Genomic DNA, 271,589 nt, shown 5'->3' with positions numbered 1-271,589 from the left:
TCACATTATTTCGCTGTAATTTATCCCATCATGCAGATACTGAAATGACCTCATCGGAAAATCTCTGTATCATGAACTGTTCCTCCGTACAACTCTCATGCCAACACTTCCACTCTAACATAGAGGCAGACTTGGAGTGAATAATGCAGTGAATGACAACGTCTTCTGTTTTATTCTTTGTGTTTCCGTCACAGCAAAATCGAGTGTGCACTTTCAAAGATACAACGGATAGATCTCGTATCCCCACCGATCGGGCGACCTCTATCATTTCTTTTTCTTCAGTCTCCTACGCATGGAGTGTGCTTGGCTTGAATGCATTTTGTCAGTGCGAACACTGACCTTAAATTGATGATTTAATGAAACGAAACACGAAGCACATAAAAGTGCGGTTAAATGTAAGGTTAAATGTTTTCAAATATTTACCCCTTTTCATTCTTTACGCCGCCAACTAAGCCTTGGTTGTAGAGAAAACAGCCAGATTAAGTCAAGAATATCCCAACAACAGGAGAAGGAAAGAAAGAGAGCGATCCACATAATCAACTGGGCGCAAGCGCAGCGTTAGTTTTTCGGAACCGTATTTGTTTGAAGACTAAAATTCTACACCTTTATCTGTCCTGTGCTTGCGAGCATTTCCGGCCAAAAACACGTCTGCTTATTGCCGCCTGTGCCGCAAAATGTTTTAACTGCAGTGGAACAACTGACTGCGGGAAATTCCTTATTTTTTACAATTCGCGGGAGTCGTAAATAAACGATCGGTGTGCTGTGCCGATTTCCCTGATTGATGACATGATTTTAGGCGAGTAGGCAGGCTACAGTAAGCAATCCGGTTCCTTTGGCTGATTTCAAGCGCACCATGTCTCAGATACCACTAGCGATTGCCCCGGTCGGTCGATTTCCTGTCGCAGCCGATATTCGCATACTTGGTCCGCGCCTTTCCCGCTATCCTCTCTAGAAAGCCTGTACTAACCATCACGCATAATATAGATATGCATAATGTGTTCGTGGTTGTCGGTAGATTTAAATCACATCTACCGCCATTGCACCTTTCTATCTCTCTGTGTGTGTGTGTGTGTGTGTGTGTGTGTGTGTGTGTGTGTGTGTGTGTGTGTGTGTGTGTGTGTGTGTGTGTGTGTGTGTGTGTGTGTGTGTGTGTGTGTGTGTGTGTGTGTGTGTGTGTGTGTGTGTGTGTGTGTGTGTGTGTGTGTGTGTGTGTGTGTGTGTGTGTGTGTGTGTGTGTGTGTGTGTGTGTGTGTGTGTGTGTGTGTGTGTGTGTGTGTGTGTGTGTGTGTGTGTGTGTGTGTGTGTGTGTGTGTGTGTGTGTGTGTGTGTGTGTGTGTGTGTGTGTGTGTGTGTGTGTGTGTGTGTGTGTGTGTGTGTGTGTGTGTGTGTGTGTGTGTGTGTGTGTGTGTGTGTGTGTGTGTGTGTGTGTGTGTGTGTGTGTGTGTGTGTGTGTGTGTGTGTGTGTGTGTGTGTGTGTGTGTGTGTGTGTGTGTGTGTGTGTGTGTGTGTGTGTGTGTGTGTGTGTGTGTGTGTGTGTGTGTGTGTGTGTGTGTGTGTGTGTGTGTGTGTGTGTGTGTGTGTGTGTGTGTGTGTGTGTGTGTGTGTGTGTGTGTGTGTGTGTGTGTGTGTGTGCGCGCGCGTGTGTGTGTGTGTGTGCGCGCGCGTGTGTGTGTGTGCGCGTGTGTGCGTGTGTGTGTGCGTGTGTGTGCGCGTGTGTGTGCGTGCGTGTGCGTGTGCGTGCGTGTGTGCGTGCGTGTGTGTGTGTGTGTGTGTGTGTGTGTGTGTGTGTGTGTGTGTGTGTGTGTGTGTGTGTGTGTGTGTGTGTGTGTGTGTGTGTGTGTGTGTGTGTGTGTGTGTGTGTGTGTGTGTGTGCGTGCGCGTGTGTGTGTGCGCGCGTGTGCGTGTGCGTGTATGTGTGTGTGTGTGTGTGTGCGTGCGTTCGTGCGTGTGTGTGTTTAAGAGAGAGAGAGAGAGAAGCTTAACTCGCCCACGAAAGACAGACAGGAGAAAAAAGAGGTAGATTAGACAGAGAAAGTGGTGCGACCAATGCAAACGATAGGCTGACCTCCCTATTTATAAAGCGCTATTTTGGTCACGATTAATATCTTGAAAGTCTTAGTTCACCCGCCTTGAACGTCCTTTCAGGCACCAAAACTCTCTGTTGTAGTAGAGTGTGTCTTGCCTTTAAAGGCAGCAAAGTCTCCACTGAAATATGAAATGCCATGTTTAGTGCCTTCTTGGTTGATAAGATTAATTAAACACTAAAATGTAGAAATTTGCAACAAATAATTTATTGCGCTCGTGAATCAGTTTGAAATGTAAAGTACGGCCACTATTAGAATTTTTGGTGGGCGTTTTGATAAGACTGTATTAAATTATTAAAACCAAGAGCTGTCTGCGAAAGAAAACATTCAATCAGAACTATTTTTCTTTAAAATATGACAAGTGTAAAGGCGTTCTAATTGCTTATATAGTAGCGGCTGCCCTGCGTGGGAAAGGAGCTAGCAGAGCACCAAAAAGAAAATAAATAAATTTTTACAAATGTACTATACGCCTAGGCAAGACAGAAAAGTAGTTTTAAAGACAAACATTCAAAGAGACCTTAATTCAAAGACGAAACATTTACAAGGCGTTTCTTCCTGAAAACGTGAAAATATATAATGCGGTGCATAGCAGCGCAACTACAGAAAAATATAGGTACAAGAAACAACCACACTAGCAAAATAGTATTGTTCTGTACGCATCCTGTGCAATACAAAGAATATCATGTAAACACATTTACGCCAGAAATGAAACAAATTAATGGGATCTCTGTCTTTTTCTGGAAATATAGCGTAACATCTATTAGTGTGAATTAAAGCGATCGTTAGCTTACCACCACCAACCAAAAATTTTGTCCGACTGTTGTTGTTTGTAATTGCTCCGGTTGGCTAAGCTGCTTCTTGAAGTCGCAATCACGTAACCTCGCGCGGGTAATTCAAACTCAGTCCGGCATAGCGGCTCCAATGCGCGAGTCTCCAGACGGGTATAGCGGACTCGCAGGGTTTATTTCTACCGACACGTAAACGGTCCTTCAACAAAACTCTTTCATCGAAAAACGTCGGCTTTGTCGAGAGGAATATAAATAGTAAACCCGCTGCCAGAATACCGCAAAACATCCTGCGCTGCATTCACGTGTGTGGACCCGAGGGCCTCGGCCGCGTGCTCCAATCAATGCGCACGTCGCTGAAGGCCATAACGGGCTTGTTCGTAAGAAGCGGCCGTAACAAACGTTGCGCGACTGGACTGACCTCGAACCTCGCGTTCTGCGTTCAGCGCAGGAGCCAGACAAGTCACGCCTGACGTCACGCAAAGTGCGCCGCTCCTGCCTTTCGACCCTTTCCGCACCTTTGCGCGGGAAAAGCGTCCGCATCTTTATAGCAAGCGCACCGCGCGAGACGACCAAGGAAACCCGAATGCGGTCAAGAACAACGGCCATTGTCAAATCAACCACCGCCTCGGGCGAGCATAAAATCGGCAGCGATATTCCCCTGAAAGCACCGCCGCCCATCCGACGAGCCGCCTTGCGCTCAGGCAGACGCACTGCACGCGCTCTTGCGTAACGCAGCGGCGGGACGCTATCGCTGTCGCTTGACGCTAAGTTAGGGTTTATCACCTCCGTACAGCTTAAAAAACAATCGGCTCAACGATCTGGGCATTTCCATGACAGTGTCAAAAACGATTATTTTTTCAAAAGTCTCTCCACTTTTTCGCTTCGCTACCTTCGTGGATGCATAAGTTATATGGTTTTGTTAAATTTAGTTTTATGTTGCTGTTTGTGGCTATTAACACTTTTTTACAAGTTCGCACTTATTTTAATTTTGACAACGTAATAAATTACATATGTCATTTATTGGCAATCTCTCACCCATTCTTTATTAATTTATTCATGTTATGAATGTGAATAAAATAAAAACCTGGAACCTGGCCGTATACGAACAACCTAAAGTGTTGGCAGTGATGAAAAGATCATGGGAATGAGGACCGAGCTCGAGCTGAGTATTGCCAAACCATATCCCATAGGAGCACTCGAACAGACGACGCTCTATGCGAGTTCTGTGGCTCTCTGAAAGCGACCTAAAAGTAGCATACACTGACTGAAGGCAAGAAATAATTAAGGTAAGGGTAATTGCATAGTGTAACCGTTGTCATACCGTCACCTCGTAGCTCTGTTCACAACTGGTTTTTCGGATACCAAGAACCAAAAGCATCACATACTGCAGCCTAGATGGGAACACAGTCCAGGAAAGTTAGAAATTTATTGTAATGTTGTAAATTGTAAAAGAAAATTCAGAATAAAATCCACACAGGGGATTCGAACTGATGTTTTGAGTGCAGAGACAAGTAGTATTAATATAATGCGCCACAGAAGCTTTTTTTAAACATGGTGTTTATTACGCTGAAACAATGTGTGTTGTGTTGTGTTGTGTTGTGTTGTGTTGTGTTTAATGGCGCATAAGCAGCTCAGGCTATCATGCGCCAAGCACAAGGTTGTAAATGGCGTACACTATTTATTCTACAGTTTCCGTAAAACATTTGCTTCCTTTAAAAAGCTAAAAACACATGTTAGATCGACAAGTCCGCTTTCACCTAAAATCAAAGCTGGATGGAAAGGAATGTGTTCATCATAAAATTGAGTAAAATACTTTTTCCTTAGCATTTCAAATCTTGTGCATGAAAGTAAAACGTGGTTTATGGTCAGTTGCTGTCCGCATTCTTCACACAGTGGTTTGTTTTCTTTTCTCAACAAAAAATTGTGCGTCATATGCGTGTGGCCAATGCGGAGACGGCATAAAATCACTTCTATAAAACGTTCTTGATTGCGACATGATTTCCATTCCCCTAAAGTGGGCTTCACCAACTGCAGTTTATTATTTACCTCCTTACTCCATGATGACTGCCATTCGTCCTTTAGTTTGTTGTGCACCAGCATCATACAGTCTCTGTATGGCATGTCTATGTTCTTTATTCGTTTTCCATGGGCCTGGGCAGCGCAAAAATCTGCTCTCTCATTGCCTCCAATGCCGACATGACTCGGGACCCAACAAAACGTTATTTTATGTCCTCGAGCAGAGGCTGTTGATACGTTGTGTATGATTTCCCCGAGTAGTGGTACAACTGCATTTTTGTGGTGAAGGGCTGTGAGAACACTTAAGGAGTCTGTGTATATAATACTGTTTGTAATGTTCTCATTTACTATTTTGCTTACAGCCACTGCCAGAGCATAACATTCAGCTGTAAAAATACTTGCACACTGAGGTAATCTCACAGTTTTTTCCCATTTTCCATGCACTATTGCACTTCCTACGTGTTTTGTTGTCTTGGATCCGTCCGTGTAAAATTGTGTGCAATTGTCATACTTTCCTTTAAGAGCTAGAAATTCGTGCAGGATGTGTTCAGGTGGTGTTTTATGTTTAGAAAACTGAGTTAGTGTGAAATCGCACACAACAGGAAGGCTGTACCATGGTGGCAGTGAATTTTGTCTTGATGCAATATTGGGGAGGGCGTTTAGTATTCCTAATTCTTTGCATTTATCCTCAAATCGAAGTAACAAGGGTTTGATTGACTGAGGCCTATTTTTGGACAATATTCTGGAGGCACATTTAGTGACAATGGGGTAGCATATATGTTTTGGTAGGGAGCGTATTTTCAGGATATATGAAAATGTGAGCATGGTCCTTCTAAGTTCTAGGGATGGTTCGTTGGTGTCTACATAAAGGCTTGCGATAGGTGATGTCCTATAAGCACCAGTAGAAAGACGCAAGCCTGAATTATGTACAGGGTCCAAGCGCTTCAAATATGAAGGTCTTGCTGATCCGTATACAATGCAGCCATAGTCTAGGCAAGAGCGAATGACTGTGCGGTAGATGTGCAAAAGGCACGTCCGGTCAGACCCCCAGTGTTTGCGTGAGAGGACTTTGAGTATATTCAGAGATTTGGAAGCTTTCTTTTTCAGGACGTTTATGTGAGGAAGAAAAGAGAGCTTCTTATCAAATGTTAAACCTAGAAATTTGTGTTCGTGTTTTACTGGTAGTGTGATTTCATTTAGGTAGATGGTGGGGTCAGTGTGCAGTCCTCGTCTGAGAGAAAAGAGAACAGCCACAGACTTTTGCGTGGAAAACTTGAAACCATTTTTATCTGCCCATGATGCCAGCTTATTTACAGTTAGCTGAATCTGCCTCTCACATGTAGTTACGTTTGATGATGTGCACGCAATTTGCAAATCGTCTACGTAAACTGAATACATAATGGATTTCGGTATTACTTTAGCTATAGAGTTCATTTTTACTATGAAAAGTGTGGTACTTAAAATGCACCCTTGGGGCACTCCAGTTTCTTGTGTGAAGTTTTTAGAAAGTACGGAACCAAGACGTACTTGGAAGGATCGATTATGTAGAAAGTCAGCTAGACATTTTAGCATCCTGCCGCGAATTCCAAGCTCTCCCAAATCTCGCAGGATCCCAAACCTCCATGTGGTGTCGTAGGCTTTTTCAAGGTCAAAAAAGACGGCAAGGCAGTGTTGCTTATGTAGAAACGCTTCTCGAACTGTATTTTCGAGGCGGACAAGGTGGTCAGTAGTGGAACATGTTTTCCTGAAGCCACACTGGTGAGTGTCAAGCAGTTTTTGGGATTCGAGGACAAACATCAATCTTATATTTAGGATACTTTCAAAGCACTTTGCAAGACAGCTCGTCAGGGCTATTGGCCTGTAACTACCTGGAGAATTTGGAGACTTTCCAGGCTTCAAAAGTGGCACTACAATGGCCTTCTTCCAGGACTCAGGAATTTTCCCCGATATCCAGATTTTGTTAAACAGTTTTAACAATGCTTCTACAGAGGTTTCTGATAAATGGGCTAACATTTCGTAGTGCACATCATCAGGTCCTGGTGCAGTGTGTTTGCCAGCTGACAGTACTCTATGTATTTCTTCTAGTGTATTTAAAGCATTAAAAGGTTCATTTATGCTACCAGTCATTGGGAGTTTTTGTTTTTCAACTGTTGATTTATACTTTAAAAAAGATTGTGTATAGTGCGTAGAGCTTGAAACTGCAGCAAAATATTCTCCCAATATGTCTGCTTGTTCCTCTATACTGGTTTGTGCACCAGAGGTTGTGAAAAATGGAACTGTGAAGGGGGAGTACTTTCCATCTAGTTTATGTACTTTTTCCCACATGTCCTTGGATGTAACTGAGCTGTTGATAGAAGATACATACCTCTGCCATGATTGCTTTTCAGCTGTGCGGCGGATATACCGAGCTTTAGATTTTGCCTTCTTGAAATTTATCAGGTTTTCATGTGTTGGGTAGCGGCGTAAAATTCCCCATGCTTTATTTTGTTCTTTTTTTGCCTTTCTACATTCTTGCGTATACCATGCTTTACGATTTTGTCTCACCACACCAGAAGTCCGTGGAATGGCTAGGTAAGCGGCGGCAATAATACGTGCTGTGAAAGTTTCATTTAATTTATCCACATCAGAACTCTCCGAAAAGATTTCTTCTAGGGCAGCTTCCTCGCGGAAGAGCGCCCAGTCGGCCAAATTTAGCTTCCAGCGCCGTGGTTTTGTTAGGGTGATTGATGGTGATGATGCTAGGCTGATAATGACTGGAAGATGATCGCTTCCATAGGGGTTGTCAAGGACGTCCCATTTAAAATCGGTAAAAACACTTGGTGAACAAAAAGACAAATCTAGGCAGCTGAATTTGCCAGTGCTTGGAGAGCAGTATGTGTGTTTCCCCGTATTTAACAAACAGACATTGTTGCACAGAATAAAATTTTCTAAAACCTGACCTCTGACGTCGGTTTGTCTGCTTCCCCAAAAATAGGAGTGAGCATTAAAATCCCCAACTAAAAGATATGGCTCTGGTAGTTGTATTAAAAGAGTTTCTAAGTCATGAAGTGTAACGGTTTGATGAGGATCAATGTAAATGGAGCATATTGTTATGGCTTTAAAATGGAGCACTGTGACTGCAACTGCTTCGTATGTGGTTTTAAGGTCGATTTTTCGGGTTGGAAAACCACCTTGGACCACAATAGCAGTGCCACCTGAGAGTCTGCTTGGGTTCTGTCGATCGCAACGAAAGACTTGATGCTTTTTAAGGATGTTTTTATTCTGTGGTCCAAGGTTTGTCTCCTGGAGACACAATGCGACTGGGGAAAAAGAACCTAATATATCTGTTATGTCAGTGTAATTGTTTAAAAGTCCACGACAGTTCCAGTGAACTAAAAATGCCATAGTAAAATATTAGTTGAGGATGGTTTAAAAACCTAGGCAGTTGGGTCCTTTGGACCTGTTATTGGGACTTTGTCCCTTCGTTTTCGCTCGAGAGAGCTTTGCCGCCGCTGACGCGGCGGCGATGAGGGAGATGTGTCCATCACATCCTCAGATGTGTTGGACGTTCGTGCAGAAGGCACGGGTGCACTTGTTTTAGGCCTTGCCCCTTGGGACAAGGCCTTCGGGCCCGCTGACCTGGGGGTCAGCGCAGCCTGTTTTGGGGGTAGTGGAGCAGCACCAGCTGCTTCCACCAGGGGCGCGGATGGCACCACCCCAGACTCATTTTTCGTGGTCTGGGTAGGTGCTGAAGACTCCTGTGGTGCCGCGCCCTGCTGCGCCACAGAGGAATAGGAAGGGTGTTGGATTGAATATCGTTTGCGTGCTTCGGTGAACGTGATGTTTTCTGTTACCTTTAGAGTGATTATGTCCTTTTCAGTCTTCCACACCGGACAGCTACGCGAATAAGCAGGATGGTTGCCCTGACAGTTTGCACAGAGATGGGGTTGAGCTTGGCAGTCATCGGTTTGGTGCTCATGTGCAGCACACTTTGCACAAGTGAGTCGGCCTCGGCAGCTCTGAGCACCGTGACCGTACTTCTGGCAGTTAAAGCAACGTCGTGGGTTCGGAATGTATGGTCTCAGGTTGAGTTTTGTGTACCCCACCTCCACAGACTCGGGGAGTACGCTCAGTGCAAAGGTAAGGACAAAGTGTTTAGTCTCGATTTCTTTGTTGTCACTTCTTATTTTTATTCGGTATACATTTGTCACGTGTTGCTCTTTCAGCCCTTCCAGCAATTCCTCCTCTGTCATGTACTTTAAATCTTGGTCAGAAAGAACACCGCGAACAGTATTCAAAGAACGATGTGGGCTAATCACAACAGGAATGTCACCAAAAGCGCTGACTCCTGAGAGTTTCTCATACTGATGATGATATAAAAGTTCTAACAGCAGGTCTCCATTTGCAAGCTTCTTGATTTTGTAACCCTTGCCTATAGCTTCAGTCAGTGTCTTTGCAACAATGAACGGTGAGGCTTGTCTTGCTGTCTTTTCTGAGTGCTCACTATGAACTACATGAAAGTGTGGGAAGGTGCTCTTTGTTTTCAAAAAGAACTGGGCAGTTTGGTCGGTGCGCCCTCGTTTCGAAGGAGGGCGATCAGTTGAAGAAAAAGAGGAAGCCATAAAAAAAGTATATTGTTCGGCTGCGGTGCCAGCCACCCACCATGGAGCCCAACGAGGGGACGGGACAGGAATTGGCAATCAAGTCCTGCCCACGCCAGCTGTACACCGTAACTATAACCCAATATGGCGTAACTCAGGGTGGTTAGCCACACAAGGTTAACCCTCGCCGCCTGGAAGTAGGAAGAAACGAAGAAAGGTAAGAGAAGACAGGAAAGTTGTAAGAGAGGGGATAGGAAAGTGAAAGATGGAGGGGAGGACAGGAAAAGGCGACTGCCGATTTCCCCCGGGTGGGTCAGCCCGGAGGTGCCGTCTGTGGGAAGCGTGGGCCAAAGTGGTGTGTTGCCTCCGCCGAGGGGCCTTAAAGGTCCAAAACACTCGGCATCGGCTCAACCACCAGGATCCCCTTTTCCCCAGACACGGCGATGCCACGCACGGCTAAGCGTGGGTGCTCGGGGTCCGTGGTGTCGCACAGTACACGCAAACATCTGCTTTAACAGATGCCCCCTGCGGGGGCTGAAACAATGTTCTATGTACATGGACTATGTACAAATGATTTAGAAAAGAGCATCAAATCAACACGATACGCAATAGGATATACCAAGTCAACAAAACTGTAAACAAAAAGACATGTATAGCACATCACTAAGAGTGAGTGCCACTCCGGTTCAATGCCAGCCTCTGCATACAATTCCCTTAAATGAACAATCATCCTACATAAGTGGTCTTTTGTAGAAACAACAGATTCACAATTTCTGTCCATCATACGCGCTTAACAGGGGCTGTGTAACCCAACTAGAAAGAACATGTCTAAAGGCTTATCAACAAACGGCAATGCAGTGAGATATCTTGAAATGCGGTGTCAAATCGTCCTTTTTTCAATTTCCTTTACAAAATATCCCAGAATAATGTTGCATCTTTACACAATGTTGTATCTTTACAATTGATGAAATGCATGTCTAAACAGACAGATGAGAACATGTCTAAAGACTTATCAACAAATGGAAATGCAGTGAGATATCGTAGAGAATGAATGCGGTGTCAAATCAAGTCGTCAAAATCATCGATGAGAATCGATGAATTATCCACAGAAGCGACAGAAACATATGGCTTTAAATGCGCTCTTATTTCTTTTAACAATATTTTCGCTATCTGTCGCCAGGTGACACGGCTGAGATGAACCTATAGTTGTGAGAATGGAATCACGTGCAAAAGCGTCATCTGCTCAACTACGGAATATGGTTCAGCAATACGCGACCGCGACCGAGCTACTGTCAAGATAATGCGCGATGCACCCTGCGTAATGTGCTGGCCTCTTGCGCTCGCATTTATGTCGGACTCGGTTTTTCGTTACAGAAACCGCCAAGGACCGCTGCTTGCTTCCACCGTGGACGTTTGCCTAGGCGGGTGGTATAGTGTACACGAAGCGTTTCATCACTCAATTCATATAGTATGCCACTGTCCCGAGCAAGTTCTTGCCTCTAAATTCTGCATGTTGTCGCCTGTACAAATCAGCTCCTGCGCGAGCCAGCGAAAGACGGCGACAGATCTTTGAACTGAGCTCACAAGACGTTACAGAGCGTGAAGTTTTCCGCTGCACGGGCCCTGGACGAATTATTCGTGCAGGATCCCATAAAGAAGCCATGCGCAACGCTGTGCGACTGTAGCGACTTGCGATAGGCTGACTGACTTTAGCGGGAAATGTTCCCTCTACTCATGTCCTTTTTCCATGAAGAGAGATGCTCGCTCGCAATAGTTCCGTGAATATATTAAACCCTTGTAGACGCGAATATATTGCCGCCATTAGGCTTAGTTATTTCTTTCCAAGAGCGCATGTAGTGCGCACCACCGAGCTGCAAGAATACTATATATCTGAAGAAAAACAAAAACAGTGCAAACACAGACATCACTCTAGCATTCTAACACTAGACAAGAAGAGCGACAAAGAGCATTAGCTAACAACTGACCATTTTCTTCTTTCTCAGTCAGAAGAGGAACAGTAATAAACACATGCACAAAAAACAATAAAAATAAGAGTCGCTCTTCACGTCTAGTGCGTCTGCGTCTGCGCCGTTTTTGTTTGTGTGTTTGTTTGTTTGTTTGTTTGTGTGTGTGTTTGTTTGTGTTTGTTTGCTTGTTTGCTTGTTTGTTTGCTTGTTTGTTTGTTTGTTTGTTTGTTTGCTTGCTTGTTTTAGATATTTCACCAACTAGCCTGACAACAATGCAATATGAATTAAAACCAAGCTAAACAAACCTTCCATTAAAGTTCGCCAGGTGTGTGAAGAAACGAAGCAGCAGCAGAAGAAACGAACGCCGCACATGAGGTCAAATTCTCGGCACCGATGACCTTGGCTCAACGAGGGCAGTAAATATTTTGCTTTAATAACGTGACAGCACGATCGAGTCAACAGAGCAACCAACTCTGCGCCGCATGTGTGCGGGTAAGGTAAACAGAAATAAAGCTTTTTGCGTTTGTGCTCCCTTCTGTGGATCCCTCTTGGCTTTCACCGTATACATTTAACCTAAACGCATCAATTTTCCAAGGAGAAATGAGCGCCGGAAAACGTGCGTCGATTTCTCTCGGGAATAAACACCGGAAACTACACGGCCTACTTCTAGACCACGATGGGGAAGCACTTCCGGCCGAGTACTACGGGCGCAACGAAAGCTCTTCGCACGCGTAGAGTCACGGGGCAGCTCAACCCGAATACGCACTCACACAAGACAGCAGCTGTGGTGCAGCAAGACAGCCCCGAAGTTCAGCGCCACTGCTTCAATGGCATGTGCGGATGCGCCCGGATTATCCACCGCGTTGCGTCAAATCGGTTCAACTCGGTCGGCTGAAGTGCAAGACTTGAGAGCGAGCATTCGTCACGCATTGCGGAAGATGCTCTCGGCCGCCGGCGATGCCGGAATGTGGTCGTGCGCGGTGAGCTGTAGTGAGCTGGAGCCTGCAGCGACCCCCGCCTGCTTTTTGTCGCCGGCCGCAATTAATGCAGGCCGCTCCGAGCGATTGCAGCCGGCTGAGTTCACTAGGCGGACGCATTAACACGTGATGGCGCGGAGCGCATTTAGCCTGGTGAGATCTCATCAGAACCGAGAGGAAAAAAGGAGTCAGGAGAAGAGGGATTTGAATGAGGGTAGCAAATCTCCATGCTGAAAAGGCATCATTCGTGGAAGTCATAAGAGCTTTCTTATCGTTTTCCCATACCGGGGCTTTTTCATGCTTCCATTGCACCGGTTGAGTGCACTCGTGAATTCCCATGTGAAAATCGCGAACGCTGGCTTGAAGATGCAGTAAACAAAGGCTGTGTACTTTAGTATATCGATGCATTCACAATGAGCTGCACTTATAAAAACAATTTGATGGCGCGGCGCGTTGCATGAACGGGGTGACCGAGAATTTGTCTCGTTTTCCTCCATGATGGATTAAACGAGCATCCGCGTCGTGCCTCCAGACTCTCAACTACAGTAAAGAACAAGCAGTTACCAGCGCATATAAACGATGATCGCAAAAGAAAGTGAATGAAGAGCAGATAACTTTTGCTCGTCCACAGAGAAGGATCCCTGCAGTTGAATTTTCAAGAGTTCAGAAACTCTAACTGCTGTCAGTGGTGCACCATCGACGAGCGTTAGCTCTACTGCGCTCATTTGAGAGTTTCGTGTTATATTCCCACTTCTAGTACCTAATGAGTCCCCCCAGACGGCGCCACAATACGCGTGCGCCGCATGTTATTCACCTCGCGCTGCGCGGCAAATATCGTCTTCATCTAGCGCAAACATCGACGTCTTCACCGTCGCGCCCATGCACGAGAGCACTACGTTATCACCGCAGCCGATCACGCCTCGTGTAAACCTGCAACACACTCTTGCGCTTATCAGTAACCATCGTCGTCTTCATCAAGTTCCATATGCGCCGCTCCTTCATATAACCTAGGTAAATACGCCACACACATATGTCATTGGCTAGACGGAAACCGTAGCCGTGTCTTACAGGCTGCCGGCACCATCGAACAACAAGAAGCCAGTCTCGGCCGCAGACAAGAAGCTTACCAAACGCGGAAGTGAGCCAAAATCTAAGCGACAACAACGCTTACGGCTACGACCGATTGTTTACTTTCGGTTCAAGGATAACTGAACCTCTAGAATTGTTCTCTCTATTTCTGCTATGCTCAAGCCAGGAAGCTACTTGACGTCAGGGTATTCACGTTCTCAAGCATCCCCGCAAGCGCAACGGTGCGCTGTCTTTATGGTTTTGCACCCTTGTCAGTGGAGCGGATACATTCCCCAGCTGTTTGTGTGTTTGCTTTTTCAGGGTCACTTTCTCTTCTGCAAGGCAGATAGTTCAGGGTGAAGCACTGCCGACGATGCTGCCTGATAGGGGAAAAGGATGCTCGCTCGCGTCGATAACTCTTTGGAGCCGAGAACGCTTGTCGGCATCGCCGTGGATGCCTTTCTCGCTTCGTGCCGCCTATCATACCGGGGCCCTGGAGCGCTCACGCCACTACAAAGCGCACGGGACCCGCGCACGCTCGCTGAACACACATGCCGCTTGCCGAAGGTGAGACAGAGCTGCGGAAATGTTTTCGTCTGGGCTGGTCGGTTGAAATTTTCCTAAATATGGAATCAATTGTGTCAAAGCAAACTACGTCAATACCCTATATCATTTCTTTTATTGAAATACAAAGCGGACGCCCGACTTCCGGGTAGCCAGACTTCCGGTGGGTACGCTCGCGCACGTCTCGGTAAGCGGGAATGCGACCTCCAGACCAACGTTGCTTCAGACTGCTAATGGAGATCAGAGAACAGGGGAGATAAGAGATCAGCGGAGATCGGGCGACATTCGTGTTGCCGGCATGGCAAGTCGCTGTGGCTACTAAACTTATTGTCACGGACATGTAAGCAGCGACACTGGACTCAACAGCGCAGCTGCCCCATGCGACTTCACACATCGCCGGGGACCGCTCGCTTGTTACTTCGCGGCTCTCATCGCAATAGTGGGCAGTGCACTTATAGCAATAACATTCAAAGCGACTATCGCGATAAATAAAAGTGCGTCACGAGTGACCGACTGCCCTTCTGAGAATGTGGCATCTGTAGCCTTACGACCCGCATGTTGTCGCCATAAAAGCACTCCCTTTCATTGACAAAATGTTGCAGGCTGTCGGGTTTGCCTCTTGACCCTTGGATGCTGTTTGTGCGCTGCATCCTTGGCACTCCAGATTTCAACAGAACGATGTTAACTCTCTCTTCACACCTTGAACTTCGTAAATACCGAGGACACCTTCACAGCTTCGCTACATAGGTCGAAAAGCAAGCACGATGGTTTGGGAGCACCTGGAAAGGAGGATGCCTGCAACACAATAATCTGAAGCGCATAGAAAAGTGAAGCGTGAATGTAAATGAAGAACGCGGAGGGACGTCAGAAACAATACGATTCCTTCCTTCCTTCCTTCCTTCCTTCCTTCCTTCCTTCCTTCCTTCCTTCCTTCCCTTCCCTTCCTTCCCTTCCTTCCTTCCTTCCTTCCTTCCTTCCTTCCCTTCCTTCCCTTCCTTCCCTTCCTTCCCTTCCTTCCTTCCTTCCTTCCTTCCTTCCTTCCTTCCTTCCTTCCCTTCCTTCCTTCCTTCCTTCCCTTCCTTCCCTTCCTTCCCTTCCTTCCTTCCTTCCTTCCTTCCTTCCTTCCTTCCTTCCTTCCTTCCTTCCTTCCTTCCTTCCTTCCTTCCTTCCTTCCTTCCTTCCTTCCTTCCTTCCTTCCTTCCTTCCTTCCTTCCTTCCCTTCCCTTCCTTCCTTCCTTCCTTCCTTCCTTCCTTCCTTCCTTCCTTCCTTCCTTCCTTCCTTCCTTCCTTCCTTCCTTCCTTCCTTCCTTCCTTCCTTCCTTCCTTATCACTCACTCACTCGCTCACTTTTGCTCACTTGCTTGTTCTTCTCTTGCTTTCTTTTAATTCCTTTTTCCTTCCTTCTCTTCTTTACCTTTTTCCTTTCTTCATTGGCGCTGCCACAGCCGCGAGTTGCGGTATTCTAGTGCACGTTGTGCTTCGCCTGAAGCGGTCATGCATCTCTTACTCGGCACATACGATTGTATACGATGCAGCGAGGAAATTATAGAACACACAAGAATAATTAAGCATCGTTGATTCAGAGGCGAAAAAGGGTCGCTCCGCGCGTGTGCAGTCTGTCCAAGCTGTGCAAATACGGCAGTGGTGTGAGGTACCTTTAGGCTGACATTGTGCCAAACTCGAACCTTCTTCTTCCTGCCGGACATGTAACACGTCGCAAAGTAAAGACAAGGACAGCCTGACTGCCCCGTACATCCACAAACAATTAGTGCATTGCAGCAGTGTCGCAGCCGACTTCACCTGCAACTGTATTACGTTCTGCAGCCGTCCATTACAAAACGTACCAGTTGCGCAACATTTTCGGGCGCTTTGAGGCACACGTGATAGAGTTAGGTAATAGAAGTTCATGTTTCGGCTACACTGCAACGCCTCAGTTTTAGTTAGTTTTAGTTTAAAGTTGCAAATGGGGCATGTTGCTACTTGTATGTTGATACATGCAGCGCATGTGTCTGTCCTTCACGTGTCCCGTCTTGCCTTGCGCTGTCTTATTCCCCTCCTCGACAAGTACCAACCATCCCGTATTCGCACGATTCTGAAATGTCTTGTCGTCTCGTCTATCTCCCTGCTCCTTTTTGCACTGCCATTTGTTCAAGCCACTATTATTATGCTGACGACGTTGCTAAAAAGAACGCATACGGGTTGCCTGCGTCATACTTCGGCGGGTCTTTCGAATGTCTGCGAGCTAAACAAGGCTCAATAAGCAACTCATGTCCATGATAAAGCCTCGCTGCCAACACGCGACGCCTATGAATCAATGTTCACTTTTTTTCTCTCAGTAGGCCTTTTTTATGTCTCTAATTTGAATGTATCTGACTGCCTGGCGCGGAGGCGCTAAATAGAAACAGCTCGCGGGCCGAGATGAAACAGCGTCCAGCGCCAGGAAATCGGACTATGCACTCCAGCCATTGATAAACGAGCGAGGTCACGAATACGACGGACTTCTGGTTGGAGGAGACAAAACACCCCCAAGGACCTCAACCTAGAGAGAGCTTGATCGCTCAAGATAAAGCGTCATCTACCGCAAGCCTGAACATAACAGTTATAGGCCCGCTGGAAACGTCCAACACTGGCACGTACGACCTTATACAGACCACAAAGGCGGCTGAAAGGTCAGCAGTACCATCAACGATAGTTGGGACTGCCAGGGAACTCAGCACTCTCCGGAGGTGTAATCGCAGTACGGCAGATACGTAGGTATAGAGGAAGGCATCAATCACTGTCACCAAGGAAGGCACAAGGGTTTATTTTTGCGTTTATCAACGTAAAATAATAAATAAATCTCGTTGTATGGCCTGTCAGGCAGGTCACATAACTTTGAAAGCTTTTGCGAGCAGAAGATACAGTGGCCACCTGGCTCATCGCGAGATCCTTTATTAAGTGATCCTTTATCAATGTAGGGAATTGTACCGTATACCCTCTTCTCTATTTCTAAAAAGAACGGCCTGCCTCGAGCTCTGACAATGAACGCTGGTTTTTCTTAAGACTTCAAAGGAAAAATATAACATCACAAAAAGAAATTTGATGAAATCGTCGACAGGATTTAATGCATTACACCAAGAAGAGAGATAAGGCCATAGAAAGTATTTAGTACTTCTGAGACTTGGAAAGCGTTTGGGGAAGATAAAAGCAACAACCTGGAAGTTTCAATGGCTCCGTAGCAGAGGCATCGGCAAATTCGTCGCTCGTATAGGCATTCAAGCTTTAGTCGCTTCCCGTATTTTATTGTGCTGTTTCCTTCTTTCCGCTTCTTAATTTCTATGGTTTCATTAATATATTTCGGTTTCTGCATCTTGAGGTCCCTGCAATGAATGTCAAGGTGCCCGCTGATCACTATCTCCACTGGTGATGCAGGCTATCGCGGACATAGTGGCCCATTTGTACAATACAGGCCAAGACACAAATTAATTAAATGTTATGGAATTAATATCGAACTGCGTCGGTGGGAATTTATAGGCGCATTTTGTGGTTCCTGGTGCACGCGCATTCTTCCTGCAAGGCAGGCTAAACTTCCATGAAATGAGTGTGCAAGAGTACCGATAGATTTTTGTTTTCAAGATGTGAAAAGAATTCCGAATGCAATGCATTGTAGTGGACCTCCTTTTTCCTTTTTCTTTTTTATAAGAACCTCCTTGCGGCTCACTGCCCAAGACGGAAGCAATGCATCTTTCCCGTCCTTTTTTTGCTTGGGAAAGTTTGTTTTGGAGCAGGAAAATCCCGTCCCGGGCGAGTTCAAATTTGTGCTATTGCAGACTGCAATATAGTTTTCATGCGTGGCCACAGAATTCCGCCAACATAAACAACGAAGGAAGAACACAACGCTTGGGCTGGGCAGCTTCACAGCGTCCGTGCGGCGCGAATGGGCGAGTGTTTCCAGCATGGACTTCCCTTTCCGCCGGTTGTAGCGAGCGCTGCCGTTTTTCGGCGCTGAGACGCATCGTCACTCGGGAGAAGGTGCGTAAATCTCAGTTGCAAGCCAAGCCGAAAACGAGTGAAATAGAACAAGCTGCACCACTTTGTTCTTCATAAACTCTGCCTGGTGACTATTAGGTGTTAGTCCCCATGGAAGCAATAGTTGCTCTGGGAAGGACTAAATGTTAGTCTCCTCAAAACTAACCACTGGCAACGCTATTACACTTTTCTGGCTTAGGCGGTAGAGTGGCACTACATTTACACAAAGAAATAATACGCATCTAGTTTTATTATTATTATTATTATTATTATTATTATTATTATTATTATTATTATTATTATTATTATTATTATTATTATTATTATTATTATTATTATTATTATTATTATTATTATTATTATTATTATTATTATTATTATTATTATTATTATTCAAGTATCTCGCAGGTTCCAAACATGGAACAATGTGTGAGAGCAGGGATACAATATATTGTAGTAAAGAATGGTACATAGCCTAAGATAGACTAAAGCGAACATTGATACAGAATTTGAACTGCAGGCAATTAGAAAAAAAAAAAACTTTGCTCAGAATAGAGGTCCCTTATTTTGTACCACTATGCATGTAAAATGTTCAGCAGCCCAAACTCAAGTGATGTGCAGTCTCGGTGCAACTACAAAGAGATGGGAAGCCCTTCCACGTCGGTGCATACGCTCGGCGAACATTGCGCAATCGGCGTCCGTATTTAGGAGAGCCCGAGGCACACCACGCCCGCGAACAGGAAAAAGGAAGTATCTGCAGCAGCAGCGGCGCTCTTGTCTCCGTGCTACTTAAGAAGGTCGCGGCGAATCGGCAGGCAAGAACCACAGAAACGTAGCGAAACTCCAAGTTTTGTTGGAGACCATGTCGTATACTTCAACTTGAATCTATATCAAGCTCCTAGACTTCTCAGTAGAAATTTCTGGGAGTTTTGGGATGACGACGCCATCGCCTATACGTTGCCACTGGCGCATTCGCATGAAGCAACGCGACTGGATCGGCCGGCTCGAACATAAGCGACGCGATTTCAGTGTTGATCTGTTACCGCCGCCTATCGCTCGGTACCCTCGGACTGTCATTGAAGTATAATTATGATAATACACCGTCTATTTTACAGATTAAGCAGCATGAAGTGCAATAAAAACTGGTGAAAATTGTTCTTATGCGGTAAGGAGACTTGCAAGAAGTGACTCCTGCCGCTCCCATCGATAATAATTAACAATATCTATAGTAACGACAGTCTTTCTCGTCTTTTATTCTCAGCCAGCCTTTGCTGAACTATCTCGATGCTCTCATATCCATGGATTAGAAGAAACTAGCGCCTGCAGGTTCTTAGCTAGAAACTGTGCTAGGAATACAGCCTTCGCTCGCAGAAAAATTAGAATGGAAGTTACATAACCGCAAAGCATTTGCAATTGGTTGTCTCAGGAGCTGTGTCCGGGCGATGAGCGTTGTATTCTATTAACACAAAGCTTGAGTGACGCGATGAGCGGTAACTCTTAGGCGGCCCACGGCTCGTCGCGAGATGTAGTCGTGGCCTCGCTAGGCTTGTCGCCTTAATTATCGTCACATGCGATTAACGCTTGATTGCTATTATTATTATTATTATTATTATTATTATTATTATTATTATTATTATTATTATTATTATTATTATTATTATTATTATTATTATTATTATTATTATTATTATTATTATTATTATTATTATTCAAGTATCTCGCAGGTTCCAAACATGGAACAATGTGTGAGAGCAGGGATACAATATATTGTAGTAAAGAATGGTACATAGCCTAAGATAGACTAAAGCGAACATTGATACAGAATTTGAACTGCAGGCAATTAGAAAAAAAAAAAACTTTGCTCAGAATAGAGGTTCCTTATTTTGTACCACTATGCATGTAAAATGTTCAGCAGCCCAAACTCAAGTGATGTGCAGTCTCGGTGCAACTACAAAGAGATGGGAAGCCCTGTTATTAGGAGCGAGTCTGAAAAAATTTTCGAAAATATTTTTTGAAAGGAAATAGCATGCAGTAACTGCATCGAGACTTCTTTGCGGACGCCTCGACCATTTCACAGAAAAGGGATGAAGGGGAGAAAGAAAAGAGAGAAAGAGGTGCCGTAGTGCGGCCGCCGAAGTCGAGATTCAATCTCGCGTCCTCGTGTTTCTTGGCCAAGTGCTTGATCATTGAACAGATTGTTTTGGAGCTTGGCTGTTAAGAGTGAATTCCAGAGCCGATTGATAGTCAGCTCTGGTCAGATCCTGGCTTGAGGGGCATCTGATGGTGGCACGTCATACGACCACCTCATGACCACGTGACATTGCGTGCCGATGACAGTACTGCCAGGTGGCGTCAAAAGGTAACGGTGTCAGCGTGGGCGTTCAGCCTTCCGGATATGGCGCTAGTCTAGTTACCACAAGTATGCAGCCGACTGCAAAGCACGCTCTCTGCTCACTCATCCCGCTGCTGCTGAGCTCCTGATAATTTGAACTACGAGCAGCCTGAGGAGCCCTGCAGCATGAAACCGATTCCATAATCATAGTCATTTTTTTTTAATGTCAAGTACTTTCTTCGGTTGCTCCTACCCATTTTCACTGCACGTGTGGTGTGCTGTAGCCGCGCAAAATATGCGACCATGTTTTGCTTCACGTCTTTGCTGGATGCGTAATGCCACCTCACGGTGTTCTAAGGTGACACTCAAATTCATCTGAAATGAAGCCAGTGAATATTACATTGAACACTTCTTAAAATGCTACTATGTGTTGTCAAAGTCATTATGCCCGCATTAGTACCAGATCGAAGGCAGCATAAGGATGACCATTGTACAATGTTTCAGTGCAGCGATCACGACGGTATCAAGGGAGTCGCAGTGTCGACAGTTCTATTATCCCACACGCAATAATTGTCAGAATAATTGCACAGTAAAGAATTGTTCCCGCATTGTGACTGTATAGCGCAGTTAACAAAACACTTCTTGTTTCTCGAATGGTACGTTGCAAGACAATGGTGGCTCGGCAGGTGTTCTTCCTGGTTACGACAGCTGCCACGCATGGGGGAGCAAGGTCTTCGGTTACAAAGCACAGCTGGCCACCTTGAACTACATAGACGGCGTGGTATGTAGAAGTGAACTACGGCTGCTTAGCCACGCTGCTCCTGTCTGCAAACAAACCGCGTCTGAATCAACGTCTGCGCTTCGAGCCCGCGCAAGAGAAACACGGCTGGGGAAACGGCTGGGGAAACGTCTATGGCTTCGTGATGTCGACAATGGACTGCAGTTTCGAGCTGGTTCGATGGCAGTCTGAAACGTTATGAGCCCAGTTATTATTGCAGCCGGTAGTGATCGCGCTGCATTCTAAATTGCGCGAAGCATTTTTCATGGTTTCATTATAGAGCGAACTGAAATGCGAACAGGGGAAAATCTATTCGCAGAAGAGGTTTGGCTCACCAACGGCCCTTTTTGTGCAGAGCAAATAATTCCGACTCATTGGGAATCTTTAAATGGCACAGACACCACACAGACACCGCGTGGCTGTTTTGACGTCTGCACACTATATCGACGTCCTTGGCTATCTTGACGTCTAACTGATTTTTTCAGTTCTGAATGATTAACTAATTACTCCACATCAACGCAACTTAGCACACAGACACATTTTTTTCCTGATACATCAATTCTTTTACTCACTAATCCATTTCTCGACAATGACGATGTGTCACCCACTGTGGACGTTTTGCCTCAAAGCTCCGTTGGAGACCCGTGTTCTGAGCAGAGTCCTGCTCATCTAGCTATGCGTTCGTTCTGACGGCGGCGTCAGAACACTGGCGCGTGCGCAGTGCCGATGCTGTGATTACGGCATATGATAGCAGCGCTGAATTATTGGCGCACCGCGATGTTGGGCCCTCCTCCTATACTGCACGTGTCCTCTCACAGTGCGCCTAAGGTGTCCACGGAGAAATGAGATTGTTTTGGTCCTTTTACCATTGCGCCTAGAAACCAGAACGCAAAGTGGTAAATACTCGTTCCGGCAGCGCCTAGCGTTTGCATGTCGTTCCTGTACGACGGTTTACAGAGTGGAGAGCTTGTCTTATTAAACCTCGTTCGGTGCCGTATGTTGGCTCGAAATCACCTCTTCGAGTTGCTAACAGTGGAAGCTGAAAGTATTCCATGCTTAAAACACGCTGTCTGTGGCGCCCTTTGACCAAGCACTGCACACTTAGAGAGCGTTATGGGTGCTTAACGCGCGTCATTCAGCGTCGCAAACGGAGCGCGCGACCCAGAGTGGAAACAGAGCCCCTTCTCCGTGTTCGCTCCACTTTCTTATCCGCGGCCGCTACTCCGATGATAGGGAGGTCAACAGAGCGCGCGCCTTCTCGAGCGCCTTGGCGCTGGCTGCGAGTCTCGGCCACCTGTAACAGTAATGCAAACTGCGCACCTCCGACGCACGTCCTGGCTTCCACGCTACACGCGCACATCTGCCTCCCTCCTTCCATGCCTCGAGTCTTCGGGTCCCGTCGTCAAGGTAAATAAACAGTGTCTGTGCCCGCCCTGCAAACGCGCTTATTCGGCTCGGAGGGCGAAATTTGCTTTCTTCGACACACGGGAGTTTTCAGCAGGCAAATATGTGTATTGTGGTCAGCACAAGGAGCACTGCAAAGCTTTCTCCATTCGATGCCAACGTCCTCCGATATTTACAATTTCAGTTAAACCTACTCCGAATAGTAATGTTACATTATAAGGCAACGAGCTCCATTGCTCAGTGCACGAGGAATTTGCTTCTCGCCTCCGCCGCGACCAAGGTTAAATGAATAGTTCCCTAATTTTCAGCACTTTGTTGCAGAACTTCTCGCAGCGTAAGAAGGGGCTCCATTTCACGCACCTATACTGTCTGACCGAGCAGAAACACGCGATTACATAAGCGCCATATTTATTTATTTGCGTGCTGCCCACAAAAAGCTTTTTGCTGTCTCAGCCACATCGTGGCTTTAGTCAGTGCGTGTTACTGGACACATGCCGTGTCCTGGATCGGCTGATATCAGAGATGGTCAGAATTGAGCTTGTGTAGTCAGGAGCAGAGTTCATGCTCTTAAATACGCGTACTTAAGGAGTCATTGTGGCTTAGGAACCAGCGTGCAACGTGAGATCTTGGTAGCGTGACCATTTGTGCCTTCCCTGACTGATAGACAGGAGACTACTTTGCGAGGGGCTGGTGCGCCTTCTTCACTTTTTTAGTCTCGCTACGAACCTTTCCGGTGTTCACTTTTCCTTGATAACGAAAGAGGTTTCTCTTCGTTTCAACATACCGGTGTTTCTGTAATGATGTCGCTATCAAGGGTTCTCAAAGGGATAGTAGCACCCACGCAAAAGTGCCCAGTTTACAACTATGTGCTAGAGGCCTGGGATCCAGATGATGCGAAAACTGCCTTAGAGTTGCTGGTGGGCGTCCAGCTACTTTCCCCACTTGGTCACTCGATATCCGGCCTTTCCGCCGAGAAGGCGTGTCATAAATGCTCAGTGGTGGCTCCGAGCTTGAGACCCCGTAGCTCAATCACTGCAAAATCTCCTCACTAGTGTCGCGAAATATCAGTACGCCTGAATGCAGCCGTCTAGGATGAAGCCCACGCGTCATGACATCTCTGATGCGGAGAGCACTCCAGGGAAGCCATTGCGCCACAATGATCTGCTGTGCCGTTCGTCTACACGGGCGAAAGGGCAGCGCCTCTTCCTCTGCGCTCGCCGACAGAATGAGACTCGCTCCCTGTAACGAGAGGCCGCTGCATCATCATCATCATGATCATCGTCCGTGCAACGCGCAACAATGAGACTTCTAATCTAATCTTATTTGGCACAGCCACCCGTTATTCCGGCACCTTGAAACTCTCCCCTGCGCGAGCTCTCCTCGCAAAACATGCATGCCACTTAAGAGACGACTCCGCAACAGCGGGGAATGGGGGAGGGGAAAGGAAGAGGTGGTGAGGGAGGGGCGCAGTCTGGCGCAGTGCATCGAGGAACAAGAAGGGCGAGCAGAAGAGGGCGATAGCGAAAGGTTACGCGTGCCGGCGACGAGGAGGTGACTGACACATCGCTCTCGCTTTCCGCGACGGCGGCTGTGGTTCTCCCTCTCTCTCTCTCCCTCGCTCTTGTCGGAAGCAGAACCTCTCCCTCGCAGTCCGGTTCGGCCGGAGAGAGGAAGAAGAGAAAAAAAACGAGCTTCACTGAATCCGCAGTCGCCGCCTTCGTCGGTGTTTCAAAGCCGCACCACCGTGTCACCTGTCCGCGCGCTGTGTCTCGCAGTGCGAGATTCTCCGCTCCCCTACACGGCAGCAGCAGCAGCAGCAGCAGAATCAGAGCAGTCGCCAAAAGTGCGACAAGAAAGGAGTTGGTAGACGTAAGCGAGCCTCGCTGGCCGATCCGGCTCGACGGCAACTGCAGAGAAGAGCAACGGCGACCGGAGAAGTCTGCGGGGGGGTTTCTCTTACGCAGTGGAGCGACGCCTCTGGGAATCCCTCGGCTCGGCTATAAGCTCCTGTGCAGTTTGTGTGTTCCACGAGTCAGTCGCAACAAGACACAAGTAGCAGAGCCCCTTCCCAGGTCAGTCGGACGACGGTGTGCATTTTCTTCGCACTTTGTCGATACGTGGTAGCGTGTTCAATGCAGACTTCCCAGCGCACTCTTCAGAGTGGAAGGAGCGCAGATTTGTCATGCGTTTGGAGCACTTTCATGTTCAACATGCGGAATATTTTAGTTTTTCGCCGTGCTGTTCGGCAGTTATTTTCCTGATTTGGTTGTATTATACACCTCTCTACACATAGCAGCGCTGTTTTGCGTGTGTTCTATTTCTTGTTGAATGAAGATTTAACTCAAACTAAAGAAGAAAAAAAAAAGTTTATTTCGTTTGCCTGGCATCGTTGCGTGTGACTAGAAGGTGAGCATTGAAGGCGCACACAGAGGTGAAGGCAGGGTTGCGGTGAAGAATGAGGACATGGAGAGCACGTGGAGACGTCACGCATTGTTTGGGGCGTCTGCAATAATGCGAGCTCTTCACGAAGTCCCGACAAACATCACTTTTATTAGGTGTCAGGCGAAGGAAAGAACTGAGACACAGTATGTGTACATCACATAAAGAATACGTATTGGAAACTGCTGTCAGGATCCTTATTTCGCTGAGAGCAGTAGACAGGCCGCATGCGCTCTCCGCGGGGTTCGGCTCTCCATGGTTCACCGCAAGTGTAAGAAAGTGCCTGTTTTGGCTAGCAAGCACGGGTAATCGGCGATCGATCCCATGAGGGCAATATGTCATGAAACTGCAAATAACCGTTACATGTGTATTGTGCGCTGCCGAGGCTACATCTAATAGTCAGTGTTTTGCGATAGCGTGACTTGATTCGCGATTTTTTATTGTTGATATATGACGGATAAAAATTCTGGCATGGAAAGAGGCGCCTCATAACACAAATAATTTCTGCGCATCGAAAGTAATAAACGCTGTCACACGTCGCAAAAAAGTTGAGGCGCTATGTATATAGACGATATCAGTGTTGAGCGCGCGCACATCTGCGACGACTCTGACATCCTGTTTTGTCGCGAGTGTATTCACTGTAACAATATTAGTAATGCTCATATGGACGTGACATATCCGTCTCGAGAAAGAACAAATCTATCTGCGAGTTCACTCAAGAATTTTCGCAAATCCAATGCTAAATACTAGCTTGCTGCGTGAGGTTATGAGTGATTCTCACGCCAGCAGGGAAGTAGCTGGAAACATCAGCTGGCTTTTAGGCAAAGCGCATTAATGCGTCCTTCGTTTACGGTGACTGTCCTGCACGTGTTACACAGTTGTGACGAAACAGCGAGCGACATTTCCGCTAGGCAGCAATGAAAGAGTGGCTCCCCGAGATTCAGATTATCTCGCGAACCGCCGATCTCACTTGACAGCCAACGAGCGCCTCAGTAACGACCACTCCTCATCTTGCGTAACCGTCGACTGTGGCTTCGCCTCTCATCAACCGTGAAAGGCGTCAAAGCGCTTCTCTAATATTTTCGAAACTATGTGCCTGAGCGGCCAGCTGGAAGCGCACTGGATTTTTATTTGCATCCCTTTAATTTTGATAGCACGGAATTTGTGCTCTGGTTTCCCACCATTTATATCCTCTTACCATAAGCAGAAGAGCCAAACAAACAATATTTCTTGTTTCCTTCCTGCTGGCTTCTCGTTTCACAGTGTGTTCTTTCATTCTCTATTGTTTACCATATTTCCTTCGGACTCAGAGCACGCAACATTGCGATGAATATACTGATGGTCATATATCCATTAATATAATTCGTTGTGCTTAAAGAACTCATCAACGTTGAAGAGTGGAGAGTGCCGATCTTTCTGATCACTATTTTTTAATTATAAATAAATGGTTGTGCACGGAAGAAAAACAGGCAGAAATGTTCTTCGTGCAACCTCCAACTACATTGCAGTTAGTTGAGGAAATCGATGAGTATTGCGGTGTTCCTCTATTATCTAGCAATACGAAACGAAAGGCACATTCAGCTGTGAAGAAACGCGCAAACAAAATGAAAGGGGGGGGGGGGGGGGGGGGCATGCGCTCACAGTGACAAAAAAAAAGCAATAAATCGTAAAGCACCTCAAATGGCTCATAGTTAACGAGGCATAACATCTCAAAACGACTCAGGCTATGAAGGGCACCGAAGAAAGCACTTGCTGCTGGGCTAGTTGGTTTTGGTTTCATAATTAAAATAGTCACTTACCTTTGTGTTTGTCTGTTTTTTGCGCCTTAAACTATTTTAATTATGACACTGAAGTAGCTGTTTTTAGTTCGGTGTTTCCGCTTTCGGAACCACGTCTTGTCTCTGCCGCTCCTAAGGCCGTTCACTCAGCATCTCACGAAGGCGCTTGGCAATTATTTTCTAACGTGGCTCGTATCATCAGGTACGTGCACCTGGTCCTAACAGTACATAAAGTAAGCAAAGTATACACAGTTATATGACAGTTGTTGCAAAATTGCTTTGCTGTCACATGTGCGAGAGGAAAGAGCAGTGTCAATTGCGTAGGCCGACTTCCCACCCGACGATAATTCACGTACGAGTTACAGAAAGTGGACAGGTGGCCGTCATTATCCAACGCACGCGCAATGCCTTATCGCACTGCATACATATCATTACTGAAAGACGCGTTTAGTCGGCCTTTTCTAGCCTTTTAATTAACTTTTTTTTTTCTGGCTGTAACGCGTACTACGGTACGTCTCGACAGCACCTTTCGTGGTGATTTTCTTTTCTTGCGCCCTCCAAGCTTGGCCGTCAAGGCGCGCGGGCGACCGGTAGTGCGAGACGCTGGCTGATCGAATCATGCGGTGCATGACGAATAGGTACGGTACAGTGGAGGCAACACGTCTCAGTTCTTTTCCGTGGCAAGTATCATATAAGGGCTCTATGCACAGAGGCCTAACGAAACTAAAGAGTCAGGAAATGTGAAACTTGCAGTAAGTTTACCTGTTGGGCTGCATGGGCATGAAGTAAAAGGTCAACTGCTTCAAAATATTGTCAAGAGCAGGCCGAGAGTTCGACGATATCACCCCAACTTTTGCATGACAGTTGACTTTCTACCACATTGGACTTTGAGTCGCCGTTATGTATTCTAACACTATACCTGGCAGTAAACATGCAGTATGAAGAGAGGACAGCGACCAAAACCAGCGAGTTGCACTTTAAAAACAAGGCTTAATTCGTTTAATCTTTACCAGCGGGCTTTCGCGGTTCTTGTCGAATCTAAGCTACGCTCTTTTGAGTATTATTGGCCTTGATTTATGAAAATTCAGCTAAAATGCTTGCAGGTTCATGTAGGGGGTTCATAGGTCGTTGCTTCGCTGCATATCAGTCGCAGAGCAGGCTTCCCCGTGTGAATAGCGGCGTCCCGCACGAGGTCGTTTCCTGACTATTATCAGCGATAATAACGTTAACGATCGTCCTCCGCTCGTCTTTTCCCCGAGCAGCGCTTTTGCATGTGCGCCTCTCAGATTGGCCAAGCTAGGAAAAGAAATAAAGAACCGGAAGAGCTATTCGTCGTACCCCATGTGTCCCGCTCGCTTTCCATAACTTTTTCATAACTGTGGCGTAATTCCGCTTATCACAGCACTCCGTGTAGTGTTATACGATGCGATTTCTTGGTGCATGTATAGCATACATGTGATAGTCATGCAGGCTTGAGTAGCAAGTGCATGCTAAATGCAATGAGAAATGGTTTGACACTGCCCGGAATGCTTTACTACAAAAACCTGTATCACAATTTTGATACAGATGTCGGGAAAACTGCCGTCACATTCCATGTCCTCCAGGGCTGTGTATATACAAACAAATGACATGTATTTCACTATTGAAGGGGTGGTTCCTGCGATCGCGGATGACTTTGCGTCGCCAGATTACATCGTAGCGTTTGCGTTATCGTACGGCTGCTTTATTACGAATGATTAGCGCCATCTGCAACTACACAAGCACCGCTGGATTTTCTTGTAATGTTACCAATAATACTTTCGCAATTATGAGGTTCAATAAATTCTTCCGCACACCTAAACCTTTGCTGCTGACAGTACCGTTACTAGTATTGCTAGTTACGCGTGCAATAATTTTTAGCACAGCAACAGAAATATTCGTGTGTCACGGATAGAAATTGCTGCATCTCACCTTACACCTTTCAGGGTGTTGACGAATGCTCGGTGAAAGCAGCGCACGTGAAAAAAAAAAAAAAAGCGTTAAAGCAGCGCCGTCAGTTGGCAGAATCGCCTCATTTTTTTAGGGGTCCACACATTTCATTTATACTAGTGCAACGTTGGGGCCAAATGTCATTCCAAAGCGGGGTGCTAACGGCAGTACGACGATCACCTCGTTCACGAGCTAGTTTCAAGGTCAGAGTGCGCATAGGCAAGCAGAAGCGTGAAGAAGGAGAAAGCTGGCCTTTCTCGGGTTGTACCGAAAACCGTGCAAATAAAAATCCCGCGTACCTATTATGTTGTTATTGTTATTTCTACTTATAAGGCAACGTGTTTAGCCAAACAGTGCAAACACGAGTTAACGATTCCAGGCTGGCAAACATTGTCCACTCAGTGCTCCTGGTCTCCGTGGGAGATTACATTCCTTAAACTAGATATCCCGCCTTTATGCCGTCAAGCAGAGGGATAACGACGCGCCCACACATACCGGTGGCCCGCTCACTGATAAAAAAAAAAACGCTGGCGTGGCCTCGGGCCGCTCCTTCACCGCGTGCCGCCTGACTGCGCGCGGTGCTCCCACATTGTTGTCGGGGGAGCTTGGTTGCGTAACCTATGCATTGCTGATTTTCTGCAGTCATGTACCCCTTAACCGCTCTATCTGGAGTGCTCGCTCTTTGCGGGGACGCTAAACGCTGTGTACGGGCGAGCCGATTTATCGCTCGTGCAAGTGGTGGCTGCGACCAAGCGATGTACGATTCTTGGTGAAGCGCCCTTTTACTATGCCAAGCCAATGCTAGCCAAAGACAGCGCTAAGAGTCACTGCGCTCGCTCTGTGCAGTGTACGGAGCGTTTGCTTCTGCGCGCAAAAAAAGAAAATAGAATGCTAAAGCTGCCCTATCCATGGTTTACAGATGATACCTCCTCGAACACTGCGGTTGCCACCAGCCGTCATAGCTATAGATAGGCTTGAGGGCAGTGCATGACCTTGGGTTCCCTCTTCACCTACGCGTTTCAAAATCAGAGTTGTAGGAAACCTCGACCTTAGTATACGATGGTGTCTTTGATGGCAACGAGGCCAGCCCATATTTGGTTAATCCGGAGATAAGGGACCACAATTCAGGGAAGGATTGTTTAGATGCAATGAAGAGATTCCTAAGACGAAGAAACTTGAGGCAGATGAAGAAGCGACAGTCGCATAATTTTCCCTCTGGTGACGGGCTTGAATGGCCTCTCATGTGCGGCATGGACTGCCCTGCCACGAATCGCATGCGCTGTCTTTCAGCGCGCTAGAGCTCCGAGCAGAGACGTGTAGACATCACGGAGCTAATCGCCCGCCGTGAAATTTCGTCGACCTACACTCTGCCACTGCTTTTCCGTGACTGTGGTAACCCACACGTCACCTGCTCAGTCAGATTTTTGGTCACGAGTGGGACAGTGCATCGCAGAGTGCAAGTGAAGAGCTCCACGTTGTTCGAAAGTAATTCGCAGTCCTCCATTACACAACGTCTCTGATAGCTCAAATGCAGCTTCGGGACATCATTCGAACCAATCTGTCAATCAGGCGTCTTCGTCCTTTGTCCGACATTGAGAGAAGACAAAAGGAGATAGTTCGAATTTTTTAAGGTCGCTGCTGCCGCTTCAATCTTGGCTCACTTCCGCGCTTGAAGGAGCGACACAGAAATTTCATGAACGCAACGATATTTGCTGCGCAGCGCGAGAGTGTATTGCAGTTTTACACGAGGCGTGATCGGCTAGTGCTTTGGTGCCCGGTTCCGGAAAGCTGGTCTGTTCGTTCTGGCGAAGGTTCGTAACCCAGACGTAGCAATGTTTTTTCGGCGTAGCTTTAGCGATGCGCAGCTGATACTGGCGCATGCGCAATACCTAGCATTCGCAGATCAATGACCTTGCAGAATGAAGACAACGATGTTTGCTGCACAGCGTGAGAGTTCGAGGTCAAATACTCGGAGCCAGATGACCTTGAGGTTTGCCATGGGAGCAGCAGAGATTGAGTTCTAAAATAACAAAAAAAAAAGAACGTGGGACTTATAGTTTCATACGGTTTAACATCCCAAACCGACTCAGACTATGATGCCAAGGCGCAGTAGTGAAGGGCTCCGGAGATTTCGATCGCCTGGAGCTCATTAACGATCACTTGCATCGCATTGCACAATCGCCTCGTTTTTTCGCCTTCCTCGAAAAGCGGCAGCTGCGGCCTGACGCGCGTCCTTGGGATCAGCAGTTGAGATTAGGTATGTTTATCTTTTTCGGGAGAGAGAAGGTGATGGATCCCATTACATACAGAAAGGCGCGTTTATCGCAGAGCGTATACGGAAGTGCGCTGGCGAGCGCACGATAAAACGGATAACACTTATCTAAACGGAACAATTGCTGCTCAGGTTTACCTGGATTGGTTTTTAGCGTAAAATACCAGCGTAAAATACCTAAGACCCGACAATCAATGAAGCAAGTCATAACACGGGCTATTTACAAAGTTTTTGCAGATGAATGTATGTTTTTTTAAATATTCTTGAAGCGAGCTAAGCGAAATAGTTAAGATAACAGCTGAGTGAAAGCACCATTGCTGTGGGCGCAAAACTTATACGGCCTCCGCTCAGTGCCGTTGCCAACTGAACAACGTTTGTCTCGGCTGCTCTTCCTTTTAATATTGACTTATGCGCACTCAAACGTGACGCCTATACTATTCCGTGCGTAAACAGCAGCCACACCTCGATGGGGCAGGTAAACCGCGTATTCAGTACACCAACAGTGGCGAGTTATTTTTTCTCTCGCTTACTTCCAATCAAATTAGCAAGTTTATGAACTGCACTTTCCTTCATTTGGCGCAGTGGTTAGGGCGCTCGACTACTGTGCCCAAGGATGCGGGATTGAATCCCGGCCGGCTGCTTACATGATTGGAACGCCTGCTGGTCACCTACCTCAAAATTTTGGAAACAGTTTTCGTTTTTGCGATTCGAAGAATGGGATGCGTGAATATCAACTAAAGATAACTTCCAATTCAACGAGCTCACAGGGTTTCAATGTGTCACACTTGCCGGTGAAGCATATGAAATCTTTTTGGCTGTAATTTGAAATAGAGCCCAAATCGCTGAGTTAAAGCCACGCATGCTTTCAGGCTCCTCCGAAAGGTTTAACGCCGAGTTGGGTCACATTCGACGTCATCAACGCTACCTGTACATTTCTAACCTATGCGCACTTGCTTTGCAGCAAGGACACCAACGCAGCTGAATTAAGGCAAAGCCGCGGAGCGTTATCTGGCGGTATGTGTCATCACGCGGCTGAGTGTGGGGTGACGGCGGCGACATTTTGAAATTTCACTTCCATGACTTCTTCATTGAACTTCTCCGCTCTTCTCTGACGCTATGAGAAAAAGCCTGAGTTTTATTGTCGATTACGTCATGACTTTGAATGCTAACAAAAAAAAAAAGGAAAACTCTTTGCATGCTTTCCCTTTGTAGCTTTGGATCATGCATGAACGTTATGGAATTCTGAAAAAGGGATTCAGCTGCCCTTTAAGGAATACTGTCGTCCAGTCTCCAGCCGTGCTCCGCAGGACGCTTGCTTTCAGTGTTTACCTCTCTCTCTCTCTCTCTCTCTCTCTCTCTCTCTCTCTCTCTCTCTCTCTCTCTCTCTCTCTCTCTCTACCTATCTATCTATCTATCTATCTATCTATCTATCTATCTATCTATCTATCTATCTATCTATCTATCTATCTATCTATCTATCTATCTATCTATCTATCTATCTATCTATCTATCTATCTATCTATCTATCTATCTATCTATCTATCTATCTATCTATCTATCTATCTATCTATCTATCTATCTATCTATCTATCTATCTATCTATCTATCTATCTATCTATCTATCTATCTATCTATCTATCTATCTATCTATCTATCTATCTATCTATCTATCTATCTATCTATCTATCTATCTATCTATCTATCTATCTATCTATCTATCTATCTATCTATCTATCTATCTATCTATCTATCTATCTATCTATCTATCTATCTATCTATCTATCTATCTATCTATCTATCTATCTATCTATCTATCTATCTATCTATCTATCTATCTATCTATCTATCTATCTATCTATCTATCTATCTATCTATCTATCTATCTATCTATCTATCTATCTATCTATCTATCTATCTATCTATCTATCTATCTATCTATCTATCTGTCTGTCTGTCTGTCTGTCTGTCTGTCTGTCTGTCTGTCTGTCTGTCTGTCTGTCTGTCTGTCTGTCTGTCTGTCTGTCTGTCTATCTATCTCTATCTATTTCTCTCTCTCTCTCTCTCTCTCTCTCTCTCTCTCTCTCTCTCTGGTATGACAGGGGCATACGTGCAGTAAGTGTATGCGAACGAACACCGGTACTCGCCGAGCAAGTATAGTGTATATTTTTGCTCCATGCGCTGCCTGAGCTCAGCGTTACTTTAATAGCAACGACAGGTAAACAACGACAGTGCCCTATGAAAATGTTACCCGGGCAAACCCAGAACCACCCGGATACATAAGGTGAGGTGTACATGTGCATGGGCGCTCTGGAGATAACGCCATCTGTGCACTTGCAAGAGAATTCTCTTCCTCGGCCCATGCAAGCGCTGCTGTTGTGTCTCTACCTTGCTCCATAAGGATGCCGAAAAATCTATTTTGTTATAGACCTGCTTGCTGTTATACATCTTGTTATTAATTCCTATCATCTTTCTTTGTTAATGTAGTTCATTCGTTCAATAATGCCTTTCTTTTCTTCCACGTCCCCAGCTTTTATTTCAACGGGTAAAACGTGCTTGAGGTCGTCATCGCCAATAAATGTCCGTGTATCAAAGCGTGGTGGCACCCCGTGCGGAGTGCCACCCAGCGAGAGTACGATCACATGATGTGCAGTACACACAGCCTCTGTTGTTGTGGCTGTAGGAAGAAAGAAAAGAAAATGCACGGGCCTGCTACTGGCTCTGTAACTGAACCACCTCCGATGCCTCGTGCAAACAGAAGAGAAAATAGAGAAGAAAGAAAAGGAAGAGGGAAAGAAAGACGCGCGCCGTAACAACAGCCGTCGTCCATCACCGAAGCGGTGGCGGGTGCAATGACGGCCTACAACAGATAAAAATTCGTTGGCAGGCTAGTCGCCGCCGCAAGCGGCGGTGACCTACCTGCCCCAGCCCCATCAGAGGAGACGCACACACAGCCCGTGTGCCGCTTGTCGGTACTTTTCACAAAGAAACGCAGTAAAAGGAGTCCGCATGACAATAAAGAGAAACGCATTTGTGCAAAATGCAAGTTACAAAAAAATTTGAAAGAAAAAGACGAAAATAAGAGAATACGTGACAATGATGAATAGCAACAGCTACATACGTGACGGATGCACCTCTCGATAATACGCATACATATGCTACAGGCCCGTGCATTTACAATGGCAGCCATCTCAACTTCGGCTTTCCGATCAGAGTTCGCTGACCCGATTACTACCACGATATCCCCAAGCGGCTGCTTTATAGAGCATACGGTGAACGCCTAATAAAAAAAAAAGCAAATGAAAACAGCCGAATAGTTTATTCAACCGAAGTGATATTCCTCGGCGAGCGATGGTAATCGGCCGGCACTTTTACCGACGATGTCGTTCGCGGATACATCTTAACTCTCGAATGCCTACGACCTTGAGGAACGCTGTTTCCTTATCTTTGCGGTTATATTTGCTCAGTCGTGCATGAGGAACGGGCTTAAGTGCCGTTCAAGGCTTATTGTCTCTTCGAGCGAGACGCTAATCCGAGGACGGTTTTCACTGTTTGCCCGCTACACGTGGCGTAAAAACTACTCTGTCGTCAAAACGCCCGCCTCGTACGTAGAAATAGCGAATCTCGCCTCGGCTGCAATGGTTAGCAATAATGAGTCGGTCGCGCAGCACATCGGCGTCAGGAGTCGCTCGCGTCCTCGTTTGATAGCGAGGCCCCAGTAAGGTCGCTTCTTTAGAAGCCGACTCGACAGCACGAGGGGCCCACAGAAAAAAGGCGTCACTGGAGATATGCATGGAATCTTACCAGTGCACCCGAAGACAGAGTAAGACAAGGTCAAATTAAACAAAGAGCCCCTCGAAGGAAACTTTCTGAAATAGGTCGGACGCATTCCAGTGATAGGACTGATATCTCTGGTCTCAGTCCATATGAGATGATCGAGACATGCTTCTCGGCAAAGTCATAGGTGTCGCCACCTTCACCCCGAATAGCAATGGCGGCGCCAACTGACACCTTTATAACAGTGTCGGCGATTAAACGACATGCATGTTCAAGCTATAATGAGGCCTTTTTTTTTTCTTTTTTTTTTCTTTTTTTTACTATATCGGCATTCGTATGCGTCCTGATTTTTCCGTGCTAGGTGGTTCGCAACGTGCCTTTATACTCTCCAACCTTTACAATATGCAAGAGGAGGCATACTAACGATTCGCTGTTCCACGCAAGTGACTGAGCCAACTCTGTAACGTTATGAAGGACCGGACAGAAGAAACGCAGATGACAAGCTAAGAACAGTTTATTCATTTTCATCTCGTTCACTGGTTTTTACCGTACTAAGTGCGCTCAGGTTGTCAGGTCTCCATTTTGATTAAACCAAAAAGAGTGCTTAGACCAAATTCGGCTAAAACTGCTTACAATTGCCAACACAGTCGAACTGTGTTGAGATGCTTTTACCTGTGACACCAAGAGGCTTGTCGCCGCTGACCATAGTGAAGAGAAATAGGCCATGATATAGTGGCTTGTATATTCAGGGATTTCTCACGGCGTTTAAAAAAGACAAAAGCCACCAGACGCAAGGCCGGATGAGACGACCGAGACCAAAGAGCGTCTTTAAAGGTCGGTGCACAGGCACAAATTCCTCATATTGGGTCCCTCCTGGATTTCGTTCACCAAGTTTATTTTGTGCAAATGTGTTTTGAAGAAAACCACTCGATGAGCAGAATAACTGACGTGTAGCATGCTTTTCTAACGATCACTCCACAAAAATATTGACACACAGCAGACGCCGCTGAGGCGCCCTTGGTTGTCAATCGCTCTGTCCCCATAACCACTCGTACCAAACGCATAATCGTATTGTCGTGCTTGTTCTATACTTGTTATTATGTGGCGGCGCTCATCCTGCCTTCTCGCGCTGGGTGTTCGTCTTTCATTGAACTGCCACATTTACCCGTGCAAATCATTCCAGGTCCTTAACGTTCCCCTCGCGCATGCCTTAACCAGCTGTCGGCAACTGTCATTCAAAGCAAGTGCATAAAAATAATAAAATCACCTTGTTCTTTGAACTGATAACTTCATCAGCAAGGTTCTAAAGCCTCTTCAGCGAGGGACAAGGTAACGACGTTTGCAACCTCATTCCCTACCGGAACGTCGTGGATGTACTAAGGGTAAGGGGCTGAGCGACGTGTGACCAGGAAGAGCGCTCTACTCACTCCAGTATCAGAGTTTGAGAGGGAGAGGATGGCGGGGGGGGGGGGGGGGGGGGGGGGGGGGGGGGGGGGGGGTGCAATAAGATATAGTATTTGTAATATCCTTAGAAGGATAGCACAGCTTTAACATAACCCTCCCATTTTTGATAACTTATTTTCCTGTGCTAGGGCATGTGTTAGGAGCAGATATTCCCTTGTCACGATAAAGTGCTGCGTGGAAGCGATTCTTTCACCTACATCCGGGAAGCACTGCGCTGCGTCAGTTAGTATCCCATGCATTCGAATCGAAGCAAACATATCCGAGCGGCTTCTTTTTTTGTTTCCCCCGCCTTGACGGCGCCATCACTATGAATGCAGTGATTAAACGCCTATCTGCGTGCTGTAGAAGGCTTGTTTGAGACCCATTTTATTCTTCAGAAGTCCCATCACTCCTTCACAAGCCCGTTTAACAGCTTTTTCGTGCTCTATTTCACTCTCCATTTCTCTGACGTGAGTTCGAGAAGAGCATTTCCTCCGACGCGCAGCGGAGATTTGCTGTACACCGTCTTGAGGCTTCACCTGAGAGCACCAGTGAACAAGGTGAAGTAAGCCCCCATATGAGCAGGGTGAAGTAGGTCCACGATGAACAGAGGAGGCAACGGACGACGCAGAAACGAGGCTCTCAGTGTCGAATGCGACAAAGCATTCACAAACCTGTTTCATGTTTCACGCGACAACTTTTCCCGATACTAAACAAAAGAAAATTGACTTTGAGAAAGAAAAAGGGCACAATATCCGTTTCACTTCTAGTTGGATCGCTTAATAGTCCGTGAGAAAAGAAAGGTAGAAGGGAGGGAGAAAGAGAGAGAACGAGGTGCCGCAATGGAGCGCACCGGATAAATTTCGATCACTGGTCTGACATCACACAGCACAAGGGCGCATTCTCAGTCTTTTCTACCCCCTTCGAAACGGCCCACCGCGGTTCTCCGTCTCGGTAGCCGTCAACTTCACGGTGAGGGAAGGGATAAAGGGGCACGAGGAACGAGGTAGAGATGATGCGTGTTAATTCAGCAACTTTTTCTTGCATTCTTAGCGTAGGAACGCACACAATTACGCTGGCACAATATGCAGACGTACCCAACACCCATTACAAATATAGGCACATACTACAATGCTGGCACTAAGCACACGCGTCCCTAAATGTTCTTATCCACTGTACCGAAGCCTGAATTTCGTAGGCAATCGTTGTCAGCAGGAGCTGTCGGCAGAGACTGTCACGCTTTCGAAGGGCCTCACGGCGCTCGACTACTGTTCCCAATGATGTGGGATCGAATCCCAGCCTCGGCGGCAGCTTTTCGCTGGACGCGAAAAGCAAGGCGCCCGTGTGCTGTGCGATGTCAGCGCACGTGAAAGAACCCCAGGGGGTCGAGATTTCCGGAGTCCTCCACTACGGCGTCTCTCATATCCTGAGTCGCTTAAGGACGTTAAACCCCGCGAGCTACAAACCAAGCCACCACCGCTATCGAGGGAGATAGTTCAAAATAAATAAAACAACCTTGTCTCTACCGGGAATCGAACCTCCATCCTTTGGATCCCCAGCCGAGCGCTTTACCAACTGTGAGACGTTCATCATAATTCCCCTTGTCTACCGTGAGGATAGCGGGATTCCGCGAGTGACAGATACTGCGCCTTTAATTTCCTGTAAAAGAATTATAGAACGCCGATGAATTTTGATGCGTTCAATGGAATGCTGGTTGTGTTCGACAAGGAGAGCATCATGTACCGTCACGACTGGTCATTAAATCATCGGGCGATTAATGCATAGACGAAGCTGACCCCACCAGCGCCTTTCATTTGGCACTTTCTCAGACGCCGCACCACACAGCAAACAGAAGTAGACTCAGATGTCTAGGAGCCGTTAGTACAGCAGGCATCAGCGGCATTTCAAATTGATTTACAGGATAGACAAGGCGCAGTATCTGTCACAATTTTCCGCGAACGCATGTACCACGCCGTAAAGGAAGGGAGGTAGGTGGGAGAGAGAGATTGGTTTGTGGTTGGTTTGTGGGGTTTAGCGTCCCAAAGCGCCTCAGGCTATGAGAGAGGCCGTAGTGGAGGACTCCGGAAATTTCGACCACCTGGGGTTCTTTAACGTGCACTGACATCGCACAGCACACGGGTACCTTGCTTTTTGCCTACATCGAAAAGCGGCCGCTGAAGCCGTCCTTGGGAACAGTAGTCAAGCGCCGTCACCACCATTCTTACACCGTGGTCACCACTGCGCCACCCCGGCGGGGGCGGTGGGAGAGAAAGAATAGAGGGAGATAGAGGTGCCGTAATGGAGGGATATGATCCACGACGCTATAATGGCTTTCGCCTCATCGCACTTTAGTGGCCCGAATTGCCCTCTAGAATTTTTTCTTCCTCCCAGTACTGCGAAGAGAGGTGAGTTCAACCCACTTGTGTTCGGGGCTTCGAAAGAACACCTCCACGCTGGAGACGTGTCTTCATTCCGCCGAAGTGCTCTATCTTTGCCGAGCAATATCCGCATCGTGATGTAACGCCAAGCGCCCTTCGGTCGGCGCAAGCCCAGAAGCAAGCGACGACTGCGTCCCTGAAGCGCTCCTGCACTGCCGCGTCGTCCGGCCTCGGATCCCCCCTCATCCACCCCTCCCCTCGACTCGCGCGATTCTTCGCTGAATGAGCGACTCCGGCTGATAAGCATGCAGAAAATGTCTTTTTTCGGCTTCCGTAACACGCGAAGGACGCCGGCCTTTCTCTCATCCTCCGCCTCGACTCTTCCACTGCCCGGCCATTAGCTATGTAAATAAAGAACAACGAATAGGGCCTGCAGCTAGGCTTCCTCTGTCGCTTGCATGCATGCTTTATTGCACGTCGCCTTGCCACTTACTACCAGCGCACTCTGCGACGCTGCACTCGAGCTATTATCACGCTCAATGCGGCAAAACGCAGAGAAAGTGAGGAAAGGAAGATAAAAATAATACGATGGTTTCCTTCGTGCATGGAACTTTCTGCGCGTGTTTGATGCAAATTAATCGCATTTTTGTGTCGCAATCTGCAGGCGAATTTAGCTGTAAATTCATAATTCGTCCGCCTGTGTTTGACGATAAAAACGGAAAGTATCTCCTGCCACTGTCCTAGAAGGTCGCGCAGTATAAAGAAACTTCAGAGGTAGTTTGGCTACAACGGATTGCTTACTTTGTTAGATTGGCCACAGCGGATCGCTTAGTGTGTCACCTTTCAAGTATGATTGGGCTGGGACAGGTAGGTCCCCGCCGCTTGCGGCGGGGGCTAGCCTGCCACAGAATTTTTATCTGTTGTTGGCCTTCATTGCACCCGCCACCGTTTCGGTGCTGGACGACGGCTGTTGTTGCGGTGCGCGTCTTTCTCTCTCCTTTTTTCTTGTCTATTTTCTCTTCTGTCGGCACGAGGCAGCAGAGGTGGCTCAGCTACAGAGCCAATAGCAGGCCCGTGCATTTTCTTTTCCTTCTTCCTACAGCCACAACAACAACAACCTTTCAAGTAACACAATGCGAGTAACGTTGACGCCACTTTCTTCTTTGCAGTATAAGGTGAAAAAGAAGGTGACTGCCTTAGACTATCCGCGTATCAGTAGGCGATCGAGCAGATTTGCCCTTAAACGAGTACCCCGGCTGCATCTACATGTGGAAGCGCGTAACCTCTGTCTTACTGCCTGCAGCCTCATGTCTAAAAGCTGCTTCTCGTTAGCCTCGTTAAGCAAGTTAAAATAGGTCTTTATCGCGAGCAGAATTCGTTTCAGTGGGTACACTGTGATGCTAGAGCCTCGAATATGTGCAACCGGGACAAAAGCCGGGTATATTTCACGCGGGAGTGGAAAAGAGCATTTCAACTTTCTTCAACTTTCCCTTTTCCACGAAAGGGAAAGAGGGATGAAAGGAGAGATGATTTCGAAACCATTAACGTGGCATGTCATGTGACATCGTTTGTTTTATCAATAAGCCAATAAATTTCGCTTCACCAGCGCGCTCATTTGGTTCTGCAGAGAACACTCATCTATGGCGCAGCACAGTTTCTTTCCGAGAGCACGAGACAAAACCTCCTTGGTACGCTCTGCAAAAGTCGAATCCCCTAAAAGTATGCGTTATAGTAAGAACTCGTACTATTACCCCTTCTTTCTAATATTAGCCTGGCGATCCAAACAAAGAAAAATAGGTGGTCTGCCGTACCTAGAAGCCGCTGTGCTTGCCGCGGAGGCTTCTTCGTCCTCACTATAGTTTAGCTACATCATTCAATCGCATTTAGTCTGTACGTATGTGTGTCTGAGCGCAACGAGCGAAATAGCTTTTTTCTCTTCTAACATCTGCCCAAAAGCACTTCGAAAGTTAGACCTTGGCGGTTGTCGCTCTTTCACCTATATTTCTCCAGTGCGTCTGCAGTTGTTTATTCTTCCAGAGGCGCGGAAGGCACTTAGAGCTGTGACCTCGGCAGAAAAGGGTACGAATTGACTAAGCACAAGCTGCTTGGGTTTTTATTTGGCTTTATTTGCAAAAGTGTACCTTTTTAGAAGCATCACTCGCGATCACATATTGCCCCAATGAATTACCTGCGTGACTGCTGGCTATCAGTATGATTGCATGTGTAACTCTTTTTTCATCCTAGCTTTCTCCTATTTCTAGTCTGAGCTATTGTATGCTTCAAATATTGGCTACGCAGTTTGAGGTAAACGTCATAGTAACTTTATCGGTGGAGGTATCTGTACTGAAAATTGCATGTTTATATAATTTAAGTATGAACGGCTTTTAGCTCCCGCTGAAACCGTGAGCCATCATTCGGGCACAGATTGTCCTTAATCCGGGCACCGAAGCGTGAACATCCGGGCACCGAACGAGATTGCCGTCCGTTACGGTGCCACATACTCGCGCCTAGGACGCTGCCCGGCGCCGCGGCGGTCGAGGCGGTAGCAGCTCGAAGAACGTTCGGGCATTTGGAATCGAGTCTGTAATTTCGGTCCTTCGTCAGCTGATGGCGTTTCACTCTTTAGCAGACAGTTCTATAGACGCTCGAGAAGCATTCGAAAGCGCTGCATCTCTGGCCAGCGTCTTTCCATGGCTGTGTGCGCATCTTCACCATTCTGTATTTCACTGCCGCCATCGTCATAGCTGCTTAAGCCGAGCAACAGTGCCTGAGAAAATGAGAGGTAGGAAGCGTTTTGCGGAAAGCGATCGCTTTGCTGGTTATACGCCCTGGCTGAAGACTGCTCCTCGCCGCCGACAACGCCATGATTATGCGGTCGCTCACGGAGGTGGCAAGGCCACCACAGACCGCTACTAGTAGCCTACCAAAGGCCGCACAACCGCAGGCGATCGCTTCGGCGTGGCAAGAAAAATCTGCGAGAACGAATGAGCGCGCTGTCTGGCAGAATGAAAACCTGTGGTGTGGTGTGCTGTACTCTAGACCCGATTATTCCAAGGCCGTGGATAGTACCATTACCAATGTGCTATGCCCGTACATATGTCATGCTTACATCTAGTGTCAATCACGGGAGAGAGAGGGGAAGAATATAATTTTTTACTTATCATTTATCTCTGTTTCTATCGTTGGCTTAAGAGTAAGAGGTCTCTACGCAATGTGGTAAAACTCATATCAATCTTTACCGCAGCACTCTGTTCTGCCCTCCAGAGGGCAGCCGCCGACATTGCGCCTGTAACCTTGCGCTTTTCATCACCGATCCAAGGCATTCTTCCTGCTAATCCTGTCCTTAAAGAAAAAAGAGGCTGTGGTTGCGTCTTTGAATTTGTAAATGTTTGCACACTACGTGGGAGTGTTGTCAGAAAAGGGGACCAGAAGAGACGCTCTCTGCTTCAAAGATCTCGTGTGAAACGAAGCTGGAAATTCTTCCTCGGCTTCCACCCTCCAGACAGCAACAGCCGCTGGAGCATGGCATTTCGTCTCGCGTAGCCATAAGCAACACCAGTCGCGGAATGCCAGGCCTTCATATTACGCAAAATGGCGAGATAGGCCAAAACGAGAAATGGGAGACACGCCTGAGCATGCTTATCTATTTCACAGCTTTTCACACTCCGGAGAATATTCTTTGAAGTGGGCTCACGTTCAATCTCCCTCCTCTCCGCAGCGGCCATGACGACCGGGCTCCGGGACAAGAAGGGACCCGAGGCGGCACCATGCCAGCCGCAAGCCCGGGCTGCTGCTGCCCCTGCCGCCACCGCAGCTTCGAATCCCTACCAGGACACGTTTCGCAGCTGGGTAGTGGGCGTGGCCTGCGCGTGGAACTTCTTTTGGCTCACGCTCGTCAACCGGTCGAGCGGCATCCTGTTTGTCGCCATCTTGGACGTGTTTAGTATCAGCCGCCAGGAGGCCGCCTGGTCGTTCAGCCTAATGGATACGCTGGCAAGCTTCACAAGTGAGAAGGAGACGATAGTTTCGTGCCGCTTCACACATCATTACGCCAGTGGAATGCACACTTTCTCTGTGCGAAGTCTGAGTGACCCAACTAAGTGGTGGCGCTTGGAGCACGAAACATGGTCTTTTGAACGCGCGTTCAGGTCGGCGCTTAGACTACTAGCCGCAACTCAGATTTGCGTTTGCCGGGTATTCGGTTATTATCAGTTAAATAGTTATTTATTTATTTATTTATTTATTTATTTATTTATTTATTTATTTATTTATTTATTTATTTATTTATTTATTTATTTAAAAATTACAAACATATCCTTTGGCAATGACTACTGTCGCAAGCTCTTCCGCGGCCGAAAACATCGATAAATGTTAATATATTATTTTTCCGTGAGCATACAGGCAAGATGTATAGTTCGTATTTTTGCTGATACCTTCACGGAACAAACGCCCAGCCATGGTGGTGCAGTTCCCAAGCATGCGGTAGCGAATCCCGGCAGGCGGCCGGTTTTAAATGGAGGCGAAAAGCAAGGAGCCCGTGTATTGTTCGATGTCTTTGTACCATAAAGAACCCCAAGTGGTCTAAAATTTCGGAGCCCTCCCCTAAGAAGTATCTCATAGCCCGAGTCGCTGTGGTAGGTTAAACCCTATAAACCAAACCTAAACCAAACGAGGAACGAATGACAAAGTACAGCTTCGAGAGAGCACTTACGCCTATTTTTTTCGTTCTACTATTCTGGACTATGTATGGGACCTTATTGGTCAGTTTTAAACATATTGCAGAAAATAATTAACCAAACTACTGCCCTGAAACGTAGCTGTTAATTGACCCAGAAAAGTAACACAACAATTACAGAGAAGTAACTATAACTAGTGCGTTATTTACCTTCCTACTTTTATTGTCATAACACAAGTTTACTCAGGACATAATGAACTAGTGCGGCTTGCTGGATATTTTGTTACACGTTCTGAATGTTTTTAGATTGTTTTTCGAAGCCGCCATCACCCCACGTTTCCCTCATGCTGACATCTGCAGCTACGTTGAATAACACTCTCCCAGTGAACCCGCTAGAGATAAAAGCAGTATTTTTTGTACATATGAGCAGCTTGCGTACCAGCTAAGGTATAATTGCAGATTGTGTCGATATAGTGTCCATGTCCTCTGTAAGGCACCATGCTTCGTCATTGCTGGCGGTACGATAAGGTGGCTCAGATATAGGCCAAGAAAAACTTCAAAAACCATTTGTAGGTGATTTCTTGTGAGAATTAAATGTTGCGTGTTGTGCGGGACGGTTGAATTCGTCGGCCAACTGCTGGCAGTGCTCTTGGCTCCGTACTTCACTAGCCACCCGGTTAGGTTTAGAAAAAATAGAGCAATGTCAGCTGAAGTTCGTCGAAGAAGTGGATGACCCTGTAGCGTATACATATTTCCTCAAGTAACGAAAATACTGCGTACATCAAATGTGTAGTCTGAGGAACGTTCCGGCGTTATCAGGAAGTACGAGAAGTCCCTACATATCGGACGCGTGATATCGGTTCTGGGACTGCAGTAGGAGACTGCGGTGACCAAGTCATGGCACAATCATGATTGCGAGCGTCGAGACTCCACAGCCGATCCGTTGTAGCACTGTCATGAAGGAGACATCTCCGCTACCAACAGTGTATTTAGCCAAGTTGATTTGTTTCAGGCAGTACTGTTGGTTACAGCTTCATTTTGGAAAAAGGAAATTGTTATGAATAATCATTAAAAAAAAAGGTAAATGAATTACCCGTAATGTTACTGTTTGAGAAAGGTAATCAGTTCTTAAAAAATTAGAGAAAACATGTAATTTTCTACAAGTAATCAATTACATGTAACGCGATACATGCGACGTTGCTACTTACGTAAGACGTCTTTACTCATCCACTTATTCAGGATAAAAGCGTAGAGGGGCGTACCATCCATCTGGTGGCGTCGGATGAATGGTTGAAGGGTTATGTATGTCCTTGAGGCGTGGTACTTTCGCGTGCCAAACCTCCTTTTGCTATCTGAAGCCCTCGCCGTGACGCATTAGGCATAATGACAAAAATGAGTGCAAATCGCCGATGATGGGGAGGCGCTCCTCGTTTTATAAGCTGAAAACACAGCCCTAACAACGTCAAGAGGAATCTAGGTGCATGGTTAAAAACGTTGCTCTTGCACCTTTGTATATTCTTAGTTCTAAGCGAGCATATGCAATCGACGCGGAAGTACAGCCTGGTACAACTTAAAAAGAAATACCGAGCTGGCCACTACCAGGGGCGCATCTATAGGACGCGCTAGAGTGCCTCAGTGAGCCCGCCCCCTAGTTGCTCCGAGGCACCCTAGAATCAACACCGGTTAACTTCATGTTGCGCACCTTCTTCCTCAGCAGAGGAAGTGTCACGATTAAAGTGCTCCCTTCGTTTTTTCCATTCTTTTTCTTTCGCAGTCATCGTGTGCAGCGTGGTCTATAAGGTGGTGGACACTCGGGAGCTGTCCATTATCGGCTCGTTCATCGTGTCCGGGGCGTGCATGCTCTGCTTCCTGGCCTTTCGGGTCCAGGTAATTACAGTCGTTCTGGGAACGATCATAGGTTTGTCACACTCTTTTCTTCGTTTCCAACCCCCCACCACGCTTCGCTTGCGTCGCTACTCCTCTTGCTTAACCCCTTCGCCCGCCCCTTCCCTCTTTCGACCGCAGAGCTTCTAAAGTGTTGCTGCAAGTAGAGCCATGAAAACCTCCACCAGCTTCACACAGGGTATTTATCCGAAATGCATATTATTTGTCTCTAAATGACTATGACTAAACATGCCTGGATAGGACAGTCACAACTCGATACATGTAATTCGAAGAGAGCCAGAACATTTTACCTCTCTTAAATACATGTGGCGTTGACGGGACCAATTCATCATTATAATTAAGCGAGCTGAAGCCCGCTGTATTTAAATAACACGTCCCCGCTCCAACTATTTTTACGAATGAATGGAGCAGTACGCTGAGGCGCTCGAGACGCATAACGCTTCAGAGGTGCCAGATGGACTGCAGTGTTTTTAATGGATGAGCATTAATAGGCTCGTGCCGCAGAAAAATATCGTAAAAAGCATGCACGGAAACTTTGTTTCCGTACTCCCAAAAATGCCCTTCCTGGACCCACGAAAGATCTCGCCCTAACCTGACCAAAATATTGTGGACTTCCAAATTAAGGTGGTGCACGCCCAAAATTTGCCCCCGCTGTACTCTCAAAATTTTGCCTCGTCCGTATTTAACCAAAATTAGTGTCTGGCCTAATTTAAGTATGGCCCACAAAGTGGTGACCTCCAAACCTGCGTGGGCCACCCTCATAATTGGGAATGCTTACGCATTCGTACGTGGGAGGTTATTTGTACCTTTGGATTTTTTTTTTATTTTTTTCATTTCGTAAAAAAAGGGATAAATGGACTCATAGCCTCAGTCGTGTAAACTGACTACCCATGGCCAGTTCAGTAACAAAGGACAACTGTTTAAAAGCTGTGCATTCCTCTTTCCGGTCACGCGCGAGGCAGTCTCCTTAAAGCTGTGTTGCTTCCTTCCTCCGTAACAAAATCAACACAACCTGCTCTACTTTTTTCCTCATTTCTAGACGGAAAAGTCTGTATTTCACACAGGGAACCCATTGTTTTGACATGAATGCAAACTTTCGTAAACGAGCTGCTCCTGTCTGTTTTTAATGTACCGAAAAAAAAAGAAAAAAAAAAGACTAGAGGGGCCGAACGCTGCTGAACCGAATCAAGCAATAGCTCTTTTTGGTATATGATATTTCATTGATTTCTTTCACGTCTTGTGATCACTGTAGTAAGCTGCCGCGGTTTCTATGTTGATCAGTAAAATTGTAAATTAGTCTAGAATAAAGGAAAGACGCAGCACCTGTCATACCTCTGTGTAGACATCTGAACCCTGCCGCAAAAGGAGGAAGGAGGGATTAAAAGAAGAAAGAGAGAAAGAGCTGCCATAGTGGAGGGCTGTGGAAAATAGGGGGGGGGGGGGGGGGGGGGGGGTTCGCCGCTGTCCGGCCCACGAAATCTGGCGTCCGCTCGTGACACTCCTATTTGAGTCGGCATATCGCCTCCTTTTGCAATTGGACTGAAGAGAGAGTCTGAGGATTCGGAGCGCAGAGGTGAGAGGAATGGGTTTTTGCCATTAAGGGAGACAGTGATGGGAGAAGGCGATAGGGGCTACGTCCCGAAGCAGAATAAGCAATAGCTCAGATTTAGTCGAGGAGCACCTCAATCCACTTTCCCGGGCGTGGGTCTTCACGGCAACCACAACTACCTGAGAGTGGCCACCATGTCGCCAAGATTACCGGTAGTCTTTCGACGTAGAATGCATGCGACATAGATGGGATAGTGCCAGTGGGAAGAGAGTGATGTTGAAAAGAAGCGGGGACAAGACAGAACCTTGAGGGGTACTCTTGTTGCCAAGAGAAAAAGAAGGGGAAGCAAGTGGCTGTAGGAGATTTCGGCTGTGCGATGAGCGAGGAAAGCGGTGATGTATGCATGGACACGAGATCCGACATGGAGGGATGAGAGAACATGCAGAATGGCGGTATGGTGTACATTGTCAAATGCTTTTGTGAGGTCTAGCGCAAGGATAGCTCGAGTGCGCTTGTAATGGGAGGGGTGTAGGACATCCTCGGAACATGACATCCTGGGTTGAAATCTGGGGCCGGAAGCCGAGCATGGAGTCCGGATACAGGTCATGATAATCCAGGTAGGTTTGGAGGCGGGCCAGGACGACGTGCTAAAACAGCTTGTCGAGACAGGAGGTGAGAGATATGGGCAATAGATTTGCCGGGTTTATGGATGAATGAGACACGTGTATATGTCCAGGAGGAGGAAGGAGTGCCAGCTTGCCAATATGTATTGAGGAAGGTCAGTAAGGGCTTCGAGGGAGGGTGTATCTAGGTTGCGGAGTGCCTTGTCAGTAATGCGGGTCCGCTTCCGGGTCCGATGTAGTGCGGAGCGTCAGTATCGGCGCACGTACCTCACCCAGGAGGATGTCCGCATAAGGATCATTTAGGGATACGGATTAAACAGGAAGAGGTGTAGGGGGGGTCAGTGTAGTGGTAGCAGTCCCGAAGGGCCTCTAGGAATTCAGTATCGGTGAGCGGGGACGAGTGAAGGAGATGGGAGATATATTTGCGCTGGGAAACTTTGGTGTGTGTAGGGTCTAGCAGCGCCCTGAAAAGAGACCACGTGTCGCAAAGGCCCAGGTTGCCGGCCATCCGGTCGCAGGCCTGGCTCCACTGTTGCCGAAGAAGAGAGGAGCAGTGCTCCTCCATATCCAACGCCAGCTGAGTCAAACGCAGACGCAGGCGGCGATTTTGTTCCTGGGCCTGCCAACGGCGATGGGCAGCATGATAGGCTTCCCAAAGATGCAGCAGACGGCTGCCTACAGTAGTGGTGTGTGGTGCTGCAGGTAGTGTGGATGTGGCAGTGCGGACGTCCACCAGCAGGGTCTCAGTCCAGGCAGGGAAATCGGTGATAGGAGCAGAGGAGGAAGTAGAGAGACGAGTGAAACGGAAGCGGTCCCAGTCAACAACCTGAGTCAGACAAGTAGAGGTGCGGGCAAGGGAGGCGAGTGAGAAAGTGGTACAGAGGATGTAGTGATCGCTATCGAGGGAGACCTCTGTATTAGTCCAGATTGAATTGGAAACATTTTTGGCGAGGGAAAGGTCGGGGTTGGTATCTCGTTGGACACTTGATCCTATCCTGGTGGGGTGAGCGAAGTCATTAAGAACTGAAAGACACTTGTCTAGATAAAAGTCAAGAATGTGTTGGGTGTTATGGTGGGCAATTAAGTATCCTAGAACGGCAAGGGCCAGCGCATAAGAACGCTTACGAAAGACGAAAAGGAGAGGGGCTGAAGGGGCTTTTAGAGGGTTGTACACATTGAGAACAAATAAGCTTGCCTCAGTGCGACGAAATGGAAGGATTCCGAGAGGTAGATGGGCACAGTCCTCAACGTCAAGCTGAGGCAGCGTTGCAGCAAGGTTGCGGTGCACTAGAGTGGCAACGTTTGGATGGGTCTCAGAAAGTTCGAACGCGAGGGCTGATGATGTGATATCAGTGTAGGTTAAAGATCCCCAGTTGGTCGAAATTATTCTGGAGCCCTCAATTATGGCAGCTCTTCCTCTCTTTCTGCCTTCACTACTTTCCCCCTTCCACTTATGGCGCGGTTCAGGTGTCGACCAGAAAATATGAGTACCACCCAGGCTCCCTAATTACACTCTCCACTCCTCTCCACGGCAGTTGGAACGCGGCGTAGTGTATGTACTTAGCAAGAGCCCATAATCTAGCCCCCCCCCCCCCCCCCCCCTCAACCCGACCTTGCTTTCCCTCACCATGCTTGCCTACCTGCTGCTCTCGCGGCCTATGTGAAGCGACTAGGCGCGGTCATTCCGCAAATCATGTGCCAGCTTTCCTCTGTAGAACCGCCATACTGGAAGGGCCAAATCCCGCACATGTTTTATATAAATAAAGATTATAAGTTAGTGCGCAGCAAATTGATTTCTGCATCTGCGCTCACCAGCTTAACGATCTGAAATTCACTTTTGTTGCGGGGCGCACCTTGAAAACACACAGTTCAAGTTCAGGCAAAACAAAAGTTTGATTCTTGCATCGTTTCATGAAATGCAGCTGGGTTCGAAAACAGTGGCTGTTAATCGGTAACCAACTCACGCCGGGCGCAATAAAGTCAGCAAAGCGGTCTTGGTGAATTGGCCGTTTCGGCATAACAAATAAAGGACTCAGCGTAAAAAAGCGTATTAGTGCCGCATTAATTGTTTGCCTTCGTAGTCACGTTTATTGAGAAACCTAGCACAACTGAACCACGTATATTTTAACTCTCCAAACGTTTTTAGCCTTTATAACGCCGGCTTTTTCGAGCGACCTAAGTTCAGTTTCCTGGGACCCATTTATTTTTAAGGCAGCTGCGGGGAATTGTAAGGTGTTGTTATGCACATGCTGTTATAGCTTTTAAAGTTTTCCCCTAGCTCACATCAAGTAACTAAATCTGCCATTAAAAACCTGCTGCGTTTTTTTGTTGTTTTTTTAGTAATCGTGAGGCAACCGTGGAACATTGTAGGCTACTTTTATGAACGTATTGCAACAAACGTAAAAATGGTATAAGCCCCCGATGCATATGAAAATTTTGCTTCGGTAGTTTTTTCTGCGCTCGCAACGAATAATGAAGTCTGTCACAGGAAAGCAATGGGATGCGATAATTAGCAAATAATAAATAGCGACCTGCGGATACATTGATATGTATGGGGCGGGTATACAATATGCGAAAACAAAATTCATATTTAAGATTAATCTTACCTACTAAAGTCGTACACAGCATTTTATTCTCATTACGTGACTAACGATTGAAGCCTTACACACGATGAAAGTCTCCAAAATAAATCATGCCATAATACAAACGAATAAACAATTTACGTTAAACATGTTTACGCTACTACGAAGAAACACTAAGACAGCGACAAGTCAGAGCTTGAACTAGCCTGCATTCAACAACTTATAAAAAAAAAAAAGACTATTACAGTTCAGTGACTCTGTCGTGCGGAACGAACTGCCTCTGGCTTGCGCAATTTGTTTTTAACATTAGGTGCAAAGCAAGCTCCCTGTTTTGCTGCTGCTCTGAATAGATTTATGTACAATAACTAACGAAAACTTATTGTGTTATTTAAGCATAGCTTGTTGCTTTCCTTTCGCTTTGGCATGTACCGACATGTATTTACGCAATTTTCCAATCTACTAATGTGTGCATGCATCTATTTCTTCTTTTTTTTTTTTTCGTCGTATGATTCTCTTTTTGCGCTTCGCAATGTACGCTCGGCCAATTCTTTAGTACCGCGCGACCGTAGACTGCCAGGCGCATCGGTTTCAAAAAAAAAAAAAAAGAGAAGCCGAACGACGTAAAACAGAAACATAGAGAGAGAACGAGAGGGCGGAATCGTTCTGCTTGAGCGTCGTCTTTAGAAGCAACTTCTCTAATCAAGTTTCATGTCCCAGTTCTATATGCGCTTGTTCTATATCTGATGTGCGCTTGTCGCTTTAATGGATGCAGACTTGTAACGTTCCAAGTACAATTGTCTCCGGTTCACTTCTGCGGGTACTGTTTCGAGGAGGTCTGTTTTAAAATTAATTATTGTGCCTATATTTAACGTCCTCAGCAATTATTTGTTCCGGAAGTAAATATTGCAAATAGTTGTTGGGAAGGCTAAGTTGCTTATTGCGAATGTGTTTTCTTTACGGATATTATTCGCTGTACGGGTATTATACGCACTACATGCAGCGGATAATGACAAGCAGTGGCAGCTTTTTGGACTGCCGATGCATACCAGCCGATTGTGGCAGGGGCTATTTAACACTAATCAGGGCAGCCTAGCAGACGAGGCTCACTGGATCAGCGGGAATTGTGGGCACGCACTTGCCCTTACTTGTCTTGTTATCATTATACGTCTTCCAGTGCAGCAGCGCCGGACAGTCGATGGTCGCGCACTGCTGTTAAAGAATTGGCCTGGTGTACTTGCTGTAAAAAAGCGTTTACATTGTTGAGTACTTAGTTGAGAATATTTTTCAGTTATTTTATTGAGCATGCTGGATGGTGAACTCAATTTGTTAAGGGAGCCGCAAATAGCTGCTGACTGTATGCCCAACACACGCTTTCCTAGTTCGTGTCTTATTTGAGTAAACAAACAGACAAGACGATATTTGCGGCTTAATATACAAGTGTGGGTGGACAACAGTTGAAACAACTAGCTGGTGATTTAATTTGTGATTGTTTAAGTTAGCGTTCTAACTATTACAGCGAAACAAGTAACCAACGACGAGGACACAGAAAAGGAGATTAACAATACGAGAGCTAAACTTTCAGCAAATTTGATCGCCCGCTTTTAGCATTGCGAGTTTGTTCCTTTACTCGCTCATTCAGCTATATTCCAATCTGGTCGGTGTCCTCGTGACAATGGGATTGCATCCGTGACGCCTGCGCGGATGAGAATATCGAGCGAGCCCCACCCCACAGCCCAGAAATAACGGTATATCCCTGGTGTGGAGGCTTTTGAAAAGAGAAAGTGAAGCTGCCGCGACAAGGTGCATGAACGAGCGCGCGTCTCTCCACAGGCATTGGGCAAGGCATGATGTACTTCTGCAACACCATCGTGATCAACCAGTACTTCAAGCGGCACCGGGCGTCGGGCAACGGCATCTACTTCGCGGGCGGCACGCTCAGCTCCTTCTTCTTCCCGCCCATGCTTTTCAGCGTGATCAACACATTCGGACTGCGCACCACGCTGCTCTTCCTGGGCGCCATCTCGCTGAACGCCATTCCGGGCTCGATGCTGCTCGAGTCACCCTTCAACCGCATGCGCCGCCGCCGCCAGCAGAAGCTGCGCCTGGTCGCCGTCGACAACGAGTGCACGCCCGAGAAGATCAAGTTGCCCGTCGAGGGCAACAGCAACGTGGAGGAGAAGCTCGAGCGGTGGTTCCGCAGTCAACTGGCCGTGTTCGCCTTCCTGCGACGGCCAATCTTCTACGTGATCGTGCTCACCGGCATCACGTTCTCCTTCTCTTTCGTCGTGTTTCCCGTGACCATCGTGGACTTCGCCATCAGCCGCGGTGTGGCCCGGAACCGGGCAGCGCTGCTCCTGACCAGCTTCTCGACGGGTGACCTGGTGGGCCGCCTCTTCAGCGGCGTGCTCACTGACCGAAAGCTGCTGCGCAAGGACCACATGATGGTGCTCACGTACGCCGTCTGGAGTGCCGCCTTCTTCGCACTGCCCGTGTGCCGCCTCTACGAGCTGACCTTCGCCGTCACCGTGGCGCTTGGCATGGCTGTGGGCAGCGGCGGTATCTTCAACACGGTCCTGCTGGCCGACTACCTGGGCGTGAGGGACATGCCCACCACTTTCGCCGCGTACCGCATGAGCCTCGGACTGGTCTCGCTCGTCCGGCCCTTCTGCATCGGTGGGTATATTGAAAAGCCTATATTAGGGGGAAGGAACTGAAAGCCTTGTGGCTTTCTAGGAGGCGTACAGTGCACAACAGCAGAAGCTCTGCTTCACGAACTGAACGCTGGAAACCTTAATGCGCCCATTCAGCGCGCGCAACACGGTAAAACAAAAAGTTGCTAGGTTGCAGGGTGGCGGACTCATGCCTGAGTGTTATTAAGTATGGGAGGGGGGAGGGGGGAGAGGGGCTATTGACGACAACAGATAGAAATGACTCCTGAAGTATTATCACAGATAACTTAATCGAAAAACCCAAACAGCATCGTGGTGTCCTCAGTTTTACAGGAGAGTGTAATCTGCCCTTTTTTTTTTTTGATGTGTCAGCGTGGTTTTTGCTTATAGCCACACTTCGTCCTCTGGCTCATCACCATCATCAGCCGGGCCATACCCACTGCAGGGCGAAGGCCTCTCCCATATTCATCCAATTATCCCGGTCCTGTGCTAGCTGCACCCACTTGACTCCTGCGAACTTCTTAACCTCATCCGCTCGCCTAACTTTCTGCCGCGCCTGCCACGCTTTCCTTCCCTTGAAATCCAACTTGTTATCCTAAGCGACCATCGGTTATCTTCTCTTCGCATTGCATGCCCTGCCCATGCCCGTTTCTTTTTTATTTCCCCTATAATGGCATTATCTCGAGTTGTTTCTCTGACCCACTGTGCACGCTTTCTACCTCTTAACTTTACACCTACCATTTTTCATTCCGTACGCCTCTAGGTTCCAGCCCCATAGGTGAGTATACCGTTAAGATGCTGCAGTTATATACTTTCATCTTGAGTTATACCGTAAGCTGCTAGTCATAATCTGCGAGTACTTGCCAAATGCGCTCCATCCCAAGGGTATACGACACGATAGCGGTAATGGCTCCCGTTTGTCAGATCTCCTTATGGATCCTTGTTCGCGTACATGGACTCGCCCAGTTAGCATCCCTCAATTTTTTTCATCTAATGCCTCACAATACTCCTTATCGCACAGTCAGTATGTAAAAGGCCACCTTACACGCCGCTTAACCAAGCCGTATACGAACACAGTGTTTGCGTGACGTAGGGGTAACGTATTGGACTCAAAATGCAAGCGTCCTACGAAAGTAATTAAAAACTACACGCTATGAAACGTGTCATCGGTACGATCTGGTATTCTGAAGCAGGTAATGAAGTTTCGCCTTTAAGGACAATCATCAACTTACCTTGTATTCATTAATTCAGTGTCGCGTGACCATGTTGCAAATAACGTGGTTCCGCTCTGTGAGCCCGTTGACAACTGAATTTGTCCTATACCTTACAGTCGTATCTGCAGCTGTACTGACAGACTCTTGCTCAGCATTGGCTGCATGCCAGAGCGACGGTCCGCGCAGCGCTGAACCGCAGTAGGGGATGAGCATGGTTTGAAGGGAATACGCAGATTGCACATCACTAAGTCATATTTCCGGGATTTACTTTTGCCATACTTTGCCTTCATTCTCCTTCTGCTGCTTACTTACTTTTAAACCCTCGCTTGTTTTGAACCTGCATCAGTAAGTTTTAAAACCACTCACTCCATGTTCATGTGCTCTCTGCTCTTTTCAAGCTCACCGCGCTCATGCAATATTCAAATGTCGACCATCGAACACAGAGAGCTCGATCTACAATTGCAGATTAATCCGTGTAAATTAGTACGTGCGCTAAACGAATTTTGCGCGAATTCCCCTTAAGAAACCTTCTTTGCCTTATTTCGCTGTACCAAACATTGCACTGGCTTTTCTAAAAAAAAAAAAAAAAAAAAAAAAACCATTTTTTTGAAGGCTGCTTGAGGCATAGAATGCAGTGCGTAATTCAATGACGACCTGGCTTGACCCCCCAGAAGGCGTCAAAACATGATTACGGAATTCTATACAGGCGTAAAAACGCGTTTACGGAAATGCACATTTACTTTAAACGAAGCCAGTTCGTCGTTTCTCGCCATACATTTTAAGCTGCTGACTTGAGGCAATTATATCCGGCTATTGAGAAATGCAGCTTTCACCATCCAAGTGGTTGAGAAAAGACGAAAGTGAACGTGCGGAGTCCGTTCGGCAAAAACTTCGAAACGACTTACGCAAGGTTTCGATCCTTTCAGAACAGGCGGTAATGCGTATGAACACGTTGATCTGTCCTAAAAGGTTCTATATGCATTTTCGTAACAATATTCGCAACAATATTTCGTAACGTAACATAACTGTGGTGCGGCTCACGATGCGATCGGTATAGGCACAGAGCTCCACAGGGCGACAATTTCAGAATTGTGGTTATCCAGCCCGATCAAGCAGAAGTTGCTGGCAGCTATAGTCCACTCGCCTTCGATAAATCACCGCGAATTCCATACCACAACCTAGAAATCAAAGTACATGACTAATTTTGAAAGAGGCCACGAGTATCGGACGACCATCGTTGTTTATATGCCGCAGTGTTGATAGACACGTGACATACTATTTTTTTTTTCTTTTGCCACTTCAAAACATCATTTTACACACAAAAAATGATAGGCGACAAACACAAAACATAGGTTAAAAAAAGGTACCTCGTGCTACGTGATTCATTAAAATTCGCGCATGTGTAACAGTCCTTCCATTCTTTCGTTTTCGCTTTTTTTTATGCAGACTATTCACAACTCCAGAAAATGTCACGTGCCCTCAATTGGTGAGACACGTGACTTTCTCCGGAGTTGCGAGTAGTGTGCATAAAAAAAAAACAGATTGAAGGAAAATGTCCATGATTGGAAAATGCGTTCTGCAAGTTTGTTCTATTAATTTTGCCCACGATATAAGAACCAAACAGCTCAGGTCTTTTCGTACTGCGAGTGTCAGTACACTTAACAGGTGTTGAGTTATGACACTCTGAACATGCGATTCGCCACTGCAGATCATTCCTCGTAGTGACCTCCGTGATAACCCCCGGAACAGGGTCGGCGCAGTTGTGCGCGATGTGAAATAGCGTCTTCGATTTTTACTCATCGTAATGCCACCACGTGAAGGTAAGAAAACAACGGAGAGTCGAAAGAGTTCTGCTCCGTTCCGTTTTACGTGCCTTCCCTCTGGGACCTGCACAGATTATTCTGTTGTTTTCCCAAGTAATCAGACACTGCATGCGCTCCGCAGTACGTTGTGGTAAAAAAAAAAAAAAAAAAGAAAGAAAAAGCGCTCGAAAAAAGTGGCTGAGACCACGGTCGGTCATTTGTTCGAACCATCTCACTCGGGACCACTTCTTCCTTCACGGTAATCGTCAAAGTATGCTACAGTAATCACTAACTCATTGTCGCATGATCGTGTTGTGGTCACGCGGTTTCACTTTATAAGCGCGCAGTCATTGATGAATGAATTTGTCCTAGAGATTGCAGTAGTATTTCCAGTTGTTGTAATTGACAGTTGCCCTCGACAAGTAAGTCATCCGGCTAGCATTTCAGTGTGTTCGAGTCGCTGTGCAGTCTCTCGCTTAGCATGATTGCAAAACAATGGTCCTCGCATGTGTGTGTGTGTGTGTGTGTGTGTGTGTGTGTGTGTGTGTGTGTGTGTGTGTGTGTGTGTGTGTGTGTGTGTGTGTGTGTGTGTGTGTGTGTGTGTGTGTGTGCGTGCGTGCGTGCGTGCGTGCGTGCGTGCGTGCGTGCGTGCGTGCGTGCGTGCGTGCGTGCGTGCGTGCGTGCGTGCGTGCGTGTGTGTGTGTGTGTGTGTGTGTGTGTGTGTGTGTGTGTGTGTGTGTGTGTGTGTGTGTGTGTGTGTGTGTGTGTGTGTGTGTGTGTGTGTGTGTGTGTGTGTGTGTGTGTGTGTGTGTGTGTGTGTGTGTGTGTGTGTGTGTGTGTGTGTGTGTGTGTGTGTGTGTGTGTGTGTGTGTGTGTGTGTGTGTGTGTGTGTGTGTGTGTGTGTGTGTGTTTGATGCGCTGGTTAGAAAGGAAGACGCAGAATGTGTATCACTAGGTCATACTTCCAAGATTTATCTTTTCCTTGTTTTTTCGACCTTCATACCCCCTTCACCATTTGTCGCTACTTCCTTTCATCAACTGTTAGGAACCTCCGAAAGCAAGTTGCAGAACTACCCACTCCGTGTTCCTATGCTGTTTTCTCTTTTCAAGCTCACCGCGGTCACGCATTATGTAACTGTCAGTCATCTAACACAGACTGCTAATCAATCTGCGATTGCAGCTTAGACCGTTTAAATCAGTACGAGAGCAAAACCAATTTTGAGCAAGTTCTATTCGACAAACTGTCGCTTACCTTATTTTGCTGTACCACGCACTGGATTTTCTAAAAAAAAAAATTCTTTATGAAGACTACTTAGGACACAGAATGCCGTGCATAAGGAAAACCACAAGTAACTGTTCGCTCCTCCACCCAAGTGGAAAAACTAGCCAGCATCAAATAACACCGCAACTAGACTGCCACAATAATAATAATAATAATAATAATAATAATAATAATAATAATAATAATAATAATAATAATAATAATAATAATAATAATAATAATAATAATAATAATGGTGGGATGTCCACATTTACTTCCCTACCCCCTTGATTAATCCTTACTCGACCTTGGGCGGGCAACTCACCCCTTCTCTTGCCCTTATGCACTATACTCGGACCAGTCTTCGTAGCCTGTCAGCATCGCATGCAGGTGGCTACACCAGACCCACCTTTTACGAGAAAAACCCACCTCACCCGAAGTCAAGAAGTCTTTTTGAACAAGCTCATTGCCCATGCGGCTTACACGCCACGTATTATGGCCCGCTGGCATCACTATACAGAGAAAATGATTACGTGCCCCCACTGTACGACTCCAACTCGCGGCGGCATATCTCATCTACTCTGGGATTGCCCTGCTTTCTCTACTGGACGCGCCGAAATCAAACCCTACTGCCTAAACTACCGTTCCCTTCTAGAAACTGATGCCAACACACAGATGATATTTGCCAAGTATGGCTCGCTTAGTGGCCTGATTAGAGCAATGTGATTTGAGTGACGACCTAAACAATGAAGATTCTGTCTACTCCCCTTTATCCCCATCCATGGCCATGAGCCTTCCCATTCAATAAAGGACATTCAATCAATCAATAATAACTGGTTCGCAGGAAAGAAAAGGTGCAGTATCTACCACACACGTTCTGAGAATGCTATGTTAAATTGGTTCACAGGAAGGGAAAGGCGCAGTAACTGTCACACTTGCTCTGTGGACACCCGAACCACGCCGTAAGGGAAGGGAGGAAGGTGGGAATGAAAGTGGAAAGAGAGAAAGAGGAGCCGTAGCCCAGAGGCATTTTAGAGCGCAGCTCATTGGCGCCCTTTCCTGCGTTTTGCGCGTCGCCGTTGGCCTCGTAGCCTGGTGACGTCATTGACAATGACGTCATGACCGGATGTGACGTCATCGTGATGTCATATCCGGTCATGTCTAATCACCGGAGGTGATAATGACGTTACATCCGGTCATGGCTGGTGATGACGTCACCAGGAGATTCAAGCATGACCCAGGCTTCTCTTCTGCGATCCAGCACCGCACCGTCCATCTGGCGGAAGAGGCTGCAACAAGCCAAGGGCTACCTGCCAGCCTCTAATCCGCGGGCGCACGACTCCCCGTTTCCGGTGGAATTAAAAATTGTACAACCAACCAACCACGCATGACCCCGCCGGGCGTTCGATCCAGGCGTCCGTGCGGCGCTTTTCATTTGGCGCCTCCTCGAACGCCGCACCACAGAGCATTTAGAAATAGACGCAGTACAACAGGCATCAGCGGCGTTTAAAATTGGTTGACATCAAAGAAAAGGCGAAATATCTGTCACAATTCTGCGCGGACACCTTAACCGAGCTGTAAGAAAAGGAGAAAGGTGGCAGTGAAAAAGAGAGAAAGAGGTGCCGTAGTGAAACCTGTGAGCCTTTCCTGTGAACCAATTATTATTATTTAGCGGAGCTGTGCGATGTCAGCGCACGTTAAAAGATCCCCATGTGGTCAAAATTACACCGCAGCCCTCCACTACAGCTCCATTTTCTCCCTTTCAACTTTTATTCCCACCACCCTCCCTTCTCTTGCGGCGCGGTTCAGGTATCCACGGAACAAATGTGACAGATACTGCGTCGTTCCTTTCCTGTGAACCAATTATATTATAGTAAGATTATTAAAAACCGCAGATTGAAAAGCGGGTGTTAAAGGGATATCACTGTAACAGACGGCTTTCGCTCTATCACTAGGTTCAAGCCTAGCTTAAACCTCCACTTTTTTTTTTTTCAGTTAATAAAGTTTCTCAATCAAAAAGAACCGGCACTCTTAAAATTATAGTGTTACCGTCAAGCAGCCAGAGCAGCCAAAGTAGGTTCCCCTAGAAAGTAGGTTTATTTAGCGAACATACTACATGGCCAAGACAACCGGGAGCTCGAGAGAGGAAGACGAAGAGAGCCCGGGTGACTAGAATGGGGAGCCAGCTAAAACGTCCGGTAATGCAATCCGGCCGCATGACGGAACCACAAGACTGATTAGGAATGCGGCAATAGGAAAGGCACAGTCACACATTTAATGCAAAAATGCATTCAGCGGCTACAATTTCAGCTCCCATTGTCCGGCGGGACTCCTCCGTCCACCAAGGCAGGACATTACGACTTGGAACATAAATTCTCTTGTTATTGTTATTTCAAAATAATGTCAGGTGGGGAAGTAGAAACTGTGAATAGTATTTTTGATTATTTCTACCTCCAATAACGATATCAAGGTTGTTAACCTGCGAAAACTTCTAGCCCGGCACCAAGGCTTGCCGCTGCTAGAGTCACTTGACTCTACCGATGATGGTGATGATATGAGGCTTTCCCTTTTGCATCGGGTGGGCGTAAAAATGCACCTTAGCCGTTGTTCGAAAGAAAACTGCTGAACCAGTGGCGCCGTCTGGCGCAGCCAACGTGCACCGCATTTTTGTTCGAATTGCGTTAATGACACCAAATGGCGCTTGTCCAAAAGGTAGTAGAATCACTCCAGGGTAGTAGGGGAGTAGGATGCCTCGATACCAGCGACGGCGCGCTACATCGAGGCACCCTAAGGTAGCTGTATACTCCGCTAATCAGGTTCTTGTGCTTGAACCTTTTTTTTTTCTTTTTCCATACACCACTCGTCAAATCCCACCGACATCATGAGCTACAGTTATTATTAGCCCAGTTCAAGCCACTACCAGAAGTGCATCTTGAGTAGACCGATCTCACCGGCCGATCTGCGCATGCGCCGATTTCCGGAAGTTGCACCACCGCCATATTTGTTGTAGTCTGCTATCGGCTGGTCAGCGCGCGCACGTGCGACTGCACTATTGCATTTTGTGCTCCACACATTTCTGATATTTCATTGCCGAGAAAAATTCGTTATTATTCCAAATTCACAGTGACTCTTACATGCAAAGTAAGCGTTCTAAGGGCCTTAATTTTTTTTTTTTTTTACCAGTAGCCACGTTCAGTTGTGAAGAGCTTGTCGGAAATAATCAAGGGTTGCGTACAAAAAGTCTTATCGTGGTAATTTGTGGTTCTGGTGATTGGCGGTTGATTGTTTTGTAATAGGTGATGGCGAGGTAAATCATTGTAATTTAATTAAATAAAAGAAAAATGAATGAATTGGATAAAGAGGGGTTCAAAGGTGTCAAAATGCTCAGAATGAAAAGCCGATGCATGATGATGCTAATGCAAAACTTAGATTATGTAATTGATCAATTAATTAAATGAAATGAGATTGGAATTAGAAGAAATGAGAAATTGGAAAAAGGGGTTCCAAGGGTATTAAAATGCCCACAAAGAAAAGCCAATGCTTGATGATCTAATAAAGAAAATTTAAAGTGTGTAATTGATCAAATAAGTGAAATAACAATAAAGAAAAAGGAAAAATGGAGTTCAAAGGTGGTTAATTGCATTGAACGAAAAGTCAATGCTTGATATACTGGTCAAGAAAATTTAGTGTGTGAAACTGACCAATTATTTATTCGAAATAAAGAAAAAACTGAAAAATTATGCAGGGGTCAAATACACACAATGAAAGATAAATGCTTGATGATGATAATGAAAAAAGTGTACAAGTGATCAACTAAAAATTTCAATGATTGTATAATGAAGAGCATTTAACAATGTCACTGATGTCACATGTGATAACCGAGGTAGGGCTGAAGCTGCGCTGAAGGCAAATGGACTGCCTAACTAGGAGGTCCACCCATCACGGCTCTAAAGTAGCCTTTTGGAACTTAATCAGTTTTATCCATCCATCCATCCATTTCGCCTACTCGAAACACAGCCGCCGGCGATCAAGTTCGAACCTGGGTACTTGAGCTCAGTGGTCGAATGCCTTAAAACTGAGCCACCGCGGCAAGTCTGAAATCAAAAATAAGAACATTGATTAGGTGCAATTTTGTAGTTTACCTTCTAATCACTGATTCTGACACATTTGAACCACCTTTTCAAATAACACAAGATTATTTGATCCATTACACACTCTCAATTTTCATATTTAGCACCATCTAGCATTGAGTTTTCATCCCGGTCATTCTAACACCTTGAACCCCCTTTTTTTGGATATTTACTTTTCTAATTATTTCAGTTAATTAACCAATTACACTTTAAATTCTTAATTAGTATCACACTTTGTCTATTCATTTTGACACCTTTCAACCCCCTTTTTCTAATTCATTTTTGAAATATCTCAGTTACTTAATTGATCAAAATTTTCTTCCTTACAATCATTAAGTATTGGCTTTTTTGTCTCAGAATTTTAGCATCTTTAAACCCCTTTTTCGATTGTTGTTTGATCAATTACAAACTAAACTGTTAATTTGCATGATCAAGCATTGGCTTTTCATCGTGACAATTTTGACACCTTTGAGGCCCTATTTTGCTAATTTCTGATTTTTTTAAATTTAGTTCCACATTCTGAATTTTGATAAACAGCACCATCTAGCACTGGATTTTCATTCAGATAATAGGACACACAAGTTTTCATTATATTATTTCAACCATTAAGTGGCAAATTACACTAAATTGTCCAGATTAGCATAATAAAATTGGCTTTCCATTCTGAGCATTTTGAGACTATGAACCACTTTTTCCAAATTTTTTATTTCCTTATTTAATCAATTAATTGTATTGATTCCATTAGCTCATTGTCGCCTATAAATCACTAATCAATTATCAATCAGTAGAAGGACAAATTACCATGATATGGTTTTTTTATGCAGTCCTCTTTATTTCCGACAACTATTCCTTCTACTACTACAACAACGCCGACAGCTTTTCGGCCGAATGAGCTGTGAGCTATTGCCTAAATACATAAAACCAGAGTAATATATGTGCCATATGCTCTTATAGCGTCCATGAATGCGACAGGTGAATTTTCCCAATGCACTCCGGCATACACACGAGCTCAAAATCATTCGGAAAATGGAGCGCAGGCTCTCCCGGCGGCTGAAGCGGCCGGTTGGCTACATGTACCAGCATGCACCGCGACAGCGGTGGCGTTGTGAAACAAGCCGGTGGGATCGGTCTATTGATTACATCTTTGCGTAACACGGCGATGTAACCAGCATGAAATGTGCGTTACCTCAGTTATCACATGCCACATATGTTGCTAAGACGCTATGAGCTGTAATTATTAACCCAGTTCAAGCAACTACCAGAAGTGCATCTTGTATTGATTACATCTTCGTGCGACACGTCGATGTAACCGGCATGAACTATATGTTACTTCAGTTATCACATGCCCGCTGTCCTGCACGACAGCGCATGAGCACACGCATGGTTAAAGATAAGTTTCCACACAATCTGTATTGTGTTGATGCCAATAGAACATGGGTCAGCACGCATGAATTCCTGCAGTGGAATGATCAAGGCATAGCATGAATCAGACCACCAATTTTTTTCCATGGACACCTGAACTGCACTGTAAGGGAATGCAAGAACATGGGAGTCAAAGCGGAAAAAGGTGCCGTAACGTGTGTGTGGGGCAAGGGGGGAAGGGTGGCTCCAGAGTAATTTCGACCACGCGGGGATTTTTAACAAAGGAACAATTACGCATTGTCATCCACCCTAGCGCAGCCATACTGCTACAAAGAAAGAAACTTTGTAGTTAAAGAAAAATTCGTCCTGATCCGGGGGTCGAACCCGGCACCACTGCCTTTCCAGGGCAGTCAGTTACCGACTGAGTTAACCAGGACGGCTAGCAGATCGGATGGTAGGGCGAGAGCGAACTGATCTATAACTCGAAGTGGGAATGGTGTTGGTTGGCGCACTGAAATTGTACAGTGCACGGACGACTCATCCCTAGCCCGTCTAGAGAGCAATGGGAGGTCATTTTGTGCAGCGATGACCCACAAGACCAGCGAAGACTGGTGAACAGGGCTGAAGCTGCGCTGAAGGCAAATGGACTGCCTAACTAGGAGGTCCACCCATCACGGCTCTAAAGTAGCCTTTTGGAACTTAATAACGGGTTTTATCCATCCATCCATCCATTTCGCCTTTTCGAAACACAGCCGCCGGAGATCAAATTCGAACCCGGGTACTTGAGTTCGGTGGTCGAATGCCTTAACCACCGAGCCACCGTGGCAGGGCTGAAATCAAAAATAAGAACATTGATTAAGTGTAATTTTTTGTTAACCTTCTAATCATGTCCACCATGCTGAACAACTCACCTGCCCAAACTGCGTAAAACTAGGTACCTCATAACGTGTGTAAAATACATATCAATAGGGTAAACACATGGTATAGACATTTAATTCTATCAACATTTAGCGAAAATTCAGCACACTGCTGCGCTAGACATTTGAGGCAATACCTCTTTTAGTTTTATCATGTGCACATTATGCTCATTCTGCATCTTCTTCAGCGATGTCGCATATTTGGGACGGTAAACCACATGCAAACTATATCATGCTTATTTGATTAGATCAGGGTGGCTTTTGTAGTGTTTGGTGTGGTTGCTATATGTTCTGATTCAACAACCTTCAATACGAAAATCCAGACAAACTTGGAAATAACACGGGTTGCTGCTAAGATCCTAACATCATCTTCTAGGACCCATGGCGAAAAAGGTACTTTCTGAAGCTTGCGAAAGCGAAAATATATAGTGTGTCATAGATGGTATCGGATTCGAACCCGACCGCGTTTAGCTGAAAGCACATGAAAAGGCATCCATGGGCTGTGCTGTCAGCGCACCTTAGGCAGTCGAAATTATTCCAGGACCCTCTACTATGGCACCCCTTTTCTTTCATGCCCACCTTCTTCCTTTCCCTTATGGCGTGGCTCACAGCTCATCGTGAAGTGTGACAATTTCTGACAAAAAATTACTGACAATTTACTGACAAAAATTCCTTTCTGCAAGTGTCAAACCTTATGAGAAGGGACTTTTGCATCCTAGAATTGTAAAGTGGGAGTTGTAATGTAATACTATAGTCGGATACAACTGAAGAAAAAGGCGGCAAAGGCCGCTCAAAGGAAGCCCCTCAACCAATGACATTGACAGATTTAGAGTACAGCAATGAGCTGCAAAGAGTGCAATGTACTGCTTAAGGAGGGTGGAAGTACTGTGCACATGAGCAAGCAGTGAAAGTGCCGTTTGTTCTCTTCTGCGCAGGTTACTTCCGGGACCGGATAGGCACCTATGATGGCCTCTACTTTCTTCTGGGGGCCTACAGTTTTCTCATCTGCCTCATCTGGATTGTCATTTCTGTTGCGCAATACAGCAGGACCACCAAAAAGTACACCCTCAAGTGAAGCAACCCAAACCGTGCACACATCACCCCAAAGCGCACACCATCGTCTGCCATAGTCATCTCTCTGCATTTCTGTCAACCATTCTGTGCATACTGCTCATTCATACATAATAATAAGTAAAAAACAATGTGCTGTGCACAGGAAGACCTCAGCTGCTTGTGCTCCTCATTTCTGCTGTCTTTGTTATCGATTATATGTGCAACAACCCCTCGTCTCTACTGAGTGGACCTGTGTGGGCAAGTTCTCAAAAGGTTACAAAAACAAATTACAGAACTCACCTATTCACAAATAAGGAGAAATTCAACAACAGGCCCTGTGAAACACTAATGTAAGGAAGGCGATGCTTCATAGGGTACAGCATAGGCACACACTGCTCTGGATTTTGAAGTTACATCTATGCTTTTATTCTTTATTGCAAATGCTTAACTTCATTTGATATAACTCAATGAAGGCAACTATGTGAGAGTAACAGCAGCACAGGTAATTGCAGCTACAGTTGGTAACTGAAGCCTTTGGTATTCATATCTGCACTGGTCTCCATACCTGACTGCACTGTTTTCTTCCAGTCCAGAGGCCAGCCATGTGGCACTTAAACCACAATTCGAGTAGATATGAAGACCAAATGCTTCAGTAACCTGAGAATATGGCTGTACTGACTTGTTATTTCTTTAGCCTAGACTTTCCCACTAAGCCAAAAGACAGCATGTGAAGTGGAACTGAAATCGAAGCATTTCGTTTCCTTCTGATCCCCAACACAAAAGTGGCATGAACACATCCACGAAACATATACTTTTTTTTTTCACACAGCAACACAAAAAAGCTGCTGCCCTCCATGCTGGATGCACTTCAAAAATTTGTTGCGAGCTCCAAAGCATAAAAAAAAAAATCAGAATGCAACTCAAAAACATATACAGAGAATACAAAAGGATTCACAGATTCCTTTGGATGCTGCAAATTTTGTGGACTGAAAAACAAAGGACTGCTTCCACTATCCAGGATACAAATGGAATGTGCACTAGTCACAACAAATATTAAGTCTCCAGCTGTAAAGTGCTGTGACATACACCTACAACTAAGAAACTTAAATCTGCAGAGTCTATATGCTAAGCACATATAATTTAGTGCCTTAAGTAAAATCATAAAATCAATACTAATAAAGCTGCTGTTAAGGGACACTCACCTAAGCAGAAATTCCAATGAAGACGTAGTTTCATGGCATCACCAACTCAGCATCCATAAAACTTCATAAATTTGGTACCCGCTTAAGAAATAGTGGCATATTGTAAATGTCTTGCTAAGTGCATACCTATTTCATACAGAAGACTGAACAGCTCTTTCATAAAGCAGTCGTGCATTTCAAGAAAGCTTTACTGGTGCTTTGGACGTGTAAACCATGGTGAACCTGATACAGTGCAGCACGCAAGAAGCTCATTTGAAGAGAACCTCACCCAACTGTCAGCATATACTCACCACAGCAAGTACCACTTCTCAAGTAGTCACAGTTGGAGCTGCATGGACATTCCAATTGCCATAGGTATCGGTAACCACACGACTCGGCATAGCACAGCAGTTATGCAGGTTAGGCTGGCTGCAGCAAGAGTTTCCTCAAAGCGCTGTAGACACCACTTCCGTTTTGCTGACTCACCAGCATTACTACATAGCTGTGATATGGCCCCTTCATGCTGTGTTGTCACATCATTGGCGTTGTGACGAACTGTACACTTACGTAGTGACATCACTTCACTCTACAAGGTGTCTCCTGTCAGAGCCAAACTCTGGTGACGAAACTTGTGAATGGTCCTTCTTCAATGTCTTTCAGTAGGAAGGTGCTGAAGAAATCGTCCCCTTTTGCTTGTTCAGGGACATAGGAAGTGCAGTTAAAATTCTCCGTGTTGGATAACAATACTTCTGTGTACATCGCTGGCGAAATGCTATCCATTGCACAAAACATTGATGAGGAAGCTGGAGACAGATTGGGGTGTACAGTTCGAAAAACTGTGTGTGCTAGACATGCTTCATACGATCCATCCAAATATAGCACCAGATGAGACTTAGTTTAAATGTAGTAGACATGAATAACAGGCTTGCTGTTGGTTTCACGGGACTAGAACCTCCCACACGTGCCTACCTTCATGGAATACCATCCTTTACCAGGTGAGTGGTAATATTTAGACTGCTTTCTGTTAGGACATACTCACACCTTGCACATATTTTTCTGCAGTCCCATGAGGTGAGCCTTAACAAGTTTCACTTTGACACTGGAGTAAGATGTAATACCACATAATGAAAGGTAAAATAAAATGAGTGAAGGTGTTCAGTAAAAAGGAAAAAACTCTTTTGTAGGTTGCCTATGTTGCCCACACAACTACTGTCCCACCCTTTTAAACAACAGTTAAAAACCATAATAGTACAACTAGAAATATTTATTACTGCGATGCATAGATTTTTACAGCATGCATAAAGCCAAAAATGCACCAGTTTGTCAAAGCCAACAGTGGCTCATAATAAAAAACAACGAATTGTAAACTGCTGTAGGCAGCATACTACGCTATGAGCTATGCATAACCTCTCACGCTGAACATAAAAAAAGTTACTTTTCAGATGACTGAAAAATAATTACAGGCAACAGGAAGCCTAACCTTTACAGGTACAAGCTGGTAAAACCAACAATATAAATCGTAGCTATGCTGTTCTTAAGACAAAAAAGAACACAATGCAGACACTGCCAAACAAACATGCGCAAAATGCATTGTCCATACATGTTGTCAGCACGAGTGCTTCTAAATGGAAAGCACAAAAGTTTCAGACACTGCACCATATGCACTGGTCTCTACTTCTTCTTTCGCTCACTCGAACATTTTGGACAGAACCATTTTCCCTTCGGCTTGCTTGTGAGGCCAACACAGGTGAAATGGAACCACTCAATAGGACACTGGGAAGAGAATAAAGAGATTACTGACATCAGTTGTCTGTGTATGCATGAACCTGTGAACTAGGCACAGCTCTCAGCTAGTCAGTGCCAAAAAATATTTTTCTTTTTTACGTTATGTGTAATCAGTAAATGAAATATTAATATTTATGCATGTGAAATAGCACCTAAACAGCTAGACTTTGGTATATGTTATAGCAGGATGATGAAAATACTCCACGTAAAAAATCATTGCATGGAAGAGCCCCGATAATCTCATGTTTTCTCTGTAGTCCCAAAAGAGCTGAATTCGTTGAAGTTGTTAATTCAACCATCTAGCCAGGACACATTTGGCATAAGCAGCATTAAAAGCAATAGGTGGAAAATAAAAACCAGACAATGTTTCAGGACTTACATCAGGGTTGTCACAACCAATCATCTCGCCATAAGACACCTGATGGCAGAGGCAGTAGGTGGGCTCGTTAGGGTCCACAGGCATGTCGAGCACATCAGATGGATGCGAGATGCTGATTGACTGTAACAAGGGGACCTCTGCTGACCTGCACAGATCACACAAAGCAGTTTATTCTGTTTGCTCATGCTGTAAGAGGGATCTCACCCAACCACCACAGGACTATGCCCCAAAAACTCATAGGTCAAGACAACAGTGCACACAGCCCGAGACAGGGCTGGACATGACCACTCTTCCCTACTCTGGTTATTGAGCCACTCATAGAATCATAATAAGCCCTAAGGCCAAGAACAAACATTACATGATATTAAATATCTACTGCACTTACACATAATTTCTTATACAACATTGTGCACTGACACCTTAAACAAATTCAGTACAGTGGCAGTTTCGGCCTGTAAAAGCACTGTTTACCCATCACTTTAAATAAAAGTGATAGATAACTACTGTAAAGTTCAAGAAATTCCTTTTCACACATGATGTGGTGTCTGACGGATGCCCTATGCATATAATATGCGCAGAAACAGCATCAGCGGCACCAGGAGCTGACAGCTTTTTGTTTATACCTGTATATGCCCAAACTTCAGCAATTAAAGGAAATAAATATATATTACCTTAAGTAAAATGTTTAATCCATTTTGCAATTGAGAATAATGGTTTTATTAATGCAAACATTTTTCTAAACATTCACTTTTCAGCTGTTCTTCACGCGTCAGACATCAACTCTACTGTCACATTTCTGACCTTGTGCGATAGTTTTATTCTGATAATGCGCAAATCTTGCTTCCCGTTCTTGCATAATCACAACATGGTCGATGGGGCTGAATCTGCTGGCTGCTCCTAGACAAGAGTGGCGGCTCTTGTTGAATGTATCCAATGTAGAAAAACAATGCGCACAATACAGCATTGCACAGAAAATGTTTTGGGCATCTGGGGGCCTATGCTAGCAGCTGCAGGTTTTTGTGTTATTACAAGGTAAACTTTCCGAGTTACTATATAAAAAAAAGTGTTCACTGTAGATTCTAATGTCATGCGAAAACCATGTTGTGCAGGTTTTGTTTTTCTGTCGCCTAGCTTTCTGCAGTTGGCTGAAATGATACATACATTCTTTATCAATTATATCTCTGCTTTTATTATTGACTGGCTGCACGACTGCAGCGCCACATCGCAGGACTTCTCGTTTCCTCGGAGTAGATGCTAGCATAAGAGGTGATTTCGCTCTGTTGTAGTCAAGGTCAGGTCGAAGGCCATGATCCATGAAAAGGGTCAGGGTCATGTCATGAGTGATCCTGGCCATGGCTATCATGTTTAGGCACAACGTCATGACTATGCAGATCTAATCGTTATAGCATTGCTATGCGTAGGCATGGTTCGACAAGCAAGACAAGATTTTGCCTGCGGTAGTAGCCGGCATTAATATTAATGTTTTTGCATTACAAATAGGCTCATATTTAGGACACTAGACATATGCCAGTTAATTACTATAAGAACACGAGAGCTTGGTGTAAAACATTTCTCGAGCAATCTAGGAAAAGGCGCCACCTAGCCACAAAGGATGACGCTGTTTGCCAGCTCTTTAAAAATAAAAGCATTTTCTTGTTACAGTCAAACCCACATATATCGAACTAAAGTGCACAATCTTCTAAGTGAGGCAGTTGGTGAGGTGATCGCACACAGATGCACGTAGCTGTGAGTAAACACAAGAAAGAGAGCGGTCGAGCCACTTTTACTAGGGGGTAGCCGTGTGGCTGCCTGAGGGAGCAAGAGAAGCGCCTCACAAGCCCGGTTGGGCTAAACCACTTTGTAGAGAGGGGGGGAGGCGCTGGCCCACTTCTGGGGCGGTTTTGTGCTTCTTGAAGTTCGATATATCACGCACGGCTGCTATTTTTGTTCGATTTATACATACTTTTTACTATATATTCTCATTATAACATTATAGTGTTCATAAATTGTTCAATATACGGGGTAATTCGATGTAAATGGGTTCGATATAGTTGGGTTTGACTGTAAAACTTTGTGCCATAGGAGTACAACTAACTAGCATTCTCCAATTTCCTTTTTTACTCATTTTTCTTTGACAATACTATGATTATAAACAACAAGTGTAGACGATAGGCAGAGCTAGAAAGGTTGCCACAAGCTATAAAGCAAAACCAAAAATCCAATCGGTGCTTGCTGGATAAGAAAGTGGCTAACAGGAAACAAATGCTGTGGAAAAAAAATGTTCCAGTTGTTTTCCTGTCTTTTTACACAATCACTGTGGTGAAGAAAGGGCTGATGAATGGCCCCATGTGCAAACCTAAGCCTCCAAGTTTCTAAGCTCCACGCAGCTGCATAGACTAAACTAGCATGGTAAAAATCAGTTTTAGGCAATGTGGCGTTGAACAGAGCAAGAGTACTGCTTACTGGTCTTGCCGCTTCAGTTAAAGACACAATGAGCACACTGCATCACTCAGTGCTGGCACGTAAAAGCCACAGAGCAAAACAAAGCACTACAACGCTCAGGTGCAAGCAGTCACAATACACTGCAATAGGGCTTACATCGGCTGTAAAATCTTTCAGCAGTGACCCCGTGCAAACACATACTCATCACTGTTCACGAAATCAAAACATTACGAGTATAGGTTTTTGCGTTCTGCCATATTAGATGTGAAAAACTGATACTGGAAGTGGCTATCGTAAAATTCAATCATGCTGAGAGTTGCAAATAAGCTGCACACTACATTACTAGACCATCTGGCCGTGCTAGAGAGGGTTAATTCAAGAAGTTCTTAAATAGATCCTCTGATGATACTCTTGGTACTTAGCATATGACAGGTGGTCGCATGTCGGTGTTGTCTTGGTGGCTTAAATATGCTGGCTTAACTAGAAAGACACACTGTCAACCAAGCAAAGAGCAAGTTGAACCGTACAGACAACTTCTAGCAGTACAAATACAACCTGAAACTGACTACACGAAGCTTTTGCACTAGTGCCACAAATTACAACCAAAAGTAGTTGCAAACCACCTTATGGCTAGTGAAAAGAAGCAGAAAGAAAAAGAAGGGAAGACAACCTAGAAACTCTGCTATCAATATTTTCAAAACAAATAAATGATTCATAAAATTGTCTTCGGTGTTCTTCAAACAATGTTGCTTTTTTCCTTCATTGTTAAGGTGTACAAAAGGTTAGGGATCAATGCAAGTTTAGTTTCTGTAAGCTGCAGAGCCATCAACAATTAAAGGAGGGAAAAAAAATGAAGTCCATTTGTGAACACGGAAATTAGCACTTACTGGGAAACTTGACCCTTGTTTTTCTTCCGTGATGGCTTAGGAACTTCATCATCTGAGGACATCGAGCGCCCACGCTTGTTCTTTTTCTTCTCTACTTTTTCTTGTGTCTTTCTTCCACGCTCTGAAACATGGTGGTATAAGAAGATTTGCGCACAGAAGGACAACAGCATCCAATTTTTATTCTCAGCAGAATTCTATAGATTTGTCTAGACAGAATGCTGACTTTTGTTTAACAGAGAGAAAGATGCAGTATTGCTGAGCAAATTGCAATTGAAAATGCACCTGCCACTTGTTCCATACTTTAGCGAAATTTATAAGGTTCTGTTTTTAGCAACACCTTTGTCATTAAAATAGGGCAACCTATTGCCATGGGGCCAACTCCAATTCACCCTCGATGTCCTTTGAGCATACTTTACACCAGCTACTCCTTGCACATTCCCCTTCTAACATAAACAAAAAGCTTTAAAATTATTAAACCTACACTCAACATCAATTTCAGCTGCTAGAAAAATATATAAGACAAAGAAACTGTAGAAAGAAAGTAACATAAAAAAAACACCAAACTTCTACACCTTTGTCAAGAAAATCAACGGCCTGCACAAGTAAGCAGTACAGGCATTGCTACGGGAGGACAAAGGTCATTCAACTAAAGAAAAAAACACGGGGACAAACTTACTTTTAGTGCCACTTTCTGAATCGCTTCCTTGGACATTCAGAACCTTGTCCTTAAGTTCAGCCTCAAAACGTGCCAGGTCAGCATCAAGGCGCCTTATGTGTTTATCAACCTGCAAGAGATATCAAGCATAATTATACACATAAACAGTAACTTGAAAAACTATGTCCTGAAACCAAAATGCCAGACAATTAGGCAGAAGGATGAGACAATACTAGAAAAAAATTTCACAAATGTAAACCAGATGAGGAGCAGGGAAGAAAAGAAGCTTTGTTCAGAAACTCAGCCGTATTTAAGGACGCATACAATAAGCACCGCGTGCAGGAGACGTGCAAAGTTGTTGGCATCATGGGCACGACACTGTGCTGCCACATCGTCTCTTCTTTAGAAAAGAAAGAAAAACAAACAAAGTAATACAATGAACGTCGTCTGCAAAAAATGGTGGCTTTTTTAGCATTGCTGTGGCTCTGACGTAAGCGCTCACTTTTTCGACGAGTGCTTCATGACATTCATCTTGAAATTTCACATGGGTGCAGGGGCATATGCAATGGCTTCTGTGGTCCTCAGATGCTCTCTCATGAGGTGTAAGTGCAGCCCATTATTTGTAGCCTCCACGTCTGACCACAATGGCTTTGAAGGGCCAATCACTATGGCCAGGGTCGCATTCCGCTGCATGTGTCGTACACGGATAACTGGGTTTCGCTGTTAAGATCTGGCAGATTGCATTTTGTAGTCACTGTTGAATGGAGCCAAAGGGGACTCTACTTGGCTCCTGGTGACAGTTGAGGACAGGAAGTCATGTTCTGGTGTGATGCTCTATTAACGTTTGAGCTGGGGATTGGAGACGTTCACCTTTCGCAGTCACCCTCTATTTCAACAAGGCGCTGTAAAATTCAAAGGTGGAAAACAGGCATTTGTTGAGCAGCTTTTTCGCCTTCCTGAACAGCATGTTCTGAGAAGCCATCACCCTGTTCACAGTATGGGCAAGATGTGCTGTAGTTGATCTTGAACTGCCTTGTGAAAGATTGGAGCTTGTACTGTTGAAGGGCGAGACATTGTCACTGCACAACTTGGCTGTGATGCCACGCATCGGGAAGTTTTCCTTTCCGCACTTGCATTGATTACAGTAGCAACAGTTGTCAGGATATGTTTTTGAAAATAAAAAATATAATATATATATAGTAAACATCTACCAGTTGAAGGCATTCATTGCCTTTAGAGTGAGAAAGGCTGGCATCGAAAACTTGCCATGGAGCTTGGCAACTCACAGCTGGGCATGGGTAGTTTACATTTATATTTTCGTACTAACTGCAAATGATGCAAGAGTTTGCTACAACTACAATGTCAGTGTTAATGTTTGGCCAGTGCATTACTTCTCTGGCTTACGGCTTCAATTTATCTGTACTGGGACATGCAGAGTGAAGAAGGCAAGGAATTTCTGTATACTTCGGTGGAGGACTAACAAGCTTGTTGCTTCTGAGAAGCAGCCTCTCCCCTGTGTGCAGCGCATTGTAGTAGCTACAGTATCGCTTCAAAAGGGCAATTCGAGCAATTTTTTTCATGTTCACATATCAAAAAGAAATCGCAGATTCATGTTCCTCATGGCGTTTCGATATCCTGAGTGAAATTTCTTACCTGGACATGGCATAGATTTTTTGCGATCGAATTTTCAAGATTAGCACCCTTTCATGTGGTGGGCTCGGTAGCTGTGCGACAGCGCAGTCTACTAATCCTCTGCTTTTCACAATGCAGGTATTTACCCTCGCACTTCACCTGCTTCTCGCCGCTGTGCCGTCTGCAGCCTGCACGTCCGTCTCTCCCGTGACCCTGATGCGCCATGAAGATGAAATTTTTTGTCAACCTGCGCGATCACCATTGTTGCACCTGCCTTCACCGCCGCCAGAGTACGTCATCGAGGATCTTCATTGGCCAGTCCCATCACCAGGAACATCAACACATCTGATCTTTATAAAGAGCATGCTGTCATCACCGCCGCTCTGTGGGCTCGGTAGCTGTGCGACAGCGCAGTCTACTAATCCTCTGCTTTTCACAATGCAGGTTAGTAATAAGTTATCCCTATTTGCTAAAAAAAACAGTAACTACTTCTTAATGCAGCTGCCGAGCCCTCAGTGCTGCTGTGATATTGTTGCCGAATGTTTGCGTGTTATCCGTCTTCTCTTGCTATTATCAGGGGATGTTGAAACTAACCCCGGCCCCGACCATACCGACAGCGTACTTTCCGAGCTCCAGAAACTAACTGCCGGCCAAGCTACAGTAATCTGCGATCTACAGGACATTAAAATACAACTGAAGACTACTGAAACAACCTTAAGTGACTTAAACAAACGCATGGACGCTCTGGAATCGCACTACGCTTCACTTTCCACTCTCCATTCCGAAATAGACGCCCTGAAAACTCTGAACTCTGAACTTACCTGCAAGATTGACAGGCTGGAAGCACGTATGGACGATGCCGAAAATCGCTCTCGTCGCAACAACCTCATATTTTACAACATACCCGACACTAACCCCGCTGAAACATATGCAGACTCGGAAGAAACAGTCATCCGCCATTGCTCCACCCAACTAGATTTTGCCATCGAACCTAATCTAATCGAGCGTGCTCACCGCCTTGGACGCCACTCCACTGATCGTAAAAGGCCGATTATCGTGAAATTCACCTCATCCAAAACCAAAGAAAACATCCTTTCCTTAGGCACCAAACTAAAAGGCACTGACTACAGTATTGGCGAAGATTTTTCCCTTCCTGTACGTAACGCTCGCAAACATCTTGTAGCCTTTGCCAGATCGGTAACCGACAAGTTCTCCTTGCGCTTCAAAACTTTACACATTGGTCCCAAACGATACACGTTCGATGAATCCTCACAAACCGTAAAAGAGGTAAAATAGCAACCACCTCATCACCAATCGACAGGCTGTTCTAAACATGCACAACAAGCACTTTCATTGTCAGCGATCTTTACTAACATCCGAAGTTTGATTTCAAAGCGCGACATTATTTCCAATATCGTCACATCATCCTCCAGCAACCTACTAATCTTGACAGAAACGTGGCTGAGTAGTGTCGTTTCTGATAGTGAAGTCCTTGCCGACTTGCCCAAATTCCGTGTTTTCCGTAAAGATCGTCCAGATAGAAGGGGAGGGGGGGTACTTATTGCAACTGCACAGGAGCTATCATGCACGGCCATTCACCTTTCATCGGATATTGAAATATTATGGGTCTTGTGTCATGCCTCACCAAAGTCAGTTGTGATAGGCGTTTGCTACAGGCCTCCTAGCAGCCCAGACTTTCCTCAAAAACTTAATCACGCCTTAAATGAAATTAAAACCAAGCACCCTAACACATGCACTATCCTATTCGGAGATTTTAATTTTCCCAGTATCGACTGGCATAATCTAACCGCTACAGGTAACAGGGATGCTAATGATTTTCTTGACGTTTGTCTTAATTTTAATCTCGTTCAACTAATATCCAAACCAACCCGTGTAACGGATGACTGCGCTAACATTCTCGACCTAATATTAACGGATAGCCCTGAATACGTTCATTCTATCACCTATCTACCAGGTATCAGCGATCACCAAGTCATACATGCCGGCTTCACGATTAAACCATCTTCACGCGCAACATGTAAGCGAACAATCCGACTTTACGATAAAGGGAACTATATTGCTATAAATAATGAACTTCGTGCATTTTTACCAGGCTTCCAATTTAACTTTCATCAAAGATCCGTCCACGAAAACTGGTTCATGTTTAAGAAGAAAATTGAAGATTTGGTCGACAGGTTTATTCCCAACATAAATATACGAACTAACCCTCAAAACCCTTGGTTCACAAACACACTCAAACGTCTTGAAAATAAAAAGAAGCGTCTTTTCCGTTCGGCCAAGTCACGCCCTAGTCAAAACGCTTGGAACAAATATTACGCAGCTGAAAAAACGTATTTATTAAACATTCGAGAAGCTAAACGCACGTTTTTCCATACCGATCTGCCCAAAATGTTGACTACTAACCCCCGAAGGTTCTGGCAAGTCATTAACCCCCAGCACACACGCACTATTTCCCTCACCGACGCATCAGGTGCTACCATCTGTGAAACTGAATGCGCCAATATGTTCAACACAGCCTTTTCATCCATATCTACCAATGAAACAGATCCGATATTTCCTTCAAACCTGGTTATTATCCAGGATACCATGCCCTCTCTTACATTTTCTTCAACAGGAATTTTGTCACTAATAGAAAACATTAAACTTTCATCCTCGGCTGGAATTGACAATATCAGTGCCAAAATACTGATTAACACCAAAGATATATGTTCATCCCTGTTGTGCTTGTTATTCACTCAGTCACTCCTCACAGGTCAACTGCCCAAAGAATGGAAACATGGGAAGGTTGTTCCAGTCTACAAATCAGGTAACAAGAACTCACCGCTAAATTACCGTCCCATCTCGCTAACTAGTATCCCTTGCAAAATCATGGAACATGTCATCTATACCCACATCATGGCATTTCTTGATTCCAACGATTTTTTCCATCCTGCTCAGCACGGTTTTCGCCGAGGTTACTCCTGCGAGACCCAACTTTCCACATTCATTCATGACCTGCATGCTAATCTTGATTCTAACCTACAAACTGATGTGATATTTTTAGATTTCGCTAAAGCTTTTGATAAAGTACCTCATAAACGCCTACTGATAAAACTTTCCCGATTAAATTTACACCCCGATATATTGAAGTGGATTGAAGAGTTCTTAACTAATCGTTCTCAGTTTGTCTCCGTTAACAATGTGAACTCTAACTCACTCTTAGTAACGTCAGGCGTCCCCCAGGGGTCTGTGCTTGGCCCGCTACTCTTTCTAATATACATTAATGATCTGCCCTCAAACGTAACATCTAACATACGTATGTTTGCTGACGACTGTGTACTGTATCGTGCTATTCTCACCACCGCTGACCAATCTTCTCTTCAAAACGATCTTAATGCTGTTCAAGACTGGTGTAACGAGTGGCTAATGGAACTTAACCCACGTAAGTGTAATCTTTTGTCTATTAACCGTCACCGTAACCCTCTTGTTTTCCCTTACGTAATCTCTGAAGTTCCCGTACAGCTAGTTCCATCATATAAGTATTTAGGCATAACAATTTGTAGCGATCTTTCTTGGAGTATGCATGTTACTAACATAATATCATCAGCTAACAGGACGTTAGGTTTCTTAAAGCGCCATCTTCATCATGCTCCCGAACACGTAAAGTTATTAGCCTACAAATCATTCGTCAGGTCCAAACTAGAATTTGCATCGCCCATTTGGAATCCTCATCAAGCTTACCTCATTAGTGCCCTCGAATCTGTTCAAAATCGCGCCGCTCGTTTTATTCATTCATCGTATTCTTATGAAATCAGCGTTTCCTCCTTAAAAACAGCATCCGGATTATCCCCCTTATCGCTCCGTCGTCGCATTGCCAGCCTATCTTTATTTCACAAACTTTTCCACAGTCCTATGCGCAGCGCACCTTATATTCTTCCCCCCACACGCATATCTCATCGCACCAGCCATCAGCTACAAGTTGCCCGTCCACGTTCACGTACCGTCACGTTTTCAAATTCCTTTTTTCCTCGAACAGCTGCAGACTGGAACGGCCTTCCGGACAACATTGCTCTCATCACTTGCACACCACAGTTCATCGATAGTGTCAAAACTTTCCTGTTATTGTGATTATGTATTTTTGCTCTTGCCACCCCTTATGTAATACCCCTTTTTTAGGGGCCTTTAAGGTAATAAAATGAAATGAAATGAAATGAAATGAAATGAAACGAAACCCCGTAAACAAGCGATTTCTACAGGCCACTCTGTGTTGACGACATGAGTTGGTTGGTCGGGCGCACGTGAAACATGGAGTTTGCAAGCAGTCTGAGGCATTTGAGAGAGCTCACACTGGTTTAGTTTCCTGCTTTAGCATAATGTGATGTATATGCCAGAGTGGTGGGTCATGGAAACTTTTGCTGTAATGCGGGGTATATTAATTTTTCAATGGAAACAAAGGGCATGACCTACCATAAATTTCACAGCTAAAAAAAACCTTCACAGGTACCTAAAACATGTACATAAAAAACAGGTACACCCCTGCGCAAAAGTGGCGAGACCATACCACCCGCAGGAGTTATTATTTTTCGGTATAAAAAGATGCACCTGACAAATATGCTTGGGCAAGATGGCAAGCATATTAGTTAGGCTACCCTGTGCACAAATATGCTTGGGCAAGATGGCAAGCATGTTAGTTAGGCTACCCTGTGCATAACTTAGAAATCCCCGGTACACCTTCAGAAAAAGCTGATAAGCAGTTTTGTCAAAATGCATGGTCTCTCCACTTTTGCGCAAGAGTGTACATAAAAGCAGTCCACAGCACAAAAGCTAACGCCAAGAAGTCCGCAAGTGCTCGGAACACTCCACACCAGAGCTTTATGAAAACTGCGTGTAACTAGAGAAGCTTTTGGTCTCCCTACGACTTCATTCACCAGGTGCTTGAATGCAAATTTTATACCAACGTTGATTGAATACAAATGTCCACTGAAGTAGCCAGCTGAAGAGGAAACAGGCTATGGCAAACTCAAAAAAAAAAAGTTTGAATACATTGTCATTTCAGTGAGTAGTAGCTATATGGCACAAATTAACCATTGGAATTGATATAATAGCAATTCTGTTAGAAGCCACGAGCTCTATCGATGCATGCTAACATCAGAGGCTAGAAAATGCAGCTTGTCGCATAACCATTTCATGGAGGCTGCTATGTACAAATTATGATTTCTTCAAGCAAAATTTATTACCATTCCTGCATTTTTTTCTTTGTTTGCCTGACACCACAATGCAACTTAATATTGATGGTAGTTTTACAAAAAAGCTATACTTGGGAAGAGTTTTCCTCTGGCCATGCAGCCAAGGCCAGAAGGCAAGGACAAGAGCCAGGACTGGAGCTGTAACAAAGCTAGCTCATTACCAATGAAAATTGCTTTCATGTAGTTCTGTACATGCAACATCATTTTTCAGTAACTCCCAAAAACGTTTGGTTGTTATAGATAATTTGGAATGAACAGTGACATGAAGTTTGTTATTCTAAGGAAGAGTGCTTGGAAGTCCTTGGGGTGCTTTGATGCTGGCACTTGCATGATGTCTTGCATTCTGTCTGGATCTAAGGAAAGCCCTTTTGAGGTGAGGAGGTGGCTCATGTACCACACTCAGGATTTTATTAAAGTGCATTGTCTGCAGCACTCAAGCAAGGCAGCAAGATCTCTTTTGTGTTTGTCCCTTGAGTTTCCCCAGACCAATATCAGCAAATAAATGCAGGGAAAATGACGGGAACCCACAGCCCCAGATACCAAGAAAAGCATAGAGAATTTTTCTCTGGTGCTTGTCAGCGTGAAAGTATAACAAAAAAATCAAACGCCACCAGTGGGATCCGGACCCACAGTGTATAAATTTCATGTCCGGTGCTCTAACAGCTAAACTAAAGTGATGTCTGTTCACTCTTCTACTTTCTTAGGTATTAATGTTGCATGTAACCTATCCTTGGGAGTGATCACCAGCGCCAGCCTCATCCACAATGGCGGACTTGACATATCCTGTGTTATTGCAAGTGTCATGTGGAACGTGATCCAACAGGGAAGGTGGGAGCTGTGTGGTAACCCTCTTACGCTTCCCATGACAGACAGGGAGGACTGGTTGGACTAACCAGCAAACAAATGTAGGGAAAGTGAGGGGCTTATTATGCTAACAGCTGCTGATGCGAAGGATAGGATAGGGTTTTTTATTATTGTGTTGAACCGTGTGACATAATAATGCAGTTATCGAGGGAATTGAATACAAAGTAGAAAAACTAAACAACAGCAGTGAAATATGAATTCATGGCATCCAAAGTTTGTGTCCTACGCTCTATATGTTATCTATCATAACAGCTACGCCAGCCAAACCTCCAACCAACTGATGAACGCCACGTTTAAAACCACTGGTGATATGATATACCAAATGGCTTTGCAGAAACTTTCACAATCCAAAGGGAGTCCTTATGGTTCAAACACAAAAACCTTTTTCCTCAAGGGTATTCTGCCAAAACTTTGATGCGGCCTCAAAGAAGCAAACATGTTTAGCTGTAGCAGTACATCTTCCAAAGTAGGCATAAAGTAATGGTATCTCAGGATCACGGCTTAAACCTTCCTTTCAATTTTTAAGCATTCCAACCAAATACCTGGACAAAGAACCCAGCTCTGCCCCTTTTTAATGACGCTATTGAGTTCTACCTCGTCTAAATTCTCTTTACGATGACGCCCTTAATTTGTCATAGGCTCTGGACATGCCTTTGAACTCCTCAAGTCCCAAAAGTATTCTGCATTGACTACATTTATGTGCTATATCAGGCCTAACCAATCAGTGGAATCTCTGCTCAATACGACTAATAAATCTTGAAAAAAAAAAAAAAAAAAAAAATCTGCAGCTTCTGTACTTAGCATCTTGTTAGAGAAAAGGTTTACCTTTCCCATCACCCTTTATGTGTGGCCGAAAGAAATGAATGCAATGTAAGTGAGCGACTATGCGCTGACACTTAAATTACCCTTAAGAAATTGTTTTTGGCATGACACAACAAAATGTCTATTTTACACTTGATCATGATACCGGTGACATTTACCATTACTGACCAGCACTCGTCGCTAGTGATTGCATTAACTTCCAGAATTCAAAAAATATATATATTCTTCGTCACTGGCTATTTCTATGCGTCATATGTGCTGTCCTTCTGGCCTGCTTTAGTGCTTGACCTGTGACACATACTGACAAAATGATTTCAGCCCCTGCAGTGCTTGCAATGTCTCCCCAATGCAACGCATCTTCTAGTTTTGTACTGTTATAAGCCTCATCTTGAGCATGTGGCAGCCTTCCCTTTAACCATGTTAGTGCTCCTTTTTGATGCAAAAAAGGTGACAATTGTTGCTTGGATCTAAGCAAACTGCTTTTCCTTCATTCCTTAGAATGACTTTCTGTTATCTTTGCAAAAGATGGATTCTCCGAAATAGGTTTCTGATGCAGTTCTTTGTCTCTTATACGAGGGATTATTAAGCTGCATATAAACTTGTTACGCAGCAAGTCGCTGCATAGATTGCCATTCCCTAGTTCCTGAAAATCAAACTGAAACTCGAAAACATGAGATTTGTAGCCAGTTGGTGGCACTACTTTAAATTCTGGATCAAGGTCTTCAATTTCCTCTTGCAAACCTCATTTTGGAAACTGAATTGGAGAAAGCACACCTTGCCTCTTTGATGATAGCCATTAAAAAAAGTAGCAACCTGAACCTCTCGAATTGCCGGTTCAACTTCATAGCTGTTGCAAAATGTTTGGACTCATACTACCAGATGTTCCAGCTATGGAAAACATTGCCAGTAGCAACGAGAGGCTTTAGCAGAGGTAGCAGTGTCGAACTCATCATCACAGCTGTGTTCTGAAGATCGGCTACCTCAAAATGGTGGCCTCAGGGACACTCACCAAACATTACTGTGAAGGCTAAACTTACATGTTACAACTCACTGCATGGCAGGAAAGAACTGCCTATTCCGCTCGTGGCAACATGTAAACAGATGAGCACCAAGGATGAAAAGATGCTTTCTTCTGCAAAGTAGCCGTATCTGAGGATGCACGCAATAAGTGGCATGGATAGGAGATATGTGCAGCTGATGACTTTGAAAGCATAAAATTGTGCTCTGTCACACTAGGTGCATGACAAGATCAGTTTAAAACAGCTGAAAGAGGTCTCTTCTAAGAAGTAGACGTGACCTAATTGCAATAATTATCAATAATGGTGTAATGCGTAAAAGCAAAATTGAAAAACATTGAAAATATTCGTAATGCTCATTTCCCATTCTGGGACTTAGGCTCTTCATTTTAAGTTTTTTCCGAGGGCACTCCAGATGCATCCTATTAAAACTGTGTGTTGGCAAAAGCTTTCAAGTTAAAAAGAAAAAAGGCAAGGCTATGTCATTGCTCCGCCAGAAAAAAAAAACACTTCAGCCATCGAGAAAAACCCCCACAAATCATCATTAATGGACACTGTGTGATAAAATGCAAAACGTTAATCATGATGATAAGACATCAAGACAAGCTTGAATTATGGCCAAGCAAATGTAATATCAGCATCAAATGAAACGCAAACAGATTAAGTGTGAAGTAACTGCATCACAGCTGTTGAAGGAGGAATACAGGCGAGCTCCATTACTACTTCTACACGGCAGTTTTCCCACCATAAAAGAAAAATTAAAGTCTCATATTCCGTCTTCCTTAACTTAAATATGACTTTGCTGTTCTGGTTTCTGTTTTTGCTTTAGTTTTATTTGACGCTAACAACACAGCTAAATTTTAGGTCAAGGCTTTTTTTCCGAACAGAAAAGCTGCTTAGGAACGTCTTTATGGTCTATAGCTAAAAAAAAGGCTCCGTAAATTACCAGCCTGACTGTAACACAAAGGATCAAAGTTATTTTAAAACCTTTTTATCAAGACTGATCATTAGATAATCAATAAGCAATGGAACTGTACAGCTCACCATCTCGTATGTTTGCATGGCCAACTGAACCTTGTCATCGCCGTACTCTTTTGCCTTTTCAAACATTTTTCGGATGTTTTCAAGATGGTCAGCTCGTTCTGCTGCTGTGTAGGTCTTGGCATGGTTCATGTATGTCTGTGACAATTTTTCAATGTTCCTTGAAAGTCCCTGCACCCTCGTGTCAAGATCACGCATCAAGTTGAAGTTCCTCTGAAGCTCAGATGGCAGTGTCTCCAAACCTAAAGACAGAGCAATGATATGAAAGCATTACACTCAATACACATGCAAGAATATAGTGACTAAACTTCGCACATTTTGCTCATGGAGAGAGGAGAAAGAACCTAACAAAACCTAACAAAGTGATTTTGAAGACTTTTGCATGGGCATACAGTACACTTCGGAGAAATGAGCGGTTAGGATCCTAAACTATTATACCACTGCTGCTTGTAAAGCACAAAAACTGAACTACTGCAGCAATTATCACCTTCATTTATATGCGTTTTAGTTTTTGCAAACAGTTTGTACTTGCCAGGTTTCACCTCGCTATGCTGCAAAACACAAAGCATAAATGCAACGCTATACAAGTATGTGAAAAACAACAGGCGGATAGATGCTTTTGCAATGTAACAATCTCACAACTTCGCTGCACGTACTGTTCCTTAAATGCAAGAAAAATCATTCAACAGATGTGGTTTTACTGGTTTCGTAAATTTTGCCATTTGGGCCAAAATACGCAAAGATCACTTCGCAGACTCACAAATCAGTCAGTTTGCACTGCTTCTACTGACCGATTTGTTTGTCAGTCACGGTAAACCTAGCGGTTGGGCTTATTAGTAATTAATAAACAGGTGCCAGGAACTGATCGCTGGGCAACTTGGCCCCTGATCCGAAAGTAACGCAGTAATTCACCGTCCCTTGAATTATGCCCCTGATGCGGAATGAAACGCAATAATCTAAAACGAAACGTGTTAAGACAGGTAAACCAATGCACACTTGTCACATTTCGCCAGTATTTTCTTCTTCTTTTTTTTTTTTTTTTTTTTTTTTTTTTTTTTTTTCAAGAAAAATTGGTGTGGTAAAGACGATTGCCAGTTTCTTATGCGGTTGTTCTAGTGCACTACACCAAATATAGTGTACATAGATTTTAAAGATACTTCTCAGCTGCTAGCACTAAGCTGAGATAAACTGTTTGTTCCCAGATCAATAGATCGCTAGAATATTACGCATAAGCGCTTATCGATGCATAGCAATACACTCAAACAAGGAATGAATCAAACAAGAGTTGCCGCCAAAACGATCATTGCCTGCTACATACAGTGTCGCGTACCTAACCACAAGACGGCATGCAATATTTGGTACAATGCAATGTAACTTCACATTCACAATGTAGAGAATATAATATGTACATAACATGGTAAAATAAAGACATACTGTCAAGGTAGTGTTCCAAATACACAGCAGTCGCCATGTTTTCATTACTACCATTACATTGGCATTGGATTGGATTGAATTGGTCGTGAGGCTTCTGTTTGGAGGGCGCTGCCATCTACCTTGTCTACTTTGGTGCTTTACTACAGTCGCAGCATGTACAGTCGTTAGCAAAAGTGGTATACAACACTCATTCGGTGGCAGAGCTCGATAAAACAGCGTGCCAACTTTATCTATCAACAGCTCGAGGCAATAGTGGCGGTGCCCCATTTTGTCCATGATGATGATGATGCTGATGCGGCCATTCCCCTTTGTATCGGGGGGTCACAAAGTTCTGGATCAGGCCAGGAGAAACGGGTAGAAAAAAATGAAGAGTGAGAGAAAATTCTATGCTAAATGTTCAGTCAAATAGTCCGAAGAAGTGCTGATGTCGCTGTCCCTTATGCTGTCGCTACACGGCATTTCGATCCAGTTTTCCCGAACTCTGTCACTGGCTGAGTGTTGTATACCACTTTTGCTCACGACTGTACCTACATCTAAGGTACAAAATACGTACAAAAACATCAAGACAGATTGGATTCGGAAATACACGTCCTAAACACTAAATACAACTGAAATTCAAAACACGACACCAAGTCAGAGGCCGAGTGGCGCAAGGCGATCTTTAAAGAAATTAGAGACGCCGAAACAACGGTATGGCGCACGGAAGCAGGAAAAAAACAAAGCCTGGCATTATACTGCCGACATAAACTCGAACCATCCCCAGCACCATATTACTGAGGTGACAGAGGCAGCGCCCTTTCAGGCCCGCACGGCCACGGGCGTTCTGCTCACAAATCAACGCCGTCACGAGCTGTTCGGCGTGGACCCGAAATGTCGACTGTGCGGTGCACCGGAAGAGACCCTCCAACACATCCTATCTTCCTGCGGGCCCACAGTCATGCATCCTGGCCGAATGCTTAGCGCTGACAGGCGATACCGAAGAGGCGCACGCCGAGGCCACGAAGGCACGGCTTCAGCTTTGGGAACGGCAGCAGCCACGCCGAAATACCAACAGGGAATCCTGAAACGGGTCCCGCCCTGCCAGAGCAGCTCTGAACCACGTGGGAACAGCACCACAACAGCGGCTACAGCGCAGTGCTAAGGTTTTGTTCCACCACGGACAAAGCAGGGGACAATGACCCTGCAATCACGCCGGCAGCAGCCACAACGGATGGGCCTTTAAAACTTGGAGGTGAAGAGAAAGTGGAAGAGGTGGAGTACGTGATCACTCACGTGGGTGACGTCACGTCGCTCCATCGCGCAATAACTGATTGATTAAAACTTACGGGAATATTCAGAAGAGTAGCGCTAAAAGGACACGGTCTCAAGGAACGTAGTCTACTCAAAATGACGCAGGCATCATCAGTCGCATATGTTATGCCACACCTTTTCTCAATCTTAAAAAGACAGAACGTGAAAAAATCGACGCCATAATTCGAAAATGCGTCAAACGCGCACTAGGCCTCCCTGTCTCCACATCAACAGAGAAGCTGGAGAAAATAGGGATTCATAAAAATTACCGACGATTACGTTACTTCCTAATGCGAAATTTGAGCGCAGCAAATAAGCTGTTTCACCTTTTCGATAGATTGAGGCAAAGAAATCGAGCAACACATGTATGCGCTATCACAGAATTTTTTTTTTTTTTTTCACACGTATTCCTTTAACAAAGACTCCACTAACAGTTCTTGACAGTCATGAAGGAAGCTTTGTGGTCGGAGAAATAGACTGATATATGTTCGACTTGGTACACCAATGCTTGATTCTCAAAGACGAGATCTATACAAGTGCCTCGCGAGGTTGTCACAGCCGTGGGACGCGTTACGAGCGAGAGGAACGGGATACGAAGAGGCGTCCGTGTGCTGTGCGATGTCAGCGCACGTTAAAGATCCCCAGGTGGTCGAAATTACTCCGGAGCCCTCCACTACGACTCCTCTTTCTCTCTTTCCACTTTCACTCTCGCCTTCCTCCCTTCCCTTACGGCTTGGTTGCGGTGTCCACAGAAAACAAGTGAGACAGTTACCGCGCCTTTCCCTTCCTATAAAAAATAAATCAGTATTTCTACGCGGTAATGCCCCGCCGGGGTGGTACAGTGGTAAGACGCCCGACTACTGTCCGGAATACCCGGGCTCGAACCCGACCTCGGCGGCTGCGTTTCGATGGAGGCGAAACGAAGAGGCGTCCGTGTGCTGTGCGATGTCAGCGCACGTTAAAGATCCCCAAGTGGTCGAAATTACTTCGTAGCCCTCCACTACGGCTCCTCTTTCTCTCTTTACACTTTAACTCCCACCTTCCTCCCTTCCCTTACGGCGCGGTTCAGGTGTCCACAAACTCGTGTGACAGATACTGCGCCTTTCCCTTCCTGTGAACCAATTATTATTATTATCTACGCGGTCACGTTGACTTGACTCGCTAGCGGCGGCAGCGGCATCAGACAGTCGCTGCTAGCGCTTCCTCCGGCGACCCCTCCCCCCCCCCCCTCAAACCCCCTACCTTTTCTTGTGTTCTCCGGCTGCTCCGCGCTTCCTGCGAGGCTTCGGTTACCAAGCGCCGGCTAGAACTGGGGGGATGAAAGTGGGGAGGCGCTGGTTACGAGGCCGACGCCGACGCGAAACCCAGGAACGAGCGCCAAAGAGCTGCGCTCTAATACATGGCAAGAGCTCACTGAAGCTGTCAGAATCTCTCAACTGGAAAGACTAAATCGGACGGAGACAGGCAGAGCCATCCTAGACTGGGTCGGACTCCAATCAGACAGAGGCCCACAGACGAAAACATCTATCCCACCCAACCTAAGGGAACACATACTGGTACCACCTTTACCTCGAAACATGCACCCAGACTACAACAAAGAACGCCATAGTAGAAAAGGACAACGTCCTGCAGTTACCTAAAGTCGTGCGAGAAGCAATCAAAGTGTCCCCCTTCCCAAGAAACGTACACCCGATCCACAATCAAGGAAGAAGGCTCGCCCGCGCCAAAGCCCTCGCTGCGGACGCGGCACAGTTCCCCGACCAGACAGCTTTTGTGGATGCAGCGTACATACCGGGAAAGCATGCCTACTCGGTAGCAGTAGTCGACGGACACGGGCGTACGCGCAACTCACTCACACTTCACACCAAGAAGCCAGAAGTAGCTGAACAAGCAGAGATAGCACTAGCTCTAAAAGACTCGGACTTCACAACTGTATACAGCGACTCTAGAGCAGCCACTCGAGCTTTCGCCAAGGGCGGGATAGACAAGACGACGCTACGGATCTTAGGCGGAAGTAACATCACCGATCACTCCATCGTATGGTTCCCGGCACACATGGGCAGCTTAGGGGGCGGCCTGCGGAATCTCAATGAGATCGCACACGAGGCGGCGCGAGGACTAATCGACCGCGTCCCTCCGGTTTCCCCTGCTACTCCACATATCGAGTACAGAGATCAATTATTCACGTACAACGAGCTCACTAAGCACTTTTATCTAGGCAGACGAGCATTTCCCCTCCCGGATAAGAAATTAACCCGCAGCCAATCAGTCACGTTACGCTTGCTCCAAACGAACTCATACCCCAACCCCTGGCGCATGAAGCACATCGACCCAGACTACGACGGACAACATGTGTGTGAACGGTGCAGTGACCGTGTAGGCTTAAACCATATGCTGTGTGGTTGTGCATCGAGCGACGCCTACGCCAAGAACAAGGAACGTTGGGACAAAGTTTTAAAAAGTGCTTCACTACATGATCAGTTTCGGGCTGTCCAGGAGGCCCGCGCGGCGGCGGAAAGCTTTGGGCTCTCTGTTCCGACGTGGGAGTTGCCCTCTACACCTGGCGCCTAGCCGAGTGTCCTCCAGGACCCCTACTGTGGGAAATAAAGTTTTGCCAAACCAAACCAAACAGTCAAAGCCATCGCTAAAAGGATGAAACGCAAAGCAGTCGATGAAGTTGCTTATGTAGACGCATCATGCGGACGACACGGAGCAGCTGTCTCGGCAGTAGTAAATGGAGAAGGTGCACCTAAAATTGCGGCCTCAACACACACCCGTGACATTAGTACAGCTGAAGAGGTCGCAATAGCGCTCGCATGCACTGGTACACAGGCCAAAGCTATAATCAGCGACAGCAAAACGGCTATCTGGACTTTTGCAAAAGGACGGATCTCAGAGGAGGCCAAAAAGATTCTTCTCACAAATCCCATTACTAGAACCATATCCATCATATGGATACCAGCACACGAGTCTGTTCCTGGCAACGAAGCTGCGCACCTGCTGGCCCGAGATCTCTACCACCGGGCAGCGGTAGAACAGCCCGAATGCAAGGGAATTAAAGATTGCGCTATCACATACAATGAGATCACAGAATCTTACAAATTAGATCGAAAAGTATACCCTCCCCCAGATCGGTCTCTCACCAACAATGAAGCACGCATCTGGAGGCGATTACAAGCCGATAACTACGTCTGCCCTGTCTGGGTTTTCTTAACACAGACCGGGGAGGAAGAAGATTCTAAATGTAAAAATTGCGGACAAAAAGGCACGCTAGATCATATAATATGGCAATGCGCCGATTCCCCAGGCGCCGGCATTAACATTGATAGTAGAGAAGCCTGGGAGGTTTGGCTGCGGAGCGGAGATCCCACCGTTCAGCGGCACGCGACCCGCCTGGCGGCTGAGGCCGTGAAGAGTGCTTGTAACCTCACCTGACCTCAGCCTGCGGGGCCCTCCTGACCCGCTCCCCGGCCTGCGTGCCGGGGGCGGGAGATGAGGGGCTCCTTTTCGGTTGAATTAAAATTTTCATTCATTCATTGATTAAAACTTTTTAGGAGGCCACCGATTTAAGAGACCCGCTACTCCCCGCCCCTGGCACGCAGGCCTGAGGAATGGGGGCTGGAGCTTCCACGATTAAGGACTGCCGAATACACATTGGTTTGAGAAGTTTCCGGCTTGTAATCGCCGCCAGGCTACGACCTTTTTATTATTTAAGCTAGAATCCTGTGGTTGCATCAGACGTTTTCCTAATCTATAATTCTAGACGATTTTTTATAGGTTTGCAAACATTCATCCATCTCCTGGCAGTCGGCTGGCTTCACGTTGGCCCGTAAGTAGAGATCTCGATCTCAATCAAGGGCCGCCTATTGCACTTTAAATTATTTTGCTCTTCTTAGTAGAGATCTCGAGCTCAATCAAGGGCCGCCTATTGCACTTTAAATTATTTTGCTCTTGTGCTCTTTTCTCTCCTTGTGGTATTCTGGGTGCACGTTGCGGGGGAGAGAGACTATGATGTTCTCGCGAATTTGGGTCCTGTGCCACAATCTGTTTTTCAGCTCACCCATTCTAAGATGGTTTGGCCCGTGCTTGTCCTACTTAATCTCTCATGGTGGGTGATTCTCCCCGATTCCGCATGTTCCGTGCAGCTGTTATGCGCCACCATTTCTAGCCGGCGGCCCAGCGGCGGTGGTGGAAAGCATTTATTCCAAAAGGAGAGGTTGCTTGGGTAGCCACCCCTAGTGGTCCGCTCCCCTTACAATACTAGGTGGAGTCCCTTATTCCGGGACTCCATTGGTCTAGGCTGCCACACGAGCTCGCTGGACTAGCGCTTGTGCCGCTAAATCCAGGCAGCCGAGCAGGGCCGCCTCCCAGTCCTCTAGGGTAGGGGAAGAGGTTATGGGTAAAAAAGGATTTAGCTGGCATGCCCAGACCATGTGAAAGGCGTCAGCCACCTCTCCACATAAAGGGCAGAGGCCAGAAAAGGAAGGGTCGAAATGTTTGAGTACTGCTGGGCACAGTAGAGTATTAATATAGTGCCTAGAATATACTGTATATTCTAGGCACTATAGTATTAATCAAAAGTCTAAGAAGTATTATTTCGCCCGCTTTCCTTACCCCCTTGAGAGGAGCCGGGTACTGACGGTGCGAGTCCCGGAAATAGGCAGAGGTTTCTGGAAAAGTTAAGAGAGGATGGGTGTCCTGGTCCAGATCGGTAGGGTTTACGCCGAGGGCCCGGGTAGTGAGTGCGCGGGCGGCCGAGTTGGCGGCCTCATTCCCTGGTAGGCCCTGGTGGCCTGGAGTGCAAGTGAGAAATCGGGTCTGGGGATCCTGATCCCAAGCTGCTCTCCGAAGTATTCTTTGTGCTGTAGGCGTCATCCAGCCCAGCTCATAATTCCGACAGGCCCCTCGTGAGTTGGATAGGATGAATTTAGATTGAGGATGGGAGGCAGCTAGGGCGATTGCTACCTCCTCCGCGTGGGTTGCGCTAGGGTCCCTAAATGTGAGGCCGTCCACTTGTCTTTCCTCGTGAACGACTGCAGCTGTATATCATCCTCGCTTAGAATGGTGCGGGACCGCAGCATCCACATAGAAAACATTGTGCTTGGAGCCATAATGGCGGTGCAGGGCATTCGCCCGCGCCTGACGCCGTCCGTGGTGGTCTTCTCTGTCCATTGGTAAAAAGGGGTCGAACACGGAGGGCGCCTCTCCATAGCTCTGGCACCCGTACCCTTTCCTCAATGTGATGGTTGTGTTGTATCAGTAACCGGTCCAAACGGCGACGACCGAACAAGATCTGGGCAAGACGCGTGTACTGATTAGTGAGGTGCGCCTCGCGTAGTTCCCGATAGGTGTTCACCACCCCCAATGCAAGGAGCCTCGCATTGGAGGTAGAAATCGGGAGGTTGAGCGCACTATTGATCATCTTGTGGCGATTAACCTACAGGATGTCTTCATCATGCTTGCGCAAGTGCAGATACGGAGTCGAATAAAGAATTCGACTAGTCACAAAAGTATGGGCGAGTCGGATCGCATCCCTGCTTCTGAGGCCCCCACGCTTGTTGGAGACGCGGCGGACCATGCGGCCCACTTGGTCGCCAACCTTGCTAAGCTTGACTATAGTGTTGTGTCAGCGGGGCGATTTTGGTGAATAAAGAGTCCGAGGACTCTAATCTCTGTGGCTTCGCGTATGGGTCCACTAGCCAGAGAGAAGTATTGGTGCCTTGCATCTCGGCGAGGGGCGAAGATGCACGAATTCCGATTTTTGAGGAAAGCATTGGAGATCACAGTACGTAGCATAGCGATCCACTATGCTCGCCGCTGTTTGCAGGCGGTCTTCCAGTTCATCAATGTTGCCCTTTGTAGCCCAAATGGTGATGTCGTCGGCATACAGCGCATGCTGTATACCTTGAACCTCACCCAGTTGGGCAGGGAGATGAAGCATTTCCAAATTAAAGAGTCGTGCATGGGGACAGCACTGCGTCTTGTGGCGTGCCCCGCGTACCCATAGTATAAGGACCGGGCTCCTTGTCCTGAATGCGGATAAAGGCTTCACGGTCCATTAAGAACTGTTTCATGTAATTAAACTTGTGTCCGTATTCCTCCTGAATATCTGTTACTTGATTTAGTGAGCTTTTTTGTTATAGTTCCGTCGTTATATCCGTCCTCTTGAAAAAGAAGTCCGATGATTCTAATTTGCTGGACTTTTAGTATGGCTTTGCCGTCGACCTTAATTTCGAAGTTAAAGTGGCGCTTGCATCTATATTGCTTTTGGGTTATACATGAAAAGTTTGGATTTTTTCGGGAGCACGCGAGACCCCTTTCGGCAGCGTAGGACACGGTGGCTGCCGCCGCCTGTATGTGTTCCTCTATGCTGCCGCCGCTGCCATTGTTCCTCCAGAGATTAACCTCGTCTGTGTACATACTGAATTTTAGATCTTTTATGACCCTGTAGAGCGGCGGGAAGGCCTCTCATCACCACGTTAAAGAGGAAGCGGGAGAGAACCGAGCCTTGCGACGTGCCTTTACTTCCCAGATGGATGTGGGGGATTATAAGTTTCAACGTCCTGTGTGCCAGGAAATCTATTATGTAATTATATGTCCTCTCACCGACTCTTAATTCTTGCAATCCCGTGAGAAGTACCTCGCGTTTTAGGCAAATTAGGGAATCTTCAAACATACAAGAAAATATTAAAAACATCGCGCGATAAAAATAACCGTGACGTCAATCAATGAATATAAGAACGAGGAGCAACTGCGCCTCGACTAGAGTTAGCCATGCGCGGACACCAGTAGCGATGAACGTCGTACCGATTCCAGTTAAGTCGGGCTACAAATAGTTCTACCAGTTGTAACAATGCTGTGAAGCTTTCGCTGAATACCATGTTTCATTATGCGAAACCACTGCTATTTTTTATTTTATTTTTGAAAATGAGATGTGATAAGTTTTAAAAAATCGAGGACACTTTGGCGACTAAAGTGGTGAAAGGCGAAAGCCTGAATGCTGCATTCTGCTACACAATTGCGTATGTAGCGATGAATTCTGCTACGAGTAAAACGAGCGACTACTCTCACATTCTGCAAGTGCATTTATTCAGTGAATTCTGCTTGGCAGTGACGAGATCGCGCTCCTTGTATCTTCGCAGTTGTTCTACGTTTACTGTTGTGTGGTTGATTTTACCGGGTGCGCGGCATTAGTTATTATTTACGCAACTGACACTGTTTAGTAATTATCAGTTAAGTAATAATTAATCAGCTAATTACGCACCTGTAATTACTTATTAATTGTTGACTAATTAGTCAATCATTAGGAATTAGTCATTGTTAGTAATTGCCATTGATTGTCATATGACCATATAAGGCACGCATTTGCGCCTACTGTGGTGGTGCTGTGATTAGTCGAGATCTCCATGACGTCATCCCGTCTCGACCAATCAGAGCCGCCGCAAAAGCTTGACACTTGCTGACGACAACGATGAGGCAATAAAGGCTTTCGCCTTAAAAGAGATTTAACGGCTTTGTCCGATTGCATTGCTTTTACCGCGCTTTTTTTAACTACCTGATGAGGCCATAATATTCGTCTTTCTCTTCCCCTATTCTTTTTCTTCTCTCCTATGTCCGCACGAAGCCGCGGAGGTGGCTAAGATACAGAGTCAGTAGCAGGCCCGTGCATTTTCTTTGCCTTCTTCCTACAGTCAGAACAACAACTTGCTCGTATAGGAGAGTTCAAGCAGAAAACAGATGTAGACAACAGTCAGAGTTACCATCACCAGTTTTAAAATGCAGTTCACAAAATTTTACATACACATCGTCATCCGCAAAAGTAAAAAAAAAACACATTTCAGCAGCCCCGCTGCGGTGGTGCAATATTTAATACCGCTGCCACACGGGCATTTCGAAGGCCCTTGAAGCGATTGCTTATCGATTCAAAGGCCTTCGAATGCTGCCACACGGACGTTTCAACAGAACAGCTCCGAACTCTACCCAGATCTCGAAGGCCTTCGAACATCACGCAAGATTGCTAGCGTTGACCCGAGAACCACGCGCACAGCGCATTTACGACACAAAAACATGAACAAGCGTTATTATTTCACATCTTTAATTTACGTGGTAAAATATTAGTAGGCGTAATAATTTAAACATAGCATCGTTCTATAAATAAATAAATAAATAAAAAAAAGTTCTTCTTTAAGCGCATTATTGTTGTACTCTACCTGTGCTATGGTGGCCACCGCACCTGTGTCGCCAAGAAAAGTAAACACAATGAAAAGCATAGCCACGTGAACGTATCAAAACAAAACTAAAAGAAGGTAACAGTTACACTTTATATTGCATTCATAGAAAGGCTTTAGTTCTTTATGCAAAACCGAAAGCAACTATAGTGGCGCTACAGAAGTTTCGAGCCAAACACCAGAACTATTTTGTCTTCGAGTTTTGCCGTGTAGCAGCGGCACGCCTTCGAGTTTAATCGCGGCTGAAGACCTCGAAGGCTATCGGCTCAATCGCCTTTAAAAATGACCGTGTGACAGGGGTATAAGATACCCGATTACTGTGCCAGAGTACTAGAGTTGTATTCCGACCACCGGCGGCGACCGAAAATGACGCTCCTCCTTTCTCCCTTAAAGGGACACTGCGGCAGTTTTTAAATATGTTAATACTCTATATTTTTGAAGTAGGTTATTTGTTGATCATGTCTGTGAACTGATTTTTTCGATTATGCATAATACACCTGCGCAACCGCCGAGTGAAAACGCGCAATTCAAATCTCCCGCGACTGCTACCGAGGAGGAAAGCAGAGAGGGGAACCTCACTCCTCCGGCCGCTGTAACGTCACTTTGAGGATCCGAAGGTATTCAGTCACCCGAGGGAGCTTTCGGCATGCTCTGTTACTCGTCTTGCGTGATTTGTGGACGTACAAAACATGTCAACTGGGTGAATTGTGCGCCCGAAACAGTACTGCTCTACATGTGTTCGGATGCATTAGCAGCTGTGGCCGCGGAGGTGTCTTTCATAGTTTCTGGCAATGTCAAACGCTTGCGGCGCAATATAACGCTGCTGAGAAGAGAGTTACAAGTTGACTAAAGGAAACATTTATAGTCGAAGAATTTTCGTGACTGTTGCGATTTCTATAGGGCTTTGTCAAAAAGACATGGCTGAACCATGGAGCGGTTTCTTCCGCATTTCCCCACCCAATAGTCATGCCAGTCATTCCCAGAGCGGCGTTTATTGCAGGGAGAGAAGGCTGGGACGGGCATGCAGACAGCATCAACACGTGGTCGTAATTGCGTCTTTTCATTTTTTGCGCAGTGGCTTCTTTGCTAGAACACCGGACAACTCATCAGCTACAAAACTATAGTGGACGCCACTGAGTACCCGGGTTCGATCCAGACTGTCGGCGGCTGCGTTTCAATGGAGGCGAAGCAAGTGGCGTCCGTGTGCTGTCAATGCACGTTTAAAATCCCCAGGTGGCCAAAATTACTCCGGAGCCCTCCACTACACCACTTTTCTTCCGTAGCGGTTCAGGTGTCCACAGAAGCGCGACAGATACTAGTCTTTCCTATCCTGTGAACAATTATATATACGTACAATTGAAGGGCAAATTTAGTGTCACACGATCGTAGTGAAGCTTCAGATTGCACTGTAAATTGGTTTACAAGAAACGAAAGGAGCGGCATTTGGCAAGGTCATTTGAAAGTGAAAACATACTACGCTGACTTCTCGAAAAAGTGGCGTAGTGACGCTAATTTCAAAAAGCCGCGCCCAGCAAGCCCCATGACGTCACGAGATTTGAGCGGCGCACATTTTAAAAATCTAAGTTATCAGCTTCACGCAAATCCGCAGCCCAAATGTGAACAAGAGATCGCCCTACGTCTGGCGGAGGAGGCTTACTCCAAGACCTTCTTGCGGCCACGACGCAGGAAAACCGGCAAGGAGACCCCCCCCTCTCCCTAGTCGCTCAGTGGTTTGCCTTCTCGCACATACATAATTTGGAACCGTGTGAAGAACCCGCAGTCTGTCCGATCAATCAGCACCATTTGCGTGCTTTGTGCGACCAAGACTAGGCCATGTGGCAGTGCCGCGCTGCATCGTCTTATGTCAACATGGCAGATTGCCCAGCATGTATCGCTTAACGAAACAACCATCCACAATATATGGTCCCATCTCAGTAAACAAGTTATACTTACTAGGCCTGCAAACAGACAAGCTTCAAGAGCAGACTAACATGTCTCACTGCTTCCTTGTGAAGTGCTTTGCCCTAAGCCTATGACACCAAAGACATCTAACAAAATGGAAGCATCCACCCTGGAGCATGGGGAAACAATTTGCGCAGATGAAATTGTGTAATACAAATTTATTAAGCCAAGAGACTCGTTGAGTCACTCGACACCACAACTCGTCTGTTTAGTCAACACATCTCAGAGGATAAGGGGAGGAGAAATCTAGAAAACCATGGTTTCCAACCAAGAAAAACCCAAATTTAAGTGTTCCAATCCCTGAGAGCACCCAGTAAGAGGACTGGAAAGGGGAAGAGTAGTACAGGGTTATAAAAATTTAATTCCAAATTAAAACATTCAACCTTAATGTAACAATGTTGAAACCTTCACACACTAGAGCTTGTTGCGCTGATGATACCTCGACAATGCAAGGGGGAGTGGGGGGGGGGGGGCTAAAAAAAAGGGAGGTGGGGAAGGGAACAAAGAGGGGGAGGTAAGAACAGTCATACACGATCAGTCTCAATTTGTTGTCCTAGGGCCCACAACACTCAAGTGAGAGTGCGAGCACAATGAAACCCAACCCTCGTTAACCCAAGAATGCACCCACCCATCCCAAGCCACCAGGAGAAAAAGAATTTACAAATAGCTAGAAGAAAAATTTAATGCTAGCAGGCACTCTCACATTTCCTCACTCACAGACAAGATGAGGTTGTCAAATGCAACACTGTAAAACACCTTGTCTTTCAGAAAAATACAAGTCTAAAAAAAAAAAAGCATAAAAAAGAAAAATGACATGCTCAGCATAAACAAGCACAATAATGTGATCAGATTCCTGGCCGCAACGCCTTCCTTCGCATGTTACAGCGTTTAAGCGGAGGGGCGGGAATTTCATTCTTGCACAGGTTGATGCACCACTTTCTTCCGCACCGTTTGTGTGAACAGTATACATAATCTGTCCATGACATCAGTTTTTTCCCCCATGTTTTATATGTGGCAGCGGCTACACTTCATTGCTCGGGCATATCTCCTCTCCGGCCGATGTCTTCATTAGTTGGCATTCTTGCACGCGATGATGCATTCCATGCCCACAGCACTCATCACGGTCACCTGTAAAGGACAGACAATGCAGACTTCTTAAGAAGCAAGCACGAGTTTTCAGTGTGCCCTCACGAGCAGCATTGCAACTGAGTGGTTACTGCTATGTGCCCCTAGGCACGAGAGTACTTCTCATCGATCTTAACACAATGCCAACACTGCCAAGACAGTGTTAACAATGGGGTCCAGTCCACCCACTGGGCTCTGATGTGTGAACTTTGAAGCAATGCCTCTAAATCCATACATTAGAATCTCGTGAGGCTACCAAAACATTTTGGATCACCTTATCACCAAGCAAACAAAACAAACAGAAGCATGAAAATAGGTGAGCAATGTAGCTACTGAATAGGAGAAATTGAAGCAACCACTGGTTGCACCAGATGTGGACAGTTTCCAAGCATGGCAACAATGTCCTTGCAAACTCATGCAGTCTTCCCCTCAGTGATCTTAGTCCAGAAGAGCATGCGGCGCTTTCGAGGGATGAGGCAGGTGTACAAGTAAGCAGGCTGTCAAGAATGGCAGTGTCGATGTGCATCCACATGGTATTGTGAAGAGGCACAGTGCCCGCTGCAGGTGAAGCTACCGGCGCTGCAGCTGACCCTGCCAAGCCATAACTGAGTAGATTGCTACGTATTCATATCTTAAAGTATCAAAGGATCAACTGTGCAGTGTGGAAAAAAAAAAAACAACAAAAAAAAACGCAGAACCTGTTTAGAGCAATTTTGCCAATTTCCTTCACAGTTGCAAGAATGGCTGTGGTGGTGATAAGGCATTTGTTATCGCTACCTAGGAGTGTCTTGTTTGCAGTAAAGAATGTTTTTTGGAATTGCAATCAAGTATTCCATAGATACTAGCTACCTTCAGTTCCACTTATATACAGTCAAATCTGGATATAACGAATCCCACGGGACCGCATGAAATCATTCGTTATTTTGAAATATCGTTGTAATGAAAAATTTGCGATTGAAGCCAGTGGTCAAACCTAGGTATGAAATTGATGCACCTTGGCAGTAGGCACACGTGTGGACAAGCAAAACCTAAAATGAAAATGTCGCACTAACTTCAAAGCCGATTTATTTAAAAATATATCGGTCATTTTCTTCTCCCGCGTGCAGCAAACACGATCACACTACATTATGCCACAACTGCACATACACTTCCAACTTTGTGCAACACCTCATCGGGTGCATGACTGTACCGAGCGATGAAAGTATGGGCTTTGTCCAGTGCAAAAAAAAATCAGAAATCGATATAACCTCATCTTTAGTGGTCCCTGAAGCTTGAAAATATTGTCTCGGTCTTTCAAAATGATCGCAGCGGTCGATGGGGCAATGCTCTAGCGCTCTGCAGAGGCAGATTCACTTTTTCCTGCGCCGATTTCTGTAAGTGAAAGTTGCGTTCCTATCTTCGACATTTTGCTGGTTGCAATCACCGCCAGGTTTCGCATAAACTTGGCAATAACATAATCCGAGAAAAAAAAAAGTAACGTCCCGCACGCGAGAATGGCACAAACAGCCGAACGGCACTCAACACAGGAAAAAAGGCAGGCGGCTAGGCCTGCTCGCTACTGCATAATAAATCACAGCTTTGTGGGGGCGCTAGGAGCTGGCACCAGATGCTGATAGGTACAGCTCACGAGCCATGGCGCTTTTTTTTTTTGTTCATGAGAGAGTTGCGAACTGCGGCGCTGTTAATTTTAGACGAATTTGTTATACAGTCCTGCCTCGTTAATATGGACACTTTGGTTTCCAACCAAACTGTCCGTAAAGAGAGTCATCCATAATAACGAGTCATGAATAAAAAAAAAAAAAGGATTTTATTGAGAAAAGAGAATTGTAGTTAATGACTGCTTTTGTACATAACGGTGTGCACTGGACTCAAAATTTCACAGAACACGGGAAATTTTGAGTGCATTATCCCTGTCGTCGTTGTCTTCGAAAAATTGTAGTGCAGTCTGAAGCGACTCGCTTACCATGACACCCGTGATGTTGGGCTTTGTGTTGGTCAACTTTCGAGCACGAACTCCTCACTGGCCGATGAATCAGCGTCCAATTCTCTACTCACCGCCACTTCCTAAATGGCCTCTTCACTGAGCTAAGTAGCTGTTTGAGATTCTCCTGAGGCGAGGAAACAGCTGAGCTGTCAATACTAGTCCCTCGAAGCTTGGATTGACTGAGATGGCTTTTGCTGCTCTTATTCAGATTTCTTCGCGCCTACGTTCAGCTCTGTTCTTTTGCGTTTAACTCCCGCCATGCCAAAAGCCAGACTCAAGTTGAGGGCTACAGGCTCCTGATGCTGTGCACTTTTTTGCCTAGTTAACCGTTCTGCCTTTCCGTTCTGATTCCTTTTTTTTTTTTTGCAAGCTGCTATGCAGAGGGCTATCGAACATCCCATCTTCTTGGTGCCGTTTTTATGTGTTCCCATAAAACAAACACTGCAAGCTGAAGTACAGTTTAGAACGACGGCTAGCCGACTACGAAGAGCTCAGACCTTGTCAAGGCCGCATCGTTGACCCAAAGCGAAGCAGACATACGGACCGCCTAGCGTGCAAAGTTTGGCAGTTCAGCAGCGCAACAGGGACGAAAGAAAACCAGGAGCATGAGAGGGAAGCACTTCCAGGACGGGACGTTCGGTCCGGGTTGGGTGTTCGTACGTCGCCTTTCTTTTGTCGCTCTACTTTGTGAGTGTCTTAACTCTCACCGAAAAGCGTTAACGGCTTCATTGAACACACATTGCGCTTTGGGAAAGAAAACTTCAGTTTCCACCGCCACTGTAGGCACTTGTCTTTCTTCCTGTCATTTCTTTCTTACGCTTTTACCGGCCTCTCTGTTCACGTTCAGCAGAATTTATTGCAACCACATGTTGCTGTTTTCTCGACTGCGGCGGCACTTCCGCTGCACCCAGAAATCTCCTGGTTCCCCCCTTTCGGGGTCTTTCATACGCTGACCCTCGGTTTGCTATATAAGTTCCTCTCCGCTCACGCAACGAGTCTGGAAGCAGTAAGAATCGGGCGTGGAATAAAAACCAGAAGATGCCAGCCACAAGCGTTCCGTCGAGACATGAGTTAGTCTGTGCAAGACTTGTTAGATGTGCAGGGAAAGTCAACCACGCTGCACGATTACAACACTGCGGGTTCAAATTACAACGCGAATTGCACGCCGCCGCCGCATATGTAGGGCAGAGCCGGTGCGAAGTGCGTTCTGCCACGAAAGTCCACGACCCAATGCAAGTTTCACTTCGGCATTAGCGTGGAATGCGATGCTGGTACAGAGTTCATGATTTCATCGCACACACGAAGCATGGAACCTGCGGCAAGATCGCGAGGACGTCAGTGGTCAACAGCTGGTGTGTCAGAACGGACATCAGCTGTAGCTCAGCTCTCCGATCGCTTTCGCACATATTTTATTCAGTGCCCAACTCGCGCGTGTACTGGTTCTATTATGGCAGCTCAGCCATATTGCTGCCTCACCTTGCGGCATGGGCCACGCGCTTAACACACACATACACACAAAAAAAACATGGAAAACACATACTTGCTGCGCACCAGTTTAAAATGAAAATGCACTGCAGAATATATCGGGCCATTTTCCCTGAATTGGCAAAATTTAAGGACATTTCCCTGTGCATAAAATTTCCCTGACAATTCTCGGTTGCTAGACACCCTGCTTGAGACTCAGGGCAGCTGACTGGTGGCATGGCAGCACATCCACACCTAAGATAAGGTGCCACCTGTTAGCAACCATGACTAGTAATTAGATTCTTGAGCACACTGTGATCCAGCTTGTCGCATTTTCACCACTAACCGTACACAGTACCCAGATGTGAATGTCAGTGGATCACACTGAAGACCAAGGGGGAAAAAATACCCAGGCCAAAACTTACGATGACGTTTGTGTCCTCCTTCTGGAATTCGTCACGGATCCTTTGGCCCAGCTCCCCCTCAGGAAGCTTGAGGTCATCACGTGTGTCACCTTTGTCGTTCATTAGTGTGGCATAGCCATCATCACTGATGTCAATCAGCTGCAGAGATACAACAGCACACCATGACATACAGTTAGTGCAATCAGAAAGATGACCAATTCCAACCACGGACACTCACAGCATTGAGCCAAACAAGAGTAAAAAGCTACTGGAACAATCACATCAGGCATTTGAGTGTAACCTCATGCGTGGTATACAGTACCACATGCTCAAACAAGAATGATGACAGGGGCTGTGAAGTTGTGAAGGTTTCCCATGTACTGGCATTTGCAGATTTGCACCCACCCCTATTCACCACAGGGCTTGTTCACTTACCCCACACATCCAGGGAAAGTGCCGGGTACAGAGAACACAACACCAAACTGGATGCAAGCATTTAATTACAACAACAAGGCATCCAAATGGACTCAAACAGGGCACTAAAGGCTTGCCACAATAACCCTTTACTGGCAGTAGATGTTGGAAAGTCGTGTTGCACAATTATGAGCCTAATTCAGTTCGCTTCAGCTTCAAATTGCCACTGCCACCATGAAACGAGATGTGGCATCCATGAGTGCAAAATGTTCGCCTGTTTTCAATCTCACGAAGCACAGCTGCAAATATCACTTCTTGGGAATTGATAGTCCCATGACTTCACGAACAAGAATTAAAATTTCCCACAGTGTGCAGCACATGAGTGGCTTAGGTAGCCCTAAACATGGCATAGCTGCAACAGCATATATGAAATACATACAGCTACAGCTTTGATCAGCTGCTTAGCGGACAGTGCTGATGGTTAATGTGGCCATAGATGGTGATTACGATGAGCCAGCTGCAGGTCACGCGGCACCGGTTCCGCAAATGCCATTACTGCAGAGGTAATTTATGAGGATGACATTTCAAAATCGAGTATTATCTTAAAAAAAAAGTCTCATCTTGCTCTGCTTCTTGCTGAAAGTTCTGCAGGCTGTAGATGGGGCGGAACGCTTCTTCCGCGTTACCTTCAGCGACAAAAAAGCGCTCCACGAGAGCAAGGCCTGCGGCTGCATTGGCAGCCTTTGGTTGCGGCTCGTCTTCGCCGTCGTCTCTTTCCTGGGGCCGGATAATCTCTATAATCTAGCTATCAGTCAGTGCACCGCACATTTCGACAGCCTTGTCTACGGCGACGCAACCTTAATCAACGTCCCCGAGAGTCACCAAAATCAGTGCAGTCAAGCTCACTTGTTGACTTCCTTCGGTGAAATTGCAGAGGTATGCTCCAAAGAAGCTGCCACGAAAACCACAAGCCATGTGTGGCTTCGGTGACGCCCCAGAAGCATGCAGCGCGGAGGTAGCGGAGGCTTCGTCTGATGACTCCGTCGTGCTCGACCGTGGCTACGCGGCTTTGTCGGAGGGTGTCGCCTTTGAAGCCTACGTTGACAACGGTGTGGAGACGTCTGGGCCCTTGAGTGATGAGGATATAATCGCGGATGCATGTGCTCCACAGGGCTCACGGGTGGCGAACACGGCTGAAAGCGATGAAAAGTCCGACGATCCGGTGCCACACCCTAGTACATGTGAAGTAGCGTCGGCGCTCGATCTCGCTGCACGATACTTCTCCGCCGATGAGAATTCGGATCCTGCGCTGGAACTCTTGGGCAAGCTGCAGTCGATGCTTGTGGAGTCGCGGCACAAGAAAGGCAAGCAAACGCACATTACAGATTATTTTTCCGTGTAAATAAACATGTTTTGAAGCTCGCTACTGACACGAATGCATTCCGGTTCTTGTTTGCGGCACATGACTGACCGATTAGTCCCGTTCATTCGCCATTGCAGCTCGATTGCAAAAATTATCGGAATCGCCCTTCGTAAACGTGCAGTAGCGCCTAGCCCTCTTTACTCATGGTAATGAGTCAACATGTGGGCTCGGCCAGCACGGTGGCGCTCATTCCAGTGCCCGACTGTTAATCCGAACAATTTTCTCGGCCCCTTCGAGTTTGAATTAACGAGCTTTTACTGCATTGGTGGTGCGATGATTATTCGAGGATAATATTTTTTCGATTTTTGACGCCTAATGTTGGAGGTGCGAGCATTATGCGAGTAAATACGGTAGTCCAAGCCTTCTGCTTTCGATGGGCACATTACCTGTCAGTTTCGTATTCTCACGGGCAAATAAAACAAAGCATGATTCCCTAGTTATCCGAATGCTCCCACTGGACACGAACACGGTAAAGCCATTGGCTGGCGCCGTGCGGTGGAGCCAGCGACGCGCAGTTGTGTATCCGGCTGCATTTCATCTTGTTTCTGGACCCGCCGGCACTTCTTTGATAATCGAAAGTATGACGCAATGGACGACTAGAAAAAAACGCAACTTTTGTCTCCGCAAGAAACAGACTGTGCGCCCATACAGGGGAAAGCGCAAACTGAAGCGAAGGTGCGCAATGAACGCGGCAGACGCTGCAAGCCCCCGTACGCCAGCGGAACACGCCTTCAAGCGCCGAGAGTGCTATGCAATCAAGCCAGTCTGATTTTATCAGCGACGCTTTAGACTTCGCGAGCACGTCGGAGAAGAAGCTGGCGATGTCCCAAAATGAAGCAGGTGATAGTGAAAGCGAAGCAAGCATCGTTATTTGCAAAGTTGACGTGCTGACCAGACCCGTGAGCGGTGCCATGTGCACGACATGCGGGAAGTGGAACTCGCTGTTGTAGATGTCGTCAACAAGCACAAGGACCCCGCTTCTCTCCTGGAGCTCAGGTGTGCGAACAGAGCATGCCCGGCAGCAGTTTGATTCTGCTGCTTATTCATCACTTTGCACTGCTACTGCCGCACGTAAAGGCTGCGACCCGGAGCAGTGCATACTGTGCGTTCGATTGGCGTTGGCCACATCAGCTGTCAAGGTTGTGTGGCATTCTTTGTCTACCAAAGCCCCTTCACTACAAGACATTCTTCAACATAGCCAAGAAAGTGCACATCGTGGCCACCAAAGCAGTCTCCTACAACTTTGCTGAAGCGAGGCAAGTAACTCTTACAGAGGACCCAATTCGCAAAACCGTGAGGGTGAAATGTATGCAGCAGAAGAGTTTTAGTCTTGTGATCTAATGGTCAACATTTTGAACTATAGTACTAAACGAATTTTTCTCAAATTGGTGTTTTTGCCCATTTTTACAGTTTGTGCACACAATTTTTCCCTTTTGAAATTTTGCACAGATGTTCCTTGGGCTGCACAGAGCGGACAAATCTTGTTCTTACAACTAGTCTTATCATATTTTTCCAAGGGTTTCATAACAAAAACTAACACACAATAAAAAATAACATAAAAAAATGCACATAAAATCATTTCAGTCAGATTTGCCCACTCTGTGGTCTATAATGAACTACCGAGGCGGTTCTAAAATGCTCAGCCATTTCATAACAGCTCACTTTATACCAGCTGTGCAAATTTCAGCTTCAAAACCAGGTCGTGGTGATCTTTAAAGCACGTCCTTAACATTGCTGCAAGTGTTCGGGCTTTCGTAGCAACGATATCTCCGCTGAGAGGAAGTGCGTTGCTCAGGGCCTCCCTAATCCAAGCCAGCAGAGCCTTCTCCAACTCTGGGTAAGCGCCTGTGCGCATTCGCTTCCGAGAAGTCTTAAACTTGTAATTCTCAAATGCATCCATTATTGTGCGCTTGTTCTTGATAAAGTTTGAGAACGTGTTAGGCTTGATCCTGTACTTTCGTGCAATGTCTTGTTTGGCGGCACCTCCCTTCTCAACTTCCTTTAAAACTTCCACTTTCGTCGCCAGGTCGAGCATGTGACAAGAGCCACGGTTTGCCATGGCTATCAAAGGCAATTGTGTGTTAGTTTTTGTTAGGAAACGGCACGACTACGGTCCAATTCCGAAATGCAGAATCACCCGCAGAACAAAAGGCTTGATCAACACACGCACACACTGTAGGCCGCACACGCTGCAAACCTAATCTCGCACAATCTTGCCACTGCCAGTATACAGCGCTGCGCGTACCTATGGCACCTGCGTGGCCTTCGCGGCGCAGCAGAAAGTGTGGCGCTGTGAACAGCTGCGATGGCGATGACACCAACACGGAGCACGGCTGCTGTTGTAGCACACACATGCTGTTGTAGCACACCCAAGTGTGCACAAACACGCTTTGTTTATACAATTGCATGGAACCAAATGAGCTACTAAAATTTGAAAAGAGGAGCTCAAAATCTTAAATGCTGCAAGTTTCATTGATTTGTGGCCAAAATTAAAGAAAATGTTTTTCAGAGTAGTATCTCCTGTTAAATTTACACACTATACACAGGAGCCAGAACTTTGAGAGGAAACAGACTAAGGTTGCTGTGTGGGGCGATCTGCATTTTTTTTGGGTGGGGAAATAAAGCAGTGCCAAGGAAAAGATGCCCACTAAAGTTCAATGTGGCATACTGTCCACTTGCTTGAGCATACTAAATTTAGGCAAACCACAGCCTTTATTACTGATATGAGGATAGCTCAACAAATTACAGCACACCAAGAAGATCACACTGACCTGGAAGTCTGAGCGATTGACATTGGGAACGTCAATGTTGTGGGTTGAGGGGCACAAATCCTCATGCTTTTTTGCAGTGAAGATGTCCAGCCCAACTAGATGAACCTGCAAAACAACAGCACATGTAACTTTACTACTTTGCATGTTCAACCATGGCCACCTTAAGAATATATTCGGTTTACTATATAAACTGAAACATAGGTAGAGATGTATTCTTGAAAAAAATAAAAAAAACTTGCTAAAGATAACCCTCATCACCATACTTGCGCATCTTTATGGCATGAGTGGTGCTACAAAAACGAAAGGCTTTATAAAAGGCCTTATCTTGTTATTTTGATAACTGGCTTATGACCCTCAATCTGTAAGTAGTACGGAAAAAAGGTGAGAATCGGTTACATAAAGTCCGCCAAGTCTGTCTAAAGGGTTGCACTTTTGACCGCAATGCTGAACTGAAAGAGGCCGTGGGGTATGAGAAGGAAGCAGCTGTGGAGAGCATCAAGTTCAGAGCCATAAAGTGGTTCGATACCCACCACGTTACACTCTTGCTGGAGTGGGATAACCAAAACAAGTTTTGGAGCAGCTATAAAGCAGAAATTTAATCATTTTGTAGCAGCAATATCAGCATGGTAGGAGGAACTTCGGAGCATAAAGTCAAATCTTCATTAAAATTATAAAGCATTCCCTGTCCTCTTCACAATGCAACACAGCAGAAGCGGTGCCTGCTTACAATCAACCCCGTTGCATTTTGAGGATACTTCACTGCACAGACCGAACAGCGTGCCAAGAGTGCAGTTTTAGCATACTGGAAGAAAATGAAAGCGAGGAGAATGTGCAGATAATATAACTCGTGACACCATCCCCAAATAAAGACTAGTAAGGCAGCAAAGTTCGAAATGGCATGACTGACTGATGCGTGCGCCTGGCCACCCTCGCAGGATGGAGTGAAGTTGCCACTGTGCCAGTGAGCTTGTGGGGATTCACAATCCCCTTCCTCCATTATAACGCCCGCGCGTAATTAACACGCGTGATTACGCGCGCTGGCAGAGAGGTTGGCGGAGAGGGCACGCTGGCCACCCCCCGCCGCCTCCCGGGACTGCGGCGACGCTGCCGCGGGCTTCCCTCTTTCCTGCCGGCGTAACCGGGAGACCTCCTCTCCCGTTCCGTGTCGAGGAGCGCGACTGTAGCAACTCGCTGGGGTTCTTCGGCGCACGCGCGCGGTTCATGATTTCCGCCGAGGAGACCACCGCCGTCACCGAGAATCGCCCGCTGACCGTAGGCACTTACCGCAACGGGATGCGAGCGAGAAGCTGTGTCAGGTGAAAAGACTCCTCCTCTCACCTCCTTGGCGCGCTTCCCCATTAGGTGGTTTTTATTTCACCCCCGTACGCGGCGTTCGCTCGCTACACGGTGGTTGTTCTTGACTGCTATTCCTTTGCCGTGTACTCGAGCAGTGCAATAAACTGTTCGAGTACGCAACTCGGTGTCTGTCCCCTCTGGCTCGAACCCACCGCAGTAGCGACTTCTCGCACCACGGGTTGGGGGTCACAGCTCTGTCTGCTAGGGCTGCACGTCGGGGCTAGAAGGCGACTGTAGCGTCTAGTCCCCTCGTGGCGCATTCTCTACTCTTACGAGAATTAACCCCCATAAGCTGTACTTTAGAAAAGTCAGCTTTCTGTTGCTCTTGCCAGCACTAACGTAATGAAAACTAAATCATCCTTATGAGTGACTTTTTGAACTATCTGGCAAGCCTGTGTTGTGAACAGAGACCAGTACATCGAAAAAATGAGACTGTATGGCACCGATCCATTTGCAGATGATGTGCGCGACTGCACGGTAAGCATAGAATTGGTTGGTTTGTGGGGTTTAACGTCCCAAAGCGACTCAGGCTATGAGAGGTAAGCATAGAATTGTGGACATGCATAAATATGCGCAGCGTTCATGAGTTCCTTGTGCAACGAACGAGCTTCGTCACAAGAAACCAACTGAAAGCAGATAGATCCCTACAAGGACAACTACATTAAAAGAAGCTGGATCGTGGCTGAAGCAGACGAACCCATCCGTTACGCAATTATGTAGAAGACTCTTCCCAGCTAAATCACTGAATCCTTGGATTACTGTATTTTTATACTAAAGCTGTTAGGGTTACTTGCCTCATTCAACAACAAGTCCTATGTTAGCAGTCTTTGGTGGCAACGAAAAAAAATTACAAGGGGTCAACGCTGCTGAACCAAAAATTGGGCGATAGCATTAGCTGCAGGTGACCGAGCATTCTTTTTCTTCTTCCTCAGCCCACATATAAAGAAAGCCCCGCTTTAACCAACCCATACGAACATGCCTTAGTAGCCTATAGGGGTAACGTGAATGCCAGGGTCCTAGCAGGCTGATCCTGACATAACCGTCCCATGTGAAACGAGAAACCCAAGTTGGCAGCTCCTGCCAGCCTGTGTGTCACGTGGGTAAGACGTAACTGCGGCCGGGTCACGCGAAGGCTTGAAAGTGCGAGTAGTATTGCTTTCACAATAAAAGAAAGAGCCCACTGCCACCATTGGCATCACCTAGTTTCATAGCGCGATAGATTTTTTTTTTGCAATGCGCAAACATAACACTTCAAACGCAGTGTATTTTTGGCCAAATTATGTTTTGCTTGTCATTATTCACAAATAACGTGATAAAGCTCTTCAAATACTCCACAAAGAGACTGTCCACCTACATTCCTTCACCAAATCTGCATGGCCTTGATCCCGCAAACAAGAAAGAGATTGCACCACTGGGACGGTGGCCTGGTTTGCTTGTGTCAACACAGAAAATGCAAACATTCGATTTTTTCTGATCAAATAAGGTATGTTCCCTCAAAAAATTCGGTATAAAAAGTACTGACCACCAAATGCCATTTTTTTTTGTGTGCGAGATTTGAGCAGCAAGGATTCAGCTGTTTAGCTGAGAGAAGTATTTTATGGCACGTATGCGCACTATTTATGGATCGGTTAAAACCACTGGTAACTATATTGCCCACACAGGTCAATCACCCTGAGTCGAGCCCTTCTTTGAAGGCTTGGACTGCTGCAAAACACGACTGGGAGGTACTGGTGGCACACTACATGTTTATGTTGCCGCACTGCTCTTTTACCAGGAATACAAGTGTAAAAAAAAATGGCGCACAGATCGTGGCAGCAGCTGGCTGCCAGGGCACATCTGGAAGATCCCAATGCGGCCCTTTGTGCTGCCAGCTCTCCAGCTTCCATTGCTGAATTGCTAAAAACATGCAGTCAGTCTAAAACAATTTTTAAAGCTTTAGTAAAACCTAGAGTAACTGCATAACTCTCCAAGTAAAAGCATAACAGCAAATAAATCCCAAAGGACTGCATGCAAAATGATAGAAAATTACATATATGGGAGTTTTTATGCCAGATGACTGCTAGTTCACTCAGATCCATAATTTGTCCTCAATGGTTTTTCAGAAGACCATCGTGAATTGGAAATGATCATCACTGTGAACAACGCAGCAGGTGAGACAGCCACTTAATTATCTCACAACAGATTAATAACCTACCGTACACTCTAACAAGCATAGCATGGCTTACTGGAATGGCGAAGTGCTGTATCCCCCTTCAAGCATAAGCTGGCAGTGAGGCACCACTGCTCGAGAGGGCAAAATCGAGTTTAATTCAGATATAAAGCACCAATATAAATGGCTCAGCCAGTTCTTGCAGTGAGCATATGACATACATTTCGAGAAAATCTAGGCACCAGTACGGCTGTACACCAGCCAAATAAATGGCAGGTACAGAAATGTAAACACGACGTGCACCTACCTACTGCTATTACATATGCAAACAGTAACAGCATGGTTAAAATGAGAATTACAGCAAAGGAGATTCATCATACTGCGAGGGTAAATACCTTGGCATGTCCGTGCTTGCCAGTCTTTGAGGTGGTCATCTCCACAATGCGGCAGGGCCTACCCTTGAGCATGACAAAGCCATTTTTGCGCAGGGAAGAGCACTGCACGGGGTACGTCTGGGATGCACCAGACCCCGCCGCCTGGTACTGCTCTGTGTCTTCCATGATGCACCCTCAGTACCACTGGAGAGATAGTGCACACATTTAGCAGTGATTCTGACAACTTCCTTTCAGTACTGCCAACTACAGAGCACAACACCAAGCAAGCACATGTAGTGATTGCCAGCAGATTACTGCAAGGCTAACTCCACCAATGGCCAACAACTTATGTTGGAGACTTCTCTGGCTCTCAAAACTGAATGCTGTTGCGGAGCTCCACAGGAAATAGGTCAACCGAAACAGACCAGTGGCGAAGAAGAGATGTGACCACACATGAAAACAATCCCAGTTGGGCAACTGGACTCGAGCCCTGACATCAAAATCATGAAAGCACGCTTTTTACCGCATGGTGCCATGTTCGAAAATGTCAAGCAGATGCCTGCCAAAACGGGGAAACCCCTGCGATGACGCGCTTACGACGGCACACAAAATTAGATTTTAAACTTCGGCAGCGTCCTGTACTGTCACCACGTGTCACAATCGACCGGTTAACGAAAGGTCCAAAAAAGCCGTGAAAAACGGCCAAAACAGTCAACAGTGTTAACGACGCAACGGGCGGCTGACCCGACTAACGATGTAGTTAATTCCAGCAGTGTGCAAGTATCCAGCTACGTAAAACTGGGTCTGCCACGGACCAGTTTGGCGTAAGACAACAAGCTAACACCCTGGGCCTGGACTATTAGCGCTGAAATAACACAATGAACCGAAGATCGAAACGTCTAGCTCTTCACTGCGGGGATCGCCCGATGAAAGGTTCACGACCAATCACTAGTCTAATTTCAAAACACCAGACCGCAAAGCGATGGAGACAATTTGCCTAAACACGCACTAAATAGAACGCGGGCATAGACGATGAGCCCCCGCCCCCGAAGCATGCACTGCCCACTACTGCGGAACCATTCATACTCGCCTCGAAAACAATACGCGACGACCCTTTCACGCCGATAAGGCTGACAGAGGGGCCGTGCTGGGTCGCCGCCCGGGGCACGTCACATTCCAGATTCCACAAAGAATAGCGCTAAACGCTGGGCGGCAGCAGTAGCAGCAGCAACGACGAGGAAGACGAAATGCATCCTTAAGAAACGCACGTGCTGCTGAGACACCGACTTATGACCCGCAGGCGCTGTTTGGGGACGCACCCCTGTCGCCGAAACCGCTACTAACAGCGGACACGCACTCGGCGCTTGGTGCAACACGGAAGACGAAGACCCTGCCTAGCTCGGCACCGCCGACTTAACTGAAGCACCTTCCACGAGTCCGCGAGCATCACAGCTCCGCGACACGATGCAGAGCATGCTGAACGCCCGTAACACCGGCACCAGATGCTGCCAGCTCAAGCACGATACAGCTCGAAGGCCGTCCGCGAAAGCTAAGTGCCACTCGCGCCACGCGCAACCGCTGCTACCAATGACATGAATGAACGCAACTGCACACGACCAAATCGGGGCTCGCTTAGAACAAATCGCAAACGAAACCGACGTGCAAATCTGTAGCCCTATTAGGCCTAAGCTTAGTCCTCCACACGTCGGTCCGTCTGTGCAGCGTTGACAAAAGACGGCGCCAGTCTCACACAGACCAGCCGGCGAAACGAACGGTCATCCTCCTCACTGCAATGTGGCGGGAATCGAAATATGAACGCCAGGCAAAAGTCGCTCCGACAACTGTTCGCACCGGTCGCGAGCGGACATAAAAGGAGAATTCTGCCATTCACCGCTAACAAGAATGAATACAGATCTCCAAAACAGGCGCAAAGATTTTTGTCACGGCGCGCGACACCATCTAGGCCTAATCTCGCACAGCACGTATATTCAACAAAACGCGCCCAAAGTACGAATAACGAGCATGTGAGGAACAAACCAAATCAATGCGTCAAGGCACGGCAACCCACGAGAGGACTGCTCTAAAATAATACGATCGAGATCAGCTGCAAAACCAAGTCCCATTGAAAACTTACATGTGACTCCTCCGACTGCTATTGGAAAAGGAAAAGGGATAGCTACGATTTCGCTCCACGTTTTCGGAAGAACCGCTTAGGTAAAAGGTGAAACGAAACGGCGCAATCACTACTTCTGCAAAATAAAAACAAAAGCTTTTATAATGTATTGAAGTATGTATCTTATTTGAGTATTACTCTTACATTTATAGTTATTTTAAAACTATTTATAGACTTAAAAAGTCAACTTTTGATTTTTTAATTTTTATTTGGCAGGATACGGGAATGCGGCTACTGAAGGAACGATTATCAACCGCGTTTACTTTTTTTACGTTACTGTTTTGATCCTACGTCATGGTTCTTTGGGCCAATCATGCAAAAGCTTACCGGCGTTCTATGTGCAGCGTGCGCGGATAGAACTGGGGAGGGAGAACAAAGTAAAGGACGGAGTTGTTCCATCGGCGCTGGCGGAAGGAGGCCGGTACAGGGTGAATAACATCGTAGGACGGGAACGTTTAAAATCATGGCGGAGACCGAGATCGGTTCGGAGGAACCAGTTTCAAGAAAGAAAAAGGAAGTGCTAGGTAATGTACACATCAGATCCTCATGCACTTTTTGCTGAAAGAGCTCACGCACCGGGAATGCACGATTGGCGGCAGCGCACGCTAGATTGACACTCGCCGCTGCGGCGTGGGTGCATAGGTTTGTTTAATGATTGTCAGTACCAAAAAGGGCTTTTGCCGCTCGCATGCACTAAGCCGCAGGTCCGGTGCTGCGGCAACGACCGCGCGCATACGAACTAGCAATGCTTAAGCCTAGCTGCGGTGTGTGTTTTTAGGCCTAGCTAATGCACGCTATGGTCTGAAAATTATAAATAACTTGCTTGTTCCTTACGTGCTGGTGGTAGTCCATTGGGTGCTTGCACGGCTCGTATTGCTTCTGCGCGGGGCTTTGTTTGGGTAAATATTCGTCTACGAAATCGCTAAGGCAGCTGCAGAAATAAGCACAACTCATACGACCCGTCTTGCAACTGCAGCGTGTTTGTGGCTTTTCTTGTGCGCATTGACGCTGCAGCCATGGGTCGAGGCACGCTTCGTTCTCAAGTACGCTAAAGTGGCATGTTTCGTTTTTGCATTCATGACTTGCAGACCATTGCTGTCAGTCTACCATACAGTCTAGTGATGTTAATACCATCTCCCGTGCAGTTTTTGTACGTTTCAGTCGTGGTATGGAAGGCGTGGCGCTTCCCTGCCGACCTATCACATGGCTGTAGCATTAGCTGCGGGAGTTGCGAATGATGAGCCTGTTTCATTGCATAAGCAAAACGAAGAAGAAAAAAAAAAGTTTCTCAGCGCGGATGAAGCGTCAGTGAAACTCACGATGGCGGTACCGATAGGGCAGCACTGATGCAAAATTGTCTCCTTGTGATTGCACTTTTCAGCTGAAAGAGTTCTTGGGACTGTGAAGTGGTTCAATGTGAAGAATGGATACGGATTTATAAACAGGTAAATCAGGAAATCAGCTTTATAATGTGCGCTTGGAGACCAACCGGTGTTTGTCTTTTTCAGAAATGACACTAAAGAAGACATCTTTGTTCATCAGGTATGTACTATAGGTTGCGGAAATTCGTACTTTTGTGTTCAGTCACGCCTGCAACATAACCGGAATAATGTGAGCAGTTTACAAAGTAGCGTCTGCCAAGCTGCGGCAAAAAAGTTATGCCTATTGGCGAGAACATCAGTTGAGGATGTTTGTCATGAGCCAAGTGTATATTATGGTCGATGCAAGTAGGTTGCAGGTGATGCCATGGTTGAACTGCTCCACAGTGTACTGTACTGAAGATATAACAGCCTTGGTCTCATGTGCCTCTTTTGTTTACAGACTGCTATAACAAAAAACAACCCCCTTAAAGTTGTTAGAAGCGTCGGTGAAGGGGAAACTGTCGAGTTCGATGTTGTCGTCGGTGAAAAGGTAAGCCCCCCGTGTTTATGTAACCTTTGCTTATGAACTGTTTTGTTTGTTGCTCAGTGGAATTGTATTCAGTGGCACTTCGTATCTTTAAGTTGCCTTAAAAATGCCTAAACAACCTATATAAATCCGGAAGCGATGGCTATTAACAGCAGGTAATAAGGTGCACGCTTTGGTTTAAAATCCAGAAAAATACAAATTCTTTTAAAACTAGCGTTGGTACCCCGTGTTTAAAAATTTTGGCTTTTTCTGCATGTCAATTGTTGGGTGTTTACTGGTTAAGATTCGCTAGGAGTAATGATGATAGCTTCATCTTTCTAATAGCCACACTGAGCCAACTTAAAAAAAGGTACATTTAAAACTGTCTGCTTGAGGAGCGTGGTCAAACAAAACCAGTCTGAGCATTGTTGCTTTCTTAGCATATCGGCGCCATGAGGAAAATGGACTGCTCAGCTTGTGAATTACGCTGCTAGTTGTCTGTGAACTTGTCCCCTGTCCTTGGGCTCATTTAAGTGTAGGGCTTTTCCACAATAACGGCAGCATCAAGGTTAATACAGTAGAAAGTTGAGCTAGTTGGTCAGACAACATGATGTACCACGCAGCAGAGTAGGAGACACTTGGGAGAGGCACACAATACACACACACATCATTGTTCTTGCAGTACAATGAGTACATTGTGAGGCTTGAGTACATTGTGTACAATGCGCAGAATTTTGGATGTTCACTCTCCCATGTCACTACGGGTGATACAAATGCCCAAACCGCGGCCGCAGCGTTGAGCACACTCACTTCCCGCATGCTGCTACTCCGCGATGGCTAGCCATGCTTTACGCATTGCGAGCAGTTGCCGCAATGCGTGGCCCTTGTGTCGCTGATGTCGCGATCGCCTTTTGCACTTTAAAGGCCGCGACAGCTTGCGGTGGCGCACTAATTGCGGGCATCTTTGCGATCGCCAGTCGCGCTGAGCACCGCAAGCAGCTGATGGGCTGCATACGCGGTGCGCCCGCTTGTTGTTGACTCTGCGATTGCTGCTCGCGCTGTATGCATAGAGCAGTTCGCAGCACCACGCAGCCAGCATGTCTCAGATGCCACAATCTAGCAGCGAAAAGTCTTCACAAATGCACGACCCGCACATCTGTGACGTTGCAATAGTGCCGCGCTGTATGCGCCTCAAGTAGCAAGCTGTGGCCATGCAACTGTAAATAATACTGCTGTCACACGAGCATTTCGAAGGCCTTCAAACGCTGACACACAGGCGTTTTCAATGGGCATTGAGTCGATAGTCTGTCGAGTCACCAGAACAGTTCGCAGCGCTATCAAGATCTCGAAGGTCTTCGAACGTTGTGCAAAGTTGCTAGCTTTGATCCGAGGAGCGCCATGCGCAGTACCGTGCACAGTGCATTTACAATACGAAAACATGAACAAGTGTTATTATTTAATATCTTCAAGTTATGCGGTAAAATATTAGTGTGCTTAATACTTAAATATAGCATCAATCTTTTTTAAAGGTGCATTATTTTTGTACTCTCTACCACGGTAACCTGTGCCGCCGAGAAAAGCAAACACAATGAAAAGCGCAGCCATATGAACGTCATGTTAAAAAACAAAACAAAATTGTTCATTAATAAAAACTAAAAACCTGAAGTTACTAAAAATGGTAACGGTTATATTATTTTGCATTTATATAATAAAAAGATTTTAGTTCTTCAAGCAAAACCAAAAGCAACGATGGTGGCACCACAAAAGTTTGGCGCCAAACACAATAACTATTTCAACAGCCTTCGAGTTTTGCCGTGTAGCAGTGGCACAGCTTCAAGTACGATCACGATTGAAAATCTCGAAGGCTATCAACTCAATTGACTTTGAAAATGACTGTGTGACAGGGGTGTAAGTCTCCTCGGCCACAAAGCAGATCTGCGCGAACGCCTTTGCCAGGGTTCTGCAGGTTGAATTTTGTCCATTTTGATGGCACAAATTTTAGGATGATGGGAATTTTTTTGCGGCCCTGTGAGATTCGTATCATTGAAATTCTAGTGTACATAGACATCTGTGCAGCTAATCTGGACCTAGTAGTGCAGTTTGAATGATCAAGGTTCGAATTAACAAGCTTTCACTGCGTACATAGTTTGTGCAATGTTTTATTTTTTCTTGGGGTACTCCGCCATGTTGGCTCATTGGTTAGGGTGCTCGACTGCTACATAAGTGTATATAGGTGATTCTTATGCAGGTGGTTCCAGATGTCTATACCTCCTACTGTTGTTGCAGAAAGTGTTGAAATGCAAAATATTATAAGAAAAGTGCTGGCATGGGAACCTTGTCGCAAAGGAGGTTTTGCTGCTATGTCACAGTGACTTGAACTGATACAGTTTGGTTTGACATATTTGAGTGAAACATTGCACCAGTAGAGTGGCGAGAGAACCGACTAGCAGCACTGGGACTTGTCTGTTCTCATTCTTTTTATGCTTTTTTTGTTCCTAGGTATGCCATATCAGATTTTTCATCATATGCTAAGCCTGGTGTGTGCATGCTCCTTGTGTTGGGTTGCAGGGCAACGAGGCGGCCAATGTGACCGGCCCAGAAGGGGTTCCCGTCAAGGGCAGTCCCTATGCGGCCGACCGCAGGAGGGGACGCTTCAGGGGTCGCTGGATGGCTCAGCGCAGGAGGCCGCCCCCAAGGCAGTCCGCTGGGGTTAGTGCAACTTCAGCTGTTCTCTATTAAAAGGGGGGGGGGGGGGGGGGAGGGAGGCATTTTGCTGCCATCCAACTGGTCTGAAAAAACTGCAGACAAGCTTTGTACACCATGTGTTCTGTAACTGACCTGCATCACCAACTTAGGAAAGTTCCCAATTTGTGGGAATAATAAGCTCTGTTATCTAATTTATACTTGCCAGACCTTGTGGTGAATTTTGCACTGCACTAGATCTTCTAATAAATTGCCTCTGCTTGTGTGATAGTGGCTTTTGCTAAACTGGCACTGCACAATGTGCAGCTATGTTGTATGGCCAGCATCATTGGCTGCGCGGCCGACCAGAGTAGCTGGGACTGGTTGCATTACGGCTCCATAATTTCATTTTGTGTCTGCAGTTGGATCTGCTTGTGTGTACGTTTATGATAGCTAGGCCACTTGTGTGTGGTGCGCAGTGTAAAAACTCTCATGGCTGTTGGCATGGGTTGGCCTTAGTATAGTGCATATTCTGGTGTGTGTCACGACGTTGTAAAAAAACACTCCATTCATGTTTCCTTGTGCATTGGGGTACACCCAATGCGCATACACCTTGTTCTGGATTTTGCACAGCATCATGTGCCTTCCTTTTCTGTTATGACTGTCGAGCACACCAGACGAGTTAGCATCGGTGAGGCGCTGTGGCTGTGGTTCTAGGCAGAGTACGGCACTCGGGGCGATGCGTGCATGGTTGTAACACTTCTTGCGTGGCCAAAATTATGCATGCATGAAACAGTTATATTGGCTGACTTCTCTTTTCAAATTACTGGCCATCAAGTTGGGGGTGCCGTCCTTGTTTGAGTATATGATATAGTCAAATCTCGATATAACAAAGCCTGCGGGACCGCAAAAAAAAAAAAAAAAAAAAAAAAAATCATTATTTTGAGATATCGTAATGAAAAATCTGCTATTATAAGCCAGTGGTCAAACCTAGGCATGGAAGTAACATACCTTGGCAGTAGGCACCTGTATAGACTAGCAAAACCTCGAATAAGAATGCTGCACTAACTCCAAAAGCTGATGTATGTAAGGGGAGATGCGGGCCGAAAAGCGCGGGTTTTTTTTTTTTTTTTTCCCGAAAATGACTGATTTTTTGTTTTACTTGTTTTGTCAAGTTTAGTGTCTCTACTTTCATGAAAATAAAAATCAAAGCTGAATTTAAACGGTAAATGGGCTGAAATTGCGTTTAAGGGGGGACGCGGGTCTTAAAATCGCGAAAAATGGTCAAAAATGGCATGACTCAAAAATTGCTGTTTTGAAGTCTTCAGTGTCCCGACTATGCCTCTACAAAATATTATAGCTCAATTCCTACTCAGAGTATTAATAAAACGGCAATCTAGAAACGCCGGTGAGCCGAAATCGAACGCAAAACGCGAAAATTTGCACTATTTTCAAGCCGCCGTAGCTCCACGCGGCGCGAACCAATAGGCGCCATTCTTGGTCTCGTTTGAAAGCTCGTTTCCCGCTCTCTTCCTTGGCATCTCTCAACATGCTGTAGAGTTTCGCACAGTGGAGCTTTCGGCATCCGTCCGCAAGGGGTGAATCGTCGTGAGACAGCCGCTGATTGGGTAAAGCGAGCGCTCTCCGAGGCACAGCCCTCTGATTGGCCATGACGCGTGCCTCGCCTCCCGCGACCGCATTGCCGACTCTTCGTCGTCTGCTTTCGCCCGCTGGCACGTGCTGTTTTGCGCTCCTCTTTGTTTCCTAGCATTTCTCGTTCTGCCTTTTTTTCTCATCATTCCTGTAAATATTTTGACTATTAACTCGCTCCTCTTAGCTTTCGAAGTTTTTGTTTTCGTATTTGCATGCCTGGAGTCTGTTCCGCGTGTGTCGATGGCGCGAGACGCGCGCTTGAAAGCAAGCACGCGAAAAGCAGTCGGCAAAAAGAGATGCGCGTGGAATAAGAAGAGTGCCACATCGAGAACTACAGCTTCGGTGTTGCCGCAAGCTGCAGGGCCGTCGGCGGATGCGGCTGGATTGAACTCGTCAACCACAGTTTTGCCGATGGACACGGCTGGACCGACACCGTCGATGTCAGCTTCGTTGGTGGACGCCGCGGCTGGACCGTGCTAATCGGCATCAACTTCGGTGTTACCGCCAGTGGATGCGCCTGGACTTAGCCCGTCGAAAATATAGACTTTTGATGCTCTGCGAGTCGCTTCGAATTCCGTGTCGTCGGAAGCGGCCCAGCCGGCTGAGCTAAGCCTAACGACGACTTCGGCGTTTCCGCACGCCGCTTCAGCGCCGACGGACGTGGCTAAACCGAGCTCGCGTGCTCAACATTTGGACACAGTGTTTTTCACGGAGGCGGAGTGCGCGGGACACGAAAAATGCGCAGATAACGCCAAGACGTCATTGGCGAAGAAGTCCGCGACTTCTCGCAAGTTCGAGCTGATGAACGTCAGCACAGTAAGTGTAGACGACGATCGCGGCACTGAGTACGTAATTGTTGATATGAGCATACTGAAGAAGCTGTTTGCATCCACAAGCTGCAGCAAGTGTGGGATGGCCAGTGTTCAATTCGTGAAATGCAGCGGAAGAGAGTATGGCTTAGCTGTGAAGTTAGTGCTCGCATGTTCGAATTGCGATTTCGCCGGGCGGCACTTTTCGTCGCCACGAATGCCCGGGAAATCTAGCATCGCACCTTTTGAAGTAAATCTGCGAGCGATGAAAGGCATACAAAGTATAGGGAAGGGAGTGACTGCTCTAGCGGATTTTTGTACAACAATGAGCCTCTCCCACCGAGGACTTCACCACAAAACTTTCAGGGGGCACATGAACACCATGGTGAAAGCTTGCCAGGCAGTTGCTACTGCTACAGAAGCAGCAAGTGTCAAAGTGGTGAAGGACTTATACAAAGACTTCCTGAACCCAACAGGGAATGTAGACGTGATCTTTGATGGCACATGGAAAACGCGTGGCCACAATTCAAATATTGCAGTTGGCTGCATTATAGAACTGTACACAGGCCTTGTACTGGACCATGTTGTGCTTTCAAGGTACTGTCGTGGGTGCCAAGGGGCACCTGATCCCAGTGACGATGGTTATGGTGACTGGGCTGTGAACCACAAGTGTATGAAGAACATTGACTGCAATGCCGGACGGATGGAGACTGAAGCAGCTATGATTTTATTCAATAGGTCCTTGGAAAAAAATGGGTTGCGGTACACAACCATACTTTCGGATGGTGATAGCCGCACATTTCATGCATTGACACAGGAAGGTGTGTATGGATATATATCCATCGAGAAGGACTGCCTCAACCATGTCCACAAGCGGATGGGGATGGCTCTTCGCAACTTGGTTGAGAAAAAGAAGGCACAAGGGCAATCTCTTGGTGGAATGGGCAACCTTACCCAAGAAAAGATAAAAAAGGTCACCAGTTACTATGGATATGCCTTGCGGAGCCATAGCCATGACGTCGCAGGCATGAAAGAGACAGTGCAAGCCACGCTGTTGCACCTGACCTCAACAGATGAAGCCCCAGATCACAGTTGCTGTCCTCAAGGAGTTGATTCATGGTGTGCCTTCAATCATGCTTTGGCAAACCAGGTGGAGCCGCCACCACACAAAAACCCTCTGCCAGGCCATGTTCGCACTGCGCTTGAGCCAGTTTTTGCCAGGCTGGGCGACGAGGCCCTCTTGGAGCACTGCAAATATGGTATGACACAGAATGCCATCGAGTGCCTGCACTCTGTCATCTGGAGCCAATGCTCTAAAAACGCGCATGACTCTTTGCTGGCTGTTCAAAGGGCTGTTGCAGAAGCAATTTCTCACTTCAATCAAGGGATGGCAGCAACCAGCAGAGCTGTTGCAGTGCAGCTTGGTTATAGTCCTGGCAGGTGCCTCATTCGTAGGAGCCTTGAAAAAGATAAGCAGAGGCTGTGCAGGTTTGATAAGTGTCACACCGATAGTGAAAAGGTGAAGAAGATGGCCAAGAGGCACAGGCCTGACAAAACCCAAGACTACTGCCCAGGACTTATGTGAATGATTTAAGGTTCAGAGACTAGCAAGTGACTTTCTGAGCATCTTCTTTGTCAAGTACCAACGCCATACATAGACTTTTAGAGCCATTACATGAACAGATTTATGTAAATTTAGTGTCATTGTGTTCAGCAATAACTGGGCTGCATGCTAAAGCATTAAATTTTTCCATGTGATTGGTAAACAAAAGTGGCATAGTGAGTAAAACTTTGAATGCAGTTTTCTCAGCTTTGTTTATTTTGTAAAAAGCCTTGCCTTACGGAACTTTTCATAATGTTTGCATGCACGGATTTTATTGAACTTGGTATAATTTTTTTCAGTAAAATCTCGGTTACATCCTAAAGCTTTCCGTTTTTGATAAAGTCTGATAGACTAGCAATTAGATCAGATGTAAACTAATTACTCCCACATTGTTTTTTTTTTTCCACAACTTTGTTATTCATTCATGACCTATGTAATGACTTCATGAAAATTTCCTTAGCTTTAGGATGTGCAGTAGGCCCTTGGAAGTGACAGCATATTTTTTTTTTAATTAAGAAAATACCGTAATGGCCCGTAAGAAAAGACACTATGTGCGGTACATTATCTTGCCATATCTTTTTGTCTAGATGAGATATTTCAAATCTAAATACATATTTGGAATCAGCATTCAAAGATATATCACCATTAGGATTTTCAGCAAGATAGGTTAAGAAATAAAAATAAAGTTCTCAAGACCCTCATCCCCCCTTAAAGAGCACACAGTGGCTGTTAAATGACCGAAACTACGCTATTTTAAAGCGTCCCGCAGCCGGCATGGCGCAGTTCCTCGCCGCTGCTGATCGTGTGAGGAAATCAGCCAAGTCACATTCTCCCAATCACCACAGTTGCGTGGCGTTCATAGCTATAAGTCAAATATTAAAGAAAAAGTGTCTTCGAATAGCATCTCCTCTTAAAAAATTTTCTTTTGCGGCGTGCAGAACACACGACCACACACTACATTACATTACAGGGTGTCTAGCAACCGGGAATTGTCAGGGAAATTTTATGCATCGGGAAAAATCAAGGAAACCATCAAAATTTTTACCAAGTCAAGGAAAATGGCACGTTATATTCTGCAGTGCATTTCCATTTCAAGCTGGCGCACATCACGTATCTTATTCATGCAGACTTTTTTTTTGTGGGTTTGTTGTGTGTGTTTTTTGGCTTGGGGCGCAATATGCTACATTGACGCCAGCGCATGGTTGAGCTGTGACAATAGAAGAACCAATACGCATGTGAGTTGGGTACTCAGTGAAATATGTGGAAGCGCTGCGTGAGAATAGTACGTGACAAGAAGCAGGAATAATCGCACCAGCAGCGGCCAGCGCGAAAGCGGTCGGTGAGCTGAACTACAGCTCAGGTTCGTTGTGACACTCCAGCGTTTGACCGCTCACGTCTGCGATCTCGTTGCAGTTCCGCGCTTCTTGTGCGCGATAAAATTTTTTAACACTTATGTCCACAATCACAAACTTTGTACCAGCATCTCATTCCGCCGAGGTGAAACCCGCGTTGAATCACTTGCGCCATATAGTAGTACACGGTAGTTTGCGGCGGCAGCGTCAACTCAGTGTATCGTGATCAGGGATGCAATTGTAATTTGAACCCACGATGTCATCATCGAGCAGCGTGGCACATCTAACAAGTCTGGCACCGGCTGTAACTCTGGTCCCGACGACACGCTTGTGGCCGGCGTCGTCTGGTCTTTGTTCCACGCCCGTTTTTTATGGCTTCCAAAGAGTCGTTGCTTGCACGGTTACAATCTACTGTTTTCCAGCATTTCGATCGCAAGAAAAAACTGTACAAAGCTGTGCATCGAGTAACACTAACGCAAACGAAGATGCGCATGAAGCGGAGGCCACAGCGAGAAAAAAAAATGACACGCCGATCACGCCAGCCAGTGGGACACGTGGAACGGACACGTGGAAGGCTAATCAGAGACCACAAACGGTCTTCGGAAAACCGGCGCGCACAGCCAGTCTGCTTGAGGGAAGCCATTTCGAGATAGGGCAAATTGCGCTAAGGGCTGCAACGCCCAACGTTTGCTGCGCCCGCGGTGCGCTTTCCCTCGAGACCGGCAGAGACCGTGCGTGCCTCGACCGCAACGAGGCATCCTATGTACAATGTTCTACACCCGAAGTTTGACCAATCAATACCGCCGTTTTTTCTTTCTTTCTTTCTTTTTTTTTTTTATACATGGGGCCTATAGTCCGTTTACAAAGAGTAGTTCCACTCTCCCCAACAGATGGTGACACTAGTACGGCCGTCATTGCTGGCCTTTCGGAACGCATCGGCGCGCACTGCGGACTGCTGCTGTGCATCTTGTGTAAGAATGCCGGCTGACTTTTAAACACCGCTGCTTGGATGCAGGTGTCATCTGTATTGTTGAAGTATTCTGCAAGGAAGTAGAGCTAATGAACCTGTTGTTTATTGGCGTAAGAACAGACGATGCTTTCTACATAAGGTGCACATCATGGCCTAGCTAGGCCGCCGTTTTTCTCGGAGGTGTATCACGAGTTCATGTTCCGTTCTGGAAAAATAAAGCGCTTGTGCATTGTGAAGAAAGGCTATACCTCACGCACCAGCTCATTTTAGTACCGGTAGTAGCCATGGGAATGTGAGAACGACCCTGACGTTTTCTGAGGAGTTGTATATTGCGCCATTGATGCTGCGTGTTTTTCGCATGGCGTTAAGGAGTACCTTGACGTGGCTATTAATGTATATGCACTTATAAGAATTGATTGTGCAGAGATGGAAAGTCAGTGTGGGCATGTCAGTGAATTTGCTTACTTTAATTAGGTACTGTTCCCAAGATATATGCGGTATCGAATCCCGGCCTCTGCGGCTGCTTTTCGATGGAGCCGAAAACCCAGGCGCCCGTGTGCTGTGTGATATCAGTACAGTCGACGTCACCCTTGTGTAGAGCGCTCGATCGGCGCACTTTCCATGCATAAAAATTGATACCTCGTCGCAGTTTCTACTTTTTAGAAGCAATGCTTGTATAGACCTGTGAAGAAGATGAGCATGAGTACTTTGTTCGCAAATCTGGGCAGATTTTTAATTTGTTTTTATTGCGGGATGAGCACTGGCCGAGCGCTCTACACAAGGGTGACGTCGACTGTACACGTAAAAGAACCTCAGGGGGTGGGAATTTCCGCATCCTCCACTCATAGCTTCAGTCGCTTTGGGATGTTAAACCCCACAAACCAAACCAAACTTTAATTAGACAAGCACTGCTGCAATTGTAATAACTGCTGTTTTTATAAAACTAATGCATGGACAAATGATAAAATTTACCATAATAAGTGTTTTTATATCCCCACTTGCTTGGGCTGCCTATACAGTGGGTTCTGAATTCCGATGCAGTTTCCAGTCACTTTTGCCCGAGCGCAAGTGATTGCCGCTGAGCGCCTGATGCGGCCATTAAGCAGCGTAATAGTCTTTTGAAGCCAGGACGTTTACAGGAGGTAAAATTATACCTTATCAATTGTTGGGGATTACATGCGCGTCCATATTGAGCAGTAAATATTGTGCACAGTGTTAAATGGTGAACATTAATAATGCGTCTCAGCTAGCACAGTCTGAACATCGCCCTCTGCGCAAGAGAATAAGAAAAAAGTTTGAGGGGACAATCAGTTTGTAATCTATTCAGTTTTACAGAAAATGTTTTCCACTGAGAGCACAAGAGAGGGAATTAGTATATAAAAAAAATTTTTAAAGGATGAGTCTACGGCTGACGGTTTGTCGAAACGTTCTAGCCAGTGCAGGTAGTTAGGAGGATGCAATAAATGAAATACGTGGTTAAATTAAACATTTCGTAGCGCCTACACACACTGTGAACACTCGCAGGAAGTTTTTCGGCTTTCTACTAGCTCATTGTCCCCAGCGATAGCGGGTACGCCGCACCGTGCAGCCTAGTACTAGCGCTCCGAAAGCCGTCAAACCAGAAGGCCCGAAGGCCAGCGATGGCGGAAGGGTCACATGATCAAATATGGCAGCACCCATGCGCTCGCGCTTTAAAGGGTCTACAGGAAATTTCGCAACTGCTAGTATCAAAGAGCTCTGCTGAGGCTGGCATCAGTGTGCTTTTAATTTCCAGTAAACTTGCGGCATTCTTAGCGGCCATTAACACTAATAACAGCCTTTCACTATTGGTAACTGCAGAATATTATTAATAAATAGCTTTTTGTTGGGAATTATTCATCTATGCTCATTATCACCAGCAGCTACTTTTTTGAGCCTCTTTGCTCGTCAGGGAAAACCTGGAAAAGTCAGGGATATTGAAAATAGTAGTTTGCTATACATCTTGCATTACAACAGCACTTACACCTTCCACTTTGCGCAACACCTCATGGGGTGCATGATTGCACTGAGCGATAAAGGTGCGGACTTCTTCCATGTAGAAAAAAAACATTAGAGTTCGATATGACCTCATCTTCGGTACTTCTGAAGTTGAAAATCTTGTCTCGGTCTTTCAAAATGGTCGCGGCAGTCGTTGGGGTAATGTTAGCCGTTTGCAGAGGCAGATTCGAGTGGTAGCTACGTTTCTATCTTGGCAGTTGGCTGGCTGCAGTCGTCAGATCTCGCGCAAACTTCGCAATAAGATAATCCGTGACAAAAAAAAAGAGCTGTACTCGTGAAAGGCACAAACGGCCGATCGGCGAACGACATGCAACACAGGAAGAAAAGAGGCAGGTGGCTAGGCCTGCTGGCTACTGCATAGTAAACCAGAGCTTTGTGGTGGCACTAGGAGCTTGCACAAGATATGCCGATGATAGCTACAGCCCACGGACCATACACACAGAAACGGCGATATCTGTTTCACGTGAGAGTTGCGAGCTGCGGCACTGTTAATTTTAGCTGAATTCGTAATGCTGATGTTTCTAAATGATAGAAGAAAAAAGTACGTATATTATTCTGAAATATACGCTATCTTGAAATTCATAATTCTGAAATAGTTTTACATTGAAAACATAGCACATCTGCTAGGGATTCTTAAAAAAATTAGTTTATGTGGTGTTCATAGTAACGAGATTTCACATTAGGTGGTGCTGTCCGCATCCTACCTTTTTGTTTCTGTGGGTGGTGCCAGAATATTTAAATATCTTATCTCCTGAATGTACTGCCAGTTGCATTGCACACAACATAAATATTATGCAGGCTGAATTTGTTCTTGGTTGTACTACAATGAGTACATACAATTTTGTGCACAAAAGCAACGTTTTATTCAAAATACGAAGTTATGAAAAGCATCATTGAAAGTTGAGAAATTTCTTTAGTAGTACTTTCGAAGCAGCACTGTCTACGTGAAAATTGGACAAACCATAGTCCTGATATAGAGCTCTGCTGTAGTAGTTCTACTTTCCTCGGTCCTTATTTTCGAGTAGTATCCTCAGGGCTAGGTAATGACAGTGAGACTGTGCTTTGAGCTGTCTGTGCATAAAATTCCACATAAGTGTGCGTTGTGTCTAGCTCCAACAGCAAATTGCACAACCACTCCGAAGTTCACGGCACACCAGTCTTCTGGTGGTGCCAGGGACTCGCTCCATTGATGGAGTCGCTTGTTGTAATTGTGCACCGTGACTAATATTTTAGTGAAATGATATATGCGCAAAATGTGTCATTGTTGGAAGCGATACTACCGCCACGACTCACGGTGTTAGCTGCACTGGACTTGATGTCTTTCCACTATTCCTTACTTCATTTTGATTACGCTTTCAATGGAGCTAGAATGTTCAGCCAACATTTAAGCTGCTTCGCTTCCTACGTAGTTAGGCCTCGCTGCGCTTGTATGTGAAACAGGAAGGATCAAGGTTGCTCAGGCAGTCAAAAACGCAACTAAAGGCTCTAATAAAAATCAGTTTTATGGCCTGCATCTTTCCTTACTCCTCGCAAACACAGCAGCAGAAAATAGTGATTAAACGATAGGCGGGAAGGGTGTGCCAATTGTGCTTCTTGCATGCTTTTGGTGTGCATGATGATCTGTGGTCTGAGAAACTGCATTTCATTGATGTGAATGGGAAGTGAGCACCAGGTGCCATTTTAGGATGATTTCCAGGACCAGGAGGACAGCGAGGGGGCGGAGCTTGCGGGTGAGGACGATGGTGGCGCCACTCGGCAGCCCCGGAGGGGACCCCCGCCACGGAGGCCTTTCTACCGACGCTACTTCCGCAGGCCACGGGGCATCCCACGCAACTCTGGTGGAGACCGAGGCAGTCTTCAGGGGGAGGCAAGTGGGCGGCATTTGTCGCCTGGCGTAGCCTGCGCACTCTTTCTGCTGTTGCATGCTGGCTCCTTTCTCTCTCTCATGACCGCTCGCGTGCGTGCACAACTGTCCGCATTCCTTGGGCACTTGCTCACACACCTAAGCACAGTGGTAAAGGGTACTCACACCATTTCCGCCACTCTACTCTCGCCAGTTCTTTTTATGCATTTGGGAGTTTTCACAAGTGCTTGGCCAACTGGTTGACATTTCAAAGAGCTAACCTCTTGGGAGTTTTTAATGCTTTACAATTTGCACGTCATCAATACACTGTGTAGTGTTGAGGTAGCATTGTGTATATTTGCTTTCGTTGTTATCTCGCGAGAGGAAAAGAAAAAGAAGGCAGTATCCTCTTGAGTGACTGTGTTCTGCTTGCTAGCCTTGTGGACCTGCTTTTATAATTGCAGCTTTCAGATTTGGCTAGTATTTTTATTAGCGCACTTTACAAAAAGAACCTGGTTGGTTTCCTTGCACATGCAGCTGCATTTCTGTGGCTTGACAGTAGGTTACAAAAACATGGGTTTAGTTGCTTGTAGTTGAAAGGGTGAGAGTTTGTGATGGGTACTTAATGCGCTTTATGTAGGTCGCTTGCAGGATGTGGCAAAAAACTTAGGCAACACTATGGCTTCATCATTGTTGGTGCACTCTTTCCGCTTTATTTTTTATGCATGTGCAAATAGGACTGGTATCCCTAACTTCCATCTTCTTGTAATGCGGGAGACTGCTTTTTGTAACAAATCTTGACCACTTCTGTCATTAAGTTTTAAAAGGCAGTTATTTTTGGCAGGTTAATTAGTATCATATTACATTCGAAATATTAACTTTGATGTAGCAATATTTGTAGCTTAGTGGAAAAGGTACTCTAAATTGAGAATATTTTTATTCTGAAAACTTCTTTTTAAATTTTCTTCCCTCAGAAAGCAGTCTTTCTGTTTAATTGCAAGCAAGGCCTCATTTTGTCCTGTAGCATATTTTTGTTGAGTCTGAAATAATCTACTGCATGAAACTTGCTGAAGTGCATAATAACGGTTTACACAGATAGCAAGAGGTTTAAAAGCTGTTTTTATTATTTTTTTTTTATTTAATTTGAGGGGGTGGGAGTATGTAGTATATAATGGGTGCTTGTAATTTTATTGGCTTCGTCTGTGCAGAAATTTTGCCGCACCCACTTATTGCCTGTACGAGACGTGCAGTGTGGTCTGGTGGCAGGGTGGACCACTTGTGCCACGGATGATGGTGGTCCTGATGAATGTCGGGTATCATATGGGGCTTGTACTGCACTTGCAGTACTGGCATTTAATTTAGGTGGAAGCTGATTATAGGCAGATAGAATGCATATATGCTCACCGTAATTGCCTATGGCTTTATTGTCTTTTCTTTTTCTTTTTTTTTTTTTTTTGCACAGTTTGAATGCTTTTGCTCGCCAGTTTTATGATGTGCAGTTGTTGCCCATTTATCATGGCTTTGTCCGCTTTACTAGTGTCATGTTTAAGCACACATTTCTACACACTTAGTGGTGACTTTGCAATGCCATTGATTCTGCTTTCTTGTGGAGTAGATCATAGTAATCTGCAATGGACTGCAGTCGTGAGGTTTATTTTGTCTCTGCTGGAAACCAGAATGTTTCACTCTGTCCACCCACTATAATCGGCCTTGAAGAGGGACACTGTGAGCAATTATATCTAATTCTTCTCCTTAGCGGAATTCAATTCTTTGGCTCTTTTGGTGTTTGTTCAACAGCATGTGTACTGCACAGACAAGTTCACTTTAATACTTTGCTGTCGCACATTTTGTCAAAACCAGAAAGGAGGATTCTGGGATCGGTGGGGTTTACATAGCTTCAAGGATCCAAAATGTGAAAAAGAAATTTTCTTAATGCACTGCAGTTTGCACCAGCCAGTGATGGTGACGCATTTATTATCGTTTTCAATGCATTAGCGTTATAAAGCCTTACTTGAGAAAAAATTGTTTGTCATCGGTTTTGCTGAAGCCTCACAGCTGTTTTTGAGGAGAGGAAACACTGATGCATCTTGGTAGCATCTATTTGATAGTGCTGACCTGGTGTTGTGTGCTGCTTTTGCATTTCATTATATAGTCGAAAGCATACTCATGCAGTATGCTGTGGCGCATATAGTTCAGTATGTCATTTGAGGACAGTATATTTATAGATATATAGTTTTAGAGATACTTTCCTTTAGAAACTCTTGAGTGGGCTCAGCGGCACCTTTTGAAGATGCGACTGATAAACTCTGGCACTGCAGGCTTGACCTCATTCAGTCCACTTAGAAGCACTCAACGCTGTTTTTGAATGGAATGGGTTATTTCTTTATTAAATGCAGATGTGTACTCTTACGGCCAGGGATGACTCTTCAGCCAGGGTCATCTTTCCTGGGATTCTGGAAAAATTAAGAGACAAATTCGCTCAGTAGTTGTTTTGTTGCAAACTTGGCTAGAGGCTTTTTCGTGGACTGTTAGCGCTGTTAGCGCTCAAGGGATGTCGATACAGGCTGTTTAGTCAGCATTGTTGACCTGGCCCTGCTGAAAGCTTGGCTTTTGCACTGGTATACTCCCAGGCACTAAATGGCTACAAGCAGCCTTTCTGGAATATTTTGAGACATCCATGTTCACCAGCATAAAGAGAATGCAGTCCAGGATGTAAAATTCTTTGCTTGGTTAGAAGGTGCTCTTCAAGCTTCCTTTCTCTCTGGCTATCTTTTTTTTGCCTTTGCTTGTTACAACTAGGCGTTATGAGCAAGGTGCGCAGTCTGTTAATATACTAATTTGCAAAAAGGAACTCGTGTTATACACAGGTGTTTTATTGCGTTAGTAGATATCCTGTTCTCATAACCACTGAAGCCAGGTGACTCTAGTGCGAGTTTCAGGGAAACCGGCTGCATGGTTTTGACATGACTGCGCCCACTTTTAGCAGCCACTGTCATGAGGCAGATAACCGTGGAAGTTTCTATCGCCAGTCTTGATCCCGCCAGCTCTTGAGTGATGTCATTGCTGTTCAATTGTCTGTCCTTGCCGCGTCCGTTTGCTCTTACTGTGCACAGTCTGTATTAATGCAGGCTTTGCTCGCAAAAAGTCTGCACTACCTTTAATACACCACTACTAGAGTGCATTAATAGTTCTGGTGGTGGCTGATTGTACTTAAACTTGTATCAAGAGTCATGTATGTGGGAGAATTTTTTATTCTACTACCATATTTACTCACGTGATGACCCCCCCCTCCCCCCCCCCCAACCCACTTTTGCCGCTGAGAAAAACAACAAATTAAAGGTTAGTAGGTTAGTCATTAGACTGTCCCTCCGTTTCGTTTCACATTGTGGTCGTCGCAGTACGCAGCACATCTCTTGGCCAAGGTGCTGAGCAGCGATAACATCATAGCATGTTATTTTATGATGTTAGCTTAGCTTTTGTGGGCAAGCTTGACCGGGAAGGCCCTTGACAATAGTGTCAGAGGGGGGCTTGCTCAGTTTGTTGAGCCAGCCCAGTTTTCAATGTGTTCGCTTTATTATGCTGCCATTGGGGTGGACATCATCTACTGCCACAAAATCACCGGAACGCATGATAGCTGATAAAAGCAAACTCCCCTTGAACTGAATGCAAAGGATGCTTAAAGCGGTTTCATGATCGCGGCTGACTGCGTGCTTTCATTTATGAATATTAAGGGGGGACGTGGCTCTTGAAGCATTTTTCCTAATTTTTGTCCAGATTTGATAAAACCTGGCTGCGTTTCGAGAGGCGTCTGTGTGCTGTGCGATGTCAGCGCACGTTAAAGATCTCCAGGTAGCCCAACACTACCGCTCCTCTTTCTCACTCCCACCTCCATTCCTTCCCTTATGGCGCGGTTTAGGTGTCACAGAAAAACGTGTGACAGATACTGCGCCTTTCCCTTCCTGTGAACCAATTATTTAGTTCAAATGATAAATTATTTGTTCATAATTTGCGGAAACAATGAAAAAATAACCACACTACAAAAACTTCATGTGGACACTTTGCTAGGTACTAGAAAGCATAACGAATACAATGCTAGGAGCACTTATGTAACAAGTATTAGCGATGCTATAGCAGTTCGAAGTTCACTGTTCCAAATGTGGGTGCCCTCCGGTCTGATTTAGAGGAAAGTAACATCACTAATATTTCTTATATCAAAAAAGTGCTCCTAACATTGTATTCATTATGCTTTCTAGTAACTAGTAAAGCATCCATGTAAGTTTTGATAGTGCAGGTATTTATTCGTTGTTTCCACAAATTATGAACAATTAATTTTATTATCTCGCACTAATTGGGCAAATCAAAAAATAGGTATTTGAAATCAGTGCAAGAAACTAAATTGGAATACCAAGCTTTATCAAATTCGTTCAAAAATTGGAAAAATAATGTTTAGACTAAGAGGCCAACTTTTGCAAAAAAATAATAATGTTCTGCTAAATGAACCTAACTGACTTCAATTTTTCTTTTTAAAAAAGTGAGTTCATATGGAGTAAACACGGTATTTGTTGCAAGAAGACCCAATTAGCATTGGAGTGGGGCCATAGGAGCAGTATGGGTGCTTCCCTGTAGGACCCGGATCGTGGGGACGACGAGGACGGTGACTACTCGGGTGGCCACGCTGACGGTGGCTCTCGGAGGCCTCCCCAGCCCCGCAAGTTTTATGGCCGCTACTTCAGGCGCCGGCCGCGGCGACCACGCAGCGACACTGAGGGCAGTCAAAGCGGCCTCGACGGGGAAGCGAAGGTGCGGTTCTCTGCCGAGGGCACCTTTTGTTGTTTTCTGTCTTTTCACTTTTAGGCCCTCACATGGCAGTTATAGCTGTGCAGAACTCATATAAAGATTTTGCAAAGCCAGCTCTGTCGAAGCACAGAGTGTATCTGAGGGGCTGCAGATTTTCAACAAGAGCTACTACAAAGGAGTTGTTTTCTTGGAGATTGCTGCACTGTGTTGCAGAAGGGGCAGCAGTGTGATGATTCTTTGACACAGGTGAGAAAGAGAACTGGCATAGTAGCTGCTGTCTCATGTTTGAAGAGTGTCTTTTGCCATGAGATAATAGTGCGTTCAATTGTTGGTCAGTGATGAAGTGTGCTATCAAAGTTTTTCTTTAATAGCACAATAAAAGAGTGATGCTGGTTGTGCTTGCCCTGCAATATCTGCGACTGAACAGATCAGATTGTGCCAGTGCCTGAGCACATCTGTCTTGTAATTTGTGTCTTTATTTTGGCACATGGTTGTCGGTCGATGTCAGTTGTCTACCTTGTGGCCGTGCAGAAAATTTGATTGTATGTAAATTGTCTGAAATCAGATGTTTGACATTGTGCAGAATGACTGCATGTCCAAAGACATGCTTGTGGAAGAGGCTAAACGTGCACAGATGTTTCTGTGTATGCTTAGCACACCCTGCAAATGTGCAATTATAAGCATGCAGTCCATTGTCAAAGATGTGCTGCCAATGCTGAATTTTGTCACTGAATGAGTCTCCTGGAACAGGAAACTTCGAGTTTTGTGTCCCCCAGGTAGCATCTCTATCAGCAGCTTGCCGGTGTGTTAGGAGTATATGGGAGTTGAGCCATTTATGATCAGTAATGGTTGTGAAGTGTTGGCATTTTTGAAAAATATGCACTTGCATGGACTGCATGCCTCTTTTTGCATGGCATGTTTCGGTGATGAGGCCTACACTGATTATTCTTCTTGTGTGCTACAGTGCAATGCAGTTTAGCATTTGTTTGTTTAGGACTGGCATCACTTGGTCCCTTTGCTGCACATATGAAGCATGGAGCGTGCTCTTTTCACCTGTCTATTCTATTAGGCATTTGTGAGGCAGGGGTTTACCTTATTAATGACTAGGAGTCCAACTAGCGGCCTGCTTTGATGTGCATATAAGCAAGAAAACAGGTCAGTTTATCCTGTTACGCGCTACTTTTTGCTGTTCGGATGAAAAGCTGCTGTGTTAGGTTTGTATGTCGTTACTATCACATGGCACTCAGACTTTTGTTATTATAAAAGCACCTGGACGTTTTGCTTACCAGCTATTACACGATTTGTAGAGGAGCATTCATTCACTCAAGGTCGATAGTTGCTGTGCCCCTTAAGGTTACATTTTCGTTGGAATTGCAACTTAAGGTAGGATTATGTTGGCTTCGTTACAGGAACAGGGGGAGTGCAGCAGTAGCAGAAACATGTGGCACTTGTTTTAATTTAGCACTGCATATAGATAGGGTAACAGCATGTGAGCCAGGCATCTTGTATGTGGCTACAGGAAAGTGAAGGAGAGAACCAGCCAGGGCCTGAGAGGGAGCGTGCTGGCCAGACGGGGAGCCAGCGTCGGAGACCACCCTTCCGCCCCCGACCTCGGCGTCGTGGACAGCGGCCAGGATCCCAGACACAGGATGACGATGGTGCTGGGTCACCAGGCAGCGGCGGCGGCGGCGGTGGGCAGTCTCGCGATGACAAGCCCCCCAGGGACAAGTCACGGGAGGAACGACCACCTAGAGATAAGTCTCCTCGGAGGGAGTCTGCTGGGAGCAGCAGGCAAGGAAGCAAGGTAGGTGTACTTTTAGATGCACATATTGCACATCGTCACATTTCGAAAGCTCACACTAATGTGCTCTCTGAAGAGGCCCATTAGCCAATTTTTTGGCCTCTGGTTGGATTGGAAACTGTGTAATCGGTACAATTAAGCAGTCTCAAATATCCTGGAGGAAAACTCCCTCGGACAGCCTGGAACGGTTATGTTTTGTGGCATGTTTGACCCACAAGCAGTAATATTAACTTGTACAGTCACCGACTGATTTCTCACTCTCTGGGGACTGTGAGAATGTATGAAAAATTAGTTCAAAAATTTGATTTACCTTATGAAAATATGAAGAAGAAAAAGGGCCAGCAGTTCTATGTGCTGTTTTGAAGCTTACCATGTTATCCACTGTTCTCAATTTGGCAGGGAATCACTAGTGGAGGCAGATTAGTGAAATAAAGAAAATGTTTAATAAGTCGCTCATTACAGGGGGCGTGACTTTTAAAGCTACATTAAATCCTGAATCTATCGAACTCTGAAGGGGATCGCTAAATATTTCAGTATGTCAATGATTTGATATGTAAAACATGCCAGCAGAGATCAGCTTCTGTGTAACTTAGAGGATTGAATATGATGTACCCACACTAGTGGCACGCTTCCTGCATACTGGCAGCCCCGTGTGCCGAGTGTCACTTCGCACTAGGCATTGCAAAGAGGGGTGCACCTCTATGCTACTCCATAGGCGAGTAAGCGGTCTCAATATTTCATAGGAACAGATCGGGGTGTCTGCTCGCGAGTCTTGTGCCACGAGTGCCTTTGAGATTGGTGTTGACATCCAAGCTGCTACAGGTGGTGCTTCCGGGAAAGCCACTGCTGGAGGTCGTAACAAAATGAACAACAAAATGAAGTGTTTGCATAGTTTTTCTTTTTTTTACTGATCAGATATTCTTCTGTTTTCCATATTTGTATTCGAAAATTTCAATATCTTCTGACCTCAACTGTCTACACAGCTGGTTGCCAAGTGGAACAGCATCTACTATTCTGCTGCATAACAGCATGCAACGAAAACCTAGATGTAAAAATCTGGCTTCAATTTTGTTGTGATCAAGTTTAATTGTATCGGCAAGTGTGCTGTAGTTTTCAGTAAGAAATGCTTCTGGTCTGGGCTCTCAGGCAGCCAGTGGAGGAAGCGAGGCAGCGACTGGCAGCAGCAGCAGCAATGGTGCGGCGGCGGCCCCCTCGGGAAGCCTCGAGTCGTCGTCCTCTTCGGCAGCCGTGGAGGGCACCGTGTCGGCCTGAAGGTTGAACCTGGGTGGCAGTCTCTTGTTTCTCCCGAAGTGCACGCTCCCCTCCCTAACCATCACAACACCAGCCTGCGACAATGACACGAGGGGATGCCCCACCGCTCGGAGCATCGGCAGCACGGAGACGGAGGAGAGAGAGAGAAACACGCCTTTCGACCAGAGATCCTCTTTTTGCATTTGAATGTGTGTGCGTGTGTGCTTAGTCGGCTACCAAAGCTTTCCGTCTTAGCCAAGGGGGCTGGGGAAGGAAAAGTCCTGCTTCTCACACACCCAAGTGTACTTTTTCTCTGCCCAGTGGTGAACTGCTGTTTTGCACCTGTTTTTGTTTTGTCATCCGTCAACGTAAGTGCTGGAACAAAGTGTCTAAGCACTGTTTTGCTTTCTTTGTGCCTCTTGAAATGGCAGATGCAATGGATTTCGCACAAAGTTTGGATATGCAGGCCATGTGGGGAAGCAAGGTGAAAGGGATATTCTGTACTCGCGAGGTGTTTTTTTTTTTTAGTTGGTGTGTTTGTGAGAGCTGTGTGTGCTTGGAGAGGACAAAGGCGTTTTTCCCGTGCACCAGCCCGATGCGCTGGGTCCCCAGGCCAGCTTGCTGGCGTTCTGTCCTGTCCTCCCCCCTGCCCAGCACAGCTTTGTTTTTTTTTTTTTTTTGGTCCAGTCTGGCAGTCACCAACACCTCCTCCCCCTCCCCCCTTTCGGCAGTTTTTTTGCCATCGCAACGAGTTGTCTTTTGTCACGCTAACATCCGACGACATGCACATGTTTTGTGAACATCCACGAATGAGAGCAAAAAGGGAACCATCTTGTAGAGAGAGAGAACAGCAGGAAGTGTAACAAAGGAAGCACTCCCCTCCTCCAAAACAAAGACCGAAAACGATGCAAAAATATGAGACCAAAATGCAGCATGCAGCAGCTGCTGCTGTGAAGTGGCAAAGGCGCCAAGCGCCAGGCCAGTGAAGAGCATGAGAGAAGAAAAACTTGCCAAAAACGATTTTGCCACCTTGCATGCCATCCTGATTTTTTTTTCTTCACAGGGTGATGAATCTAGAGCACTTTCTATAAGGAGCTTTGTACTGCCTTCTTTTCTCTCCTAGCACTGTATTGTTTGTGCAGTGTAGGCAGACCCTTATTGATGGTCACTTTATTGTGCGTTTGCATGTATTTGACATCTATTGATTGGAGCTGTTTGCATGTACTCATTTGTTAACATCTTGACGACATGCATCAGTTTGTGGCTGGTTGCCTTCTTTTGTACTGTGATTTCAGTTGGTATTTTGACAGGTGGCACTAACTTTGTACAGGTACAAAAAAGTTTCTAAAAACATGTGCAGTTGCAATAAAAATTTTTCCCTACACTTGTAGCACTTGTACTGTGTAAAGCTTGTGAGGCTGGCATGGATACCAGCCTTGGAGCTTCCCAACTGCCAGTGGGAAAAACTTGGCGGTCAAGTTATCGCTTATCACTGCCTACATGCCCTGTGCATCATTCATATTTGAAAGTACTTTGATGTTGAATGCGCTTGTTTTAGCGCGAAGCTTGCCCTCAACAATAGCAAATGCTAGCAGGCACTTTTTCCTACCTGTCGAATGTCAAGCCACCCACCTTTGGCAACTTTTCTGTCTCGGTAAATGTTTTCACTCAGCACTCCTATGCCTCGATTAGATTCTTTTTGAGAAAATGTGTTTATTATGCAAGTGAATACGGTGAGAACAAATTAGATGGCAAATGCCGTGATTTGGCTCCCATTTCCCATATACAGCTCGTTTCATATGAGGTTCAACATCCAAGGACTCGGGATAATTCATTGTTCCTTGTATCCAGAGTTGGAAATACTTTTTGGCTCTACTAAATTTTGGGGGCAGCAATGTTGCATATAGCTAGTGTGCTATTTGAGCACCTATTTGTTGGTTGGCTCCGTACACAGTCAACCCTTGAGGCAGACAGGCTGAAGGTATGTATCATCATTGACAGTGCTGTGCAAGTGAATTGCGAATTAAGCAGGCTGTTGCATTTTCTTGCTGCCCTTCCGCAAGGTAGGCTTAGCAGGTTTTACCCTAAATTTTAGGTTTTTTTTTTTTTTTTTCAGAGACTTTTATATATAGAGAGAGAAATAACTTGGTGCGCACCCGTTGAGAGTGACGGGGAAGGCTTTAGCCTAGACCCCCATTCATTCCCCTATCCGTCACCCGGAATTCCTTGGGACTCTGTGGCGGTCACGGCGAAACCGATGATTTTGTGTTGCTCTTCTGCTTCGTGATTTGAGTAATAAGGCCTGCCAGGATCCTACATTTCTATTAGGATTGTTATAGGATGAGCAGGTCCAGACCATGTGAGCTAGATCTGCTATGCCATTGCAGTGAGTACAGCTAGGAATAAAGACTTCCAGATGCCGTCTATTATACAATTGAGGGTTTGGAAACGCCCCGGTTTGCAATTTCCTCCACACGATTTCTTTTCTGCTGCTGAATAGGTCTTGCGACAAAGCTTTCAATGAGAAATTTTAATGATTTGTCACCTGAAGGGAGGTGTTCCTCGTGTGGAGGCAGCACCCAGCTTTGGAAGCTTTACAGTCGAGGAGTTCGGAGGAAGACTTAGTGCAGTTTTGATCTCTTTTCTGATTATGATTTCAATTTTGTCTTTTTCTGCTTTGGTCATTTTGAGATAGGGGGGAAGAAGCTGAATTCACATTTTGTGCTATTAGATATATTGTGGGGAATGGAAACTGGGCCGAGACATAAGTGAGCGAGAAAAATTGACGTGCAATCCCCACAAGACCACTCCAGTCAATAAATGGGTAAGGGGGTGCAAATAATACATTGCAAATTACGGTATTCAACAAGAATGTCTTTGTTGCTTTTCCTGTTGAGCATACATTTGATATACGCAAATGAAAAGAAAAAGAGGAACCATACTGGCATTTTAATGTTTTGTTGTGGTACAAAAATAACCTGCCCTTTTTTTGATCATGACGAGCCAGAGACAACAACAGCACTCAATTCAAAGACTGTTTATCCATGTTGGATAAGTATGCCATGAGTTGTGTAACGTTGCTGTCTAAACCAATTGCTGACGTTAGTGGAAGTGGTTCCAATGGTGCGGCAGGCGACCAACACGTCTGTGTGGTACTGTATGTTGTGGCCACAAAGTACCACACACTGTCTGCACTGCAGCGTGACAAGCCTTGCAGACATTCAGTGGCAGCCTGGAAAGAAAACCATCTGTCATCACGTTGAAGTACGAAGCTCAAGGTTTTCTTGCAGATATACTCTGCGGAATTAAAGCTTAAATCACCTAGGCGGGAAGCTGACTGTGTTGGGTACAACGATGATGCATTCCTGCAGTGTATCTCGTAACTAGTAAATAAGAGCAAAGACAATTTACACAATTGTCAACCTGTGTCTAACGCAAATGATTGCTGCTGCAACTAGAACACCACTGTAATTCAACACATATCACTGCCATTTCATAACAGATAAAGTAGCTGTACAAGACCATGCAAAGGACAATTGGGCAGTTGACCTGTTAACTTGATATTTTTGCATTGTTAACCCGATCACTAGAATAAAGGAAGCTGGAATTTTGACCCCCGCCCAAAATTTCGCCAAACCATGCAACTTAACACAGGCAAGCTGCAATGTGCTTCCACACTAAAGCAGCCAACACAGGTAGTGTGTCAGCTCATCTATAGAGACTCACCTCTTGCAACCTGGGAGGCTGAGACTGCTCCAGGTAGGGCAAGACGGCTGATGCCAAGAGGGCAATGCCTTGTTCATGAACTTTGAGCTGGAACATCACGGTCAGTTTCTCAATCCTTCAAAAGCTCAATGAACATTAGGCAGTTTTTTTTTTTTAGTTTTCAGTAGCTAAATGGTCCACAAAACAAGCCTGCACCAAGCAGTGTAGCTGGGATGATTAAGAGGAGGAGGACGTTGCTTACAACGAAGCAGCAGAACATGTGGCCTTTTCTCTTCATTTCAATCCAGAATAAGAAAGTACAAGTCCTGTCATAATGCAATGGTGTTTACAGTTGTAAAGCTGCTGTTACATATGGAAATACCAAGCAGCCACTTAATGTACAATAAAATGTTCCAGCAGAGTTATTTCAAGCAGTTTCTAGTTTCGGTATCACCCGTGTGGTACGGGATATTTAAAGAATATAATACTAACCTAGTAATTAGAGCCAACCATTCCTACACCCACTGCTGCAGGCTAAACACAAAGAACGAAAAGCCATGTGCAATGTCTCCTTACTTGAACAGACAAAGGTCCCAGGCCCTGAAGGAGAGCTAGCTGGTATTTGAAAGCAGCTGTAACCTCGTAGGCCTTCCCCTTGTCCCTGCTGTGCAAATGATCATAACCATTTCAAACAAAGCAGTGCAGTCAATGTGCTTAGAGAAAAGCATAGCATCAACCAAACTGACAGACTTTTTAGTCTCGCAGTGATTTAAGCTTCAAAGGGACACCAAGGACAACTTGAAATAATTTAAATTTATTCTATAGCCATGATGATGTTTGCACTGATACAAAAAGATGTGTTTATTGATGAGTAATTTGCATTTCTGCCCCTCAATTCAAATTCATGATGGAAACAAAAAAAAAAAAAAACTGACTCTGTGATCATTCTGAGCACAATGGCAGTGTGCTTGCCAGTGATGCTGATACATGTGTTTCATTTCTTTTTTTGGTCTTCTCTAGTTTTTCTAGTCACAAAAGTTGTCTTTGTAGTTAGTAGGAGTTTCAGAATCTATCGATGCCTCCCAAGTTAAATTTGCCCTCAGTTTTCCTTTATGATTGCCCTCCAATAAAACTACAGAGCTATCCATGTAAGCCAGATTCTTCTCACAATGACTGAACATAGAAAGGGAACAGCACTACTAAAATAACTAGGCAGATGTGCTGGCTTTATAAAAGACAGGAAGCCTAGTAGTAGTAGTAGTATGGAAGCACAAGTATGGTTTGAACAGTGTTTTACATTATATACAGTCTTCTGCACAGTCGGGTAGTTGCACATGCCTAGAATGAAAGATTGAGGCATGGCTTGCTGTATGCAAAGCACTAATTTGCTCAATTTATTTTTTATTTCTTACGTTCCACCATGCAGCAAGATCAGCAAGTCTTCCAGCTTCCATAAAACACATTATACACCCTTTTGGCATATCTGTTAGGAAAGCACATGGGTGTCTCAATACGTGTATGTGTGGCATTTATTAAATTTGCACTAACAGACATCCAACAATCAGTTCTGCTACAACTTTCACACAAAAGTATAGTACTGAACAATCCATGTCCTAAAGGACACCTAGAAATAGTAGCTTTCCAGCAACCTTTCCACTTATTTGTTGACATATGTGACAGCATACTCATTCCTGAGTATCTCCATTAATTTTTTTTTTTTTTTTTTTCCAATGTTGTTTGCCCAGAGCGCTCTGTTTACCTGACTGCGTGCTGACTACGCAGAAAGCCTGCAAGCCATGGCCAAACTTCGAGCAGCACTCTTTCCCGGATAAAATCACGTGCCACCTCTGCCAGTGACATTACAGTCTGAAATGCCTGCAAGTGTGAGAGAACACAATTCAGATTTTGCAACAGATAAAACGCACATGTGCCACACGGGTTAGTCACCTTGACTGACAGGTTCCAGTCATCTTTCTTGAAACGGGCAACAAGGGGCTTCCAAAGAAGGTGGACAACTGGAAGAAGTTCATCTGCAACACGGAGTGAGTATAAATTTAGCTTTGATTGGGTCAGTGAACAGTTATTGGATAGAAAAAAAGGTAATTGTCTGATAACAGGCAGCCTAAAATGCTTTCCAATAATAAATGACATCTCGCCCGTTTTGCAAAAAGGGAAGAACAGTGCAACAAGGACACAGAGTGGCACAGATAAATGCAGGAACTGTTGCTAGCCCTATTTCTGTGCACCTGTCTCTATGTTGCTAATTTCCATAGAGTGTCAGGTGTATGACATAAGGAGCTCAACTCATTTTATTTGAACATGTTCCAAGCAGGCTTGACCGCAGCAAACAATGACTAACCCTAGAACATTACAGTCAACTATGAAACGTGCAACGAGAAAATAAGGTCAGCTCAGTACTTGCACTTTTAGCGCTTAAGCCTGCCATTCATAACTCATCATTGTTGTCTATCGATATCTGACAGCCTCACTCAAACATCAGAATCTATGGACAACAAGACATCAGGGCAAGGGAGGGAACTAAAGAATGCAAGTGCCCCCACCCTCTGACACTACAAATAATCTGCAACTTCTTTACCTGAATGCTACTGCCCATGTGGGCCCATCTTTCAAGCAACAGCACAAACTCAAATGCTAATGACGCTCTCTGCATGCTCACACTGTTTAGATGTTGTTAGGCTGCCCTTTCAGCCCTCACCAATACCAACTCTTCCGGTACACATGATCGCATGCATATGTACACTGCATATCTATATCACCTTGCCTGGCCCAACATGCTGCACCAAATTGGATGTTCATGCCAGCTTACCTTCACACGAAGACAGTGGCACAACTGCCTGGCTGATGGTGCTCAGAACAACTGTCTGAACATAGATGTTAGAGCTCGACTGCAAATGCATACACCTTTTGAGTACCTGCAGAAAAGAAAAGCAATCACCACAAAAGCTGGGCACATCAAACTTCAGACACAATTCTTTTTTTTTTTAATAGCGTTGTTTATTGCCTCGGGGCATAAAACAAATTTTAAAGCGGTATTAAATGAAAGAAAAAAGGTTGGCTGTTCTAATAAAGTTCAAGAGAGAGCGAATGATAAGGCCCTTGCGTCCAAGCAATGTACGAAGGTGAGTTGTTCGGCGAAAGGCCCACACCTCTACACCTCGATTTATTTATGTTACTAGTGATGTGAAGCCAGTTTCATGCATAACAAGTGACATAAAATATTTATGAAGAAAGCAAACATACTGAAAGTTGGTAGAAAAAACAATAAAAAGTTATACAGGCTCAAGTATCCTTGAACCAGGTTTCACGAGCATCAGCCACTGGCTGCAATCACTGCTACCACTTCAATCATGGCGCGCTTCTGTGCTTGGTAAGCTTCTTGGCAATGGGCTCGGCAGCCTGTTTGGCGCGGCTGCGGCCTCTGTCTTTTGTGAGATGGCATATGTGTGTGGCGTATTCACCTAGGTTAAATGAAGGAGTGGTGATGAAATTTCATGAAGATGACGATATTCAATGCACAGCATAAAAATGTTTTGCAGTTGGCGCATAATGAAGATGACAATGTTTACTACAGAGCATGATACTGTGTTGCAGGTTGACACAAGGCATGATTGGCTGCAGCAACAGTACAGTGCTCTTGCACCTGGGCATGACAAAGGTGACAATGCTTGTTGTACAGCGCAAGAAGAAATAACATGCGGCACATGAGTATCTGGCACCATCTGTGGAGCACATGAGGTACTAGGTGCAGGAATAATGTGAAACAACACTAGTAAATTTACAAATGAATGCAGTAGCGCTAATGCTCTAAAAAATTCATGCATTAGGATATGGATGCATTGCTTCCAACATGTTTTTGATTACTCTATTAATTTTTTACCTCGACGAGAAGCTTCATGTATCCAGGCACAGGTGGCTTTTCATCTGTTTCCATACTGTAAACATTCTCTTCGGGTACATCACTGCTTTCGAGTTCCTCATCAGTGATCTTCACATCTGGAGACAGGTTTTTGCAGTGATGAAAGTCTTCCACAAACTGCACAAATGTCTTCTCTATGGTTGCCTTTATGTGACCGCCATTCTCCGATGTGTCCTAAGTGACAGTGCCAGATAAATGAAATTGATGTCAGGTCAGAAAACAGTAAAGCATCCTTCGATACACCAGCAGGAAAAATAAACAGCAATGAGCACGCATACTGAAACTCTTAGTTCCATTAATTAAGATCTCTGTTTAAGCATCTACAGCAAGGTCAAATGCAGTAAGAGATACATGGGCCCCTCTTAAGCCTGTAGAAAATAATAAAAACGAGAAAGCAGTAGAAGGTAAAAATTGCAAGAAACCACGGGCAAGCAGACATGCAGTGGGGGAGGGGAATAAAAAGAGTGCACACTTCTATGAAATGTGTAACACATAGCACATTACTATGCAATATGTGCAAAACAGAGGATACATCTGCAGCAAACTCTGAACAAGCTAGGATGCTATGAAAGGACGTGAACCTTTTTGGCCATTCCAGGAAACCAAGTGTTTAGGTACATCACTATGCTTGCCAGGACCTTCAGGAATGGCAGCGCATTATCCCTGTGACAGAAGTCAAGTGCGTGCAGCACCTGTAATAAAAGACTCAAGATGAGCAAACGTGACAAAACAAACCGACACAACACACCAATGTTGCCTTGGCTAATCCCACAGAACAGGCTGTTTTCTCACAAGGGCCAATGAAGATTGATCACATGGGGCGAGTGCGATCCCCGCAGAAATACTTGCCTCATGACCAACATCTACCAGAAGGCTGATGGCACTGCTGTCACTGTGCTTGGCCAGTGCTTGTACAATACGTGTGACGTCAGAATGACAACTTGGGTGCCTAAGCTTGAACAAGACTGCATTGACAATGTAGTCGGCATTCTGCTGAATAAGTTCTGAAATAGAACTGAGAATGGGTATTAATGCAGATGTTGATGTAGCTTCACTGCTATTTAAATTCAAGAAATTGAAAGGCTACATCCGCAGCAAGTAATGAGGCTCATAGCAACTTAGCAAGTAAAATGCATGCTGGTAGTTGACCCCAAATAGAAAGTTTTTATATAATTTCCAAAATGCATATCACGACGTACGATAGGGTGGCACTAGAACATCGGGCAAATGAACCAAAGGGACAGGTTTGTTTTTAGCAAGCATGTGCTTCATTTCTGTGAGAAGGGGGGCGTCCAACAGGAGATGTATTCACAGCAATGTCGTCTGTTTTGAAACCACAATGCTAGCAGGTAGATGGAGAGCTCTTTGAGGTAGCAGGAGAGCACACGGTCTACAAACAATATTCTTGTGCACGGGCTGTCAGCTGCCATGCTCTAGAATGTAAATCTATTGACTACCCCAATCAGCAACAACTGGAACCAAGGCGTTTACAAGCACACAAAGCATACACACTGTAAAACCAGCTGCCAAGAGTGTGAATCGGAAAGAATGGCAACAGACAACAGCAGCTATTGAAAGCAAACAAAGGATGCAGAACAGAGTCTGTCATTAACATCCCTCAACACAAGCTTGTCACTTCATACCAGCCACGTACCGATAACCACAGGCATTTGACACGTGGAACAAAGTTGTGCATGCTACGTGAGAAACTAGATGGTTCTGGCTGGCTGCTTTCTCCAACAATGGGCACAGACAAATCCTCAGTAGCGGCCGAAACTCTTCCTTGGACAGCTGCACAGAGAAGGCACAGTTGTAAAGTCTGCCTGGAATGGACTTATGCATCAGTGTTAATATAGTTACACAGCGCCCTGCCATGGTGGTGCAGTGGTTAGGGCGCTCAACTACTGTTCCCAAGGATGCGGGATCGAATCCTGGCCATGGAGGCCGCTTTTCCGATGGAGGCGAAAAGCAAGGCGCCCGTGTACTGTATGATGTCAGTGCACGTTAAAGAACCCCAGGTCGTCTAAATTTCCTGGAGCCCGTTACTAAGGTGTCTCTCATAGCCTGAGCTGCTTTGGGACATTAAACCCCCAAACCAAACAAAGCCAAACCTATATTTACACAGCATCAGCGCTCGAGGGCAGTCATTACAGTCAATACAAGATGAAGTGAACACGTACCTCTTATATAAGCAGAAATAGTTAACAAAACTAGAATGCTCAGGGAATCTAACTTAAAGAATTACTAACTACACTGCAAAATGTTTGTCAGATGAATACCAGAATATACTGTAGCAATTCAGCATGCATGATTTAAAGCAAACGACACTTAGCAAAACAATTCAAATAAAGGCAGTAAGAATGTTCTTCACTAGCCATAATGAGCATTAATACTCAGATTGTTGCTCACCAATTATTAGCCTGGAAGAAACAAACTAGCTTTGACAACAAAACAAACACTAACAAAAAATAAGTTGCATCTTACTTCCTCTTCTGCAACAAATGATAGTGCAGAAAAACTAGATCTGTTCAGCTTGATTACCAAATGCCAGCATACTTCTCTCACTTGAAAAAAAAAAAAAAAAAGAGCTTAGTTCTTATGCCAAACACTGTATTTGATGGCATTTCAAGTCTGTCTGTAGTAAGAACTTTGTTTTTTACTTTTCCCTAAGGAATCTAGGCCAGCAATACCTAATGAATGAAAAGTGACACCAGTAAAGCGCGGCACAAATGAGAGTGAGCTGTTCCTTGTGGCCTCTCACCTGGGCAAGCACAGTGACCCCTTCAAGCAGCAGACAACTTTGCAAGATGTTTGAATTGATTTTGTCTAGGGAAACTGTTTGAAGGGAACATGCTTGCATTGCGTCCACCGGATCTTCCCATGCTTCTGAACTGGTCAGGAGCAAATTCCACAGACTGTTAGAAACAAAGTACTCCAGCAACGACCTGCAAAAAAGCGCACAGTTCAGCCACAGGCACGCAGTCGGTCTTTAGGAAGTGGGTATCGATATTTTTTCTGACTAAACTGTATTTTCATCCTGAAATTTCACACAGACTTCAATACACAAATTAAACCCAAGCACACACTGTCCCTATTGAAGTCAAGTAAGAAAAAAAGTCAAAATGCCATAGCAAAAGAAAAAAAATATATTACTAGGTGGTGTTACCACCAGATAGCAGCATACTCCACAGAAATGTTGCTCACAATCAAATTGCATTCCTATAAACAGGTGACGCTGCTGTCCTTTCAAAATGAGGCTGCTTTATATAAATGGCCTCTGCAAAAATAACGTCAATTGTTACTTAATGAGTTTACTGAAAGGAATCAGTGAGAATGGCCGCGCGCACTGCGAAAGGAAATGAATGAATAAGCATGAGTCTATCCAAAAAAGCTTATTGTGAGTAATCACAGGAAGTTGTGAACTTGTGATTATTGTCTTAGTCACGCCCTTGAGAGATGCACCTCCCCCTTTACACAAACGCACGTGCGCGCGCACACACATACACACACGCACGCATGCACATGCAGAATTTAAAAAAGCAACATAATTTTACTGCTTTTAGGGGAAATTAATGTCGTTTCAAACTAGCACTGGACTGCAGTTTTAAAACACAATATTCGAGACATCTACAGTGTCGGAAAGGGTGTTAGAAGTTAATTGCATGAATGCAATAAATATATTTATTAATGTAACAACAAAAAAAAAAGAGCAAAAATGCAATACTGCTAGCAACACTAATGTATGCAAATGAAATGCAGCAAACAACCATAACATGATTTCATCAACACAGACAAAGATTGCAAAATTACAATTAAGCAATGCAAAGGACAGCACTATACTTCTTTCGTGAAATATTTGAGTGGGCAGCATAATCCTTTATTGTGTATGGTGGAAAACGAGCGCTAGCATTCCTAACTTCCCCTGACCATCTTTCGCTGCATGTGATTTTGTATTGCTTCAAAAATATTTGCAGCGAATGCAGTTCAATGCATGAATAAGGAGCTCATATGCTCAGTTATCTTTTAACTGCAATATCCCTTTTTCCTTTTTCTTGTCAGCTGCCGCAACTCGCAGCATACATTTTTTATGCTGTATGTATGTTATTTTGAAGATGATATAATTTTTGTGATCGTCTTGCTTGTCGAATTTCTCCGCAGTTCTTATGATGACTCTTCTCTTCGCATTAGCTCTGAGTTGCAAGCTCTGTGCACAATTCCGTTTCATTGACCTGCTTCAGTAGAGCTATTATGTAACAAATACTCAATTCACATGATACGAAACTTTATGCGCAACATATAATCATTGCCGTGACAACCACTCATCAATGAAAAAAATCTTCTCAACAGGTAAATTTTGTCGCCCTCATTGCTAGTCTGTTTCCTCATCGCGAAAATACTCAAATTTGTGTCAACTACTGGTTGTGTCGAACTACTGGTATTTCGACAAACTCAAACTAATGATCCAGATCAAAATCTGTTTATGCAGCTGTCCGACTTGCGCTACATACACTGATAGGCTCTTGGAATCTTTCAAGTTCTCTTCTGACACTGCTGTCAAAACAGACGAATAGCTAAAAACGAAGAAAAATTGAGATATATGACAGGCAATAAAAAAAACGGAAGAAAGCACGCAGTGCAGAAACAGGCTACAAGCGGGCGTGCAATCGAACGCATATAAAGATACAAATGTAGAAAGTTAGGTGTTAACCACTTTGTAAAACTGTGCACGAATCTCAATTAATCCTTTTTTTTTTTTTTTTTTCAATAAGCTAGAATTTCTTGTAACGGGTAGCTTTGAATACCCAGAGATGCGTGACTACTTAAGACATTTAATCTCAATGCGTTATAGTTTGGCAATATCTTAAATGTTTCAGAGAATGTTTTCATTCTAGGTATTTTTTATTTTGCGTGCACAAGCAACTGGTAATATGCAAGTCACGTCTTCTGGATGTCTTTGCACTTCAGATTTTGTAACCTTCCTGTAAAGTTTGGAGGTTCCAAAATTTTAGCTGCTTGGAGCACCAGAAAGCTCACATTTGAACTAATGAAATTTTATGTGCTTTAGCGGCTTTGCTTTTTGCAAAGTCAAAGAACCATGACAAGGGTTCTTTGACTTGGAAAAATAATTAAATTTCCTTGGAAGTATTTCACGTGTAATATCAATCTTGTTATAGTTTTCTTGAGGGAAATATTATAGTCTGATTAGTTCTGCAAAGAGTAGTCGGCAAGTAGCCCGATTATAGTTCTATAAGCAGTAGTTGACAAGTAGTACTATATCCATCGATCACTCATATTTCATACCACACACTCGAAAAATAAACATGCATTAGAGTCCGCGTTTGAATGCGGCCTTATATTAATTGCTTACATGTTAGGTGCTTGTCATCTTTTCCGCATTTTTCTGTTTTCTATTGGTGCTTGGCAAGGAACTGCATTGTACTTGCCCAGACAAGGCGCAATTATAAGTGCTTTTTTTCTTGCTCTGTACATCTACTATTTGATGCTAGTAAAGTGTCCGCACTCATGTGCCCACTATGAACATATTGACTGATTTAATTTTTCCTATTTTATCTGACACATTGCCCTAGCTGTACTCGACTTTTTCTTTTATGCATCTGTACAGCTGGTTCACCCTTTGGTGAGCGGCACGTAAACAAATGTCCGCGATATATGTTAATCACTAACAAAAGCCTTGAGTCGCGTGTACATTCATTTTTATTTTTTTGTTGGTAACTATCACAATGCTTTAAATTTGTGCGGTTAAAATATAATATGTTTCGCTCGCACACTGTATATATCATTTGCATAAGCAGTGATTAGGGCACAGAAAGAACACCAATTAAGGAGATATACAGTACAGATTACTGACGATTTAAGATAAACATTCAGTCACGTATTGATAACTGCAAGCTGCAAAATATAAGGAGGTGTTCGTAAAAAATAAGGTGTTCGTAAAGAGCCCTCATAAAGCAAGAGCTCTGATTTGCATGTATACTGTTTTTCTCCGCATGTTAATAGTGCTCCTTGCCAGCCGCCTTTATTTCCTTACGGGAAAGACGAATACAATACACTATACTTCTTCGGAAACAGTGGATACAAATCTCTCATCTGGACAATTTCTGGCTGTCCGCAGGAAGAATAAACATTGAAAGAGTTTCAAATAGTGATTTAAACATCGTGCGCTGCTCCGAAGGAATACCCAAGTGTGAACGGTACCTCCAGAGAGACGGGAGAAGAAGGAAGATGGACCTCTCCTTTCTCGTCTGCTACTAGCACAAGACCTTTCTAGAGAAATTAACGTCTTTCCTATCTTATCCTATCTAGAGAGACGGAAAGAAATTGCAGAAATCAGTGTAAGAACCTGGAATAAGAACCTCTTCATTAAACATTGCACCAATTGTGTAGCGTGTGAAAATAACTCCAAAGGGAACAACGCTGCTCCTCTGTACCCCCGCTATCCCCGCAGCCGCTACGCGCCAAGCTGTGAACGTGGCACCCCTAATGCACGTCGCACCCTCTCGCAGAAGTTTGTGGTTGTCATCGCAAAAGCGGCCCGCTCTCCAGCGCCGGTCGTCACACTGCCAAATCTTCTAGAGCACTATAACGAAACAATAGACATTAAGCTTTCGAACGATACCAAGATGGCAGCGCTCGGTGGCGGGAAAGACGAGATATGGCTCCACGATCTGTGGTGATTTTGTGCGATTTAAAGCTGTTTTCTCGTCCTGTGCATTGACAAATTATTTTGGGGGGGAGAACTATTACTACACTTTCAGCCAAACCATTTTTATACAATGCAGATTAGGTGTTGCAGATACCGAAACACGTGGTTTCCAATTTTTTTTCGCGATTTTAGCGATCTGATCCCTTCGTCCCCCCCTTATTGGCTGTAAGGCCTTTAGCATGGCCCTCTATTATTTATGTTACCTACAATATTATTTCACATAAGATACTGTTTTTATATTTTTCTTATATACTCAACTAGTTCAATTGTGAAGCAAGATTCTTCATTCTAATTTGACAGATTAATTATTATATGCAGGTTTACAAGCCGTTCCATTCCCGACCATCAGATGCCTCTTGGAAGGCAAGGAGGGTTATTTTAATTAAAAGCTCAGTCTTTAGTGCCCATTACGCCTTGTACTGAAGCGACAACACTACATTGTACTTATTTTAATAGCTCTTATACTTTCAGGCAGGCCATTGTTCACCAACAGGGCATGTATTTATTTCAATTTACTAGCATGCCGCAGTGCACCAAAGACCCAGATCCTTTCTCATGCTTTTAGGTTATCTAGTGTGTTCAATCAATAAAGGCATCAGCAGAAGCATACCATCTAGCAAGGCAGAGGTTGCAAGTCTTTATGCTTACCCAATGAAGCCAGGCAGATCAAGCTCCGCACATGAATCAGGTCTATCCTCTGCAAGTGATCGCAGTATGTTGCTCAGTACCAGAATAGCTTGCTTCCTGTGGCTGGCTGACTCCTGTATCTTCTGGCATAGGATGTCAGTTAGCATGGTCACGTCACCTGTTGGGAAACGAATCAAACAGGAGTAAGTGAAAACAATGCAAGTGGTTCTTTCCAAAGCTGTCATCAGACATGATTCTTGTGACATAAAGGAAAATGCTGCACATTCCTGGACACGCATACATCCTGCACTCATAGCTTGTACTGTGTGCATCAAGAAATTCTAAGAATTCTGAAGCAAAAAAAACTTCCCAGCCGTTGCGGACCCCTAAAATTTTCACTTTCCAGTGACCTTGACAGATACTGTGCTTTTCATTTCTTACAACCAATTTACAATTGAAGCTAAGGGTTCACTATGTTGTTGTTGTTGCGGCTGTAGGAAGAAGTAAAATAATATGCACAGGCCTGCTACTGGCTCTGTAGCTGAGCCACCTCCACTGCCTCCTGCGGACAGAAGAGAGAAAGTAGAGAAGAAAGAAAAGGAAGACAGGGGACAGCCCACAACATGTAAAAATTCGATAAAAATTCGGTGGCTGGCTAGCCCTCGCCGCAAGCAGCTTTGACCCACCGTCCCAGCCCCATAGGGTCAGGAACAGCCACCCCGTGCGCCGGATCACTATGCTATAGGTATAGCTGGTCTTCCCATGACACTCAATTTGACCTCCAAGTGACCTAGACCTAATTAAGTGTAGGTGGCCACAATTCCTGGTGTCCACCCAAAGTATACTGTGCCTTCTTTGAAGTACTTGGGGGCCCCGCGCCCCACTACTGTGCCAGGGCACTTGGGTTTGATCCAGACCTCCAGCTGACCCAGGGAACGGAAGTGGTGAAATGGTGTGGTGTACTATGCGGTGTCAGTACACATTATAAAGATCCCCAGGTGGTCAATATAATCCTGAGCTCTCCACTACCCCACCATTTTTTTCTCTCTTTCCACCTTCCTCCCATGTGGTTCAGGTGTCCACAGAACAAGTGTGACAGATACTGTGCCTTTCCTAATTATTATTATTATTATTATTATTATTATTATTATTATTATTAAAGTGCTTGGGTTTGTCCCGACTGCCCATGGCTGCATTTGGATGGAGGCGAAGAAAGACATTATAGATCCCTAGGTAGTGGAAATTACTCCGCAGCCCTCCACTACAGTACATCTTTTTCTCTCTTTCCACCTTCCTCCCATGTGGTTCAGGTGTCCACAGAACAAGTGTGACAGATACTGTGCCTTTCCTATGAACCAATTATTATTATTATTATTATTATCATTATTATTATTATTAAAGTGCTTGGGTTTGTCCCGACTGCCCATGGCTGCATTTGGATGGAGGCGAAGAAAGACATTATAGATCCCTAGGTAGTGGAAATTACTACCCAGCCCTCAACTTAGGCATTTCTTTCTCCCTTTCCGCTTTTACTCCCATCTTTCTCCCATCCCTTACTGTGTGGTTCAGGTGCCCACAGAACAAGTGTGACAGATACTGTGCCTTTCCTTTCCTGTAAACCAATTATAATAAAAATTATAAAAAGACCACTACGGCAGCAAGATATGATAACAAGATACCATTAAAAGTGGCAAATTCTGTTTGTGAGGCTAAGTTGCTGTCATTGCCGCCATGTCATAATATACTGTCCACTGTACAACTCCACAAAACCTGTTCTCAAAAGGTGAAACTTCATTCGAAATAGATGAGAGAAATTCTCTGAGATAGTTCCTGCTCTTTCAAAGCCAAAATGCTCAAATGCTTTCAACAGCGAGACATGCTGAAACCATTATGACAAACACCAGTGGCTTCAGTAATGCAGTACTTCAGCAGTGCTTCATTGGTGCAACAGCATACTTGCTGAAGCATGTTGAAGTCTAAATCTAAGGTTTTGGACTCGCAGTTCTCATGTTACAATGTACTGGCAAACTGCAAGAGTATATTCAGCTCAGCCATACTTATTTGTCCAGTCTACACGACCACAGTTGTCATAAACTCCATGTGGTTCATCACAAGGCTTCATAACGTTTGTTGTTGCAACTTTCTGATTTCACTCTGCACTTTACACAGGTATTAACAACCCACAGTTCCCCTGAGCTCAATACATGGGGATATATATATATATATATATATAGAGAGAGAGAAAAAAAGAACAAATCAAGATTTAAAAAATACAGAGGTTCTAACATGGCTCAACCTAGTAGAATGTGCAAAAGCACTAGTTTGGTGTAGTTTATCTTGATAGACGGTAGACGCCTACCATTTCAACCATGCAGGGAATGGTAAGCTGGTTAGACCTCATGAAGTGCTTTTCTACCAAAAAGCAAGTGGTGCTTTCACCCATTTCTAACAGGCAACAGACCAGAGAAAGCAAAAAGCGAATGACACAGCAGAACTTTCTGGGAAAGTATAGGGCCCCTGCAAGGCATTTCATAAAATAACCAGCTTTTTCAAGGCAATGAGATAAACACTTTTACAGTACAGCCATTTTTTAACTGTCTAGCAAAACAAGTGTTCAGTTCTGATGGAATGTAATTGGATGAGATAAAGTTTCTGCTTATTCCATTATTAGGAAGCTTCCTGGTATCACAAAACATTTTGTCCATTCCTGACTATTCAGAGAAACATGTCACTACTGAATAGCATGTGCACGCTCAGGCTTTCAAAATTTATAGCCTTTCAAATCACTTGCAGCAGCAGGGGCCAATGGTAGACGTTTCATGCAGACAACAAAATGTTCCTTCCTCACGTTTAAGAGCAAAGCAGAAAATAAACTTCACAAGCACTCAACTCCACTTATATTTTCAATACGACAAACTACAAATAAGGCACCTACCATAAGTTGCAAGCAGCTTGCATATAACAGTGAATTCCTTAAATATTTGCATGTCGGTGAAATGCACAAATTGATTGCGATAACTGCAAACAGGATCAGCAATAGTTGGAAAATCTGGAAGAAGAAAATATCATTTCTCTTAAAGACCACTGTATAATTAAAAAAAATACTATTACTAAATGCTTGTGCACAATTGAGAACCAAATGCAACCCCACTAAACCTCCAATTTCAATTTCAGCTTGCATAATTTGTAGGATTTCTGCAGTTCCTTATTTTGCAACAAATTTCACAGAGTAATTCAAATCGGTAGCTTGTACGACCCTGCTAATTCAAGGCAGGAACAGCTAAATTCCTTACAAAGTCAGGACCACCTTAGTCCCCATCTGACATGCAGTGTTGCACCAAAGTAGGCGTGCGAGCCAGCATAAAATTTAAATGAACTTTTTAGTGCTTTATACGCCACTGCCTAGATCGTGTCAGCGCACTAACTTAGCACATGGCACGAAGCCATTGCACTAACACTTTATTTATTTATTTATTTACTTAACAGCATATCCTGCAGCGCCAAAGCATTAAAGCAGGAGAGTGGGTACAAACAAGAATAAACAAAATACAAATATTAAAACAGAGAATCAATTGAAAATATGAGGACTATAGCGAAGTATTTGGAATATGAGAACATGCTATACAAGCCACAAGAACTACACAGTGTAAGGGTGATTACATATTGATGAGCTGAGCGAAACGGACACCGTCAGCTGTCACCACCTCGGCCGGTAATGTGTTCCTCTCACTTGTACGACCCTGCTAATTCAAGGACTTTCATCTTGTCCTTTGTCTTCGTGTTCGCGCTGTTTAAATTAATAATAAATTAATAATGAATATGTACCAACTCGCCCAACAAAGTATCTTGGTGTTCCACTCAGATATTGTAATGGGGAAGAAAGAGAATTTCATGTCATTCGTACGACATTTCATTTCTCTAATTTCACAGTTGTGATCTCTTCTGCTTGACAGGTAGTGACGAGGCTTAATATATTTAAATTTTTCTATACGACTGGAGTTACTATAAATTGCATGCATTAATTTCGGCTGGTTTTCCTTCCGCCTTAAGTTCAGAGGCTTGACCCCAAGACTAGCCTTCATTTGCGTGACACTGGCTCCCCGTGAATATTGTTTTAATATAAATCTCACCGCACGATTCTGGACACCTTCAATTTTATCGATGAGGCAATTTTGATGGGGATCCTACAAGCTGGACTCATATTCTAAGAGTGGTCTTACTAGCCGCCATTTTCAGTATTTGAGGCGCGCCAAAAAGATTCCAGATAACGAGGCTAAGCATGCTTGCAGCTTTCTTTATGATGTTTTAATATGCTGATTAAATGAGAGACCTTCTGAAGGATGTACACCTAAATATTTGACTTCGGGGACTTTTCGGAGCACTTTATCACCAACTGTGTACCTTGTGTTCATTGTATGCTTCCCTTTGCTAAATGTAACGTGGTAACCCTTGTCTGCGTTTATATCCAGTTCCCATGTGTAACACCATCAAGTTATATAATCAAGGTCTTGTTGAAGCGATTTCATCTCATCATTTGTACGCAGTCATCTGCGTATAGTCTAACAGTAGAAGAAATACTGGCCACGATGTCACTGATGAATATTACGAATAACAGTGGCCTCAATACCGAAACCTGTGGCACACTCGAAGTTACTTTCATAAATCCAGATTGCTTAACTCCTAGTACGATGCATTGTTTTTTGTTATTGAGTTAATCTATAATCCATTTCAAAACATTTTGGCCAATACTGAGGGTAGGTAATTTGTGCTTTAATAACTCATGCGAGACAAAATCAAATGCTTTTCTAAAATCTATGAATATTGCATCAGTCCGTAAACTGTTGTCAGTTGCAGTGGTAAGGTCATAAAAAACTATATTAATTGTGTAGTACATGAGACACGTGTTGGTTCTGGAAGAAAAATTATTAGCTTCTAAATGTTTCACCATATTACTATATACAACGTGTTAAAGTATCTTGCAACATATACAACACAAAGAGATCGGTCTATAACTGGCTACCATAGACCTCGAGCCATTTTTTGAATTAGCACTATAAAAGTAGTCTTCCATTCTTCGGGAAAAATTCCAGTTTCAAGTGACTTGCAATATAATATGTACAGGTATTGAATACAATATCAGAGCAGGCCCTTAGTATTTTCGGGGATATCTGGTCTAGACCAGCTCCAATGGTGTCATCTAATGCAGGTAAACATGTTCTGATACCCTGAAATGTAATTACTACAAGAGGAATTAAAGTTTGCACATGGCCATTAAAATGAGGTAGCATATCGTAGCATTTTGGTTTTGAGAAAACTGATTTGAAGTAGTCATTGAAACAGTTAGCTTTTTCAGTATTCTCTATTAAGTCAACTTTTCTGTTTTGCTTAAATTTCGCAAAAATTTGAAAATCGAGCTAGGAATTAAAATATTTTATTGTGCAGCCTGGTGGGCTTTGAATTAACTAAGTTTTATTGCATGTACAGTACTGGTATTGATGTATCAGTAGAACAGAACTTTCATAACAGGTTTAACAAAGCTGTAGCAACAAGGAAAAAGTGAGTAAGGTAAGGGCTCTCACAGCAGAAAAACATGGTCTCAGTGTGCAGATGTGTGTGCAATCGCCAAAGCTTGGTCATGTTAATGTCACCCACCAGCAGACCCACACACACATGCACGCACACACATAGAGAGACAGGGAACATTTAAAAGCACAGGTTAGGCTAAAATGGTAAAGAGGGTCAATTTTCGGTCTCCTACCAATCTGGAGTGCCAAATCCATGCCAGCAACTCGCACGTTTATTTATTTATTTGTTTGTTTGTTTGTTTGTTTGTTTGTTTATTTATTTATTTATTTATTTATTTATTTATTTATTTATTTATTTATTTATTTATTTGTTTGTTTGTTTGTTTGTTTGTTTGTTTGTTTGTTTGTTTGTTTGTTTATTTATTTATTTATTTATTTATTTATTTATTTATTTATTTATTTATTTATTTATTTATTTATTTATTTATTTATTTATTTATTTATTTATTTATTTATTTATTTATTTATTTATTTATTTATTTATTTATTTATTTATTTATTTATTTATTTATTTATTTATTTATTTATTTATTTATTTATTTATTTATTTATTTATTTATTTATTTATTTATTTATTTATTTATTTATTTATCCTTTAGTGCATCCACAATAGCCAGTTTTTCATAGCTGCACTCATTTGCATCTTGCACTGATTGTGTGGTTACACTCACTTGTATTTCTTCTACAAGAACAATGCCAATAGAGAGAGTAGAGAGAGACAGGAGAGAGTCAGAGACAAAAGAATGAAAGATATGGAGGTTATCTAGACAATGCCCAGTTGACTAGTCCACATGCAGGAAGGGGAATAAAGGAAAAGAAGAAGGGTCTGCAAAAAAAAAAGAGGAACATTTCCTAAGATGGGTTGATTATTCAATAGCAGTTTGGCAAGGCAAAAACACTACACGTTTCCTTGTAAGCTGACATGTTTTACCAAAAGAGAAGACATGAGCACCCATCGGATTAAAATTCTGAAATTCGGTTTTAAGTGAAAAAGGCCAGCATCTTTCAGATTTCAGTCACATTTATCTGACTACTGAGCACAAGTTTCAAACGGCCAAGAGACAGGTTTAAACCATTTGTGAAAGCCAGGAGTGCAGTGAGGCAACTTAATTGCTGGATTTAGTGCAGCTGGAAGTTTGAGAAATTTCTCCACTGCTTTAGACCTGCACTAAGTGTCAAAAAAGTGGCTCTATCAAAATGTGAGGCTTAGTCCACAAGCGTGCAGCGCCTTTGCCTTGCAATCTGCCATCACTTTGCCAGAGACGTTACTTGGCTATAGAGGTTTCTTTCAGAGCTTTCAAGGCCATTGTGAAAATTTGTATAACAATAACCAGCTACCACTCAGGTAAAACCACACACAAGTATGTCTAAAAATTGCTTCCGAGACAGGCCAGCAGCACTTACATCTCTGCTCTCATCATGCGGACTAAGTGATCACACACACTATGTCCAGCGCTCGGCCTCAGCTGCAGTCACTTTTTCTTTCTTTCCTGTCTGAGGCATTTCTCTGGAGAAGTATTTGCTCTTTTCAAGGTCTGTTATGGGAATGAAGCAGTGAGCAGTGTTTTACATTCCCTTTCAGCCAATGTTGTTCCAACATAAAGGAGACTATAAGCAGAAAGGCCTGCCTTAGGTGAGACAATTGTACATGAACGTTCCTCTGACTGTTGCTTTCATTTATTTTTCTTGCTTGTTTGAGTTTGAATGCAGCTCAGTTTATGAAAACAAAATGTTGTTTCCATTTGTGTACTTCGGTTCAATCATTCTTATTTTTCTTTCGGTTTATCGACTCTTCTCGCTAGCAAACAAGCTCAGATAAGCTATACGTGAGTTCACAGAGGTTCCACATAAATAATTAAAGAAAGTATATACAGTAATTTTTTCGTGGAAAAAAATGTTAGCAGAAAGAAACTGAAATCTGCATTATGAGATAAATGCGGACAAAAGTCCATCAGATTTTTAAAAGAATACCAACCAGGAAGTCCGAACACTACATGTGACCTATACAGTGAGAACATGAGCATAAGAAAAATGAATTTACATATAGGAATGATAGCATACCCAAAGGGGCTGCTTGCTCGGTAAAAATCTTCATATCTCTAGTTTCAAGCTCGGTCAGCAGGAAAAGTACACCCAACAGCTTCTGGGAGACAGCTGTTGACATAAGAATCTTGGAAATTTTGGCCCCTGCATCAGAAAAGCAGTTATGCCACCATCATGCACATAAAGTCAGCACTGAACTGTACTCGATAAAAGTTCGAACGTCAAATTTTACTCACGAAAAACTTTTAGATAGCCGCAAAGCAACTTGACCAAAGTTAGCTTTTCACTTTCACCTGAAATAAGATAAAAATTGCCGTAACCATTCTTCAACAGACCTCTGCCAACAAGCCCAACTACCAATGTTAGAAAGCAGAACCAGGTATGAAAGACTAAAAACTCTTTACCTCATTATCAATAATTATCTAAAAATTAATAAATCAGACTACTTTGAGATCAAAACTAATGAGACATCAAGGCATCGTCAGAGTAGGTTCATTCCATTGCCGGCTATAAAAAATAATTGCTTCAAGTTTAGTTATTTCCCGCAAACTTGTAAGGACTGGAACTCTCTTCCAGATTCTGCTGTTCGATCATTATCATTATCTGAATTTGTACGCCATTTAGAAAATTTCATCTATGGCACTACCACAGGGTGATGAGGTTCTATTGCTGTTGTGTAGGATGGCTGTTGTTCCGATTTCTGTGTAATTTATTTTCGTTTTGTTTGTGTGTGCATTCAGAGACAATTTTTGATTGACTATTGATTTTCATCGTGTTCTATATTGCTCATTTCTCGTTTTGTATTTTCCACTCCTGTTACAGCCCCTTATGGTGGCTGACAGTATTAATAAATGAAATGAAATGAAATGAAATTTCAGTAAGCATAAAAACCATCATCAGATGCATGCTTAAAACGTATATTTAAGAGCAATTTTTTGAGGTTCCACTTAAATAACAATGGTATGTATACACAATGTGGTACGAGTGTTATTTTTTTTCTATTCTGATAACCAAACATTAACCAACTTACCATAATGTGGGACAGCGTTTCCTCTAGTATGATGGATAAATAAATATTCTTTATTTACAGTTATTACAACCTTTAGGCATTAAACTACAAACCTCAATACAGAATTGGCAAGTTATGCTGCTTAATTACTCCTTAAGAATGCTGCAAGTATTCTGTAAAAATGGAATTAAACGAGATAATGGTTACTAGCTACTAGTTTATTTCATAAGTACTACTTAAAAAGTGCACCTGTCACGTGCACATTCCTTCACTACAAAGGTATACAAGAATCAGGAACTACTGCCAAGGCATAACATACTGCACATGAATCACATGAGAAGACACCAGGAAATAGACATTAGCTGAACTTACTGCCCATGCGCAACAGTCGTGGGAACCTGCTCAAAGTTTTGTGGAAGTCCTCTTCAAGAATCTCAATCAAGGACAATGAGTCCAAAACTAGCATTTGGTTTCCAACCTCGTCAAGCACCAAGTGGCCTTGCCTAGACACTCTCTCGCTGTCATCGGCACACAGTGATAGCACTGCTTGAAGGATCGAGGGAGTTAATATTTCTAGTGATCTATAGAAAAGAAAGTACACATCAATTCAGCACAGAAAACACAGACTAAAGCATGACAGTAAATATTAACGGAGACAAACAAAGCAATATGCAAAACAATATAGACAAACATCAATTTTTTTTCTACATATAAACTTTACAAAATAATTACATCTCCACAACTTTTATGTATTTGACTTAAAAATGCAAAAGAACATGTGAAGTAAATATGTGAAAATATGTTCAACTATTGTTCTGTAGAAATGGCGAGAATTTTCTAGAACTTGTGCAGATAGACTAACCAAATGAACAGGAAATATATAACAGAATGTCCATTAAAATTTATTATGCCAATATGAACCCTCAATGAGAAGTTAACATCAAAATTTTTCTGCAGCTAGATGAACCAGATAAAGCTGTAAAGGTTACACTTTAAAAAAAAAAAGAGTGTACATGCTGAGGCAGGTAACAACTACACTTACACCTTTCTAGTTTTAACTGGAAAACACTGATAAAAATACATCAGTGAAATGCTCTTGAATTAAAATTAAACTAGGAAATATAACTCGTGGCCGCATTTCTCTGTATCAGGTCCTTATATATCCACTGCAGAGATCATGGTTCTAAAATGAAAAAAAGAAAAAGAAAAAAAAAAGAAAAAAAGCTTTAATATTCCATTTATTTCAAGCTATTATGGTATGAGCAGCTGTGTGATGCTCTCCTCAAGAGTAATATATGAACAATATGCAAAAAAAAAAAAAAAATGTATAGATATGGTGATGTCTAGGACTCCTTATTTGTCAAGATACTGTGAAAAAAAAAAATGCAGATTTTAGCATTTATTATGAAATTGTGTGTTAGCAGTCACATAACTTTATATTATATTTTTGTTGTGGACATCAGTAGGGACGTTAGAGCTAATAGTGGAAGCATAGTGAACTTGATGGTCCAAACTATATTCCTATTATACTTGCCTCCCTCTTCTGCTTGGGCAAGCGAGCATATCATACACAGCAGCTCTGGCAATGAAGTTTCAAGATGCTCTTAGCTTTTTGCCTGTGGCCGACACCTCAGAACAGAGAACAATTCATATAGGCCTTCACACCCATTTGTGGGGTTATGACACTAGTGCCTTTCACAGAGAATAAAAGTATTCATAGCAGTGGTAAAAACATTGTTATTATTCCAGCACAACACCTGGAGAGCTTTGTGGGGCATCCTGGAATAAAACTGAGTGACAAAAGAATGCAAGACTATCTCACTTGTAGAGACGATCACTAGAGCAAGTGAGGGATTTCACATCATCGAAGAGACCATTCAGAACATATCAGGTACTGCATCAAGCAGGCATCATTATTCAGTGAGAAAGACACCGAGAACTGCCTGCCACTAAAATACACCAGCCATCTTCGATTCTAAAAAACATACTGTTGTGTCATGGTGCATGCCATTCATGCTTCGGCTGGATTTCATTTTCACACTACTTTCAAACACCACCTTGTGTCTAGATAGGCAAGAAAGTTACTAGTCTTTATCAAGGGGCACTTGAGTTAGCTGTTCGACCTCCTGTTTGAAGACAGTGCCAAAAGGCACCGCAAAAGCAATGTGTTAATGAATAATGTATAGTATAAACCATCCTTGCTCTCGAAAGAACATTTAGAGTAAGTGAGGCATGTTTAAAAAATAAAATAGTTATTTTGTGTGCAATATGTGCCATGTGGAATACAGGATTTACTGTAATAACTAACGAAGTTTGAAATTTTCCGCCACAGAGAATAAGAGGCTGCAGTGGTAATGCTAGTGAGTAGTGACCAGAGTAGTATATGTGAAAATCTTACCACTTCTGATGCTGGAAGGCACTGACAGAAGGTCAAATGCTATCACAAGTGCAGAAAAAAAATTTCATTTATGTACAAAATTCTGTTCTCGCTGTACTATCAGTCATTTATGGATCTATAAAATTAGGCTTAATAAGATGGAAGACCTTGCATGCAAACAGATTCAAGGATACTCGAGCTTCGAGACTTCCTGAAGAATGGCATTATTGCCAGCCTGAATCAAACTAAGCTACTCAATTACCCAAAGTATATCAAGTTAATGACCCCAAGAAAATGTTCTCGCATGGTAAGGGTGTTTGTTATCAATGACTGCACAAAAATAAGGAGTTCGGGTCGAATTCAATGCATCAGAAGGGAGAGAGATGAACCAAAAACGCCAAGAGCAGGAGATGCAGGCTCCATGCGCAATAAGTGCAAAGACATCTCAACTCTTCAATCTATCATGCTCAAACACTTTGAAAAGTCTTAAATTCATTGCCAGCACCCTGCCAGTGCTTTTAAGCTGTTTATATTAATTTTACTCCAAAAGCCTTTTGCTAGTATGTTTGAAAAGATGTCACCTGCTTCAAAGGACATTCTTTTTGGTGGCATTTCACAACAAGTGAAGCAAAACTCTGACATCTTTCTCCACCAACATTTTTGCAGGTGTCAACAAAGTGTGGTAGTTTTATTAGGAAATTTTACACACAGCTCTGTTCCAAAGGGAGCTTTCTGGCAGCAAAATGTAGCTACACTTATCACGCAGAGACATAGTTGGTTTTGCCTGCTGTGTGCCACACTTAATGGGCCTAATATACAGTATGTCTTTGTTTGATCTCACTCACCTGCTGCACTGCAGAAGAAGAGTACGTGCCCAATCCAAAGTTGCCAACTTCACCCTCTCTCCACATTGCGGAAGAATAGGCATCACCTTGTCTACAAGAATGGTCAGTTTCTCAGCAGTTGACTTTGCCCACTCTTCGTTTCTGAATATGATGGGCACTTGCTCAGCTGCACACACACATAAAAAAAAAACGTGATGGGCATTTGAAGCATAAAAAAGCGTAGTGTGCTTGGAAAGCCAGCGACCACTGCATTGTGGAGTGTAGTAATTTAGCAAAAAAAAAAAAATAAAAAATAGTACAACAACCTTAATAATGAAATGCTACGAAGAGGACAGAAACTTTAGACCTCTAATCGATATGGTGAGCTTGAGATTGAGGGCAAAAATGCCTAACCTCTCTAAAACTGCAGGTAATGCTTAAGCATTCACATTACACACTCATAACCGCCCAGCAAGTTTCTTTAAACTCATTTTAATTACCATGGCCAGCATTCAGTATATTTATTATATCTTGCCATGATTGGCAGGCGTCATCAACTATTTCAAAAATTGTCGTATCACACCGTGATAACAGCAAACACTTCCCGAGGCCAGCGATGTTAAACACCAGCAACACAAACAAGGCTGACAATGTGCGTTTGTTGATTACAGAAAGGCAGATGTTTGAACAAGCTGATGGATGTATCATACGAAATTTTGATTCTCACAAAAAGATCTGTCAAAATTGTTTTTTCCCAATTAAAGAACCTTGCCTCATATTGACGTAAATGTGTCTTGAAAGAAAGTGAACTCATTATGAGACTGAATACGGTGTAGTCTTTATAGTCTGACAACAGCCAGCAGATACATTTTAGAGCGAGAGATCTATTACACCAAATTTCGCTAAGGCCATTGGGCGGGACATTTTGACCTTGAAGCCAGATATTTATTTATTTTTATTTATTCATACTGTTAACCCTCTATATGAGGGTCATTACAGGGAGGGAAACACATAAAATAGAATTCTCTTCGGTAAAATACACTCTATACAACAGAATTATAGATTTGCACTGTAATGCTCCAAGAATGTGTTAACACCTATCTCAAATTTTTCTACTTCTGTTTGGTCCACAACTTCGCTTGGCAGTTGGTTCCAGATTTCTACTGCATCGGGAAAAAAGGAGTAGCGATATACATCAGTACGTGCAATAATAGGTTGCAATACCTTACTGTGATTTTTTCGTGGGCAACGCTTCAGAGGACGTGTAACATAGTGTTGTTTATTAACTTTTACTTTATCATTCATTATCAGAAAAAAAAGTTTCAATTCCTGCTTTGTTCTTCTCATTTCTAGTGATTCTAACTGACACTGTTTTAGCATTTCTGTGACTGAGTCAGAGCGCCGGTATTGAGAACATATCTCCAGGACCGCATGCAGCGTGTTGTAATTAACGGTTGTAACTCCGATTCCGTAAACGTCTCCTCAGGTGTGCCCCAGGGGTCTGTCCTTGGACCCCTTCTTTTTCTCGTTTTTATTAATGATATTGTTCTTGACCTCACCTGCCAAGTTCGGCTATATGCTGACGACTGTGTGCTTTATCATGCTGTGGAAAGTTCTTCTGACGCATTAAAACTTCAGCGAGACTTAAATTTTATCCAGCACTGGTACTCAAAATGGCAAATGTCTTTGAACATTTCAAAATGCAAGCTTGTCTCGTTCACTCGTAAGCGTTCCCCTCTACCGACCTGCTACTCAATAAATAATGTTCCCCTGCAAAAAGTTTCTGAATATAAGTATCTCGGCGTATATTTCACCTCTAACCTTACGTGGACGAGACAAGTTGAGCATATTACATCGAAAGCCTGCAGAATGTTTAATCTTTTAAAGCGTAATTTCAGCAAAGCGCAGTCAAATGTCAAGCAGCTCCTGTATTTCACTTACATAAGGCCAATTCTTGAATATGCATGCCCTGTATGGGATCCCCAGTTTATTTACTTATCAGACATGCTCGAACGCGTCCAAAATAATGCTGCCAGATTTGTGTCTAATAATTATAATTTTTCATCTAGTGTCACGTCTATTAAACATCATCTTGGTTGGGAATCTTTAGCTCACCGCAGAAAACATTTCAGACTGCAGATCATGTATCGCATTTATTTTGGAAAGTTCAGCATTGACAAAGACCAGTACCTGCTTCAACCTCACTTTTTGTCTAGACGACTTGATCATCAGTGGAAGATCCGCGAAATAAAATGCCGGACAGATGTGTATAAAACCTCGTTTTTTCCACTGACGATCAATGAGTGGAACCGGCTGCCAGCTGGCATCACTGAGTGTTGCACTGAAAATTTATTTCGGGCTTTTTTATCGGATGTGTGACGTGGCGCCCAGTTCTCTTGCGTGTGTTTCCTTCATTACTTTGTTTTTTGAATGTTTTCATCACTTTGTTCGTCGCGCAGTTGCCCCCTTTAGATGCATGTTTTTCAATCCGCATTATCACTTGTGTCCTGTTATTTTCTTCATTTTTATGTATTTTATCACTGGCGTTCCCAGCAAGATTACTTGTCATCTCTCCCCCTGCAATAATGCCTTCGGGCGCTGCAGGAACTTGTAATAAATAAATAAATGTAATAAAAAACGTGCCGAAATCCTTTGCAATCTTTCCAGTTTTCGTTCTAAACCCTTTTGATGTGGACTCCACACTACACTTGCGTACTCTATGATTGGCCGCACGAATGGCTTGTACGCAATCAATTTAATTTCTCTAGTCGCATTCGGCAACTTCCTCCACAGGAAATAAAGCTTCTGATAGGCTTTCAAATAGATATTTTTAATATGGGTGCACCAATACAGATGATGTGTTAGTGTCACTCCCAAGTATCTAAAACACTTTACCTCATCTAAAGAATTTTCGTCGATATTATATTGAAACGGTATAACATTCTGCTTCCTTGCTACATGCATGTAAGTAGATTTTTGGTAATTTATTTCCATGCCCCACTTCAGACACCATGAGTTTAATGACTGAAAACCTATTATGACCTTGATCTTTGATATGGAAGCTAAACAACAAGTGTAACCAAGCCAAACAGAGCTCTCGCTCTACATCTCAATTTAGAAGAGTTAAACCTTCTTAATTTTCTTGTCACATGAATACATCTTGACTGTGAATCCGCTAACATGGAGATAAAGCTTGCTACCTGTTTCCTAAAAACAAGTTGGAATGTGTCCACATTGGCAGCTCACAAAGGGCATTTCAGTGCAATGCTCCATCTAGTACAATGACATTGTACAGCACCGGCCACGGCAGCCGCTTTTCGATGAAGGTGAAAGGCAAGGTCCCCATGTACTATATACGATGTCACAGTACATTAAAGGGCCCCAAGTGGTCAATATTTCCACAGCCCTCCACTCCTGCGTCCCTCATAGGCTGAGTTGTCTGGGATGTAAAACATTATATATCAGACCAAACCAGCTACCATAGGCATCCACAGGAGTGTTAAGAACATGGGAGAAATGAAAGAGATCAATTTCTTGGCAGTATGAACATACAGCCAAGAACTGAAAGATCTGCTAGGCATTTTCCTGATCAACTCGTGCAGTGAATCTGCAATGTGAGGCCACAGCTAAAGGAAGTGAGAAAATTCCGCATTTTTGTGGCTCCCGTGCTCTGAAAAATTCTGTTGGAACCTGTACGCACTTCAGGCAAGCACTTTGGCTAGCTGTGCTTCCCCTCCAGTGGAGTCAACCCTGCACTGGGCTAATGTCGTGATGTACACCATATGTATGAATATTGAATCTGCCCAGTGAGTGCCAACTAGGGCCTGTGAAATAAATTACATTAAACCAGAGTGCAACTTACGAGGACTCTTCTCACTGAGTTTTGTGACTTCATCAACTGGACTAGTAGCCTCCAAGTATGCATCCCCGAGAACCAGGTGAGTAATATGGCCCCATGTTTTCAAAGCATGGACAGTTACATTCTGAAAATAAAACCAATAAAATTTATACTTACAACTAATTAGGCAATGCACTAACATGCAGTAAGGATATAACATCACCTGACTCTTGTTTTCAGCACCGAGTATCACCCGAGTGAGTGCAAGAGATATGCCTGGGAAAAAGCCTGCGAATGCACCTCCAACTTTTTGGAATAAAATTTCACTCTTGAAGACATCTGAAATAGAAACAGAATGTCTGGTGATAAAATGAATATGGGGAAAAAAAATGGCATATTTTAAACAGCATAATAGCGACTATCTATCAACTCTAGCATCACCAGTCAATAAAAATATTAACGTCTTGCAGGCTAAATTGCTGACTGGTGTCACATTATGATCAAATTATTTTTTTACCTGCACCTGGTGATATAGGCATTACAGTAGAGGGATAAAGTGGTGGCACCCTACCAATAAAACGCTCGCTAATGCTACTTTCAGTTCAGTGTAAAATAAAACCAGAATATGCTGCTATCTGCATACTGTGGCACTCTATGTGGAACAAAACTGTGAGATTGCTTGCTACTTATAGAGCAAAAAGCCTAACAAAAGAAGGAATGGAAAAGGCAAAGAAACCGTTTAGATTTGTATTGATGAATGAAAGTTTGCATTTTAAGCCAAAATAAATTTACGAGCCAGTTCCCTATTTCAGGACCATGAAAGTCCTCAAAAATGTTCTCCATAAATGTACTATTTGAACGACCGTGGTATAACATATACCGAATGCATACCTATTTAAATGCCCTTTCATACAGGTGAATAATATTTTCTTAAACTCTAAATACAACATAAAAAAATACTGCAGTGTAAGGCTTTGAACAAAAATTTTACAAAATGTTGAAAAAGCATGGACATCAAAATAAGAAATGATATTAAAAATTTCTGAATATACAAAAATGGCACAGAATCTATTTCCTTATTCTGAACAAAAAATAAAAAATGCTTGCATATGTGTCAATTTATTTCTTTGGTGTCAACTCTTCAGGAGTGTGGTATGAAAAGGAGACTCTGAAGGGTTTTGGAAAAACATTTAAAGGATTCTGCTATAATGTATACTAAAATTAATGCAGCTATTTAGACAGTCCTTCGAATACATTCAGAAGTTCAACTTTATACATGGTACAAAGAAAAATCTTGTTCTGCAAACTTGCTGAAAAAGCATCCAAAAAGCAAAAATGCTACAAACATTCTATAAGAGGGTTAGCTATAAGCTAAGCACAAGTTTTATGTGCAAAAGCACATTGTAACACATAAACTTAGTTAGGCCTATTAGGCTCAGCCAAGCCTAGTAAAGCTTAATTAGACTTAGGAAGGCATAATTACAGGCACTGTGTGTTCAGACAGCAACACAATAACTCTTGCAACACTAAACAGGCACTGTAAAATGCTCCTATTGGCTAAACCAATCATTTATTTGTGCTGAAATTTGGCACACAGCAATAACCCTCTACAGGTTTTAATACCACTTTGGATGACGCACTTGCATGGCTTATCAGAACTAATTTAGTACCTATGTTGTCTGCAGCATCGGCAACCCAAAAGAAGCCTTCTTTTGGGCTAAGCTAAAAGAGCTGTCATACTAAAATTATTCAGAATATAAAAAATATGCTAATCTGTCCTTCTTCAAAAAGAGATAAAAGAAATGATTGCCACAAACTATGGCAGCAAGAAAAGAGGGCACCTGCCCTTCATATATAATGTATCCGTAAACTTGACTTTTAACAAATGCTCAACAGATGGTGGGTGAAGTCTGAGTTTTTTTAACCCAATAAAACTTGAAAGTTGTATGGAGTGATTGTAAAGTGCAGCATGCATACATCTGCTCGGGTGCTGCAAAGGATGTGCACAGAAGCTCACTGAAGTAAACTTGGGTGTGGCCCTCAAAGGGTTAAAAGATGCAGCTCTAACCTCCATAAAGGGGTCATAACATGAAGCATTGTGGTTGACAGCACTTGGACACAAGGACAGAGCGCAGAAAACAGAAACGATGACACAGACGCCGAATTTTGTTTTCTGTGCTCTGTCCATGAGTCCAAGCGCTGTCAACCACAATGGATCAGCACTAACTAGCCCGAGAGCTTGTCCTGTTCATAACACAAAGTTGGTACATTATCTCTATGACTGTCAAGTTATAAGCAAAGAGAGAGAGATAAACTTTTGTTTAGAACTGATGTGAAATATTTCCGTTGCTGGCAGTCTCCTTGAAAGAAAAATTTTCTTTTGCTACAGATGGTAAGAAAGCTAAAACTGTGCTTTAGCACATGAGATGAGAGAAAACTATGTATGAGCCATGGCCTACGAGATCAAGCATCAAGAACGGGCTTGCTCAACTCACATGAGCCTTGCATGCCTTAAAGGACATGCGTGATCAATTATAAACAGCTCCACATGATCAAAACATGCAGCACAACTAAGCCCATTCTGCGCATGCTGAACGTGGCAGGATAGTAGAACACATCAGTGTGGGCCGTTTTCAGAACAGTCATAGAAAAGTATAGAACACATCATTCAAACCTCACGTTAATTATTTTAAATGTTGAACATATATAATTCATTTGAAATAACTCTGAACGTACACTACCTGATTCATTTGAACAATCGAACAAGAGGGCATTCGATTTGCTCTTTGAAAATTTTAAATATTTGCATTCCCCTAAAAAAAATAATGTGCTTCATGTAAAAGCGCAACCCAATCAAATGATAAAAAGCTAAATACACAGTGACTTCAGTGAGCAGTAAAGGAAAGATTTTGGAACATCAAATCACAATGGAGGATTCACTAAAGCAACAGTGAGCTCAAAGATGTTTGTGGCTGATATAAAGTTCACATACCACTGACGTTGTTGCAGGCAAGTGCAGCTAAGCATTCCATGGAAGCAACTTGGAGTTGTCTGTTTCGCTCTTTTTCAGCGAGCTGAATGAGTATAGTGACACCATGGCTAAGCCGCAAGCGGAAGCCAATATCGTAAAACTGTAAAAGTACACTGAAGAAAGGCCATCAAGTTAGGAGGGAGCTCTTTACAATCATTGGTTTCATACAAAAATTTGCAAAAATAAATAACAGAAACACGGCATACCATGGATGCGCATTTTCGATGAGAGTTTTCAATGCACTACAGACTTCGAGCTTCAACTCTTCGCTTGTGGATGAAACTAGAATAGCACAAAATTTCCATAAGTCTGTACGACACTTATTTAGAGAAAGGAAATGCAGGTAGAAACATATTATTAGGAGAAATACCTTGCAAACAGTCACTAAGAGTAGTAACTACAATCAGCAACTGAAGAAAAATGTCAGAAAAGAGTTTTTCGTCGTTCACGCATGTCTTTTCCAAAACAAAGCGAATGCTTGCAATTGTCTCAATAACCAGTGCTTCATGTCTGGAAAACAGAGAAGCAAGGCTGCAAGGTAAAATGAAAGCAAACACACAAACAAACTCTCAGCAGCAACAAGCAAAACACACACAAAAAAAGATCGATTTATCACTGTTAAACCACACATGAATTAGGCGCACTATCATTTTGGTTTTTCCCTTCAGTTTCCGTTTTGGCTCGCATATACCATTTACATGCAGTTGTAATCAACCACATCAGGTCAAAGACCATCCGACAGATATAAAGCCCCGCTTTAGCCAAGCCGTATCAACATGCCTGTAGTGAGTCAGACTCGGGATTGAACAGCCCCAGTGGGTTAGATTCCTATCTCAAAAGTGATGCCCAAGTTGGCAGCTCCTGCCATATCGGCCACGATATGCGGTCTCATGACATCACACAAACCGCCAACCAATCAGTACCTAGCGATGTCACCTGCCAATCATCGCCTGGCAGTGGTAATGCAGCACTAACCTATAATGACAGTTGTAGTGGGAAGCATGACTGAGTATTTGATCTTAGCCTCCATACCCACCAAAGCCATGCCTAGGAGTAGCATTTCTGACTTGGGATACAAGGGTCCCGGTGGGTCAGATTCCCATCTCAGACCTCTTTCCTAACTTGCCGGCACTTGCCGACTGCTTGAAACGGGCTAATGGAAATCAGCAAAATTGCCATGGTGGGTTTGATTGCCATCTCAAAAATGCTACTCTAATTGGCCTGGTTTCAGACAGGCACTGGCGAAATCGGTAAATAGAGGCTCTGGTGTTAATGCTAGTGATGCAGAGCTACGGGTAAACTGACCATCGATAGACACATGACAAACAGATTGAAATAAAAGAAATTGGTGAATGGAGGCTGTCATGGTGGGTTTGATTCCTATAGCAAACACACTGGCAAAATCGGTGAATAGGATCTCTAGCGGTAGCGCTAATAATGCAGACCTATGAGCAAACTGACTATCGATAGTAAAGACACTTTTTTTTAAACTGTTTACAGCATAACAAAACTATCAATAAAACTGTTGAAAGCACTACTGATTGTATCACTATGGTAGTATAACCGACGATATTACTATGGCAATAAATACTTTTGATTATAACTATGTTGGTAAACACATTCTGGAATTTCTAGGTGCGAAATTAAATAATTTATTTCATTTGCTCAAAAAATTCTTCATAAACTACCTGAACTAAGTATTGCTGATAATCAGCTATCGCGGATGCTTTGACAATATCACTAGACCAACAAGTGCATAATTATTTACAGCAGTTTCGTGCCGCAGTATTGTTTGAAACTACAGTTCTGCAGCTGAACTAGATGGTTCAAGTGCCAGACTAATCAGGATTTCTAACAATCACTGATAGTTCACCGACAAAACAAGCACTGGAGAGGTCTGCGTTTGTTCCGATTGAAAATTTTCGTTCCTTTAGTCGTAGGTCTAGTCGAGTTGCAAAGGATGTTAACTGTCTTTCTTCACAAGCATCCATTCCATCCATTCTTTTACGTAAGGAAGAATTGTACTCTTGAAACACTCATTTACCGACTGCGGTTTTTAACACAGGTTCTATGCGCTCTTCCAACTCTCGAGCAATAGCACAGACTACTAAGAAACAGTAATGTATTGTCTACTAACTTTGTGGCCTCTACGAATGGTTGCAGTTACCTTTACAACATTCTCAATGAACATTATATCTTCTGATGCTTACAGGTCTGCTCTGCCCTGCAGAGCTCGGTGATACGTAAAAAACAAAAAATGTAAATGAAGACTGAATTATGGGAAAGGAAAGCCACAGTATCTATCACACTTCTCGGTAGACGCCTGAGCAGCATCCTAAGGGAAGAGAAGAAGGTGGGAGTGAAAGAAAGAGAGAACGAGGGTCTGTAGTGGAGGGTTACGGGACAATGTGGACCACCTGGGCATCTTTAATGTGCACTGACATCGCACAGCACACCGACGTCTTTTACTTTCCTCCTCAAGCGACGATCCACCGCGGCGGTGAGCGCGTGAACTGCTACAACGAATAGTCCTGCCATAATTACTAACACTTCCATACGAAGCAGTTTATGCTCCAGAGAGTTTGCGAGGTTGATTTTGTACAATCGATAACTATCGATATTCAGAGACCATTTTTGATTGACTATTGATTTTCATCGTGTTCTATATTGCTCATTTTTTCGTTTTGTATTTTCCACTCCTGTTACAGCCCCTTATGGTGGCTGACAGTATTAATAAATGAAATGAAATGATAATTCGATAGTGACTATCGATAGTGACTATAGTGACTAAGTTTTTTCGTCACTAATTCACGCACTGTTGATCTCGAGCTTCACTGTCGCTTTTTTAACGTCATGGCCAGCATAATGCGACGTAGATCAGTACCTAACAACGCTTACTTGTTTTCTTTTTTCAGTACCAACACTAGAGGCAGGAGAAGATATTGGTGGAGCTCCTGACAGGCTTCGTCAGACAGTTGTTCGATGGCGCGTCGGAGAATAGTCACATTTTCCTTCGACTGGTCCTTCAAAAGCTGTATGCAAAGAGGTTTCACTTCATGTAGCGCTTCAGATGTGGCGAGTTTGGCGCTGCGAGGCATTTAGTTCAGCTATTCACAGTTCAAACCCAATCCCTCATTGGCACGCGTACTTTTGTTGACAAGCAGACGTGCAGTAAACCGCCGCTAGGTGCTTTGGGCAGCATGCCACCGATGCCACCCACGTGAGCACACCCAATGCCATCTATCTGTCCCGCACATGTAGTAGGGGCTAGATGGCGCGTCGGAAATTCTCGAGGGCAGCAGCACCCCTTGAGTAGCTCTCCGCTATCTCACAGTAATGCTGCTTTTTTACGCGCTATTTTGCCTAATTACGTCTACTTGTGTTTACAGTGCACTTGTGAACCCGTATGAAACGCTTGGTGTGCCCCGTACTGCAAGCGCTGCGGATATCAAACGCGCTTACAAGCGGCTGGCCAGGGAATGGTAAGTGAATTGGTAGTTGCGGTTCGAGAGGATGGCTGGCTTGCAACTGCCTTTGCTAGTTGTTTACGGCTTTCAAAGCGGTAGTCGAAGTGCACAACCTACTTCAGAGCCGCCAGAAGGATTTGCACAGTGCGTTGAATGCAAACGCCATGAGGAATGTTGAGCATACCTGCATTGAAGGAAATGTCTTCGCAGGCATCCATCAGTCCACCTTAATATTCCAAGAGAAAAAAAACGTGCAACCCGATGTAACGGACTAATTTCGTCTTGTTTTCTACGCAGAGCAACAGTTAACGCAGTGTCCAACGTATTTTTTCCCCGTTCTTTTGATCACAAATAAAATGGACAAGCTAAGATAATCGCCGTATCTGCATAGTCGCGGCGGTGGTTTTAAATGTTATTTATGCGGCAGCTGCAGTCGCTGTCGCTGCTGAGATCTATCCTACATTTTCCAGGCATCCTGACAAAAACAAAGACCCTGTGGCATCCGAAAAGTTCATTGAGATCACCAAAGCTTACGAGGTGAGAAAATGCCCATCGCAACCTCCCAGACTTCGTGCCGCTTGTTGCATGTGGATGCATGATTTGTGCTGGATGGGAGGGTCTTCCTTTTTCATTTTACTACAGGCAAGTAAAAAGGAAACGTTTAAAACTGACGTCTCGTGATTTGGCAAGAAATTAATGGTTTTTCTTTCTCCAACGTAGCAAAATAAACCTGTATGTAAATGCTGTTGTCAGGTTGCTGTACAGGTTTGACTAGTAAACTTAATGAGCTCACAAATTGAAGGTGGAACGAGCTAAAACTAACCGATTTACCAGTCATGCTGTATATGTTATGCTGTCAAACGTGAGCACCAAGCACATAATCCATGCGCCAGTGCAAGTAGTTCAAGCTGCAGTTCCATTAAGGGGCTCCTATTATGGCACCAGCCGTTTCACTCTTCTTGCCTAGCAGTTCATTCCGCATATGTAAAGCTACATGTGCTGCCCACAATGCTGTGAATATATGTACTGGGGCACTGATGCGTGAAAATTTTTAATTTCGTCGAGTTATTGTAATAAGCAGTTTTTTCGCAGCTCTGTTGTTCACATCAAAATTTACTATCTCAACATTACAGTGCATGCTTTCAGCTAGCTTGTTGATCACATAGTCTGTTTCGGTGTGTATACCAGTCTTCTCTTTGGTAGGTCATTATTATTATTATTATTTTTTTTTTTGTCAGTAGCAATCGTACAACATTCAAACCTTTAGTGTCTCTGGAACCACTGCTGGGTCATGCAGAGCAAACCAGCAGATATCACCGTTTTTCCGACTGTGTGACTGCTATATGCGTCTGCAAAAATGTGAATACGCATTTTCATTCTTAGTACACAGATATATAATAGCGGTACTATTTCTTCTGTAATACATGAGGGGTGTTGCAGCAACTACGATGGCTATGAATGACATTCGCATTTGCAATGCATCTGACAATAGAGCTGACTGCTTTCATCTGATGGTGTGACAGGTGTTTAAGCTACGCACTCACTTCTATACAGGCCGTTTGCACTGCGAAGTAAACGTTTGAGCAGTGCTTACTATGTGTGGAAGACTTCAACTGAAAAATGTGTATCCCACTCGCAGTAACTTGGCTCATGATCACTATCAAGCCTTGTGGCCTTCATCCTTTTGCTTGCCTTTTTTTGTGAGCTCTCAAAAACTGTGATGGACTGTAAAAAGTTCCATGACAGCGCAACAAACGAGAGGAAGAGAGCAAGTGGCGGAAGCAGATTCCATGTGGCACCACTTCTCCAGCACCAAAAATATAGTGTCCTGAGAGTGAGGATGATAGCCTTGAGGATTTACTGAAAGGTTCTGAACTCTCGAATAATAAGTTGGATCTGCAGTAACACTAAATTAGAATTCAGAAAGTGGCAATTTCGTTCAGGCTCTTTTACCTGCCAAAGGTTGGAATGTAATAACGATAGAGCTACTGTGATACCGCTTCCAAGACCTCCTGTGCTAATCAGCACAGCAACGAGTAGCAATACTCAAAACTTTTTTATTTCTTTTGGCTGATGACACTGAATGTGATGGTGTATGAGACAAGCAGGTATGGATAGCAGCACATAGACTCGGAATGCCCTAAAAGAGAAGTCCTGAAATTGCTATTTCAATTTCTTCATTGTGTTAGAGCCAGGCAAAGAAATTGTCATTGACAAAATGATGATTCCATGGCTTGGGTGGCTCACCTTTAGGCAGTACACCCCTGGTAAAGCCCACAAGTTTTTTGAGTCCAGCTCTACAAGGCTTACACCTAGGAGGGCAAGTATGTGGCGGAAAATCTGATGCCAAAGTACATGTGTGTCATGCTGAAGTTGTTGTGAGCTTGCTGGCTGGTTTTACTGACATTCTCCATGAGCATGCAACTGGCACCATGCCTGTACATTTATGTTTTACTCTCTACTCCAGCTGACACGAGCTTTTTAAAGAAGTCACAAAAGGAAAAGTAAAAGGAGGAAACTTATGAATCTTGAATCACAAGATTGCATAGAGGTGCTAAGTGTGTGGACAAACGACGTGGTCTGATGGTGACAACCGTTCCTGAGCATGATATTATATCCCTTGTCAATACCGGAAAATAATTGAAGAATGTTGAGCCAGTCGTGGAATCGGGCATGGTCATTGACTACAGCTTTGGAAAAGGGCATCGACTACAGTACCCAGGCGACGCCTGACTACCCTGCCTCTGGAAAGGGCTCAAGTGGTACAGGAAAGTGGCCGTGAAACTCGTTGTTGGAACTGCCCGTTATAAACACATGGATCATTCGTTCAATGCTTGACAGCGGAACGTTGCCAGTCATTGAATTTTACAAGGAGTTGGCATGCTGTGTCTTCACACAGTTCAGATTGAGACTGAAATGACGCAAAGAAAGAATTGTGTCCATATGCTGGAGAGGGCTGATGGGCCTGCACAGACCACCCAAGGCGATGCAGGGGATGCTACATATTGCAAGAGCTCGCAGAAGGCCAAAGTCGTCAAGGCTGATGGCGACAAAAATAGCCACATTTTGCACAAATCGCCCAGAGAAACCATTTACATGTTTATTTTGTTTCAATGTCCTGTGCAAGTAAACCGCCTGAAAATAAGCTGCATTTTGGTGATTGTAACATTAAGACTCGTTTAGTGGTAAATTCAAATATTTTTCTCAGAAAAGTGTTATGAAAGTGCTTGAATAAAAAAACATTTATGACCTTGTTATCAAGCCTTCATGCTCAGAAATAGATTGAGCCTGAAAATTTATTCTGCAGTATTATTTGCTGTTTAATTATACAGGAGAACCAGTGGGTGGGTATGAAAGGTAGCAGGCAACGGTTAAAAAGCAAACATTGTATTAGCAAGTTTGTCCAGCAAAAGAAAGGAAACTGTGGTGCTTAAGAGTAACAATGGCATCAGACTATCTACACCTCTTAGTCTCATTCTATTCTTAACAAGAAGCAAAGTTTTTTTGGCTAAAGAAAGACTCCTCATTTTTCAAGGACAGTCATGGAACTATAGGAAAACACCTGTGCATTCGTGATCAGGATGACGCTAACAGCATCATGGAAACGAATGACTAGGCCAGGTGCCATACCCTATAAGGAATTATTGTCCATTATACTTTTTGGGGCTCATTCAGTTTTCTGGCATAAGTCTCTGTTGTTTGACTACATAGCAGTGGTGTTCAAGTGTCCGAAAGGAAAGACTGGACAATGGCTAAATCTCACAGCTAAGGGCGAGCTGGCAGGCACGGCAAGTGGTGAACAATATCATCGACGTGGGTACCCACCACTCTCTCATATCTGTTATTGGTCCCACACTGCTTTCCTCTTATTCTTATGACACACCAGAGAGAATAGAAAATGAATGATGGATCCCCTTTATAAAAAATGGAACAACGTTTAAGTAACTGCACCAGCAGTGCACAGGGCAAAGTGACTCAAGGGGTGGCTTTTGTGATAGAAGGTTTGAGATAAGCCGCACAAAGTATGAAAGTGTCACTGCCTTAATGCTTGATATTATTGCAAACATTTATTGCTATCATCAACTGAGATATGGCACTAGTTTGTTTGCTGTTGTCATTAGTAGCAACAAGTCATTTTCCTGTGCTTTTGACATGATGGCCGAGAGTTAACATACTTTGTCACTTGATGGTGATAATTAGGGCTTTACCTCCTGATAGAGGTCAGTGATGCCTCTTTTGGCACAACTTTAAGTTAATGACTTGTAGTGCCACCATTGGCACTTAGCTCTTTTGCATAAATATGTTATTTGTGCAAGTATCGAATACACAAATATTGGATTCATGTTCTATTCGATGCAGTTTTGAAGGAGCACTATTTACACACCCCTATAGTTTTTTATCTATAGTATCTATTTTTTTCTTAAGAGGTTTATATTAAAGGGCGCTAGCATCAGATACGTTGGCACGCAGACTGAACTAACTACACTCTGTGACTCATCATTTCAACGTGACAGCATTTGAGGCCCCGTTCCTCACAAAATCTGGCATCTTTATTGCGAGCAAAAAAACATGAGCATGACATTGGTAGATGCTAGTTGCCATTTTACATGGCCATGCACTAACTGTTCATGTTGTGTGACATGAGACCACTTGATATGGCCGAATTGGCAGGCACTGCCAACTTGGGCTTCACCAGTACCCTTGAATCACGTCATGCATGCTGCCCCTAAGCCACACAGGCATTTTGTATGGCTTGGTTAAAGCAGCGCATTATATATATGCCAGGTGGTCTTTATATAATGTGGGATCTTGCAACTGTATGCAAAAGGTTATATGTTAGATAATAAGAGGCACATATTAAGCAATTACTGAATAAGCAAGTAAAAAAGTGCATGTAAAAGATAACCTGCTTCAGGAATCGGCAAGCAAAAGCCGTCAACACTGTCACGTTAAAGGCTTGAGTGTCCCCTAAAGCTTTATGGTTGGGTTTGAATTAAATGGGCAGTTTTAAATGTATGCTAGTCATAATATTGTCACGTACACGGTGACGATCCGCGCTAGTGTAAGCCTCGAGCAGTTGACGATGGAATTCCCGCCACGATGTTAACACTTGCTCTCGGTTCTCGAACCAGATTCGGGCGCCGTCCTCAAGGCTGAAGTAGACGTTCCTTAGTTTGGCAGCATCGTCCCACTGGTTGAAAGCAGCGACACGTTCAAACTGAAGGAACCAGTCCTCCATATCCTGAAAGAGGTCCCCATGGAAAGACTTTGGTACCCGAGGGGCCTGCAAGGTGTAGTTACAGGCCGGTGCGATGCCCGTTACGTGCTGAGCAGAAGCACTGGATGTCATGGCAGCTGCTAATGGCTGAAGCTCCGGAGGCAGTCCCTAGAGCCGTCGACTGGCGCGATGCACTGGGATGTCCAACGGCACAGGGCTTGCGCGACATCTTGCAGATGGAGACTCTTGCATAGGCGATCGTTTTATCCAGCACCTCCACCAGAATGTCACGTACACGGTGACTAAGGATACCAATGATAGCAGGGGGTAGCCCAGACACAACAACACAGCAGCACAGACGCAAACGCGCAAGCGACACTTTGTCGTCATTTTCAACTTCGTCCTCCTTTCACACCTCAGTCGTGCGCCACCTGGCAACGCTAGGTGGCAATATAGAATAGAACAGGTACTGTGGCGCCCTCTTTAGATTGGCTGGTGCCAAGATTAATGCACTGACATCTGGACCAAAATTATTTCAGAAAAAACCTCAATGGCATCTTCAGTGCTATAGTGTTGAATTGTGTTAAAGCAGACAAACTCTAATTGATAAAAATGACACCTAAATAGGTGCCTACTGTCTATTGCTATTGCATAGAGTTTTAGGATTATGGCAAATATAAAAAAAATTACCAATCGGTGAGTTTCTTTTCACTTTCAGCGTTTACTTTTCTTACCAAACCTGTCTTTAGTCTGCTCACTGTGTTCATTTTTCCGTCTCTTGCAATGCAGTAGCTTAAAAATTGTTTTATGCCGATTGCAGCTGCTGACTGATCCTGAACGGAAAGAAAATTTTGACAAGTATGGCCAAACCGAAGACACACCAAATTTCCGGAGGCAGCCTGACTACAGCCAGTTCAATAGATTTGATTTTGATCCTTTTGAGTCTACAGTGTTCTCTAAGGGGAACATGAAGTTTAAGTTTAGTTTTAACCAAGGTTCTGTATTCCACAAGGCTACGATCACTCTCAAGTGAGTTGGAAATTATCTGCCATCATAGGACTATGCAATTCCAGATGTGAAACATATTCCTTGAGTAGCATGCTTGGTAGCTCAGGTAGCTTTTTGTGTGTGCTTGTCACCGTTTTGCTGGAGCGGTGTCTCTGCCAATCTTGAGTCTCACCTGAGTAACTATACATGCAACTGGGGAGCAGACATGTTCTTGGCTGGAAAATGATTATAGCAAGTGCTTCAGATACAAACAAGACGTAAACAAGGTAGAAACATTTAATTTGCCTGATATGATTACATTCTGATGTGAAATGAACGTGGTATTGCTTACGTCCGCAAAATAATTTGTCAGATTTCATCTCACCTCTTTCACTTTTGGTTTTGACAGCCAAGCAGTGGCTATGACATTAAACATTCACATAGGTCACGGTAGGCATGAGAAAAGTTTGCGATCTAATCCGTGTTATGCCTAGATTATTCCACTGCAGGAATGCACGCTTGTTGAACCATGTTCGGTTGCCACAAACAATACAGTTTTTTTTAGGGAACTTATGCGTGTGCTCTGTGCTGTCATGCAAGACAGCGAGTAATGGCACATGGTAACTGAAGTAAAATGCATAGATAAGGCTGGTTACATCAAGTCGTGCAAAGATATATAATCAATGCAAGATGCGCTTCTGGTAATAGCTTTCATGCTGTCTGTCCTTTTTCATGGTCAGTGTTCTTGGTTGTCACTTCCGAAGGTGATAGTGTTCTTGGTGATCGGCAGCAGTACTCGTGGAAGGTTCCGCCAGTTACGACGCCATTATGCGAGGTCATAGCATCTTAGTAACATAATTGGTTGTTAATTAGTGGAATATACAAAACGAAAACGGTCATTCAAGCACAAGTTCTACGTCACCTGAGTATTTAGCCACCTTTTAGACAATTCAAAACATGAATTGCGGTGTGGCACCGGATGTCGCCACTTGTCCGAAAGGTGGCTGAAAACGTGGATCGCACTGTGGTGGCAATACTTGACGCCGGGTTGCCCGTGCTAGAAACTCTCCCAGACTAACAATCTTGTGCCTTCACAATGTCATTACTGTGGGTAGTAAATAAAAAGTCTGTTAGCAGTTAATACAGCTTTGCTTTTGAGATATTGTTGATTACAGCATTGCACAAGAATATTTTAAACTCTTCTTAGAGTCCCCATAGCACTTATGGAGGTCCTTCAGGCTCGGTGGATGGAACTGTGACGGACAGTGGGAGTTGAAAACGTAACCGTTAAATGCATTCTTGCATTAAATAAAAAGATACATCACTGATACATTGTTTTCACTCACGACAAAGCATCATAGCTCGAATCACAACAAATGAAGAAGCAGCGATTTTAGTTTCTTCATGTCTCATGTGACCTATGCTGACATCATGGCTATCACTTGGCTGTTGAGCTGAAATAGATAACTAAAGGAACTTAAATATATATTATTTAGTGGTCGTAAGGGAATACAATGTGGTGATTCATGTATAGTAATGTCTTACATGTAGCAAAAACTCGTTGCTACGCCTTTTAAAAAATTCCAGAAAAAACATATTATCCGGGAAAACGTATGATCCGAACTGCCTGATATTTAAAAATATTAACTGCTGAATGAGGTACAAATGCATTTAGAATTAAGACTCACTGCATAAAAGTGTAGGTTAGCATTTATAGACAGGAAGTATGCACAGATGTTTTAGCAGAATTCAGTCCGTATTTGGGTTGTCCGAAGAGAGGCAAGTTAGCAACGGATCTGGTTCGCAGAGGGAATGAAGAGCCGAGATCACATCCTTAATTGTTTCAGGGTGCTTCTCCCCCTTACACCAGTGAGATGTGGAGAAGCCATCGCGGGAATGGGGGGGGGGGATTCTTTGCCATAGAATCGTTGGAACGCGCGATAATGCAAACACCTTTTGAAGCAAACGGTGCTTAAAGCCGGCCTCTTAATCGCGCCTGGCCGCGCACTTTCGTTGATGACCTACCGGTGGAAGGATTGACGACTCTCACAAAAAAAAAAACTCCGCATAATTTGTTTTTTATTTGGAAACCCGTAGCGCCCGTCCGACGTCATAGCCTTTCATGGACATTGGCTGGTACCGCGCCGACAGAAATAATTATCCGTATTTCCAAATTAACGCGTATTTAGTTGCACGCTTCAGAGGTTGCGTGGAAGTGAACAGGCAGCCGACGCCGCGCCGGGCATGGTGCCATTTGGAATTATCAAGCTTTCACTGTAGTTGTAGTTATTAAATGGTTCATCCCCATGCCCCTAAGACAACGCAAAAGAAGCCACCATGTTTCTCCTCATAAAGTCATGTTTCCGCGGGAACAGGCGCCTCGTATGTTGACTTTCTTTGATGTTTCGCCCCGTTGCACCTAAGCACTGTAGGAAAGCAGCTGCGGCGGGTGACCGCCGCTGATCAGCTTTTCACGTCGCGAGCGCTCGTTAGCATATATCCGGTTAATCGCAAAATGTATTATAGACCAAAGGTTGTCGCAATTTTGAACGTAGCAACCGGAAAGTCGTGTTATCCGGGAACATATTAACCGGGAGAAAAATTGTGTAACTCTATGACAGATGTTTTACTGTCCGTAGTTTTGAGCGTTTGAAACAGGAAATCGTATGAACTGGGATCGTATAAACGGGGTTCTGCTAATTACAAAAAAAAAAACAGTAACATGCAGCCAAGTGTTGTCTGTATGCTTTAAATTTCATGAAACATTTACCTTTGAGAAACAAGGTGTAGCCAGCAATCGGAGTCTGCATGTATTGGTGTAACTTCATCTACGTTTATCTGTTTCTCTCAGGGCTTATGAAAATAGGGTGGTCCCAGACAGTAACTACAAGCCATACCTGATACTCTTTTATGGAGACCTTTGCTTTCCTTGCCTTCATGTAGAGCCTATATGGCAGCGAATAGTCCAAGAAATGGAACCTCTAGGTATGTATGGGCATCTAAAATATTGTTCATTTGTGCCTTTGCATGTTATAGTTACATGGTACGTTCTGTAGTCATGTTTTATGCATTATCGTGAAAATGTTTTGTGAATGAACGAAATGTTTTAGGCATGAAACAATATCTCCTCTCAGCACATTTATTTGCCTCCATTGGTTAAGGCACGTGGTTGTTGTAACAGAATCCACGATTGGCAGATTTTGGTAATCCAGGAGTAATGCACGAGAGAGTGATTGAAAAAAAAAATTTTTTCTTTTCTTTGTAAAAGGGAAAATATGTTGTGTGTAAGGTTGTAAAGGGCATTCCAGCCTTACCGTGGTGGCTAAGCAACCAGAGAACACTGGACATATTATCTCAAGGACGTAGGTTAGATCACAGATATGATGACTGCTTTTTGACGGAGGTGAAAAGCAAGACACCAGTGTTTGTGTGATGTCAGTGCATGTTATAGAACCCCAGATGGTCGAAATTTCTCGAGTCCTCCACTGTGGCATCCCTTGTAGCCTGAATCACTTCGTGGTGTTAAACCCTACAAACCGAACAATAAGGTGTTTAGATCCTTGTTACATGTTTAATTCATTAGTATGTATTGCTATATTTATTCGATTGTGGCACCAGGGAATCACTTGCTAGATAGGCTTGTCTTGCCTGCTGTTATGTTTGTGTTTTGAGGCTTATTGTACATCTTCAGCATAAGCGATATGATAACCCAGGGACGAATTTTGCTTCATTACCTGCTCCTTAGAAGTGTACTTGTTTTGGATACACAGCTGTCTTTTATTATTGTTATTATTTATTTTTTTTTTGTAGGCCTGTGGATTTGTGCGCCTATCATTCGTGTATAGTAAGTGATGCTACCTGCGCTATCTTGCATCAGACCGCGCATTCTGATGTTGGCTTGCACAAGGGTTAAACCTGTGCCATCTGAATGAGCTCCCTGCACTTTTAAAGAATTTGAAGGCTTGGAAGCATAGAATATTGGTTTTCCTCTGTGGTAATGCTTTTCTTTTCTTTTGCAGGTGTAGGTTTTGCTACCATTCATGCACAGCATGAGGCTGGCCTAGCACACAAGCTTGGTGTTGGCAGTCTGCCATACCTAATAGGTCTTGTGGAAGGACGGGTTGTTCACTATCGCCAGGACCAATTGAGCCTGGTGAATGCCATTGACTTCTGCCGCCGCCTCTTTCCTAGAGACACAGTTACTGTCCTGGAGGATATGACATCTTTTGATGACTTCCTTTCAGGGTGGTAGGTTTGACTTCTTATCCACTTTTGTTTTGAAGTTTACTTCATTGCACCTATGTGTATTATCTTATATGCATATTTTCGGTTCATTACTTTTTTGTACATGCAACAGGGTGGTACTGTGTTTCCAGAGGCAGACACCGTTCAAATGTCGGTTATGACAGCAGTCTTGTTTGCTAATGCTGTGTAGAAAAAAGGGCCTTGCAATGGTCCTTGCACGGCAAGGATGTTGGCAGCCATAACATAACAATCTGTTATGGTGGCTCAGTAGCGGAGGTGTTGAGTATAAGATTGCTTGTTTAATCATGGGCCGCAGCAATTACATGTTGAGGGAGGCTAAATGCAAAGTGTGCTTGTGCAGTAAGTGCTTTAGAATACCTGGTTACTAAAACTTCTCTGGAGCTTCGCACTGTGTTTTGTGTCACATTCCAGGAGTGCTTTGGCTTTTTAGTATAGTAAGAGGGGTTCGATGTCCGAAAGCTTTATGTGAGCTATCAGAGATGCTGTTCAGAGGTCTCCAATTCAATTTCCACTATATCATATGGGATTGTTTGACATGTGTTCACATTCCACAGCACGAGGGCTGTGTCCATCAATATGTGGCTTGTCATGGCCAGGATTAGAGACCTTGCGATGCCATAGGCACTGAGCCGCAGTTTCTGGCACTTTTAAGCACTAAAAAATGCTTTCATAAATCTCTATAGTGTACCAGTATATTTATTCAAGTACAGTCTTTGCCAAAAGTAACCAGGCTGCTTGTTCCGCTTTTCAGTCAGATAATAGAGAATTCGTACCACTTCTTAACCTGTAAATCTGTGCAAAACTAAAGGCAAGCTCCTGTCCTCACTCCTTAACAATTTGTGATTCTTTGGGACTCAATGATGGCTTTAGGATACAAGCGAGAAGAGAAGCGTGCAGCCTGGTTACGTTTGACAAAGACTACATAAAGGCTGGTCATGAAATGTAAGCTGGCTTCATGAGGTAGGAGTGTAACAAGGGCTAGAAATTTTTTGAACACTCTTAGGTTTTTGGAAGGAAGCAAAATTTGAAAACAGACGCATATTTTGAAGATGTGATCATAAGGAATGTGCTTGCTGTGGATGTGACTAGCTGCTGAGAGATGGCTCATACTTTTTATTATTTCCTTTTCATTTTCATTGGGGGAGGTAAAGTATATACCTAATATTTGATCCTGGATGTTGCACTTGTCCCGGACTGCCGAGTGACGAGACCAGCGACTAGTGTGCCTCCAACATAGGCAACCCAAATAAGAAGCTCTTTTGCTGCTTGCAGGCAGAAAGTATACATGTTCAAAGGTGCTGCTGCTCCTAAAGCCCTACCCTTGCTCTTAGCCCCTTATTGTAACTAGGAACTGAAAGAAAGGGTGGTAGCCATTACAGCATCTTGCCACCATATTTTGCCGAGACAGGACCTTGCAACAAGGCCCAGTCTCTGGAACATGCTATGCCGGTACTGCATAGGGTTTCATGCCTACGTCTGCTCCTGACCATGGGAGAGAGTGCATATTTTGTGTCTCAAGTTTTGCAGCCGACCTATGCGAGCAAGTACAGTATAGTATGCTTCTGTCTCTGCATAACAATAAATTATAGTGCCACGGGGTGGTCTTTTCACTTCTATTTTTGGTAAGAAGACATTACATTAGTGTAACTATGATGTGTGTGCGTTCCCTGTGTGCCATTGTTTATTGCCAGTTTCATCATCGTTCATCTTCCATACAAAAGTTAATTGCAATATACCCATGCACTTCGTACTTAGTTTAGTGAATTTGTTGATACTTTAGTTTAGTGAATTCGTTGATACTTTGACATTATTGGCTCAGTGCATTGTGTTTTGTGAACAAACCTCCGTACTGCTCTGCCCAGGTCTGATAACCGGGTGCGTGCAGTTGTGTTTAGCCCATCGGCATCAGTGCGGCTTCGCTACCTCCTGGCAGCCTTCCAGTTTCGGGAGCGTGTTCGCTTTGGCTATGTGCGGCTGGGGCCGCCTGAGACAGAGCCTCTGCGCCGGCGTCATGCTGGCGTTGGTGTTCGCCAGGAGTCCTTGCTGATCTTCAACGAACATACCAGCACCCCTGTGGCACTTCTTAGTATGGCTGAACTGGACCCGCAGTCTCTCCGAGATGTGTTGAGGGCCAATCGGTGAGTCTTGCACATCTTGCTAAGCGGCCAAAAGTGTTGGAGGTGAAAGCAGGTATTTGAGGCTGACATACACAAAACAGGCAACTTATATTGCTGCATTGTTCTACTTGGTCCTTATTCCTAGTTTGCATTGTTATCAAAAGTAGTTTGTGTTGTTAGTGTTGCGTTGTTACCGGAAGCAGAAGTGGTAGTGACAGCAAGTGTTTCCACCAATGAGATTGAGTCATCTCATTGGTGGAATCTCATTGGTGGATTTTGGATCAATCTCTCAATCTCTAGTCTCGTCTCTTGACTCAAGAGACGAGACTAACATGACTTACATTTGATGATGTTGCTTCACATGACAGCTTCATGTGGTGGGGCTGACAGCCCATAGGCATACATGTAAATAAAAAATTAGCTGTGGTTTAGCTTGTGGTTAAACCTGGAGTTACATGAAAGCAATCTACATGGCTACGCTTAATTTCGGCTTCGAAGTAAAGACATAGCTCTTGCGCATAATTGTTTACTCTATGGTTTCAGCTTTATTTATGCCATAGGGGAATCACTTCAAGTATGAACGCCCCTTCCCTCTCGTCATTGGCATTCTCATTTGGGTGTAGAAGACTTCTAGTGGTATGACATTGTCTCTATGTCGAACTCCGGGGCACACCGCCCTCACAATGTTCGAACGAACCTTCTGTCCTTGCAACTCGCTGCTGTTGTTCGCCCCTACCAACTAGCGAGTTTTGCCTTCTTCTTCTTCTTCTTTTCCTTCTTATTTTTCTTCATCTTCCTCTTCTTCGTCTTCCACAGTGCCACGCTAATGGCTTGAAAACCTACCGCAGTGTAGCTTTCGCTACAAAATGAAAAGTACTTCTAAGAAAAGCAGGAATGAGTATGCAACATAATTTCTAAGCTTATATTTTTTTTTTTTTTAGATGTCACAATGAATGGGTGTTTCAGTGCATGACGTGCACAATGTCTTATGTATCACTTGTTCAGCTGGGGGTTTCTCTGAAGTGCCCAAGTCTCTCATCAAGGCTAAATTTACTTGCAAATATATACCTACTGTCTTTCAAACTTGACAGCATACAGAGCTTGTCACAAAGCTGTTTCTTCATTGTCCTCTTTTTTAATAGCCAGCTTGTCAGCAAACAATGTGGCACTGTTTAAGCTTTGAGAAAAAATTGCAAAGAGCTGAAGTGTTGCACTGTACTGCAGGTGCAGTAAACTCTCATTAATTCAGCCTTCAAAGGACCAGAAAAAAAATGTTCAAACTAATTAAAGGATAGGTATATCGAATGGACCTGAAAAAAATTGCTTTCATCACAGTAATTTTAATTTATGAACACCTATGTGATGGTTGTCTGCATATGAGGTAAAACCCAAGTGAGAACTACAGTTTTTCCTAGTTTCGTTAAACATATTGCTTTGTGCCCACTGCCAAAAACATTGAAGTATTCCTCCAGTGTTGTAAAGGCCTTTGTTACCCTTTTCGCAGTGTGATGCAGTAGTAGGAGTCGTGCCTTTTCACAAGACAGCTCCTTCACGTTTAGAGGATGCTTCACTGCTCAATCTGCATAAAGCATTGCAATGAGACACGCAATGCAGTGAAACTGCTCTGATATATAGCATATTGATGTGTGCGAGGGATATATGGATAGGCGTAAGAACAGCATGATGCCATGCCAAAATAAAAATGAGCAGGGGTGCTCCAAGCAGCATCTGAAATGGCACGGCTGGTCTATGTGTGCCCGATCGCAGCCATGGGATGACGTGAAGTGAAGTTAAGGAAAGTTAAACCAAAACTATGCAACTGAGCTATATTTTGGAAACTGACAACATTTATCATTATTATGCCTGCCATAGCACGCATGAAGAGGACGGGCAAAGTTCTATGCAATTCAGGATTGGGAGGGTCTATTCCGGTGATGGCTGGCAGCGCAGGTTGCCCTTCAATATGACTCCCCCACACCCGCCATCCGACTTAGTCAGACTGAACCTGCCCATACATCTGAATTGATAAGTGTCCGATGCCATAAAATCCTATGGGTATCACCAGAACTGTGCTGCTAGTTTGAATTATTGAAACTTATGACCTGACGGGGGTCGAATTCAGTACATTTCACTGTACGAGTAGGTACTGAAGGGCTGAGCTGTCTGTGCTTGCTTGTCGCCTGTTTCGCTCTTGTGCCGCCATGTGACCACTTCATATGCGGTATTGTGTATGCTTCCTGGTGCAGGTTCCTGATTTTGCCACGAGTGTCATCCCAGCTGCTTTTTGATGAGCTCTGCCCACCTGAAGCAATCCGCACACGCCGCCGCCTTTGCGTAGTGCTCATCACAGGAAACACAGCTCTGCATGACCCAAATCGAGCCCTGCTAAGAGACTACATTCAACAAAAGGGGTTCCCAGTAGAGCGTGTCAGGTAACACGGTTTCTTTTTTTTTTCTTACCATCACTCGATTTTGAAGCAGTGCTTAAAAGGGAGTTTAATCATTAATTAATCTAGCACTACAGCTATAGGTTCCTACGTGATCAAGAATCACTTCATCCTTGCTCAAGTAGCACTATAGCCAAGTTAATCTTTCCGGTTGCTTATAGTGTCTTAGTAGCATAGTGGCACCTCCTGCAAAGTCGTTTTTTTTGTGTGTATGTGTGTGTGGGGGGGGGATTGGGAACAACAGTTTGATTGGCTTGTTGTTGCTTGTTGTTGTAGAGGACCTCTGTAGATGCACAAGTTGACAAGTACATACGTATGTGGCAGTTGAGTGGCTCGTTCAATGCATAAATCAAAAAAAGAATCATCATTAGAACTTGTGGGGTACAGATGATGATTGTCACATGTGTTTTGGCAACATAACGTGGTTTTGGCCCTGAGCAAGCAAGGGGCACTACCAGCATTCACTGCGTGTCTGCAGTCTCGCTCCGAAGGAGGGAAGGCGAGTGAATTAAGAGCACGAGTCTTTATTACACAGTAAGCTGCATTGCAAAATACTGCTCTAATTCTAGACCCCAGTAAAACCCATGTTATTGATACAGCACACAAAAGCAAGGCCATGGTATCGCGAATGCATTAAAATGTAGCACTGTTGGAAGATGGATTTACTCGCTCATTTACTCGTGGAGCTCATGGCAAGCGAAAACAGTTACTTTGTATGACACAGCGTGAAGGATGAATGGGGAATTCATGGAGCATGTCACTGCCAGCAGTGGCCAAAGGGAATGGAGAACTAGCTGGATCAGACTCTCCTCACTCTTGAGTAACAGTGCTGCAAAGATGGGCGACAGAACAACAATCAGGCTTGGAACCGGGAAGAAATTATGTATTTCGCTGCTACTGGGGTTAATAAGTCTTTTTATCAGTTTCCCACTGGTGACCTCTTGCTGACACAATTGTCCATGTGTCATATGATGTGACCCAAAGGGGCCATGAGGCCAACACAGGCAGAAATTAAAGTAGGACATTTGACACCAGTTCTCGAGAGCTTCACTTCAAGTGAAGGAAGAAGACTACTTGCCTTCCATTCGCAGAGTCTTCATGAGTGGAGTGGTTGCAGCACACCTAGGCGCTCAAGTTGCTCAAGGAACCAAATCCCTGTTCATGAATCGTAGGGCTTAGATTGCAACAGGTGTCTTCTTGTTGTGTGTATCTTTAACCCTTTGACTGTTTTTGCCGTATGCGTACTGCGGCCGCATTCCTTCTCGTGGCGTTTTTGCCATACGGGTACTGCGCTAAACACATAGCATTTAAAAATATTTTACACTGGGGGTGTTTTCTTTTAGGAATATTTGACAGCCAAAAGGTTAAGGTGAAATGAAAAGAAGCAAAAATAAAGACTTTAATAGTGATGGATTGCATGCATGCATTGTTTGACAAGTAGTGTTCTTTTTTTTCTTTTTTTTGTCATCGTGGCAGCATTTGTTATCGCAGCATCTTTGCTGACTTGCCTAGGAAAAAAAAATCTCTGCCTAGTTCACAAAGCAGTTTTTGTTTACAAGTTGATACGTGATGAGGATACATACGAAAGCTCATGTTGTCTCAGGAGCAAGAAGCTGCCAGTGCTGATGGCCTTGCATTCTATTCTGGCTCACAGGTTTATGTTTGTGTACAAGGAAAAGCAGAAGGAATTTGTGAATACCCTGAGCTCGGGTGAGGATTCACCTGAAGACCCCATCCTTCATATGGTCATCTTGTGGAGGAAGAATCAGAACTTAGTCCAGTATCAGTGGATTGATGCTCCATGGCTTGATGAGCCTCAGAAGGTGAGCTTATGACCCATAAGTTTGCATCAGCTATACGGGTCGCTGTCTGTATGGCAGATTAAGGAGCATGACAATTTCCTGTATAGTGGGTGTGGTTAGAACCTTCTATTACATTGTAATTACTGCAAATGCCACCCTCGGTTCACAAACACTTCAATAATCGGTTTACATGAAGGAAAGTTCGAACATGAGCTTGTTGAAGCAGCAAAGATCGCTCAGAACAACTGATGTACATTAGTGCATCCTGAGCATATGTGACACAGAAAGAGCAGCGTTTTCTGATATACATATCTTAACTTTTTGCCTTTACCTGCTCCTTGTTTCCACCCTCGCAACCACTCTTGTCCTTTAAGTTTCAAGTTAATTAGTTTAAGTTTAAAAAAACAGCGTGGTTATGAATGACAGTGCTTTGCATTTGTGTAAGTGCTCCGCTCCCCCTAGGAACTGTGTGCTTCATTACATAAGTTGTTGAAAGTTAGTACTCCTGTTGTTGTTTACTTCTCAGCTGTCGTCCTTGTGTTTTCATATCTCATCATGGCCTACCAACAAGCCCAAATTGCTGCTTTTTTATGATGATTTTGGAATATAGCGTACCTATCTCACTCATCAGCCAATCCATTTGCCAGTGGAGATCTTTAGGTTTTGGTTAAAGGGACAGTCTACTGCCGGCGACGAATATAAAAATATTGGCATATTCTGGTAGATCTTACCACTTGAGGGCAGTATCGAGGGAAGAACTCGCACACAACCAAAGACTCCGCCATATTTATAGCAGTGCTGCCAGCAGCAGCATTGCTTTTAGTTTATCTCATTTAATTGTATTTCAAGGTGATTGGTACTCTCAATTTTATATTTAACAAAATCTGTGCATCTTGATCAATGAGGCATTCTGCACGCAACTAAGCAGCGTGGCAGTCGTGTTTGTAGAGTTGGATAGAGCTACTATACTGTATGTCGTGTCCACGACGTCAAGTGTTTGCAGACACGGTCTACCATTGAGAAAACAAAACTACCATAGGAGAAAGTTTTAGAATGGTCCTGCCGTGTTTCTCAGCTCCACAGCCAGGTATTTGTTAATTTGGGGATAGAGCTTTCCAGTGAAGCAAGACAAAAATAATGTTGAAAAAGTCAGTAGACTGTCCCTTTGAGCTAACTACAGAGAGTGCGAATGTTCAAAAACTGACGCGGCATGTGCCGGGCCATGCGAGCGCAGATGAACGAGAGCAAGCAGGAGCTAGAGAATGCTCTGTCACGACTGCTGCACTCATCGGAGGCCCTGCCACATGACGCGCGCTTGGGCATTCTGGTGGACGAGCATGCTCGAGGTCTGCTGGGGCGCATCCTGCGTCGCCTGGTGCTCATGGGGGACGCTCTGCGGGACCACCTGACACGCTACGAAGTCCTGCCCGCCCTCTCAGTGGCGCTCTCCTTCGGCTTCATCGTGCTGGTCGGCTACTTCATGTCCTACCTAGTGTGAGCATCTTTTTCTCATTTGGCAGCAAAAGACGTATTTAAATTCCAGCAGGGAAGTTCCTGACCAAATTTCTTTTAGAAATTCTAATTAAGTGTGCAACTACCCCATTTACGTGCTACTGAGAGACAATGCTGCCCAGGAGATCCACAAGAGCGAGATAGTAATTTGGGTCGGGATAGTGAAAGTGACCATTCCAAAGTTTTCATACATAGTGACTTATCCGCCGCCACATCGGGTGTATCTAGTGGGCTCTTCTGTCACATGCACTGGCACTAGAACTGCAAGGCGAAGCAGTTTGAATGCTTTTTGCAGTGGATAGATTCATTGGAAGTGAGTTGGACTGCAGGTTTTTTTCATTGAGCGTGGTTAGCCTTTACTCAAGGTGTGAGGAGTATACTGCATAATTTGTGATAAAGATAGGGGCGATTGCACTTGGAACTGCTCTAAGGCCAAAGAATGTTTTTACCATTCCTTGTTGGGTTTTTTTTTTTCCATTGTTAAATCATGCTGCCACAAATAGTTCAAGCACTATAGTTGTAGCACTACTTTTCTGCAGCAAGTTAATGTAAGTGCATAGTGCCAACTGGTATCTACAGTGCAGCAGAAGGCACATGCCTTTACAAATGGCAGTCAGGTGCCCTAGTCACTCCTTAACCACATAAACAGAACGAGGTATCAGTAAGTAATCAAGACACGGAAACTTGCTTTATAAGAGACCTTATATGATGAATACTCCTCTCCAGTATTTGTCTGTAATGAACTGTATTATCTTCACTGCGCCCTTATATAAAAAGTAGAATTGAAAAGAGCCTTATATGTGAGCCTTATGTGACTGGCAGTAACGCTTCATAAGGGCACGAGGAGTTGCTCACAACTCGCACACCACTTTTTTGTTCTGTGATGGTACAGCGAAAACATGTAAATTCGAACCTCAATAATTTGAAATTTCGGATAATTTGAGCCGCATTGCTTTGTCCGGCCAAGTTTCATAAAGCTGTGTCTAAACCATTAATTAATCCGGACATGAGTCGGTTCCGCCACGGATGATATCGAACTACGCGCTGCTGCGTTTAGTCGGCGTGGCTTAAGAAGTGCCCCCCCACAATAGGGCGGCATAGTTGCACGGCTGCGGGCTTCTGAAATCAGGAGAGAAGATAAAACAAGGTATAAGCATGGAAGAATGGGTAAAGCCAATCCGGCGCGGTGGCGTTGGCTGCCTGTGTTCTGCGTTGCCTCCGAGACTTAGAGCTAAAAGCTCGGTATTTCGAACCTCATTAATTCGGAAATATGGATAAGTCACCGTAGCCTATGGCGTTGGACAGGCACTATGGTTCCTGCACCAGTTGAGCCGCGTCCAGGTACGGTTGGCATGGTAGGGGATCGTCAAAATAAGTCCTCAAAGTTGAACTGCATATTACGGAGTTGACCGATCATACAGTTGATGTTGGAGGCATTGGTCATTTTCCGCGCTTCCATCTGTGGGTTCCCCCACTGCCCCGAAAATGTGCACTTGTCAAGTGCTGGTCAGTGTATCGTGCAGTGAAGCCTCAGATATGACGCAGGCTGCTTGTGAAACGCACCACCACTACCATGTCGCACCGGGAAGTATGCCGAAGAGGCCCTTACCATTTTTTGAGCAGTTCTGCTTTGATGCTCCTGACTGGGTGCACTCAATAAAGCCAACAAAGCAATTCCTAAATAAATGGCCATTGTTGCGCTGTTCTTGTCTAAAAATCAGGGGACTGTTACCCAGTCTTTTGCCAAATAAATTTACCCTAATGCAAGGTTTTCTTGTCACTTTTCTGGGTGGGCCATTGAATAACTCGACCTTTTTTCTGGTCTTTTTGAGGTTCGAATTAACGAGCATTTACTGTATTACATGTCTGCCTTTATGACATTCCACTGGCTACCTTCATGCATAGTTTTAGTGGATTTTGGATTTCTTACTGTACTTTCATCATTTGAGCAAACTTCTCTCTCTTTATTCAGGCAAATGGAAGAAAAAAGCATCCAGGAGCGCTACAGACGAGAAGGAAGAGTGCCTCCTTCAGCAGCTAAGCCGAAGTGAGTCCATCAGCTGTGCTGCACAGAAAATGCTTGCTGCTGAAACATGCATGGAACTGTTTAATGGGGCACTCGGCCCACTGAACAACCACTTGAGGAGATGCAAGCAAAGAAGCTAGTCCTCAGCTGCATTTTGCTTTCTGTGGCCATACACTGTTCTTGCTGTTATTCTTGCTCTGTGAGGTCTGGCAATGAGATACAATTTGTTTGTTAGGTAGCTGTTTGTGCTGCTGATGTCCTTTGTCCCTAAAGGGTGCAATATTTGAAGACGTGCTTTGTTTTTGTCTTGGAGGCTGTAAAATTTTACTTGTTACTTTTGAAACTTTTCGCCGTCGTGAGGTTATGTGACCATGGCGTGCTTTGATGTGAAATAAAAAAAGAGCAGTGCTAGAGTGCCTCTTTCTTTCTTTTTATTTTTTTTTTTCAGCTCACTTTTTTTAGTCTTTATTTTTTTCAGTAACACAAATTATTATTTTAACCTTTGTTGTGCTGCTTACATTATGTGTTTCAGGAAGTCCAGACATGCAATCACAGGTTCATGGTTACCTTTCTTGACTGTAGATCATATTTACTTTGCCTACCTTGCATGACTGCCTGCAGTTCTAGCCAGGGTAACCAACCGCAATCGCTTCTGTCGTTTTCTTCCAGGCCCGAGTGCAAGCTGACGATCCATGAGCTTAGAGGAGAAACCTACAATGGGCTTGTAAGACTTCTGAAACCGGGTTGTCGGACTGTTGTCTTACTGGTCGACCAAGAGTCCAAGCCCAAGCTGCTGCCACAGTTCTTCCGGGCTGTGTTTCCGTACCGCAAGTGAGTACTACAATGGCAAGCAGCATCAGATATTGAGAAGCAGGTATTACAAGGACTGAATATCGTACGGACTACATTCACTGATAGGCACAGGATAGTGCACGCTGACAATGTGGATCGTTTCACCTACAGTTGTAGAAAAACTATGGTGCTCCTTATTCAAACCTCACGCCATGACGAGGCAATGGTGATGACATGCCAGTAGCATGCCTGTCAGCGTTGCATGGCTGGACTCTAGCAGTGGCGACTGCGACACTCGAGTCCGGCCATGGTCGTTCATGACCTCCGAGATCACCACGCGTGGAGGTATGATCTTGGAGGCCATGGGCCATTGGTGCTAGTTTTTGTCACTGCCGCTAGATGATGTCGCATGATGACGCGCAGGTTATTTAAACACACTTCGGCGGCGGCTCTCGACTCCGGCCATGGCCGTTCATGACTCCCGAAATCACCATGCCCAGGGATGTGATCTCGGAGGCCATAAGCTGTTGGCAGCAGTTCTTGTTGCCGCCGCCAAATGACATGGCACACACGAACGCTCGGGCCATTTAAACACACTTTTGTGGCGGCCGATTTGACTGATTGAAAAATTACGTTTCTTGATGTTTTTTCCAGCTCCTTTATGCATTTTTTGCCATTATATTGCAAAAAAACTGCTTCGTTATAACTGATCTAGCGTCAAATTTTGAACTTTTTCTTTCGTTGTACAGAAAAAACTCCCATAGAAATAAATCATTGACCAACCAAACTTTGATTTTGGTTTGTTTTATCCGATAATTTGCTATATCCACGTTCGTTATAGCAAGGTTCAACTGTACTAGGTTATCTCAGTCATTTAATGTATTGTTTCATGATTTCCATATTTATTTTCACCGTTCAGCACACGTGCGAGTGTTTTTTCAATACTGTATGTGACGTCACCGTTTCGTCAACTGGAACGTCAATTCTAGCTATGAAAGCAGTTTCAGTTTCAATTTGCTGTTTTTCCTTTTTAAGTAGTATACAGTTCTACTTGAAATTTCGAAACACGTTGTTTTGTGTTGGAATCGGGACACACCATGGAATGTATGGGGGTTTTCATTCTCGTAAGAAGAGAGAATGCGCCACGGGGGGGCTAGACGCAAGAGTCGCCTTCTAGCCCCGACGTGCCAGCCCTAGCAGACAGAGCTGTGACCCCCAACCCGCGGTGCGAGAAATCGCCACTGCGGCGGGTTCGGGCCAGAGGGGACAAACACCGAGTTGCGTACTCGAACAAGAGTTTATTGCACTGCTCGAGTACACGGCAAGAGAATAGCAATTAAGAACAACCGCCGTGTAGCGAGCGAAAGCCGCGTACGGGGGTGCAATAACAACCACCTAATGGGGAAGCGCGCCAAGGAGGTGAGAGGAGGAGTCTTCTCACCTGACACAGCTTCTCGCTCGCATCCCGTTGCGGTAAGTGCCTACGGTCAGCGGGCGATTCTCGGTGACGGCGGTGGTCTCCTCGGCGGAAATCATGAACCGCGCGCTGCGCGCCCATTCGCCGAAGAACCCAGCGAGTTGCTACAGTCGCGCTCCTCGACACGGAACGGGAGAGGAGGTCTCCCGGTTACGCCGGCAGGAAAGAGGGAAGCCCGCGGCAGCGTCGCCGCAGTCCCGGGAGGCGGCGGGGGGTGGCCAGCGTGCCCTCTCCTCCGCCAACCTCTGTGCCAGCGCGCGTAATCACGCGTGTTAATTACGCGCGGGCGTTATAATGGAGGAAGGGGATTGTGAATCCCCACATCCCCCCCTCCTTAAAACCGCCGTACGGCTAAAGGTAGTCACGTTCACCGAGGGATATATCGAGGGGGCCGGCTAAACGCCGTTTAACTTTTAAACCAAAAGAAAACCATTTAAACCCAAAGAAAAGTGCCAATATACAAAAAGTTGCAGACAGCTCACAGCCACGGGTGTCGGAGGGGGAGGCAAGGCCGACGACCACAGGAGACGACCTTGGAGCTGGGGACACACGTGCGGCGGCCGCAGGTCCCGCTTCTTCACCGTCACTCGGCCAGGCTTGGAAGTGTCGATGGCTGCAGGCGCGCTACTGCATTCATCGTCGGTCAGCCAGGGAAGCCTGCCGGGGGACGGGCAGGAACTGCGTCTTCGCGTTGCGTAGCGTGTTGCAGGCCCCCCTCAGCGGGTCGTCCGCTCGCTCCCGGCCGGCCTCTTTTCCCTCCGTCGTTGACGCCGCCGATGGCGAGGGCAGCGGGGGCACCAAGCTGCTCCCGCTGGTGAAGCCACGGCCGCGAGCACCGAACGGCGCCGAGTCGGGCTCTTTGCTGCAGCTTTCGTCGTGCTGGACGCAGGGGCCTGTTCCACGAACTCCGGCTGGCTCGCTCCGTAGCCGACCGGAAACCGTTTGTCTTGGCCCGGTTGACGGTGACAGCAGGCTCTGGCTGCGGGAACACCACTCCTTGGACGGCCTGCTCCTCGATGCTGCAACGGTCGTCGTGGCCTCCGCCGCCTCCCCTCCTTGCTGGCTGCAATGCTGTCTTTTCCCTAGTTACATTTTTTTTTTCTTTTTCAAATCTACCCCCGCTCGATCTTTTCCAAGAGAAAGCGCGTGCTTGCTCTGGAAGTAAAATGCGCTGAATATTAACAGAGCGTCCCATCCATATTCAGCACAAGAAATTACTCCCTGCGCATTGGTCAGAGTACGTCTGCCGTGGGCGCAAGTCGTAACGAGGCGCGATGCTCGAAATCCCAAGCATTGCCTCTCGCTGCAGCTGCCTACTGGTGGGGGAGTGCGTCCTCCTCGGGCCACGCAGCGGGGCTCTGATTGCGGTGCGCTTTGTGAAAGTCTAGCTCCGCCATCTTTGCTTGCAGCTCTGTCGCGCGTCGGTGTGTGCCCAACGCAGCAACCGTGGCGTTGTTGCGAACTTATAGAGGAAGTTCTACCCATTCGACAACGTCACCATGCACATCACTAGGCAGCGAAATGACACAACTTGAAGAAAAGTCTTAGGGCCGTTCGCATGCTCAGCGATGCACACATCGTGCGATATAGCTCGTATCAGCGTGGCGTGACCAACCTCGAAGGACTCATGTGTATCCTTCGCGTGGGGAAAGGATTGCGCAAGGTGCTATCGGAGTATTGACGGCAGGGATCCAACGCGCTCACAGCAATACAAGCTGTGTAGCGCCCGCACAGGCAGCAATACCAGCGTGCCCTTTGTGCGCCGCGGCCGCGCCGCTCAGCTCCCAGAGCCCGTCGAACACTGGTCGACAAAAATAAAAAAGAAAAAGGATCCTACCGCTTTCTTCCTAAAGCTCCCTTGAGGCTGACTAGGCTCCCCACTGCACTGATGGAATTAAAACGGTCAGCACTTAAACTCGGAGAAGCCGGGTAGGCCGGCCCTTCTCTGAGGCTGCGAGCTATCGCGACGAACTGGCTAACGGGCGCGGCAGAAAGGATAGTAATAACACTTCTCATGCCATCAACGTGCGCGTGCAAAAATACATACGCTACAACGTTGACAGTCCTCACGTAGAGCATGGTAAGTCAAAACACTACGAGAGAATGCCCATCACACCAGCGTCCGCGCGTCACCCTGCTACAGAGCGATGGAGTCGTGTATGACATCCTGCTCTCGCAGAAAATTACAAGATCACAGTGGCTAGCGTCAGCTCCTGATCTCTCGCAATAAGAACAGTTAAGGTGGTTTTGCTTGCTTGCCGTTGTGCACTCACCACTGCAGTATTAGAAGAGACTGAGAAGTCAGCCCTGCTCACTGCCATGGCTAGTCTATGTGTCGAAAACCCGATACACAGACACTCGGTTTATCGCACCTCTGGCCCCACGTTGGGCGCCAAAATATGGGGGTGTTACTCCCGCAAGAATGCGCCACGAGGGGACTAGATGCTACAGTTGCCTTCTAGCCCCGACGTGCCAGCCCTAGCAGACAGAGCTGTGACCCCCAACCCGCGGTGCGAGAAATCGCCACTGCGGCGGGTTCGGGCCAGAGGGGACAAACACCGAGTTGCGTACTCGAACAAGAGTTTATTGCACTGCTCGAGTACACGGCAAGAGAATAGCAATTAAGAACAACCGCCGTGTAGCGAGCGAAAGCCGCGTACGGGGGTGCAATAACAACCACCTAATGGGGAAGCGCGCCAAGGAGGTGAGAGGAGGAGTCTTCTCACCTGACACAGCTTCTCGCTCGCATCCCGTTGCGGTAAGTGCCTACGGTCAGCGGGCGATTCTCGGTGACGGCGGTGGTCTCCTCGGCGGAAATCATGAACCGCGCGCTGCGCGCCCATTCGCCGAAGAACCCAGCGAGTTGCTACAGTCGCGCTCCTCGACACGGAACGGGAGAGGAGGTCTCCCGGTTACGCCGGCAGGAAAGAGGGAAGCCCGCGGCAGCGTCGCCGCAGTCCCGGGAGGCGGCGGGGGGTGGCCAGCGTGCCCTCTCCTCCGCCAACCTCTCTGCCAGCGCGCGTAATCACGCGTGTTAATTACGCGCGGGCGTTATAATGGAGGAAGGGGATTGTGAATCCCCACAAATGTAATGCAATCAAAAACTCAAAATGATGAAAAAATCACCGAAGTTGCCTTTAAATGTCTTACTAGAAAGTGAATAGTTGTCCTTTTCTTGTTTTCTGTTTGCTTATTGTAACATTTATTTCTCATTGAAATGTTACTGATACGTGATTTGAAGGCTGGATGTTCCGTTCTGCCTACTGTACTCATGCTGCCTCCTTTCATGATGTTGAATGTTTCCCACATGCCAGGAACAAGACTCTCATGTTTGCCATGCTCCTGCTGGAGAAGAATTTGGAGTGGTACCGCAAGATCCTCGCTCAGACTCTGGCTGTTCGACGGCCACTCAACATCAACCCAAAAAACTGCATCGGTACCGTGTTATCCCTTAATGGGCATCGCAAGTACTTTTGCGTCTACCACGCCAAGCACCTAGAGCCAGCAGTGATCAAGAAGGCAAGTAGCTTTTTCACGCAGCACTCCTCTCTGTGAAAGCAATGTGTACCACTCTGGTGTTGTGATTTTGGCACCAGTGGTATATTAGGGCTGTTGGGGGACAGTGAACTTTGTTGAGGAAATAACTTTTAGAATGGCAGTAGACACAAAGCTTAACCCGCTGCGAAAAATTGTGTGCGATATGCAAGCTTGAATGCATGAACATGAATGCATCAGAAATTGAGAAATATTGATGTCAGTCTTTCTCCTTCAGCAGTGCAACATCTTTGACTGAAAGAGTTCAGAATTAATTTATTGTGTGCTTGTTTGCTCCAAATGCTGGCACCAACTTGCAAATAACACTGTGTGGGGGTGCATTCCCGGACAATACGGTTTCTGGGCAGCTACAGGTTCGTCAACCTTTAGTGCGAACACATGAGCAGGTGGTTGCTTCTTTCGAAGCGCTGTTGCTTCTACCCCAGCCGCACAATGCAGCAAAGTGACAGGCCATGCAAAGCACCATCTCCAGGTCCCTTTGCGCCTGTGCCACTTTGCTTTGATGCACGTCCGCGTTGGACGCAATGGCACTTTGAAGAGAGTGACCACTGGCGCGCATTTGCGCCAAGAGTGGACTACTTTTTACATTCATAATTTTAGCAAATTCTGACCACACTGTCTTTGGAGCAGCCAAGTGGTGTACGATGGAACTCGGCCTTTTGGAATGTGGCATGAAGAGAAGCACATCAGCAATCGGCTTCCAAAATGGCTTTCCTGTAGTGCATGAACTGATAGGGTCAGGCATTCGGAAATGATGCGGAGGACAATGGAGTACCTGCCATTACTGGACTGGACATGTCGCGAAGTTTGTTTTGCTGTACGGACAAGGAATATGTATAGGTAGAAGTCCATTGTTGGCCACACCATTGAGCAAAACAGATGGGTGAACCAGAAAATCACAAATCCTGCTTGCTCTGGTGATGCAAAAACTCTTACAAATCGGATAAGACACCAATAAGATCGGACCATTTTTAAGTTGAAACAGCACTCGTAAGCAAAACAGGCACAGATAAAAACCTGAGAGTTTGCTGCCAATGTTCTGCACTAGTTCCTGAAGTCTTCGTCATTTGATTTAAAGCCGGATATTGAGGCAGCATTCGCAAAATTACTGCTACCCAGATTATTGACAAATCAATCATAGATGCAGCTGAATCATGAGATTTTCTACATTTCACGGTATGCGCCATGCTGGTAGACGACTTATAAACTGTACTGTTTTTAGAAGCAGTTAAAAATTGCCACCGTGTAAAAAAAAAAAAAAAAAAAAAAAAAAAAAAAAAAAAAAAAAGAACAGTTTAAAAAAATTTGTGCAGATTTTCAGCTTCAAGGCTAGATGGCATAGCATGTTCAAGAATGACATGGAAGTGTTTCAAATTGGCTTAGACATCCATAGGTGGTCACAAGCCATGGGGAAATGGTTAACAGAAAAAAAATTGCTTGGTATGTGAACAAACCTAGCATGCATGCTCGTACCTTTTCTAGGGGCACTTATGTTTAGAGGAACTTCTGATAAGAAGAGCACATTCTCCAAGAATTGAATAATGCTGCTGTCTTTGAGAAAATGAAATTTTATTTGCATGGAATGAACTGTGAGGTCTTTAAGGGTCGAATCACCTGGATTCATTTGTATCCACCTGAGCATATCTTGTAACTCTGCTCTCTTCTGACTGTGCAGAAGAAAGAGAGTGCTGGAGACTTTGTCGGACTCGAAGACTCGAGCAGCGGCTCCGAAACGAGTGACGTGGAATCGGGGCGGCTACTCGCACGGTCGGAGGAGACCGACTCGGACATGTATGGCAGCATTCTGTTTGAAGAGCACCTGCTTGACGGCCTGCCCAACTGGCTGGACAGGCTGTTCGAAGGCACTACAAAGCGCTACTACATCCAGTACTGGCCGGAGTGCATGAAGTAGATGGTCTGCACCTTCTCCCCCGCAAGTGACACTAACGTTTCGCTCTCTGTTTGCACTGCACTCTCACAACCCTTGGAGCTTAGTTCTCCTGCTCCCTACGCTGAAGCATACATAGTGCAGGACTACAGTTCAGGGAATTTACTTGCATTTAAAGCTTTGCATTGAAAGTTTCTGAAGACTAAAAACTGTCCCTGCTACTGCAATGTACACTTTGTTTAAGCTGGTGGCTATACTGTTGCGTTTTCTTGTTGTTAGCTATTCATTCAGAACCTGGCATCACATTGGGCATGAAATCAGGTAGACTGCAAGTTTGTAGCACTGGGTAACTGGATAGTCCTAATGCCAAGCGCTTTTTTTATTTGCTTCCTTGAGGAGGGTAGCCTTATGTGGAATAGTGAAAAAGGGCAAATGGAATTCTTTATCATGATGAGCTAGTACCCCTGATTGTTTCTCTTGGTGCCCGCATTTACAAGGAGTGCAGTTACCTTAGGGCGACCTTTATATTTACCCAAGTAGTCTACCTCTTTGCTCCTCTTGTTCAATAGTGCTGTGGACTACTACTGTTATATGCAACTGCAATGGAGCGAAAACACTTTTGGGCACTGCCAGAGAGCTGACACTTTGCGACAGGGCATTCAACTTGCAAGTGGACCTTGCATGGGCAGTGTATTGCATCTGGGAGGGACGTTTGTGAGCTTGGGCAGGAGGGGCGAGGTGCACATGAAGTCAAAAGCGAACAATCTTGGTTCTGGGTGTGCTGTCTACAGCATAACCCTGGTGGGCATGCTGCAGGTTAAGTAACGGTGTATGCTTCTAGACTCTTTTCAAACTAGCATTTTGCAGGTGCTCATGGCGATAATTGAATGGGCTTCATGTTGAAAGACAACTTTTGCAGGGGCAACACGAAAGTTATTCGCATCTGTACGCATGCAGCTACCCTAGCAATGGTATGGCTATGCATAGGTTGTCAAGCTTTTATGCCCATGAAACGTTGCCTGTAGTGTTTTTCACATGCCAACCGTTACTTAGAATGCGGATGGGGTCATAGCAAAGCAGTGTGTACAGTTTACACCTTGCACATGCTGCCCTTTGTTTAGACATTGTGTCCACTTCATTCTCCTAATAACTAATCTTTTTTTTTTTTTTCCCCCTATAAGGCACATTTCAGTGTGTCAAGAAGTAGTCAAGTTGAGGATTTGCGCAGACAGAACTTGGAGCAACGTAAGCAGCCCTCCCATTTGTGGCTGGCAGCACTGTTTCATGTCTCGACTAGCTGTTCGTATACATTTTGAATGTTTTCTTCTGTTGCCTCATAGCTTTCTTGTTTGTGTCTTTCTAGCGATCTTGTATGGAATGCTTACTTTTCTGGGCACGATGTGTTCCAGAACAAGTGTAGAAACTTAAGTACAAATTAAGAATGTTACACTGACTTCATCGCGTGGTAGCAAAGTGTTGTGATACAGAGTGGTCGTACTGAGATGATTATCATGCTTTCATATATCGGACTTACCGCCAGGTTGTTGTCTGTAACTCGAATCTTATGTCTCCCTTGTCTTGATGTTGTTGCTTTTGTTGAATAGTGCACTGACCCTGTCTGTATGTGAGCACTTCTGGAGTAAAGAGAAAGCCCGCTAGAAAAATACTCAAGTTGCTTCAAGCTGCTGTCTGTGCAAACCTGTCTCTCTGGTCATTGGACACGTGTTATTGTGGCCAGGATTGCAGTACCTTTTACTTAATTTTTTGAGTTGTGATAATCAGATACGATGAACTGTTTTGTGAACTGCATTGCACGATGGCAGTTGTTGTTCCGAGGACTGTCTTACTTGTTTTGTTGTTTGTTTGTTCCTGGAGAGGCAGTGCTTATCATTTTGTTGTGACCTTGTGCCTGCTTCACACCAAGCCGCCACCGCCGCTTTCACACCACCTGACCCCGAAGTCATCACATCGCCGCATGTTGCCTGTGTCTAGTCGCAAGGCTGCCACCAGAAGCGCCTTTCCCAACAGTGTGTGAGTGTATGTGTGCATCTGCTGCCCCAAGGATCACAACTAAGACTGTGCATCTCTCTGCACTGCGGACATTGTCTCCTCCTAGTGCAGCACTTTTTCTCGGAAAGGTGTGCTACTACTTCATCATTGCATTATAAACTTTGTCATTTTGCTTTTGCTTCAGTGGCATTATTTATATCGTTGGAACACCCACTGAGTGGCTGGGGAGCTTGTTTTTGTGATGTAAAGGGATAATTTTCTTGGTGTATGCACCAACAAACGCATTGATGTAGAATTATGAACCTTGGAAAAGCCCTTCTTATACTTGCATTTGTGTGCAAGGAATGAAGTGTTACAAGACTGGCAATGGTGGCAGTACGGCCGCACTTATTTGAAACTGCTGAGGTATATAGTTATGCAGCACTGTTTATTACACAGGCTGTGCAAACCTTTGTGTACCACTGCCTTCCATTTGTTTTGTCAGTGTTGTTTGGTTATACCAGTCATTGAGAAACCCAATTTCAGTTTGTTTAAGAGGAATGTTTTGTGTATTTATGTTAACTCAAAATGAATTCAAAGATTATAGCTGTGTTCTAAATAGAAATAAAAACATGTTTGACACCAGACTTCTGGAACAACTTTTATTTAAAATATAAATGAAAAACATTTTACCAAAAAATGGCAGCAATGTTTTGGTGTATGCATTTCAATTTTCATGCAGTGATGTTAGTCAAAATTGCATAACATTTTGAGATTCTATATTTGTTTAGAGTTTTCTAATGACATGAAGCTTCTGGCTAGTGCAGCAGTGTACATAGCATGTGAGCATAAATGTGCACGTGTATGACAGATTCTCAGAAAAAGTTCCATGAAGCACATTGGTTCTTTAGATTGATTTTGCACCCATCATGTCTGGCACTAAGCATGATAGAAATTCACAGCAGCAAGCAAAGCATTTTTACTATTGTTTTCATTTTGATTGCTGATGGTCAAAAGGTGGCAACTGTACGTTAATTTCGCACGCAAACTCCACTGAAGGCCTCAATGTTGTTGCAAGGCTCTTATATTAGTGGAAGGTTTCAAGGTGCATTATACACGACAAAATGAGGTTTTTGCTCCATTCAGAACTCTGAAAATACTAGAAGTGCACGACTTTAGGAAGCGCTCTATTTAAACAGTTAACACCTATGCTTGGTCACTGTGTACATGCTAACTCCCATTGCGACTACCAGTATGAGGTCGATATTATACAAATGTGCACTGATCATGCATGTTTAGGAGAATGTTGCAACAAAAATAGTGCTATGCAGTGCTGATCACACTGCTGGAAGACCAGCACAGCCGAGGGGAAGCTTGGGCTTAGATCCACTCTTCCCACTCCTATGCTTGCAGTAAACAGAATTGCTTTCATTGCGCATCTAGAAATGAATGTCTTGCGATTAACAAATAACAGTGACTGCTTAAATACCTGCTAAAAAAATGCAAAATAACATTTCACTTTACAGCTATGTAGTAAGATATCAGTAATTCTGTGAATTATACCAATCCCAGAATTCAAAGCGGACAAAACTGACATCTCAGATTAGACTGTCACACAGTACCTTCATTAACACTTTCAAAACTGGCATTTTGGTACATATTAGCATGGCAAGAGAGAAGTAAAAATATTGCATTTTAGGTCGTGTAACATTGAGACATTTTTGACAAAATCTGAGGTCGCAATCAAAATGCTGAGTCTATCAGTTGCTACAACCAATTTTTTTTTCTCCACCCAAATCCGTTTAACTGCTGGTATAGAAAAACATTTTCTTATATACTACCATCTGTACACACTGATGCCAAAGCTTCCTTCTGAATCGTAAAACATGCTGCGTATTGTTTGCTATATACTAAGACAAACTATCTAAATAAAATTTTACTAACTGGCCGGTTTTTATTTAAGCTATACACTTGTTTCAAGGAAGCATCACAGCTGATAATGTTAGGATGCTGCTGTTTGTGCTGCTTCATTGTCATTATCACAGAAACACATTTTTGTGCTGATATCACAGTAAAAATGTACTATGGCATACTTGCATATTGCTTCTAATCAGATTATACAGGCAATATATATGTTAGGGCTGCATGTAGCTCTCTCATCATTGCCCATACATGTGATGCAGTTGTTCTATTGCCTCGGGAAGATAATATACGGAAGTTCTGTATACTACACGCATTCACATGAACACACCACTAAAACGAAGTATGGATACTGCTGCATGACAAAGCAAAGAGTTTCATTAGTTCACCACTTGCCCTTTTTTTTTTTTTTTTTCAATTTTGTCTTCATATGGCTCTGCATTAAGAAAAAGGACTCATGATCAGGCCAGATGCATATTCACAACTATAAAAGCATTCAAGCATGACTTTACAGCAGACACAATGGAAAAGGCCGCTTTCAACACAATTGGCTGTTCTACAACTAAAATATAAACAAAGTGTAATAAGAAAAAGTATTTGTGCACAATTATAAAAGCAACTGTAAATGCTGTTGTAACAAAACTTGCAGTAACCAACAGTAAATAACAAAATTTGTGCATCATGTGCAAATTAAAAACATGCAGACTTTAAACACAGCACATGAATGTAGATAGCAGTGTGAGCTATGCACTTAGCTTTCTCAAATACCAAATGCTTCTGAAAGCAGCTTGCACCTCTCTTAACACCCGCACTGGTCTCAATAATAGCCACTAGAATTGTACTATTTAAATTACCAAATGGTGAAATGCATGTAGGTACTGTGCAGTAAGTACAACTGACAAGGATATTCAGATAATCAGGCACTTTACAGACATAAAAAGAATTAATGCACTGCTCCCTTTAGTATAACTTTGCCTATACTTTTCAATTATCATCATAGCCAGTATAAATCAGAGTCACTGAGTACAATTCAGGTTTTTCTAACAGTGGTTTCACAAAACAGGAACCTTAAATGCCTACCCCAATGAAAACATGGATTAACACATTGTTAACCTTAATCGTAAACCAGAACAAAACAAGAACATGGCAGATTCTAAGTAGCAAACAATTACAAAAAGGTGACAGTGACAACAAAGGTGACAATAGCTTCCTTCACGATATATCATAATGCAGAAAGCCTGACATTGTTGCAGGCGGATACAGTCCAGTTACAATTCCTCAAAGCATTAATAAGCACAGCAGCAGCCAAATTTTCGTCAGAACTCGTCATGGATGTTCTTAGCTGTGTTCACCATTTTGCTCCCAAGGAACACATCCTTTTTGGCAAGCACCTCTTCCAGGCTCAGCTGGTTGTCCCCGTTGCTGTCTGCCTCGAGCACCAGTTCTCGTGCTTCACTCCTCGCATGAACAGGGTTCTCAGGGTCATTGTACATCTGCAAAAACCGATAAGCGTTGCTGATGCAAATAATAACCAACATACTTTTGCGTGTTCTTTCTTTGCAATGATGCAGAAGATATTATGAAACAAATTGCCAATTGAAAATTACCTGCAGCCAGCAAATAATTTATAATTGAATTTCTTCTTTCATGCCATTTCAGTTTCACCAGTCAAATACTGTACATAATGGCTATGGCATCAAATTTCATTCTAGGTCTTTTGAAGCATATAAAAACAGCAACTATTAAAGGTATTTCTTAATTCATTGTCATTTTGGGTCCTATGTCAGGCTGGTGTAATAGATGCAGTGAATTAATGTGATGAAGCAGAGACTATTTCACATTTTTTTATGACCTACACTTGAAGCGATAACAGCTTAAGAAAAGCAATTTAATTATATAAATTATTTAATGAGCATGGGTGTCCACAAACCTTTAATTATTCTCAATGGTGCATTTAAAGCAGAGGAGCTCACTGCAACAAACCACAAGCAATGAATAATTTTTGCCTTCAAAACAGTTTAGATGATGAGCCACTGATTAAAAAAAGATGCAAAACCATCACAAAGTATCCATGGTAACATGCGTATAGTAGATGCTTTAAAGCGCGAGAGCATGGCCGCTGCAACGTTTGGTCGTGACCCTTCCACCAACGGCCTTCTGGCTTCGACAGCCGCCAGTGCACTGGCACCTGGCTACAAGGTGCTGTGTACCCGCTACCGCTGGGGGCAATGAGCTGGTAGGTAGAATGGAAACAGAAACTTCATGTGAATGCACATATTATGTGTAGGTGCTACAAAATTTAATCACCTAGATCATTTATTGCGTCCTTCTGACTGCCTGCATTGGTTACAATGAGTCAAAAAACCCGTCAGCCGTCTGTATGTTATTTTCTTTGAAATCAATTCCCTCTCTAACGCTCTTTGTGGACAACATACTTTACTGTCAAACTGAATAGATTACAAGCCAGGTATCGCTTGAAACTTTTCTTCTCAACGTTCTTGCCTAAAGAAAAAAAGCGTGTCAGATCATGCTGGTTGACATGTGTTATGAATGTTCACCGTTTAGCATTGAGCACAATATTTACTACTAAATGTGGATGCGCATGCAATCCCCTGACAATTAGCCAGATATTACTTTACCTCCGGTAAAAGCCCTAACATTTAGTTTTGGCTTTTAGTTTTGAAGCTCGCAACAGTAGGGTGGCTACTACCACCCACGAAACCTGAGAGTGTATAGGGTCAGTAGCATCACAAGTGGCACTGATATATAATTGAGACACAAAGATGCCACACTCATCAATATCATTGTCAGCCAAGGCACAGTGGGATGCCTTCTTGTTATGTACTGTGTTTGTACTTCAAGGACCCAGAATCATTCTACATTACATCTTGTGTATGTACAAAACTTGTTCTCGCGCGTGCGCGTGCGTGCGTGCATGCGTGTGTGTTGCTACACAAGTTTCTTACATAAAACAATTAACAACAAAGAATTTTTTAAAGAAATAAAGGTAAGCCAATGTGGGACACTGCCCACCTGCCTCCCTTCACCATCTTCTCGATAATTCGACATTAAGTTTAATTGAACATTTTCACCAATCCTGTGTAATCCTGTATTGCACACAATCTCTGAACACTGAGATGGCGATCTTGTAGTATTCATCAAGACTACATAGCCGTAAGGATGCAATTACTTACCAGCAGTTCCTGGCGACTGGCCTGTCCATCTCCATTGAGGTCAATGTTTTGTTCGAACTCTTGAATACGCTCTTTCTTCCATTCCTCCTTGGTTGTACGCTTCATCTCATCAGGACCAAGTTGTGCAAACTCATCTTTAGAGAGCTGTTCATCTCCATTTTCATCTACAAGAGCACACACACAATGCATGTGAAGAAATATGCATAGCAAACTATACTATACCTAAAACCATTACTGGACTCCTTGATTCACATCAGAACTATTTCTGAAACTTGCAAAATGTGCTCACAGCCTCCCTATGATGAGGGCAGGAAATACGTTGTCAGTAGTCAAAGAACTGCTCTATGAAATGTCGATGATGTCAAATAGATGCAATTTATGTGTGCCTTGCCTGAGATACGTCATGAAATATTGCCTACAACATTAATGTTTGGAAGCAGTGAGACTAGTAAATGAAATAATGTACCTTAAAGGGCACCTGCAGCGTTTTTCTATCACGTCACATTTATTTCAAATTTTCATGCCGCGTTTGCAGCGTTGCCATCTGGTGAAATTCGCCACCAGATTTCGGAAATCTGGTGAATTGTTGGAGCTCCTGGTGTCCAAGTCCGCGAACTACTACACCAGACAAAATCTGGTGATATCTGGGGAAAAGCACTCAGCGGCGTTGCTGATCCAAACGTTTAGCACTAGGATGCGCAAGCGGCCGCTCAATCTCAAGAAAAGAAAACCTGGACAGTATTGAAGTGACTAAAGTGCAATACAGGTGAATTGTTATGCATCTTTGGAGTGAGGAGGCCGGCTTTGACCGCAAACTTCCAGAGGACTCTGCAACATTATGGGTCGAAGTTTTCTAAGACAAAAATGCCATGGGTGAAAAGCCCTACAAGGAACTGGCATTGTATGCACTGGCCTGTCTCCCATGCCCAGTGTCAAATGCAGCCGTGGAGCGGGTCTTCAGTCAAGTCACATGTGTGAATACCATGTACTGAAGCAAGAGTCGCTGAAAACTCTGGATGCCATTGTACGAATTCGCTCAACATTAGCATTCAGGCAGATGTGCCAAGATCATAATGTACTGCGTGAAATTCGATATCACCGATGATATGATACGCGGGTAGCGCTCACACATATATGATGCCCAAAGTGACGATTAGGGGCTCCATGACATGCTTTTAGATTAATAAAATGAGTGATGACAGCTATTTCTTCATAATTTTTAAGCATTGTATAGCAATTTTGGATTCTGGGGAAATCTGGGGAATTTCATCGAGGTTCTGGTGTCGCGGCCACTTTCCAATCTGGCAACGCTGCGCGTTTGCTAGCTTTGGCTTTTTTTTTTTTTTGCCAAATTTCACAGCGGGGTGATACTATTTTGCAGCATCGTCCCGCTTATGCACCTGCATCACCTGATGCAGTTTGTATCCACATTTCTCAGAGAGATGAGCTAGAAATTTGGTGTTCACATATGTTGCACCCAACTGACTATAGAAATGACATTCTGTATAACTCTGGAGGAAGTAAGGAGCTGCAAGAACTATCACTGAGCAAATATTTGGCTGGAACGTGGAAAAATAATAAAAGCTTTAAGTAACAAGCAAAGAAGAACATGTTTAAATCATGCTGTGACCTTTTCTATGAGATGGTGGTAGTGCACAAAATGTATTCAAGTTTGCAAGAACGGAAACAGACACATCATACGAGTGAAATGTGATTGCTTAAAGCATTGCTTACCTAGATTGCTGATAATGTCATTCACCATCTTGAGTAGCGAGACATGACTGTGCTCTGGGTGCCGGAAGGTAAGGAACTCATCAATATTCAAAGCATCAGGATCAGAGTTTGCTGCTTCAAACCACATGGCCTTGTCAAGCAGAATCTTTTCTTTTACTGAAAGCAAATCACAGTGACAGTACCCAAAATAAATTTTTCTCTCTTTTTCCTGTATGCTACAGCAAATATATAATGCTATGTACACATGTCAGGATGATGTTTCGTTAGTTCTTGAAAACTTCAGTTCTAATGCAGTACACACGAAAGTGTCTTCAGGCTCTCCTCATTGCCACATGAGTTACTGCTATAACTAAACAGTGTGACTCGAGCTATTATGAAACACCACAAGCTTATCACAGTCATGATACCAATTTACGTAGGGGCTACCAAAGCCTCCCCGTAATGTAGACATATAGTGATTTTTTTCTAATTAAAATCCAACTTTACCTATTATTTATGCTCACAGCAGATTTTATGAAACTTCAACTTTAAAGGCTTCTTTGACAAAATGATGTCAGTAGAAACGCTGAATTTCCTACACAAAATATAGTAGATACCTCGAACCTACAGCTTAACAGTGCTTTCACTTCATTGTTAAAGGCTGCTATTTACTTTCATGGTTTCTCCTCAGAATTAACCACAAATAAGAAATTTTCAACACCAATCCCCAAGACCAGGTCATGTATCCGCTCTTCATTGAAACAGCATGTTGGTGCAAATAAGTAGGAAGAAATGACATCTTCTGCGGCCTTTTTGGAATGACACAAATGAGGGAGCTCAGTGATGCCACTCTACTACTCAAAGTCTCGCTGTCCTGAGTTGAGTGATAAGCTGGCTCGACATGCTTAGAGTGCCCACGGTGGCTGAAGTGTGGTGCTGCCAGCTTTCTCTTTAAGTATTATTTTGAAATTCTATGGAAAACATACTGCCTAATTTTTTACCTCCCTGGATATCAAGAAAAAGAAAGGTAATAATGTGAATCCAAAACAAAACGACTCTATTGCTCCAAAACTGTTAAGACTATTCGGGATGTTTGCTTCAAGCCTGCACGTGTGTACACAAGCACAGCGAGAATACAGATAACGGAAAAATTGGGCAATGACCACACTGTGTTTCCAAGCTGAGCAATGGAAATTTTGCAGGCAGGGGCAGACATCAGGAAAATGAATAAAGCATGTGAAATTTCCTGTTAGTTTCAGACTTTGAGTGTACACAGACGAGGTAAAGGAGAGCTGCATATTGCATAGATGTTCTGAGCTGTCTACAATTGTCCTGTCTACATCTCTCCTTTTCCTCGTTACTGCACCATCAACTCGCCCAACAGTTGGTAACCTTGTGTTTCCGCTGAAGGCCTATTTTGAACAGCCCCGGGTCTTCTCAGTGCCCCCTCCATGAATTTCCAGTGAATCCACCCCTCCCTGCAAGTGCTCAATTCAAATAGCGACTTTCGACAAAACATGCATTCAATATTTGAGGTAGAAAATGAATTCCTTTGGCATGTCACATCAACATATATAATATCGGCACACATTCCATGAATCCATCTGTGTGTGTATAAGCAGCAAAAAAGAAGCATCTATATACCAAAATTAAATTTCTTATACTTCTGTTAGAAGAAATGAAAATAATAAGTAGTTAGATTCAAACAATATGATCTCTTAGCAACTTAGGTAAAACATAGGTGTGCCAAACACTGCCACACACAGTTCCTCCACGAGAGAAAGTAGCTCACTGCTATAGCATTTCCAGTTACCTAAGCAAAGAGTTATGCATCAGACCAGATTACCAGCTCAAGAACTTCAAAACCTCTGGCTTCTTTGGTATGGCCAAAATTTAAAAACAGTTTTAATCAACTGAAGTAACTGGGCTAGCTGGAGAATTTTCGATAAAAAAACAGGCATGTGCACAAAAATACGGACACAAGAGAGGAAGACATGGCGATGCACTACTGGCAGCTGCTTAGCAGAGTAATACACATTGCCAAGTACCATGGCACATAGTTAGCAACTGATGTTTTTTAAGTTGTATTTTACTACAGTAGTTTTTTCCCTTAGTTTGATTTGTCGATCTTGGTTTGGCTTTCAGAGAGGGTGCACTACAAACTCTTAATCTGCACTGGTTGCAGCTCACTAAAACAGACTTTTTTCTCATGGGCTGTAACTGGTGCAAAGATCCCCCATCCTTCTCACCCACTCTGCTTTTATAGGTTCAACCTAGAACAATTCCAACAGCACCGAGAAACAGAGAGTGCAAAACTTTTGCGTTTTCAACACAGACATAAGCATGGTGCACAGCTTCACGACATTGGTGTGCCATGTGCCAAGAGTTCAAAAGGACACATGGCAGCTTTTTGCTAGTGATCCATCTAGTGCTAATCCAGTAAGTTTTTTTTCTTATGCATTGAAAAAGTCACAAAAAGTATACAATGACTTTATGCATCAACAAATGCATACCTGTATACAGCATAACTACAAAACTGTAAATGCTTACAGTCTCTATCAAGCGTCTTGTGATCCTCAGGGTGATTTCTGGCATACTTGTCATCAAAGCCTTTTTCTATCATGAAGTTCACATGATATTCTTCCCACGACACACGTCCTGAAAGGGCAGAATAATGAGAGCTGTACAATATGAGAAAATAATTTCAGAAACAACAGCTTAGCATGCAGAAGTGACAGAGTTGCATTTTGATGCAACTATATGAGTGGCACAAGATTCCTCTGTCATATCTATAGCTGCACAAATGGTGTCTAATTTGATCAGGTAGTCATGCACAGAAACATGAATATCGAGATAAAATTAAAGAACTGCTTGAAAGACATACCATCATGATTTTTGTCGAGTGCAGAAAATATCCAAAAGTTGTCCCTGACAGCTTGAGCATAATGCTCCTTAACTTTAGCTGCAATCCACTTTTCCAGTTCCGAAATGGTCAGCAGCCCGTCATGATTGGCATCAACCCTGTGAAGATACGTAGAGCAATTAATTATTTTTCAGATTGTCGTTATGGCAGTAAATATTATATCTGGCACAGCTATGCATGAAATGCTATACCTATGGTCACACTATTTTAACAAGAAATGTTACATGTGTAAAATGTAGAAAAAGCAATGGGGAAGGCCCTGGTCTCTGCAATGCAAGGTGTTAACAAGTTGCAGCCACTTTCAACCTGATTTAGTGTACAATTGAGTCATGTACTGAACACAGGCGTGCACATGAGAGGCAAAGGATGTGGCCCCGTTTTGGGAGAAAAGGACGCAAATTTGTCCCCTCTTGAGCAAGGTGGACTCGAGCCCCCTGTTCAAGCGTAACAGGAGTGTACGAAAATTCGACTTGGTTTATACGTAAATGGCACAGAACTTTTTCTTTCTTTTTTTCACATTAACATTTCCTACAAAAAGCTGTAACTAGGTAAGCAAAACATCACTCACACCTAAATAAGAAATCACCGCTCGGCAGTAAGTCATTCACTGCCAATAAGAACTAGTGTATCGGACGGTAAGTTACCCGTAATGACAAGAAGAGTTTGTTCAACTAAACTTTGGTCCAAAATACGCATGTAGTGTACGGCACACATTACAGAGCTTGAAATAACAATAAAGAAAACATTCCAGCCTAGCTCATTCAAGCTTAAGACAGCTTAGCACAAGAATGATAAAATAAACTACGAACTTAGCAAACACAGTTTGTAGCAGGACTTCATCTGCTTCTTGCTTTGAACTTTCGGCTCCCAGCAATACTTCCTTTCGGTACAGTGCATTCAGCTGCCCGTCCCTTTCCATAGGCAGCCCTTCAAGGTGGTCAGGCGGTTTGATTAGGCTTGCATTGAGGTCAGCTGGATTAATATTTGCGAACCTACTCTTGCTGTAATCAGTAACCTTTTCGTGAACACGTTCCACAGTTAACCCTGGGAGGGGGTGACTTGCGTTGAACGGCAATGGAATGCTCCAAACACCACTAATGAGGCAGGATGCCACGACGACGTTCATCGCGGCATAGCCGCTACCTCTGCACGCTTTCTTGCCCATCAGGACGTGCGTGTACAGCAAAGAAAGTCCAGCACATCAGACAAAATGTAAACTGGCGCGAAATCACTAAAGGGACACGGTAACATTTCCTTTAACCGCCAAAGGCACCCACGACACACATAGCAGGGCTGCGGAGTCTAGTCGTCTAGTTTCCGTTGCCACCACAGCGGTTACCATGGTTACGTCTACGACTCGAGATAAGGGAAGGGGGATAGGCAGATCTCACAACACTCTAGGTCGGAGCGCAGGGAGGATTTTTTTGTAGATTCTGGGCGCGCAATCACGTGACAAAAAAAAAAAAAAAAATGACGTGAGGGCTACGTCACTCTTGCGAGCCCTGTGGGTCTGTTTTTATTATACATATATATAAAGAGAAATATAAAGGGAAATGAGGGGCTTGTATTGTAGAGTTTAAAGGAGCTGACAGTCTACGAGTCCGAGGCAAACATCGGCGCGTTGTTTTTCCTTCCGCTTTGCATTTAATATTCTTTATCCCGATAATCACCATAAGACTAATTCTTGTCAAATACCAACAAAACAAAAAAACATACGAAAAAAAACAACAACAACCAACGTTTGCCTCGTACTCGTAGACTGTCAGCTCCGTCGTGAGAGATCACGCTCATACCTTCGAGCTTTAGCAGTAATATGTTATTCAGTCGTGTGCGTGCTTGTGCGGTCTCTAATTGGAGTCAATTCTATTTGTCGACGAGCAGCCCACAAGTTGAGCAGAAGCACATACGGTTTTGGTCGACCAACTTCCACCCACGTGATGGTAGCCTCATTTTGTACGCTTTTTATGCGGTCTAGAAGCAATGGTGTCGACTCCACAGAGTTACTTTGAAGAATGGCGCTTAAATTGTCCCGTGGACAACTGAACACTTGCGGCGTAATCGTCGGGCCTGTGATAGATACAGGCCGATGATGATAGGATGATGGTCACTCCACCAGGAGTTCGGCTCCAAGTGCCACGAGGGAGTGCCGGGCCCTGACAACCGCATAAGATCTGGAGCGTATGTTCCGCTTCGAGTATGAAGCACATCCCTCGTCGGTGTATCGGTATATGGTTCATGTGAATAAAGTCACCACCAACTAAAACTGGACACCGAGTAGCATTGCGTTGCCTAATATTCAATAACCATCCCAGATTTATGCGGAAGGGAGAGCCATCGCCAGGTCTGACATAGACTGACACAACAGTTACCTTAATAAACTTGACCCTGTTGTTGTTGTTGCGACTGTAGGAAGAAGGGAAATAAAATACACGGACCTGCTACTGGCTTTGTAGCTAAGCCACCTCAGCTGCCCCGTGCGAACACAGAAAATAGAGAAAAAGAAAGAAAAAATTGCCGACGATTACGTTACTTCTTAATGCGAAATTCTAGCGCAGCGCAGCCGTTTCAGCTACTCGATAGACTGAGATATGCGTTTCGGCTCAGGCGGTGCACATATTGAGATCCGACCGATCCGGCGCTCTGATTGCCGCCGTACAGGGGTGGCATTGGAGGAGGAGCGAAGAGAGCAATTAAGTTATTGGGAATTCACGGGAGGCAGCGCGTGGGCCCATGGGAGCGTTGCGCGGCGAAGGTATAGCGGCGACTGACTGATGCCGCTGACGTCGCTAGCGAGTCAAGTCAACGTGGTTCTGCGTTTCGGCTTGGGATGCACGCACCGTGGTCCGCTGATGCCGAACCCACGCTTCGGCGACCGGATAACACCGTCGCCGCCACGCAGTAAGAGGGAGGAGGGAGGGTACACGCAGTGACAAACGGGGGCGGCAGCAGCGCGCGCAGCAACCGGAGAACACGAGGCTCGGACCCGGCTAGCCAAAAAAGTCTGGTCGGCTGGGCGGGAAAGGTCGCCGCCAGGCACCACCTGCCGGCCACCTGCCGAGATCAAGAGTCGGCCCAGACCAAGTGCTTCACCTTGTCGACTCATAAATAAAGTTTGTACCACCACCAGGGAGGGGAGGGTACACGCAGCGGCGAACGGTGGCGGTAGGAGCGCGCGGGGCCCGACTCCATATACACCCTCCTACGCGTCGGGCGCGCCTGCGCGGTGAGCACCGCGCCCCGGCGCGCAAAAAAAAAATAAATAACGGCGACGACGACGCGAAACGCAGGAACGGGCGAACTGATTTGCTTATAGGAAGGGAAAGGCGCGGCAACTGTCTCACTTGTTTTCTATGCACACCTCAACCGCGCCGTTGGGGAAGGGAGGAAGGTGGGAGTGAAAGTGGAAAGAGAGAAAGAGGAGCCGTAGTGGAGGGCTACGGAGTAATTTCGACCACCTGGGGGTCTTTAACGTGCGATGTCAGCGCACGTTAAAGATCCCTAGGTGGTCGAAATTACTCCGTAGCCCTCCACTACGGCTCCTCTTTCGGGCGCCAAAAGCTACGCACTAAAAGAAGAGGGAGAGAAAGGCGCGCGTCGCAACACCCGTCGTCCATCCACCACCGAAGTGGTGGCGGGTGATATGATGGCCTACAACAGATACAACTCCGGTGACATGCTAATCCCCACCGCAAGCTGCGGTGGCCTACCAGTCCTAGCTCCGTAGGGCCAGGAGCAGCCACCCCCCAATCCCCCCATCGCCGTGACCTGCATGGCGTAGTGAAGCTATGGCTTCAAAAATGAATGCGTTGTTGTTGTTGTTGTTGTGGCTGTAGGAAGCAGGAAAAGAAAATGCACGGACCTGCTGCTGGCTCTGTAGCTGAGCCACCTCCGCTGCCTCGTGCCAAAGCCACCTAGACTAGTCTAGGCGGCTTTGCTCGTGCGGGCAGAAGAGAGAAAGTAGAGAAGAAAGAAAAAGAAGAGGAAGAGAAAGATGTGCGCCGCAACAGCCGTCATCCACCACGAAAGAGGTGACGGAGGGCAATGGCGGCCTACAACAGATAAAAATTCGGTGGCAGGCCCAAACGATGCTCCGCGCACTTACGCGCGGCACGAATTTTATAGGTAGTGTTGATGCAATGCCATCCGTGCAGTGACACTCGCTCGCAGGACAGAATAGGACCGAACGAGCGAAAACGAAACTATACCACGAGAGCACGGGCGAACGCGTTCTGGCAGCAACCTAAGTGGCTGTTGTTGTTGTGGTTGTAGGAAAAAGGAAAAGAAAATGCACGGGCCTGCTACTGGCTCTGTAGCTGAGCCACCTCCGCTGCCTCGTGCAGACAGAAGAGAAAATAGAGAAGAAAAGAAAGGAAGAGGGAGAGAAAGACGCGCACCGCAACAACAGCCGTCGTCCACCACCGAAACGGTGGCGGGTGCAATGACGGCCTACAACATATAAAAAATTTGTGGCAGGCTAGCCCCCGCCGCAAGCGGCGGTGACCTACATGTCCCAGCGCCATCATGGGAGTACCCTAAGTGGCTGGAGCGACCCGAGAAAAAAAATTTAACCTAAGTGGCTGGAGCGAACCGAGAAAAAAACGAACGGCTGACTCCGTGTTTGGGTGACCCACGGGCAGCCTGCGGGCTGCCAGACGTAGGTAATCGAAGAAGCCCACTGCTCCTTTCCTTTCCTGTAAAATTTATATCTATTTTCCCTTACGTTGCTGTTAAGGTGTCGATAGAGAAAGCATAACACATACTTAGCCTTTCCTGTCTTGCAAACCAATTACTAATGGTTGGTTGGTTTATGTGGTTTAACGTCCCAAAGCGACTTAGGCTACGAGAGACGCCGTAATGGAGAGCTCCGCAATTTTGGCCCACTTTCAATGAAGCGAAAAGCAAGGTACCCGCTTGCATTGCTATGTCAGCGCGGATTGGACAGGGCAGTTCCTGGCCCTACGGGGCTGGGACGATAGGTCAACGCCGCTTGCGGCGGGGGCTAGCCAGCCACTGATTTTTATCTGTTGTACGCCGTCATTGCACCCGATACCGCTTCGGTGGTGGCGGACGACGGCTGTTGTTGCGGCGCACGCCTCTCTCTCCCTCTTCTTCTTTTTTCTTTCTTGTCTATTTTCTCTTCTGTCCGCGCGAGGCAGCGGAGGTGGCTCAGCTACAGAGCCTGTAGCACAACAACACACGCGATGTCAGCGCACGTTAAAGAACCGCGCCCACGTGCTGCCCGACGTCAGCGCACGTTAAAGAACATCATCGTCGCCATTCTGTGGTGTCCGGTATTCGGACGGAGGGAACGAACAGGCGCAGACCGCAGCTGGGGACCGCAGCTCAGGGTAGACGCATTATAGGTAGACTGTTTATTTACGTGAGAGAGTGTGAGCTCGAGAGAAGAAAGAGAGATGTACTGCTGATGATAGCACTGGTGTTTGGAAGCGAAACCGAAACTTGTGCGGGATACAACACTGGGGTTCGTTAATGTGGGGTTCTTTAACGTGTACTGACATCGCACAGCACGCGGGCGCATAGCTTTTCGCCTCTATTGGCAAGTGCTAGTAGGCTATGTAAAAAATGTCTATTAGGATGATGGTATTTAATAATAATAAATGAATAATAACGATGGCAATTAATGATTGTTGCAAAAGAAACACTGATAAAATAAAGGTAACAAAAAATGACATTTAAAATAAATAAAATAATGTAAAATAAAAATAAAGAAATAAAAATTAAGGGACGCACAAGCTCCGCCGTTTAGGGAATGGCGCGATAGCGTTTCGCGCACACGTGAGCCCAGCCTCTGCAAGAGATAGGGAGAGAGCGAGATAACTTTTATTTCTCCAACAGAGTGACTATCCTGTGCCTCGAGAGTTGGACCCCGAAGTTTTTACACTCGCCTTGGTTGTAGACCGGTACTTCTTGTACCCCGGCAGCATATTCGGTCAGTCGAACAATTTCTTGTTGGGCTCTTCGGTCTGAACTTCGCAGAAGGGTTTCCCAGGTGTCTTTTGTTATATTTTTAGCCCTGCCTGGTGAATTCGTACATTCCCATATGTGATCCACCGACAGTCTCTACAACCCCACAGACGACCAAGGCATCCTACAGACGAGTTGAGTTACTTATAGGCTTACTATATTGGAGATACTAAGTTAATTATAGTTACTATATAATTTTTTTTTGAAAAGTTTGCCACAAGGCATAAGTTGAGAAAGGGGGAATGCGATTATGGTGCGATTATCAAACCAAAGCCCTTCCGACCTCGTCGTATATTTTGTTATCACTGCCATAAAGAAGGGCACATGCAAAATACCTGCCCTAATCCGGTAGCTGTGGCCGACATGAATGAACCAACAGCGCTTTGTGCCCTATGCAAATCGGCGGACCATGACATGCGCTCCCCCGCTTGTCCAGAGAAGAAGCGAACGAGGCCGTCGCGCAAGCCGCCTGGAAAAACAGATATTCCTACAGTTAATCGCTTCGCTGCTCTTACATGGGACGAAACTGACTCTCCTGTACTTCATTTACTTGACCCACCTGCTCACCATACGTCTTCTCAGCATCGTTCATACGCACAAGCGACTCACCCTCGTGGATCAAATGGTATACCAAAACGGCCAGTGCCCCAATCACATGTGGATGCCGCAGATGAAGACGCTGTTTTAGACAATGCCATTGCAGAGGCTCGCCAACGTCTAGAAGAACTCACCTAGCTCCGATAACAGCGTCGCTCTCACCCCTCTCGAAGAAGTCTAACACCTCGTGATAATATTTCAGATGAACCACCTCCAATAAGCATCAAACCCCAATCACGTGCAGACAACCCGTTAACCGTGACTACCCCGATAGTATCGGGGATAAAATATTAGCCCTTATGGAGCAGGTGACCTCCCTCATCGTAGAAGCTGTTAGGCCTCGTAATGGATAATGCACTATCTCTAGTGGTGCAGTGGAATTGTCGAGGCTTTGCGAATAAGACCTCTGAAGTGAACATCCGTCTTCGCGATAAAAAGCTAAAGGCGTGGGCCTTCCTACTTCAAGAGCATAACTCACTTCCTCGCCTTTCAGGATTCTGCGCTTACCATTCACCTTCCATTCCTGATCGCCGTGGTATCACCTCTTCCCTCAGCCCAGGTAAATCTGCAATTTATATTTACAGTTCAGTTCTCCACACACCGATCGACCTTTCACGGTGGTGTAACACACGCCAAGAGGTTGCAGCACTCCTAGTTAAGCCTGTACGCACACCACTTATTCTAGTTTCCTTTTATGACCCTCCTGGTTCCGCATCTCCTAATATTGGATGGGTTTGTTTTCTGCGTTCTACCTACTCGGGTATCCCTATTCTAGTCGGTGGAGACTTCAACGGCGTACACACCTCGTGGGGTTACCCATCGGATTCTCTCAGGGGTGCTCACATCCAGGGCAGCTTTTCAGATAATTATTTACATTTTTTAAACCACCTGCATACATCTACCCATCCACGAGGTGGGCCTTATTCACCTGATTTGACTTCGTGGTTAGGCCCTGGTAGCCCCCGTTGGGCTGTTGAACCAGATACCTGGGGTAATGATAACAGTCCTATCTTTACCTCTCCCACTCCTTCGCGCATATGTAAAATACGCCGTAGCGTACGAATAACATCATGGGACTCTGTACGCGCAGACAATCGCTTACCTGAATTCACCCCATCATCAGCACTGTCTACTCTCTCTGCTGTTCTTGCGTCCCACACGATTACCACCATTGCAATAATGAAGACGAGCCAAACCCGGACATCCACCTCCTGAATCTTTGGGCTCTGCCTCGCCAGGCGGATCATTATGCTGCTCGTTACCCCGATGACCCATCGGCTATCCCCGCTCTTCACCGGGCTACCGCACATGCGAGGCGGTATAAAAAGCGTTTAGAAAGGCAACGTTGGGCTGCATGGTGTGAGCGTCTGTCCTCCAAGCAGGGTAATCGACAACTTTGGCGAGTGTTTCACGCCATGGAGCGCTCTTCTCAAGTTTCTGATTACACAGAGAGCATTCGCCTAGCGTTGAATGTGGATGAGGACACATTTGCAAAACAGGTGGCCAGACAGTTTTTTCCACACTATGATTCCACCTCGACTTCTCCACCTTGCTTACTGGTTACCGAACCCCCCGATGAGATTACTTCTGACCTAACCATGGCAGAGCTGCTGGCCTCCATTGAACGCCTCAAATCTAACTCTGCTCCCGGGTGACGACGGCACACCTAACTCCTTATTCCGCAACTTGGAAGGGACTGCTTTGCAGGCCCTGCTTGATGCATTCAATGACGTGTGGCATTCTGGTGTCATGCCGTATGAGTGGAAGCATTTTATTGTTGTTCCAATACCGAAGTCAGGTCATCCTCCAGTATCTCTCTCGGCCCTTCGTGCGATTTCCCTGACGCCACCAATCTGCAAGCTTTACGAAAATATTCTCGCCACTCGCTTATTGTGGTGGTTGGAATCCCATGATTGTTATCCAGAATTCCCAATCGGCTTCCGCCAGCAAATAGGAACGGAGGACGGCCTTGCTACTTGCTCTCCGCACAGTCATCTTGTTAGAACCATGATCGCTACAGATATAACAAAGGCATATGACAACATCTTTCACTCAGCCTTTCTTGCCTCCCTACAAACTCTTGGTCTCCCTCACACGTTTCTCCTCTCCATTCACGCCTTTCTAACAAATAGAACGTTCAGTGTGCATGTCCATGGAAAGCCCTTTGGTCACTTCCCCTCAAACAGAGGAGTGCCCCAGGGCTCCGTTCTCGCCTCTACATTATGTTATAGGGCCTTCATTCCACTTGTTCGAGCCCTAGAGACCATCCCCTCTACACGCGTACTTGCGTATGCCGATGATATAACGTTATGGTGCTGTCACCTAGATACAACTGTCCATCAGGCGGCCTTCCAGCATGCGCTAGATGTATTGACATTTCGCCTCCCTCCTTTGGGTCTAACTCTTTCGCATACAAAATCCTGTTTCATTTGCATTGGAAATAAAGCTGGCTTACGGAAAGCTCTCACTATAAATTTTATGATAGATAATACCGCGATTCCTCAGGCACAAACCGTACGCATTCTTGGTCTTCTTCTTCATGGGACTGGCACCCCGTGGCTACAGCCATCCGTAAGTCCGCTCACGCTATTCTAGGTCTGATTCGTCGCATAGCTATATGCGCTCTGGCGGCGCGCGTGCTCACACGGCCCGCCAGCTTGTTGGCTCTGTCCTCCAGCCGCGTATAATCTACCAGGCACAGTTTCAACGTCTCACCTGCAGACAGTGGGACTCCCTTGAGGCCATCAATCGTAAGGCTATGCGTGCAATAACATGTCTCCCAGGTCTAACACCCATTCCAGTACTTCAGGAGTACGCCCAGCTAAATACGCTCAGTGGACTCTTTGATCAGCGGATGGCAAACAGAGCTCGCAAACAGTCTTTACAACTCCATCGTTTAAAGACACTATCTCCATGGTCGTACTGCCAGCTCACGGACAATCGCCCCACTGCTTCCCCGTCGGTATCATCCGCATATCTGCCTGAAGGGTGCATATTATATACCGATGCATCACATACTGCAGAGCGAGGAGTTACTTCTGTGTATAGTCCCTCTCATCCGCATCTGAACACTCACGTGACATATACCGTGGGTACGCGCACCCCTCTGGCACTGGAACTTCAAGCCATTTACAATGCTATTTATTCCCTTCCGCCAGTTCCTACATCCAATGCAGTTCATCTTTACACATACTCTCTCACTGCCCTTAAACAGCTTAAGGCCGTTCGACCCACATTCCAAATAACACAGTCCATACATTTGCTCTGTTCAAAGTAGCCATGTCCTGTGCGCATACACTAGATTCGCGGCCATGCTCGCGATCCACTCAATTCAAGCGGATGCTATGACGTACATAAACACATCAGGCGATCCACCACCTTCCCCTCTTCCCCCAGATCCGTTCCTGCCCCACGTTTCCGATTCTCAAGTTTTGCGCCAGCGAACACGCGCGCTAATAAAACTGCTAAATAATGTCATTATTTGGATTTCTAGCGTATACTGTTTAACATTTCTGTCCATTTCAGTCTAACAGCAAGTATATCGTGTTAGGGAGAACTGAGCGGGCGAGCGCGGAGCGCGGAGCGCCGTAAACCAGTTGGCCTCCTGAGCGTTTCGCGCATGTGCAGCAGCGCCCCCATTCGTCAGCTCCGCTACACTTGCCGTAAGATATCTAAACTTCCCGCCCGCACCGCTGTTTTGGCCGGCGAGTGTTTTCACATCTGTTTTCTGTGCTAAGCTTCGAAAAACCAACCGCACCTCAAGCGCTGGAGTGCCCTCTCTGAAGAGTGGCGCTTCATCTTTTGTCTCACTGCTTGTCCCAGCTAGGAGACGCCCTTAAATCTCAAGAGATGCAGCTCACGCTTGAAAAAGAAACAGCAACTGATAAGTTTTTGAGAGGCTGGACTGAGTTGTCAGACAGATTATTGAAGTAAACCACAAAAACGTAATCATTTATTGAATGTCATCCCGAATACACCAATACATGAAATATCTATCACAAACACAAAGCGCAAAAATGCATGTTTACGGCTCTCTTAGATTGGATAAGACACGCGACCTAATGCAATCACAAACATCACGTAGCTCTCGGCGAAATGAAATACTCCTCGTAGTGTGATTTCAGCAACCACGCGATAAAGACAAAGCCAATTTCAGTGCGATTCAAGTTTCCCATTCACAAAACCATGCGGCGCTCTTTTATTAGCCGCGCCTCGACATGGTGTCGTTTAATCTGGTCGTATTTCTTTCGAAATTTGCGCTATCCGGATGTATAATATAATGCGCGTACACACACACTCACTCGCTCACAAGTCTGGCTACTCTTTGATTTTTCCTTCTTTTTTGTTCGTTTGATTTCACGTCTTTATCACGAACTGCTGCATCAAAAAACAACTTCGGCGGTAATAGAGCTGCACCATACATTGAACTTAAGTAGAATGTCGTCCCAACTTCGGTTCATGCTCTGTAATTTCACGCTCTCTTATTACTTTCGTATGTTGATGCTTAAAAAGAAACAGGATAAAAAGGAGCGCATCTGCCTGCACACCTGACGTTTACGTAACAGACTTCATCCAATAGCAATGCAAAAAGAACGGAACCACAGGATCGCAAAGGTTCCTTGGTTTAATTTGGAAATATAGTATTATGTTGATTTTTGTGTTGATTTTGTGCTGTGTTGTGTTGATTTTTTTTTGTTTTTTTTTTTGCACATAGGCGTATAAGGCCATCATGCGCCGAACACAAAACTATTAATTGGATAGTTTTGTGAACTGGGATAGGTATGTCGCACAGGATGGGAAGAAAAGCTAGTGCTCCTGTTGTAAACGGCGGCAGAGAGCCACATTCGAATGTCATGCAGACACAACGAACGATATTCAGGGCTTGTATTCTAAACGGGACGTGGTACGAACGGTCTTTCAATGGTTCATCGTTCAGGAGATGTCAGGCAAACAGCTAGCGAGCATGTTCCTGACGCTACTTCCGCAAATAAACGTCGGCGCGGACCTACGGTATAAAGTGAAAAAATGAAATGCGAAATGAATCGTTCATAAATACAGCCCTAGGATATTAGTTCGATTAGTTGTGCTGTATTCTGTTTTTATTTTAGCACGTGGGGAACGCCCGCACTTACAGTGGTATATTGTGTGCCTACTTTGACAGTTGTATGCGTTTCGAGGTAAAAACTGCTCAAAAAGGTATTTCTGCCGTAAAAAAAAAAAGAAAAAAAAAAGAAAAAAAATCCACTTCGGACCCAGTAATGGCACCCAGATACTATGCACGTATATTGTTTTTATGGCGTTATGTGCTCTAGGACGCTAGTATTGTCTGAGTGAGCAGTTTCAGATGAGAGGGCAATGAATCCACACTTTTGTTCATTTAGTACCAGTTTTTCTGTCCTCTCTGCTCTTGTCCTGTCTTCGGTGCATGAGATTTCCACGACCACGTATTTTGAAAGCGCTTCATTTGAACATCTTCAAAGTTGGGTGCGAACGAACCATCGTGATGGGAAATCACCAATTCGCAGTCACTTATACGCGCGCGAGCGATGGTCATGACATTAAAGACACAGCAAGTCATCGATAAATAGCGTAGTTGAAATGTGAAATTTGCAGGTTTGGAACTAGGAGCTGATATTGTGCTGGCTTGAAGAATATGCCTCGCGCACCGTGGAAAAAAAAAAAAAAAAAAGAAAGATTAAAAACAAGCGCTTAATAAATTCTTTTTTCTTTTGTCCACGCCCACCTGCGCTTTCGAAGAGAGTTTGGATGAAAAACGCAAAGCAACGTTCCCATTTGACGGTGACGGGTAATGAAACGATGCAAACAAAAAAGCCCCGCTCGTGTAATTGCCATATGTTTGTTCTTTGCAATGGGAATGCCCAGCCAGCCGCTCAAAACCGTTTGTTTCCCTCAGCATGCCCCCCCCCCCCCCCCCCCCCCCCAATGCGATGGAAATGTCCCCGCAGCAAAAATAAAGTAATAATAAAGTATTCCTCTCGGGACTCGCGCTTTGCACGCCAGCGCAACAGACGTCGTCAAGCAGAGAGAGAGAAAAAAAAGAGCTACGGCCCGAAGTTACACCTGCAGCCGGGCGCGTCATCTCAAAACACTATTCTGTAGTCCTCGTTCAAGAGGAAAGTGCCGTTAGTCGGGTCCCGCAGAAGTCCTCTTATGGACGAATTCGTGCGCAGCGTCTCCAGCTTGTATCCCATTGTGTGTAGTTTCTGGAGGATTACCTGCGAAGAATTGGGAAGGCATATAGACACGGAATCGCCAGACATGTTGCCCCAAAGGAGAAACTGCGCGGATAAGACGGGAAACCAGGCAGACATGAACGTACCACATGGTCGCTTGCGCAGTTCATGTATGCGTCGCCTTTTACATGAACCAACTAACTTGTTTCTCCCGTGATAAAAGCTCATCTTTTCGCTTAGTGTACACGCGTGCGTGCTTCGGCTCTGCAAGTTGTTGCTACATTTGCTGCTTTAAATCACTGTAATAATCATCATCGCCATCAGCCTAATTACAAACAAGGCAGGGCAAATTCCACTCCCATATCGCTCCAATTAACCCAGTCTTGTGCCAGCTGCATTCACTTGATCCCTGCAAATTCTTGATTTCATTCGACCATCTAACAATATGCCTCCTTCTGCTACGATTGCTTTTCCTCGGAATCCAGCCTGTTACCCAAAGAGACCACCGGTTTCCTTGCCTTTTCATCACACACTGTGCCCAAGCCCATTCCTTTTTATTTCGACTGCAATGTCGTTAACTCGCGTGTGTTCCCTGACCATCTTTGCACTAGTCCGGTCTCTTAAAGTACACATGTCATTCTCCGATCAATGGATATCTGCTTTGTCTTTAATTTAAGCAGAACAATTTTTGTTAGCCTCCACGTTTCCGCCCCATGCATGGATACTGCAGCTGTTAAATACTTTCCTTTTGAGCGATACGGGTAAACTGTCATTCATGATCTGAGAGTACTTGCCAAATGCGCTCCTTCTCAATCTTTTTCCTTTATTGTTATTTCACCATCGTGGTCCGGACCTGCGGTCACTGCTCGTCCTATAAGTAGACGTATCATCTTACCCTTTACAGCGCCTCGCTATCTTTCGTAAAGTTTACCGTCTCTTGCGAATCTGCTGAACAAATTACTTTTAGACCTACCGCTCGTTTTGCCTGTCTAGGTCATTAATCGTCCTTCGCAATGCATCCCCTGATTTGCTTATATGAAGGAAATGTAATCAGCGAATTTCAAATTACTGAGGTATTCTCCATTAATCCTTATCCCTAGATGTTCCCTAATCGGGTCTCTGAGTACTTCCTCTAATCAAGCGTGAATAGCACTGGAGAAATTGTGACCCCTTGCCTAGCACCCCTTTAGTTGTGGGGATCTTATTATTTTCTTCTTGGAGGACTATTCTTGCTGTGCAGCCATTACAGGTATCTTCTAGTATTTTTCCATACGGCTATTTACACCCTGATCCCGCAATGCCTAAATGATTGCCGGTGTTTTGACTCAGTCAAATGCTTTCTCGTAATCCATGTAAGTTAGTAGTGTGAATATGATCTTGTATTACGTAAACTTTGGAAGAGCCTGCTTGGTCCTCTGGGTAATTCAATTTTAAGGTTTTCCTAATTATATTAGTGATTACCCTAATAAATTACTTAGCGATTATGAAGCCTTATTTAGCCGGTTAAAAAGTGATAGGTCCGCTTCGAATTCGTGCTTGACAGCGGTTACCTTTCATTTTGCCACCCTTCCCCCTCCTTTCAAGGAAAAGGATCGAGAGTGAATAAAAAAACGGCGCCAACGTTCAAGGTAATGAAGCGCGATTTATCAGTGTATTTAGAAACAGAATATAGGGCGTGTGATGAGAAAGTACCCGATCATATAGATAGCAAACCCCCGCAAGCAAATATGGCAGGGAGACTCCTGGCTGTTTCCTCCATGAAATGCAACAAGAGGGGATTTTGAAGATATATTGAAGAAATATCGACACTTACTCCGGGGAACTTGTATTCGGCGTAGAGAACGTCCGGAATGAGCGGATGGTGTAGCCTGGGAGCATCGATGGCTTGCTTCAGCGTCACGTTCGAGTGCAGAGTCCGCCACAGGAGCTGCAGAGGTAACCCACATTCAACCCATCTTTAAATTCTTGCGCGCCATGCAACCGTCATGCGTTATTGCTTAACTAGTTTGCAAGCGCGGTTTTTCCCTGATTGCGCTTTTCGAACTTCGCATTAGCATTCCGTGATCACAAACCAGGCACCACACTCGACTGCCTGCCACGTTCCACATCCTGTTGTATTCTGAAAGAACGCTTTGCTGGGCTAGTTGGTGACAAGTCATCGTAGGAAAAAGGCACGAAAAAAACAAAAACACGAATACAAGAACGAGAGGTAATGGATACTCATCCTGTTACCTTTCTTTTGTTCGTGTGTGTTTTTCGCGCCTTTTTTCTACGGTTACTCCTTGTTTTCAGCCATCTGTTTTTCGTGTTACGTCTTCTGCTCAATATTATACTAACCCCCCTACGAGCAAAGGCGGCGGTGCGTACGGGGGTGGCACAAAAAATCTGGAGCATGTCTCTGGTATGTGGTGTGCGGCCGGTGACATAGTGTCTCTGGAAGGGGCATTTAGCAGGTGACACGATTGATCGGCATTTGTGTGACGTTACGAGAAGACATGTTATGGTCGAATATGCAGGAGCTGCCAAATTGGGCAGCACATATGAGATGGGGATCGAACCCACTCTTGGATCCCGCAGGTCAGACACGATACTCTAACGTCATTCAGACACGTTAGTATGGCTAGGTTAAATCAGGGCTTTATATCTATCGTGATTCTCCTCACGAGCATGCGTTTGGAAGGTGGCAACTGGCAGGTGACATTGTCAGCCCCTGATTGGTGGACTGGTGGCACGAAATTTGTATGTCGTTGTCACGCTCGTGTACGGTGCCACAACGTATATGTAAGGTGACAGTCATGGATGCTTACACGCAACGTCCCACACAGTCATGACTCGTATACATTATGCAACGTAGCATTACTGAACGCATTGCTAGCAACGAACTGTAAGGTGTAGAGTATATATACAAACAATAAGCATAGTCATGACTCATAGTCATTATACGCGTAAGAATGCTTTCGAACTCTCGCGAGTAAGCAGTCATTAGTGTCTGTGCCGAATTTTTCTTTCCAGCTTAAATATTTCATTTCATTTCATTTCATTTAATTACCCTAAAGGCCCAAGTGGGCATTACATAGGGGGGGAGAAGTCATAATAACATTGTTCAAACGTTTCATAGTGTCATCACATGTTAACAACAAAAAATGAGAAAAAGTGATATACAGAACTAACAAACAATTACAAACAATATTACATACGTAGATCAATGGCAACACGAGCACAAATCAGAGAAAAACAAAAATAAACGAGCGTAAAAACTATAAAACAGGCGTAGTTCTCAATTTATTAAACATTTCCGACTAAGCAGGGAACATCGTTTCCAAGGCTTCTCTAAATTTTTCATGGTTCGTGAGGCAAACAATATTTTTATTTAGATCGTTCCATTCACTAATTGAGAGATGAAGGAATGAATACTGTAACAAATTTGTTCGCGCAAAAGAAGGCTCTACTTTGTGATCATGGTCGCGGCGAGGAAAGATTTGAGTGGCCGGTTTTATTTTCTCGATGCTGTAATTTGAAGGGTTATAGTAAAGCTTGTGGAAAAATATTAGGCGATTAATTTTTCGCCTGATCGCTAAAAGCCGGAGACCTAACTCTCGCTTAATTAAAGAAATGCTAGAATACGAGGAATAATTGCATGCAATAAAACGCGCAGCTTTGTTTTGCAGAGATTCAAGTTTAGCTATTAGGTATGATTGATGAGGATTCCAGATAATCGAGGCATATTCGAGTTTCGGCCGTATGATTGTGTTATAAACAAGAAGTTTAGTGTCTTTGTTGCAATGACGTAATGACCGTCGCATGAAACCTAGGGTTTTGTAAGAGTTCCCTAATATGTTGTCAATGTGTGTTGTTATGTGTGTTACATGAAACAAAATCCGTTTTATGTGAAATATTTCGACTTGACTCACTTGCCTGTGCTGTCCGTAGTAAAAGTTACGATAATTTACGCACAGAGCCAACGATTCAAATAAACTTTAAACTCGTTGGTTGAATAAGCTAATCGCATGGATAAGAAATTGGACAGGGGCAACATAACACAAAACACCGGTTGCTTTTCTATGCCTGTCATCTGCATTTTAGGAAACACCGCCGCGCTAAAAGTAGGCTTCTCAGAAAGCATGGATTTTAGCTGAAGTATACTTAATTGTAATACAATACGAGGCCAAATCGAATAAGAAAATGGACGATGTCAGAACGACAGAACTTGGTTCCGTGTTCTGAAAATAATACCAGAAATATGCACAGATATTTACATTCATATGAGAGGAGAGTAACGGTGAAGACATCGTGGTACTTAAAGTCTAATTGCCATCTAGTGTATAAAGTGACTGATCATGACCTCAAGCCACGGAAGCCCGGAGGTATGTTAAAATCCTACTATTTATGAGAGAGAGGTGTTTATGAATTATAAAATCATGTGCCGGTTAGTAATTGTTCCTTTTTTACAAAGTAAATGCGAAAGTAATGGCTAAAATAATGAGAAAAAAATCTTCTATATTTAGTCAACAAAACCACAGGCGAGTTCTTCAAAAGTATACCTGACAGCAGATCATAACTCGTGTCAGAAATAAAACGAGTGAAAAATGTTAAAGAACTAAGCTGACCCTTGTATAGGAATAATGGAATAATTTCTCAGTAGCATTCACCGAAGTGTAAGTACCAATACATAAAGTCCCATCTTACGTATCACAAAGCCGTGACAACTCTCTCAAAGTGTGTGACTTTCCTTTTAGAACTGTCGTTTTGCGTTATTCTTTTTTTGCGCGCACGATATAAGACAATGTAAGGACCTGCCACCAAGTTTCAGTGGCAGCAAACGATGTATTTACCAAGGTTTCCGGATATGTTTCCTTATTTACTTTTGGTATGAATCTGTCCCCCTTGCGGCAATGCCTGAGACAGGCGATACAGGTAAGAAATAAATAAATAAAAAATGAGAAGAGTTCAACGCTTCTGAACCGAATATGGAGCGAAAGCATTAGCTGCGGGTGACAGAGCGTTCTTCCTCTTCGTTTTCGTCTCCTTCGCGGCTGTTCAAGGTCATTCGTGTCTGCGGCCACGGTCTACGCGACGGGCCGAAACCTGGCGTAGTATTGTTTTCGCAATAAAACTAAATACAACGTTATATGAAGGACCACACGTGCACGCCACCTTTTAACCTAGCCGTACTAGCGTGTCTGCGTGTCCTGGGGGCGCCGTGTCGAACTCCGGTATCCAAAAGCAGGATTGCGACCTCATCTTCTCATCTTAAAGGTGAATCCCTATAGTTTGCTGCGCCTGTCAACTCCTCCATGCCATGATATTGCGTGACGTCACAGCCCGACAACCCCTAAGTACACGGCCATGTCACCTGCCATCTATCGCCAGCCCACGCTTTTTCGCTCACAACGCCGACAACGCCAACGGCGGATTTCCAGCGAACGGGGCATGTAATGCTATCGCGTTAAGAGGCTGGCGTAACTCAATACAACGACGTTGCGATAGCATCAATGGCTTGATATAAGGGTCTGCTGGCGCACAGATTCCTGGCCCAAAGAATTGGAGGCGTGCCGACCTGTATGGCCGCCGTAAGCGACTGGTTGCCAGGTGCGTCAGCGGTGAACACCAGCTTGACGTCGCCGGCGTCGGAAACAACCAGCGCGGGTGCCGCAGGGGAGGGCACCCGTCCGCCGGGCCTGTACAGGGTGTGTTCGTTGCCACTCTCCGGCACCGTGTACTCGCCCAGGGCGCCGTTGAAGATTACGCCCGTCAGGTTAGACAGGAAATGGGAGCCAAACCTGCATATAACCGGCAAAAAAGACATCAGCGGCTGCGAACAACATTGGTTTCACTAAACAGGTACAGCAACGTTGGGTACAGCCGTATACCATTCCCATTTCGAGTTGTTGAATTCGGCTTCGTAATATACCACATGCTAGTCGTCCTGGTCGTTTCGGGCTTGATTTGAGGACGGGAATTATTTTTCCTTAACTACAAAGTTTCTGTAAAAGCCGCATAGCTCGTTTTTGTAGCCGATATGGCTAGCCTCATGACGCTGATGAATAAATGCTCATCAGTGGAAACCTACTCCACTTGAGAATATGGGGGGGGGGGGGGGGGGGGGAATCGCCTTAATAATCAGACTGACGTTCATTACAGATTCTTAGGCAGAGAGACGTCTTGATTTTCTGGCTGAGGTTCATACTCATGCGAAAAACGAAATAATTAGCTGTTTATTTAGAGACGAAGAAGCGATGCTGTTTGTTGGGAAAATATGGTCGTGAAAGGAAGTAGTACTGGGACCTATAATTCGTAGACAAATGAGGCGAAGTTTACACTGTTCTGCATAGGATACTTAATGAATGAGGTAACGAACAAATATCGTTAGCGAGTAAATTTCGACATTGCGCTAAAAACTGTTCATACCAGGAAGGTCAATGGACTCATACACGAACTCGTAATTAGCATGTGTACACTGATAGCTTTTTTAAGAGAGCATTCACGTTGCTATTGCCCCATTTGTGAATTTCGTCATCGATCTACGTCATCATTTCACTTGAAAGAGAGAATTAGTATCATAAAATTCATAAGGAAACAAAATTATTTTCTGGTGAACTCTAAATGCCCTTTATCTTCAGGAGTGTCTTAATTTCGCCGCACATTGCAGCACTTCGGCTTACTGTATCCAAAATGCGAGTACACGGTCGAAAAGTTTCATATCAACGACGGCATTTTACTCGCACCGGTACCACGTTGGGCAGTCGGCCATGGCTAACCGCGTGATATTGGTTGTGGCAGCTTCGCATAAATAAAAATCTAGTTGGCCCGCCGCTGTGGTGCAGTAGTCGCCCGACTACTGTGCCGGAGTACCCGAGTTCGAACCCGACCTCGGCGGCTGCGTTTCGATGGAGGCGAAACGAAGAGGCGTCCGTGTGCTGTGCGATGTCGGCGCACGTTAAAAATCCCCAGGTGGTCGAAATTACTCCGTAGCCCTCCATTACGGCTCCTCTTTCTCTCTTCCTACTTTCACTCCCACCTTCCTCCCTTACCTTACGGCGTGGTTCAGGTGTGCACAAAGCGAGTGTAACATATACTGCACCTTTCCTTTCCTATGAACCTATTATTATTATTATTATTATTATTATTATTATTATTATTATTATTATTATTATTATTATTATTATTACCCTGTCGGAAAAACTACAGAAAATTATCTATTGTTACGACAGAATTCCTGTGCTGTTTTTGACGGGAAACTTGTTGTGACAACAGGACATTCTGCAGTAACGTCAGAAATTTCTGTAGTTACAACAGAAAAGTAGTACAGAACTGTAGATAACAGAATACTACAGAAAACTACAGAACTACAGAAATGTACTACATAACTACAGAAACATCTGACGTTTACGATAGAACTACAGAATATTTTGTCGTATTTTTGACACGGTTCTGTAGATTTTTTCGACTGGGCATTATTATTATTATTATTATTAACCAGCAGCTGCATGCAGCTCACCATGGGAGTGAATTACCATCCGTAGCCCTCAGTGCAGCTCCAGGGAGAACGTTTAGCACCTATGAGCAACAACATTTATCACTTTCCACTCACACGCCATGCAGTTCGCTAACGACCACGGCGACGTCTCCTGCGCTGTCAACCACGGCCACTGCTTCTGGCACGCCCGGGTCGCTGAGCGGCGAAGTGCCGTCATCTTCTCCCGTAGATTCTCCCTGCAGTGATGCGAGCACAGACTGTCATCGACGGAACACTTGCGGTTGATGCCCACCCACTACGAAAACGAAACGCCTCCGATTGGCTAAGATGTAAAGGTGGTCAACGCTGGTGTTAAAGGAACATGCTGGCACCGAGTCCAGAGGTGAAGGCGTCTTCGTACATTGAAAGGTACTAATTAGAATACACGGGTATAAAATCGTTGTCTGCGTAGTTTACGAGTTTACTTGTTTGTGGAGCAAATAACTCAACCGTAAAAAAAAAATTAAAAAAGAAAGTGACGGAGACCGATGTGCATGGCGAGCACGGCATTCAGAAACCGCAAATCTGAATTAGTTGCATTTAGGCGCAGTACCATCCACTCTAAGCTGCGCTTGCAGGCTATATTAGTCTCATTTTGGCATTAAAAAAGAACACCAGTAAAAATTTTTAATATGTGGACATCACACGAACAATTAATCCCTCGAAGCGTAACCAGGAGCGAATCAACCTTTCAGATGCGACAGTTTCGTCCGCAGTCACGAGAAAGGCAGAAGTGGCGATATATGTTCAAACAGGATCCTAGAAAATATTGGGTTTGTGATGGAACTGAAATGTAGAAGACTGCCACCCCTCCGGACCTATATATGAAACAGCCCATCACAGAACTTTCTACAAAGGTAGTTGTTGCGATGCAAGGTATCAAATCATAAATTTCTTCAGTACATCTCAGCTTCGCCAACGATCTGTTTCAGCCCGTGTACCGTCGCAAGCCGCGTTGTGACGTCACCTGAACGTAGGAAGCTGTGGCGTCCATGCGTCGTTCAAGGCTCTCCTTGAAGATCTCGACGAGTGAGCGGAACTGGGCAGGTAGCTCCTGGCTGCGCATCAGGGGTCCCAGGGTGCGGAGCAGTGACGCGGCCATGGCCAGCGCTGGCCCTCCGCTAGGCGCTGCTGACGTTAGCAGCCATGACCCCATGCTGCACGACACGTTTGAGGGAACCGCCTCGCTGGCTTCGTACCTAGCTAGGTCGTCGGCGGTCAGCAGGCCACCTGAATACCAGTGTTTTTTTTTTTTTTGTTGTTGCTGTTTTTTGCAGGCATTGGTTGGGTTTAGTCTATAGGGCTTAACGTCCTATAGCGATACAGGCTCTGATGGAAACCGCAGTTGACGGTTCCGGATGATTTCGGTTACATGATGGTTTCTTGAACTTTACCACACGCATGCGAGTTTGTCGCTGCGTCTTCTGCAGGGATTACTCTCCACATTCAGAACAGAAAACGTGCTTGTAGGACTCAATCAACTGCAGGTACCGTGAGGACTCATCGGGACAACAATCCGCTTTTTGTGTACCGTATTTTCGCTAGCTTCCTTGTTTTTTCTTGCATAACGAACGCAAGCAGATCGCGAAGAAGCGCAAACCCCAAGAAAGGAGGCACGAGCAGTGATTTTCCTCATGTAGCAAGAGAGACGTAGAGGGTGGGTAACCAGGCAGTGTTCAGGTTGGATACCCTGCACTGAAGGAAATGGAGGACCGGATATAAAGGCAGGGGTTTATGTAAAGGCTAATAACGTCAGTTAGGGGATGTGAGTGTGGCAACATCTTCCGGAGAGTGCCCAAGCGAACCAAATACAGTAAAACGAACTTCACCATCTCTGTAAATGCCATAATGTAAGCAATGCGTGATAAAAAAAGAACAAACTTTCTGGCAACTGGCCTGACAGAAATTTTGTTTTTAAATTTTCTGCCATTTCACGAGTTCTTATTTCTGTTCGCGACTAACAGAAAACGTATGCGAAATTTGCAGAAATTATATCTTATTCCCTGCCACAGCGGTATCAGTTGTGCATGCTGTCGCCCCACTCGCAACATCGGTGACTTGGCAACGGATGCTGTGAGGCAACTTTATGGGTGCCGTGGGGCGTTGACGGCGTCGAAAGAGAGATTTGCGCTGCTAAGACTTTCTCCTTAAAAACAATGCTAAATGAGGAAAAATGGATTAAGAGAAAGTTAGCCTTAGACAAGTTTTCAGTTTTTAGAGAAGGAAAGTCATGTAAAGTAACAGTAGAATGAAAACAGAAACGTACAGTCTTTGTCAAAAGTTTAGAGCCCAGGCGGTTTGCTTCTGAGCCACAACATGCTGTTCGTAATGCATTCGCAGAGTTCTAACTTTACTGAAGGTAAGAAATTTTGTCCTACCCTCTCCAATGTGAATGACTTCCACGAATGCTCAAGAGGCGCCACTAGAGAGATTAGAAACAGACCCCTTGGGCTTTAAACTTTCGGCAAAGGGTGTACATATAGCATAACAGACAATTCCTGTAAACTTAGCAGAAGTTTTTTTGTTAGTCGTAAACAGAAGTAACTCCTAAAATTGAAAGAAATTATCCCATTCCACGAAAGTTTCTCTTTAAACGTCGTCAACACTCGATCGTCCATAAAGTTGCCTCGCAGCATCCGTTGCACCAGCACCCGCCTCGCATTCAGGACGCACCAGGTTCGATCACTGGTGCCGCTGGGTACCCACCGGTTTCTCAATGGGTACAAGAATTCCCCCGGCCAGGTGCTCGGCTCTGATGGGGTGAAATGCTTGGGAAAGAGGTCATGGACCAGTAGTGGCCAGTAGAACAACAGCATGCGCAAATAATACCGCTGTGACAAGGACCCATTTCTCCTCTTTCTTCTAATTCACTGACATCCACATGGCGCCAGTTTTAGCATCTTGCGTATCAAAATTGTGACGCAGCCTTTTTCAGACACCGCTTCGTGAGTATCATACACTCCGCTTCCCATCTAGGATGCATCTGCTTTGTAAGTAAGATGCAGTTTGCAACAGAAATTTGAACCGAAAACATGCACACTTTTGCATGCATTAGCAATGTTCCGGCACGTGCACGTGCAGGTAGCGGCTTCAAAAATTGGGAATAACTATTGCTTTTTCCGTGAAGGCTTGTTTCTGTTAACGGCGTGTAACCAATATTCTGTGCATAAGAACAGATATTTTCCTTAAGATACTGCATTAATACCGTTTCTTGGGCTAGTTGGTTCATATTTGTACTGTGAAAAACTGCGCCGAAATAAACACACCACAAGAAAGAAGACGGGACAAAGACGCTTTTTGTCCCGTCTTCTTTCTTGTGGTGTGTTTAGTTCGGCGCAGTTTTTCACAGTACAAATATTTTCCTTAAGAATGCCTCTAATTTTACATATATGTTCCTCACAGTGCAGCTTGGTTCTAGAGAAATTTGCCGGGCGTACGCACCGGCAGCCGCGATGTCCTGCAGCATCTGCTTGGCGATGACGCCCGTGTAGAACTCTTTGGCGCCAAGATTGGCCACTCGTCGCAGGGTCTCGGACAGCGACACCCGCCGCAGAGTTTCCCCTTCGCGCAAAAGCTCGTCCTTGCCACCTTCGCGCACAAACTGCGACCTGCAAGAAAGTAGTGCGCAAGATGTCGATAGGAGACGAGCGCTTCTTGCGCATATGTTGCTACAAGTTTGGGGGCACGGCTTCACACGTGGAGCGAATTCATGGGAGAAAAAGAAGAATAAAATACTCTCTAAAGGGACCAAGCTTTGATCTAGTCGCCTTCAGCCACATGAGTCAAGTCGTCGGGGAAGGAAAATGGGCTATTGCGCCAACTTTCTGGTGGCTGCAGCTGCTAAATGCTTTCGTCGCTTGGCCTCTGCACGATATATCGTAAGTATCACTTGGCGTCTGTAACTGAGCTCGCTGTTACGCCGGAGCTGTCGTCTGCGCACAAATGCACCCACCTGAGTTCCGGATGGTTCCAGAGGTCTCCGCTCTTGCCCGACAGTACGCGGCCTAGAGAGTCGGTGACGTTGAAGCCCCGCTCGCACAGGTCAGCCACGGGGTCCACCTTGTAGTGCCAGGCCAGGCGGCCGAAGCGCTTGTTGGCCAGCTCGAGCCCCTTCAGGGCACCGGGGACGCCCACCTTCTCCACCTCTGCGCCAGATGAAGCAGCAGAGCCGAACTGTTTCTTTTTCCGTGCTTCATACTAGCGTATATGCAGGATGGCAATAGATCTGAATGAAGTGAGCTAACGCAGCAAGTGGAGTAGATTTGGCTGGCACTCTCCGGTCATGAAGTTTTTACATATATCCCTAAAGATAAAAGTATGCTTAACCGATGTATCCTACCAATTGTGCATTTGCTCTAAATCTACAGGCTGTCTAACAGCATGAATTAGATGGCGGTGGAAGAACGAGCAACAGAAAATAATGGGTGAGCTGCGTTGAACCACAGAAAGGGTATAGTGTTTGTAAGAACACAAGTGCACGTTTAATTGAACGAAATCGACAGCAGTAACATTCGGCGGTCTGTTAGGTGCACGCTGTAAGAAATCTTTGTTGAAAAATACAGAAATTTTCTCTCAACGATCCTGTCAAACATTTTCCGTTCAGCCTTTTTTTCTGCTTTTAATTTTTTCGTGATTTCATAGTTTCTTTTGTTTAAAATTAACGAACTGAAATTTTCAGTAAATTAACAAAACAATATCAGTTATAGTTACGTTTTAGTTTTTACTTTCTGTCAGTTCACATGATTTATGCGGCAGATAACTGATAATATGTCTATGATATGTATATTTTCCTCTTTCATTCTGCAGTTATTTCGAATGGTTTTATGGCTGTAAAAAAGAAATTAAATAAGTTTCCTTTCTGTCATTAAATAGCATTTTTGAGGTGAAGGCCTTCATAGTCCCAACGCTAAAAAATCTGTCGGCGTTGACAACACTCGATGGCACCCATAAAGTTGGCCTTGCAGCAGCCGTTGTCTTGCCACCGAAATATCGAGCGGAACAAAGGAGTCACTCCTTTCTCTCTTGACCCACTTTATGCTCATAGACGTCATTAACGCACCTCAATGTGGAGCCACTATTTATCCCTTTCCGTATCAAAATTGCTACGCAACCATTCTTCGAACAGCCTTTTCGGGACTGCCATACCGTTTCGCTTCCAATTTAGCATGCTTCTAATATTTAAGTAAGAATCTGTTCGCGATAGTAAATTGAACACACGACATGCGTATCTCCAATTGTTTCCCATCCAACCGAGGTTTCGGCTGGAAAACAGAGAATTACTTTTTTTTGTTCGTGAACACGTTTCGGTAAATGGCGTATAACAGATATTCGTTTTATGACAACATAAATTTCCTTTAAATTTCCTCGAATTTCACACATACCTTATAGTGTAGATATATGGGAAGAGAGATGCGGGTGTCAGGCGGTCACGAGGAGTGATAACGTTTCGTGAGATTTGAGTGTTTCGTCGAATGGGATGGCTGTGGTTAGCGCAAGGAAGGAGTTAGTGCAGACCAATGAGGGAGGCGCACACCTCGCCTGCTTTGGTCAATTTCGAGAACACGATACTGCGCTACTCTCTGAACAGAAAATTTCACAAGGAAACGGAACATGACTGCGTGATCCTAACTGTGTATAACATTTTTGTTGTGTTACGTAAACGAGCAGGAGATATGACATAGCCACAAGCATCACTTTATGAGCGATGCCAGGAAAGGAATCAATATTGAGAAAAAAAACGCGCGCATTTGGAAAGTGGGTCCGAAGTAGTAGTCTATTTCAAGGAAGGAAAACACTGGCTATGGACCGTTAACCTCCCCCAGCTAAGCGATAAATGTTGTCTTATGCGTGGGAATTGCACGAGATAACTAAGTAACAAGAATCTTTAATTGTAAGCCTGCCCTCATTTAAAATAAAGAAGAAAATTAACTGTGAGAAAAAGAAGCGAGGACATGGGAGAACACAGGTGCGACAGAGCACCAGCGATAATCGCGTCGTATACGTGCTTATTTTTGTCCTCTTCGTAATGCGCGGTTTTAAATTCTCGAGACGAATCACCGACTAGACTGCATCATAATTTTATTCAATTTGGTTCCCGCCTTCATTTATTTGTGCTGAAACAATATGTTAGACTCCTCAAGGAGTGGAGATGCCCTTATTTGCAGCCCAGCCATAGAAGTGATGTCTTCAGGAAGTAGCAAGCAGCCTTTGGCGTCTCTTATAGCTACGCATCGTATAGAACAAGATGGCAGCCAGGGTTGACAACATTTTCGGGGAAAATCAGCGTCTCTGTAGAGGTGAACGCTCTTGCCGCAATAGTTAAATCGAAGCTCCTTTAGCTGGGGGTCCACATTCCACTTAACTGGCAACAATAACTCTCAGTCCATAAGTTAACAACAGCGAAATGCAGCGAACTGGTAATTCATTTTGGTGCACAGCTTCAAAGCACATATCTGCTAGCTAAAAATCTCTTTATACGTCGGAAATGAATAAACGTCAACTCTTTACGGACTGCCACATAGGTCATCGATCACATATAATCTATTGCTTCGCACGCGCGCTCGAACAATATTTCTGATAGCTGGAGCTAGTAAACCCCTTCTGGAAGATAGTTTAACATTAGGCAGTTTCAATTTCCATGTTGCCCACTTTTTTTCGACCACGACGGTTAGCAGACAGACGTATTTAAAGCTCGATGGACAAAACTGTCACAAAAATGGCGTCGGGCACACGTTATGACAGGTTGAGAATTCAGCGTTTGTTTCATTATTGCGCTGATTCTACTGCGGATTTTTTTGTTATGAAAGCAGTAGCAAAGTTTCCGAAGACGACTTGCCCAGCTCTGATTTCAGCTCGGATATTGAATAAAGCCTCTACCATCCTTGAACGTCTGCTAGTGGTCCAAAGTGAGCGTACTTTCAATTTCAGCTCGCTCATGAGTAGTTATGAATGCTTGCTGTGTGTTATCACTTTTTTTTTAATCTCTATTCTTTAGATTTTCAGTAAATATTCTATGTCAAGGAAAGTTCCTACGCGTACGGTATGGCTTCTTCAGCGCTTCGATCAAGTACGAAACTCTTTAATCCATATCTAGGCGTGTCTGACCACTCATCCTTCACAGAATTGAGCTCACTGAGCAAAGGGTAAACAAAGAGCGGATGTTATTGTACAGTAGACTGCCGTACTTCACGCAGTGTCTGACAGCCGTAACAATAGAAACCTCACTTTTGAATTCTAAATGCGACGAGAACATCACTCGGAACGTTGTACGAGGAATGACTGTGCAACAATTTTTATAAGAAATTTGGAAAACTGTCGTCAGATGGAATTCAGTGATACCGGACTGCCGAATGACGAAACTGCGCACCAGAGGCCAAAAGGGGGGAGGGGGGAGGGAGGGAGGGAGGGAGGGAGAGAGAAGTACCTTCGCCGGTTATGACGGGATTTCCTTGCCTCAGGTGTGTTTCTTGTGCACATGGAGGAAGGAAAACCTCGTGCATATGCTGTCGTCGTACTCGCCGCTTAGAGCTCAGGTGCCTGGACGACGGCTGCTGTGACGCTATGTTTGTGGCGCCATCAAACGTCCAGACAGGGACGTAACGAGGCTCCATGTTTGTTAGCGCGAACATGCAATGTCTGTTGGATGGAAGTGGACTGGTCCAACTATTTATATATAGGTGTGGTAATCATCTGCGTGGAAACAGACGCGAAGGAGTCTGGTACGTATTTGTGCTGCATCTGAACACACTGCGTCCCATTCACAGCACACCTGCTATTCCGGACGTGACGGAATAGCTTGCGCGGGAATGTCATGTCTGTTCTCTCAATAAACAGGCGCGATCATCGTGCAGCTGCACAGAAAGAGATGTGAAACAGCATGGTGCATTATGGGAACCCATTACCTCTCACTCGCAGCACACCTACCATTCTGGACGTGACGGAATAATCTGTTTGATGACCGAAGTGCGGATCACAGCCACTACCGCTGTGCTTGCGGTGACAAGATTAGCGTTCGCTATTTTCTTTTTTCTCGCGGTTCTGTCTTTGTTCATTATTCGGCTAAAAGAACAACTTGGAGTAAACGGGTGACCGGAGACGCACGCTTCAAGGTGACGACGCTAAACAGACTTTCAAAAACAGCTTTGCAGTGAAAATTTGTGGACCTGACAACGGGCGATGTCCGTTGCATACTTCAAAAATTGCATTGATTTCGCTGGTTCGTGCTTCCTAATAACCCTGTTTGCATGCACTTAGCAAAATCAGAAGTCAGCGTGACGAGGCAGTGACCGATATTATTAGTGTATCTGTGTGCAGTATACAGGGTGTATATAAGCCATTGAAGAATCAGTTCTCGGCGATGTTAGCTCCACCTGCCAGGACTACACCCGTGATTTTTTGCTCACATTACCGACGCCGATGTCGCATTTTCGGCGTAACGTCTCCTCGCCGGCTCCGCCTGAAGAGTTTGGTTCTAGGACATGCTGTGTGGGTGGCTCATTACCCATCGCGAGACATCTTGAGCGGGAAAGAACTATCTCCCTCTTTTCTACGTGGCACTACAACATGGTTTACGAGAGAATCCTTCGGGCTCTTTACTTTTGACTTAGGCTGTAAATGTTGAAAGCGAGCATTTCATTACTGAACGCTTGTCCACACTACGCACAAATACTTCTTGCCTTATTTCTTTGCTCGTTGTATCTGTAATAATAGCGTCTGCTTTTATCGTTTATGAGGGCTAACGCTCCGAAATTTCTCACGCTATGAATGCCTCCATCAAATCGCGACCGCCGTACGTGGCCTGGATCGAACGCGCGTAATTATGATCAATAGAAGAGTGCCGTTATCACTGAGCTACCGCGGCGGTCATTCTAGACTAGAGGAGTCAAGACTAAATTGCGGAGACTCAATTGGCCAGTCAGTCAACATTGTTCATTCATGTCTCACAAAAAAAAAAAAAACCCTCAGTGAAATAAATATTTATATGATTTCATCCGGCCAACAAGGAAAGCAAGCTCGTGGTGTATTTTGAGAAATGAAACTATCATTATTAAATTCCACCAAGAAACATTTTGCGTCGCAGACGAATATGTTGATTCAAACTGCAAAAACAAACAAAAAAAAAAAGACGGTCTAAATACATTGCATAGAATGCAGCATGTGGAAATACATATGTGGGAATGCTTTTCTGTCCCCAAATTGTCTGATGATTAGGCGCAGTTTCACCGCGATCTACAGCATTTCAAACAAGAACGTTCAAGCGCCGCGTTTTTTTTTTTTTTTTTTTCGACCGATAAAACTACAGCTTATGCTATGCGCATCCCGCCCTTGTAACTGTCCGCGACCTTGAGACCCCCATACGGCAACCTTTGATCGTCTCCGCACAGGTTGTTTGCAGTACTGGAGAAGCAACAGTAGTGTACAGTCCCGGCCACATCGAATCGATCCAGCAGCTGTTTTTGATTCCGCTTCGTCTGCTCCCAACGAAACACTGCACTTGGTAAGACGAGGCCACCTTGTTAGTGTGCCGAGACATTTCGCAATTTGGCGAATGCATGACGGAAACTTTACAGCCTTGCCATACATAGGCTGAATGGGCGACTGTGAAAAGGAGAGAGCGCGCAGAGGAAATGCGGAAGTCGTTAGGTTGCAGGCAATACGCCAGACGTGAAAAACGCAACCTTTAAGTCCGCTGCGCTGTTTCTCAAGAAACTCCTCGGTGGTGAGGTTCCAGGGTGCAGAAGACAGCGCCTCAATCACATGGGCCTGTTTGGTTGTCCTGGAAAGATAGATATGATCGACTTACCGATCAATGTCATCGCGGTGGGTATACTTACAAAACAAGGCATAAAAAACCCACCAGACGTTCATCCTTGTGTATTTTAGATTGACGTTAGCGCAGATGCTTAGACAAAGACGCAGGAGATACATATACGAGGATTTATCCTTGTGATAACGCCAGCTACAATGCTAACTTCAGTCCTGCCTTGAGTGCCTTCTGTCCGCGTCTTCTGCTTTTTTTTTTTTTTTTCTGGAGGGGGGGTGGGTCAAATACATTTCATGTTTTAACAATGGTGACATTGAGAGTATCCAAACGTTGCCTGGCGGACAGAGGTATGCTTAGAGGAATTAAATTAAAAAAAAAAAGAAAAACATTGCAATGAGCTGAAATAAACATCTGGAAAGGATCATTAGAATCTCAAATATATTCCATGTGCTCCATAATCATTCCTGAAGGCAATTACATACACCGTGCATCATACACGCTTCTTAAATTGTTTCCCCTCTATAGAATAACCCAATGTGTTTTCCATTTTTTGCTGCGTTTTTGTAATAACAATTACCTATTTTTGAATCATTTTCGTTTTACGTTTTCCACTCTTTTGCATGTGAGGCGAAACATAATTTTTCATCCCATTTCCGCCTTTTTTTTTTTCTCTCTTTCTTACTGCCGCCCCTTCTGACCTCCTGATCAAAGTTTTCCTAAACCTCTTAGTTCCTTCTTTTTCTTCTCTCTTCTCTCTGTTGATAATCTTTTTCTGGTTGCCAAAAACCGTGGTTAACGTAACCATGCACGGTGCTCGTACAGACAGCGAATTTTCCATTCCATTCTTCCACACTGAAAACGAAATGCTTGAGCATCGTTTTACACCAAGAGAGGCTAGTTCAAGAAATTAGTGAGTTGTTGGGCGACGACAGGCTATCGGTGTCATACGCTTTTATGAAGGTTTCGCTCATGCTCACCTGTTGTAAACGAGCAGGATGAGTCCCCCGCCGAGGCTCCACGTCTGTGGCCTCAGCGCCACATTGCACACGCTCATGGAGATGGCAGCGTCGACGGCGTTTCCCCCGCTGTCCAGCAGTTCCCTGGAGCCGTTCAGTGAGGACAGAAGCAGAAATTGCATACGCCAAACAGCAACCGGTATTGTTTGCCACCTTCGCATTTTTTTTGTCCTCACAAATTTCATACCTGAGGTGTTTTGTGAAAAGCAATGCCATTAAAAATGCGTCGGTATTGAGCAGGAAGAAGCTATAGTCATCCTGTGCCGCAGTTGTAAAAAAAAAAAGGAGGAGACTTAATTTTCCTTGTAACACTAGCCTAACGAATCGCATAGCGGTTGAAAACAATCCATAGACCACATATGTGAATGATATCAGCTCATAACCACGTAGACTTCCCTGAGCCAGAAAGTAAGAACACTACAATTAGTTGAGACCATGCTTTTAAAAAGGCACCATTGCGCAAAAAGCCCCATGGTTGGTGGTCGAAACCAATCTCTGGACGTCTATTGTAATCTGGTTCACATCAACACTCATAAACACCTCACTGAGTCAGAAAGTAAAAGCAATGCACGCAGGGGTCCTTTCTGTAGACAACTTCGTCCCCGTAACCAAGAGAGCAACCATTACTTGAGACTATGCTTGTAAAGGGGTACTAGCCATATAGCTAGCTTCCCCATTTGTTAATCAGTTGCTGCCGGAGCGAAGTGTTGCGGTTAATTCTACAACCTTAGGCTAAAAAGACGATTCAATGGCCCAGAAAAAGAAGTGCCAATTCTCGTGCTCGCCACTTGTAGAATTATATATTTATAGCTCGCACTATCACGTATGAGTAAATTGGCAGTTTATACATGTCTATAGCTTAGACTTAGAGTGTATAGCTGGGCTGTTCTAAATTGCGCCCCGCCCCAGAAGTGCATGGTTAACAAAGAGTGTACCGTGCGAGCAGTTTGCAGGGCGGATCCCAGGCCAGGAGCACGGGCGGTGCGTCGATGACCACAAGTGGTGTTGGGCTCTCGGGAATGCTGGTATTATAGAAGGCGAGCCGGAGCTTCTCGGCTTGCGGCAGCATGCGACTGAGCGCGAAGTACAGGCCGATCGCCGACACCGCCAGGTACACCAGGATGATGATCAGGTCGCTCCATCGGAACACAAACCTGCAGCGCCATGCAGTGTGAGGCACGTTTTATACGGCAACCACTGACCGCTAACGAAGTCATTGAGATAATTTCTATCGACGTTGAATTGGGCCGTAAAAGCAAGAAATTAACGTCAAATATCGCCCTTGTGCCTTCATGACTAATCGCGAAATGTGCAATACATGGCCCAACAAACTATTTTTATAATATTTCACTATTAATGAAATTACTGCAAAAGTCACGCAGCGACAACTGCAATGTTTGTAGGCAACCGCGCGTCGAGGCTTGGGATATTTCTGTCCTCTGGTGGGCCATGGAAGCAGAGTTTACTCTAAAAGAAGTGGAACGTCTCTGAAATGACTATCTTCCGTTCAAACGAATTGAAAATGCCAACAAAGGTGGTCCTCAGCGTGTGCTCCTTTATAAGATTCTAACGGCGTAAAGCTGTAGATCTGTTGAAATCGTTTTTATAACATTTTCCACAAATGGTGGTGGTGCTTGCTCTATACATAAAATATACCCGTTTCTTTCTGCAGTGGGAGTCATTACTGATTCTTTTTTACCTTTGCGTTCGTCCCTTGCTTCGCCTTACGACTATCACATATAAAACATATTTTCACTGCTTCCTCCACACTTCATTTTTATGCACGAGATATGGGTTCCAGGTTGCATAAAGCCTGTCAAAGGCGCGGTACCTTAATGGCCTGGTGTTACCTATCCTCCTAGCTACAGCGTACATCACAGCAGCGATGTTTCTGAGAGGCACCTTATTAAGTACGTACACCGGATATCTTCTTTCAGTTCGTAAGATTATCAATACATCAAATATTCATGAAGCAGGCAATTATGTCAAACATTGCTCACTGAGGTCTCTATACTCAGACTGCGCTGCTGTATTTCGCCCCTAAATTTCTTTTTGCACAGGTCTGGTTTGGCGCTTTCTCCTATCTGCGCATACTGCGGTGAGCAGGTATACCAAGAGACCGTTCTTTGCTGTTTTTCCACCACTTCAACACGTTGACAAGACAGTTGTTGGAGGAGCCATTGCAACTGAGCACCACGCTCTCGTCATTTGGCGCCACCATACGTGGGTACATTCCCAGATCTGTTCGTTCAGCAATTCAAAATTTATTACTGGAGTCTAGTGAATTGCCTTGCTAAATTGGCTATTACTTGGCATAGACCCCACAGTGTCATTTCCCCGTGTTATCAGTGTTTGCTTCTTTTTTTAATTCAGTGCATCACATTCAGTGTTTGCTTCTTTTTTTAATTCAGTGCATCACATTTTAGTTTTGTCACTTCCCATCCAACTTTTTTTTTTTGACCACATAAATATGCACGTTAAAAGGTCTGTTTGGCCCCTCTCCCCAACTCTTGGTCAATTCCTCTGTCTGATTATGGCGCGAGGCAGCAGCATCTCAAGAACGTTAGGCCCACTCGCAAACCCAAGCATTGGACGTTGCCGACAGCCGGGCTCCACCTACGGCCAACGAAGGGACGCTCTAGGAGCGGATGGCAATGATAGGTCTCGTCCTACTAGCCGGCTCAGTCTCCTTGCGCGACAGCCGGACGCCAGCCTCTAGGACGTCATCGATCACATCTCTCAGCAGATGGACGCACGGAATTCCAGGTTGGTTGCGCACGCTGTGAAATTGTGGCCCACTGGAAAAGGTCCGTCGCCAGGTGCCTGCAGGCTCAGCCCCAAGTCGCTTCAGCCCGCGGCTCTGGATCCCTAGACTCCAGCGTCAAAGGTCCTATACCGTGGATGGCATTTGATTTCGGCCCGAAATTGACCACCACAGAACTCGCCTCTCTGAAGGCTTTGCTGTAAGAGCACTAAGTTTCTTCTTCTCAGTACCTGTGCAATCAGATGCAGTTCCTGGAATCGACGCCACATTGACGCTGAAGGCTGTTGGCCTATACATCACCAACGTCGTTGCATGGCACCCTTTGAGAGGGGAGTCGTACAGCAGCACGTCACCCTATGCTTGACCAGGGCTTCATTTCTCCTTCGCGCAGTCCATGGTTCCTTCCGGTTTCGCGTTGATACCGCAAGTTAAAAGCCTTTACCCATCTCGACTCGATGTCTATTCACTGCTAGCTCGTTTCGACACACGCTCGACCGCCTGAAGGGTTCATGGCATATGGCTCATCTACAGCTACTGCCAGGTGCCTCTGCATCCCAGACCCGCTGAAATAACGCTGTCTGTGAACCCCGACTGCCTTTCTTCAGTTCAAACGCATGTCCCTGGAAAGTTCCTGCCCCCTTCTAGCCAGCCCTCATGGACCGTGTGCAGGAAGAACGACGATGGCGTCGATCTACGTTGAGAAGCCTGAAACTCATCCCCGCGGCCAGTATGCTTGGTCGCAGCAAGACCTATACGCGTGTGTATTGGAGCGCTTTTGGTGGCCTCATACGTTCGCCGACTTTAAAGAGCATCTGTATCATGTCAGTACCGGGAAGCCGTTCACGCGGGCGCCAAATCAATCTTTGCAGGCTTTTCCGCCACCGAGTTCGCTTTTCGAATTGGTTGGCCTCGACCATTGGGCCCGCTTCCGCGACAGAAACGAGAATGTTCCGGTTGCCATTGATCTCTTTTCCAAGGGGGTTGAGCGCTGCCTGTCCCAGACACGTTGTTATTAGTGCTCTACGCCTTGTTACGAAACGCGGAAGCTGCTCCACGTCCCAAGAATCTGAGCGCGCCCTCCGCTCTTTCGGTATTCTCCGCTCGACCATGTCCGTCAACCATCCGCAGTGCCCTCGTAGAGAGAGTTAACCATACTCTAATGATCATACACGTCTAGATCAGCTCCTTCTCGAATGAACTGGGATTGCTTTGCCAGTAATGAAGCTTACTACCACGCAGGAGACCGTGCTCGTGAGGCTGCTTTTACTCGCCTACAAGAGAACATCTTCACATCCCTTACACACGCAGCTATTCTTGCCGCCTCCAAGCACGTTCCCACCGGACTGTGCTCGAAGGCCTCATCTTGTCCGCCTCTAATCCTAAGCGCAACCTCCTAGAAGCTCATGCGCAGGCGCAGTCGGCCTGTGCGGCGGCTCAACCACTTGCAAGTTTCTCGTTCGCCACACATCCGCACAGCTTAACGCACGTCGAAGCTTTCAAATTAATAACTAAGCCTTTTCCTTGTTGTTGCCCGGCTAGTCCCCTCCTTTATATACCGACCAGAGCATGTACAGCCCCGTCCACTTCTAGCTATAACAATGTCCCTGCTTTCAAATCGTGATTGCGTCCGACCCGGCCGCACAATAAAGTTAAGTACCAGGCCATTTGAAGCAGCAGGTCTGGCTCCCTCTGTACATGCATCGGCTTGCATCGATATGCGTCTGCGTGCGACGGAATGTTGCTTTGCAGTGACCATGTTATAGCTAGAAGTGGATCACCCTGTACGCCCGTGCATCGCCATTTTGGTGTGCATCGAATCTAGTCGGAGCGCGTGTATCGCACCTGAAACCACACGTTTTCGGCAACCCCGACAGCCCCTCCGACTGCCACAACTCCCCCCCCCCATCCAACTTAAAAAGTGTAACGATGGCGAAGGTGGTCCGTGACGCAGGGTGAAGAAAGATGAATTGTTGGCGCGAAACAGTGTGTCCTGAAAAACGTTGACTGGCGAGGACTACCTATTGTTTTGCTGGTGCGGAAAACCCTGTAGCAATATAGAACAAGGGCCGAGCCAACGAGAAGCGCTAGCCACTTATCCTCCGTGCAGTTTGATTTATATTTGTGTGTGCATATGTGACATTGTCTAGCGCAGCGAATGGACTGCACCGAAGGAGGCAAAACGTGGGAGAAGTACAAGGCCATCAAGAGGTCAGATGATGAACAAAAGCAACTCAAGAGGATGTTCGAGTTAAATGCGCAGCGCCTCAGCAATTTCTGTACTATTTAGACATAGTGCGGAAGTAAAAAAAAAAAAATATTTTCCCTGCTCTTGTTACAACCAAAACAAGGGCAGGTCGCCGCACCTGAGACTAGTTCAGTCGCGTGTGTTCGTGAGTTCGTCGGCTCGAACCAGGAGCGCGCCATTGAGTACGTCGGTCGCATACTCCCTCTCCTCTTCGAGCCGCTTATCATATGGCAGCCTATGCTTGAAGGCTACAGGAAATTACCCAACTGTCTGAAAAAAAAAATCATATACAGTTGAGAGTCACCGTCGAGCTCGCTTATAACAAACCGGATTTTCACGCGCATGGCACTGTGCATCCGGAGTTCGTAGTAAATCCACTTTTTATATTGAAACTTGAAATATAGACTGCAGCAAAAGAAACAAAAAAGTGGGTCATGCGCGGCCACGTTTGCAAAGCATACCCTGCCGCGGCATGCACTTTCAAGATCTCCAACTCGGTCATAGCTTATTCTCGCCGAGTCATGCATTAATCTCCTTTAGGGACACAATAACCAATCGCGGCTGAAGCGTTCACAGCAGCTGGTGGCAAATCGGCTTCCTTAATCGCATTCCTGGCGGTCAGGGTGCGTTTGTACTTAGCGTACAGTACATTCTTCATTAATGCAGGCCTCCGCGGTGTCGGCTCTCGCAACAACGAAATCATCCCAGCCGACACCTCAACAACCCATCATCAAAAACTCGATAACGCGTTGACACACATCTACACGTGTATGGCCAGGGTAATATACCGCAGTCTCAGCCGTCGATGCGACGATGTCTATACAGTGACGATGGTACCGCAACGAACCTGTTTACATATTAACTGAACTGTATGCTCGTGATAGCAAACAAAAGGCGGAGAGCCGCCGCCTGGGCAGGAGACGCATCCGAGTGATAGAAAACAACTGAACTGGTTAGACATGAGGCTGTCTGCGCTCGTTCGTTCGACCATTGCACTTCGCTCTTGTCGAATCCAGGCTCGACGACTTGGTCGCGATAATATTTAACTCTTTTTGCAATTATTTCACCCTACAAGTGCCGAGCACTTGGCCGGGGAAACCATGCACACATAGGGAAACCAGGGAGTACCAGGCGGCATGGGAGATTCGATCAGCTCAGGCAGATGCTGCATCTACGCCGTCGCTTCCGCAATCGACCAGTGGAAGATTCACATCGTATTTTAGTTTTTGTCGTTGCCCTCATAATAGAGGCGCGTGTCCGTAAGAGGGATTGGCCAAGACCAGGCGATAACAACTTATTTCGTTCTGCTTTTTTAACGATTTAATTCAGGAGTGATTAGACATGGAAAAGGGTCAATTTGGATTCATAGATAGACATAGTTGAAGGAGAAAAATAGGCCTCATTACATTGACTTCAAGAATGTACGTACTACAAAAGCAAACAAGAAAAGGAAAAAGCGGTTTAATTTCGTTTAGCCGCTGTGTGATGTCTGAAGCCTTCAGGCTCGGGCAACAATGACGCTTGCGCGACATAGCGCTGGAAAAGGGGATGGAAATGTCACCGACGGCCTCACGCTCGCTGCGCGCTCTCCCGCCATGTATGCAGCGCCGCCAGAGCTCCGAGTTAAAAGAAGTTAATCGAAATGAAATCGAAAATGCAAATAAAGATAACAAAAAAAACAAGAAATAAAAATGGTGATAAGGAAAACAAAGAAATAACAAAATAAAGTTACACTGATAAAGATAAAGAAAGTAAAGTCTTGAGTTCTGCGCGTCGAGAAAGCAACGAAACGCAGGATGAGCTCATAACGAAACTATAGGTACGAATTTCGCAATGTTTTCACGTTTAAGGAGACTTAAGTGTATCCCTGTCATTTTTTAGATGGGAATAGCACTCAACGAAACATTTGGGTCCCTAGTCAGACACGCCACTCCTATAGGTCATGAAGGCACTTTCGTACGCTTTGCTAAGCTGCTCTTATAAGTTGGGTAATCCCTCAGATAATGTGGCATACTAACGAGTATACGTGACCCGAATCCGAGGTGAAACTCCAAGTTCTAGCGCACCTCGGCGTAAGCATACATCACGTCCGTAATATTTTACTGATCTCAATTCTCTCTTCAAGCACAACCTCAAGTATTACCATTTGCACGTTAATTCTGGTAAATAAACTGTTCATGTTGCCAGAACGCCGGGGTACATACTCTCAGTGACTTTTTACTAACTACGATTGCCTTTAAACTGCCGAAAGATGTCAATAATTATGCGTCGGAAATATTATACGCTGAAAGCGAAACGCGGTGTAGCAAGAAACTATAAACAAGCACTTTTTACAAAGGGAACTTGTCATGAACACTTTTTTTTCGCATGTCATATGCATTATACTGTAATAATTAATACTTCAGCTCATCTCCGCTCGGGAGATTCGTTGCCTTTTGCTGTTATCGTTCTTTATATAGTCAGAAACGTTCTCGATTTGTTTTTCTGTAGCCGTTTTAGCTACTTACCGCGAGCGAAGGTCAAACTTTAAGATGAAGATTATGCAGCGTGTCGAAAGAGTGGGCTATTTCCTTCAATGTTTTCACAGCAGTGTCTTATAGTATTCCACCGTTACCCGACAATTAAAATTGTCATTCAAGAAAGCTGGACCTGTCTGAAATAAACACCGAAAAAATTCCGTCTAATCTTTAGAAAACAAAAACAAAGAAGCCCAAATCCTAGATATCACTTGTGTCAAAAGTCATAGAGTTTACAGCATTTGCACCGTTATGCGCGCAGTTCATAGGCAGAGCGAACTTGCGGGGAGCGGTAGAGGGGGTACTTGTCGCTGAACTCCCCCTCCAAGCGAGGAATTGTAGAAAGGAAAAGCCCTATCTTGCATCAATAGAGGGTTTACAAAAGTACGTCTGGCAACCATGAGCGGCACGCTGATCCCGCTCTGGCCGCCATATTTTGTTCGCTTCATCCGTTCGCTTCGTGTCAGTCCGTCAGCGCTCGCCGTTCTGTTCGCGCTTTTCACGTTCTAACCTAGTGTGCTGTGCTTGGACCTCTCTTCGGTCCCTGGCGGTTTCTGTTAGCGACGCCTAGAAGCGTATTTTGACAGCCGAGACGTGTCGGGGCCCACCGGCCGCGCTGCCGAGCGCAGTTACAAATTGCTCTATGAGTCATGTATGAGCCCCTCGGCAATCCGCAGCGTCATCCCTATCCAGGTACAGTATCCAGAGTTCTGTAATGTGGATTTTTTTTTTATCTGTGCGCCTTTGCCGTTTACTTAAACGCCTATGAGAGATCATCGCGAGTATGTTTGCTTGGTTTGCGCTATCACCGTCGCTCACCCACTGGAAGATACTTGGTTGGTGAAATGAGCGAGGATGCATTTTATTTATGATAAAAAGATCGTGCGTAATTTGACGTAAGTTGGACTGGCGCTTAGCACTTTCCTTCCCATGCCATCGACGCAGTAGTTGGCATTAGTCTCGGAAATAATTGGGGTCTGGGTAAAAAAAGTGCCATGGTAATTTCTTCCAGTGATTGAATATTGATTGGTGTGCGATAGGCGATGACGAGTTAATAAAATGTAAATAATTGATTAATTGATGAAATAAAGGAACTAAAAAAAGGAAAAATTGGAAAGTAGGGGTTTAAAGGTGACAGAACGAAAAACCAGTGCTTGGTGATGCTAGGGAAGAAAATTTAGAATGTGTAATTTATTAACTGAAATAATTGAAGAATGTGTTCAAAAGTGTCAAATTGCTCAGAATGGAAAGCCGATTGTTGCTGACACATGCGTATTGGTGTATAAAAACATAAAACGTCAAATAAAATAAAAATAAAGAAAGAAATGATAGAAATATAACACAACATACATAACATAGAAATATAGCATACATAACAACATATAACATACTACACTTGTGCGTAGTATGTTACTTTTGATGAATTCATATTTCACTGCATTGTATTCTTTTCGTCCCTCCTGCTAGGGCCGAGTTAGGACCTGCAGTATTTGGTAAATAAAATAAATAAATAAATAAGAGAGCTAAAATATAACACATGAACAAAGAAAACATCGTGCGTGTGTGTGTATGAGAGAGAGACACTATCTCGTTATACCCTTAACGGCGGAGCTTAAGTGACCCCCTAATTTTTCTATAACGATATGATATAATATAAATCTGATTTTATGAACACAGCCAGTTGCACAAGGCACAAACACTTCGCAGTAATGTGAGTTGACTTTTCAAATTTCTTTTCGTTTCAGCCGAGTTCCTCCTCCTCCGAGCTCCTCGAAGCTTCCAATGTCAGCGCTTTCATATGAGATTACGGCTTCAATGTTTACTTTCTGACAGAAGAAATAAACAAGAAATCGACATATTTAAAAATTCCAGTGAATTTCAGGTAGCTGTGAATTAGCGAACCATCGGGTGACTTGAAAAAATACACAAAAGTGAAGCGCACGCTTCGTTATTTTATCGGCCGCGCTGGCAGGTACAAAACCTGAGCTGCGCGCTCTGGACGTGGACCGGTCGAAACGGGCTGCACGTGAGCATATTACAACACACCAGTGGGATGTCATCTTTTCCTGATTTTCTAGACGCCGCGGGTTTGGCAGCCGCTTGCTTTTGCAGCGTGAAACACGTACCTCGGGCACACTAGACAACCGTATTGCTCTCTGCACCAAGCACTACCATTTCGTACGACTGTGAAAAGTAGTTTCGGTAATCATGCCCGTGTCTTAAATCCAATACACAATGGTAAATGCCACCTACGTACAATATGTTTCAAAGAACGTATTTGGCACAATAGCTTTCGTTATACATGGATTGCTCCTTCTCCCGTGTCTTCCATCGCAGCATAAGCTTATCCTTCAAGTTGACAAGGCTCCATAGCGCGCAAAACAACCTTGCTGTTTTAGGTGATAGCACATTCTGTGAGTTAGCTCCCAGTCAGAGGGACGTGTAGTAATGCTTTACATGACCCTTGTAAAGGCGATTAGGACTGCAAACGAACGGTCGCATACACGCGTATACCTTGATTCCGTGCGCGTCTACGACGGTGCGCTGCCTGCAGAAGGGCACGCAACAACATGCTGGCATCATTCCGAATAGAGCTTGTAGCTAACAGCGACTGCTGTGATGTTAAAAAATGAAACAATCGCTTGTGAGCATTCCAATGCACCTTTCGGTGCATGCACGGGTTCTACAAAGGCGCACGTCGACAGCGTACTCGATGGGAGGCGCGGGCGGACTGAGCAAAACATGGCCGCCGCGCACAGTTTTTGTTTCTTTCACTAGATGGCGCTAACTTTTGTAAAGCCTCTATTGTCAGTGCGAGAACTCCAAAGAATAAACGGTTCAAGCTGTTGGCTGAAAAGTAGACTCAATAACTACATGTTTCGACAATCTGAAGCCTATATTACTTCAGCCTTTCCTCTCGTACAGGGATACATATAACAGTCACAAATAAAAAAAAAAAAAAAAAAGGCTAAGATGTAAGCCTCATGTTCACCGGTTGCTACACTCGCTCATTCTATCCCTCCCCCTGGTCTTCCTGCTCAAAATAAAGGTCGTAGACTGGATGATCTTTAAACAATTTACAAATTTGCATTTTAAAAACTACAAGTAGTATGGGGTATGCGCAGATGGATTTTACAGCATATGACAGATGTCTTGTATCTGAGAGAGTGAGTTGCAAGATGATTAATTAAGTGAAATTAACTAAGGTGCTTTCTTTTAGTTTTCATTTAGGAGGTAATATTATGTTGCGAAATTGAGGGCCGCCACCGCCAACATTAAAGGTTAACCCCGTTTAAAATTTTCTTAATCGTTAATGTGGCTCGCAGAATTTATTCTTGAAAATGCACATCTGAAAGCTCGCTGAGGTAGCATTCCCGCTTCGCGCAATTGTCTAATTATATCGTTATGGGTGGTGGTCACTGAAATAATATTAACTTGCATATTAACCACTATCATATAATAAATGACCTTCAACTTCGAAATAGTTCTTAAGATAAAAAATAAAAGGTTAATTAGTTAATTCCAATTAATTCAACGTATAATTATCCAGCTCTGTCCCCTGCAAGATGCCTACCTTGCTTTAAAACCCACCCGCTCAGACTGCACAGACGTATATCTCGTTGCTTTTAAACTACACGTTTCAAATGGCTTAAAAAATGCACTCTGCCACTGATGACAGCATTTGCCCACTCATAATTCCTGTTGTCGAAGCGTTTATTAGGGGACTGAGGTAGGTTTGCTTCCCTTGCGTTTTGATAGTAAAAAGATACCTTCCCCTCCCGGAATTTCTACCGTGGGCATTCACTCACGACGTACGACAAATGCGCTGGCGCCATTTCTCCTGTACGTAATCTCAAGTTTAGTGCTGCCAAAGTTAATGAGCCGTAAACGCGATAACTAGAGAAGTATAAACACGGAATGGAGGGACACCGTAGCGGAGAAAGAGACGCTCCGAGTCTTGCGCCAAATGTTTGAGCTAAGCACGCCGTAGAAAAGTTTATCGTCTTTTCTTTTTTTGCCTTTTCGCGTCACACTTAAAGGTTGTATTATTTACTGTGCACAGACAGTTTTTCCAGAGTTCACGCATTCTTCAACGTTTTGTGACGATACTTATTAAGAAAAAAATATTAGCGGCTTCGGCTGGCATCTTGCACTCTTTTAGAGAAAAGAGTGCTAGCGCAAAAGAGGCGATGTTCGTATCAGTTCTGTTATGAATCAAGGAAATATTCTTACGTCATTAGAGCTTAAACTACATGGCCCCGGCTTGTGTCGAGGTCAGCAAAGTATGACGGCTGTACGACTCTTATTTTTTGAAAAATTCAATTCTATTCCTTGCCCGAATAGTTGCAGCCAAAATCCGTCCCCCGTGTACGAAAGCATCGAAGCCGCTTCGCGGAAGTAAAACGAAATGTTCCTGATCGGCAGCAGTTAGTATGCAATTTGTGGCTGGTGCTTTAATCATTACGTCATTGTAGGCTCATCTATATTGTCACGGGGTGGTGACAGTGTCATAGGCTACAAATGAAGAGACAGGTGGGTGAAGCACTGTAATGAACTCTTTATTGGGCTGACTTGCGCCCGCAAAAGAATTAAACTCGGCGACGGCGATAACAACAAACGTGCTCGTCGGTCGTCGAACTATAAAGGGGGAACTGCAAAGCCCTTTTCACGCGCCGCGACGTCAACGCCGGCGTCACGGCAGGCGTCGCAAAAGGGGAATGTACCTGCATGTTCCTGGTACCGGCTTGCTCACCCTCTCGCGCGGACTGAGAAAATTAAAAACCATGACGAAAAGATCAGGGAAGAGTTGAAAGGCACCCAGTCTGTGAAGAAAAGGAGCAGTTGTTGTTGTGGCTGTAAGAAGAAGGAAAAGAAAATGCACGGGCCTGCTACTGGCTCTGTGGCTGATCCACCTCCGCTGCCTCGTGCAGACAGAAGAGAAAATAGAGAAGAAAGAAAATTAAGAGGGAAAGAAAGACGCGCGCCGCAACAACAGCCGTCGTCCACCACCGAAATGGTGGCAGGTGCAATGACGGCCTACAACCGATAAAAATTCGGTAGCAGGCTAGCCCCCGCCGCAAGAGGCGGTGACCTACCTGCACCTGCCCCATCAAGGGAGTCCTGCCCAAAAGGAGCAGGGGGAGCTAAGTGGACTTCAAGAGCGGAAGAGTAGGGGACAGCTGCGCGGTCCCCTCCTATTGTTGTAACCCCGTCGGTATTTTTTTTTTCGTTATAGTTTTATATATGTGTAGCGCGCGCACTCACGCGCCAAATATCTGGCACGGACAGATCGGAGCGTCAGCGCTCGCGAAGCTCGCGTCAGACGTGCCGCGCATGCGCAGACCGGCTTTGGCTGCCGCGCGCGACGACGTTGGCGCGGCAGCGCATGACGTGTGTGTGTGTCGCACGCGCCAACGCTCAATTTAAAGGCGACAAGGAAAAATCGAGATAAAGCCACAGACCGTGACTAGCGTAATCTGCAACATTGCGGAAACACACGCGAGTGGCAGGAATCTTCTAGATTCCTCTCGAAGCATCTTGCGCGACAAAGAGAATGATAAAGCACCATCTCACGACAACAAGCATGAACAAAAACACAGGGCAGAATCGATCATCGTGCTAGAATCACTGTGATAAGTCCGCATGCCGGCGGCTACCAAAAAACAACAACTAAAGACTTGAATAATTCGCTGCAATATCTTTTTTTGGCATCAGATTATTATACTGCGCGTTCGATAACACCATGTCCTACGATGACTGCATGGAGTATAAAGGTAAAATTTGCACCGAACAGCATAAAGGTTAAACCTTCAGCGATTCAATGCTAATTGAGCAGCGAGTCCGGTAGTGGATTACTTAGAATGAGCGAGTTAGAATGAACAAGTCTTGCATTTATGGTCGTCCATGTCCAGTTGCTCGTATCGTTTTCTCTCTCTTCAATGTTTTCTAGGCAAGGAGACCGGATGTCGTCCTAGCATCGTTTGTCACTTTTGAGGCCGGAATTTAATTCATCAGCCCTATCATAGAGGTCCCCAACAAAAAATAAACAGAGCACCGAAACTATAAGATCAGTAGTATTTAATCTGGGCTGCCTAACATAGGCTCGGTAAAGGGCAGGTGAAATGAATTATAAATTATTCATGGCACGCAACGATTGCGACAGGATTCTGGAAGCATGTTCAGAAGCATAAGTGTTGAACTTGAAATATGAAATGTTGGAATAAATTGAAGTTCAAGCCGCGCCCTTCTCAGTATACCAATACATGCGATCACACACATTAAGAGTGAGTATTCCTTAACACAAAGGGCACCTTGGGAGCTTGAAAAATTCTGGCACGTATACTGACTACGACAGAAATGCTCGTCAAAAGTCAGGCACGTAGCTCGTAAGAATAATTTGTTAGGAAAAGTTATGCAAAAAAAAGTAAAATAAAAGTTCATACGTGTCGGTAACACACACGGCAGCCACATTTTAATCGACTCGGAGCATTGTATAGCTGCCGGACATGCTCCCATTAGCAATCAGTCCCGAATATCGTAGAATCGTCCATGTATAACCGTGAAACTTTGCAGTGTGTCCGAAAGGACCTATGACAGATGACATGGTTCGCGTGGCAAGCAAGTAGATGATGGGGCCGCTTGCCGGTGGTGCCGAAGAAAGAAAACCAATGAAAATAAGTAAACGCATCAAAGATGTGCAGCAATGTTGACACTTCAGCGCAAGCAAAATGAAAAGCAAGAAATTCTAGGCTTAAGCATCGAATAAACTTCGTGGCCGACGGTGTATGTTTCATTAGGTTTCACAGGTTAGAAAAAAGTCTAGCCGAGAGGACTGCGAGCTTTTGCACTGTAGATCTCGAACTGTATACATGCGCCTCATATTTTACACCACGACGACTATGGCGACCGATGGGCGACTCCAATACCAAGAGGTAGGCAAATAGCTAACAGGATGACTGAAATGCACTTGAAAAAGCATGAATAGATGGACTAAAAGTGAAGTGCGCTCCATATTGCGCACGCATCCTGAAACCACGCAGGATGGGGAGGCGCTCAGAAAGGTGAGATATGTGTCGACCAGGTCTCGAATGATCTGAAGAGAGCACGGAGGAATTATCTAAGGAGGAAACACACGTAAAAGAAGAGGAGAGGAATTCATAATCTCGCCGCAGGTCAGATACTTCGCTTTAACCGAGGATGATGACCTCACTATCAAGAGATTGATGATAATCCTGGAAACATGAATATGGAATGCGCAGTAGAAGCAGGGAACAGGGCGGTTAGACAGATTACGGGCATGCTCCTTCGGGAGATTATATACGTGATAAATAAACGGGAACACATAAAATTCACTGACCCCGCATATAAAATAAAACTGGAAGAAATGTCAAAGCGTGGGGCAAACGACATGACGCAGTATAATGCGCAAAAGATCGAACACGCCCTAAAAGAACAGTGGCTGTAAATATGAAATGACAATATGACTACATATATTCTTCATAGATTACGAGAAAGCATTTGACTCAGTCGAAACCTTAGCATCCGTGTCTACACTGCCAGGCTATAGGTACAGAAGAGTCATGTGTAAAGACACTGAAAAATATCTATAACGGCTGTACAGCCACCGTAATTTTTAATAAGAAACCTAGCCAGGAAAGGTTTCCTGTACTATTCACTCCATGTTTACAGCGGGTAATAATAACACTGAATTAGGAACAGTCAGAGATAAAACTTCAGTTAGAATACCTTAGGAATAATCCCGGCTATTCTGGCTGAATTTCCTCGATAAATAACCTATGGGGGTGTTACTCCCGCAAGAATGCGCCACGGGGGGGCTAGACGCTAGAGTCGCCTTCTAGCCCCGACGTGCCAGCCCTAGCAGACAGAGCTGTGACCCCCAACCCGCGGTGCGAGAAATCGCCACAGCGGCGGGTTCGGGCCAGAGGGGACAAACACCGAGTTACGTACTCGAACAGAGTTTATTGCACTGCTCGAGTACACGGCAAAGGAATAGCAATTAAGAACAACCACCGTGTAGCGAGCGAACGCCGCGTACGGGGGTGAAATAACAACCACCTAATAGGGAAGCGCGTCAAGTAGGTGAGAGGAAGTGTCTGCTCACCTGACACAGCTTCTCGCTCACATCCCGTTGCGGTAAGTGCCTACGGTCAGTGTGCGATTCTCGGTGACGGCGGTGGTCTCCTCGGCAGAAATCATGAACCGCGCGCGTGCGCGCCCATTCGCCGAAGAACCCCAAGCGAGTTGCTACAGTCGCGCTCGTCCCTCGGAACGGGAGAGGAGGTCTCCCGGTTACGCCGGCAGGAAAGAGGGAAGCCCGCGGCAGCGTCGCCGCAGTCCCGGGAGGCGGCGGGGGGTGGCCAGCGTGCCCTCTCCTCCGCCAACCTCTCTGCCAGCGCGCGTAATCACGCGTGTTAATCACGCGCGGGCGTTATAATGGAGGAAGGGGATTGTGAATCCCCACAAACCCTGGGGACGAATTTCAAAGCATGGAATCATGGTCGTGGACCTATAGAGGCATAACAGGACGATTGGTGTAAAATTTGATGCGCAGAAATATTAAGCATGGTTGAATAATCTCGGAAGCACATTTTGGGAAGGCAGCGAAGCATTGGAAGTAGTCAGCTGTGCTTTGGATGCTTTGGGTACGTAGTGAGCACTGACCGGAACAGCATTTGTGGAATAACTAGGGGGACATGTGCTGAGGGGAAGAATTTCAGTTTATCGGTATCGCTCAAGAGGGAATTATAGGACATTTGTATGTTGCCAGCACTCGCGATCACTTATGTCGCAGAAACGTGGAGGTCAACTAAAATGCTTGTAATTAAACTGAGGCCAGCGCAGTGAGCTGTGCAAATAAAAATTACTGGTGCAATTTTATGAGACAGCAAAAAGCAAAATGGCTGATGGAAAAACACACATTAATGAAATCCTAATTGAAATTAAGAATGAATAGGCATGGAAAAGGAATGTACACAGGGTAATCGTTAGTCGTTAAGGCTGGATTCCAAAAGAAGGCGAGCGAGGCTTTTGCTCGACAATAGATACCATGCCCATGACAATGGCCATGAAGAAGAAACCTATGGTTCTGGCAGTCTTGACGTCACAGGTCGCGTAAAAGTGTACACGCACAGTTGCCGCCATCTTCATGCGATTACGCTACATCCATCAGTGCTGGCAGCACAGAGCGTTTTATTTACACCGCTAAGGACGACGGTGACGCTGGTGAGCACTCTGAAGATCAGACTACAAGCAATATAAACGCAAGTGATAGTAAAATACTAGACTACCGCCGCCATGAGTCCGGAACTCACTGGCGGCATGTACTACAGCGGCAGCTTGTTTCACTTATTCGGTTTAGTTAGCATAATCGGAGAATGGTTGCCGTAGGCGGGCGAGAGTGACGCGAGAGCGTATAACCCAGAGGCCACGGGAACCACTGGGAGGGGCAGGTCAGTGTGGAAGGACAAAGCTCATGGCGAGAGTGGAGTAATGTAGCTCTGTTCGTCTATATATATGGCGTCAGCAGTGAAATACACTGACTAATGAGTCGAGAACGTCGGACTGGTGAGGGCGCCGCAAAACTTTATTAGCGAAAGAGCGAGTACGCGCGGAAAACTAAAAAAAAAAAAAAAAAATAAGAAAAGAAAAGGAGGCCCAGTGCGACTGTCGTTCCTATTTCTTCACCATCGTCCTCATTTCTGTTGCGCTGCCGCTTTTAACGATCTCTACCTTAGTATATTGTGACATAAAGGCGCGCATCAACATCTGTTGCTCAAATCTCGCCTTGTACAGAGATTCATTGACTTTTTTCTTCTATTTTCTAGTCTTTATTGTCTGCAAAATCATTCAGCTACTAAAGTAATTTTTTTCTTTCTAGGGGGGGAGGGGGCGGGGGCTAGTTTGCCCATAACGACGTGAAAAAACTTCAGCGCAAATGAAATAGCTCGAAGGCGAAAAGAAGAGGGGACAGGAAAGAGCGCTATTTCCTGTCCTCTCTTCTTTTCGCCTTCGGGCTATTTCGTTTGCGCTGAAGTTTTTCAGATTACTCTACTAATTACCCGTAGATTAAATGTCTAAATTAAAAATAAAGGAACCAAGCATATCCAATGCACCTATTGTCTTCTGGATGTTTTAACACGTTACACACTCCCCATTTAACTGCTACAGTTCTCAACTTCGTTTTAACTAGGTTAACTATCGTTGGTTATGAAATTCGAAACTGCATTCATATGCATAAAACCTTAACAGAAAAGAAGCCGTTATGGCTTGCCGCACAAAACTTTATTTGGACATCTGTTTTATATCCTCCGTGAAGTGCAAACAATGTTTTGAAAGGCCGTGGACCGTCTTGAAAAGTAGCTGTCTGAAATATTTGCACCAAGTTACTGTAAATAAAAAAGCTTGCAAGTGACAGCAGTGCCACTTACTGTCCCGAGGCGTGTCTCAGAAAATAAAATCTGCTTTTCTGTGGGGCGCCCTTCTCCAGGAAGTATTGAGTGTGCACTGGGTAAAAGATGTGAGCGAGCAGATGGTCACGTGATAGGCTTATTGAAAGCCAAATAATAACCAAATTTTAGACGATCTACACATTTCATGTTGACACTTTGTTCCTCAAATATGCATGTGATAAGTTAGCTAAATATGTATTTTACTAGTCATTGAAATTTGGCGAAAAAGATTGCCATAGTAGTCCAGGTGACTCTATACAGTTGTAAGCTAGTTTCACGGTGCTAGCACAGACTTTTAAAAGCTTCGTTGCGTTTAGATGGAGCACCTGTTCTGCTTAACTAAGCTTTTATTATTCATTATCGTTGTACTCACACGGCGCAAAAAAAATCAAAGAATATCCGCCCACCCCCCCCCCCCCCCCTTTCTGGGAATAGGTGGAACCAAACAGCCGAGGCATCATGCAGTATGCACAGTGGAGACTGATATAGAAGGTTAATCTAAGTCTGTAATAATGCTCAATGACTGCGAGTGCTGCAAGAAACATGTCCAGGCTCACTTTTCAAAAGTATCACATGACCAACCGCTCAGGGCCGCTGAGGCCCATACTTGGAAGGTAACTGCCATACTGGAAAGCCTCCACAGGACATGCCTTCGAGCTGTGCTCTAAACGTGTCCACAGGACATACGGTATACGTTTACGCCAGCTAGACAAAATTCAAGTCGGGTCATATTTGAGGCGAAAAGTAAAAATATCGAGGAAAAGACTGAACGACTAGGGTCACGTGTTTCCTTCTCCAAACTCGCTCTCTCTCTCTCTTTCTCTCGAATAGTCGACTCGACCCGCATTGTGTCGAGTTCATGCATACAAGGCAGGAAAGTTTCAGATGGCATCTTAAGCGTGTTCAGGGACGCCGCTTAGAGCGTGCATGTTGAAGAAGGAAAACGCATGCAGCCAGAGAGTCGACCGACCGTATGCGGGCCTTCTTGTCCTTGTCGTCCGCCTCGTCGGCCGAGTCCGAGTCGGTGTCGTCGTCCCAGACGCTCTTGAAGGCCCCCTTGCGTCGGTTCACCAGAGTGGACTCGACCGTCCCGTAGGAGACGCCCGTAGTGGCCGCATCCTTCAGCTCCATATTGTCGGGCATTTTGCCGTCTCTCAAAGGTAACTAAACCCGCACACACGCAGAAAGACGGTAACTAGAACGACGGAATTCGATACGAGATTCAGAAAGGATGGCTCCCCACTCCACTCTCTCGGGTGTCGCGTAGAGGCAGAGACGGTGCGACAGCGGTACTGGCGCCCGCTTTGCAGGCGGAAAAAAATAAAAATAAATAAACTGCAAAGTTGAAATGGATTTTTTTCCCGTCCTTATTGGAGAGAGCGGGCGTTGGGGCCAATGCAGCAGCTGTTGCCGCGTGCGGCCAAAAGAGCTCAGCAGCGGATGACGAGCGGCTGTGATGTGCACGTCACATCCTGCCAGATGTTGGGTCGCATGTCGTCGTTTACAAGCGTTGCTCGTCCGCTGTACGCGCAGATGTACCTGACCTCGGTGCGGCGTGTTTCCAGCGTGACGCACTTCTCAGACACTATACGGCGCTGTGAACTCGAAATGTCACAAAAATGCCACGAAGTGGCGAGCCCACTGCAGCACAGGCCGACGATATGCTGTTGAATGCTAGAGAAGACAGTCGAAGTAGCCTTGTGGGATGCTCTACCTTGCTGTTTAGAGCAGCTGTACACCTCCACTTCCAATGCACATCAGTGCTTAGTGCGCATGCGTGCTGTGCGAAGCCAGTGCGTGTTGGGGGACCCGAGCCTGTCATATACTCAGACCCAGAAAGGCTTAACAAGCGCCTGTTTTTCGCGGGAACTTGTTTATGAAAGCATTTTTTTTTCGCATAGCGTAAGAATTAAGCATCGTAATCAATGTATCGGCAGACCATTCCTCGGGGGACTTTAGTCTTTTCTATTTGTTATCAACGGCTCACCACCTGGTTTTATACGGCATATCCAAGTGCCCGTACAAGCGCAAGATACATTTTAAAAGGGCGACCATGCTATAGGCATCGGAAGTTTAGACAAATGCCATCAGTGTGTCTACAGCATTATCTCGCAGTATTCCGCACTTGCCTCATGAATAAAAGTGACGACCCAGAAAGCTGGAATATATCCGGAGCCCCTCCACTGCAACGCCTCCGTCATATACGTGTGTATGATTATCGTATCGTATAATTACGGCACGATTAAGTCTTTCCACCGAACAGGGCGATTCAGCGCCCATCTTCGTCGAGTGAACGGCGCCGGCCGTTTGGCACTTGAGAGAAACTCTTCGCCTTTGCCACCCTTCACTCCTTATTTACTCCTTCCTTAATGACGAAAGTCCGAAATACCACCAAATGTTTCTTTTTTTTTTTTTTTTTTTTTTCTGCTGGTGAGCACGTATGCGCGGGATAAAGTCCCAGCTAAGGGCGGCCCTGTTTCGACGACACACACAATGAGGTTCTTGTTGAAGGGGGGGAAATGAAGAGGGGGTTTATACGACGGAAGAAACTGAAGTGTGGTCTTGAGGAAAGGGAAGACGCAGCCTCACCTGTGTAGAGGCTAAGTTCAGTTCAGTCGTGTCCGACTCTTCGTGACCCTATGGACCATGTCACGCCACGCTTTCCGGTCTCTCACTATCTTCCTAACATCACATAACTTCATCTGCAGTGCCTCGAGGATGCCATCTAACCATCGCGTTCGCTGCCTACCCTTTCTCCGGTGACCCTCAACCTTTCCCAACATCAAATCTTTCTCCAGCGACTCCTCTCTTCTCATCTCTTTTGAGGGGCTTTAGTAGAGGCTTCAAGACAGTGCCATCTATTCAAGCGCACCGTAAGAGAAATGAGGAATGTGGAACTAAAAGAAGGAAGAAGGTGCGCTGACGGCGCACAGTAGACGGGCGTTTTTCGAGTTTCGGGCCCAAATAAACTAGCCGCGTCCTGAGGAAAGGAAGGAAGGAAGGAGGGAGTGAGAGAAGAATGAGGGGCTGTAGTGAAGGGTTCCTGAATTAACGTGCACTTCAGCCGACAGAGAAACAGGGTTTATCGTATATGCATCCAAGGTGTCGAACCGGAGCCGCAAGTGAACTTCAAACAGGACTAAACCAGTATTTTTGCTTGCAACCGTAACCAAACACACACTTTTTTTTTTTTTTGTCATCTTGGAACTGAGTCTGCACCGGTACGATTAACAGAAACTGTCCCCAAACAGTTTCCGAGGTCATCAGCCCCATTTTTGGTGCAGAATTGCCTACTTTTTAAGTGTTTCACGCAAAATGAGACGTCTATACTACCCCTGCGCTAATTGCGACAAACTGCGTTAAATCAGATGCCGCGCCATCCTGATAAAAATAGATCAAATTGCGTCCAACTACACCAAACTGATTTGTTTGGGATTGGGCGGCGGCATGTGCCGGTTTGCCAACCATGCATTACTTTAATTAGCGACGCCCTTTTATAACGAACGCGGCTGTCATGCGACGTTCTTCGTTATATCCCGAAGTTTGCAGTAAGCGGACTAATGAAAACGAGCGCCACAACGTTCGCTTGCGTGGTGTACGTTATTTCATTTGCGCGAGTCACCCTCGATTTGACGTAGTTTGGGTGTGCGTTTTTGTTCGCTGCCTTTAGCTCCTTTGGCTAAAAAGCAATGCCAGCAGTACACGCATCGAAACGATAGTCGTCATGAAATCTCCGTGCCCTTAAAAAGCCGCCTTTTGCATGCACATCCCTGATGGGCCTTAATGCAAGCCTTAAGCGATATACGAGTATGACGGAAAGGTCAGTCTGGTCGCAGAATTCGTATAGGCTCAGATATAGAGTTCTGTGCATACGGCTTTTTCGCATGTACCTGGAAGCAACCTTCTTGACCAATGACGTCGGGCAGTATGTGACAAGTGCCGTGCACGGACATTGCGTGTGGATATGGCGGCGACGCGTAGACGGCATTAAGCAGTGTATGAAATAATTGTACATTCAGTGGTTTAATGTGCGTGCGAAAGCAACATACTGGCTATGAGGAAAGTCGTACTTATAGTGGAGGACTCCGAATTAATTTCGGCCACCTGGGCTTCTTTAACATGCGCTGACATCGGGCAGCATACAGGACCTTATTCTATGTTTCGCCTCCTTCGAGCGTGACCGCTGCGGTGAGGTTGAAACCGGGGCCTCCGGCTGCAGTAGCCGGGCGCGCTACAACCACTATACCGTGAAGTGCATCCCACGACATTCAAAGACGAGTGCCCGTGGTGCGGGAAGACCCCTACCCTGTACCACATAACATGGGAATGCAGCTCACATCAACTGCAAAAAATTGAAAACCCAAATGAAAGACAGTGGGAGGCTTTGCTGGCCAGCTCTGACCCGGAGGCTCAGCTCTACCTGGTCACAAGAGCTCGCAAACTGGCGAAAGCCAGTGGTGCCCTGGGCTGGGGGCGCCAACCGCTCGTCAGCCTCGGTTGAAGAGGCGAAGAAAAAGATCCCCGAGCAGTTGATAAAGTTCACTCACTCACTCACTCACTCACTCACTCACTCACTCACTCACTCACTCACTCACTCACTCACTCACTCACTCACTCACTCACTCACTCACTCACTCACTCACTCACTCACTCACTCACTCACTCACTCACTCACTCACTCACTCACTCACTCACTCACTCACTCACGCAGCGGACGCTGGCCTGTCTTTCAGCGTAATGGGTCTTCACAGAGCATGGAATGTTTTTTGAAGCTGAGGCGGCTTGATCAGCAGGATATTAAGAACCTTCGAGTGCCGACAACGACAGTGTCAGCAACAAGAGAAGCTACAGGTGCGACCGTTCTCATCGCCGAGACACCGTCACGACTGACGAATAAGTGCTGGCACGTAACTACGAGTGTTTATAAATAGTAGCGAGGGATGAATCATAAGTTGTGGCCGAAAATGAAAAGGAACCCAGAGCCTATTTTGCCGCAATTTCTTCCATTACTCAAATCTGAGATACAGCGCCATGAGATACAGCGTCGATGATTATTAGCTGGGGGCATCGGTGACACCGGCTAACAGTCAGGCGAAGGATTCAGCACACATTTGTTTCATGATGACGGCAATTTCGATGCTTAAAAAATATATCATTAAAAAACGCACAGTAAACAAGCAAATAAAACGAAACCTCCGAGCGATCGGCGTGGCACAGTTGCGATCGCATGTCACATCACATTTTTTCACTATTCTATAGAATCCACGAACGTTGGTTCCGTAATTATTAACGGACTAAAGATTGCTTACACTGACTGTATCACACGATAAAGAGAAAAAAATAATTATTTGTGGTTTAGTTCTGGTTAACCCTAATTGAATTGCGAAAGCAACGGCGGAAGCTTCCTTTGCCTGCTACATTATTCCCCTATCACGCGCTATCAGTGCAAGGTGCTACATCATTGGGGACACTTAGGCTCATCCTTTAAGGGTATGACGCGAGAGCGTAAGCTACCAGCCCACATATACAGTCAGGCTTCAACCAAGCCGTATGGACGGGCCTGCGTATCGTAGGGGTAACGAGAATGCAAACGGTTCTGGCAGGCTGATTCTGATATCACCCTCCATATGAAAGGAGCGACCCGAGTTGGCAGCTCCTGCCCATGACATACGGGTAACGCGAATTCAAATGTCATGGTAGGCTGACTTTTTTATGTGAAGACCGTAGCTACGCCTCTTCACGGCCTAGCTGCGGCCACCCGAGGTCTCGCATTGGCTGTCGTAGTATTGCTTTTGCAATAAAAGATACCCTTACAGATAGAATTCCTGTGCGAGGCGGATGGTGCGTTGCCGTAGCCCCGTTCAATTTACCTACAGAATTCGTTTGTTTGCTTTGTAATAAGAAATTAGCATGTTTCAACCTTCAATCAGGCGAAATGAAATTTTTGTCATATGTGAATGAAATATATATTTTCTGCCGAGATTATGATAGCATTACAGTTGTAGTTAACGTTTTGATGGATACTGCAAGAAACCTGGAAGTGTAACGGAGAAAATGTGCAGAAGTCTCGTACGGCGAGTTTCATAGTACGCCGCGTTATTTTGAGCATGTGGTATGGAATACCTAGGCGTGCCGCTTTATTTTTGTCGCGAAAACAAATTAATATGCGAACAAGAAATTAACGCTGGATTGGGAGAGGGCGTAAGGCTGACAAGGTATACCTTTCAGATTTTGCCCGGATGACAGTGTAGAACTTTTTTTTTTTTTTTTTTTTTTTTTGGGGGGGGGGGGGGGGGGGGGGGGGGGGGGGGAGGGGGGAAGCAAAAGTCTGATAAATGCTACTGATATTGCTCTTAGAAGATGCACTCCGTTTTCGCTGTTTATATTTGAGGTTCTATCTGGGAAAGAGCAGTCGCACAAACCTTTCTCGGTCTGTCTCATTGGTTCGTTCGGCAAATTGCCTCTCGTTTCATATTTTTGACCGACCAGAAAGGTTTGTTTTTGCGCACAGTGATGCAAGTGCGTCTAAGGAATGTTTTGCCAGAGTTCTTTGTAGCAGAGTTGCACCTTGCAAAGGATATTTGTCGGAAGGATATTTGTCGGGAGTTGTAACAACGTTGGTTGTAACCTCATTCTGCATGTTTAAGGTAGCTTTCTCTTCTAATATTTAGATGTGAAAGGAAATAAATTATTCAGTGGCCTAGTTGATATTGTCACGATTCTAGTCCGTGTCCGGGTATCAAAGCTCCGAGTCCGAGATGAGGTGAACAAAATGTGACTTTATACATTACGTTTTACAGTGATTGTACGTAACAAAACATCAACACAGGGGCCGAAAACTACTGTTTACACGCGACTGTCCACGCACAGCGACGACCAGGGAGACTCCGTTACGTCCCCTTCCTTCAGGCGAGTAGCACAACACTCGATGAACACTCACAGCGGTCTCCCGCGACAAGCGGCAGCGCCTTCTTTTATAGGCCCGGAAATCATAGGCATTCCTATCCAATCCAGAGGCAGAAATTGGCGGCGGCCCAAAAGGTCCAATAGCGAGCGTGCTGGCTGTCTCCCGCCTCGAATTTGCCGGAAGAGGAGGACCCGGCAAAGATGCTGGACTGTCTGCAGCGTATTCTGACTTGCCCGACGGCAACGCTTCTCCTCAGTGCTTCAAAGCCAGGCGGAACAGTACCGGGGCTTATAAAGGGGCATCAGGCGCTCGCTGGCACCCGCTCGGCTCCAGTCGGCGACTGCTGCAGGAACCGCTCGAACCGCGGCTAGAAGCCCGATCATAACAATATTTTCATGCCGGTTCCTCTGTTCAGGATGACTTGCAGAGATGGCTGAGGACAGGATGCCCTTAAAAGGATGGAGAAAATGCCAGTAAAACCATCCGGATCTTTTTTTTTTTTTTTTTTTTTTTAATTCACACTGACCTTCTCAGCAAAACCATGGCATCATGAGAAAGGTATCGTCGTCGCTTGGTCAACCAGACGCATTCCTTGCAATGAACTTGGAAACTATAGAACACGCATTTATAGAATGTTGGGACGCTTTTTTTCGCTGGGTCGTCCTTCTGAGAACCCTAAAAACGATTTGCCAGTCCCGCCTCACGGCATTCGCTGTGTACCTACCGGTCAAAAATGATGGTGAGGGACCATAGGACATGATAATGGTTCTGAGCCTCCGCAGCCTTTGTAGGACAAAAATGCAGGTCACTCAAGTCGATGGAAATTTCCTTGTCAGTGTGACATATGTGCAGGACATTTTCAGAGCTCTTCCCCAGCCGCCCGAATAGCTGAACCTGCTTGATAAATTGGCTGCATTGAAGAAGTTTTAGTGCGATTAAAAAAAAAATAGATGCCTGGTACGTCTTTGTGTTCTATACTTATTGTACTGCATTCGTGTTAAAACAGATATTAATTAATAAAACAGTCGGCGTGAGCAGCGGCTGATTCGGATGGAGATTCGAAGGGCTGGGGTTCAAATCCTGTTCGGTGCAAAATGATTTCATTTTTATTTTCTTGTTAAGCCCCCGCCTCATTTTAAATCATAACTCTTTTTCAAGCATTCCTTATCTCTCCTAGCAAGCGTGGCCGGCGAGTAATACAGAGCCAGCACATATACGATAGCTCCGTCCGGTTTCGTGCAGTTTATCTTGCACAATTTATTTAATTTCATACAAGATTTTGCAATGTAGAAGCACTTGCGAGGCATGTACTTCATCCGAGGAGACCGTGGACTTCCCCTAGCTGCTGCTCCGCGCTTTTAAACCAAGTCACGCAAAAAAATCACGTGGGCATGGAAAGTGCACAGCTGTGACTTTGTATAGACTACAGTGTTCTAAGCGCACCGAAATCAGCCGCCTGAGGCGATGCCATGCGCAGCTTTTCTTTGCCTTCCAAGATTTACGCTCGCTATGTGCCGTCTTCTTTACACAATAAAAGCTCGCATGCGGTTTGGAACTTCAATTCAGACATATGTTACGTAAACTTAATGCATATTAGACAGCCTCCGGGATACCTTGCCTGCCTTGCCGGTCACGTAGCGTACTTGCCACAATGGGCGGTGGCGGCGATACCAGAATTTCTATTCTCGCTCTCGTATGCCTTATAAGAGCGCTGTTTTCAGTAATAATAATAATAATAATAATAATAATAATAATAATAATAATAATAATAATAATAATAATAATAATAATAATAATAATAATAATAATAATAATAATAATAATAATAATAATTGGTTTATAGGGATGGCAAGGCTCTATATCTGTCACATCGAAACACAGCCGCCGGCTGTCGGGTTCGAACCCGGGTACTACGGAAAAGTAGTCTGGCATCTAACCACTGCGCCACCGCGGCGGGTAAAATTAAGAGTGGTGTTTTTGTAATTATAAAAGGTATGCTACGATCAATTCAACAAATTTTTTCTCTTCAGTGCGCTACCAAATTTTGAACCAGGTCAAGCCCACACCTTTCTTACTCCAATACACTTGCTCCCTATACACCCCGTGACGTACTCGTCCGCCTGCCGCTTATGTGACAGCTGCTGCGCCGACACACTCATATTCTGTACGCGCCTGCCTGGCACACGTGCCTCCTGCTTCTTCGCACCTTACCAGCCCGCTGCAGGGAGGCTGTTTTCTGAGCCGTACGTATGTTTCGACCTTGTCAGAGGAAGTCCGACTAGGCACGAGAGGAGGCGGAGGGTGGCTGATTCTGGCCCTGATGGGGCTGGGACAGGTAGGTCACCGCCGCTTACGGCGGGGGCTAGCCTGCTACCAAATTTTGATCTGTTGTAGGCCGCCATTACACGGTGGACGATGGCTGTTGCGGCGCGCGTCTCTCTCTCTCTCTCTCTCTCTCTCTCTCTCTCTCTCTCTCTCTCTCTCTCTCTCTCTCTCTCTCTCTCTCTCTCTTATTTTTATTCTCTATTTTCTCTCTTCTGTCCGCACGAGGCAGCGGAGGTGGCTCAGCTACAGAGTCAATAGCAGGCCTGTGCATTTTCCTTTCCTTCTCCACCCCGCCGGGGTGGCGCAGTGGTTACGGCGCTCGACTACTGTTCCCAAGGACGCGGGATCGAATCCCGGTCGCGTATTTGGGTTTGCTTGGTACGGTGGCTTCGCAAGAGAGAAAACGACAGAAGAGACGAAGAAAGCGGACTGTTCCGACTAGCATCTACCGCCCCCAAGAGCCGAGCGGCCTAGCGACTCGCGACGCATGCTTTTTCACTGGGCGTCATGTTGGCTGCGGCACTACCTTGAGAGAGCCAATAATAATAACAATAGTAGTAGTAGTATATTATTTATGACATTTATTATTATTAATTATTGGTTCGCAGGAAGGGAAAGGCGCAATATCAGCCACACTTGTTTCTCTGGACACCCGAACCGCTTGCGCTGCCTGGGCGGTAGATGCTAGTCGGAACAGCCCGCTTTCTTCGTCTCTTCTGTCGTTTTCTCTCTTGTGGAGCCATCGTACCGAGCAAATCCAAATACGCCATAGTGGTGGTGAAAACGTTTATTGAATCTTGAGCCTTATTGTCTGTTTTGATGGGTCGGCTCGATATCGCGTAGGGTGGCCGGGAGCCATGGCGGCCGCTTTTCGATGCCAGGCGAAAAGCAAGGCGCCCGTGTGCTGTGCGATGTCAGTGTGCACGTTAAAGAACCCCAGGTGGTCGAAATTTCCGGAGTCTTCCACTACGGCATCGCTCATAGCCTGAGTCGCTTTGAGACGTTAAACCCCACAAAACCAAAACCAAACCAACCCTCTTCCTATAGCCACAACAACAACGACTAGGCACGGCCTAGATACAACAACTGGCAGCCTAAAGGCCACGTGCAGCACTGGTATGAATTATAATTGGTTCACAGGATGGGAAAGGCGCATTATCTGTCACACTTGTTTCTGTGGACACCTGAACCGCGCCTTGAGGGAAGGGAGGAAGGTGAGAATGAAGTGGAAAGAGAAACCGTAGTGGGAGGCTACGGTGTAATTTAGACCACCTGGGGATCTTTAACATGCACTGACATCGCACAGCACACGGACGGCTCTTCGTTTCGCCTCCATCGAAACGCAGCCGCCAATTGTCGGGATCGAACCATGCAGGGTACTCCGGCACAGTAGTCCGAAGTAATATAATTTACTTTTGACCTTCTTACGAATAAAAGCTTTTCACCACATCCACCGCCACGGTGGCTTAGTGGTTAAGACTCTGGTCTTACCATGAGTTCGAACCTGACCGCCGGTGGCTGCATTTCGATAGAGGCGAAACGGAGAGGCATCCATGTGCTGTTAAAGATCCCCAACTAGCACACATCACCTAGGCGATCGAAATTCATCCGGAGCCCTCCATTACGGCATTTCTTGCTCTCCATCTTCTTTCAATCACACCATCCCCCCTTCCCTTGAAGCGAGGTTCATCCCTGCCTCTTTTAGCTCCGTGGATCGTTTTCAGGGTGTTTGCGCTCATCATTTACCTCAAATGTCAAAGCGATGCATGACATATACTGTGCCTTTCATTTCCTATAAGCCAATTTACATTTTTAAAGCGAAAGCCTTTTTAGGCTCATGGTGAATATCTCGCGTTTGCGAGATATGTCCGCGAGATTCCGCGAGATGAAGCAAAAGAAAAGAAATGAAATTATAACGAGTATACAAACACGCAAGATAGAGGAAAAAGAGAAGAGGTAGACAATAGAGGAAGAAGAGGAGGAAGAAAGGTTCGCACCATTAAGCTCTTAAGCGAAGCGAAGTGCAATCCTGTAATTTTTATTAAAAGAACGATAAAAAGGTTTGCAACTAACAAAAAACAAATGGTGAGGTTTTAAGCATAGCTTTGTACGCGGTTCCTGTCAAAAGCAAAATACTAGCTGTGTACAATGGGCTGCTTTCTGCAGCCTAACCTCACTTTGCAAAATTGAAGGTGCCTTGTAATCTTGGTATCGACGCCCGTGTCTGGCTATTCTTCCGGTTCGCTAACGAGGCACGTACTTGTTATAATCCTTTTCCGTTCCAGCTGTACTTTTGGGGCGTTACAGGAACGAGACGAATTAAATAAAGCCATCTGAACGTTAATAAAAGAATTACAAGGTTGCTGATATATATATATATATATATATATATATACATATATATATATATTTATTTATTTATTTATTTATTTATTTATTACATTTTTGCAGCAGAGGGGGGGGGGGGGGGGGGGGGGGTACACGGGCTTGATCCTGGCCATGGCAGCCGCGTTTAGATCCGAGAGGAGAGCATGAAACCCATGTTTTATGCTGTGTCAGTGCCCGATAAAGAACCTCAGGAGGTCGAAATGATCCGGAGCTAGCCACCCACCACGTCGTGCCTTATAGCCTGAGTCATTGCTTTTCGTGTCTGTAGAAAGGCGACCAGTTCGGCCATGATAGAATGTACTAGAATATAGCCTAGTGCATTCTATTTCAGGAGCCCACGAAGAAAGTGTGACACTGCTCCCTTC

General features: G+C 44.9%; 9 protein-coding genes across 15 annotated transcripts; 4 read left to right on the top strand and 5 right to left on the bottom strand.

The window, feature by feature from the left end:
* The first annotated feature begins 24,315 nt into the window (after positions 1 to 24,315).
* On the top strand, positions 24,316 to 64,543 carry LOC146197491 (monocarboxylate transporter 12-like). Its single transcript, XM_084596485.1, has 5 exons — positions 24,316 to 24,638; positions 42,337 to 42,624; positions 45,068 to 45,211; positions 51,783 to 52,625; positions 64,243 to 64,543. The coding sequence occupies exons 2-5, from the start codon at positions 42,342 to 42,344 to the stop codon at positions 64,380 to 64,382; spliced, it is 1,410 nt and encodes a 469-aa protein (XP_084452611.1). The 5' UTR covers positions 24,316 to 24,638; positions 42,337 to 42,341; the 3' UTR covers positions 64,383 to 64,543.
* Positions 64,544 to 66,790: 2,247 nt separating this feature from the next.
* On the bottom strand, positions 66,791 to 83,897 carry Ing5 (inhibitor of growth protein 5). The gene is made up of 6 exons (XM_084599336.1): positions 83,745 to 83,897; positions 82,314 to 82,552; positions 71,711 to 71,819; positions 71,035 to 71,155; positions 67,706 to 67,850; positions 66,791 to 67,314 (listed from the first exon to the last, which is right to left on the bottom strand). The coding sequence occupies exons 1-6, from the start codon at positions 83,857 to 83,859 to the stop codon at positions 67,213 to 67,215; spliced, it is 831 nt and encodes a 276-aa protein (XP_084455462.1). The 5' UTR covers positions 83,860 to 83,897; the 3' UTR covers positions 66,791 to 67,212.
* Positions 73,402 to 74,999, top strand: LOC146197490 (uncharacterized). Its single transcript, XM_084596484.1, has one exon. It carries the CDS (start codon positions 73,454 to 73,456, stop codon positions 74,615 to 74,617), a length of 1,164 nt encoding a protein of 387 aa, XP_084452610.1. The 5' UTR covers positions 73,402 to 73,453; the 3' UTR covers positions 74,618 to 74,999.
* An 11,465-nt stretch (positions 83,898 to 95,362) lies between the features above and the next one.
* On the bottom strand, positions 95,363 to 110,943 carry eEF5 (eukaryotic translation elongation factor 5). 3 transcript variants are annotated; one of them, XM_084599333.1, is made up of 5 exons: positions 110,823 to 110,943; positions 108,710 to 108,892; positions 104,810 to 104,914; positions 100,223 to 100,360; positions 95,363 to 96,352 (listed from the first exon to the last, which is right to left on the bottom strand). In XM_084599333.1, the coding sequence occupies exons 2-5, from the start codon at positions 108,872 to 108,874 to the stop codon at positions 96,293 to 96,295; spliced, it is 468 nt and encodes a 155-aa protein (XP_084455459.1). In that variant the 5' UTR covers positions 108,875 to 108,892; positions 110,823 to 110,943; the 3' UTR covers positions 95,363 to 96,292. The 3 variants fall into 3 exon arrangements, with proteins under 3 accessions (XP_084455459.1, XP_084455460.1, XP_084455461.1); XM_084599334.1 differs by lacking the exon at positions 110,823 to 110,943 and adding an exon at positions 110,726 to 110,812; XM_084599335.1 differs by lacking the exon at positions 110,823 to 110,943 and adding an exon at positions 109,779 to 109,802.
* Positions 110,944 to 111,154: 211 nt separating this feature from the next.
* On the top strand, positions 111,155 to 134,936 carry LOC146197487 (uncharacterized). 2 transcript variants are annotated; one of them, XM_084599331.1, is made up of 9 exons: positions 111,158 to 111,385; positions 112,243 to 112,306; positions 112,370 to 112,403; positions 112,683 to 112,772; positions 115,317 to 115,457; positions 125,539 to 125,721; positions 130,324 to 130,497; positions 132,014 to 132,298; positions 133,442 to 134,936. In XM_084599331.1, exons 1-9 carry the CDS (start codon positions 111,325 to 111,327, stop codon positions 133,565 to 133,567), a joined length of 1,158 nt encoding a protein of 385 aa, XP_084455457.1. In that variant the 5' UTR covers positions 111,158 to 111,324; the 3' UTR covers positions 133,568 to 134,936. The 2 variants fall into 2 exon arrangements, with proteins under 2 accessions (XP_084455458.1, XP_084455457.1); XM_084599332.1 differs by lacking the exon at positions 130,324 to 130,497 and having other exon boundaries at positions 111,155 to 111,385.
* Positions 134,937 to 136,404: 1,468 nt separating this feature from the next.
* Positions 136,405 to 170,466, bottom strand: Tti1 (Telo2 interacting protein 1). Of its 3 annotated transcripts, none has more exons than XM_084599324.1 (23): positions 170,145 to 170,466; positions 167,617 to 167,777; positions 167,453 to 167,528; positions 167,208 to 167,359; positions 164,439 to 164,554; positions 164,240 to 164,360; positions 160,399 to 160,564; positions 157,549 to 157,757; positions 156,404 to 156,460; positions 156,186 to 156,311; positions 151,475 to 151,588; positions 148,561 to 148,717; positions 143,950 to 144,133; positions 142,843 to 142,979; positions 142,038 to 142,203; positions 141,770 to 141,880; positions 141,150 to 141,362; positions 140,079 to 140,184; positions 139,199 to 139,281; positions 139,011 to 139,126; positions 137,828 to 137,915; positions 137,273 to 137,359; positions 136,405 to 136,778 (listed from the first exon to the last, which is right to left on the bottom strand). In XM_084599324.1, the coding sequence occupies exons 1-23, from the start codon at positions 170,342 to 170,344 to the stop codon at positions 136,569 to 136,571; spliced, it is 3,156 nt and encodes a 1,051-aa protein (XP_084455450.1). In that variant the 5' UTR covers positions 170,345 to 170,466; the 3' UTR covers positions 136,405 to 136,568. The 3 variants fall into 3 exon arrangements, with proteins under 3 accessions (XP_084455450.1, XP_084455451.1, XP_084455452.1); XM_084599325.1 differs by having other exon boundaries at positions 137,828 to 137,912; XM_084599326.1 differs by having other exon boundaries at positions 167,617 to 167,756.
* A 27-nt stretch (positions 170,467 to 170,493) lies between these two features.
* Positions 170,494 to 201,431, top strand: l(3)80Fg (dnaJ homolog subfamily C member 16 l(3)80Fg). Its single transcript, XM_084599327.1, has 13 exons — positions 170,494 to 170,728; positions 171,184 to 171,250; positions 176,752 to 176,960; positions 179,770 to 179,903; positions 180,938 to 181,166; positions 183,047 to 183,322; positions 185,548 to 185,733; positions 187,403 to 187,571; positions 188,785 to 189,044; positions 191,035 to 191,109; positions 191,758 to 191,919; positions 196,672 to 196,876; positions 198,588 to 201,431. The coding sequence occupies exons 1-13, from the start codon at positions 170,583 to 170,585 to the stop codon at positions 198,822 to 198,824; spliced, it is 2,355 nt and encodes a 784-aa protein (XP_084455453.1). The 5' UTR covers positions 170,494 to 170,582; the 3' UTR covers positions 198,825 to 201,431.
* Positions 201,432 to 201,434: 3 nt separating this feature from the next.
* On the bottom strand, positions 201,435 to 211,864 carry myd (stromal cell derived factor mayday). 2 transcript variants are annotated; one of them, XM_084599329.1, is made up of 6 exons: positions 211,349 to 211,864; positions 210,501 to 210,637; positions 210,167 to 210,274; positions 207,638 to 207,793; positions 205,904 to 206,067; positions 201,435 to 204,202 (listed from the first exon to the last, which is right to left on the bottom strand). In XM_084599329.1, the coding sequence occupies exons 1-6, from the start codon at positions 211,702 to 211,704 to the stop codon at positions 204,026 to 204,028; spliced, it is 1,098 nt and encodes a 365-aa protein (XP_084455455.1). In that variant the 5' UTR covers positions 211,705 to 211,864; the 3' UTR covers positions 201,435 to 204,025. The 2 variants fall into 2 exon arrangements, with proteins under 2 accessions (XP_084455455.1, XP_084455456.1); XM_084599330.1 differs by lacking the exon at positions 201,435 to 204,202 and adding an exon at positions 204,640 to 204,681.
* Positions 211,865 to 223,063: 11,199 nt separating this feature from the next.
* On the bottom strand, positions 223,064 to 261,006 carry LOC146197483 (scoloptoxin SSD14-like). The gene is made up of 11 exons (XM_084599323.1): positions 260,575 to 261,006; positions 242,546 to 242,764; positions 241,572 to 241,694; positions 240,509 to 240,606; positions 234,784 to 234,976; positions 234,273 to 234,439; positions 231,799 to 232,061; positions 230,907 to 231,028; positions 228,873 to 229,095; positions 225,129 to 225,242; positions 223,064 to 223,357 (listed from the first exon to the last, which is right to left on the bottom strand). The coding sequence occupies exons 1-11, from the start codon at positions 260,745 to 260,747 to the stop codon at positions 223,223 to 223,225; spliced, it is 1,830 nt and encodes a 609-aa protein (XP_084455449.1). The 5' UTR covers positions 260,748 to 261,006; the 3' UTR covers positions 223,064 to 223,222.
* Between the last annotated feature and the right edge of the window lie 10,583 nt (positions 261,007 to 271,589).

Source organism: Amblyomma maculatum, chromosome 3, assembly GCF_055883805.1.
Source record: "Amblyomma maculatum isolate TAMU_Amacu chromosome 3, ASM5588380v1, whole genome shotgun sequence".
Taxonomy (NCBI): domain Eukaryota; kingdom Metazoa; phylum Arthropoda; class Arachnida; order Ixodida; family Ixodidae; genus Amblyomma; species Amblyomma maculatum.
Note: the sequence above shows the minus strand (reverse complement) of the source record. Positions and strands in the feature narration are given on the sequence as shown.

Excerpts from the sequence above, each read along its gene's own strand:
- LOC146197490 (XM_084596484.1), top strand. The coding sequence starts at position 73,454 with ATGCAGGTATTTACCCTCGCACTTCACCTGCTTCTCGCCGCTGTGCCG.
- LOC146197487 (XM_084599331.1), top strand. The coding sequence starts at position 111,325 with ATGGCGGAGACCGAGATCGGTTCGGAGGAACCAGTTTCAAGAAAGAAA. Across the intron at positions 112,404-112,682 it reads AAGACATCTTTGTTCATCAG|ACTGCTATAACAAAAAACAA; the intron begins GTATGTACTATA and ends TTTTGTTTACAG. Across the intron at positions 115,458-125,538 it reads CCCCAAGGCAGTCCGCTGGG|GATGATTTCCAGGACCAGGA; the intron begins GTTAGTGCAACT and ends GTGCCATTTTAG.
- myd (XM_084599329.1), bottom strand. The coding sequence starts at position 211,704 with ATGGGCAAGAAAGCGTGCAGAGGTAGCGGCTATGCCGCGATGAACGTC. Across the intron at positions 210,638-211,348 it reads CTACAAACTGTGTTTGCTAA|GGTTGATGCCAATCATGACG; the intron begins GTTCGTAGTTTA and ends GTATCTTCACAG. Across the intron at positions 206,068-207,637 it reads TGACATTATCAGCAATCTAG|ATGAAAATGGAGATGAACAG; the intron begins GTAAGCAATGCT and ends GTGCTCTTGTAG.
- eEF5 (XM_084599333.1), bottom strand. The coding sequence starts at position 108,874 with ATGGAAGACACAGAGCAGTACCAGGCGGCGGGGTCTGGTGCATCCCAG. Across the intron at positions 104,915-108,709 it reads GCAAGCACGGACATGCCAAG|GTTCATCTAGTTGGGCTGGA; the intron begins GTATTTACCCTC and ends GTTGTTTTGCAG. Across the intron at positions 100,361-104,809 it reads TCAATCGCTCAGACTTCCAG|CTGATTGACATCAGTGATGA; the intron begins GTCAGTGTGATC and ends GTATCTCTGCAG.
- LOC146197483 (XM_084599323.1), bottom strand. The coding sequence starts at position 260,747 with ATGCCCGACAATATGGAGCTGAAGGATGCGGCCACTACGGGCGTCTCC. Across the intron at positions 232,062-234,272 it reads GCAGGACATCGCGGCTGCCG|GTGGCCTGCTGACCGCCGAC; the intron begins GTGCGTACGCCC and ends ACTGGTATTCAG. Across the intron at positions 223,358-225,128 it reads CCGAATACAAGTTCCCCGGA|GTAATCCTCCAGAAACTACA; the intron begins GTAAGTGTCGAT and ends AATTCTTCGCAG.
- Tti1 (XM_084599324.1), bottom strand. The coding sequence starts at position 170,344 with ATGCCTCGCAGCGCCAAACTCGCCACATCTGAAGCGCTACATGAAGTG. Across the intron at positions 151,589-156,185 it reads CGAGCAAGCAGCCCCTTTGG|ATTTTCCAACTATTGCTGAT; the intron begins GTATGCTATCAT and ends TTCTTCTTCCAG. Across the intron at positions 142,980-143,949 it reads GGGTCACTGTGCTTGCCCAG|CTGTCCAAGGAAGAGTTTCG; the intron begins GTGAGAGGCCAC and ends TTCTCTGTGCAG.
- LOC146197491 (XM_084596485.1), top strand. The coding sequence starts at position 42,342 with ATGACGACCGGGCTCCGGGACAAGAAGGGACCCGAGGCGGCACCATGC. Across the intron at positions 42,625-45,067 it reads TACGCTGGCAAGCTTCACAA|TCATCGTGTGCAGCGTGGTC; the intron begins GTGAGAAGGAGA and ends TTTCTTTCGCAG. Across the intron at positions 45,212-51,782 it reads CGTTCTGGGAACGATCATAG|GCATTGGGCAAGGCATGATG; the intron begins GTTTGTCACACT and ends GTCTCTCCACAG.
- Ing5 (XM_084599336.1), bottom strand. The coding sequence starts at position 83,859 with ATGGCAGCGCCCTCCAAACAGAAGCCTCACGACCAATTCAATCCAATC. Across the intron at positions 71,820-82,313 it reads CCATGCAAACATACGAGATG|GTTGATAAACACATAAGGCG; the intron begins GTGAGCTGTACA and ends TATCTCTTGCAG. Across the intron at positions 71,156-71,710 it reads TTCAGAAAGTGGCACTAAAA|AGCGTGGAAGAAAGACACAA; the intron begins GTAAGTTTGTCC and ends ACCATGTTTCAG.